The sequence below is a fragment of the Podarcis gaigeae genome (genome assembly GCF_964106915.1).
Source record: "Podarcis gaigeae genome assembly, chromosome: 14".
Lineage (NCBI taxonomy): Eukaryota > Metazoa > Chordata > Lepidosauria > Squamata > Lacertidae > Podarcis > Podarcis gaigeae.
Window position 1 is genome coordinate 34,698,060 of NC_139690.1, and position 229,302 is coordinate 34,927,361.

The window sequence follows — 229,302 nt, forward strand, 5'->3', positions numbered from 1 at the left end:
AGAGCCTGCTTCTGGCTCCTCTCACAGCAGGCAGTTTGCAGCTAAGGAGGACTTCTCCAAATTTCACACCCCAGCTGATTTCATAGTTGCTCAGAGGGGGCCCACGATCCTCAGGATATTTGTGTCATTTATCACGAACTTCTTTAACATAGCACCTTTGGCATACTTTATAAAGTCACTTATGCCGAAACAAAACAGGACAGGTCTCTGCCCTGATGACCCTACATTTCCATAGCAAGGGAAACAACAAAGAGAAGGAAGGAAGTGTTGGCAGAGGCACTTAAATCATGCTGAGGGAGTCCTGAGAGAAAAGAAACTGGCAATACTTTTCTAGGTGAGCTGAGCAAAAACAGCACATAATAAGAGGAGAAATAAACAGAGAGGAGTTGTCTTTCTTACAAGGTTCAGGGCTAGTCCACAGCAGGAAGAGATACAGAGGAAAACTCACTCAGAACATGAATTACCTCAGTGGGGCCAATGTGGCTGGTTGTTGGGAACCACTTCTTAGTTGGCTGACTGTAAACAGAATTGTACTTCCAATAGGGAGAAGCTGGGATAAACCAGGGATAAATATGGGCAAGTGTAGTCTTCAGCTCTTCTGGCAATGAGGACTAGAACCTCCATAAGGCAAGATGTATTTTGCGCTTTGGGAGGGGGAGTTCTGAAAGAAGAAAGAGAGGTGGCCCCATCATGTGGGCATTCTGGAAGGACATTCCAGGCATACAGACTACAAAGGATGGAGCCCTTTAAGGGACATGGGGGCGTGGGTGGCTGAGGGTGGTAGAGCTGGAGGAGAGAAGGCCAGAGGCAGGAAATAATACTTACTTGGGAGCCAGTTCAAGGAAAGCAAAATATGACTTTTATATCTGAGTGGGGTTGCCAACAGTTTTACTAGCCCGTGCTCCTCCATCTTCACCTGCAGATGTTAGCAGGCGATCACATCCATCTCCCTGCCCTGAAACCTCCACTTGTCAATCTCTGCAGATAAAACTGCTGATTAAAACTGCACAGGAGCGAGCCAACCTGATTCCCACCCCCATCAGTTGGCCACCCTATTTTCAAGACAACACGATCCTTCCCTTCGAGCATCCCATGAACCTATAGGACTTGATTAGTGTAATTGCTGCCACTTATTGCTGGGACACCAAAATTGGAGGGTGTTTGAGTTTTTTTTAATTACATCCGCTTTGCTCTCTCTCTCCTTGCCATAACCCTACAGTGCAGTCCCTGGGTGTCTAGTTGTTCAAGAGAGGGAGGAGAGGGAGGCTGTGTAATATTGCCTCCAGGGCTATACGCAAGCCGTTTGATGCATGAGAAGATCTGCGTCAATTCGTGGATCCAAATAGCCCAGAGGGATGTGGAAGGCTGCTGGGTGACAAGAGTCTTAGAACAGACCTCCCACACTGGGATGTGGAAGCCTGACATGTTTGTGTCTTTTAAGCGTTCCAGGGAGCATGAAATACACCCGTCATTTAAATTTGGACTAGTTTTCTCGCATGCATAGAAAAAGAAGAACAACATAAAACACTAGAGGTGATAATTAACATAGCAAAGTTAGGATAATTGTGTTTTATCACCAATTACTAGAATTGTGAATGGTCTTTATGCTGATTTGAGCAAACAGTCCAGCTTTAATTCAGGGGTGGGGATCCTCTGGCCTGGGGACTCGATGCAGCCCTCTCATCCTCTCTGTCTGGTCCTCTGGCTTCAAAACATCCCAGATACATCCCAACCGAGCCTCCTTGAATTTTCTGACCTGGCCGAAATGTGTCCTTGGCACATGACTCTTGTTTCATTGGATTGAGGGTAAAGAGACACGCATGACCACGTGCAGAAATAAACTAATAATAATTAATAATAATAATATATTTTATTTATACCCCGCCCTCCCCAGCCAAGACCGGGCTCAGGGGTGCTAACATCAAGTGAAAACAATTGATTAAAATACAACTTAAAAATAAGATTAAGTACAACATTAAAATGCAGCCTCATTTCAGTAGAAACTCAGATCAAAAACTTTTGGGGGATGAAAACGTCAAATCTTCACCAAGGACAACTAACCAAACTGGTCCTACGTGGGCCAGAAAAAAGCCAGGTAAGTCCCTAAATAGGAGTTCCATCATGGAAGGAGAAAGGAAAAAGGAAAGAGGGGGAGGGGATCAAGTTGATTCCAAGCCAAAGGCCAGGTGGAACAACTCTGTCTTACAGGCCCTGCGGAAAGAAATCAGATCCTACTAGCCTACTGTGCAAAGGTGGCATGTACATTAATTGCCCTATGCACTTTTGCTCCCCCACCACTACCACTGGCATGTGAGCCCCAGAAGGTTGCTCAGAAGGGAATGTGGCTCTCATGCATGCAGCCAGCTCCTAGGGACTGAGGTCCCTTCACTACCTCCCCCCCCCCAACATTTTTTTTTTTTGAGAAGGCCAGATCCACACACACACACCCGAAAAAAGCTGATGGGTATTGCTATTCAAATGGTGGGTGGGTACCACACCAAGTGATTGATTATACAAGGCAGGACTTACCTGCCCCTCATATTTTATTCAAGTTAGCACCCGTGCCCCCATGCAAAACAGGGTATCCTACCCTTGCTTTAACTGAATTTTCACAGATACACTACATAGCTAAATGGCTTCACTTATTAATATTTTATTTCTTTTGACTGCCTATATACCACTCAGGGAGGATTTCAACAGTTTGAAATAACAAAGCAATAATAGGCATTAAATTACAATGAACAGAACAATCAACATATATCTTTTTATATTGCTGTAACGTGCCTCAGGACCTTTTGGTGAAGGGTGGGTAATAATAATAATGAGCAAATTTTTAAATCTTTATATGGAGATTTCTGTCTAATATTTTTTTCTTCCGTGTCCAGATATACATCTGTTTGTCTAAGAAAGATACGTTGTCCATTTTTTGAATCAGACTCTAGTCCACAAATTATATCAGTTTTTTGGGAATTGCAGGCGGATGGAGTACTGTTGTGCTCATGTCTGGATTTCAGGCTTCCCGTTGGGGTATCTACCGTATTTTTCGCCTCATAGGGCGCACTGGCCCATAGGACGCACCTAGGTTTTTTTTTGGGGGGGGGAATAAAGAATTTTTTTTTATTTCCCCCCCAGGTGCAGGGCTGGGGCGGGAGAAGCCCGAGCTTCCCCTGTCCCCAGCCCCCAGAACAGGCTGCTATCCGCAAGCCGTGGGAGCGCTGCGTGACTTCGCGAGGCCAGCGGAGAGCTGCGCGAAGCCGGAAGCCTCGGGCGTGCTGAGCTCTCCAGGCTTCCTGAAGCCGACACCCCTCGCTCTTCAGGCTTCGGCGAAAGCCTGCATTCGCCCCATAGGACATGCACACATTTCCCCTTCATTTTTGGAGGGGGAAAAGTGCGTCCTATAGGGCGAAAAATATGGTAGTCAATCACTGTGAGAAGAGGATGCTGGACTAGATGGGCTACTGGGCTCATATTACAGTCCTCAACATCTATGAAATCATTCCATGGTCTGAACATAAGCAAGGCTACCACCTTGCTGAAGCTAAGGTGCTCTGGGTCTGGTCATGCAGGCTGCGAGCTGTAATGCAAAACATCTGGGCAGCACCCAGTTGGCGAAGCCAGTTGAATTCTTTTTGGCTGCAAATGTCAATGCATTGAAAGAATTTTCCGCTCGCCTCTCAAGATTAGAGCAGAGAGGGAGAGGCCTGAGAAAAGGGGTGGAGGAGGGAGAGAGAGAGAGAGAGACGATGCTGTGTATGAGCAAACCATGTCATGTTTTTGGGTGTACAGTTTGAATTTACAGCCAGGTGGTGGTGGGTAGAGTGTATCTGCAGCTCTGCTTTGCCAGAGGGCATTAGCCATGTGCTTCAGGGGAAGCAGTGGCAAGCAGAAGCTGCTATTGAGTAGGTGCAAAGGAGAAGGGAACATAAAATCATAGGAAGCTGCATAGGCGCTGCTGCTCACCAAGTGGTGTGCCTTCCCATTTTCCTGGACCAGGAAGCATTAAAGACTACAAAGCCACAATGCAGTGCAACATAGCAAGCTGCCTTATACTGAGTCAGACTGTGGGTCCATATAGCTCAATATTGTCTGAACTACCTAGTGGTGGCTCCTGAAGCCCCTACCTGCAGGGCTTGAACCTGGGACCTTCTGCATGCAAAGTAGGTACTCTACCACTGAGCTATGCCCCCAACCAACAAAGATGCAGTGTCTTAGATCAGTGCCTTTATTGAGAACACTTTCAACACAAAAAGCCTCCTCCTCCCCACCCCCACCTCCCCTCCCCTCCTGGGAAGCAGCTATTTCAGACAATATTTACAGATAGTAGAGAGAATTCAGGGCTGGGCAGGAGAAGGGTGTGAGATGCATTTCAAGAGAGAGAGAGAGAGAGAGAGAGAGAGAGAGAGAGAGAGAGAGAGGCAGAGGGTGCCAAGAAAATTAATTGCATAAGATGCTTTCTCTCTGCCTGGCCCCTCCCAGCCTCCTGCTGCTCCCACAAGTTATGGTAGAAAACCACTTTTAGATCAACAAGTGCCGCACTGCTGCAGTCACCTGCAAAGAATCTGCTCACAGAGATGCCACAGGAGGAGACTGTCAGCGTGGCTGCCAACTTCACACTGGTCCAGCCAGTAAAGGCTTTTATGTTGTTAAGCCACCAACTCACTATTCAGGTTTGGAAAAGCCACTGAACACATCAAGAGGGTGGTGGGGTTTTTGTTTTTTTAATGTAACCACAACAAATGCTCTCCAATTATTTATTTGTTTGTTTGTTTGGCAAGACTTAGACACTGCTTAATTGTAAAACAAACAGCAACAAAACTCCAATGCGCACACAATTTTTTTTGGCAAGAAAATTCTCCTAATATAATGCTTTCTCTCAGTTTCTATTTTTTAAATGTTGTTTTCTCTCAGTTTCTATTTTTTTCAATCTTAAATTCAGTTCTCCCCATTTCTGCAGCACTTCCCATTTCATTCTGAATCCTTGTGAAAATTCACCAACATTTTAACATGACTTTCTCTTAATAAACAAATTTCTGTGTGCATTTAACTAATGCAAACATTTCTGCATGCAGCTTCTCCTAACACAATGATTTTTGTATATTTATGCACACTGTTCTCCTAACATATGCAATATTTGCATATAGCTGTTTGTTTGGAGAACTGCAGTGCAAAATTCGTATACTTGCCAATTTCGAAGGGTAGCTGTGTTTCACTTGTCATATCGCTTCAAAAAGTGTGGATTTGATAGATTCACCTTTAAACACGAACTGAATTGAATTTCTCCCTCCATCTATACTCAGGAGTAGACAGAATGGGGCTTGATGCACCAATATTTCAAATAGGAATAAGCCACTTTCATTATTTACTGGATCTCTGAGCATGACCGAGAAATCAGTGCAGTGAAATGCAGGTGTGAAATCTGGCAAGTCAGGACAACTCGGAAGATTAACTGGAGGGCCTTGGAAATCTTGGCACTGCCTATTGCCTTCCTGCTTTGTTAGAATTCTCTTGAGGCTTGTTTCATCTTGTTCCCATCTCCTCCCCTGCTTCCCAACCCCACAGGCCTTTTGTTTGTGTGTGTGTGTCTCCCCACACACTCTAGAACTGATGCCATTGTTGGCTTCAAACAAGACTCCCTGACAACTATGGAGTCCTAGACCATATTCACCTGCCCAGTTACTAAGCACACACTGCATTTCCCATGCTGCCTTTTTAAAAATCACAGTTCACACATGACGTTATCCAAAATGTATATGTATCCTGTATTTTCATTATAAAATATCGCCATTGATCACATGGAAGCACTGTGATGCTTCAAACACTCACAACCTCTCCCAAATAATGCTGGGAACTATTGTTTGTTGACTATATTCATTATCGTAAATGCACATAAATAGCAGGATGCATGGAAGGGTAGCCATGGTACAGGCCCTTTCTTTAAAATATAAATAGGAGTGGAGTGGCTGGGAAGGAGCATATTTGCACATCAGCTCTTATTTTGATTAACCCTGTTGTCGTGAAATTGCACACTGAATTTCACCACAGAGCTGGATGAAAGACCAGCTTCGGGCGTTGGGCCAAGGTGGTTTTTAAAATGATGAATTGATAGGAGCGATAAACAAGATGACATAATTAGAGTGCAGGATCAGCAGCCAGCACTCAACACAGGCCAGAGAGAATTCACAGGTCTCTCCTAAAAGCTCCAGAGAGAAGTTAAAATCAACAGACTGAGCCTGGGCACGAATATTTTAAAAAGAGAGAGGTGGCTGTAGGTTTTCTCAACATTATATCCTTTGGCAGGCAGCTCACAGGGCATACATACTCCATCAACCTCAAGAGAACACAAGAATAGCCTTGCTAGATCAGGCCAGAGGCCTATCTAGTCCAGCATCCTGGCCTCAAAGAGACCAGCTAGATGAGACCTGAGTGCAACAGTGCTCTACACACTTGTGATTCCAAGCAACTGGTATTCAGAGGCCTGTTTCCTCCTGTGGGAGTGAGTTCCATAGTTTATCTGTGCACTGCACGAAGAAGGACTTTATCTGTCCTGAACCTTCCAACGTTCACCTTTGATGGATGTCTGTAATTTCCAGTCTTGTGTGAGAGGGAAAGAAAAACATTCAACTTTCTCCATGCAACTCACAATTTTTTAAACTTCTTTCATGCCACCTCCTACTTGCCTTTTCACTAAACTATAACATCCCAAATGCTGGGATTTAGAAACAGAATGCTGGGAGCTAGCAAACGGAATTATAATGGGGAGAAGAGAAATATTGAAGGGGTACTTCACAATGGAAGTAATACCTATGGCTGCTTAACGGGGGTCCTCTATAAGACTAAGTTGAGGGTCTAAAATGGTGATGATGAATGATATCCAGGCGAGCAGATAGAGAAATCTTAGGGTGGGTACAGGTGCAGGCATTACAGACTTACCCTTCATGAATTTGTCTAAGGCTCTGAAGAAGTGTGCATGCACACAAACGCTCATACCAATAACAAACTTAGTTGGTCTCTAAGGTGCTACTGGAAGGAATTTTTTTATTTTGTTTCGACTGCGGCAGACCAACACGGCTACCTACCTGGAACTTGTCTAAGACTGTGTACATGCTCCTTTTTCCTCTGCATCCATTGCACTCCCAACACTGGTTTGGGAAGCTGTGTGCACATGGCATTAGCCATAGTCCATAGCCATCCTTTATCTATCCTGTTGTTTCTTATGTAATACCAGGTTTCGATGCACCCCTGCCAAACCACCTTCAATCTGAATTGAGAAATAGAACAACCTAGCTGCATTTTGTAATATGTGCACAGCCCTTGTCCTCTTTCAAAGCTATCTAAGTTGGTGGCCATCACTAGCCATCAATAGGCAAATTCCATAGTTTAACTTCTTTTGTCTACCCTGAATCTTCCAACATTCCATTTCATGGAAAGTTCCTGAGTTCTAGTATGATGAGAGAGGAAGACCCCCCCCCGCCCACTTTCTTCGCACCATGCAAGTGATCCCCATTTTGCTTAATTTTGAGGAACAACGGTGAGGCTACTTTCCTGCTCCTCTGTTTTCCTGATCTATGTAGCCCTCTTCAGGGTACTATTAGCTCACTTGGAGGGGAGCAGTTCTGTGCTGAGGTTCAGCATTGGAACTCCCAATTATTTTTTTCAAAAATACCACCAGGAGAGCCAGTCATAGATCTCCCATGCTGAAATATCTGGTTGTCCTTTAGATATTTATTTTTGAGGGACTTGGGCAAGGTGATTATGTGTTCTATTTTAAAGCACTCATATAGTGGCCAATTCAGTAGTGCAGATTTCCTTCATGATAGTCACAACCATGGCTCCTTATAGCCACACCCCTTTATAAAATTATACAACCTTCTAAGATTATACAGTAATCTTATAATTATACAGTAATAATAATTACAGATGCATTGCAATGATCGATGCGGATTTCCATGTTGCCCTTCGGCTATATCTACTGTTTATCGTGCACACACATGGGCAAATGATTTGGCGTTCTCCAATATCTTCTTCTGGAGTGACGTTAGTTCTGTTTCCATTGAATTTCCATTGCATTTAACAGAATTTGCTCACTATTATCGTGAAACTGAACAACCTTCTTTTGAAACTGAAGCCACTTCTCAGTGGTTGACTCACCTCCTTTCACTCTGATTGGCTAAAGCACAAAGGGTGAGGAGACTTCTCAGTGCCTAAAAAGCTCTCTCTTCAAGCCAGTTGGGCAGCTCTGAGGCACTGGAAACAGGGACCCCGTTGCAGGAACTATAATGAGTTGTTGACCCTCTGCAACCCTGAACCGCTACATCAATGCTTTAAAGAGAACAATTTGAATGGCTATCAGAAGACAGTCCTCTGTTTGAAGATGTCCTCTGTTTGAAAAGCTGTCTGGTCTAAGCTATGTTTAAAGATAACAAATCCTATGATGGGAGAACAGAGGGCTTGAAGTAGCCCATGCACAGTTAGCATATGGGCAACAGACTAAATGGGCATGCAGCTCACCAAGTGGCAGTCTTCCTCATTATGGTGGGCTGGGTTCTTTCTAAATTTGCATCCTTACATATCAATTAGCACACACACAAAGTTATACATCACCTTCTTTGGGTGATATGTTTCCTTTTTTTTTTTTTTTGACAATGTGTAAGTCTGTGTATTTTTCCTGCCAACCTAGCAGTTCGAAAGCACATCAAAGTGCAAGTAGATAAATAGGTACCATTCCGGCGGGAAGGTAAATGACATTTCCGTGCGCTGCTCTGGTTCGCCTGAAGCGGCTTAGTCATGCTGGCCACATGACCCAGAAGCTATACGCCGGCTCCCTCGGCCAATAAAGCGAGATGAGCGCCGCAACCCCAGAGTAGGTCATGACTGGACCTAATGGTCAGGGGTCCCTTTACCTTTAAGTCTGTGTATTGCGTAGGTAGAGAACTTTAAAGCAGTGATAGGCAGAAGCTGGATCTACCGGTGGATCTTTGGTTATTTTATTGGCAAGGATAATTGTTTAGAAGCGGCAACCACAAAAACACCCACACCAAAAGTTATACTGCTGAAAAGAAGACAGCTTGCAGCTGGGGTGGGTGGGGAATTAGCAACCAGGTGTGGATTTTTGTGTGGCAGAACTGTGAGCTCTTGTTCAGTTCTGGTACTTGTAACAATCGTTTCTCGGACTCAGATTTCCCCCCCAGTGTATTATGTCTTTTGCACCAAGCTCTAGCTGGTGGATCTCACTTTCTAATACAAAACAAAGTAGACCCTACAAGTTTCACCACTGCTGCTGCAAGGGATGTAAGTGTACATCAATACATTTGTAGACATATCTATCTCCAAAACAAAAAACAGAGACAAAATGTGGATTTTGTATTTTACCATGATGGACAGGAGCCAGAAAACAGAGAGTGTTTCTGGTTAACAGTGACAGTTGGAGCACATGGCATGGCTGGAATCCTCTTTAGGCAAGTAGGTGTAGTAGTTAGAGTGTCAGACTAGGGGCCACACCATAAAGATCCACCCCATAAAGTACATTCAACGCACATTTAAAGCACATAGTTTACCCCCCAGGAAGCATGAACATTGTAGTTTCTTTCTCAGAGATCGACAATTCACAGTAACCTTCACAATCAACAGTTCCCAGAATTTTCTGGGGGGTGAAATGTACTTTAAATGTGCCTTGGATTGCTTCAAAGGTATAGTGTGGGTCTGCCCTAGGAGCAGGAAGACTCAGGTTCAAGGCCTCGCCCAGCCATGTACCTTTCTGAATGTTAAGGGCTTTCCTCACTCTCTCTGCCTAACCCACCTCACAGGGTTGTTATGAGGAAAAAGTGAGGGTGGGGAAGAGAACTATGCATTCTGCTTTGAGTTCCTGGGAGGAAAGGCAGTAAATAAATGCAATGAGTCAATAAAATATTTGTTTCCTGAACAGCAGGTGCCCTTTTAAAAGGAGGTATTTGGACCCGGACAGGCTCAGAATCAAGGGTTTGGAAGTGGGGTTTTTCCTCCCCAGCTACAGTTACATGGTGTGACCTCAGACACCCGAGGCCTCTGATCCTCAAGGTCCCAAACTGGGGGACGTTGGTCATATCCCTTCTTCATAAGTGACAAGACCAAAGATGAGGTGGTGGGTGGGCTGTTAATTATTGCTCTATCGAGGTTGGAGTTACGCCTTGCTGAGAAAGAACACGCTCACCAAACCAGTTTATTCAAAGGTGTGCTTTCAAAGTCACACCTGCCCTGTCACTGATGAGTAGAGAGAGGGGGAAGAAATACTACCTAGGTCTAACAGGGATGTTGCCTAGCAACCAAATGGGCCTTCTCCTGTAACTTCCTCCTGAGGTCTGGTGCAACCTGTGTACTTCTGTATCCAGCCCAACAGGAAAGGGCTGGATTAACCTCTACAGGGACAGGAAAAGTCTCTCAAAAACAAGGGCTGTTCCCATCGCTTGGCCCAGCCTTCAAGGGTATTCCAGCCTGCCCCAGGCAAAGCCCAAATTGTGAGGTGCTGATACTACAGCCTGCCTTCACTGATCACCTGGCCACCCTTATAGGAATAGCAGGAGCTCAGGTCCACATATGGCTATCATTACTAAATGGGGAGAAATGTGTACTCTGCATGTGGTCAGAGGCACTCTAGTTGCTCTTGTGTGCAGTGGCTTGAGTTTTGAGCTTGGACTGGGACAAAGTTCCCAGCTCAGCCCCAGATCTCACTGGACGGCCTTGGGCAAACCATTACCTCTTGACCCAGCCAACCTAACAGGGTTGTTGTGAAGATAAGATCAAGTAATGCTTTGTACTCTAAACTAGACAGAATGGTAGGGTATTTTGTCAACTCAGATTAATGTGATAAGAGGCATCCATTTAATGAATGGCTGAGTACAGGCATAAAAATGGGGGGGAAAGCTCTGGGGCTAAAATTAAATCCTATCTAAGGTAACTAGATTCGAAAGCAGATATGGCTCCTTTATCTTTTACAGTTGCCTGGCCAGGGAATGTTTGCTGGTGAAGCTTGTCTTGCAAAACTGAGAAAGAGCTACAGTCGCTGGAATTATCTCCACGACACAGATAGGGTTGCCATCTGATTGGGGGGGGGGGGGAATCAGCCTGATCTGCTCTTTGTGGCCTGAAAGGCCACTTGATCCACTGAAATCAACAGGAGAACCTTTTCAAGGCATGAAGGAACTAAACATTATCACCAGCTAATGCCTATTGATTAAACTGTCCTTAAGGCAGTTTAAACATTGTCAGCCATAAAAAAAACCACTACTCCCCTCCCCTCCTGTTCCTCAGCCTTTAACAGCAGTCTTGGGTACATGAATTTAACCGGTGAGGTTTTCCCCCAGCCGCTTATTTTCCTGTTAGGTGAAAAAGCTTCACCTGGTGAACTTATACCTGCTGAGCTGCTGTTAAAGTCAAAGGAGAAAGGGCTGAATGGGAAGTATCTTTCAACCTTCGTACACTGCCAGTGACAGAAACATGTGCTAGTCATAGGCAGTCATAGCAACAACTGCTCCCGGCAGAGGCTGACGAGGAAATAATGGCCTAGACTGGCTCCGCCTGGGCCCATGACATGCGTGTGGTAGGTAAGCACCACCTCCAGGGGGAGGAGGTAACTCCCAGTTCGCTTGGCCTGGGAGAGTTGCAGTTCCTTTGGCAGAAGTGCCAGAGAAGCAGGACTTGAGGTAGCCGCAGAGTTGCTCTTTCTCTCTCCCTCTCTCCGTTCAGCAACTTTTCTAAAACTGCAGGATCTAGCATCAAAAACAGACACCAGCAACCTTTCACCAGGGGGAACAACAAGAGCTGTGTGACAGAGCCTTGCCGGTTCATTCGTTTTAATTTTATTTGCTTTGGACTTCCACTGGAACGAGATTCCATCGGCACTTGCTGAACCCTGGGGTTAACATTATGCATTCCCTGTTCAAGAAGAGAAACAAAGGGAAGTACAGCCCGACAGTGCAGAAGAAAAGGTGAGCGTTGCCCTCTGTTTACACATGTCGTTCGACATACGGATCCTGCTCCTGACTAGGCAGCTTGTGGGGAGGAACAAGCAGGTGTGAGCCGTACCTGTACAGTTTCAGATCTCCAGGGCAGCCCTGGAGCTGTCGCCTAGATTCTCCAGGGCTGTAGCTCAGTGGCAAAGAATCTGCTTTGCATCCAGAATGTCCCAGGTTCAATTCCTGGCATCTCCAGGTAGGGCTGGGGAAGTCTCGCTGCCTGAAAACTTGGAGAGCCACTGCCAGGAAGTGTAGACAATATTGAGCTTGATGGACCAAGAGGAGAGACAGAAGGGCCATATCTTAGTGGTACAGCATCTGCTTTGCATGTTGAAGGTCCCAGGTTCATCTCCAGAAAGGGCTTGGAACGGCTCCCCACTAGAAATTCTGCAGAGCTGCTGCCAGTCAGCGTAGAGAATATTGAGCTATAGATGGACCAATGGTCTGATTAAGTATAAGGCAGATTCCTATGTTCCTATCCGGACTTTCTACAGTACATACCTCTGTTCTGTGATCCAATGTCACAGGAGCATCATTTTGCTAACAGCTTTCTTGCCATATATCCACTTGATTTCTGCTTAAAAATGAATCATGTGCAGGATCAAGCCTGCCACTAAGCTGCACCCTGTGCCCAGTTTACCTTCACTACTGCCACCCCAAATCCGGTACCTAGGTAGGTTGATTAACGAGCATAGCTGTCAACTTTTCTTGCGAGGAATCCTATTCGGAATAAGGGAATTTCCCTAAAAAACGTTGACAGCTATGTTAACGAGTGGTGTGCAACAGGGACTTTGCACATGTTCTATAGCATTTCTGTGTTGTATTACTTGTGTCACTGAGCCCTTGTACTGAAAGCAGGTTTGCTTTTGTTTTGTTTTGTTTTGTTTGCTGTCTGTGTTCCTGTGTCTTGCGGCAGAGGCTTGAAAAGGCAGATATTTGGAAAGCTGCCTTTACCTGGCACAGAGATCAGATGACAGAGAAAGCTTTTCCAGGTTAATTTCTGTGTGTTTGGTGGTTGTTGAAGAGGGCAAGTGAAAGAAAGGTCCAGAAACTTGAGTTGGAAGGGACCCTGAGGACCATCTAGTCCAACCCCCTTCAATGCAGGAATATGTAGCTGTCCTTTACGGGAACCGAACCTGCAACCTTGGTGTTATCAGCACCCTACTCCAACCAGCTGAGCCAACTTCTTGACATTCTACTCCTAAATATGAAGAGTTATGGTTACTAACGTGCGTGTGACAGGTAGTCTGTGTATCCTCAATAGTACTTTCTCACACATTATTTCTCATACCGAAACAAGATATACAGTTTGAGCAGCCTGATCCTGTGTGCATTTACCCAGGTGTCAATCCCACTGGGTGCGATGGGGTTTACCACGCAGGGAAATATGCACACACAGGCTGCAGCTTTAATTTTCCTCTTCAGAATAGTTTGTTTGAGATTGTTGCCACATTCCTGAACTTAATCTCTCAGGGTGCGGCTTCATCACCCTTTCTTGTTTTCTCCTCCCTCTGCTCCTCTTCTCATCTTATGCTGGCATGCACCTGATGTGTTACTTTTCCACAGCCAAATAACATGTTTCGATGTGTCCTAATTAAAACAGCAGCAACTTACATTGATTTAATAAGCAGGAATAGAACATAAGAAGCTGCCTTGCATCAGGTCAAACCATTTTATATATCAAGGGGGGGAAATGACCACAAAATCAAGCCCAGTAGCCCAGTATTGCCCGCTCTGATTGGGATAGCCCAGGTGAAAAACAGACGTGCGCTTGCATCTTTAATAGCTTTATAGAAGATCTTCTTGAGATTGGCTTGCAACTGAAATAATTGCATACTCTATCCTTGCCTCCATTCTCCTCCAGTCCTCTATTGCTTCTCTGTAGCATTACAAAGCCTCATGCACGTATATATGTTTTAATTTAAGGTGCAGGAGCCCCAATATCTTATGTACATGACCACCATAACTCTGGCAGTGTTTCTCTATATTTATTGCATTGAGTATTTTGTTCTGATTATTACATTTGCACACAGCCCATCCAACTGTGCACTTTGGGCATTTTGCAAAATCTGATTCACAGTGGAATAAAATCACAACAGGAGAAATTCCAGGAAAAAGCTGAAATGTGCATAAAACACAGCAATTTAAAACCAGTTTTCATGCTGGGGAGGTTTGTAAACAGATTTCCAAAGGAGGGGTTATGAAAGTGCTTCCCTGTGCTTTATGAGGGTCTCTGTATAGTGCAGTAGAATTATGGCTCAACGTGGACATATAAAGCTGCCTTAAACAATATATATAGATTGACTTCTAATCACACAAGCATAGGTCTTCCCTGTCTTCAACTACCTGACCCTTTTAGCTGGAGATACCAGGGAATTAACCAGGGAACTTCTTCTGCATATAAAGTATCTGCTCTGTCATTGAGCACAGCCTCCCTGGTCTTGAGATGCCACTAGAAGTAGTGATAGGGTATGCCTCTGAGCATGTACAAAATGCCTTTCCTAAACACTACGTAGCCACCATTTTAATTTTATTTCTACCCTGCTCTTCTTCCAGATAGCTCAGTCTGGCTAATTAGGACTGATGTGCAAAATTAGCTGCCAAGTAGTGGGCAGAAATCCATCAGGTGAAGCTTTCTACCATGACTTGCATAGCTTGCAGCAGCAGCCCCTAATCAGACTCAATGTGCAAACCAACCATGTTTGTTACCATTCTCCCTTCCCCAGTCTGTGATTGTGGGGAAATGTGTTTCAGGTCAGTGGGTAAAAACTTCCCTGCAAAGCGGAGGCCCAACAACTTAGCACTTCAGCCCTGTTTACACAACCCTCCTTTCTAATCTTCCACTCTGGAGGCAAGTTTCAAATTTCCATATAAGCGGGGGGGGGGGGATGTTCTTCCCTGGTCCTAACAAGCCCCTAGAGAAGCTGCAAGTCCATTTGGCCTCATTCCTTGAAACAGCCATGTGGAAACTTTTTGTATTAAACTTTGGACACGAGCTTGTGACATTTCTTGGAACTTCAAGGATCTCTCTCCCACCCCCAACAAATATTGTCTGGGGAATCCTGTTATGATGAGGCACGATGCATATTTTGTGTGGGCGTTGCGTTCTTGTTCCGGAGGGCTTGTTTTGGTGAAGCTGTCAGAAGGAGGGTGGCGACTTGGAGTTATGATCCTTTCTGATGTGCTTTGTTTGCTATTGGCTCCCTTTCATTAATTGTGCCAGCCACACCATTTTCAAAAAACAACCAACCAAACCCTGAATAATCTGGAGGAGATTTAACCAGGGTGGGTCATTGGAGTGACTTTCCTCAATCTCCAAACCATGTCAAGCCCTGCTGTAGGGTGGCTATGTCGGTAGCTGTTTTAAATGTTGAAACACACACACACACACACACACAGCTGAGACAAGCTTAAAAGAAAGGGGTGTGCAGAGGGCATTTGGGCAGGGGAGAGGTATGAAGGGGGGGGGAAATCAATTCAGTTTGCAAATAAAGGTGAAGCTAACTAATTTACATTTCCCAAAATCTGCAAATCTCTGGATTTTGCAGTGCAGTTCTCTAGCCAAGTAATGTGTACTTATACCAGAGTAAACTGCATGTATGAGCAGAAATGCATCCTATTAGAGAAGGCTGCTTTGCAAAAATTATGCAAAATTGCATATAAAACTGCATATTAGGAGAAATTGACACTTAAATGGTGACGAACCTCCTTGAGTTGGTTGTCAAAGTGTGGAGAACTGAAGAGTGAGAAAATGAGAAACTGAAATTGACAGATTTGCCCATCCCTGGCCTATAGCCAGTGATTTTGTGGAGAGGGGGAATTATTGTAGAACTGCCAGAACATAAATACAGATAGCCCAACAAGTTTAAACTTACTGAAATGTGTTACTTCTTAGTGAGTGATTAGGTAAAAAGTTGCCTGCATGCAGGATATAAATAAATTGAACTAATTAACTAACTAATATTTAGAAAACATTTAATATTGAGGGTGGGCCTTACCAAAGGCTGAATTTTGCTGGCTTTTTTCTGACCCTGCTCCTGTGCAGTTTGTACCAGCCAGACACTCAGAAATATAATTGGTATAGTTTTTCCCAAACACCTTTACCTCTGTGTTTGGCTACAGTTAAAAGCACAATATTTTTTAAAGGAAAACTCTATTGTTATCCAGTCCATGAAGGATTTGCTCCACTGTTTTTGCATGCGTAAATATGTCAGAATTGGAAAGGAACACAGCATTGCCCATCCAATATACTGCTGGGGATGGAAAAGATACTCAAAACTCTGAGCAGAGACAGGCAAATTGCCATTCATTTTGCTCAATGACTCATTGTAGCAAGAAGGGGAAACTGGAACAGATTCAAGTTCCGCCATGCAATCAGCATTTACAAATTAGATCTAGGGACTGGAGGATCTTCCTAAGAATCTGAAAGCGACAATTGATGCAGGGGGGCATCCCATCACGCAATGTGACAGCTGCTCTGAATTGCTGGGAGCAAGGTGGTGAAACTCCCAGATAAATCTAAGTGGGGTCTAAATTGAGCTGGAGTGCCATTCTATGAAGTGCTTAGCACGGTGGATAATCTACAAAGCTATGTATTGGAGGTGCTACTGAGAGGGTGCAGCGGCACTTTGAGAGATGTAACGGCAATTGCCAATGCGTTTTACGTTTGCAGCAAATACTACTCTGTGTTTGGACACAAACAAGTGGGTTGTATTTTTGTGGGATGGGGGAACTCATCATGGTGGCATGATTTGCACAATTCATCAGGCTGTCATTCTTTTGTAAAACAACTTTGCAAGATCATGTGCATAGCCAGTTTCTGTTACAAAGTGACAAAATCAGCGTCACCGTGTTTGCTTGCTTTTTGAGGTTATATTGGAGAAAGAATGTGTATTTAGTTTCAATGCTACAAGGAGGTTTTCAAACTGGGACCCACTGCCCTTTAAAATGTCTTCACTGTCCAACAGCTATGATGCAGTGGTCAGAGAACATTTAACATTTTGGCCAGCAAGAGCAGAATTAAAAATCTCCACTTGGCAGAAGGGCTCACTGGGAGAGCATAGGCCAGACATTATTTCTCAGTCTACCTCACAGGGTTGTTGCAATAGTAAAGAAAATGTAACCAATATGTCCAGGCACCCTGAACTCAATTGAATCATTATTGCATTGCTGTTGTTCTGTTTTGTTGTTGTTATTTCCATTCCCATTGGACAGATGAAGATCTGAAGCTAAAACAACCTGCTTGTCTTAGCCCAGGGGTGAGGAATCTTTTTTTAGCCTGAGGGCTGCATTCCCTCAGGGCAAACTTCTGGAGGCTACATGCCAGGATGGGGCAGGGCCACCTTTCAAATTGACCACTGGAAACCTGCAAGAACATACTTCTTCAAAGCATCATATAGTTAAACTATGATTTTAAAAGAGAATTTGGCAGTTGAATTGACTTCAAGTGACTTCAAGTTGCTATGTTCTGCTTCCTCTCTGAGTCTGTATGCCTCTAAATACTGGTTGCTGGAGGTCACAGGTAGAGAGAGTGCTGTTGTGCTTAAGTCCTGCTTTTTGGTTTCCCAAAGGCATCTCATAGGCCACTGAGAGAACTGGATGGGCCTTGACCTGATCCAGCAGGGCACTTCTTATGCCCCTACCAGTCCCTACCCATATCGTAAGCTGCTTATACCAGATCAGACCACTGGCCCATCTAGACCAAGGGAATGATCAGAAGGCACACAAGACAACCACTTTGCTAAAAAGAAGAGGTTGCTATTGCTTGGTTATTATTGCCCAGGACCCTTACATTCTGCATTGGAAAGAAAAGCAAGACAAAATGTACTGTTCCAACAAACTGTTGCTGTCCAACATCTGCAGCAGAAGTCTTTCCCATCACTTGCTGACTTCCGACATCAGGGATTGCTTTCCTTCTTAGCCATGGCATGTGATGCAGTGATGCCAGAAGAGCCCTTGCATAGCCCTATCACAGAAATGCTGGTAGGCAGGCAGTTGCTGTTTTTGCCTCTGGCAGCTTGCATTTTTTAAGTTGCTGAAAGATTTCAGCTGAAGGATATTTGGGGGAGTAATTGCCCATTGTTTATCCAGCTCCTGTGTCCCTGATATGAATTTTGCTGACAGGAAGCTCATTTTAACACACCCTATATTTTTTTTCAAACGTAGGTTGCAAATAATCGCATTGCAAAGAAAGCTATAATTTAATTGGGCTAAACACACTGTATTTCTGAATGCAAGGAGAGTCGATTATTTCAACCGTGGCTTCTCATAGAGAAAAAATGAAGGGAAACCTGCCCAGGACTGTTGAGCAGCATGCCAGGCTCTGAATTCCTGGACTGTCACTGGCGGTTGAGCTTTGGGGCATGAAACACCGAGAAAATGTTCTACGCATCATGCCTCCATTAATGGCAGCTTCTCCCAAGACTGACCGCTCCAAAGGGTTGAAAATGGCCACACTGCCTTTGGTATTATGGGCTCTACTGGCTTTGCAGCCTAGGAATGGTCACTGGCAATGCTACCCCACTCAACCCAATAGGAGACTATATTCAGCTTTCCAGAAAGGCCAGCTCCATTGGCTCTTCTTTTCCTCATCTGTCACCTGACAGCAGCCATTCCATCAATCTGCAGTAGAAACAGAGAAGGGAAGCAGAGTCACTCCACCAGCTCTGCTGCGAGTCACTGTGGGGTCATCCTTCTCCTTGCACAGCTTTAAATTCCTGTCCGTCCTTTGTAACTAAGAACCAGGCTCAGGTGTTTGCTTTATTCCTCCTCCCTCCCTAGTCCCTTTCCCTTTTGTATCCTTTTGTAAGCCTGAGGGCTGGAGCCATCTTCATATTGATCTTTGCAAGCTGCCCTGGGAGTCCCTTTCGGCTGAAGAGCAGAGTAAAAATCAGATTAAAATAAGCAGAGTAAAAATTTAGTTTCAAAGAGCTAAATAATAAGTGCATGATGCAAAGGGAGGAAAGCAGTTGGCCTTCAGGATTGTGTGGAGTCCCATTTGGACTATAGGTGTGGCCAGAGGCCAAAAGTGGGCAGAGCAATGAGATGTGACGTTTACCCCTGTAGAGGAGGCTACATTTCAGGCAGCCAAAGTCAGAGGTTTCTAGACAAACACACATGTACAGGACACAGCTCTTCATCCTCTATCTAGGCTAGCAAGTGGTGTTATTGCAGTTCAAGGACACGTTCACCCCAGGAAATGTGCTTGAGAAGCAGGACTGGTGAGAATGTGTGACTTGAGAGACAGGGTGTGGATTGGGAAGAGTTCCAAGGGCCAGACAGAGAGGTCTGGGAGGCCACAATCAGCCCCATTGGGCCTGAGGTTCCCCACTCCTGCTTCAAATGACACATGGGGCCATACTGTGAAGTACCAATACCTCTTGTTATTGCCCTCTTCTTTGCTCCCAACTTAAACAATAAGCATGCATGCTGCTATCGGAAAACCAACCAGTTTTTGATAACTCACAAGGGTGTAGGCCAGACTAGCAACTGAGCAAGGGCACTGACTGGCAGCTAGGCAAGGTCATGGAGACCGGTGAGGCATCCATTTCTTGCCTTGGCGGAAGGACATAATTCTGGTTCTTTGCCAGTAGCAAGTCCACAGAAATATGCCAGACCTAAAGCAGTAGGACATTTTATACACAGCCCTTCAGCCAATCAGAGGGCTCTGCTTTGAGCCAGTCAGGGCTTAGAAACATCTGCAGACATAAAGCAAGGGTTGTAAGTCAGTGGTAGAACATCTGCTTTGAAAGAAGAAGGTCCTAGGTTCAAACCCTGACATCTCCAGGAGAGACCCTGTCTGAGATCCTGGAGAGCTGCTGCCAGCCAGTGTAAACAATGCTGTGTTAGATGGACCGATGGTGTGACTTAGTATACAGCAGCTTCCTATGTTGCTGTTTCTAGAAAATAGTGGAGAAGAGGCAGGAAGGCTCTTTTTAGGGTCTCCAGTAAGGTTCAATTGGACTAGTTGTCGTTGTTGGCATCCATCTGTCTCGAGTGACAATGTAGTGTGCCTCTGGGGGGGTGAAGTCAAACTGCTGCATTAGCAGCACCAAAGTGACCTCCTTGGGATGCAAACCTGGGCAGTGTGTAGGGCTGGGTGATAACTGGTTTTCAATATTGTGATATTTCAGCAGCTAAACATTGCAATATATTGATATATCACGATATCTGAAATAAGGAAGGAACTACGCAGAGGCGAACAGGACGATGTCCTGACAATTGCTACTACGTATGGGTCTAAAACTGATAAATGATGATATTATCAATCACTTCATGGTCACTTTAAGCAGCAGGCAAGCCAAAATGCATTCAAAGGAGACTTTTGATTTTGGGCTTGGCTACCAAATGGTGGTATTCAGGACAATCCAAAGTACGGTGATGAGTCAGAGTGAGTGCAAATAATCTGGGACTGTCAGCAGCCTGATGGTGGCAGAATCAACAAGAAGGGGGAGGAGGGGGGCAGAAGCAGTGGCAGCCTGGCAGCAGGGGCACAATAATCAGCAGCCTGTGAAGTCTCCTCATGGCAGTGGGCAGGGGGTGGCAGAAGCACTGGCAGCCTGTGAGGCTTTGTTGATACATCGCCCAGTCCTAGTGTATGGAGGTCCCCGGCTGCCCAGACAACAAGACCCCCTTCTTCGCCTCACTGATGTGGTCCAAAGGAAAGCAGAGCAATCCGTTTGGCACCAGCTTGGCTGCAGGAGTTGCTAGAAGGAGAAATCGTAAGTCACTACCCAACCATCTTAGGGGCTCCACTCCCGATTTGTGTAGGATTTACTCAAAGGTGGATGTGTACTATGCATGTCTCTCCTATGACATTGATCTTTGATCTTGTTCCCCCAGATATTGTTGGACTACAACTCCCATCATCCCCAGCCAGCTTAGCCAATGAGCAGGGATGGTGGGAATAGAAGTCCAACAACATCAGGGAAACCCAACACTGACCTATAAGAAGGCATGGGAAATTTTGTTTAGAGGGCTCACATGTCATATTTAGGCTTCAGAGAGTTAATGACAGCAGTGCTGAGTTGCTTCCAGCTGTTGTGGTGGCATCTAGGCCTTGGATGTGGCAAAGAAACCCAAGTTCATATTTCTGCTTAGCTGCATGGCTCACTGGCCAGCCTTGAGCAAATCACTTTCTCTTATCCATCCTCACAAGAGCTTTGTGAGGTAGGTTTAAGCACCTTGGAGCTCAAATGCAGCTTAAAAATTATTCAAAACCTTTTGGCTGATTATGGCAGATATTGGCTTCTCTGCTTATATAACATACTCAATGAATCTCGTGTCACTGACAAATTTCTTGTGGCACAAACCACAGTAAATCTGTTAGCCTGGCTTCTCCTTTCTGAGATTTGGTCACCTTGAAGATGATCTTCTCAACCACAAGAGGCAAGACGCTTCATTTCTTTTAATGAAGACTCAGCTTCTAGAGAAAATTATGCTGTAGAATGAAAGTGGCTATTTAGCTGATCGCACAAATTCCCTGTTGGCCACAGAGTCTTGTTCACATGGCATTGTGGAACAGCCAACCTTATTGTTTGTTATTTATTTATTTATTGCATTTGTATCCCTCCTTTCCTCCACGGAGCTTAAGGTGGTGTACATGATTCTCCCTCCACCTCATTTAATCCCCCACAACAACCTTGTAAGGTAGGCCAAGCTGAGAGGCAGTGACCTTCATGGCCAGGTGGGGATTTTGAACTCCAGTCTCCCAGGTCTCAGTGCAGCACTCTGACACCATGCCCCACACTGACTCTCTTGATTGACTCTTTATTGTATTTCCTTGCTCAAGGCAGAGGGTGAAATGTTCATCAGTTCATTTAGTGCTTTGAAAACAACCCTAGTAATTAATACTCAGTGCACAGGTGAAATGTGGGTTGTTATTCCCACTGCAGTTTTGAGTGACAAATTCAAAACAAGCATGACGGTGATGTGGTTGGTGGTGATGACTGGAAGGAATTTCAGTGGAAGTCTGGGGAGAACTGAACACCTGTAGCTGAGGATCAGTGTCTGATCTTAAAGGTGTCCAGGCCAAGATGCTGCCTCTGCATCCCCTCTCTCAGAAAAGCCTTGAAAGGAAGGGAAGGCAACAAATTCAGGGGGCCTCCAGACTTACATAATGTTGCATGAAGAAATTCAAGCATCTCCCATAACTTTAGGTTTGTATAATTACAGTAGGTTAAAACATTCCGTTGTCCTAGAACAGCAAACCCACTTAAAAAATAAAGGCTTCCTACAGTTAGGAAAGTGAAGGGGAAATGCACTGAAAAGTGTGGGATGAACAAGTTATTATTTCAGAATACCTTCCCCTTGTAGTATTGTTGCAGGTTTTGGCTATTGTTGGTTCAGATTAATGTATTGTCTAGTAATGCATATAATGAGTTAAACTACTTGTACTGAGCTAGATGTAGGCATGTGAGAAGGCAGCAATTGCCATTCTGACTAGTTCTCAACAGAATCAGTGCTGGTTCTGTTCTGCTGCACTTCGGTTTCTGCCAAATAGTATGTTATTTGCCTCGCTGCCTGCTATTTAATGTAAGTTACGTAACTTACATTCTTTCAATGTAATGGAAATGTCAAACCAATGTAAAAAAAAAAAAGTCATTAATTACTTGTCATTTGCAGACTTAAACAAGCAAATACAATGTGAACAGATACCAATTGCTTTCGCTTGACTAGTTTCTGTTCCTGACCACAGTGAACAAAAGAACTGTAGCAATTTCTGCTTCCTTTTCCATTTTTGTTGGAATTCTCTGACATCCCCAGCTGGATGTAACCCATCCTGGGACTGCATGGTGAAGAGTAGACTCAAAGAACATAAGAAGAGCCTGCTGGATCAGGCCAATGGCTCATCTGGTCCACTGTTCTCACAGTGGCCAGCCAGATTCCTTTGCGAAACCCGCAAGCAGGATTTGAGCACAAAAGCGCTCTCCTCTCCTGTGGTTTCCAGCAACTGGCATTCAGAAGTATTTCTGCTTTTTAACCTGGTGGTATAATCATCATGACTAGTAGCCACTGATAGCCCTCTCCTCCATGAACTTGTCCACTTCTCTTTTAAAGCCATCCAAGTTGGTGCCCATCACTGCCTCCTGTGGAAGTGAGTCCCAAAGATTAACTATGAGCCGCGTGAAATATCAATGCAGATAAATGCAAATAATTATAATTGTTGTTGTTTAGTCATTTAGTCGTGTCCGACTCTTTGTGACCCCATGGACCAGAGCACGCCAGGCACTCCTGTCTTCCACTGCCTCCCGCAGTTTGGTCAGACTCATGTTTGTGATAAATGCAAATAATAACAATAATACAATTTTTTATACTCCGCCCATCTGGCTGAGTTTCCTCAGCCACTCTGGGCGGCTCCCAATCAAGTGTTAAAAGCAATACAGCAATACAGCCTTCAGATGTCTTTTAAAGATAAGATAGCTACTTATTTCCTTCACATCTGATGGGAGGGCGTTCCACAGGGCAGGCGCCACTACTGAGAAGGCCCTCTGTCTGGTTCCCTGTAACCTTACGTCTCGCAATGAGGGAACCACCAGAAAGCCCTTGGCGCTGGATCTCAGTGTCCGGGCTGAACGATGGGGGTGGAGACGCTCCTTCAGGTATACAGGACTGAGGCTGTTTAGGGCTTTAAAGGCATAAATGAGTAACTGAGAACTGTGGGGCCAATTGGGTTTTTCTGCCTCAATATATCTGTTTCTCTGTGTGGGTGAGGCATGGAGGTGAAGAATGAGATCAGAGAAAAGGGACCCGTGTCTGTTGATCTGGCCCTGAAGGGAAAGGACTAGGGCGGGGGAACCAGGGTTGGCAAACTGTCTCTGGGTTCCACACATCCCCCTATCCAGACCACCTGTATTAAGCTTATGCCTTGTTCAGACAAGTTCAAGCAGTCTGTGCCAGTGTGGAAATGGGGAGAACCGAATTTAATATTGGGAAAACGAGGAACGGAGAGAAACAGAAGCTGGTTTGCTTTTGGCTTCCCAGTTGCTAAGAATCCTTTTGCTTAGCACTTTGCAATTTGATGTTCAGGTGTTCAGGTTTCCTGTTTTGGTCGTGTGTGTGTTTTGGCAGGCAAATGCCTGCAGCCTGAAGGTTTGCTATGTTTGGAATGTGCCTTGAGTTGACACCCCCTCAATTCCACTTTGTTCTTCTGATGCCATTCCTACCTGGTCCTAGGTGCTAAGACATACCTGCAAGGACTTTTGTATTTTTCTCACCCACTTTCTTCTTTCCTCAAGGAGCAGGCAGGGTGTCACCAAGAGCTGCAGTACTGAAATGGGGGTTTCTTTAAAACTCTCATGGTAGACAATTCTGGGAACTGTCTCTACAGCTGTTCGCTGTTAGTGACTCAAGCACTCAATGGGAAATCCATTTTCTCCTGTTTCTTTGGAGCTAATCTTGACATGTGCTCGCTGACATCTGAAGATGCTGATAAGCTGGGCTTTTCCCCACAAAGCCTTTCCGTTGTCATATTTTTGTTCTTAAATGGGATGGAGATATCGGGAAGCAGTCAATTATTAACCAGACAGTCTTTGTGAATTCTTATCTACCTGGACTAGGTAGTTTGATTGACATTGCAAATCCTATGTGTGTCTGCTTGGGGTCAGAAGTAAGCCCCATTGAATTCAGTGGGGCTTACTCACACAAGATTGCAGGCAAACTGGTGTGAACAGAATAAGACAAAAATTCTTGGCTATGAAGCTTGAAAATAGAATGGAAGTGTGATCAATGCTATTGTACAGGCATCTCCCCACCTGCGCATGATCAGCATGCACACTCCCTCTGATGTGCACAATGTTTTCGGCACCAAAAGGGGGTGGGGCAGGGGCAGAATGGGGTGGGGTGGGTTCCAGTGCAGCAACCGGGAACAGAAACCCCACATAAGTGGGGTTTCCCCTGAATTTCATTCATTGTTCTGCACATTGTGTGTGTGTGTGTGTGTGTGAGAGAGAGAGAGAGAGAGAGAGAGAGAGAGAGGAGGAGGAGGAGGAGGGAGTGGGAGAAGATACCCGTATTTTCGCTCTATAAGACGCACCAAACCACAAGACACACCTAGTTTTTGGAGGAGGAAAACAAGAAAAAATATATTCTGAATCCCAGAAGCCAGAACAGCAAGAGGGATCGCTGCGCAGCGAAAGCAGTGATCCCTCTTGCTGTTCTGGCTTCTGGGATAGCTGCGCAGCCTGCATTCGCTACATAAGACACACACACATTCCCCCTTACTTTTTAGGAGGGAAAAAGTGAGTCTTATAGAGCAAAAAATATGGTAGATGGTCATGCTAAGTTCAGAAGGCCAAGATCTCACACAGAGCAAACAAGTGAAGGGATTCTCCGGAGCTTTCTTGATGAGTGAAATCCACAATGGGCGGAAATTATCCAACAGTTTCTTTTGTTCAGCTACACTACTTTGTATCAGCTAAGGACTGCAGATGAAATTGTCCATAGAGTTGTGCAAGTATAGTTGAGCAAATCTGTCATTTTGGGTTTCTCTCATTTTCTTGTTTTTCCAATCTTAAGTTCAGCATGTTTGCATTTTTTAAAATTCCCCATGAAAATTCATCTGAACTGAGCTCAAGACTGGAAGAACAAAAAACAGAGAGAAACCAACATTGACAGATTTGCCTGCCCTTGGATACACCTGAGGGGAATCTGGCCAGCCATGGTGGGAAATGCAAATAGTCTGTTTACGTGCAACAAGTGGCAGCAATTGTGAGGAGGGAAAACCCATGTGGTCCTGAAGTCACAATTTTTAAGGGTGCAATAAAAGAGAGCATATATATATATGGCACCAATTAAAGAAAAAGGGGGTGTCTACTACAATGAGAATGTGTGCTTTTAACATCACATGCTCTCATTTTTTTCATATATGCATATCTTGCTAGAGTCACTAACCCACAGCCTTAATCTTCCATGTTTGTAAAACAGATGCTTTTTAGGGTTGTCAAATCTTCACTAAACTTCAGTGTGGTATACACAAAACAAAAGAGCAAAGATAGCAAAGTCTTTTGCAAAGTGCTTGTACATGAGACCTCCGGGTATAGGGTGGTATTTAAATTCAATAAATAATAAATACAGTGGTACCTCAGGTTAAGAACTTAATTCGTTCTGGAGGGCCGTTCTTAACATGAAGCTGTTCTTAACCTGAGGTACCACTTTAGCTAATGGGGCCTCCCGCTGCTGCCGCGGTGTGATTTCTGTTCTCATCCTGAAGCAAAGTTCTTAAGCCGAGGTACTATTTCTGGGTTAGCGGAGTCTGTAACCTGAAGCGTCTGTAACCTAAAGCGTCTGTAACCTGAAGTGTCTATAACCCGAGGTACCACTGTAATAATAATAGTGCTGGTAAGCAGTTTCTAGTGCAGAAGGGTGAGTAATTTGTCTCGAAGAGCCTCCAGGATTCTTTGGCAAAAGAACCTACTGCTGCTCCACCCATGCCCTGGCACAACAGAGGGAGGCCCAGGGTGTCCTTCCAGTAAATAAACAGGTCCTTTGACCCCCTCCAAGAATGGCTAAGCCACAGTGTTTAATGAAAGAGAAAACCAATCTCAGCCAAATGGATACTAGTACCATCTGTTCTCTTGAATGGCTCCACACTACATCTGCCTTCCATTAGTAGTTCATGTTGATGTCCTTACTCAGAGTTTAATGTGGGCTTGCATTCGTCAGTGCCTCTGACCAGGTGCAGAGAGAGAGAGAGAGAGAGCTCACCCTTTACATAAATATCCTGCCTTTCCTCCCAAAAGCTCAAGATGGTGTAGTAGTTATAGTGCCAGACTAGGTTTTACAGTTAAAAACATTCTAAAAGCAGTGGCAATTAAAACACACTTCCATCCAGTGATCTTGAGGTGGCCAGGAACAGTATTCTTCAGCCACCAAATGCCTGGGTCAACTGGAATGTTTTCAAATTCCTCTTGAAAGTTAATAAAGGTAGAGACAGGCACACTGCACTAAGGAGGGTGTTCCTCAACCAGGGAACCACCGTTGAAAAGGCCCTGTCACAGATCAGGGCTGCCAATCAGGGAGCCCCCTCTAATAAGGCCTCATGTGCTGATCATAGGGAATGCAAAACCTTGCTGGATCAGACCAAAGGTCCTCCTAGTCTAGTCCTACAATGGATTTTCCTGAAATCCAGCCATAACAGCTGGTCACCTTTCACTCCAGCAGGGATGAGGAACCTGTACCTCCTCCCTGATGTTGCTAGACTACAACTTCCAGCATCCCATGCTGGTTGGGTATGATGAGAGCTGGAGTCTATCACCTTCCCACCCTGTTGAAATCATGGTTTCCAATTATGATTTTCCAGTATTGCGGGCCATAGTTTCTTAGTTCAGACATTGCACTATAATTTAATCTTCCTTAACCAACATTGGGCATAATGTTTGAACTGAGCAGCAGCTCTGAACCTGAGGATGACTGTCGTAGGAGTTTTACACCTGGTCCCTGCCCCTGCGACCACAGACCCACCAAGTTCCTTTATTGATCCAGTGTGGTGTAGTGGTTAAGAGCGGTGGACTCGTAATCTGGTGAACCGGGTTTGCTTCCCCGCTCCTCCACATGCAGCTGCTGGGTCACCTTGAACTAGTCACACTTCTCTGAAGCCTCTCAGCCTCACTCACCTCACAGAGTGTTTGTTGTGGGGGAGGAATGGAAAGGAGAATGTTAGCCGCTTTGAGACTCCTTCGGGTAGTGATAAAGCGGGATATCAAATCCAAACTCTTCTTCTTCTTCTTCTTCTTCCATTGTATTTTTATAGCAGTCATGAAATCAAGCACTCGCCTGACTCCTTAGGCAGGTTGATAAAGCTTCCTCTGTAGTCTTTGCCAACTTGTGTTGAAACCCTGAAGTCACTGAAGGAAAGCCCTGCCAAAGGCTCATCTAGTCTAGCATTTTGTTCTCACAGTGGCCAAGCAGGTGTCCCTATGGGAAGTCCGTGAGCAGGATTTGATCAGAAGAGCACAGTCCTTATTTGAGATTCTCAGCAACTGGTAATTCAGAGGCATACTGCCTGCAACAGTGGAAGAAGAACACGGTCATTGGGATATCCAAGGGGGTGGCTATCACTAATTCTGGTTTAACAATACGCCTGTGGATTACTTCATTTTATCCTGGATCTTCCACGCAATACACCTCTATCATGTCTCTTCTTACTCACTTTCCCCCCTTAATTAAAAACCTTCAAATGTAGGGGAAATAAAATCCACTAATACCATAGGCTTAAATATCAAGTAAATGAGTTTAGAACTGGGGTGAACAATAAGATTGTGATAGTCATTTTTTGGTTGTTAGCATGAATGCAGATCTCTGTTTTGAAGACCATTCCAGTAATACTGGCTGCATATTTTTAATGGGAGTGATAACAAGTTAGGTTCAGGAAATAAGAATAACCAGGAACAATAATGTCCTATTTGCAACATGGTAAGATTAATTTTTTTAAAAACCCCTCATATTTCACATCTAAAATCTCATTCCATAGTGGATGAGGTCCTGGGTGTTTCCCCACTGCAACTCTGAACTACTATTATCAAACCGGTTTAACTTTCATCATAGCCAAGTAATTGCAGGAACAATAATTATGTGAAGAGTCTAAGGCTCTCACACCCGCAACAAAAACTGCAATCTCCAGAGTTCTTGCAGAGTATGGTGTGGTAATGGTGGAAATTCAGCTCTGCTTCCATTTAAATTAGAAACTAACTAATTTGCACTTCTTGAACCATAATGCAAAAACACAGTGCTATTTTGAAATTCATTCACCTCTGAATTTTGTAATGCAGTCCTCCAAGCAAGAATGTATCCAAAATGCATGTGTTAGGGAGGAATGTCCATAAAAGTGTTTGCATTCATGAAAGGAACATGGAAAAATGCGTTATATTAGGGAAAACTGCTTGCAAAAAATGTTTTTATTAGGATAAATGTTCCCTTGAATGCATAGAATTCATAGAATCATACATTTGTTTTTTGCAAATTGCTACAGAAATGTAGAGAACTGAATTTAAGATTGGAAAAATGAGAAACTCTCTGAGAGAAACAGAAAGAGCATGCCAGCTTAAAAAGGGAAAGAAAAAAGTATCTCCCTAGCAAATGTAAAAATAACAGTAACAATAACAATAAAAGCTACATTGGTTGTGGTGCAGAGTTGATTTTAAGGCTCCTTTTTTCCACAGCACAACAGCATTCATGCATGGAATAAATCACATGAGAGAATTGGTGCCAAACTTGCTTTGGTGTGATGGATGGGGATGTGATGGGAAACCAGAGGGGGAATGGAATGGAGTACTCTGAAAAAACATGCATGGCTGGCTGGAGCCCTGGACAGGAGCATGTCACACTGCAACATTTAGCTGCAAGTCTCATATGTGTAAATGAGTTTGGCACGTGCAGCTTCTCAGCGGAGCTGCTGTGGAGAGTTTTGTTTCTCCAGCCTTCTGCTGACCACAGTCCAGTGGTATCATTTTGCCTGCCTGGCAGGGTCTGAAAGGCAAACTGAATGGTTATTGTCCCTTCCACAATACTGTTCATTTGCTGCTGGTATATGAAGCCTGGCAGGAACGGCATGCCTTTGTTGATCGAGCAGAGCTACAGTGACAGACACCAAGCTTGAAGTTTAATACAACCAGAATGAATGTGAAGCCTGCGGTAGGCCAAAACCAACCAGAAAAAGTGCATTTGCCCCCACTCGTAAGTTTGTGTGAATTGACTTCTTGTGACCCAATGTAGGAGTATTTTTCCTGTAACACCTTATAGTACTGGAGGAGTTTCTGATGTTAATTATAATGCTCAGGGCCCCTCTAGAAGTGCTTTTTACCATGTATTCATGATGATTTGCACTCATGATGCTATTGGGGTAGTTATTTGTGCTCCTGCTTTCAAATACTGTTTACCCCTGCAAAAGTTTTAGGGCAGACATACTCTTTGTTTTCAATCAGTGCCTGTCCCAGTAACTCCCTGTTGAAATCCTGTAGCTTCTTTCACCAAAAATGTTCTTGTTTATTTTATTGCACTATAGTGCAAGTGTTTCCTTCCAGTAACACTGGGGAAGCATCACAGAACAAGGAATCAAGCAGAATGGTGAATGGACAGTTCAGAATAAATTCACTGCTAATGCACTATTATTGCAGCAATAACATATTGCAAAAATGAAATAAAAAATGCCAAACTAATCTGGAAAGGCCCTTATCCTATCTGTCTATATATTGGGGGTGGGTTTCAAAGCAATTCAAACATTCATAATCTTGGTGACTTTATTATTAGCCACATTTCTCAGATGTGGGTCTGAGGGACAATGGCTTGCTTAGAGCTACCTTGTGAGTTTGTGGCCAAGGTGAGAACTGAACTGGGATCTTCACACTTCTTAGGTTCAGCTCATGTGTTTTACCACATGTGTTTGTTGTGATGGCTCTGTTGTGAGCACAAGATCAGTTGATCCTAGCACATAATTTTCTGCAGTAGCCAATTACTAATAGCAAACCCATCCTTTGAGTGCAAAACCGTCTACAGTCGTACCTTGGTTCTCGAACAGAATGCGTTCTGGGAGTCCGTTTGACTCCCGGAACCATTCGAAAACCAAGGTGTGGCTTCCGATTGGCTGAAGGAGCGTCCTGCAGCCAATCGGAAGCTGTGCTGAATGTTTGGCTTCCGAGAATTGCTCGAAAACCGGGTTTTGATTGTTCGGGAGTCGATTTGTTTGGGAGCCAAGGTGTTTGGGTCCAAGGTACGACTGTATATCTGAAACATCACCATCCATGCAGAATCAGGTGGCAGGGGGGAGAGCCCTCAAACAGGGAGGTGGGGAGACCAAAGCAGCCACCCCCCCAGTCCCCACTTTCACAGGGGGAGAATATTTGGGAAATGGTGGGGGTGATTTTGACCATGCCTTGACAAATAGAGGACACTTAACGCTGATGAATTTTCGTGGGGTCTTTTTCACCCTAATTTTGAAAACTGAAGTGGAAACATGGGTAACTGAATGGAAGAAGCTTGGGAGAAAATGAGAGAAACCAGAATTGACCAATTTACCCGTTCCTATCATTTGCAAGCAAAAGCTGCGTTCTGTTTCTTAAGGCATCGTTTAGGAAAAGGGGGGGAGGGGTGTTGGTTGGTTGTGGTTGTCTGCTTCGGTTTTCACAAGCCTAGGAATGCTGCTGGCATAGTTCTTCCAGTGCACAGGCCTCTCATTAGACCTTGCCCCTTGTTCAGGATCTCTGGTTGTTCCTGTCCGGATGCTGTGCTGCTGTCTCGTTTCCTGTCCAAAACTGTCAGTCAGAGGAGCCGTGAGTCACCCTCTGTCCGAGAGGATGCTTGGCTAGGAGAGAGAACAAGCTTGGCAAGTCCAGAAGCAATTGCTTAGTAGGAACAGTGCTGGATAAGCAGGAGGGAGGTTTCACCAAAAGGTTCTGTCAAGTGCCAGGCTTTCATCACTCCAGCACAGTAATTCCCAAACTATCTGCCACGAGGGAACGGCTATTATGTTATGAGAGATAAATGAAACAACCAAAGATTTCCATGAGTCCATTCACCCATTCACTATCTGCAAAAGTAGTTGCCTGTTATGTCCCTGTGTGCTCTTATCAGGGAGTCATGCAGAGGGCTATTCTGGCTTTTGCATATTTTAACCCTTTGCAATGTAAGCAGGGAGACGGCTTCTAATTTGGATTTGGGGGTGGCTGGGTAGGCAGGCAGGAATGCGCCTCAAGTTTCAGAACTATAAGAAACAGTACAGTGGTACCCCAGGTTACAGACGCTTCAGGTTACAGACTCCGCTAACCGAGAAATAGTGCTTTAGGTTAAGAACTTTGCTTCAGGTTAAGAACAGAAATCGTGCTCCGGCGGCACAGCGGCAGCAGGAGGCCCCATTAGCTAAAGCGGTGCTTCAGGTTAAGAACAGTTTCAGGTTAAGTACAGACCTCCGGAACGAATTAAGTACTTAACCCGAGGTACCACTGTACTCTAATTCAGAAGACTTTGCAAACAAGGGTGACTTAGTTTTCAGAAGAATCCCACTGAGTTCTAAGGGGGAAGCCTCAATGGACTGAAATTTGAGACAAATGAGAGAGGGGAGAGCGTCTGCTTCCTGAAGGAGGCAAATTAGGGGTGATAGGACAGCAGGCAGGCTTAGCCTCTGTCTAACCCTGTTAGGATCTCTGATCTGTAGTAACTCCCATGCTGATTTACTGACTATCTCAGAGTATGGTTCATGGGGTTCAAAAGGTCATTGGCTCTGCCCCATTTTGGACCTGGTTCCGCCTTCACACAAACCACTGTTTTGAGCTTTCCTCTACTTGATGAACTTCAAGGTTCCAGTAAAAAAATAAAAAGGTAGTAGAATTAACAATAATAAATAATGATAAACCGCTGGAGAATCACAGCGCCTGCTGTGGCTGCAGAGACTTGTAACTTGTAACTGCTGCCTCCCATGTTGCTTTTGCTGTGTTTGCAGCACCAAAGTAACCTCTCCGGGGCTCAAACCTGGGCACTGTGTATGGAAATCCTGCCCTGCCCATATAGCAAGACCCTCCTCTCAGCCTCGCTGATGTGGTCCAAAGGAAAACAGAGCAATACCTTTGGCCCCAGCTTGGCAGCAGGAGTTGCCGAAGGAGGCGTACACTCATAAATAAGGACGTATATAGCCTGTGAGAGCCTCTGGCAGTCAGTTTAGGCAGTACAGAGCTAGATGGGCCAGTGGTCTAACTCCATAGGAGCCAACTCCTAGACGCCGAGGTCCCTTCGTCCCCCAATAACATATTTGAATGGTTCAGGCCCTCTCCAAAGTTGATGAGCGTTGTCATTCAAATGGTGTGCATGCACCCAAATATTTTATTCTAGTTGGCACCCCTATAAAGGCTGTTTCCTGAAGGCAACAGCAGTTGGCTCTGTGGCTTGACGCCATCTTGGATTTGCCTTGACAGTTTGCTATTTTGCCCCAACTCTGCCAAACCAGATTCAGTGTCGCTTCCAGCTAAAGGAGGATGTTCCGACTCCACTGCCCTCAAGCAAAGATTGCTCGTTTGGATGAAGATAAAGGTTGTGAAAGCATTTTGCAAATTAAAAATTAGACTCGCTATGAAAGCAAAGTGCTTTATAAACATTTATCTTCACCAGAAAAAAAAATCCTTCAAACACTACACTGAAGTAGTCTACTGTTCTTTTGATTTTACAGACTAGTGTAGTCAACTGCTGCTTTTGTAGTGTTTATTTTGTAAGGTGTTAGGGGCTGAGTGCTTCCTGGAATCCCCTCTTTGTCTTATTCCAAAAATTGTGGCCAACTGGCTGCAGTTACTTGGTGGTGAATTAAAAGCACTTTGCATATGCACAGGGAAATTCTTGCTCCTTGTATCTTATATCCTTGAGTGAGCTCCTGGCTGGCTGTGATCTGCTTTTTTCATCCTTCTTGAAATCTCTTTCTCTCTTCGCAGCATATCCAGCAAGGAGTTGTCTGAGCTGATTGAGAAGTTGCAGAAAAATGCTGACCAGGTGGAAAAGAACATTGTGGAAGCAGACTCTAAGATGCAAAATGTGAGTTTATTTTATTTCAGCATTCTTATATACCACTTTTCATTTTTTTTAAAAAAATAACCTCAACATGGTTTTTACATAGAAATGAACCATATCAATAATGGTGCAGCAATAAAATTGCTAGCGCATTTGCAATGCTAAGAAGGGTTTGGTGTGGTTTCAAATAAGATGGGACCATGTGTTGAAATTCCTGGACTAGACGACCCTCAGGATCTCTTCCAACTCTTATGATTCTATGAATCAAACACAAGAAAACTTAGATAAAAATACAATTAAAAACTAGCAATAAAATAAGATCAGTATAAAACACAGAAACAGAGGTTGAAAAAAAGTAGCATTAAACAAAATGTGACTTCTGAACATTTGGGGGAACCAAATAAGGTGACATCCACACCATATATTTAAAAGACATATAAAGCAAATGGTGTCCTCCAGAGAATCTCTAGTTTGTTAAGGATACTGGGAATTCTCTAACACAGTGTTCTCAAAACCTGTACAAAACTACTTTTTCTAGGCTTCCTTTTGGGTGAAACATCAGTTCAGACCAGTTTAAATGTAAATGCAGCCTAAGGTGACAAATGTCCATCTCTAATTATACAATTCAGATTGTAAAATTGGCTTAGTTCCTACTTTCTAACTTAGCAACAGTTATTGTTTTGCAGGGCTCGACCTACTGTTAGGCAGTGGAGACATTTGTCCCTTAGCGCTGCCCCATTGACCTTTGTCTGCCTTCAGCCAGACCCATCTGCCTGCCTTCTTACTTCCAAACAATTTGGAGTTGGTACTTAGCATTGGCTATCAGTTCCCTCCTCCTCTTCAGTCTCAGTGCTCCCTTGTAGAACTAAGCAGGTAGGAAGAGGTTGGGGGACAAAACTAGAATGAGCTGGCTCTGCCTGCCATTGGCTCTGGTTCCACAGACTATTTGGGCTTCCTGCTTTCCATCCTACCAGTCCTAATAGGCACCAGCCATCTCTGCCATTGGGCAGAGTGAGCCAGCAGCCTCTGGCAGCTGATCTGTGTTGTGTGGTGGCAGCTCCCCACCTCACCGAGCTACTCCTTTTGAGTCCCTAACCATTCTCCTCTCCCAGAGCTCTGCTATAGTAGTCCCCTGGCCTGATGTATGGTGAAGGATGCTGTCATAGAATTGTAGAGCTAGAAGGGACCCCAAGGGCCATCTAGTCCAACCCTCTGCAATGCAGGAATCTCAACTAAAGCACCCCAAAAGATGGCCATCCAACCTCTGCTTCAAAACCTGCAAAGAAAAAGAGTCCACCACCTTCCAAGCGAGTCCCTTCCGCTCTTACCACCAGAAAGTTCTTCCTGATGTTTCGTTGGAATTTACTTTCTTGTAACTTGAAGCCATTGGTTTGGGTCCTGCCTGTCATCACTCTTGATGGTCTGGTCAGCCTCTGTACCTAGAAGGAAGGAGGTGCCAACTCTACTGTTTCATTAGGAGTCCCATTCTCTTAATGTTCTAACCTCACAGCTCTATTGATTCTGCTTCTATTTAACAATGAAAACCAGCTCAAAGCTGTGAGTGAAGAACAGAAGTGGGGTGGATCTGTTTAGAGTGATCCCTGGATCAGTTCTTCTTCCCTGTAGGTTTGGGGGGTTAGGAAGAGGACCCGAGATACTTCTTTTTGCGCTATGTTGATTCTGCTGTTTATATAAGCCTACTCTCCCTTTCCAAACACTCTCTCAGGACCTGCACAAGCTTAAGGCCGGTCAACCTGCTGAGTACCAAGACCTCACGGCAGATAAGCTAATAGAATCCGATAAGCTCCTCTATGTCCTGGATGGAGATGCTGCCATTGCTCGCCACATGAAACACCCACAGGGGGATATGATCACAGAAGAGTGAGTCTGGGGAAGCCAGTAGGGCAGGGGTGGGGAAGCGGATCTGGGCAGAGTGCTAGATCCAGAATTGGGCCCTGCTTTTGTGCGCTATTTTGACAAATGGGTGGGGCAGGTGATTAAAAGTTCAAACCAAGGGAGCAGGCAAAAGCTTATCTGTGTTCTTAGCATGGTGGGACTACAGTGCTAAGATCAGAAGTAAGCCTCTGCCTGCTCTGAGACTGTAAAAGGCAGCAGCAGATGCTTGATGGTAAAGTTGTACTCCTACAGTGCTAAGATCAGAGATAAGCTACTGCCTGCCGCCTTGTAAAGAGCACCACAGCACTGAGATGAGCTAACACTTAGGTTGGAGATAACAGATCTCCACACCTAATATCATATGACATCAGTTGACAGACAGGTGGGTCTAGTTTGCCCCAATGGCCTTGCAGGCCACATTTAGAGGCCTAATGTACTCAATTAGGCCCATGAGCCAGAGATCCCCCCCCCCCACTGCAATATCGGATGGTGCTTGATTTGAAACTTTCATCGAGGGATGAGCAAATCTGTTATCAGTCGATGACACTTTAGCACGCCCTCAACTGTAAGTCCAGGTTTGAGTGCCAAAATATTTTGATATTTTGATTTAAATCACATTCTCCCCACCCCCCAAAAAATGTATTTCTATACAAATTTTCTCTCAAAATGCACACTATATATATATATTCAAACCAACACATTAGGCTAGTTCAAGTCAGGTCTTCTACCACCCCATTTATCTTCACAACAGCCCTGTGAGGTAGGTTAGGCTGAGAGAGTGTGTTACTGAGCAATTAGTGTAGATCCTTAAAATCCACACTTGGAAAACAGAATTAACTGATAAAACATTTTTTGCAATGTGGGGTAGGAGGGGTTTTTTTGGGGGGGGGGGGGTCCAAAACGTTTCACTTTGAGGAGAGTAGTATTGCAGTTAGGGGAGGGGGAATCATTCGTCTATACGTTGCTCAGAGAAAGCAGTAATTGCTTGTATCCTCTCTCCTTCCTTCAGCATCCGGCAACTAAAGGAGAGAGTGGGCAACTTGCGTGTGAAACATGATCAGATCTACAACTTCACCCCACAGGAAATTGAACCTCAAGTCAACTGGACCACGGTGATTGAAGAGAAACAGGTGAGTAGGTGCTTTGCATCCAGTTAGTGGACATCTGATCTGTTTTTTCTTTAGACTGGAGCCATTTCTTCCAAAATATGGGCTTTGGGGGCATCCAGCACAGCACTAAGTGGAGTTCTCCTGCACATCTCCCTGGAACTAGAAATGTAGTGCAGTAGAGAGAGAGCTGGGCTTGAACTTTTCTCCCTGTTGTGCTAGATTTCTGTTTGCCAAAGAGCCTTTTTTAATCCATTCTGGGCCTTAACTAAACATGACGTTAATTGCCTGAATCCAAGTAACTTGCATGGGGAATATTTGCTTGTTTTGGTAGGAAATGGGGGGGGGTGTAAAGTTGAAGCCAGAGCAGCATTTTGTACCAGTGGTGGAGAATTTAGCTCATCCCCCAGCATACTTTCCAAAAGACCACCCCCTCACCCCAGTTGTTTGCAGACCTTCCATTTTCTCCCTCCCCACCCTCTGCAACCCCAGTACATCTCAGACTTCCCTTTAACTGCTAATTGCACACTTTAAAAAGTTCACGTTAACGTAATCCATGCACTATAAGCTTTGCCTAGTTTCCTTATATATTATTTAGATTTCCTATCTCAACCACAATGTCCCAGAATGGGCTACAACAGTAAAATACGCAATTATAAAACAAATAAAACAGTTACAATTAGAAAACAGTAAAAGTGGGGAGAACAGCTCTGTATATATAAACCAATTTAAAACAATTCCATATATTAAAGTTAAAAATAGCTACAGTACTTCCATCACTGGGATGAAGGGCCCTTGTTTGTATGGGGTGGGCATTCAGAAATGGTACCTTCCACCTGTGGGCTGGCAGGTGGCCCAAGAGTAGGTGGAGCCAGAAGAAATGACAGGCGGAGCCAGAGCCAATGACAGACAGAGCCTGTCCCCATCCTCCTCCCTGCTGAGTTCTGCAAGGGTTAACACTAAAACTAAGGAGGAGGATGTGTTGCCACCTGGAACGGTAATTAAGGAGGTAGGTAAACAGGTGGGGGCTGGCTGAGGGCAGATTGAGGTTGGTGGGGCAGCCCCCCATTCATCTGGATGGACCTGTCTCCATCAACCCCAAGTCTAGCCATGAATGTACTGAAAAGCTCACACAGTGTCAGTTGTCTTGAATGAAAGTCCTGCCCCTGCCCCACTTGTCAGGTGCCTGGGCACTGTTAATCAGCTCACAAAACGGGGTAGAGAGATAAAAGCTTTAGGCTGCCAGATCTCTTCCCCGCTGTTGATTTTTGCTCCTCTTCCAGTTGCTTTGTCAGCTTCCAGTTGCAAATCCCCCCCAAATCCTCCCTGGCTGCTGGCTGGAGATGCCCCCTAGCTTTTGGCTTAATGAGAGGCTTTGTGCAGCAGCCCAGGTTCTGCTAGCTTTGCAGTTCTGTCTCTGGGCTGCCTGGCGATAGCTTCCCTCCCTTTGCCAGGGGCAGGGCACGGCACGGCTATCCAGCATCACAGGAGGGAGCCTTCTGCATCTTGGCTGAGCGCCATCCTGTGCAAAATTGCAACAAGTGGGCTTAAAACAGGACAGTTTTGTTTTGGAGGAAGGGAAAGACAGCAGCAGCAACAATCTAGATACTTGCATCTAGGGACAGGAGACACATTCAGTTCAGTTTGCATTAAAAGGTGAACCTTCTTTCCAAAACAAGATGCAAGCTAAAAGCCATTTTTCGGAAGTTGCACTTCACTGAATTTTGCAGTGCATGCCAAATCAGTGTAGACCAGTTGTCCCCAACCTGGTGCCCTCTAGATGTTTTGTACGGCAGCTCCCATCAGCCCCAACCATCACTGGGACATCTGGAGGTAGTGCTACATTGAAATCTGTACTCTGGTTTCTCAAACGTTTTTGGCCCCGCCAAAAGGGGTTGGTGATTTATTGCCACGTTCCCAAGACTCTCGCCTTTTCATTTGCAAGGTGGCCAAGGGTGGTGTCTCTGTTTCCTTCCCTATAAACATTTCTTCAGTGCACTGCAAACTCTCTGGCTGCCCGTGCTTGCTGATTTGAAAAAGAAGAATAAGAAAAAACCACCTATGGGAAGAGTTACCTGTCTTCCCTTTAATTGAACATTGTTTAATTAAATGACTTTTATTGAAATGTGGGCACCCAGGAAGGCTGCAGAATGCAGACTGCTAGAGACATGGTTTGTAGAATGACAGAAAGGACGCTCAACAGCATCCACCTGCCATCTCAAAAATAAGGCAAATGCCACAAAATTCCTACATCCCACCCATAAGGATTTCCCTGTCCTCTTTGATAATTTCCAAGTGCAATTTCTGATGAGGAATGTTTAAAAAAAATGCAGGAGGAATTTTTGGCACGGAACTGTCTGCATGCTGGTGTAGATCAGTGTTCAGCCTTCGGTTCCCAGGCATTGTTGGACTACAACTTCCATCAGCCCCAGCCAGCTTAGCTAATGGTCAGGGATGATGGGAGGTGTAGTGCAACAACACCTGGGGAATCCAAGGCTGCAGAACATTGTCTGTGGACAATACTAAGCTAAACAGGCTGATGGGTTGACTGTATAAGGCAGCCCCCTGTGCTGCTATGTTCTTGGCCTGCTTTGTTTCCCAGGAGTTTGGCGGAAAGACTGGAACCTCCCACTTTTCTTTTACCACTAGGAAATACTGAACAGCAAGGGTTTCGGCACTGACTTGCCATCAGTCAACGGTCAGGTGGAGGAGCACAACATCTTCCATAATGAAGTGATGGCTATAGGACCGCACATCAGCAAGGAAGGTGACAAGGTATCATGTGCTTCTAATGCCTGCTTTGCAGTTCTTCGGCAGGTGGGGGGAGGGGGGAGGGGACAGAATTGGCTTTACAGTGGTACATCAGGTTACATACGCTTCAGGTTACATACACTTCAGGTTATACACTCCGCTAACCCAGAAATAGTGCTTTAGGTTAAGAACTTTGCTTCAGGATAAGAACAGAAATCGGGCTTCGGCAGCACAGCAGCAGCAGGAGGCCCCATTAGCTAAAGTGGTGCTTCAGATTAAGAACAGTTTCAGGTTAAGTACAGACCTCCGAAACGAATTAAGTACTTACCCCGAGGTACCACTGTATGCAGTTCTTGTGCCTTTAACCAGTTACAGGGGAAATCCAACTGGTGTAGCTTTTCCCTGTCACAGGGGCTCCGATGATGAGGAAAGGTGAACCTGTTGGATTTCTGCCTGATGTACCCCAGCTAAAGGTTCAGGAGCTTCAGGGATCTCTCAAAAAGTGATTCAAACACAGTTCAAGGTCCAACACCACCTTGTGTAGTGGGTTTGAGTAAGTGTTACAGATGTTACTTTGTCCTACCTAACTCTAGCTCCTCTCCTTTCTCCTCCACAGCCTACATAGTCTTTAAATGAGAGACTCTGTAAGCTTCACTCTTTGAATGAGAGAGGTTAATTGTTGGGGCTGCCACCATGAGGGGCTGCCCAGTTGGGCCTTTTCAGTGGTGCTTCCCCATTTGTGGAATGCCTTCCCTAGTGAGGTGTGTCTGTCTCACTATTATTAATTTTCAGGAAGTATTTGAAAACATTTGTATTTACTGTTTACTGAATCTATTTTTATGTTTTAACTATTTTAGAATGCTTAGGATAAAGCTTATGTTCTGGCTGCTCTGGGCTCTTTCGGGAGGAAGGGTGGATACAAATCCAATAAATAAATACTCAACGAAACAATTTTGCCGTGTGTTATAACTGTCTCCCACAGCAAACACATAAACACACCAAGACCATGTCTTGTAGTGGTTAGAGAACCAGACGAGAGAGGAGAGGATTTCCTTGGTATAGGATCACTGGAGGAAGGATAGTATAAAAATCTAATACACAAATCGGGGTAGCTAACCCCAGCACAAAGGCTTCATTTGCTCCCCTCCATCATCCCCCCCCCCCCGCCCTTCCCAAAGACTCACTGATTTTGGCAAGAAGAGCAAAAAGAAAAAGAAAGGAGTTAGACAGAACCCAGTACCCTCTTGGGGGATGCAAATCGCCTCTTCCCCAGTGATCGATTGATCATTTGATTAAAAGCTGCATGCACATAGCAAGTTTATTTGCTTTGGGAAGTGTGGTAACACCCTCTGTTGGGGGCCTTGTCCAGTCTTTTGTTCATCTTCTCTTTGTTTGTTTCCAGGAATATATGAGTGGGCTCCAGGTGAAATATCAGAAACTGCTGGTAAGACCTTGTTCTTTTTATTTTCCGTCCTCGAAAGTTCAGGGACTAACTTTGGTACATCCAAGCAGGTCAGAGGTGATGTGAGGAGACTCTTGGGTCCCATTCATACCATATACAAAACGTATTTAATGTTCACAGCTTCCCCCAGAGAATAATGAGAACTTTGGTTTGTTAAGAGTGCTGGGAACTGTAGCTCTGTGAGGACTGGGAACTACAGTTCCCAGGACTCTTTGGAGGAAGCCATATGATTTACGTGTGTGTTACATGTATGGTGTTGCTGAGACCTTGGTTGGCATGCTATGCCCCATCTGAATTAAGACAGCGCTGAGGAGAATACCTGCATACGTGCCACCTTTCCATAGTTCAAAATGTACTCAAGGCGACTTACAACATGCAAAAAAATTACATAATTATAAACATAACAAAAGTACTCATAAATAAAACATCAAAAAGTACACAACCAAATTGAAAATGTCCACATAAATCATAATAAGATATAAAAATAAAGATGCACAAAATAATATCAATAACAACACGCCCAGCAACACCCGCCTAAGCTGTATCCCAGTGCATGAAGCCTTGATCAGTGCCAATAAGCATTTAAGGGCCCTTTGAGTCATACCCTGAGTGTGCTCTCTGTGGTTCCTTACTTTGATCAGAGCTTGATATACAAGATACTTTCACTGCTATTCCTTCCTTGCCCCCCCCCATTCCCAACTCAATGTGGTCTAGAATCTTGACACCAGGAGACAGGAGTGCACAAGTTATGTATTTCACAGTAGGCTTAGCCCGCTCTCTGTGACTCCCAATCTCCAAATCTTGACGGTTGGCAAAACTCCCTCTCTCCTTGCAGTCAGGATCCCAACAGAGGCAGCAGGATTTGAACTCGCTCCAGGATTACATGCAGCGCTGCACCAACAAGCTCTACTGGCTAGATCAGCAGGCTAAAGACAGGATGCAGTTTGATTGGAGTGACCGTAACCTCGACTACCCAAGCCGCCGGCGCCAGTATGAGGTACATTTTCTCCCCAGAGCTTATCCCCCCTCAGGAGGCAGTTTGACTTTGAGATGTGTGTGGAAAACGCATTCTGGCATTTGGATCTGAATTATTCAGCCTGAATCGAAGCTGAAGGGCATAAATATATTAAAGGAGGTGGTAATCATCGTGAATTCCAGTACGAACTAATCTGATCTGTACATCTTAAGACATCACAAACCCTTTGTACACACTATACTTTCAAAGCACATCCAAAGCCCATTTCTCCCCTCACAAAAGTCTGGGCCCCGTAGTTTGTTAAGGGTTGCTGAGAATTGTAAATATGTGAAGGGTAAACTCAGTGCTCAGTATCCTTTGGGAAAGAATGTGTTTCACATATGCTTTAAAGGTAGTGTGTACACAGGTGTTAGATAAATGGTGTTGGTGGTGATATTGTTGTTGCTAATTGCATTGCATAATTTTAGACTGTAAACTGCTCAGGATTGGGACCTTCCTTTGCTACTCTGGTTTGTATCCAACTACGTGATTTTCAGACTAGACCCACTTCCTTCAGTGGGTCTACTCTGGGTATGACTGTTAGATACAAAACCCTTTTAAGTGTTAGATACATTGGGTGATAGCCAACTAAGTTGTCCTCAGAGCAGATCCATAAATTTCAATGGGTCTCCTCTCAATACGATGAACATCGGCTATCCGCCATATTTATTTATAAATTCAATTAAGAAAAATAAACCTGGCAAGGAGACAAAAGAGGTAACCCGTGGAGAGAAGCTTTGTAAACTCCAATGACCTTGATCCAACTAAAGGCCCTGTGTGGAATGGGGTTGAAACTAATGTTTCCTTGACTTGCTGAGAGTCACGGCAATAGTGTTAGTAGGAAATTCAGAAGTGTCGGTCTCTTCATGATAGTCACAGCCACGCCCTTTGAAGACTACACAATAATAATAACCAAGGATGCATTGCAACCATCAATGCAGATCTCCATGTGTTGCCTTTCACCTGCATCTAGTAATTTCCTGTGTCTGTACATGGGGAAATGATTTGGACTGCTCCAATATCCATCTTTTCCTTGAAGTTCCATTGTACATAAGAGAATTTGCACACCAGTCTCTTGTAATTGAAGCCCCTTGTGTTTTCAGTGTTCCTCCATGCTTAGTGTTGGGAGCATATAGCGGCTGAGAAGCTCCCCTTTCATGCTGACTGAGTGCCTCTAAGCACACTAGAGACAGGGGCCCTGCTGCGGAAATAGTAATGGGTGCTGAACCCCCCTGGACCACTCTGCCCGACTGGGTTGTGGACTGCCCAGACATAAGATGGTAACGTCTCTGCTTCCTTCCTTCTCCCTTTAGAATTTCATCAACCGGAATTTGGAAGAAAAAGAGGGAGCGATCAACAAGCTGCACGAGGATGGCAATAAGCTACTGGCCCAAAGTCACCCTGGGAAGATCCCCATTGAGGTGAGTTTGGCTGCTGTCATGCGCATGAGATCCTTTCTCCACCCCCAGCTGGTCCCCTATTAGAGTCTCTCTTGGTCCCTTCTGTGACGTACTGAGCATTACCTGCTGTCCTCTTGCTTGCAGGCTCACATCGAGGCAGTCCACGCTGACTGGAAGGAGTACCTCAACTTGCTTATCTGTGAGGAGAGCCACCTCAAGTTCATGGAGGACTATCACCAGGTACCTTGCCATTGAGGACACTTAGAAGGAGGGGCTGTCAGAAAATGCAGCAGTGCATCTTTGCCCTCTAGCAAGATGGCTCCCATTTAGGATCTCAACCAACCAACTTCCTTCAGGATACTGTAAACCCCAATTGGAGTTGGTCATACTCAGAGAAGACCTGCTAGAATCTAAGACTAATTTAGGTCCATTAATTTCAGTGGGCTATACTCAGCTAAGTCTTACTTGGAGTAGACCCATGGAAGGACCTGAGTCAGTCATGCCCATTAATTTCAGTGGGATTGCGGAGTGGAACTTGCATTGAATCCAACACAGTGGATCTACTCCAAAGAGAATCCCTAGTATCCCTACTGTTGTGCCCCCTTGTGCTTTACCTGGTACCTGCAAAGACCCCATTTTGAGGGGCCCAGTTGTCTTTTCTTTTACCTTTTGGCAGTGGCTGGCTTGAGTGTGGTTGACTAAAATGATTTAGATGAGGAAGGAAAAAACACACCAATTGGGGTAGAAAAGGCCGATTGTGGTGGGCTCCTGAAATTTGCTCATATTTCTAGATGTGACCACTGCTGCGCCAGTGGCACAGCACCACTTCTGTGAACTGTCCCCTTGCTCAGTTTTCTGTTTTTCTTTTCTAGCTGATATTCAACATTCCATGACCCCTGGTGATCACTGAGCATGCTCAGTCCTCGGGTGTTGGGGTTTTTTTTTTAGAGGAGGGAGGGATTTTCCCCACCTTACTTAAGTTTTTTTTTTTGGGGGGGGGGAGTATTTCTACAATCCTTGAGATTTCCCCAAGCATGCTCCATTGTGTCTCTGTTTCCACCAGCATGGCAGCACTAAGGGAGCGATGAGATGGGTGGTCATAAATGGAACAATTAGTGGCAGTGTTGGAGGCCCAGAGGTCTGGTTGTCCCATAGAGCAGCTGTGGGCAGATTTCAGCCTTGAAGGATCTGCTTTGTTTTCCCCACCCCACAAACCCTGAGATCCATCCCCCAGGGCCTGGTGCAAAGGGCACACACTTCTGAGCCCAGGGATTTGTTCTGAGCAAGTGAGTCAGATGTTGTCATTTGCAGGGGAGGACAGCAGGGAGGTGTCTTTCCTGATAATCAAATAGCAAGCTGTCCTGCCAGACAGTTTGTCTAGCACGGCTTCGTGTTAAGCAAGCAGGTACCCACGTTGGGTGCTGCAATGCTTGCTTGTATGGGAAACAGCCGAAGGAGCTGGTGAGAAAACAATCTTGCCCGACCTGTTTTACCCCCCTTCGTCATTCTTTCCTGAACCTCTTTGCTGTCAGGTGTTACTGATCAAGCAGGCATCTGCCTTCTGCAGGTGGCTCAGAAAGGCAGAGGCTCCCAGATTCTGTGCTCCGATTGTCCTCGGGACAAAAGCAGGCACGTCTCTTTGCTTGGAGATTTCCCTAGTTAGCAGGTAATATTTTGCTGCCCTTCATTTTTCTCTGGTTGACTGTAGTAGGAGTAGTAGTTTTTGACTACTTGAATTTTAGGCAAGAGGCCCACACACAACTGTGTGTGGGGCCCTTTAAAACACCCCTATGCAGGCTCCAGCTTTTGTCTTTAGGGTGCGAGAAACTATAGCATAGTGGCCAAGCATGAAAAAGTTCCCAGGTTTAATTCCCACCTTCTGCAGGTAGGGCTAGGATAGAACGCTGCCCGAAATCCTGGAGAGCTGCTGCAGGTCAGTGGCTCAATACTGAGCCAGATGGACAAAGGTTCAATGTTGTACAAGACAGCTTCCTTTCTCTTATGTTCCTATGTGACCAGATGAAAGGGACAACAGTCTCTTTAATAGTTGTACTGAAGGGGTGATTGGGATAGATTGGGATAGATTGCTGCTTTTCACAGAGGTGGGAGAAAAGCTTGTCCTCTTTTGCAGGTTGTCACCCACTTCCTGTTTTTTAAAATACATAAATCCCCAAACCCTAATAGAAACAAAGCACAAACAGTGGTGATGCCATTACTGATCCAGACTGAATCTACCTGTCCCAAACTCATTTTCTTTGTAGTTTGTAGGCTGACATTCTACATATACATTCAGATCCTAGGGCAGTTTCCAAACATAAAATAAACACCAGACAATCATAAACAATTGAAACATAACCCTTCATATAATGAATATGGGGGGGGGGGGAGGGTGGCAGAAGAAGAGATGGGGGAGAAATTTAAGTTTGCATTTTAATTCACAGTTCCCGAATACACAAACTGGATTTCCTTCAGTGTTGCAGTTCTCTGAATTTTGCAGTGTGGTTCCTACCGACCAGTGTGTTAAAAAATGCATAGATTACAGAAAAGTGTGCTTAAAACTGCACCTGTTAGAGAAAAAACAAATGCAAAAATGCATTATATTGGAGAAATTGCCTTGCAAAAATATGTACATTTGCCAAAATTGTATGCGGAAATGTGTTGATTAGGAAAAATTCACACTAAAATGCTCACGTTGTTGTTGTGTTTTTTTAAAAAAATCACAAATAGCTGCAGACATCCAGAGAACTAAATTTAAGGTTGGAAAAAAAGAGATAGAGGACCAAAATTGATAGATTCAGTCATTCCTGAACCTATTTTGTTTAAGATAGGGCTGGAACCAACTCCCATAAGCCCCAGCTAACATGGCAGATGGTCAGGGAAGACATGAGGTGTAATCCAGCAACATCTGGAGGACCACAGGCTCCCATCCCTGATGTGGAAGAGAGAATAGTATTTCATTTCTCTAGAACCCCCCATGTCAGGGCCTGTAGCTGGAGTTTCTCCTTCTCCTCCACTCTACCAACAAGTGAGTTATTGCCTTACAGGGAGAGGGGAAGGGAAAAGGGACCACACCCCTTTGTGACAGTCATGTTGTGAGGGTGCAGCGCATTGTTTTTCTGTCTCAAAGGGGATCCCCTGACTTTTTTGAGTTGCTTCCCACCCCAAACAGTTCCAAAAAGATGCTAAGGATGCCCAGGACCTTCTCAGGAAAGTGGACACAGACCTGGACCAGAAATACAGCCCGGATTTCAAGGATCGATACCAGATTGAATCTTTGCTGAGGGAGCTGGAGGCAAGTATTGAGTGTGAGAGTTGACTGCAGCTGCACATCACACTGAGCTATGGCCCTGCCCCTCTGCTTTTGGCCAGCACAACTTTGTCCATATCCCATTGTCTGCCTTGATCGTCTCTTCCCTGGTGCATCAGGATTTTGCCTTGTCTTCACCAGGACCAGGAGAAGGCCTTGGACAAGTATGATGATGTGGTGAAGTCCCTGCAGAAGCGCAGCCAGCAGGTGCTCCCTCTGAAGTTCCGCCGGGAGACCCCGCTTAAGCCCATCCCGGTGGAAGCGCTTTGTGACTACGAAAGTGAGCGGGTAAGAAACAATGTTGCCCCTTCTGCTCATCACAGGATGACGCAACGGGCAAAAGATCTGCTTGGTAAATTCAGGTAGGGTAGGGGATATACTTGGGTACACATTTGAATGAGACCATACCTGGCTTGCATTTTCTGAAACAATTACCCAACTGAAATGTCAGTATCCTTTGAAATTCATACTTCTCTGAATTTTGCAATGCGGTTCTCTAACCAAAATGTGTGTCTATTGGTGAAAATCTTCCAGTATGGTATTGAGACTGCTGCTAAAACAAGGGGGGGCGGAGCTCCATTTTAGCAGCATTTTCAATGGAAATTGTTCAATACTATTGGAGTAAAGTGGACTTTCCTTCCCACTGTCATTCATGGGGGAAACGATCCTTGCTCCAGCAAAGGAACAGCCAGAAGCTCACTTTAAGTTCCTGGTTGTTTATTTGAAGCCACATTAACATCTACCTGAAGTTATAAGTCAGGTCTGGAGCAGGTGGACCTGGCCAAATGAGGAGGTCTGGTGGGCCATATTTGGTCTACAGGCTGGAGATTCCCAACCTTTGAACCAGCCGTTTCATCTGTAGAGCCAAGCTTTGTTTTCTATGTCAGTGTTTGTCTGGTCTCAGGGAGAGGTCTTTCCAGCTACTGGCTAAAAGACCCCCTTTTAACCAGTGGTACCAGGGCAAAGCATGCACTCCTGGGACCACTGGGGGTGGGAGAAATGATATGAGTGCTTATCCTGAACTCTTTCTACCCCAGTGCCAGATCTCTCGTGGAGCCAGATACACCCTGCACAAGAACAGTGGTGACATCTGGGAAGTTACCGACAGTGCAGGAAATGCAATCAGCGCCCCTGGCGTCTGCTTCATGATCCCCCCGACAGATCCTGAATCACTGGCTCATGCTGACAAGTAAGTGCTCCCCGATCCAGATTGTGTTGGCACGAACCAGCCATTTGACAGATTAGGATGAAGTTGCTGTCTATAGTTGGTCTGTTTTGCTTCTATTTGTTTTGCAGCTTATTGCCGGGTTTTTGTTGTAATGCATTGTTCTTTCTTTCCTCCACGTTTTATGCCAAGCTTCATGTTTTTAATTATTTTAAGGAGGCTCCTTCTATGTCAAACATCTCATAAATTGTATTAATAGTAGCAGTAATAATGCTAGTGACAAGCAGTCCTGGTGGCTTCTTTGTTGGTTCAGACAGAGGCCTTCCTTTTGTCTATTTCCACATTCATTTTAAGCATGAAAGTGCTTCCTATTCCCCACTATTTGCCCAACTGGCTCAATCTCTTCTTGTCCCACAGCATCACCGGTCAGTATCAGAGCGTGAAACAGAAGATAGCTGGCACCAAGGGCCTTCTGCAGCAGCGATATGATGGGCTGAAGGCAGACAGCATCGGAGGTAGGTGCCCCACACCATGCCTGGGGGAATGCTTGAGTTCCACATTTAAAATGGAAGGGCCATTAGCTCATCACAAGCAGTGAATGAGTTCAAATTCAGCAACTATGCATACCATGCACCAAAAAATGCTGCAATTCTGGAAACCTGAATTAGAATTCTGTGATCTGTTTACTGTATATTATGCAAATGTATGTGCAGAGATCTCTTTGTTAATATGGTTGTGTGGAGGGTCATAGTTCAGTAGCAGAATCTGTGCTTTCCATGCAGAAGATACATTTTGGTGTGATTCGGGGAAAATGTGAATTCAATATGACTGCATCTTATGCAGAGGTTCAGTTCCAAGGGTTCTGCGTATACACAAAAGCGCTTATGCTCAAACCACCCCCACATGACCACCCTTACTTTTCCGGAGCTGGCTTGGTGAGCAGGCCTCGCCCAATAAGCAAGGCAGAGAGTTTAAAAGTGCACATTTAATTGGCACAATTTCAACCAGCTGGCATTCAGCCACGTGAGGCTGAAATCACACAAGTTAAATGTGGGTAAGATGGGATTGTACTGTACAGCTTTGAAATTTGTTAGAAAAGTGACATCACAATATTAGCCTCCTTAGCAGCACAATTTATGAGAAGGCCCCTTGTTGGGATAGTCTAAGGGCCTTAGCCACTATTTCTCCACTTCTCCCAGCAAATGTACTTGCTGACCAGGGATCCAAACATAAAACCTTCTGCTCCACCTGCTGCTGTTGTTTTTTGCCTCAGATGCAGCATCAGTCCAGGGGCGACAGCTGCTGGCGGGGCTGGAGAAAGTGAACAGTGAGTTGGATAAGCAAGAGAAGGCCATCACGGCAAACCTGCGGCCGCCGCTAGAGCAAAGCCGGGCAGTGCAGGACAGCGCAGAACGATCCAAGGATCTTAAGGTAAAGTCTCTCACCCCCCCCCCAATGCTATTCTGCAGTGAGTTGATAGAATGGCAATTGGTTAATCACACCGTTGTAAATTACAGGTAAGGGGGATACCATTGTTGAATGCAGATAGAAACCTGCCCTTAAGATAGGAACGTGGCATGGGAGGAAGAGGTGTTGCCTTCATTCCCACAAGATGTAGTGATTGCCACTAACATGGGCAGCTTTTAAAGAGGGTTAGGCAAATTGATGGGGGAAGACAAAGCTATGTTCTCCTTCCACTGTTGGAGGGAGGATGACTATGAATACCAGTGAATCGCAAGGGGGGGAGGGTGCTATTGCACCCAGGTCCTGCTTGTCGGCTTCCTAAGGACAGCTGGTTGTTCATGGTGGGAACAGGATGCTGCATCTAAGACTTTATAGAATCTTTATTCTCAGTAGTGATGAAACCCACAGGTGGAGAAAACAGTGAAGCTGCATCTTACATGCATTTGACTTGCACGATTTCAACCATACATGGCTGAAAGCAGGCTCGTGAAGGATAGGATCAAAGGCTGTTGGGAAAGAGCTGCTTGGCCTTTGGCTTGTGAAAGATCTTGTAGGAAATCCTCACCACTGCACAAAAATGCTGAAGAGTTTTCATGAGAATTTCTTTTTTAATCTCAAATTACTGCCGAAAAATGGGGAACTGTATTTAAGATTTAGAAAGAGAGAAATTGAGTGAACTCAAACTGGCAGCTCCTCCCATCCCTAATATTGAGCCGGGCAGGACACTGTGAGTTGTGTCCAGAGTTATGGACCCATCTCCCCCCTACTCTGCAGCCCAGGAGGATTCTGGCTCAAGAACTCCGCTGCTCCCGGCACAGACAGCAGAGGGGCAATGCCATGCTCACTTCCTCATCTGCTGCCCACCTCTCTCCCCTTTACAGAACATCACCAATGAGGTCCGGCGTATTGAACCTGAGAAAGCACGCAGGATCCAGGAATGTGAAACCTTCATAGAGTCCGTGCCAGACACAGGAAGTGCCTCCCTGCTAAAGAATAAGGCAGAGGAGACAAACAACAAATACAACCATGTCATCCAGCTGCTTGGCGCCGCTCAGGAGAAGTAGGTGTCTGTACAGCGTCTCTGAGTCTGTTTGGAAAGGGAGCATGAAATTTCACCACCTGCTCTTGATCTTTGGGTCCTTTTGGTAGCTTGGCTCACCTGTTTGAGCTCTTGGTAAGCACCTCCATATGGTGCACCTGCTTTTGGAGGATGAGCTGCAGCTCAGTAGTAGAACACCTGCTCTGCGTGCAACCTGTATAAATCATGAACAGGAAATTAGCATATTTCTCATTTTGCATAATTTATTCTGGCTTTGCTGGTCATGGGGGACGGCCAGTATGCAGGGTCTGGAAGGAGCCCACCCAGCCCACCAAAAATCTTTTGCAGCCATCTCTCTGCTGAGGCAATATCCACAATAACTTACAATGCATTGCAACCATGAACACTAGACAAAAGGCGAGGTTTTCCAGACGCCAACTCCTTTGCCTAATACCACATCCTGCAGATATTCTGTGCTCCTAGGAAATCATAGCATCCATCCATGTGCACAGAACCCCATCTGCTTCTTCTGCCTGAAGGGGTATCCCTGTCTGTAAAGCTGTGTTTATTTGAAGAGCTGCTTTTGTCTGTCTTGTACAGAGTGGATGTTGCCAATCACCTTGAGAAGAGTCTGCAGCAAGGGAGGGACCTGATTTCTGGCTATGAGAACAAGTTGGCCATTGAGGACACTATTCCAGAGGACACAGGTGCCCTGGAGCGCAAGAGAGAAGAGCTGCTGGTGAGTCCTCGCTTTCAGCGGGGCTTTCAAAACAACGGCAGTGCTGCTAAACGGCCCAAATGTATCCGGACAATCACCAGTCAGTACAGTTTCTGAGGTCATCCTATTGTCCCATCTCTGGCTGAAGGGACAAGGGAGAGGGGGTCCACTTCAGCTGTGATAAGAGATGGAGGAGGAATCCACCTGGCTCAGATTCCAAAGTGGATTCACCTGATCCAATCTGGGTGGAATCATGACCTGAACTGGATCACTGGTCCGCTTCAGAATCCAGCCTGGTTCCAGCCTGTGGGTTTAAAACACAGTCAAAAGTAGGACTTGAAGGGTTGCACACTGCCTCTGTTCCCCTTTCTTTTTTCTTTAAACTAGGGCTGAGGGACTTACGGCCCTCCAGATGTTGCTGAACTACAGCAAGCTAGGCCAATGGTGAGGGATGATGGGAATTGTAGTTCAACAACATCTGGAGGGCTATAGGTGCCACACATTTGCTTTAAACACTCTAAAATAGCACTATCCAGCCACACACAGGCTGAGTGGCTAGCCCATGGGGTTCCTTGCTATCATGTACCTTTAGTGAACATAGAGAGTCCCCCCAACCCCAACAGGGCTTGATGAAATTCCATACAGCTGCTGCCAGGGTTACTTAGTCCTGTCCCCTCGAAGAACTGGGACTGCCAGGACATAAAATCCATACAATTAAAACCTCTTTGCCTGCTTTTAAATGGGCTCCTAAGACTCCACCCTGCTTTAAACCTGGTGGGTGTTTTTTTACATAGAACTTGGGATGACATCATGTCATTTGCTGGCTCCTGGCAAATTTGTATGATGCTGCTTTCTTGCTTTTTGTCTTTTGTTTTATTATTGAGGCTTGTGTTTTCATTTGTACTGTGACAGATTTAAATCTTTGTGAGGCTGTCCTAGAAAGGTGGGGTAAAAAAATGTTAACATCGTTTAAAATACTTGATTATCCATTCCTCCCCCCCCCCCAAACTTTTCTCCAGGCACTGGGTTCTGAATTGCAGGCCCACCAACCTTTGCTGAGCGTGGCAGAGCAGGATCTGCAGAAAGCCAAGAAGTGCTCCAATGCCCTGGCCAGCCAGTTCCAAGAGCACTGCCCGGACATCGAGCGCCAGGAAGCTGAACTCCATAAGCTCAACCAGCGGTTCGGCAACCTCAACAAGCAAATAGATCACAGGTCAGGCTGTGAGCGGAAGAAAGAGGGAGTGAATGAAGCACTGGCAATAGAAGCAGGAGAAGGAATGTCCGAACCCCTCTTTCCCCAGCCCTGTGTCACCAGGTTATCTTGCGGAGGACGTTTTAGCTGTTTGCGTCCTCCCCATCCCTGGAGGCTCTCAAAATGGATGGTGGTTAATACATACAAATGGGAGCTGCAACTGAGAGCTGCATTAAAGGAAGCAGATAAATGTAGACTTTTCTTGCTATAAAATGGGAGAGTTCATCCAAATTCGTCAAATATTTAGTCTAGTTTAGATTAGGGCAGTGGTTCCCAATTAGCTAAGTACTGCAGACCCCTTGTTTTTCAAAAGCCAAGCCACTGACTACTTTTGAAAATGTTGCTATATCTCTCTGGTAGTTTTTGTTATGTGAACCCTTCAACATGTACCAGTGCAAGACTGGAGTGCATGTCTTCCAGGCCGCAGTCCTGCACAAGTCACATGACCTGCGTTGTTTTTGGGTGCCACAGTCTCACACGAGAGCACGCCCCCCCCCATGCGATGTCCTGGACAGTTGACTGGTGTACATACCATGGACCCCCTGTGATCCACAGACCACCAATTGGGAACCATTGGTCTACTAGGAGGGTGTTACAGTTAATGGCACTGTGACATTTCTGCTAATGTCCATCCCAAGCAAGTATTGTTCCGCTTCCCTTCACAGATCTCAGATGTTGCAGAAAGCAAAATTGTCCTACTCCAACTATCGCAGTGGCTACAACAACCTGAACCAGTTCCTGTGTAACGTGCCCAACTATGAGCCTCAAGAAACCGACAATGTCAGTCAAGTGGAAACCAAGCTGAAGAACCAACAGGTAATCATATAACAGAATCGTAAGAGTTGGAAGGAGCTTCAGAGTTCATCCAGCTTTCTTGTCTGATTCCCTTGCACCTACTGATTATGCAGTAGGACTGTGATCCTAATCTGGCTCTGATCTGGACTGGACCCCAAATGAAATCAGGGGTCTTGCACAGCCCTAATGTTTAATAAGGGTTTTAAATGATGCAGGTAGAGAACATGGTCTGCATCATCTCCTTCCCACACCCTGCTGCTTCCAGCTGCATGCATAATCAGGGTTTACACAGAGTTTAACAGTCCCAATTAAACTTGCAGAGTCGATGCAGGTGGAGACTCTCATCTGTGTTGTCTTCTTCTCCCTACCCCCAATCTTGCTGCCCAGTGGCCCATCTGCCTTATGGCAACCCGACTGCTCTGGGAAGACCTGATGAGACCAGAGATAATGGGAGATGTAACCCAGAAACATCTAGTAGGACCACATTAGCTATCCCGATCTAAAAGACAATATTGCCATTGGCTTCTTGCTGTTTCACGTTTTCTGCTTGATCTGTTTCTGCAGGCCCTGCTGGGGGAAATTGCCAGCAAAGAGCAAGATGTTCAGAAAGTTTCCGCCGAGGCTCAACAGTATCAGCAAGCAGTGAAGGTGAGGATGGTGGGACATGGGTGGCTCAGAGAAGCAGCAGCCTGTGTGGCTAAAAGGGTTGGTTACAGGAAGAAAACAACCCCATCGCAGAGGAGATGTACTATGGAGCTGTGATTGGTTCTCTGTAAGTAGATTTTAATCTCCCTCCCCTCTGCAGGACTACGAACTTGAAGCAGAGAAGCTGAGATCCATCCTTGACCTGGAAAATGGTCGCAATGGCTTCATGAGTAAGAGACCCAGAATCCAGTCTCCAGCCGCTAAAGTGAAAGAAGAGGTACTTGCTGGTATTTGACAAGCCCTCTGCCATGGTCTAAGTGGCTCCTCTAGGCAGTATTTCAATATTTTTCATGTTGAAGGTCCACAGCTCAGTGGCCAAGTGTCTGCTTTACATGCAGAAGCCCCCAGGTTCAACCCCTGATATTGCCAGATAGGGCTAGGAGAGAACCCTGCCTGAAACCCTGGGGCGCCACTGTGAGTCAGCATAGGCAATACTAGATGTACCTATGGTCTGGCTCCATACAAAGAAGATTTATGTATGTGCTATGTTCACCCTGAAGGAAACAGCAGTTGGCTCTGTGGCTTGACACCATCTTGGGTCCATTCTTGGATTTGTCTCAACAGTTTGCGTTCTTGCCTCAGCTCTGCCAAACCAGAACCAGAGTCGCTTCCAACAAAGGAAGGATGTCCTGACTCCACTGCATGACTAGGCCTCGATGTCATAAATTTGATGGGGAATGATCAAGGCTGAGAGGCACTGGGTGGAAGACACTGATCTCTCCTGGGTGCCCAGAGGCCTTGTTGGGCGGTGCATCAACCCAAACTTGCTTGACTGCAGAAATACCCCTCTGAATGCTTCCTCCCTTGTCCAAAACCCCATCAATGACCACAGTTGCCAACTCCCCAGAAGCATGGAAGGAGTTTGTCAGCTTCTTTTATCTAGTCTGAAAATTGGTTCCTGCAAAGCTCAGGTCCTGCTTATGGGCTTCCCATAGGCATCTGGTTTAGCTATTCTAAGAACAGGAATATAAGACTAGATGGCCCATTGGCCTGATCCAGCGTGGCTCTTCTTATGTTCTTAATACCTTTTGTTAACCTCATTTCTTTTTTCTATTCTTAGGAAGCTCTCCTGGCTGCAAAGTTCACAGAGGTGAATGCTGTCAATAAGCAGAGGCTGCAGAACCTGGAGTTTGCCCAGAATCTCTTGAGACAAGTGAGTGTGAGAAGCTTAGGCTTGAATTTGCTTCTCTCTGTTCTAGCTACTTAGGCAGAACTCTGGAAAGAGGAAGAAGATGCACATAGGCTGGGGTGCAGACTTAAGACAGGCAGAGAATCCTAGCTGGCTGCAAGTTACAGAGCTGTTTTGTGAGAAAACATCCCAACTCTGCATGCCAATTTTTAATGAGAATATGCCCATGCAGATGGCAGGGAAGGGTTCCATCATCACTTAACAGAACATGCCAGCAAGGCTTTTTAAAAAGAGGGGGTGGCAGACTAAGGCTGCAATCCTACACACACTTACTGAATATAGTGGGATTTCTAATTATGATTGTAGCTTAAGACAGGCTCTCAGTACCCATCAGCCCCAGCTAATATGGCGTGGGAGGCTGGGAGTTGGGAGTCCAGCAACATCTCAAGGGCTAGATGTTCCCCAGCCCTGTACTTGGGAAGCAGCTCCTTCAAAGACAGCCAGACTCAGAAGTAACATGCATAAGATGCTAGCAGCTTTGAAAAGAGTTTCTATCTGGCAACATTTGTCTTTGATTAGAGGGTGGAGGGAATGACAAATGATGCTCCAGCTATAGCAACTCATCATTTTTTTCTTTTTTGGCAGCAGCCAGAGGTCCAAGTGATGCAGGAGTCTGCTCAGACCAACACGTTTGAGAGGCCGCTTGAGGAAGTCTGGAAGTTAAGGAAGGAGCTGGACGACGAGAGCCAGCGCCGACAGCAGCTGGAGGCAGAGATCAAGGTCATCCAGGAAAACATCCTCCTCCTGCAGAACCAAAAGCCACAGGAGACTGTGGTCAAGAAGGAAGTGTTGAAGAAAGTGCCTGACCCAGCACTCGATGAGAGTTATCACAAGATGCAGCAGAACCTGGCAGAAGAACAACGCAAGAACCAAAACTTGCACGATGAACTGGAGGTCCTGAAACTCAAGCTGCGAACCCTGGAGCATGAGAGGAGGGAAGGTGGGCAGGAGTATGTGGTCAAGGAAGTCCTCCGTATTGAGCCGGATAAGACACAGGCAGAGGAAATCCTAAAGTTGAAAGAAGAGTTGGAGGATCTCAAGAGGCAGGAAGGGAACCGTCAGAATGAGATGGCTCTCCTGCGCCACCAGGTGGATGCTCTTTCCAATGAGAAGAACAAGGAGCAGGAGAAAGTGATGGAAAAAGAAGTAGTGAAGCTGCAGAACGACCCCCAGCTGGAGACAGAGTATCAGCAGCTGCAGGAGAACAAACACAGAGAGAGTACACTGCGGAAGCAGCAAGAGGAAGAGCTTCGCTTCTTGCAAGAAAAACTGAAGCGGCTGGAGAAAGAGCGGGCGATGGCCGAGGGCAAGATCACCGTCAAGGAGGTGCTGAAAGTGGAGAAGGACCTAGCAACAGAAAGGGAGGTGAGTGAGCTGCGACGGCAGTATGAAGATGAGAAGGCCAAAGGCCGCTCCAATGAGAGGGAGAAAGCAGAGCTGCTCAGGCAAATCCAGGCTCTGGAAGAGGAGAATGCCAAAGTGATTGTCCAGGAGAAAGTCCGGGAGATTGTCCGTCCAGACCCCAAGGCTGAAAACGAAGTGGCTAACCTTCGCCTAGAACTGGTGGAGCAGGAAAGGAGATGCCGGGGTGGGGAAGAGCAGCTGAAAACTTGTCAGAATGAGCTGGCTGCCCTGAAGAAAAGAGGGCCCCTGGTGGAAGTGCAAGAGGTTATCAAGGAGGTTATAAAATACAAGGCTGACCCAGAGACTGAGATGGAGCTTCAGTCTCTCAGGGACGAGATTGTGGACCGGACCAGAGCAATTGAGAGGGCGGATCTTGAGATCTATCAGCTGAAACAAGAAATTCAGACCCTGAAAGATGCCAAGCCTCAAGTCCAGACGAAGGAAGTGGTGCAGGAGGTGCTGCAGTACCGGGAAGACCCCCAAACGAGAGAAGAAGTGGAGTCCCTGAGAGCTCAGCTGGCTGAAGAGCAGAAGAAGCACTTGGACCTGGAAAGGGAGAGGAAGTTGCAGGATGAGAAGATCAGACAGAAGGAGGAGGAACTCTCTCAGGTGAGGGAGAAGGTGGTGCAGCAGGAAGTGGTAAAACTGGAGCAGGACCCTGCTTTGAAAGCAGAGGTCAGCTCCTTCTCACAAAGCATAGAGAATGAGCTGCAGCAGATTGACTCACTCCGAAACGAAATGCGCAAGCTGCAGCGGAGGAGGTCGGAGCTGGAGCGCCAGCTGGATGAGCTGGAGAAAGAGAGGCAGGCACGGCGGGAGGCAGAGCTGGAGGTGCAGAGGCTGAAGATCAGGCTGAGCGAGCTGGAGGAGCAGGTGAAGGAGACAACAGAGAGAGTCACCGTGAAACAGAAGGTGATCCTCCAACAAGATCCGCAGCAGGAGAAAGAGCACGCTCTGCTTAAGCTGGAGCTGGAGGAAGAAAAACATAGGAGGCAAGTCCTGCAGGCCGAGTTGGAAGCCCTGCAGAAGAAACTGCAGGCACTGGAAAAGATGGAAGTCAAGGAGAAAGTAGTCTTCTCTGAGAGCATCCAAGTGGAGAAAGGAGACACTGAATACGAGATTCAGAAGCTGAAGAACAACCTAGAGGAGGAAAGCCGGCGGAAGATGGAACTAGACACGGACATCAACAGGCTAGAGGCCAAGTTGTCAGAAGTGGAATTCAATAACTCCAAGTCTTCCAAAGAGCTGGACTTTTTGAGGGAGGAAAACCACAAGCTGCATCTGGAAAAGCAGAACCTTCTGTTGGAGATGCGGAGGTTGCAATCGGAGATTGAACTCACAGTAACAGAAACCCGGGATTTAAGAAACATGTCACAGGTGGACAGCGGCGTGAACCTAGACTCCCGGTTCCAGGCTTTGGAGAGAGAGCTGGATGATCTGAAGAGGTTATCTCAAGACAAAGACAACGAGATTGAACAGCTTCAAAACCGTCTTCAGACAGTAGCTATCAAGAGGGAGCAAAGAGAAAATCACCTGAGACGTTCCATTGTGGTCATTGATCCGGACACCGGGAAAGAGATGTCACCAGAAGAAGCCCACAGGTTCGGGCTTATTGAGTGGAGCTTGTACGTCAAATTGAAGAGCCAAGAATGCGACTGGGAAGAGATCACAATGAAAGGGCCAAGTGGCGAATCTTCAGTAATCCTTGACAGGAAGTCAGGGAAGAAGTTCTCAATTGAAGATGCCTTGAAGAGCGGAAGGTTAACCATGGCTCAGTACGACAGTTACCTCAACAAGGAGTTGTCCATCCAGGAGCTGGCTGTCTTGGTGTCTGGACAGAAATAGCTGCTTCAAGAGAGATTTTTTTTTAAAAAAGAACTATTCTTAAGCGGCTGGTCTAGAGCTGTACCGAATGTTACAAACTTGGACTTCTACTACCTGTTGCTTCCAATAGGTGTATATTCCCCAAACCTGGTGCCTGTTCTCCAACGTTAGGGTGCTTTTAAGCTGCACTTACTTGCTTTTATCAAAAATATTTATGACTTGCCACCCAGGCCAATGCTCCAATTTGCCAAAGTTGCGTGTTACTTTTGCCCCCGCCAGTCAGTGGCAAACCCCTCTGTGCACTGGGGTGGCAGGGAGTGGGTAGAAATCAAATGATTACCCAATGCTATTTTTGAATGAGAGCTCTCCAGCTTGGCTTTCCAAGCTCATGTGGTCTCTACCAACACATTCCCTTAGTGAAGTAGTTAAGAGTGATAGCTGAACACTTGTGAAATCCCATCTGAATCTCAACTTAATCTTGAACTCATTTGGTGAGCCATTTCCCCCCTAAGCCCCTTCACCCAGGAGTAGCAAATCTAGTGCACTTCAGATGTTGTTGAACTCCCAACTCCCCACCAGCATGGCCAATGGCCAGCGATAATGGGAGCTGTAGTTCAACAACTTCAAGAAGGCATCAACATTGACTAACCCTCATCTCTGCAATGTGTGGAGAAACACTAGCATTATCTTACAGGGCTGTTGTAAGGACAGCTGAGTTTATGTGAAACTCTCTGAGCACTCTAAAGTACTATATGCATATATTGTTACCGCAGGAACTGGTTTTTACTCCTGGATGTTATTTAAAGACAATACTAATAAAGCCAAAGGAAGAATAAACTCAGCAGTGGAGACCCAGTAACCAGCTACTGCGAAGAATAGCAGTCTAAAGGCAGATGCTGTTCAATGCTATGCTGTGATCATTGAATACGTTTGTAGAAGCTTCAGCATAAGATGACACTTAAGCACAGTGCAACTCCTTTCTACATAATAAACTGTCAGACTCTAGTACGTAGTCTAAGATAGTGATTATCATTGTGTTACTGAGACAGTAAACGATATGTGTGTGTATGTTTAGAGCGACCTGCTTATCTTTCAAGTCATACTTGTGTAGGGAAGCTCCAGTCCTTAAAAAGGAAAGGAGGTTAAATAGAGGATGCTGCAGTTAACAATCCCCAAAAGTGCCTCTCATTCCATTGTCATGGTTAGAATGGAACACTGGGTACTTATGATATTTGTGCTGGTGTTTGCTTAGTTGTTATTTGACTGTATGAATTCTCAAAGTATGCATTGTAGAAGGGAATGGGAAATTTTATTTATGCACCCAAATAAATGAAAAAGTACTCTGCAGCAATCTAACCTGATGATTTCCTCCCATTTAATATTTGCCATTTCATTTGTTCACATAAAAGATACGATATGCAGGGCGTCTCACTGCATCTGGTATGTACACCACTGCTTGTAAAAGTACATATAAAGTGGAGAACATTGGCATTTTCACAGTTTGTATAGACAGGCTGTGTTACACAAATCCAAGCAGGTGCAGAAAAAGGATGGAGACTGTCATCTCAGCTGCTAGTTTTTCTGAGGTCATGGGCCTAGTGCAATCTCCAGGCTCAGTAGAACTGCCAGGATCCAAGGGCCTGACTAGCTCACAGTCCCTCTACCTGACAACAGAAACAAAATAAATTGTGCACAATGTACACAGGCTGCAGAATTTTTAAAAAATCAATACAAGCAGCCCCACACATAAATGCCAAGACGGCTGGCAGTATGGTTTGGGGACGAGAGACAGGATTTCCTTAAGCCTTCGGAAAGCTTAAAAAACAAAACAGCCATGCTGCATTCCCAACACAGCTCAAAGGAAGCAGCCTTGTAACAGGTCAAACTATTTGCTCATCTACTCTAACTGGCAGAGTCTCAGGTATGGGAACATGAGAAGCTGTCTTATGCTGAGACAGACTACTGGACCTATCTGTCTCAGGATTATTGGTACTTACTAGCAGCAGATTTTCAGGGTTCCAGACAAGAGTCTTTTCCCCACCCTGCTTGGAGGTGCCAACAATTGACCCACAGACTTTCTGCATGCAAAACGGCTGCTCTGCCACTGAGTTATGGTCACCTCTTTGCCTTTTCTTTGAAAATAAAGAGAATGAAAACAGCAATTTGGAAACTGGAAAACAATTTTATTCAGCTGCTGTATACAAGATTAGCCATTTTAAACGTCTCCTCCATCTTCCTCATTACCTAGAAAGGCCCCTGCCCCCACCCACCCACCCACCCACAACACACACAAAAATAAATTGCAGCTCTTCCCACACTCAAAGAAGCTGCTTTTCTAAGTTTTTAAGTGCCATCTGGTGGTGCACATGCCCACCATAAACAAAAATCTCCCAAAAGGGTCAAAGCCAAGGCAGAGAGAGAGAGAGAGAGAGACCCCAGTGCTCTTGTTCTTGTCCCAACCAAACGCTGATAGACCCTGCCCTGCCATGGCTCTGTTTGATTAAGTTCTCTCACTGTTCAATGCAAAAGAAAAGGCGGGGAAGGAGGAGGGGGAAGAAATAACATTTCCCTGAGGCAAGAGGCTTCATGAGATTTCTTTCTAAAACAAGAAGTTTCTGCTCCAGCCACTGCAAATGCACAGGTAGCTTTTGACAACAGAAGCTTTCAAGGGAGAGAAACAAGAGGGGAATTGCAAGTAGCTCAAGAAGGCCTCAATCCTGTCGAAATGATAAAACAGTTCTCACAAGAGGTAATTAGCACCCAGCAGGATTGAGGCCTGGCCAGAAAAAAGCAAAAACAAAAAACAAGCCCATCTATTACAAACTTCTGTGCTTCAAAACTGGCAACCTTAACATTTGGTCTTTGGCTCTTTTACTACAACCTAGAGTTTTTATTATTCTTACTTTCTCATGGAAATGATGGATATATTTTCATAAATAAGCTTGACATAATCCAATTCATTTTGTTGGGGAGATGTACAAATTAATTAGGGTTTATGTCCATATTTACTTGGACTTCAAAACAGGCATGTTGAAGGAATGAAGTTGGCTCCAAATTTGGTCATAATCCAAGTAGAACTCATTGTGATTTATTTTCTTTCTCTTTTTTTAAAAACAACGGGGCTCACACCACTTAGAGGATCAAGAGCTTTCTGATACCAAGGAAGAACCATCCAATGTAGGGCTCTGAAGGGAAGGGAGTACCCTAAGGAGCCATGTGGTTTATTATGAACAGTTTTTGTTTGCAAGCCACTGGACCGAACCTAGTCTATGGCCTTCCAGGAACAGAAGAGGCTGCTTGTTCCAGCAAGCCTCTTTTCACAGGGATTGCCATATGTGCCCCTCTTTGTGGCAATGTGTTTCATAACCTCTTTTCTCCCCAGGGCAAGCAGCATACTGGGACAAAAAGGTCAAGTGAAGAGGGGGAAGGTTTAGTTAGTCCTTCAGCCCCCACCCCTTCCTGGTTCTCTTACACAAATTACCCACTGACCAACTGAGCTGTCAGTCACCTCCTCAAAGCAAGATATTTATGACAGCTCTGATGCACAACCACTTTCACTTTCCAGCAAAGAGCACTGGTGGGGTTGGCGCTGGCCCTGATGAACCTACACTACTCCCCAGACCTCCACAAAAGAGCTTAGCCACCAAGATTCTTAGCAAAGCCTGAGCAAGCTCTTAAATGAAGAGGGTCACGCCCAATTTCCAGTGATTGCACAGGAAAGGTTCTCAGAGGGAACTGCCCTGTCACCAGAATACAATGGTTCCATTATCATGCTGGTGCTAGAACAGCATCTCCAAATAGATAATGGTCCGCAACCCAGTAGTCCTACAGAGGGCCAGCTCCACACACCCATGTCTCTGTGCACCAGTATGCAGAACTCCAGTAGAGCAAAAGTAGAGCTCTAGATCTCACCTTGCTTACAGAACACCTGCTGAAATCTGAGCCCGGGGAAAACAGCTTTAGGGCAGGGATGGTGTATCTGTGGCCCTCCCACTTCCATCAGCCCCAACCAGGATAGCCAATGGTCATGAACGATGGGTTTGCAGTCCATCATCTTCAGGTAGACTACAGGTTCCCCATCCCTGCTTTTGGGGAAACTCAGGTCCACATACTCCACACCTACTGATCAATATCTATTTTGTACTCTGCTTGGCACTAGGCAACTCCACAAGGTCAAGTCCAGAAAGTAGTGTATAACTCCAGAAAAAAAGCTCTTTTCAAATAAAGCCCAACACATCTTAAATACAGCTAAGAATTTTTGAGGGGGGGAAACAACAACAAAAGAGAGAGCCCACACAAAAAGAGCTTGAAATGTTTTGCACTCTTGCTCCACCATAAAAGGCACTGGAATTACGGCTTTGCTATACACAATGACATGCTGGGAAAGAAAGGGGACTTGTCCAATCCTATGCATTCAGTGGTAATGACAGGGCAGGGAAGAGGGCAGGATTGACCATACCAGAAAATAAAAGGCAGAGAAGCAACACAAAAAGATCAGAATGCCAATGTTCATGAATGCATCTCAAGGCCTCACAAGTCTCTGTCCTTCTGAGAAGACCAATGAGCTGATTGACTTTACAAAAGATGCCACAGAGGAAGGTGGGTCTTCTTGGTTGACGTCAGCATAGCTTTATTACAGGTACCATAAAGGGCGGGGGGAGGAACCACTTGTGACTGTCACTCTTTGATTAGCTAAACCCAAAGCAGGAATGTTCAAGCACCTTCACATAGTCCACTGGAAAATCAAGGAGTGAGAAACAACTGGATTCAGAGGTATGTGACAAGAAGGGCTTGGGTTGTCGTGCTCAGCTTCTAGAGCCCTGCCTGCATCTCTCCCTCCCACTCAGGTGCCTGAAGTATGTGAAGCCAGGGCAGCTGCCAGAACGGCACCAGTTAAGTGCTTCCTTTCTTAGTGCGAGGCACAGATCCCTGTGGAAAGGGACTGGTCCAAACAGGGAAGGAACCTCCAGATCAACTCCATTCAAAAAGGAACAGGGGTGGGGAGAAAGGGCACCTTGCGTCCGTGGCTTCATTCTGCAAGTCCCTATCAGGGCTTGTCATGTCCTCAACTTTCGAACTGTCACAATTTCCGTGGCTGTACATTGGACCCTTTACCATGCAGCTGAGATGTATCTGAAAGAGATGCAAAAGAAGAACTGTTACTGTCCCCGCCCCAGCAATGGAAACTCCAAACATTTAGTTTACCAAATGATTAGCAAGTGTTACTAGCCATAAGCTACTAAAGAGTTTAATTAATAGAGACATTGACAGACAGGAAGGGATGATCACTGCAGTCTGGAAAAAAACCTGTGACTGAAAAACTGAAGTTCTGTAAACAGAATTGGATCCTCAAATGATTACAGCTTGGGCCTTGCTGTCCTTTGTACTGCATCATGGGACAGTAAGGCTTTCTCAAGCATTTGATAGGGACCAAAGAAGAGGAAGACGGATAGGAGGGAAGAAGGAAAACATGGTACCCATGTTCCCATGCTCTAATGAATGTGCACAACAAAGGTTTAGGTTCCCCTAGCTAAGTTCTCTCTCATCCTTGGTCTTGTGGGCAGGCAAAAACACACCCAAGACTCTTCTTGATATCACGTATGGTTGGTGAGTAAGCCTGGTTCACAATAGTGCATCACTAGTGTAATCAAGTACTGATGAGTTATGGATGATTTGTCTTAAACATGCAGCAAAATGTGGTGACAAAATCTGTAGAGTTCCAGGATGTTACAATGCACTGTACTCCTTATACAGGTGAATGAATGGCATACTGTGCTAAGTAAAAGCAAACCCTTTCACACAACAGGGAGGCTACAACCCCTCTTCAATAAATGCTTTAAAAAATAAAATTTAAATGTGCCAAGCACTAACATTCCATTCTATGACCATGTTGCACTATAGGTGTAGACTAAGACAAAAGCACAGCAGCGGAGGCAAAAAGAGTTTTCTCCCTGTGGCAGCTCCTTTGCAGGTTGCTATTTGGCACAGCACTCTGTGTGATGCAGACTTGCAAAGTTCAGCCTGTAGACCTCAAGCAAGACAGCAAAACCCATCCTCTGGAGGAGGGATGGAGGTTGCTGGACTCAAATTTTCATCAACCCCAGCCAGCAAGGCTTATAGTCAGGGATGGTGGGAGTTAGGGTCCTGGAACATCTAGGGGGGCACAGTTCACCTACCCCGGCTCTGGAACATATTCCAAAGAATGTTTCCTCAAGGTCAGCTTACAAAGCTTCAGCTATCTACCCATCCAATTGCATCCAGGAGACCTCAAAAGCTCCTGCACCAATACATGCTATTCCCCTGGCCACTGGAAAGCAATGAGGTGGATTTCCTTTCGGAAAGGGTTCCTGAATGTGGATCTTCCAAGAGAGGAATATTTTTACTCCGAGTAAAAAACAACAAAGTAGCAACCCCGCTACTTGAGGAAGTTCCTCAAGGCCTGGCTAAGGATTCGCTGAAATTCAGCCACCCTGAGTGTTTTGAGCTTTTGAAGAAAAGCTAATAATAACTGCACTCTGTGCTGTTATCTGAAGTATTGTTACTATGCAGTGAAGTGTTCCTAAGCAATGTAAATGCTATTTTTACACTCTGAGTATGTCAGATACCCAAGGCAGTGAATGAAGGTTTGGAGCTCATTAGCAGGGCATCTGCTTTGCATGCAGAAAGTTCCAGCTTCAATCACCAACTTCTCCTGAAACTTTGAAGAGCCTCTGCCCGCCAGTGTAGACCAATGGTCTGACTGTGAACGAAGGCAGCTTCCTATGTTCTCCACAAGATCCAAATCAATTAAAACATCGCAATTTAAAATTACGTTTAGGATACACAACACAGCAGCACAACCCCCCTCCGCAACAAACAGAAATAGCAGCAGCAGCATCACCACAAGTTATTAGCAACAACTTTGCAATAAAAACAAGCAATAAATTAATTAGCAGGGAGGGGGGCAGGGGAAGCAACCAAGTTGCCATGGCACCATGTTCTGTACTTTCAGAGAGATTGGGCAACCTACAGAAACGACCTCCTAAATGGGGAAAAAACACATCCCCAAGTGACTTCTATGTTGAAAGTTTAACAAGAGGCTGCCAACTGCCATATAGTTCCTCTAAACACCTAGTGCAGCCAGGAGCATCCATGTCTTGTTTCAAGGCTTTAGAAAACAGGTTGCTGAACCTTTTCCGAGCAGAGGGCTGCACTGAGCCACAGCCAATCCTCCAAGGGATACATGCCAAAATGGGAATGGGAGAAAAAGAGAAACCTTATTTGTATTTCTTTCTTTCTTTTTTTAAAAAAGAAATATATCAGTGATACGTAAGGTGGAGGCCACAACCAGCATGTAAGGAACTATTATTAATGGAATTAATGCTTCCTTCTTCCTCTCCCTACCCACAAATTTAATTTCTTGTCTTCCAACTAAAAACATTAAAGCCTACTTGAAGAACTTCCTACACCAACCTTCTTGCTTCCTCTCCATTCATTTCCTTAGAAATCATTCTCAAATGAAACAATTTATGCTCCCACTCCCTAAGTTACTTTATTGACCTCCACATTAATTACTCCCTTTCCCCGTCATGAAGAACTCCCCCTCTTTCTTTCCTCTCTGTTTCTGCTCCCCGCTAGCTCATTTAGTGCTCACCACTCAATTTACCGCTGGGTTAAAGTGCAGCTGTGATGCTTCGTCCCACTTAATGCTGCAAGGCTTTCAACAGCTCTTGGGACTGATCAGTCAAGACCAGCTCCCCTTTGGCAGTTAGAGCGTCAGTGTTACCGGAAATAAAGACATTAGGATTGATGAGGGCTCAAGAAGCCCAGTGAACACAGACGTTTGCAGCTCAAAAACAAGGTGGACGTTTGAGGAACACTTAAAGTAAATCCTTTGAAAACATTTAAAACTCTCATTGAGGCAAGATTGCAAGACCTGTGGAAACTAGGTCCCCCACCTGTGTCAAAGTGTCAAATGTTGCGAGTTCTCCATGGGCCACTGAAAATATCTTGGGGGCCACATACAGCAGACAAGCCATGGGGTAGCCACCCATGTTAAAAGCCAGCCCAGCCCTGTATTTGTGCCTTGTGGGCAACAGTTAATCCACATGTGAGTGTTTCACAGAAAGAAAGGCCTGGGGGGGGGGGTAAAATTGTAACCTGGGGCTTTTCTGAGAAAGCAGCTGTATGTAGTTTGGTGGCAGAGCATCTACCTTGCATGCAGAAGACCTCGGGTTCAATCCTGGCATCTTCAGGCAGGGGTGGGGGGAGAACCCTGCCTGAAACCTGGGAGAGCCATGGCCAGTCAGTGCAGACAGTACTGAGCTAGACAGACCAATGATCTGATTCTGTTTAAGACAGCTTCCTAATATTTAAGGGGAAGGGTTATTTAAGCTTCCTGTGTTCCAGCACAGCTTCAATAAATATTTTCATATCTTTCTCCTGAAATAAAATTGTTTGAAATGGGAATAAAATATGTTCCTTACAAAATAAAAGAAATGGATGGCATTAGAGCATCCTGGGCTTTACAGAGGTTTCCTAAGCCACGGGAGTTGTGAACCTGGAGTCAATGGCAAGGGTGGCAGCTCTCTTGCTGCAAAGCAGGAGGGCACCTGCGGGGTGACTCACGAGTGCAGAAGACAAACAACAACAGCAGCAGCAGCAGAGGAGTTACCTGGCAGGCTGTGTGCTAAATGGGCAGGCAGCACTGAGAGTGGGAGGGGCGCTGCCTGGCGCAGGCTGGAGGGCAAGCCAGCCAAAAGACCTAGAAAATGGGGAAGAGGAGAGAAAGAGAAAGAAAGGAGAGAAAAAGGAGGAGGAGGATGGAATAAAGGAGAAACAAATGTATGTTGAAGACAGAAACAAGCAGAGAAGAAGATGTCTGCTGGTGGATTCTAATGAAGAAGAGCGGCCCCTCCCTCCCCAATGTCTGTCAAGTTCTGCAGCCAACAATCAGGTGGAACTAGTTCAACTGATGGGCTACAAAGCACAATTCAGTTCGAGCTGAGACTTGTTGGGGAAAAGAGGAAAGAAACCTGGCTTGTCCAACCAGTGCTGGTTGTGGAGCTTGACTTTCAGAGGAGCCCCTGCAAACCAAGAGTGGGTTAATAATCCCTGTGCATTACTGTCAGTCCAATGCATGAACTGACTCTACTGAAAAGCAACTGATCCAGGGCAATGTGAGGGATATAAAATATAGATTTGTGACGGCAAGGGCTCCATTCACACATACCAAGCCATCATGGAATAGGTCACAGGGGCAGTCGGATCTCTACTCTTGCCCAGGGCAAGCCATTCCTGCTGCTTTCCCATTTCCCACATTTTTCTTTAAAATTATTTACACTCCACAGCACAACTGTAGCTTCCAAGTCGGCTCACAACACGAGCTCCAAAATTACACTATAATACAACAAAGGCATAGACATCTAGCAAATAAAAAACCAGCAGATTATGTTGATCCAGTACATTCAAAGCTACTGAGTGACTGAACAGACAAGCCTGTTTTACCTGACACCTAAATGCAGGCACAGGCAATAGCTGATGAGGAATAGGAGGCAGTTCCACCACCAAAGGAAAGGCTACCTCTTCCTGGTAGGCTACCCCATCCTAAGAGGCACCCTGAGCTGAGCCATTGAGGAAGACCTCAAGGATCGGGCAGCTTCACATGGAAGCAAGTGGGCCTTCCCATACCCTGGTAGGCCCAGACCATTAAACGCATGGGTGTGGAAACTCTGGCCTGAGGGCCAAATTAAGCCCTCCAGGGCTCACAACGGCTGTTTCCCTGGAGTGCGGGCCCCTATTTCCCTCTCAAACACTTACTGTGGCCAAGGCCATGATGGAAAGTCCCCGGGGCCGGTCCCGTGACAATGGCGTCCTTCGACACCCCTGACTTGGGGGATGATTCAGAGCTGAAGGAAATCACATGAAGAGGGAAGGAATGGATTGGAGAGATAATTCCTAGCGGGGTGGAACTCAGGGCTGGTGCTGGCAGTTTCGGGTTGCCGGGCTTGTAAGCAGGAGACAGGACGTTCAAGGAAGATGAACTGGTAAGCAGGACTGCTCCGCTGGCTCCTTTCTGGGAAGGAGAAAGAAAGCAACCATCAGAAGAGCAGAGAAACGGTCTACTGTCATCCGTCATGGAAGCATGTGACACAGAGGCTCATGCACAACCTCAGAATTCAATTGATGGGTTTCAAAATTTCCAGGAAAGAAAGTTCCCTTGCCTCCAGAAATTATTGCCGATAGCTAAGAGAAGCTGTTTTCTCCCACCCAATGCCACCTGCAGCAGGTCCCTCAGAACTGTGCCAGGCACAAAGCTCTAGCAATCACTTTCCAGATTTTGAGGGGGTGGACAGCCTTGCAACACGTCTCCTGAATGAAAGAGGACATTTATTTATTGGCTATATTTACATCTCACCTTTCCTCCCAAGGAGCTGAAGACAGCACACATGGTTCTTCTGCCTTTATTTTATCCTAGCCACCAATCAATGAGGTAGGTCAGGCTGAGACTGACAGGTAAGCGACTGGCCCAAAGTCACCCAGTGATCTTGGTAGCCAAGTGGGGATTTGAATCCTTATCTCCCAGGTTGCACCACATTGCACCACTGTGCCACACTGGCTCTTGCTGGCATGAGTTGGTAACAGTGAGTTAAAGAGTAGCAGCAGCAGCCAAATCAAGGTAGACAGGGAAGTTCACAGGGCAAAAGAAAAAGGAACTTACAGTAGTCAGCTGACATCAGGCCTCTGGGAGGGACCACTTACCGGCACAGGTGTTGAGGTTGCAGTGCTGCTAACTACAGCGGGCTTCAAAGAAGAGGTCAGCAACTTGGCCACTCCTTGCGTCCCTCCGCTTGAACTGACGTTCGGACCCCCTGGTGGAGCAACCAGGGTCAGCTTCTGGGAGACCAGGGCCTTCTTCACCATGGAACTTGGAGACAAGCGACTGGGAGCCTGCCCAGGTGAAGGTAGCGATGTGCCTGGGAGCAGGTTCCCTGTGGAGGAGGAGATTTGGTTTGTGGATATGCTGGACGTGGAGCCGCTGGAAGAAGCTGCCATGTGACGCGACAAAGCCACAAAAGGCGACTTGAACGACTGCCCCAAGGAACCAGGGGTGCTGGGGTGCTTTCCCGTGTAGCTCAGGGTCAGAGAAGAGGAATTGGGGGTCTTGTGGGCGCTGCCAGACCCTGGGGAGATGGTCGAAGAGGAGGAGGAGGAGGAAGAAGAAGAATGGAAACCGGGCGATTTGGTGGGGGTCTTCACCTGCTGATGGAGAGGAGGCCGCTGGGGCAAAGGGGAGATGATCTTGGGACCCTGCAGCTTGACAAAGGGAGGGGATGTGGAAAAGTTTTTCTGCTGCTGGGAGCCCAGGGGGAACACCTTCACCTGGGGTGTTTGGACTGGGGTCGAGGTCTGGGGCCCATGAACGGTGCGTGGCAGGCTGTGATGCTTCGGCTTAGACTGGTGGGCATCCGGAGTCTTTGCAGGGGTAGCCTGGCAGGAGAGTTCTCTGTAGCTGGAGCTCTCAGTCTTTTTGTCCAGAGGAGACTGGCCCAGTGCCAAGGCCTGTTCGGCCAGGAAGTTGAGCGGTGACTGCAGAGAGCTGCCGGCTGGAGATGGGGCAGGTGAGGGGCTTGGCTTGGAGAAGCTCCTCTTCTCTTCCAATGTGGTCTGAACGGGGGGTTTCTCCAAAGGCACCTTTGGGGTGGCGGGGAGGGTGAAGTCAGGGCTTCCCCCCGTCCGGCTGTTAAGAACAGCCAGTTCCTTGGAGACAGCTTCCAAAGATGAGGCAGCATTGTGGATCAAGTCTTCATCCAGAGAGTCGTCCATGCTGAAAGTGGGAGGAGCAGCTGTGCTGCTGGGAGTTGGGGTTGAACTCATGGCCAAGAGTTCCCTGGTCTGAGGGCTGAGGCCAACTGCAACTCCCTGCGACTCTGGAGAAAGCGTAACTCCACTGCTTGTGTGGATCAAGGGCACAGGAAGGGGCAACTTCTTATCTGGCTTACAGGACGACTCCTGGAAGACAGAAAGGGAGATTAGACAGGTTGTAGGCTTAATGCTATTTGCCCAGCTATTTTTTTCTTAGTCATTTTAAATTGAAGGAGTATCACTTGCCCAAAGGCTCTAGATAAAATGGATTACAGAAGGAGCTGTGTACATGCTGTGCAAAGGGACAATTGCTACCAGGAAGAGAATATTAAAATGGGGTTGCTTTTATGTTAAAAGCGGCAGAGTTCTTTATACCATACATTCCGGAGTTGTGCAATTTCAACAGGAAAATTAAAAGCAATGCAGGAATATGAACATCTGGAGAGAGCTTTGGATGCAGCTAGACATGCATTTTCCTAGAACATGATACTTCCTGCAGCTGTAGTGCTGAATGCTGTAGAGACTACTTCAGTTCTTCTATCAGGACAAAGCCTACTCAATTTGCTACACCTCTTTTCCATGAAGTTTTTGGCTCAAATCTTTCAAAGCCAGTACCTAAACATCCTTTAACTAGTGGCTTACACTCATCTTGTTCACTTGGACCTTGGCCTCACTTTTCTTAGTTGTCTGCCCCTACCCCTGCCAAACACACATTTAAAAGTCTAATGTTCATCTCCAAGGCCATCATCGCAGGGAACTAGCTGGGCTTACATTGCTTTGACAATCAAATCTAGAATAGCACCATGTAAACTCAGGGCACAAATCATAGGAGTGGGTCCTTGAGAGCTGTTTCAATGTACACAAGAAGCAACTGTATCTTCCCCGTATTCTCATATGTCCCAAGAAGACGCAATCAGGGAAGAGTGCTAATAGGAGCCCAAGTATAACTGCTCACCTTTCCTTTCACCTTTGGAGGCGCCATGACTTTCTTCTTTGTTCTGCAGGGAAACACAAGCAAGAGAAGAGATTATCTTACTTCCAGGTCAGCATGATGTAACCTGCCAGGGGAGGCTAGCTAGAGAACCTTAAGCCTTCTAGTGCCTACAACAATCCCTGGGGGCCAGTTACAATTGAGACATGTGCTCAAATGGTGAACAACCTTGGGGAGTGTTGTGTGTGTTTGGGGTGCAGACACATATAAACATGAGCTGTGGTTCTGTGGCAGAGGACTTGGTTGGCATGTGCCAGGTCCCACCTTTAAATTGTGGGATCTCCAGTTAAAAGCATCTCACATAGCTGGGAGGGGGCAGGGAATCAGTGGGAAAGCTGCTGCCAGTCAGAGCGGACAGTACTAGGCCATGTGGGTCAGTGACCTGACTCTGCACAAGGCAGCTTCACATGTACATTCGCCAAGGATGCCTGCTGCTGTGCAGTATAGCACATACTGATCCCAGATTGTTCCTTTATCTGATTTTGCCAGCATTGCTATTCCACTGAAGATGTGCTGGCAGTGCTATTCCACCATTTCTCATGTCTGATCCACAAATAAAAAACATCAATAAGGCAGAAGGCCCTGCAGAAGTTCATGTTTGTCCATGCTGGAGAATATCCACATGCACAGTTGCCATCTGAGTGACAAAACGTGACCAAGGACTAAACAGCAGGATAACAGGACAGATTTCCTGTACTGCAAGCATGGGCAGATACTCACGGAATTGATGTAAGGTGACCATGCACTCGCCTGCTTTCTTTAAAGAGGGTCCTGAAAAAAGGAGAGAGGAAGCTGAGCCAGACCCATTGGGAATCAGATCTCCAAGCAGCAGAAATGAGCCTTTCAAGCTTAAGATCCTAGTGCCTCTAGCAGAATCCCGAGAACAGAATCTTTCTGTTTTTAAAAGGAAGTTTCTAGACCCCACTGTTGTAAAGAAAAGTTACACAAAAACATGCAGACAGCACTTGCTGTGGGTTAGAAACCATGTATGTAAATCAAAGATGACGACGGCCAATTTGAGCAGCAAGTGAGCCATCAGCAAACATGCTGCAACCCTGCATATTGTCCTTCTGAAGACCCCTTTAGACTTCTAAAATTGCTTTGACTGTTAAACATCTGGAGCAACCTCTTTTGCAGGTCTCCTTTCATCATATGCAGCTGTCTGGCCCACTGTGGCATGAAAAGCTCTACTCGCAGTCATGCCACTGACACTCACACTACAGGTAGGGCTGGGTGATATCTGGTTTTCAATATCACAATAGATCACCGAATAGACATAATGATATCTCAATGTATCATGATATATATCCATGGTGGCTGAGGGCTGCCCCGCGGGGGACGGAAGACAAGGGCTTCACTGGGAATACCCACGGTGGAGGAGGTCCTCACTGCACCTATCTGCAGGCAGAGGGCCTGACCAGGAATCCCCACAGCGGTGGAGGGCCCCATCACAGAGGATGGTGTGCTGCGCTTCCTTGGGGCGGCAGAGAGCTTTGCCGCACCTCCCCACAGTGGTGAGGGGCCTTGCTGCGCTTCCCCATGGCGGTTGAGGGCTTTACAATGTAAGGAAGTAGTAGATTTAATAAAAATGACTTCCATATACTATATTTTCAACTAAATTAAAAATAGTTCAAGTGATTCGCTAGTAAAGTTGCATCTGCTTCCCCACTCAGAGGTCTAAGTGGAATCTATGCATGCATAAGCCCCACTGAGTTCAGCTAAACTTCTACTTTCCTGGGAGTAAACCCCACTGAATTCAGTAGGGCTTGCTTGTGAGTAGACACACATTTGCTTGCACTGCTTACTGACAAACACCCTCTGCACCATTCTCACACAATAGCCAACCTCCCATTTCAGCAGAAGGCAACCAGTTAAATCTTCTCCCCTCCATTTCCCCCTGACAGAGAAGCCTCCCACTCCCCGCAAAAGCCCTCATCCCATCAATCTCTCCCTTTGTATCAAAGGGAGGGCAAGCAAGCAAGCAAGCAAGCAAAGACATAGTCTCCTTTAAATAAATAATTAAACCTTCCTTTTTAGTATGGAGGAAAGCTATTTATGGGGAAAATAAACACACTTCCTCCCCTTTTTTCCACCAGTGAGGGTGGGTGGGTGCAAGGGAAGAAAGGAAGAAGTGTTTTCCAGTTCTCTGTTTAAATTCCCTGTTTACTTTCCCCCTGGATCTTTGATAGCCTAGCCATGGGAGTTGCTCCTGGATTGTTAGCTGGCTCTGCATAATTAGCTCAGAGTTTTGAGAGCAGGAAGTTCTGCTGAAAGAGTTGGTTTGTGTGCTTGCTATGGATTAAAACTGGCTGCAGCTAAAGGCTTCTATCCTTATTTCTCAGAGAGGGGAGGGACAACAAAGCAAGGAGAGATGTGACTACCTTCTCACTGAGGAAAGTAGCAAGAAACATACCAGTGAAGCTGAAAGAGTTTCCTAGTTTGTGTGAGGGCTTATAGGAGGGAAGAGGGAGAGAGCAAACAAAGCCGGCAATGTATCTGTGAAGTATCTGTTTGGCTGGGCTACCTCCTCTGAAGCTGTCACGTTTCAACCTTTTGTTCACGGGTATATTGCCTTGTTGAAACACTATCACGATGTTATTTCAATACCGGTATTCAAGGGTATGGCAATTTATTGCACAGCCCTAACTACAGGTATCAATAAAATGGCTGAACTGCCATTTCCTGATATTCAAAGTGACCATTATTGTGGGCTTGCCTTCTCTACATTGAAAGCAGGGCTGAGGAACCTGTGTCCCTCAGGATGTTGTGGAACAGAGCCAATAGGGTCAGAGATGGGGCCTAGAGTACCTTTCGGATGTTGGGGATGCCTCTGCTATGTCTAAATTACAGCACATAGTGATTAGTCAGCCTTGTTCCCTCTCACCTGGACTGCATCCAGCCCTTTGGCCAAAGTGGCTTGACTTCTGCATCCAGGAAAGTCTTCACATAATCCTCCATTGACTGAGCCTTGTTCTTTTCACGGTCATACCCGTCCAGCTTGATTTTCACCGCCTGACAGAGCAAATCCCTAGAGGAGGAAGTTTACCTAGGTTACCCAGACAATACTCTTTGCCCCATGTCCCCCAACCCCACGTGTAGACTGCCCTCAATTGATTCAGTTTGGGAAGGTTATTTTAAACACAGCCTTTATAAGTTCAGCCCTTGTATTTGGACTATAGTGTACACACCACTATGAACCAGACAACAGATCTGTCCTAAACCTAGCAGCAATCTTGGGCTTCAAATTCAAGATGAACGACAAGGCCAAAATGCTGAAGCCAGGTGACATCTTCATACCAGACACCTCACCCTGGGTCTTAAATTCAAAACACACCAAGATCTAGGTGAAAACTGCAGCCCCCGTACCTTTGAACCAACTCGGCAACAAATAAAGCTGTAATGCCCAGAAAAGCAGATACAGGTGTATTTTCCCTGAAGCCAGAGAATAAGGCTCTAAAACCCAGTCTTGTCTCCTCTGACTTTGCCAACCTGATTTCATCAATCCACTGAAACTTCTTCCGAGGTCCCATGATCCGCTTTCCTCCTTTATCGTCATCTTCCTCGTCATCTGAACAAACCCGTTCTCTCTGGTCCTTGTCCTTTTCCTCTTCTAACATCCTGAGAGGAGAAGAGAAGAGGGACACTGAAGTGCAGAATGGTAATTGGATCCACTTCTAAAATAATTGGATCCACTTCTAAAATATTCCCCCTCCCCACTAGTATAAGCATCGGGTGTACACAGAGTGGAATGCAGGGACTAAAACAAAAAACAAGTTGAAAACGCACTTTGCAAACTTGGCCTGGGTGTGCGCTTGGCACTCTTCCTGGTATTTGGCCATCTGCTCTGGCATTGCCCTGCCAATGGCTTCCTTGAGTTTCTGAAGAGGGTCCTTCATCCGCCCTCCCTGCAGAAAAACAAAGAGTTAAGGACTCTGACCCAGTATTCATGCTAGGTTGTGCCCATACAGGCAGTGAGATTGTTTGTGAGAGGAAAGCACTCCTTTTGCACAACCCTTACTTACTCATCTAAGCCTAACCTCTAAATGAGGTCTAGACTTCAGATGTAGTTTGCTTACCATCCATCTTTCATATTTAACTTCTTGATAATTATGCTGCTTTGAATGTTATACTTTATATTTGACTTTCTTCTATACTGCTTTCTTCTGGATTCTTTTATTTGACATTTTAATGTAAGCCGCTTGGAGATTCTTTCTTTAAAAATATAAAGCGGTGTAGAAATGAAATGAATGATAATATTTAGAGCAGGTTCAGACAGCAAGAGCTAGGAGCCAAATATTTTCAGACATGGCTTCAAAATTATAGAACCTACGTTCTAAAGAAAATTGGAAAGCTACTTCATCACATTCCCAGTGGAGTGGCAAGGCCCTTCTCTTCTGATGGGCACTTGGCTGGCCTGGGTCATCTCCTGTTTTAACCTGTAGCTCTTTGATTTTGTGAAATTTATAGCATGTTTTGTTTGGCTCTATTCTTTCATGTGTTAGGAATTACTTTGGGCTATTTGGAAAAGAGGTATAAAAAAGCTTTTAATAAATAAAATTCCCTTTTCATCACCAAGAATTTGTTTTTTGCAAGGTTAAAGAAAGGGAAATCTAGGCCAGCCCTCATGTGGAAACCTTTTATCCCTTATTAGAAATGGCGAAATCATTGAAATTCAGAGACACACATTCCTTTCTCCATGAGCAGCCACTGAGCCCAAAAAGAGATGTTCACAAATCCAGTTTATGACATGGGACATTTCTTTCTATGGTTGACACCTCTATCACTTACACCAGGGGCCTGGGTGCCAAATACAACCTATCTTTCTCTTGGGACTCTTCCTAGGCCACACACCCTCCTTGTTTTTACCTGATAGGGATGTCCTTGAACTCTGATTATGCTTCTTGCTTGTTTGGCTTGACAGCTGATGTGTGAGACAAAACTGCCTTAGGGTACAAAGTTAAAACATTTATTGGTCCACCCACTTTTGCCTCTGAACCCATCCGCCACTGGCATGTGGGCCTCAGGAGGGAATTAGCTTACACTGACTAGTAGCACTGCATTTATGTGACTACTCACCTGTTCATAGGCGTAAAGCCGGCGGGCACGTTTGAGCAGGGTGTCTTTGTTGCAAGGCAGGAAGGAGGCCAGGTGAGCATACACCCCTGAGCGGACCTGGCTGTTCAACTCCCGAGTTTGCAGCTCTATACTGAGGGCAGAATAAGGCATAACTATTTAGCTCTGATCCAAATCCCTCCCTTTGACAGCAGAGTAAGGGAGCCCAAGCAAAACATGGTAAAGTAAAATACTGCAAAGGCCCTTTAAAAAAGCTTCAATTTAAAATTTAAATAAAGAAGGTTAAAGGTTAAAAACAAATGAAACAAGAATAACAAGGGGGGCGGGAATCAGAATATTATTGGCACAAAATAGGAAACAAGAAGAATTACCAACAAAAGAATGGAGGATGAAACTGATGGACTATGCAGAATTAGATAAATTAACAGGAAGAATTCGAAATCTGTGGGACCAGAGATTCACAGAAGACTGACATAAATTTACGGACTATTTGGAGAGTAATTGTGATGATCATATTACGCTTGTAGGTTTGCGAGAAGTTTTGTAAGGTGGACTATTTGAATATTGCAAAAAAAAGGTAACGAGGGGACTGTTAGTTAAGATAATTAAAAGCAATAGGAATTTAAGAAATGCAGAATAAGTGATAAGAACGGAAGACCATCAGAGGGGCTGAAGGAAGTCCAAAAAGATTGTATAAAATGTGAAGTTTTGTTGAATGAATGATAACTAATATGTAAAAATTAATAAAAATTATATAAAAAAATCAAAACGGGGGGGGGGGGGGGGGGGAGTTAGTGGCAAACAGTAATGGCAAAGTCTAAAGAATGTATTATGTAGAAGTCAAAAGCTAATCTGAACCAGAGTTTCCATGGACTATGGGCAGATTTCCTTGGCTGTTGCCACTCATTTTTATATAGTAGTCTCTTGCACTATTAGGACCGAACATGTGGAGCGAAACCTATGGTAGATATAGTTCTCTCAAGTATTTGAGGTCAAGCAGAGCTTTGGAAGCTTAAGACCCAGCACCTTGAACTGGCACAAACTGGCCCCCATTGGATGTGCCCTAGATGAGGCAAACCACCTCTGGCCCTTGCCATGACCATTCCTGGTTATGCCCCAAGGGTTTTTCATTTCGGCAGCCAGATTTCAGCAGGAAAGAAGTCGTATTGTCGCTGCTATTGCTGATGGCTGGAAGACAGTAACCTTTCCTAATCTATGGGAAATCACCCAGAGAACTACTAGTACCTTCTGCCTACATCTGCCTTATGCAAACACCATTCTCTCACTTTCATTCTCTGAGCTCACAGGGCACGGATGGTACATTTGAGAAAAGTGACTTACTCCAACAATATGCTATTCATTTCTTGGTTGAAGAACTTGTGTTTGCCTTCTCCTTCAGCCACCCTGGCAGCCTGGAGTTCACAAAAAGACCAACACAGAATAGTTAATAACCAGAGATGCAGGAAAAGGGCCAACCCGGGCGGGGGGGTGGGAGGTGTAAGGGGAGGGGGGAAGGGGGGAAGTCAGAATATTCTACAGAAGTCACAGCCCCATAGCATTTCCTCATAGGAAAGGTGCTCCAATTCCTCCTAACTAGGTTAATGCCCAAAGCTGTAGAAAGCTGCAGCAATATTAACATTGAAATGAGTCAGAATTGATTCCTCCATTGGAACTTTCCCCGTGCAGTTCTGGAAGCCAAGATTCATTTCCACTACACGGCCAAAATCTGAGGGAGAGCTTCAACATCATGCCAGCAAATGCAATGGAGCTTCCCCCTTCTCCTAACCTCTACCCCGAGCCCCAATCTGCTCTGGAAGGTTCCCCAAAGTCTGGACATCTTCAGAAGTAGCATGGAATCTTTCTGCTTGGGTTGCCTTTTTGCCTTTTGTGTTTTAACATCTGCATTTAATTGATTATCTAGATTTTATTGTAATGTGATACTCCAGACTCAAACATCCTTTCAGGCAACAGGTTGTGGTTCAACAAGGAATATAATTTCAAAAAGTGCCTTTTCTCAAAAAGCCCTCTGCATTCTTGGAGGAAAAATGGGAAAGGATACAATTTTACTATAAAATTTTCCCATGTGCTAAATGGCTTGGAATATGCATACGTTTGGTTCTAATTTTATGCACATCCCAAACAACTCCCAGTCACAAATCAATATAATGGGTATGTGCATGAGAGATAATTTTTTTACTATATGCTTCTTAGTCAATATGAAAAAAGTTAATTATAACTTTGAAACTGCACAATTAGATTGGCAATGTATGCATTCATTATTATGTTTTTGGGTACAGTTGGGTCTTAAGGTATTTTCAATGCAAATATGCATTTTAAGGATTTTTTCTAAGGGAAAAAAAGTTATGGAAATCATTCCATATCTCATTACTGGAATCAGGTGCATTAACCTTTTCAGGCATGCATAGTTAATCCAGAACAGAGGTAGCTCTGCTATAGATTGAAACCCTAATACAAAGATTCTCTCCACCTAAACCTCAAACCATACTCCAGAGTCCACAGGTGTAGCAGTACAACCACTTACTCCACAAACCTATGCAATAAGTAACTCAGAATGGCACTATGTGAACACACACCTCACAACTGCCTAAGCACCCAGCTCAGTTGGGCTCTAGACTGCCAGCTTGGCTGTTGCCACTCATTAACAACCCAACTTCTCTGAATAATGCCACCTCACATCAGACCACAGCAAGAATCTGACAGCTATCTGTCCTTGACTGCTGTCCTGTGTGCACCGTATTTCAAACTGACTTTCCATAAAGAACCACTTCAAAACATGGAAGCAAGCAGCAACCATAGGGGAGATCACATGCTTTGCATGCAAAAGGTCAGTTTCCATCCCTGGCACCCCCAAGGAAAGAAAAACCCCTGCCTAAAACTCTGCAAAGCCACGGCCAGGAAGTGAAGACAAGACTGGGCTAGATGGACCAGCGTTCTTGACTCTGCCTAAGGCTGCTTCCTAGCCTGAAGAACTGTACCTATTGTCTACCCTGCAAGAGACATCACTTGCCACATCCGGTATGATCTGCTGTTACCTGTGTCAGTTCCTCAATGCGCTTCTCCAGTGATCCTGGAAGTCCTTCAGGGAGCGAGAGAGGCTGCTTGATGTCCTGCTCCAGACCCATCCCAAGGGGGTCACTCCCATCTTCCATGTCATGGAAAGGGCTTTCTTCTGGAGATTCATTGAACAGCTGTTCTAGATCAAGATCTGTCAGGGAGTCCATGGCTGAGGCAGCTTGAAGGAGCTCATTGTCACTGCTGTGGCCAAAGAAAGATAGGAGCGGATCGGGCAGGCTTTCCACTTCCCGTGGTGTTGGAGTTTCAGCCAGAGAAGGGACAATAAGCTTTGGCTCATCGTCCCGCTTCTTCTGAGCTTCCTTTTCCTTTTGAAACTTCTTCAGCATTTCCTTGTAACTTGGGGCTCCAGAGTATTTCTTCTTCTTCTTCTCCTTGCTTGCATTCAGGGCTGTGAAACTATAAAGGAAACATGGTACATATGAGGGAAGTAAGGCGTCCAGCCATTTGAGCACCTACAACCTAACAGTGCCCTAGCACTGAACTTTAATTTGATTGTTATGGTAGAATCCTAAACGTGTTATTTCAGATGTCACACTATGTTCCATGGAACTTGCAGGGAAGTGCACAGAGACTTTCAGCCTGTGAGTAAATCATATAAACTCTCCAACCTTCAGCAATGCTTGAGGCAGTGCAGCTTATATAAGGTGACACATCCTGTCCTAACTGCAAATTGGTAAGAGGAAGATTTTATTGTGCTATTTTAGAGGACAGGTGAAATAAAGTTATTTGCGTGAACCTACGTGTATTTGTGGAAGTCAATAACTTAAGAGTCATTTCTTCTAGAATCATTATTCATTTTACTGTTCTATCACAAAGGAAATTATGACCAGTCACTTGACTCCTTTTCGCTGCTGGGTCATCTGAACAAGCTCTGTATCAAAATAAATTCTTGCCAACTCATTTTTAAAATCATCTGTAGCATTTATTTCTGCATCATGCAAAATAATTCATAATCCTTATATTGCTCACCCTCACAACCTTCCTGATTTGTTTATGACAGAGATTTGATTAATACAAATCTGGAAAATTGGTGGCAAAAAGAGGGATTTGAGCCTAATTTAGGTATCACACTCCAAGGCTTAATTCCCCCCCCCCCTAGTGTTTCCTTTTTAAAGTCCACAAAATAAGTTTCATCTAGGAGAAAGATGATACCTGTCTATTTTAAAAAGCACTTTAATACAAATAGCTAACTTACCCAGTTTTGGGAAACTTAGATTTTTTAGATTTCTTTTCTTTCTCATAAGAATCATCTTTCTTCTTTTTCTTCATCTTCTCACCTCCTTCTTTTAATTTTCGTTTCTGGGAATTAAATAATTTTAACAATTGTCATTACGTAGCACCTAAGAAGACACTAAGTGATTTAATCACTTGTTAGCAAGAGTGTTCATGGATGGATTTACATGCCTGAGCAGCACCTTTATGAAAAGAGAGAAAGGTGCTGCTCAGACATGTAGTCATTCATGAACATGCTTGCTAACAAGTGATTAACTCTCCATGATGGTAAAACAAAAAGATGAAGCATCTCTAAGGGCAAGGAAGATCTAAGGTTGTTAAGGATAGTCTCCAAGCCCAAAGAGGGCTGCAAAACACTTTCTCAGGCAGCCCCTAATACTAGAACAACAGTTTGGAATCATGCAAAGACTAAGAGAAGATTCCTCATCTCTTTCAGTTACTAGATTCAATGAAGTCACCCAGAAAATGCAATTAGTGAGTTGGATCCAACTAAGGCCCCATCTGCACTATACATTTAAAGCACTACAACTTTAAGCAGCCATGGCTTCTCACAAGACATCCTATGAACTGTTAAGGGTGCTGAAAGCGATTTGGAGAACACTATTCCCATTCCAGAGCTTTAATTCCCGAAGTTCTCTGAAAAGAGGGATTGATTGTTAAACCACTCTGGGAACTGTAGCTCTCTCAGCACCCTTAACAAGCAACAATTCCCATGATACTTTGGGGGAAGCTATGACTATTTAAAGTAATAAATTGCTTTAAATGTACATTGCAGATAGGACCTGGAGAAACACTCTGAACAAATTAATGGACGTGACTAATGTAAGTCCATTGATTTCCTCCTACCCATGAACTATAAACCACAGGTAGCACTTTCATTTCTTTTTAAAGGGAGGGAAAGCCTACTAGCTATGAGGTGACCTCAGTCACTATAACCTTCCATTAAAGGGATAACTCTGTGCTGCTTACAGTATGAACTGCAAGCAGAGTAAATTATAAACCATCTACTTCCTGACTTGTCAAAAGTGCACTGAAGGTCTTTATATCCTCTATGCTGAACTACTATTTTTATATTTTCTGCTTTGCTTGGGGTAAGTAAGTACACACATAATTTCAGCCTTTGAGCTTCTTTCAGGTAACAAAATATTACATCCACCCACTGACCCCTTCGTCTGCAGTCACATTTTGTCAGCCAACAAAAACCACACTTTATTGAAGGCTCTATTTAAAAAAGAAAGCACCCAGAGCGTCTTATTCCCAGACCTTAGGTGATTTCTTCTTTTTCTCTTTGATAAAGTCATCCTCCGACTCTGAAGCCTGGCGGAACTGTAGAGTTCCAGAGTTGATGTAAAAGCCTCCATACTTAGTTGTTAGAGATGCTGGAACGAGCTCATCGTACTGGGGGCAAAGAGGAGAGATCAGTCAGCATTCTTGTAGAACCGATGGGTGTACATGTGAAAGAACCCCAATGAAACCATGCTCACTTTTCTAGTGAATTGGCCTTGAAGTCACTTTGGACATGCAAAAACACCAGATTCTTACAGTTGCATAATTTTGTACAGAAATACATTTTGGCAACAGCTTTACTTCTCTTCCCTCGTCTTTATTAACTGCCCTGACTATGATGCCTGGCTTTGTGCCCTGCTTTTCCCTGTTTTGTTTTGGGTGCAACAGCTCCCACTCCCAAACCCTTTCCCCCCCTTCAGGCATGTATGCTAAAATCCAGTCTTCTAGGAAGAAAAGAAAGGGAAAAAGCTCTAAGCATGCACCCAGGCCCTAGGGTCCTCTAGAACAAGGACGGGAAGATCTACCGATCATTGGGCAATTTGCAGTAGGTTGGGGAGGGGTTCCAAATGGCAACTGTTTAATAATGTGAATTGTTTAATTTATTTCCCCCAGCAATTGCAATATTTAAGACCCAAAGAGTCTGCAGAGTAAAAGGCACATGCAGGAGAATGAACCTGAAGATGACCTAGAAATCACAGGAAGATAAGATGCTGCCTTACACCAAGGCATTTCATTGGCCCATCGAGATCAGTATCATCTACACTGACTGGTAGCGTTTCTCCAGGCTTTCACAGAATCAGTTGGAAGGTACCCCAAAGGTCATCTAGTTTAACCCCCTGCAATGCAGGAATCTCAGCTAAGGCAACCCTGACAGATGGCTGTCTAAACTTTGCTTTAAAACCTCCAAGGAAGGAGAGTCCACACCCCCATTCCAGGGAGACCGTTCCACTGTCAAACAAGAGGACACTACCAGCCCTACCTGCAGACAGGAAAAACAACATAGCTCTGGAACCCGGAAACACAGCCTCCAAACCAGGTCTCTGTGCAGATGTGGCCTGGATGTTCACCCTACATGGAGCACCCACTGCTGCTAGGGCAGACAGCTTCATCACCTGCTTTATTGTTGGGAACCAGAGCCCTCCACTGCTACTCACTGCTTCAGAATTATCAATGAAAGAATCCGATTCATCGTATCCATATCCCATATCTATCAGGTCCTGGACACGATCTTTCCTGCGCTTCTTTCCACCCTGAAACAAGAAAGGCTGATGGTTACCCATAATGGCCCCGAAGTAGGCAAGCTATTATTATTATTATTAATTAAATTTATATATTGCCCTATATCCACAGGTCTCAGGGATAAAATCACAAAATACATAATCAAAATAAAAACAATAACAGCAACAACCCAGTAACCCCATACAAATAATCAGAGAGGAAAAAATAGAATTTAAAACACACACACATAATATTTGTAATAAAACATATAAAAATAAGCATCCATCAGGTATTGTCAAGGAGTAGATTAAAATATCAATTTAACTTTATTCCAAATAGAAACATTTTAGCCATTGGTTCCCCCCCCCCAATTGCAACCATACATATAAGCTCTTTGATCCAGTGGATCAAATACACTTCCACTGCTAAATCTGCCACCTGCAGAACCTCCTGCTGGTGGCAAAGGCAGATGTGGAAGCCTGGACCTGAATTCCCATATCCCACAGCCCAAACAAACCAGCCTGAAGATCACTAGGTAACTTTCGACTATCCATTATACCTTATCTCAGCCTATCCAGTAGGATTGTTGTGAAGATAAAATGGATAGGGGAGAACCATGCACACAGCCATGAGCTTTTTGAAGGAAGGGAGAGATGTAAATATTCATATTCCCTGAATACTGGGTGCTGCACACATCACTTTATCAGGCACCAGTCCATAGTAATTACCATAGCAGTTCTTAGTTGTATACACACTCCTAACATGAATATAAACACAAGAATCACCCTGGTATTAAAGACAACATTTCTATGAAGAAAGCTAAAACCAAGACTTTATTCTGGTATATAGCCACAATGAAGAAACGTACATATTTCTCTTCAAGCTTCCTGGCAAGCGCCTCTGCTTTATGCCTCTCCTTTTCCTCATCATTGAAGGGATCAGCAAGGTCTTTTTTCTGTAGGGGGAAGCAAAAAGGGAGGTGAACAACATCAGAATTGAGTCAGTTGTCACATTGTTTCACAGAGATGCCTCTTTTATCTAAGGGCCAAGAGAGTCTGGAATATTCAGGGGAGATTCATGCTTGTAGATGCGGTGTCTTACAAAGGTGGAGACTTCGTTCATGCTTGTAGGAGATTGCATTGACTAAACCAGGAGAGTTTGCCCTTGGGCTTCCAGTCTAAAAGACTAAAAAAACAAACAGAAACCACCCAGCAGCCACAAGGGGAAAGAAATTTGTCAAGTATGTGCCCTAAAAATAATCATTGTAAACAAACTTTTCAGTGTTGTTTAGCAGCAAGAATGTATCTGAAGACCATAGAGATTCAGGTTTTAGTCCCAGCTCAAATATTAGCATCAGCCTTCCTTGACAAAGCCTTACTATATCCATATTTTATGTTTCAAAATGCAAGTAAAAAGCTTATTCTTCCAGAGAAATCAACCTTCTACAAAACTTCCTTCCCTCTTTTAAACTAACTCTGCCAACTCCAGACATGTTATTAACCAATCCCACTCAAAGTGAGCTTCTTGAGTCTTCCATTTCCTAGCCCACAGTATATTGTCTGCTATCAACAGAACACATAAATAATAGTTTCAATTTATTCCCCATATCATCTTAAATTACACTGAATAAAACCAGCATTGGAGTGGGCCTCAATATAGTCCCTATTATGTCAGTGATAGCTGCACTCAGGCAAGCCCACCACATAGGCAACAAATGTGCATTCCACACTGTATGTTTCTAGCATTTAAATTGATTTACTGAATATATCCTATTTAGTCTTGCAGGTGTCAAATACCATCTCAACAATGACTTATATTGTGCCTTTGTACTTGATAAACTTAGTGAAGAACTATGCACCCAGCTACAAATCTTATTCCCTTGCTTCTCTAAAATAAGCCATCCCAGTTCTCCTTCCCATCTTATTTGATTAATTATATTCCCATCTCATTTGATTTGCTTAATAATTAAAACCATCAATATCTTATAGGTTTTCTGATATCTTCCCAGTAAGATATGCCCATCCAACCTGTTTAAAAAACCTCCAAGGAAGGACATTTGAAAATGGCCGCCATAACCCCTTAGTCTTCTCTTCTCCAGGCTAAACATACCTAACTCCCTCAACTGTTCCTCATAAGGCTTTGTTTCCAGACCCCTGATCATCTTGGTTGCCCTCCTCCATGCACATTCCAGCTTGTAAATATATTTCTTAAACTGTACTGCTCAGAACTGGGCTGGGGTATTGTTCGTGGTGGAGGAGGGTTGCCATTATTGATATTAATCTTTCATATTTTTTTTTAGATTTTATGATTTATGTTCAGTTTGGTTGTGTACTTTTTGACGGTTTGCTTCTTCATAGCTAGTTTTGTTACATTTGCAATTTTGATCCCCCCCCATGTTGTAAGCAGTCTTGAGCATGGTTATGGCTATGGAAATTTGGAATGCAAATAAAATGATGGATGGATGGACACAGTCCTCCAAGGCAGAATACAGTGGCACTATTACTTCGCTTGATCTGGGCACTATACTTCTGTTGATGCACCCTAGAACTGTATTAATTTTTTTTGCTGCTGCATCACACTCTTTACCCATGTTAAGGCTAGAGGGCTACTAAGACCCCTAGATCTTTTTCACATGTACTGCTGTCAAGCCAGGTGTCCACCATCCTCAAGAGATCTCAAAGCTTTGTTGTACAGTTTTTGAAATGCACAACTAAAAAATGTGCAACAGGAACAATAAGATGTCCACATACTTTTTCTCCTGAGGAACTGCTTTTCCCTTTCCCTCGTGTATTCTTCAGCAGCTCTGGATAAAAGAACTCTGGACAGCGCTTGTGATCTGGCTCAAAAAGGGTGAGGGCAATGCGAACTGCTGCAGCCGCAGGTTCAGATTCCGGCGGGTGCTCTGTTCCTGTGATGTCCTCCCGGCGAGGCTTTTTCAGTAACGTGGTGCTCAGTGGACCAGACAGAGAGGTGAGCTGGACCCTGTGGGGTTCCGTCATGGCTAGACTTACGTTGTAGTTGCTATCATGGCATGGTTTCCAACAGTCTAGGCCAAAGTCTGGACTAGTATATACATGAGGGCATCACCACTGGAAAACACGCACACACAGATGGATGCCAAATGCAGAAATTAATAGATATGCTAGATTCCTGCGTTTTAAGAAAAACAACGCAACAATCTCTGCTTTCATAAGAGGAGAAGAATCATCATCCCATAGCCTCACCACTGCAAGTTAGCATGTGGCCCTTGAAGTTTATGCAGCACAACTCTGCTTCAAGCCAAACGTGAAGGAAAGAAAGAAAGAACTTTCTGAACAGAGCAACTTTTATGGAATCAGTTTCATTGTGACATTGGCCGGAAAGGTCAGTCTGGGCTATGTTACTCCACATCAGAGAATTTCCCACACTGGGAACTGACATAATGCAAAAAACACTGAACACATATGCTCCGGCCTTCTGCTGAATACAAATGCCGATCTGCTAGCATTCAGACCCAAACGAATCCAGATCCGTGGCATGTAGATAGTACTCTGAAATTTCTTTCCAAAGACGTATCTTCATATTTCTACCTAAAAGACAAAATCAGAAAGTTCCAGCCACAAAAAATAGCACAGGTGAACACACAATTTTTGTTCCTCCATGGACTATGTTTCAAATGAGGCCTGTCTGGCAGGTCTGGTGCTGTACTGAATAATAACTGTACCCTGTAACTCAGGTAGGGATACTCTAGCCCTCCAGATGCTGCTGAACTACAAGTGCCATCAGCCCTAGCATGTATGACCAATGGCCAGGGCTGAGAGGAGCTGTAGTTCAGCAACATCTGGAGGTCCAAATGTTCCCCACTCCTGCTGTAACTGGATGAGATCTCTGAACATCCAAGCAAATAATTCTTCCACACAAAACTCAATTACACAGTTGAATGTCATGAAATGTAGTAATTGCTACTAAACAAATGATTTAAGAAAAGCATTAAACTCATAGAGAACATGCATGCCCAAAAATATTAGCCATAACAGGCAGAAATGGAAGCTCCATGGTCAGAAAAAGCATGCTTGTCCTTACCAGTTGGCAGAGACCAACCAATAAAAGCTTAGTCACTATTACACCCTCTCTGAGCACTCATCGGGGCACATTTGGGAACAGAGTGATAAGCATAAACATTTGTTCTTAACCCAACAAAGCAATTCTTACTTTTTTAGGATTGGCAGTAACCAATAGACATGGTTTGGACTCTGACAGATTGTGGATGCAAATGTTTCATGCCAATAGAAGATAATCAGCAAAATTATTACACAAAGTAGATGATCCACTCTCTAGAGAGAAAACTGGCAGACAGAAAGTCCTCTAAATAGTGATGAGAGAAAAAACCAATTGCGGCAGCTTGGATGAGGAACTGCCCCCAAATAAAATATCTACAACTGGAGATGTTGCTGCTGAACAACTGACTGTTCAATGTACAGCAGTAACATAGTTTCCCCATGGCACAGAAAGTGAGATGCACACAAACAACATGCTTTGGAGAATACATTTGTGTGAGTTATGTCCTTGGGGGCACCTGCTACAAAAGTCTCTTACACATTCAAATGACTCCCCCACCCGTTGCTTTGTGAGTAAACCCCAAGGAAAAATCTGTACCCACTGCCTTATGGGAAATCCTTGGGAGAAGAAAAGGCTATGGAGTAAACCCTACACAAATCCGGAGTGGAGTCCTTAAGACAGTTGTCTTGTATGCCTCTTTCCAGCAACTCCTGCAGCTCAAGCTGGTGCCAAATGTATTGCTATGTTTCCCTTTGGACCACATCAGCAAGGCCAAGAGTGGGTTCTTGTTGTCTGGGTAACCCAAAACCTCCATACACACTGCCCAGGTTGGCACCCCGGAGAGATTACTTCAGTGCTGCTAACACAGCAAAAGCAATGCAGGAGGCAACGGTTACGAGTTACAAGTCTCTGCAGCCACAGGAAGCACTGTGACTCTCTAGTGGTTTGACTTCACCCCTGGAAACACATTCCATTGCCTCTCGAGACAGATAGATGCTAACAACTACACTCTGTTCTGCTCTGTCTTGACAGCATTAGGTTGAGTGTTAGAACAAAACCCATCCACTTTCCTGTCAGTGCAATGGCACAATAACAGGATTAGGTCTGCGAGATCCAAGTAGCCCAGGCATTCACATATAGCATTCCTTTATTTATAGAACTTATTTCAGTTTCCAGAGAGTTAAAGGAATGCATGCTTCTGGTCCCCATGGCAACAACAGGACAATTTTTCTTTATTGTTTCCTGGCATTTAGTCACTCCTCACCCGCCTCCTTTATCTAAGTGAGGTTCACTGTAGCAAAGCTAAGCTCAAAAATAAGGTAGAAAAGTTGGCATGATGTGCTGCTTAGCAAAGCTGGGAAGTCCAAAGTTTAAATCATATAAACTTAGAAGGCGGCCTTTGAACAACCCACCCTTCAAACCTCACCACAACCACCTCATAATTTGGAATACAGAGATAAAACCACTAGCTCACGTTTTATGACTAAAAGGATGAATGAAATAACATGTGTGGCATGCTCTGGACACTAAGGAAATGTAACTAATGCAAGTGCAAAGTATTTAGAACACAGAAATAGGTTAATTGCCTTGCAGGGTCTGAACAAAGTCCACCTGCTTCAACATTCTCTCTCACACACTGATAGGTCAGATAGATGCCTGGCTGTTTCCTCTGGACTTGCCCCTAGTATTCAGAGGTACACTGTCTCAGTATAGGGAAGCCCCATTGTGCTGTTGTCCAAAAGACACCAGCAAGGGTACAAGATATATCTTGACATATCTACTTAACCCCCAAAGTGGGGAAATCTGAGTTCCAACTCCCATCAGCCGTAGCAACATGGCTAATAAACCTCAGGGATGATGAGAGTTCAGAGCCCAAGAAAATCTGGAGGCGTTCAAGTTCCCTCCACTGCTGGTCTGATCCAACGCTCCCAATTTCCAAAAACAGTCAAGAAAGCTTCTCCAGGAAGCCCACAAAAGCAGAACCCTGGTCCTTTTCCCACCCACACGCCTGCACCGTTATTTACCCACAGCATCTAGCGCTGACGTAGACTGCTCCAGCACATGGAGGTTTTGTTTACAGACATCCCAGGTAGTAGCTACTGACGTAACTCACTAGGGGTTTTCCGGTGTGGCGTGTAAGAGGCTATGAAAAGATTCCCCCTCCTCCTCGTTCAGGCTTCGCGGTACCTAATTCCCCTCCCCCGCACCGATCCATGCACCCAAAATAAATGCAGAAGCACAAATGGCAATTTCCAACACTCTGCAAGGGCTGCCCACCCACGCGCACATTTCCCCTGCATTATGTATTAGGGGGAAAGAGAGGAGAAGGCCGAAGCTCATCTCCAAGTCCGGGTTAAGCGGGCGGGCGGGGGGCGGGTTCAAAGAAAAGGTGTCGGTTATTCCCAGCCGGCGAGGTGGCGAAAGGAAGGCCCCGTTGCCCCTGGTAACGAGGGAGGCGCTTTGGAGCGCCTGGGGAGGTTTGTCCCTTCTCCCGCCCTCTACCCGCTTACCGGCGCGCCTCCATTTCTTCGACTCCAAAGTCGCCTCACGGCACCTCTCCGCTTTCCCTCCGGCTACCTCAAACCGTTGCCCAGGCCTCAGCAGCTAACCCTTCTCGCAAGCGCCGCTGCTGCAACTGCCGCCGCCGCCGGATCCAATTCCTCGCTCCCTCAAGTCACGTGCAAGGGGAGAGGGCGGAGAGAACGAAAAACAACAAGCCAGGGTTGGAGGGAAACCCCCGAGGCCCGCGTCACGTGACGCCAACGGAACGCGCTCGCGCTCTTCGCTTTTTGACAAGCAGAGCGGGAGGAGGGGGGCGGGGGGAGGTCACGCGCGGAGGTCTCCCTCGTCACATGCAAAGGGCCGGCCTATCAGAGAGCGCGCTGATCTTACAGGGCATAGCTTTCCATCCATTTCTCCTCTTCCCCTCCCGTCGGTCTTTGTATTGCTGCTGTTGTTGAGGGAAGCGGGGGGGGGGGGGCGGCGGCTACGGAGTGCGTGCTGCGCGCGCGCCAGCCAGTGTCCCGGTAGGCTCTGCGGCAGAGTGGGGGGGAGAGAGAGAGCGAGAGAGAGAGAAGGAAGGAAGAGGAATAGCAGTAGGGATCGTCGTCGCTGCCAATTCTGGCTGCTGAGGGGCGGAAGGAGGGGGAGCCTGAGGAGGGGTGTGGCGGCGTCGGCTGTAGAGGAGGAGGAGGAGAAGGTGGTAGCGGCGGCAGCAGCAGCAACAGCGACGGTGCCGGCCGGGTCAGGAAAATGGCTGCGGCTGCGGCTGCTGTTCCTGTGAACCTGCGGCTCGGAGACCTGGTGTGGTGAGTTGCGGGGTGGCACCGGGGGGGTTGGGGGGCGCCTCCCTTCTGGAAAGGGGTGAAACGGGGAAAGCTGAATCTTCTGGCCTGGGCCTCGTAAGCCCGCAGGCGGCCATCGCCGCCGTTTGTGGGCAGAGCCCTGCGAAGGAGGAACACCCCCCCTCCTCAGTCACAAACACGGACTCGCCTTGTGGGAGGAGGCACGGGCAAGTCAGCCCCGCGAGGACTTGGGGCGGGATGTGGGGCTAGACTTACCTCCCGACCACCTTCCTAGAGGGGAAATTCGCCACCTTTAAGAGTGGGGGGGGTGGAAGTCGCTTCGTAGGGGGGCTGCTGGAGGTGGCGGCGGGCGACTCGACTCGAAGGGCGGCGCGGCCTGGGGCATGTTGCGCGTGAGAGGAGTTCACTTTTAAGAGACAGAAAAAGGTAAGCTTTGGTGTGAGCGGAGAAGAAAGACGAAAACGAGTAACATTATCCGGGTGGTCGGGAGATGGGGAGGAGTTAAATCTGAAACACCACCCCATGGCTTCCAGTAAATGTAGCCATATTGGGGGCCACTACAGTTTCCTAAACACGCAACTTCCATAGTTAAGAGGCTTGGGCCTCCTCTGCTTTTCTGCATTTTTAGTACTGAAAGAAACTGAGGTAAAGAGGCAAACTTGGTTGTGGGGAGGGGGGGAGTGCATGCTAATATTCTCAGTAAGCTGGCAAACTTGTGCGGAAGGGATATACCGCATCAGTTGGGTTGGTCTTTTGGTAAGAGAAATGGAGCCAAGGGTAAATTCCTGCCAGCACTCAGTGTGAGCCAGGAAGTCTTAGGATCAAACTTATTGAAGCCTTAAGCAAGCTGCTTTTCCCCTTAATTTTAGTTTTTAGACAGCATTGTGGAGAAAATGGCACTGACATATTCCAGAATGGAGCAAAGATTGTAATTAGAATTGTACGATAATGAATTAATTAAAAGTACTTTGACAATTCAAATCACGGTTACTGCTCTAGGTGGCTCGATGAGTGATCCTTTTAATTGGACCGACTAAATTCAGTGAGAGTTGTTCTGGAAGCTATTGTTTACTGTTGAAATCTGACTTGTTGAAATCATTGTAAATTGCAGTGAGCACTTAAAGCAGAGTTGTCACACACAAAGTTATTAATAGTGATAGTTATTTTAAATAACACTCTTAATGTACAAATGTCTTACTGTTTTATTTTACTTTTACAGCAACCCTGTGATTCAGGTTGCTGCTGTTCTTCTTTGCAGGATCTGAAGTGGAGAGGTAGTGTCTTGGCCAAAGCCACCGACTTAGTCCATAGCTGAGCTGGGATTTAAACTCAGGTTTTATAGTGTAATCCTATTGATGTTTACTCTGAAGTAAGTTCCACTTAGTTTAGGGGAGCATACTTCCACGTAAGTGTGCACTGGGTAGTGTACTCACAAGCTTTTGTTCTCATTTTTATTCTCATTTCGTCTTGTGGGATAGATCACCAATGCAGCCACTTTACAAATGGGAAGCATAAAAAGTGTAATGGCTTCTCTACCAAAAGGATACTTTCCTTTTTTACAGTAGTCAGTCCAATCGAGATACTTGAAAAACCAAGGAACCTGCCCCCAGTACAACAGCTAACCAGATTTAAATCATAATGAAGTGTAGTAGTTACTCTGCAAAAAATACTTTCTAAATTTGGATCCTTTCTAGAATGTTATAACAGAATGTGTGGCTATTGTTAACACATAGTTTAGAAGTAGGCAAATAAGTTGAGCTACATTGGAATTTGTTCAATGAGTAATACAAAACCTTTTCTCCCTGCTCCTTTGTGACTTCCCACAAGCATATTATGCACTAAGAGCCACAAGGGAGCTGTTCCATAAAATTATTTGAGACATCTTGACTGTCTCTTCATTATATGCCCAAAAATATTTTTTTCAAAAACCAGAACTTCAAATTATGTTCTTAATTAACAAGCACAAATGATTGTTGAAAATCCCACAGAATGCAGTGAGGATACTCTGGAAATAACATTGCTAGTCTGCAAAAATGTTTGATAGCCTTCTGGGGACTGGCAAAAAGATGGAGGGTCGCACTCTTGCAGCAAACTGTTGTTTATGTGCTGGGGGTGGGCACTTTCTTCATCTGATTGTTTCTCTGCCAGCCCATTCATTCACTAGCATAGAATTTTATACACTCAGTTTTATGCATTAGTCCCTTTATGGTTTCTAGGCCGGTGCTTAAATGCAGGGTTGGTGTCATTGCTTGGCTGTGTTAGGGTTGAGGTACCAAATGGGGCAATCATCTGGAATTGCCAGTGTAATGGCCACCTTTTGTAAGAGAAGGAGCTAGTAATTATATGTGACTATGCTGGAGTTGGTGCACAAATACAGAACTGGAAGCAAGACTTGATTCTATGAAATTTTTATCTGGGCATGTGAAGCCTGGGTTTTTTCCAGGGTAGTAGCTCAAGGCCATTGAATGCCAAGCAAGTAGAGAGTCTGCTTCTGGTAGTTAAAGCCCTATTTTCATTGAGCAGTGGTGTCTGAGCAATATGACTTATTTCAAGAGCCACTGAGCAATTTATGTTTGTGTCCTCAAGATGGGTCATATACCACTAGAACTACAGTACACAGATTTTGCTCCCAAGAGAACATGGTGAATGGTAAAATTTTTGGAGCAGCTATTGAGAATCTGGAAAAACTGGCATTTATTCATCATTACATATAAGTATGGCTTATTGGCAGATACCTCTGCCATGCGAATAAATCATATTCCTATTGTTTTTTGCTCTAATAATGACTTTATTAAGCATTTTCTTATTTAGTGTTTCTGCTAATTCTTCTAAATGGTGGTCTTAAACAGATTTGTTTTAACTTTGAAACAAGTAGTTATATACTCAACTTGCAAGTTTGTATTAGCTTATATACCAAAGAAAACTAATTATACAATCCTGGCAATAACCATCTCAGATTTCTCATTAGACTTGCTAACAGAGAAGCTAGAATGTGATTTATTCAGATGATGCATTTCCAGTCTGTGTTGGCTCTTGTACTCAACTTGTAAAGTCGTTAAATATGAGTTCAAGTTGGAATTTGCATGTAGCTTTGTGGATAGACTTTGATGATTATTTAGTCATGTGCTAATATAGTATGTTAGATGATCACCAAATATTGAGAGATGTGCTATAAAGAGGGATGGCAGCAGAGTGAGTGAGTGAATGGCAGCCTAACTTAATCTCATAATAATAATAACAACAACAACAATCAACTTGGTTGTTGCTTGTTCTATATGCCAGTGTTGATTCTTGGTCTTTTGCTTCCAGGTTTGTGTCTAGTACAGCAGCTTTCGGCCCTTCCTTAATTGCTTTGCTTTCTTATTGGCAGGAATGTTGTTTCCTAGCTCTGTAAATAGGACCAAGATTAACATGGGGACTTGTGTAATGGCTGTTAATATCACTAAAGTAGGGGGAATGGTTCCCTACATGTGACCCATGACAAACTGTCAAAAACTGGTGCTTGCTTGAACTTTTGGATCTACAAAGTGTAGTGCTCACTTTGTAGAACAACTTTGTTCTTCTCTAATTTCTATGAGCCAGCATGGCTAGTAGCCATAGATTATAGAAGTTGTAGTCAAGTAACCCCTAGAGGGCCACACAGTACCTCCACTCTTGGTTTATGGACAGCAAAGCCAGTAAAAGGAGTGGTATTAGGAGTATCAGTGAAGTAAGCATCGGCAGGGATGATAGGCATTGTAGTCCAACAGCTTCTGGAGGGCAACAGATTGGAAAAGCCTGTCCTAAGGGAAAGGGGAATTTGCGGTCTGTCTTCCACACCAGGAGAAAGGTAATTCCTTTATTTCCCTTTGTGCTTTCTGATACAACTTCTACCTACACTAGCAGGAGAAGATGAATTTTCAGTGGCGTGAAGTCAGGGTTCCACAAATGGACTTGCCAAATTGCTGTTGGCGACTGTGAATCTAATTAAAGCACACCCACAAACTCAAATCTCAGCAGATGATATCTCTTCCCCTGAATTTTTTTTGTACAAACGTAAATAATAAAACATGACATGACTAACAAAAAATGAATCACTAGGGAAGTAAAATACTAAACATTATTTTATAGTACATAATCAGGTGATTTCAATAAACCAGTAAAATGAATTCTTCAATAAATCAAATTAGAAAACACAGAGTAATACGGGAAAGATAATGAATAGTACCTGGTTATCTATGCTATATTGCAATGTATGTCTTATTTTAATTGTATATTTAATAAAATCACACCATACCTTGTAAAACTACTTGTTTCTCTGTCCCCTTGCCACCTACAATTTTTGCGACAGCTTTTCCATTGTTTCCCAGACTATACTATACCAGTGATCAATATTCATTAAATTCAAGGTTTTCCAAGTTCTGGCTATTACCGTTCTAGTTGCTTTTAATAAATGTGTTATTAATTCCTTCCTAATTTGTCCATATCTGGAATATGTAAATTAAGTAAGGCTAATGCTGGTGTTACTGGAATTGTCTGAGCTATAATCTGAGATAACCCTTTTAAAACTTTCTTCCAAAATTCTACTTTTTGTGGACATTCCCACCACATATGTTGGAATGTACCTATAATTTGGCATCCTCTGCAACACAACAGAGAGCTATTCAGCTGTGTATAAGATAGGCACCTCAGTGTTAAATAACACCCATTCAGTTTTTAGTGAATATTCCCTAGGATTTACTGACATATTTATATGGTGCTTTGGTCCATAAAAAAAAATTCTATTTATCTTCTTCAATGTTTATATCCCAATTTAATTCCCACCAGCTTCTTATATTTTGTTGGGGCAAAATTGCTTCTCAATAAGTTTTTTATAAAAGGGAAAGTAATCCCTTAGTCCTCTTCCCCTGCATCATGGTGGCAGGGGGGCTTGTTTTGTGCCAAGCAGGAAATACAGACCTGCCCTTCCCTCAAATCTCCCAGCACTTGTACAGAGGATTTGAGGGAAGGGATCAGCTGTTCACTTTGGGTTGGTGTTTTCATACACTTGGAAGCATCAGAACTCTTTGTATTACAGTTTGAAGGTACTGAAAAGCAGTGAGAAACTGACACATTTTCTCTCCAGAGCTGCTTTTTTGTTGGGTGTCATGGAAAAAAAGGTCATTGGTCATCTGCAAGTAACAGCTGGCTAAGACCACCAGCTAAAACTTGTAGATTCCTGTATGAGACCTGCCTATAAAAAAGACTCCATATTTTTATGCACCTATATACACCTTTTATATCTAACCCCAAATCTGCCTTTTTTCCTGAGTTGTTTTTTTTTTTTTTAATTAAGCTTGAATGTTGCTGACTGCCAGTTGCCTATTTTGTTGCATGTTTTGTTGTTACCTATTTAATCATGTATTCCTGGGTGTCATCGGGGTTGGACCAGTTTTTAATAATGAATGAAACCATAGCAAGATTTGGATTACAAGACTTCCATCTACATATTGTATAATATTGAATTGTCTAGGAAGTGTAAGTATCTGTGTCAGTTTCACTTCTCAGCAGTGATGTAGGGCTGAAATATTTTCATTTCTAAAAATTCATTGCTTTGTAAAATTCATTAGTTGATGCCAGTGTAACAGACAAACATGCTTTCTGCATGGCAGTTTCAAAGTTGTAATTACCGTATTTTTCGCCCTATAGGACGCACTTTTTCCCCTCCAAAAATGAAGGGGAAATGTGTGTGCGTCCTATGGGGCGAATGCAGGCTTTCGCTGAAGCCTGGAGAGCAAGAGGCGTCGGTGCGCACCGACACCTCTCGCTCTCCAGGCTCCAGGAAGCTATCCGCAAGCTCCCCCCTTGCAGCGCGGAGCATGGGGCGCCCTCCGGAGGACGCCCCGTGCTTCGCGCAGGTGTCGGCAAGCCTTGCGCACCGGGGGGAACTCCCCCCGGGCGCGCAAGGCTTGTGGGCGGCAGCCTGCAGCACAGGGCGCCCTTTGGAGGACCCCCCGGGCTTCGTGCAGGTGTCGGCAAGCCTTGCGCACCGGGGGGAACTCCCCCCGGGCGCGCAAGGCTTGCGGGCGGCAGCCTGCAGCGCGGAGCACGGGGCACCCTTTGGAGGACGCCTGGGCTTCGTGCAGGTGTCTGCAGCCTGCCGGCGGGCGGGGCACCCTGAAGCAGAGCGCCCCGCGCGCCGGACAGACATCCGCAGCGTGGGGAGCCCTGCAGGAGTTCCCTGCAGGGCTCCCCACGCTGCGGATAGCAGCCTGCTGCCCGGCGTGTAAGGCACCCTGAAGCAGAGCGCCCCTCGCACCGGGCAGACATCGGCCAGCCCCACAAGCTCGGGGGACAGCGGGGAGGCGCAGCGCCGCCACCCCACTGTTCCCCGACCTGGTTTTGGGGGGGAAATTCCTTTATTCGCCCCCCCCAAAAAAGTAGGTGCGTCCTATGGGACGAAAAATACGGTAAATGTTTTTCATGTGATTGTTCTTAGAAAATGGAAGAGACTACATTTTGTTTTATAAACAGGTAAAATACAAATACAAACCAAACATGAATTCATCCGATTGGCTGTGCAGTTAAAATCAAAGCCAAACCTAAAATCCATATAAACTTGGGGCTGCAAGTGTGTTTATATTTAGTTGAAGTCAAATATTCAAAATCAAATTATGCTCTGTTTAAAGCATCAATATTTTTCTAACTAAAAATTATCTGGAAAACCCGCATCACTGCTTCTCAAATAGTAATAAAGTATGATGTTTGTCTAACCCAGTGCATTTAGCCTATCTCAGCTGTTAACATCAGGTTCCAAGCAGCCTTAAAGTGCACAGCTTGACCAATACAGTGGTGCCCCGCAAGACGAATGCCTCGCTAAACGAAAAACCCGCAAGACGAAAGGGTTTTCCGATTTTTTAGCGGCTTCGCAAGACGAATTTCCCTATGGGCTTGCTTCGCAAGACGAAAGCCCATAGGGAAATCTCCGGGGACAGCGGGGAAGCGCAGCGCGCCTTCTCCTCTGTTCCCGGACCTGTCCTAAGGCTTGCGGTGGGAGGTCCAGGAACAGAGGACAAGGCGCGAAGGGCTTCTGAATGTTGGCGGTGGGGAGGAAAGCCCTCCTCCCACCGCAAGCCTTCAGGACAGGTCCGGGAACAGAGGGGAAGGTGCGCAGCGCTTCTCCTCTGTTCCCGGACCTGTCTTGAAGACTTGCGGTGGGAGGAAGGTTTTCCTCCCCACCGCCAACATTCAGAAGGCTGTTCTGAAGGCTGGCGGTGGGAAGAAAAGCCCTTCTCCCCCGCCAGCCTTCAGAAGAGTTCCCGCCTAGGCTGCGGATAGCAGTCTGCTGCCCCGCGCGAGCGGCGCTCTTAAGTAGAGCGCACCTCGCGCGGGGCAGCAGGCTGCTATCCGCAGCTTGGAGAGCCCTCTGGACCTCTTCTGAAGGCGGGCGGGGGGCAAAAGTCTTTGCTCCCCCCCCCCCCGTCTGCCTTCAAAAGCCGTCCGGGAGCATTTTAAAATCGCCCCGGGACAGCGGCTGAATTCTCCGCTGTCCCGGGGCGATTTAAAAGCCCCCGGGAAGGCAGGCAGGGGGGACAAAGACTTTTGCCCCCCGCCGGCCTTCAGAAGAGGACCTCCGCTGTCCCGGGGGCTTTTAAAATGCTGGGGGACGGCAGCGAAGCCTTTGCTGCCGCCTGCCAGCATTTTAAGATCGCCCCGGGACAGCGGAGAAGTCTCCGCTGTCCCGGGAAGGCAGGCGGGGGGAAGCAAAGACTTCCCCCCTCCCCCGCCGGCCTTCAGAAGAGGTCGGGGGACAGACTGTCCCCGGACCTGGTCTGAAGGCGGTTTCCATAGGAACGCATTGATTGATTTTCAATGCATTCCTATGGGAAACCGTGCTTCGCAAGACGAAAAACTCGCAAGACGAAAAGACTTGCGGAACGAATTAATTTCGTCTTGCGAGGCACCACTGTAACTGCTGGTAGAATTTGAAAAATATGAGGGGCCTGATCATCTAGGCCAGTGTTTCTCAAACTTGGGTTACCAGCTGTTGTTGGACTACAACTCCCTAGCTGGCAGGACTAGTGGTCAGGGATGATGAGACTTCTAGTCCCAACAACAGTTAAAACCCAAGTTTGAGGAAAAACTGGTCTAGGTTAAGAATTACGGCATTTCCCCATTCTTTAGGACTTGCTGCTTAATTTGATTCTGCCTCCTAATTACTGGAAACCCTTTCCCCCCACCCAACCATGCCTATTAGTCTTTCTCCTGTGTGGACTAGCTATTTTCACCTTGACCTACCATGGTGTTTGTAACTTGTCTTACGATGGCCAAGTGTGTAAACTGTCACCAAAGCTCTGCAAACTGTAGCTTAGAAATATGATTGTGTGAGAGAGAGCTTAAGCTTTGGGTTGGCATTGGATCCCCGGGTGTTTCATATTGCAAAAAACCTAAATTATTTATTTTATTTTATTATTTAGTATTTTTTTTACTGTATGGACAGGATCCAGAGTTCCTGTGAGTCAAGTCAAGGGACTGGATGCTCGTGCTGTAGGAAGGGAGGAAAGCGATTTCTGCCATTTACTTCTTCCCCGCCCTGGGTCCCCTGAAAAGCTGCTCCAGAAGGAACGTTGGCAACTGTATCAGAGGAACTGCAGGAGGGGGGAATCAGCTAATATATTTCTGCTTCCCCCCCCCCCTTTGGGGGGAGCCTCCATAGGCACTCATCCTCTTCTGCAAACACAAGGCACATTCTAGTCCCAAGCCTATATCTTTTAGCATATAATGATCTGTGCAGTCTATTATCTCTTGCAGTCTAAGCCCAAGTTACACTATTGCTTTTTCTTTCTTTTTTTGTAAACAAGCCTGTGGAGTCATGGAAACAGACTATTTTGATTGAGCTTAGCAGTATGGCTTACCTGTGCTGGTTTAATCTAAACTGAGATAAACAGGCCGTAAGTCAAGGACTATGCATCTTGTGTGTTAAGCTATATGAATTTAAAACCAGCTTTATGATAAGTTGTTTTACATGGATTTTGTAGACAGCAAAGAAAGGCAATATAAATATAAGGAATAGCCTCAATACTGTGAATAACATTTATTGGAAACAGCATTTATGTATATTATCTAGTAGACTACAAAATAAGGACCATTATTGCAGTGTTTTGTGGTTACCTCAGGGAATTACTTAATCTCTGCATTATTATTTTTCTAGACAACCCTCCATTCCTTGGGTTAAAAATTCTTCCCAAAATTTGGTTTGTGTAAGAGTTTGAGGCAAAACCCTTCATATTCTTTGCCCAATTTGGGCCCTAGAAGGTTTGGAACCACTAAAAAAGATCCACAAGATATTAACATGATTTGTGGAAGCATCATGGAAAAGAAGCTGAATAGACATTGCAAAGTGTGTATAACCTGTTTTTCAGATTGTACTCAAGTAAAAACATAGCACCTGGACCTCTGAGACTTGGTCTTTCAATCAATTGTACATTATACAACATTTTTTCCACTTGGGCTATTATTAGAAATGGTATAACAATCAGACAGTGAACTATTTGGCATATAATAGCTAGGGCAAAACATATCCTGCGCCCCTTTATTTCTGACAAGTTCCAGCTTTTGAGGTACCTTACTGCTGTTTGCACTCCATTTCCCTTCCATGTAAAGTAGTTGCATGAACAATTCAGAATAAGGTACTTAAAAGTGACTGCAGCACATTCTTTCATGAGAAAATCATTAGGTTTCCATATTTAGCAGCATTAAAGAGAACCTCTACATGAAGCTAATGAAAATGCACATTCTTTGACCAGCCTGAAACAAATTTAGGATTATAGGGCTATTCTCTTAAATGCGTCCTAGTAAAAAAAGTCAGGAAATGTTGCAGATAACCTTTTCCCCCAAGGCGGGTAAGGTGGGGAATCAGACAGGTATACAGTGGTACCTCGGGTTAAGAACTTAATTCATTCTGAAGGTCCATTCTTAACCTGAAACTTTTCTTAATCTGAAGCACCACTTTAGCTAATGGGGCCTCCCACTGCTGCTGCGCGATTTCTGTTCTCATTCTGAAGCAAAGTGCTTAACCCGAGGTACTATTTCTGGGTTAGTGTAGTCTGTAACCTGAAGTGTCTGTAACCTGAGGTACCACTGTATTGCCTGAAATAAAATGCAGAGGTTTGGGGTTGTAGTCAACAAAGTTTTAGTCAGAGTAGATCCTTTTAAATTAATTAATGTCATTAAGTTGTGCCTATTAGTTTCAGTGAGTCTACTCTGAGTAAAATTTAGTTGAACGCTACCCTTTAAAAACCTGTTTTCTAAGTACTTTTCCCAGTTGACCTCCAGGCAGGAGTCACCAGTGTGTTGCACTTAAGATGTCATTGAACTCCAAATTCCATCAGCCCCAACCACCACAGCCAAAGGTCAGAAATGTTGGGAATTAGGGTCCATTGTCCAATAACATCCAGAAGGCACAACATTGGCTTCTTATATGTTAGCTCATATTTTATTGTTTGTAGAATCTTAACTTTAAACCATTTCTGTTCTGTGACAATGGAAGATGTATAAAACCATTCACCCTACCTAAGCTAAGGGTCTAGTGATACTGTGAGCATATGTAATCTGTTTCCCCCCTTCAGTTTCTGTGGGGAAGTGATTTAATGGTTTTAGTGATGAAAGAAAATTGATGGGGCATAACATGAACACCTGTATCTCTAAGGAGTACAACATGGGGTGTGTGGAGAATTTTGTAAGCTCTAAACTTGAAACTCACATGCCTGTCTTTTGTCATGAATACATGTCTAGATGAGACCATGTGCTCCAGGGAGCTCAGTTTTCATATATAATCATGTAGATATTTATTCCATGTATGGCAGCTCTCTTTGTGAGGAAACAGGCAAATGTGAACAGTCCTTGGATCTGGGCTCTTCAGATAGTGTGGGATCCAAGAGATACTATTTTAATTTGAAAAGTGGTGCATTTAAGGAATTGCTGGCTTTGATCTGGGATTCGATGGATAATACAGTTATGAGATTCAACCTGGTGTGGTCCTGAGGCAATCTGTACTCAATGCAAGCTAAACATGCATGCAACCAATTTATGCAGGATAAATGAAAAGGGGGTAGTTGAAATTTAATAAAACCAAGCATGTTTCTGGTTGCTTTATTTTTCTGGTTGCTTTATTTGTCCTACTGACATCTGCTCTTGGGAGGCTTGTCACAAGGATTGTAAATAGCCACTGACCTGAATGCCTGTGGCAAAAAAGAATTCCCTTCAGGTGAAGAAGCTGAGAAATTTGATGATTAAAAAAAGACTGATTTTGCAGGCAGTCCAGCAAATGTGTCTGGATATGTTTGTAAGTCAACTTGCTATGCTTGGGAACATGCACAAAAGAAGATACTAATGAGATTTTGCCTCAGTTCCAGGGAAGGGGACATTCTTTAGCATCCATGGAAGAATATTGTCCTGGATTCATACTTCCCCCCTAAATTGCTCTCAGTTTTCTTTTCTAGTAGTACTGTGTAGGTGAAGAATGTTGAAGTGTTGCTGCTGTTTTTCATAGCCATTGGCTGACTTCTGGTTTTTCTATAGGGGGAAGCTGGGCCGATATCCTCCTTGGCCAGGAAAGGTGAGTTCTAGTGTGCACTTCTCTTGCTTTTTGGTGTTCTCTTTATTGGAGTAACATATTTTTATTAATGTCAAATGCAATGTGTAGATCTACATTTCCTTCAATATTGCAATTGACCCACAGCATGTTACATAAACCAAAGTGAATGTAGACCAGTTTTGGTGGGTTTTGAAATCAATTGTAACCTGGATGTAGCTACTTAACCCTTTTTCCGTCTTTCTGAAAAACTGCTTTCCCTTTCTTCATAAATAAGCCCTGACACCACCCTCAAATAAAATGTGCAATCTGATCTTATGAATGAAAGAAGTCCCATTTGTGTTCAGTGGGACTTTCACTCAAATGACAACGAATAACAGCCAAAGGAAAAATTTTGAAGGCTAAGGATTTATTTGTAAATGTATTTTTGTTTTGCAAAAGCTCCAGATTTAGGCCTAAATATACACCAGAAGTTCCATGATGTTATGCTAAGAGATGCCATGCTGGTGGAATCACACATAGTTGGCCTGGCCTGCAGTTGCTGGGGGCAGGCCCTTGGGGGCCATGTAGAGATTAATCGGTTCAGCCAGGCCGGTGAAAATGAGTTGCCTCAATGGCATGGTGTGTCCATGTCATTCGTGCCTTACAAAGCTACTCAGTCTTGTTCTCTTGTGCTGTTACTCTAGATCTGCAGGAAAAGCATGCTCATGTACCATAATTCATTGCTTGGGCTTGATTCTCTTACATAAATGCTGTCAGCCTGTTTTTCATTCTCTGGCCTCTCACAGTTCTGCTGTCTATAAAAGAATGGAACATCTTAGCAAAATTTTAGTAGGAGGAGCTCAGTGTGTGCGTTCCAATATCAATTCAGTATCTGTGTCTGCTAGAATCAAAGGCACACTTACTGAAATTACTTTATTTAATTATTTGATATATCACCGATTAGTACAGTGTTTGTTTACTTCCATTCACTTAGATAAATGATTGACGAGTGTGACAAATGTCTGGATTTATCTCCTGAAAAGCTGGTGCCTTTGTAGCATTTACCTTGCAATCAGTTTGTTACTGTAGGGATAATTACAGTCTGTCCTGATGCTGTGTTGTGTATGGTGTACTTAACTATGCAAAGCCTGTTGCAGAATTACCATATAAACTTAGTCTATATCAGCGTAACTGGCGTGATTGCGAGGCATCATGCTTTGAACAGCATAATACACAGATAGCCTCATTTGCTCGTTGATTGACATGAGTGGTGCAAGTTGTTAGGGTACATCCTAGTGACCCAGAGTCCTAAAATGTGTTACACAAGTAGTTTGACATAATTGATTTCCAGAAAAATCTCAGAATGAGATATTTTTACATATATCTGTAAAAACATGTTACATGCATTTTTGTAATAAGCTTAGCCCAAAGTTTTAAGAGTAGCACTGCACTCAGGAATATGGGCCTTCTTTTTCTGGCATGAATATACCTTTAGTTACAAGGTATTTCCCCCCCCCCCCCACCAATAATCTTGTTTCACAACAGTCTTTACCAATACATGCAAAGATTTTGGAGCGGGTTGTGGAGAATGTTTGAAAAGTTCTGTTTTTATTACCTCTAATTGTGGTTTCCTGTGTTTCTCTCTCAGATTGTTAACCCGCCTAAGGACCTGAAGAAGCCTCGTGGGAAGAAGTGCTTCTTTGTGAAGTTTTTTGGGACTGAAGATCAGTATGTACCCACTTCTTTTCTGCCAGGGGGATCTATTTTTAAACTTTAGAGCCTTTGTAGAAAAGCTGGCACAGTAAAAATAGTCTTAATTTATCAGCTAGCAGCAGAAACCTCTAGAGCCTATGTGCTGGTCAAGGCTGAAGAAGTTGATGTACCAGCTTACCTAGGCATCAGAAATGTCCATAGCTTTTTTAAGACAGTTTAACACACATCCACATTCCCTGCATTAGGAAGAATCTGACAGCATGTAGTTGGCATTGAGATTTATATCAAGGCTAGGGAACCTGTGGCCCTCCAGATGTTGGACTTCAGCTCCCATCAGCCCAGCTAGCATGGCCAGTGGTCAGGGATGATGGGCATTCTAGTCAAGCAATACCTGGAGGGCTGCAGGTTTGCTGTTTGGTTTGTTAATTTGAAAGTCAGACTCACATATTGAATATTGTTACAGTTGATATTAGTGATATCCAGTGAAATAGGAAGAAACTGGTTGGTGTAAAAAAACTGAAAAGCAGTCTAGTTCATTCTCTCCCCGCCCCCATCAAAGGCAGGCATTTTTGACCATCTTCATTTGCAAAATTCAAACTTCTGGGTTCCATAAACAAGTGGAGCAGGAAGTAATGAGGTACCTCTGCGGCATGTACAGAGAACCAAGGGAAGAGGTCAGGCATTTGCCTCATGGTGGATTTTGCAAACACTTTGGTCTGCACAGCCCATTGGGAACTGCGTGAACAATCCCAGGAGAACCTTCTATATTGTATCATAATCATCCATCCCTCTGTTTCTGCTTCAAGTCTTCCCGTGCTTGAGGAGCTGGAGCCCAAACTGCATCAACCACGTACAAGAGAGAGGTATTAGCAGATTCAAGATACAATAGAGGTTTGCGGGTGCTGAGTAATCTTCAGTGGAAAAAAACAACAAAGGGGTTTGGGAAATCCCCCATACATCCCCATAAGAATTCAGTGATACAAAATGTTGAAAGAGGAAAAATAAAAACCTGATAACCATGTGGAAGGAACAGATAGGTAGCCGTGTTGGTCTGCCATAGTCAAAACAAAAAAAATTATGTGGAAGGAAAAATTTAATGTGGAAGGAAAAATTTAATGAGTGAACAAAAAGTACTCCGTGTTGCTACATTTTGTTGTAGGTTGCACTTATACAAAGTATTTCTACTGAGATATATTCTCATTCTGTAAGCACCCACACATGATAATTTCATTTAAAAACTGGGCCATTGTGTCAGTATTCAACACATTATGCTTTAGACAACAGCATAAATTCCTCCTTTATACTTGCTTTTTCTTTTTCTGAAGCTTAAATATTTGGACTAACAGTGCCACACAAGAGAGTGCTTATTTTCTAGTCAGGTATATGTCCTCTAATAATTGGGGCATACCTGTCAGTGCTTCAAGGCTGTTGCTATTCCTCACCCTTAGGTAGTTCCATTTTTTGTAAATTCTTTAAACCTTACATTTTTATATTGTTGTAACCTGCTATGGGAGCTTACGGTGAAGAGCAGGTAGGAAATAATACAACATCATGAGATGGGAACAAAAAAGGAGAAGGGAGAAACTGCAGTATGCTTTTATTTGCTGTGGAAACTTTTGAAAAGTGGGTTGAATGGTCTGGAATTCTGTTTAGCATAGATTAATGAACAAATTGCAAATGAAAACGTTGATGTACCAAACCAAATAGCAGTATGGCATGTAGTTTATAATATAATTCGGTGAAGGAGGTTGGCTAAAGAGCAAGCCCGGAGGAATGTATTAATCATGTCCTGTTGAATGATTTCTGTCTGCTGAGCAGTGGATATTTCATTCAAGTACAGGCTACATCTTATGTATAAGGGAAAGGGAAGATATAAGCAGGGCTCTGTGTGCTGCAATTTGAGGGGGGCATAGAAGATTGTATTGCAAAAAAATAGTTTCCTGAGGCAAGCACAGTAAGTTTCTAGCCCTTACTGCGTTTATCGAAACAGGAGAGTTGATGCAAAGTACATTTATACTTTAAACTGTCCTGTCATCTTTGGCTGAAGGGCAGTATACAAAATTATTAAATAAAAAATAAACATTTCTATGATGCAGAATTTATTCTTATCACATAACTGGGATAAGAGTGGGATTTAAAAAATCATTTAGTAAACCTTTGTGACCTGTGTCTAATCCTCAGGTGAGCCTTTGAGTCACAGTCATTCACTTTAAGTGGGAATTTAGTTACCATCTGACAAAGTGTGATAATGCTCTGTTAATCCTGGTTATCTCCTCCAGTTTCTGTAATGGAAACAAAGCAGTACCTCCAGTAATGAAGCAGCATTCAGGCAAGTGCCCTCCACCCATACTTTTGAGGAAAAACAACATAAACCTGAAGTAGTCAAGGAAAAAACCCAACGTACCTTCTGACAAACTAATTTACAGCCCATTTGTATAATATTTGTAACAATAACTAATAATAATAATAAATTTGTTAATTATACCCTGCCCATTTGGCTGGGCCTCCCTAGCCACTCTGGGGGGCTCCCAACAGAATATTAAAAACACGATAAAACATCAAACATTAAAAACCTCCTTAAACAAAAACTATATGATGTTTTTCACCACTCAAAGTACTTTACATGTGTTTTCTTATTGTAGTCTTTAACAGACACCCTGTAAGGTAGATCAGTATTATCCCCAAAGTGCAAATAGTGGGGGGAGACTGAGATCATTAGGCTGAATTCATGATAGAGGTAAAGTTTGAACCAGGGTCATCCTTACGTAGTTTAGCCTCTTATCTACTGTTCCACACCAGCTTTCTATGTATGATTAGGAACATCATATTATAGAGCCATTTGGGAATACGACTTAAAACTGTAGGTCTTGCCAGATGCAGAAATTTTGTGCATCTAGGAGAGAGTTTCTGGCATATTGTTTTGGTATGCCTATGTGTGCTATGTGCATTTCATAAGACTTCATAATAGAAGACTTCCCAAGTGACTCTTTTGTGCTGTATTTGGTTGAAACAACCTCCCTCTCCTGCCAGAAACAGGAAGAAGTCAGTATGCATGTTTTTATAGTGTATATCTCCCTAAAACACCTGATTGTAGGCTTCTGGGAAGAAACTGAATAGTCACGGTTGACCATTTAAAAAAATAATAATAATGCATAAATATTTGACTGAAACATTTCTTTTTAACCAAGTAATAGTTATGGCTTGTGGGCCCAGTTATGTCCACCAAGCCTCTCCTTTTGGCTTGAGAGACCATTTTAGCCATGCCACAGACACCTGCCCTGAATGTGATGCCATATACAATGTCAGTGTGAGGCAGGTAAATTCATATATTGCTGCTGAAACTCTGTTTACGTGTGCAATTTGATTGCAAACTGTTGCCTCACAATTCAACTTTCTATTTATTTTTATTTATTTTTAAAGGCAAGTTTCTAGTAGAAATATTCTTGAATTTGTGTGTCTGTGAATCTTGAGAAATCCTAACTCTTGAGGGTTTGCTGAATAAGACATTCAGAGTTAGATATACGGCTTTAGTGCTATGCTTGCCTTCGTATTCTTTCCCATAGTTCCCTTTTTCAGAATAAGGAGACAGGTGCTATTCATACAGCTTTCCTTGATGCAGAATTGAGTTACCTCTACGCCTGGGCAACGGTGGGTAGGTGGGCTGCACACTGCTGGTCCATGCTCCCGCGCTGCTTCCGGTGGGGGGGGGGGAGCTGCACCGCTTTGCCGGCAGCCTCCCCCCCTTCCCACTTCCATAGGAGGCTTGGGAGCGGTGGGCAGGTGGTGCGGCGCTGCCCCACACTCCCAACTGCTTCCTGGTATAAGCTCCTGGTATAAGCACTGGGAATACCCAACGCTGAACATGACTATAACCTACTTTAATAAGTGAACGGGCATTTTTGGTTTTAAAATAAAAGGAAAAAGCTCTCATTCTGGTGACTTATGGCTGCTGTTTGTAGAAGGAATAGTGCCAGAATGGTCATATACATGGCCTAGTTCATAATATCTTCCCCAATTATGGAACAAAAGGGCATAACTGTGATGCCAAAACAAGGAAAGGAGTTAATCCGTACACATTCTCAGTGCCCAGCCTCCTCACTAAGGCTGCTTTGTGCCTAGCTGCTTACCCATAAGTAAGCTCAATTTAATTCATTAGGACTTATTTCTGAGTAGGTCTGGCTAGCATTGCACTATATATTATTAATAATAATAATATGTTTTGTCTGCAAGCTTAACTATTTGTGTGTGTGGATATGTTAAGTCAGGATAAACTGCTTTAAAACACTAAAGTCTGAAATCAATAGTAGCATAATTCTACTAGGACCAATTCAAGTCATAGAAGAAATGAATTGAAGCTTTTTTGAGTTCATAACTTTTATCAGGCCGGGTGAGTAGGGATTGTGAGGAAGACAGATGTAATAGTTACTTGGCATAATGGAGAGCCCAGTTTGTGGTAATAGTTGAAGATTGAATGGAGGATAGATTGCACAGGTTGCTCACTGGGGCAAGAAAGGCTGTGCATATAACCATTCTGGCCTGACAGCGCTGATTATGAGTTAATTTCAGGGCACAATTCAAAGTGCTGGTTTTGACCTATAAAGTCTTAGGTTGCCCCCCCCCAACTGACCCAGACCCTGCAATCATCATCTGAGGCCCTTCTTTTTGGGCCCCTCCACAGGCGTTCTGGAAGATGTCAATATGGGAAAAGGGTGTTTTCATTGGGTTAGCTCTCTGCTAGTGGAATGCTTGCTCAGGGCAGGTTTGCCTAGCACCATTGTTGCATATCCTTAAGTGCTATGCAAAAACATACCTTTTTAATCATTTTTAACTCCCAGTGGCCTTTTTGTGTTGGTGAGATGTTTTAATGTAGAGGGTTATTTTCCAATGCTGGTTTTAATGTATCTATGTGTTTGGTTTTTTGCTTAAAATATTCTAACTCGCTTTGAGTTGCTGTGGCAAAAAAAATGACTAATAAACTTCATAGATAATAATAAAAGAAAACCCTTTTTTACTTAGACTTTTGGATTCCCTTTTTCTAATGGACCAAAATTTCTTCCCACATTGTTTTGTCTACTAAAACTGCACACTATTCCTTGGTGCTTAAAAGTCAGGTGGAATGTAATTTTATTGAGGCGACAACTCCTTTAAACAATGGTTTTTGCAACTCCACTGGAATTCTGTAGATAGAAATTGATTTCTCTTATAAAATGATATGCATGGATTCTGATTTTTTGTTTATGTGACAGAACTTGTAAAGTTAATAGATTATATATAGCAACATACCTACTGAGAAGGAGAAATGTCGTTTAAAACATGTCGTTAGGAACAAAGTCTAGGACTTGAAATATCAGAAATGCTATAGAAATGCATATAAAAGAAAGCAGAAGAGGTGAATAAGTTCCCCTTCATTCTGTAATAGTTGATTTCAGCTAAAGACAGGTGTTCTTCCTAATTCAGCTAGGTGCTGCTAAGGAATCAGAGTTTTGCACAGGTATCCTAGTTGGACAACTAACTGAATAACAAAAACAAAACAAGAAGCACTATCCCGCTCAGTTGCTTGGGAGTTGAAAGTCTGGCAGTGTGAGGGGTATCACCAGATTGAATCAAGAAAACCAAAGCAAAACCTTAATAGCTTAATTTACCCAATTCATTATACGCAAAATAGCTCCTAGTCAGAAGTGACTTCTGATTTCCCTAGTGATTTCCTTGAACACAGAAGACACGCTCACATTGAAAACCAGCAGTGGCATCTGAGGAAGAACTATTCTGCTTGAAAAACATCAGGCACAAACCTGTTTGAGATGTGGTTTGTTAACAAGTAAACTGCTTTTTCAGCACCTTGGGTTCACCTCTAATTGAGGAGGTATGGGAGTGAATGCTTACAAATAACTGAAGCAGTATAAAGTTAGCTAAGAAGAGGATTTGCTGTGGGCGCTAGGTAGTATGCCACTTGTGAAAGTATATATGTTCCAAGAAAGGCTCTTGGAATATGGGGGCGGGGGGACAAAGTATTCAGGTTTTGTCCACACATCTTGCTTGGGAGCAATATGACTGGAAAATACCATTTTGATTTCTCTTTTATTAGTGCTTGGATTAAAGTGGAGCAGCTGAAGCCTTATCATGCCCACAAAGAGGAAATGATCAAAATTAACAAAGGCAAGAGGTTCCAGCAAGCTGTAGATGCTGTGGAAGAATTCCTCAAAAAAGGCAAAGGCAAGGACCAGGTGAGTGTCCTTTCACTTAGTTTTGCCTCCTGACACTGTTCCCTGGAATAATGAATGAAATGCTTCCGTTTTTACTTCATTGCCAGGTAGGTGTGACAGACTATGTCTCAAGAATTATACTATGGAACAGTGAAGTTGTAAAGCAGTTAAGTTTCACAATTCTGTCACCTCTCTGACTTCCTTAAAGTGAAGAATGACAAAAGGATCGGCTGGATCTCCTTACAGCGTTGGAATGTGTTTACTATGCACTCTGAAGTTAGAACTTTTTTTTCCCCTTATAAAGTAGGTGTCTGCCTAGAACACACAGCCGTGCTTTGCCTCTCCTTGTCTGTTCTAAATAGTTGCTTGAAACTGCTAAAACCCTGAGTTCAGGGTCCTTGGCATTCTTCAGATATCTGGCAAAACTCATGTTTGGATTTTGTGAGTTTGGGGACAACAAAATCCATGCCAGCTCTTGCCCCTTCTTTTCCTCATCCTCTCTGTTCTGTAATCTCTCAGGCTTCTCATAACTCCACCGAAGAGAAGAATCGGCGGAATTCGAGTGAAGAGAGGGGCAAGCAGTCAGTGGGAGAAGAGAAACACAAAGCCAATTTGTCTGAAGGGAAGCCGAAGAAGAGGGTGTCTTCCGTTTCTTCAGAGCGAGGCTCAAAATCCCCTCTGAAGAGAACATATGAGCAAAGCCCCCGGAAGCGAGGGCGCCCCCCTAAAGATGAGAAGGTTTGTGTTTTGCATCTCCTCCCATGCTCTGTGAGCTTGTCCAGATGGAATGTAACCTTAACAGCCAACCAGATGACTTCATTGTTGTGGCCATTTGAAAAGTTGCATGTGTTAACTGTTCAAAGGTCCACCAGGCAATTCCTTTATTCCTCAGCCATAATCATTTATATTAGTTGGCTCTTCCAAAGTGCTCAGCTTTAGAAGTTTCATGGAGTGGCTCCTCCCTGGGAAATCCAACGAGATAACACCATTTTTCCATCTTGTGCACGCTAACCAAGGAAACAGAGCACAATTTCACCGTCAGTAGTGGTATGTGTTAACATCTCCATCTCATTTGTACGTTTGGTCAGATGACAGCCCTTTCCATCTCATCCTTTCTCCGGTGCAGTCAGGCTGGAAAAGAGCCAGTTGCCTTGATAGATGAGCACGAAGAAAGCTTCTAGAAGTGGATTACGTAGCCAGAAGACATCCGTTTCTATGCATTCCTAATTCTTTGCCAGCCTTTGATTGCTCACCCCCCATTGTGGTCTGTCCCATCCTTGGACACTTGACAGATGTTCACTAGCGGAACGTGGCCACCTCTATCTATTCAAGAAAGTTGGAATCTCCTGGCGGTTGATGTTACCTACTTCAATTCTTACCAGTTGAATGGATTATTATAATGCTAATGCTCCACGAGGCTGAATCTGAATGCCACTAAGAAGCATAAGACAGGATTACTAATCAGCTAAGATTTAGTAGAATTGCATTCCACTCATTTTCAGTTGAATGGTACAAAGTGCTTCCCTCTTTCTCGCTGCCATCTTTTATTAGGTCACAGTTGTGACTCTCATCTTTACTAGTTTGAGGTTTAGATTCCTGCAGTCTGGGAAAACCATTATTGATACTTTATTGGTTACTGACCAGATCCCTGCGTTTAGATGTGATGAACTGCTTGCAAGTAGGATTTTCCCTGAGATTTTATTTTAGGTTATACATTTCCAAAACAGTTGGCTTGAGGGTGTGCATATTTGCTAACTTGTTCTTTTGGAGAGTGTATCAGTACAGTGGAAACTCGAGTTGCAAATATGATCCGTGTGGGAGGCACATTTGCAACCTGCAGCACCACCTCTGCACACACGCACGACGCGATTCAGCCCTTCTGTGTATGCGCAAAATGCGGTTTTGGTGTTTCTGCTCGTGCGTGAGCACCGAAATCCGGAAGTAACTGTTACGGTACTTCCGGGTTTGGCGCGTCCGTAACTCGAAAACGCACAACCCACAGCGTTCGCAACCTGAGGTATGACTGTAGTAAATTTAGCCCTTTGAATTTCAGAAGCATACTAAGTCACTGGCTGAATACCAGGTATGGGGGGTGTCCCTTTTTACATGGTTGATTGCAGAAAAGTTGGCAGTTATGCATGGATTTTCTGGCTGATGGAGAAGCAGCATCAAGAAGTTTGGAAAGAAAAGAGGCTACTGAAAGCAACAGACTTCTTGATGACGCTGCTCATTCAACAACCACTGCTGCATACTCTCTTGCCCATTCTAGAATACTCAGTAATTTTTCAAAATATAATCATTAAAAGAGAGTGGGAGCCCAGTTCCAGTGGAGGACAGCCCTGCTTTTGTAAGAATGGCTGTTGGACCAGGCTTTGTATAGATAGCACTGGCTGTGGCAGTCCAAGTCATCTTGGCAACTGAAATGGTCCTGGTTTGTCACTGTTGTGGAATCTCACTCTGCTTAAAATCAAAAGGGATTGCAAGCTGCTGTAGAAGATGGCTAGAAAACATCTCACTGAGAGGTCTTTTAATCTGTGCACTAAATGGACACTGGTTGGTTGGTTGGTTGGTTGGTTTGGCCTTTTACTTAAAATGTGGTGGAGCTGGGAGGTTTAATGTAGGAGAGTAGTAGAGTTATTGTTGTCACCGGATTCCAAAGATTGTGATGGGATAAAATGCTCCCTAGATTATGATGAGGCTATGGCAACTCCCTCTACACCTTCAGGTGGTTGTTGTAAAATAATTTATACCCACCTTTCAATCCCTACAGATGTCTTTCAAGGTGATAGCTCAATGGGTAGAACGTATGACGTATGAATATGATAATGTTTTGGTCCGTTGAAAAACCTAAAATTCTTAGCCAGATCATTTATTAAAATAGAAAGCAAAAAGTGGTGGTGCTTAGAAGACATGCAGTGAAAATTGGCCAAGATTCCAAAACCAGTAAAGATTTTGTCTTTTGTTCATCGCTTTCCTTCTCCCTCAACAGTAGATATAGATTAGAGTGTAATGTGCTTTTGGCACAATTCTTCATTCCAGAAATTGGGACCCGTTAAGAAGAAACTAGGTTAGAGGTGAAGGGTGGGTTCTGTTTGAGTCAAGGAAAGGGATGCAAATTGATGTTCATATATATATAAATAACAAGAGGTTAATAATGGTAAAAGAGCAAGCTGAGATGTTCTCAGTACATTTCTCCATGACAATAATGGCAGAGGGAAATAAGATAAGATGAGGGAGTCCTTCTTGGAAATAAATGTCATCCTGGCTTGTGAAATTTACTGGATAGCATGTATTGAATCATTGTCATGTGCATTGATTATGTTACGTTCACGATGTTAAACACACCTAATATGGTGTAAGTCTTAGTGAACCTGGGGGTGGGGTGGGGACTTGCTTCCAAGTTTACAATAGGATCTTGCTGCATGGATTATTGCTTGATTGCTTTGAGTCACCTTGAAGCTGCTAAAAGTCCTTGCTTATTTTGGTTAATTTGCTTTTATTGGATTTATTGTCCATTCCACCCACCCAAAGTTCCTAGATATAACAGAAATTAAATCAAATCAATAAATTAACCCATTTTTTAAAAATACTGTACGTTACCAGAATTCAAATTATCTTGGATCTCATTTAACACTACCCATTAAAAGCTGGCCCCAATAAATTATTACTTGCCCAACTTTCACCAAATACTATAAGCTCAGACCTTGGGAAAGAGAACATTTTTTATTGTAGAGTCAACACTTCTCTGTCCTCTGTGTATAGAATACAGATGGACCCTTCCTCACCATTCATTCCTTTCCTTTTTTGCACATGAGAGATGACACTCTCCTAACCAGCCCAGCCATTTGCTCCTAGCGCAAACCCCTTTCTTCCACTGAGAGTTTTTCATATGCCATTTTGCAAGCACGTTCCACTACTTGATTTTGGAAGTTGTATTCCTTTGTAAGAGCAACATTTTCCAAAGACTGATTGGGGATGTGGAAGAGGAAAATATGCTTCATTATATTTGTTACATATTCATTTAGCTGCTATTCAAATATCCTGCGCACAGATTTTTGGGATTCTGTCCGTAAACTTTGTTCTTATTCAATCTCCTCCTTGCTTCACAGGATCTGACAATCCCTGAATCGAGCACAGTGAAGAGAATGATGACTGGCACCATGGCTGGCTTTAAATGGCCACCGAGTGTAAGCGAGGTGATTTAATTCTTTGTCTTTTCCTCAGTGGAAAAAATTCTAGCATTTCTGCTGTTGTACGAAGCACAGAGGGGTGGATCACAGTAATCCTCTACTTTGCATACATCAGAGTTTCTTAATGGAAGGCTTGGTTCCCCAGATTTTGTGCAAGAGACCCTTTCCTTCCTTGCTCTTCCATTTCCAGTCCTCTCTGTGCATGACTTGCATCATGCGCCTTTTCCAGTTTCAAATACTCGCCTCTTGTATTACTTCATCTCCTCTCTCTTACTGTCCCTATTCCTGTACCCATCTCTGCATTGCCCTGGTTACTGTCTGTTTCATATGGGCGAAGGGAAACAAGAGGAGGAGCCATTGGGCTCGCTCTAACATAACACTAAACCATGGTTTAGCATGAACTGAAACAAACCTGAATAAAGCCTTGGACTCACCATCAGCCAAGAGAAGGATTTCTGCAGCATTTGCTTCCATTGAAACCTGGCTTATTATGTGCAAACCAGGCGTTGTGGTTTAAAGATGTTTTGGTCAGCTTCTGAGTAAACCAACTACTAACCATGGATTATGAAGCTGGCTTGCTCAATTTAACCAAAGCTTGTTTTAAACCACAGTTATATTGTGATGACAAGTTAGATTTCAAATCTATAGAAGGCCTCCTGGTTGCATGGGAGAAGATGATTTGCTCTTGCTCATTCCAGCACATGTACATAGTACCAAACCATAGTTTACGGTTGCATACAAACCAGCCCACTGTAGAAGAGGTGTTACTTTTCCATGCATTGGTGCTCTTAAGTCGGGTCACCTGGTGCCATGGTGATGTCAGGTGATTGACAGTTGTGTAACCCTGTTTACCTATCAAAATGGTCTGGGTGTGTGTGTGTGAGGAGCTTGGGATCTGGTCATTCCTCATTGCTGACAACCCATTCTGCAGTCTTTCAGTCTTAAGATGACAATAGTAGTCTTCATCTAATAGCCTAGTTTAATTAGTCTAATAGCTATGCCTTAGCTTCTTAAAACATTTTAAAATTAAATGTATATAAATAATAAAAATATTTTTATATAAGTTAATTCTTAGGATAGCTCTTTAAAATGGTTTAAATCACATACCATGAATTGTATTTAAAGGTCTCAGATTACTATTGCACGAGGCATGCCAGGCCTGAGAAGCAAGCTATAAGCATGTTCTTATATATGTTTACTCAAAAGTAAGGCCCATCAATTTCAGTAAGGCTCATTCCCTGTTTACTTACTTGTAAAGTGTTCTCTGAGAAACTCACTTTGGAAATACACAAAAAAGCTGTTACGTTATGAACATAGTGGCTGAAATGCAAAAATATATCTTGTGAACATGAACAAATATGTTCCTGTCTTTCATCACCAGGTGGTAATCATAAATATTTTCCATCTTTTGGGGGTTTGGGAAATGGGGATGAGACCCACAAAGTGAAGCAATGCAAAGCAAGACATCACTCTTCTCCTCCCCAGAAACACTAGCATGCTCAACTTCAAATTTCCTATCCTCTCCCACCCCTTAGACTCCAATGTTATGTAGTTATAGTAAAGAATGACCCCTCACACTACCAGGCAAAATCCCTGCAACACAGAAGTCATGCAGGTCTGTCCTAGAAAGAAAGGAGGAAAGAATCCAAAGGCAAACACACATCATGTTCAGAATTTGCTTTTTGCATAGCTCAGTATGTTCATTGCTGCCTCTTTGATCTTTGAAATGCAATACTCATAAGCTAGGAGGTAAGGGAAGCTTAGCAGCACAGGTGATTGTCTGGGGCTCCAGGGCTACCACTTTACAGCCCTCTGGCAGCAGTGAGGAGGCAGCCAGCAGGACTTCCTATAAAGAATCCAGCAGTTGGCAAAGTTGGTAGGGCAGGGTTAGTCAATGTGGTGCCCTCCACTGTTGCTGAACTCCCATCAGCCCCAGCCAGCATAACCACTGGTGAGGGATGAAGGGTGTTATAGTCTAGCAATGCCTTGAGGGGCGGGCACCACATGGGCTACTCCTTTACTAGGTCCAATAGCAGAGAGGGGATAGAACTCATGGAATTGTTGGCTGATAGAAGTCTTGTCACGTGATTCTCCCTGCAATTTCCCCTCCCCTCCTACCCTTCATTGCTCAGTTCTGAGGGCCAAACTGCACAAAAAATTAAATACATCTTTGCATTTGGCTTGCAGGGTTTTTAAATACAAATTTCCTTCCAAACCAAATTTTGTATATTTATCACAATTATTTGTATACCGGCCTTCATCCGAAGATCACAGGGTGGTTCACAACATAATATATATATAATATATAATAAAACAAAAACAAACCAGTAATCTCCCGCCTGCAAACACATTTAAACAGCCATAGAATGTTAAGCAGCCAAAGATGTGGTTATAGAGAAACATTTTTGCCTGGCATCTGCAGATAGGTAATGAAGGCATTCCACAAAACGGGAGCCACCACAGGAAAGGCCCATTTTTTGCGTTTCCACCCTCTGGTCCTTTCCTGGAGGAAGCACACAAAGAAGGGCCTCAGAGGATGATCTCTGTATCTGGGCTGGTTCATATGGAAAGAGGCAGTGATGACGAACATCAAAACCTATTACACTGTTAATGCAATACTAATTGAATCTTGCCTTTCTCTTTGTTGTGTGACCATTGGTAGAAAATATAAGGAGGGGTAAGGATGATTAGATAACCAGTCAACACCAATTATTAGTTGAAGAGTTGATAGTGGCTGGTGCCAAGAGGCAGAAGATAAAAAAAAGTAGTCAAAGTAGTTTCTGAGATATCACCTTAGGTTTGATTTTTGGAGTTGGCAAACTGTGTCCCTCACCATTTAATATTTATCAGAAACATTTCACTTAAATTGATGATTTCCATCTAACATGAACATGCTCTTAGAATGGGTAGTACTTAACTGATTTATTTAAAGAAGTAATAAACCGCTCTTCAGACAAAAAAAAAAGGCTTCCTAAGTGACTTTTTTTTTTTAAAAAAAAAGATTTGAGAGCACAGACCTGTAGCAGAATTTTAAGCATGTTTACTCAAAAGTAAATTGTTTGCTGCTTAATAGTGTGCTTAGGATTGCAACTTAGAAACCAATACATTCAGATGAGTCCTGTTTTTAAAAGGAAAGTGCTTTTATGGGATATATCACAAGCTTAAATATATCCCAAGGAGTCATTTTCAAGCAGCCTCCCATAATGTTGCCATGGGTGGCTTTCACTGAAGAGGCTATTGTGTGTATTATGTCCTGGAAATTACTTTCCTTCTCCTGCCAATTCTTTCTGAGCTGAACTCCCCAGCCTGCCTCTCCTGGACTCTCTTAATTCCCACCTCTATTACCAAGCATAATGATAACTTCTTGACACATCCTGTATTAGGTACATAGATAAAAACAAGACTCTTGCTAGTCTGTGGCAGACATCAAGGAGTCTCCTCAGAATTGAGAAAGTGACGACCCATTAAAATGTGTGTGGAGGCTTTTCAGACTTGAAGTTTGGTTGCCTTGGTTTCTAAGTTTGCCTCTTTGCAATTGCAGCCTGTGAAAGATGGCGACCCTCATTTCCATCACTTCCTGCTTAGCCAGACAGAGAAGGTGAGCAATAGGTTTGGCTGATGAGTTCATTGCTTGTGGCACTTAAGGAGTTGAAGTCTCTGTGCCAGGTTTCATTAGTTTTGCTTTGGCATTCATAAGTGAAAATGCCTTTAAAGCTGAGCCGTGTCATCCTCAGATTTCCTTGAGGAACAGCAGTTTTTTACTTGTACATATGGGACAGGTATGATTCCTGGAGCAGGTCACCAGAAGTTGCGCATAAGGCAGCTATAGGGAGATAACAGTCATTTATTTCACCCCACATGCATTTCATAAAGATTCTTCCATCCTAAGGGAGCATGGTTGGGGAGTAGGAAATAGGATGTTGCCTTATACTGAGCCAGATCATTGATCCATCTAGCTCAGTATCACCCTAAGCCTAGACTCTCCACTGACTGGCAGCTGCTCTCCAATGCTGGTGATTGAAACTGGGTCCTTCTGTATGCAAAGCAAGTGCTCTACCCACTGACCTGCAGCTGTTCTCCTGCAATAATTATTTACTTGGGTTTTGTTTGTTTTTTTGCCAGATCTCTCTAAGCTTGGTTCTTCACCTATGAGTTCACAGTGTTATCTGGGATTGCCCTGGAGGGAAGGTGTTGAGCATAAGAACTGTTTTTCTCATACAGAAAGTAGGGTGGGGTGTCTCTGGCTTGATCATAATTATTGTCTATTCATGCTGAGTATATAGGTCTACTTGCCCTGCAAGACAGCAAAAGAGTTTCCCCCAAAATTTGTTATTTTCCTTTTCCTCTCTATGCAGCCAGCTGTTTGCTACCAAGCCATCACAAAGAAGCTGAAGGTGTGTGAAGAGGTATAGCAGACTTCCTTTTTTACTTGCCTGCATTAAAGTTTTGAGACTGCCTGTTTCTGTAAAGTAAAATTATCTTTTATGGCTGTGTTTTTTCTACCCCTTAGGAAACAGGGTCCACGTCTATCCAGGCAGCCGACAGCACGGCTATCAATGGCAGCATCACTCCCACAGACAAGAAGTAAGAACCTCCTTTTCTTTCATTTCCCTCTGATTCTGAAGGCTGCCGTGTCTGCCTGTTGGCTTAAGGAGCACTTTGCAATATAACACATATGATACATATATGTAAACAGTTATAACAATTGCACATATAAAACATTTTAAAAAACCATAGTTATATGTGTAACAGCAGTTGAAAATAAGATCACATATGGAAAACTAATTCAGATTCAAAGCAGATATCAGTTGGGATAAATATTTTAGGATGCTTGTTAAAAGAGGAATGGCTGAGTGAGTTTGTGTTTTTATAAAAGTATTTCTGTGTTACCATATTATAAAATATAAGGGTGATGTACAACAAAACATAAAACACCATTAAAAACAATACAGAGAATCACTAAAGTAACTGGCTAGTCTAAACATTAGAAATTTAAATAGCTGCAAAGGCCTTCCAGGATTAAAAAAAAAAGGGCTCCAAGAGATGCAAGAAAGTCAAAAGCAATGAGTTTCTTGAAGAAGAGCATGATCAAACTATGAGAAACAAAATTAGTAAGACTTCCTGGATATCGTAATGAGCCTGCCTGCTGATCCGATGAATGCATTTTGAAAAATGAAAGTTGCTTTTATCACAACTCTAGGGTCGTTGCATGAATGTGCTGGGAGTTGCCCAGTCAATATGTGGGTGATAGCATTGTCCTGCAAGGCACGTCAGGTGGCCTAATCTGTTTAACCACCAACCCCAAACCACCAGACACATGGGCAGAGGCGGAAGCATTGTACCTTTCAAGAACTGCACTCTGTGACACTTGTGTCCTCTGGCACTTCCTGTGCTTCCCCCTCTCTAGAGTGACAGGAGCTACAGTTGCACTTCCTGCCTCGCTCTCGGAAGCAATTTCCCTCCTGCTCCGATGCAGAACAGGCTGTGGCCTGTTTGTCGCTGGAGCTGTCTCGGAATGTCCGTTTTTCAGGCTTGCTGAAGGGAAACTTAATATATAACAATGAAAGTATTCAGGTAAACCCTTTCCCCTTAGCAATTCGGAAGCAGACAATGCGTCCCTCTGGGTTGGGCTCTGTTAGTGTGAAAATGTCTTAGCAGTGGCTTGCCGCAAGCCTCTCAGGGTGGTTTAGTTAAGCATTGCAAGTGCTGCCAGCTGTGAACTGAACAGCAGACATACAGGAAGCTAAAATGTGTTAGCTTTATTAAGATCAGTTTTGAAACGACTTTGTTAATTGAGGAGGGAAACAGTCACTTGTACTCTTTGTAAGTTTCCAAGGGTAATTTGTCTTTGTTCCATTCTGGTATCCCTTGTTCTTGCCACTGCCTCTTTATAGTTTACTTAAAGTGCATGCAGGGTCCTCTCAACCAAAATTCTTCCAATACCCCCCTCCCCTCCTTACTAATTTGGATAAGGAATGTTGCATGTTAGCAGTGGCTTTTCCTAAGCATGAAACCAGAGTGGCTGCTAACATGTGAACTGTAGCTTAAACAAGCACTTAATTCTCTTTAAGTGGCATGGCAGAAAGATTTACAAAAACATAAGTGACTTTTGATCTATGAGTTGTGCACCAGGATACCAAATGCTGTGTTGAGCCTTCTGAGGCAAACTAGCTAAGAGAGGGAGTTGCCCAGTCATTGCTGAACTGTACTCAAATTTAGACCTTGCACATGCAGACCCAAGACATTTTTCACTGCACCGTCCTAGTCTGTTTTGTGCTATCAATATGACTTTGTGCACCCAGTTCTTTGCCCTTCTAGGATGAGGTTCTCTTATCTTCCTGAGCAGAAAGTAATGTCTCTTAAGTCCAGACTGCTTGTTTAGGCATGCTGTATAGAGCAGATTTTTGATGTCTGTCAGCCATTGGCTCTTTGCTAGGGATATAAATGTGATCCTTTTGGTGTTCCTGCTCCTGAGAACATTGGTGCTCACTCAATAAATCCTCTGTTACTATGAATTACGCACTTTGCTGCCTCTGTATATCTGTTTCCATGAAGCTTGAACCCCACAAAGCCTCAAAGAGCCTCTGCGTCTATATCTCCAACCTCACATTAAGCCCTTATGCAAATTTCCAACGCTACAAACTTCCTTCTCTCCTCCCCAGGATAGGGTTCCTTGGCCTTGGCCTGATGGGGAGTGGCATCGTGTCCAACTTACTAAAAATGGGTCACACTGTCACGGTCTGGAACCGGACTGCTGAAAAGGTGAGTTCATTCTTTGGGAAGTATGAGGCGATATCATACATGGTCTTAGTCACCTAGTCTAAGCTTCTTCATCTGCAGAGAGACTTCATTATGAAGCTGTGGCGACTTTCAGCTTGGCTGACCTTAAGCCATCATCCCAAATGTGAACAGTGGGGTTTCACTGAGCTTGGAAGTATAGTAATGAGGAGAAGCCATTTAGACAAAAAGTATGCCTTTCTGTCAGTCACGTCTGAGACATGCATTTCTGAGCTCCACCACTGCTGTGACAAAGTCAGCTTAAATTATCACACCAGAACATAGTAGCCATGGTAACATTTTCCTTCCCTCTGCTTCATGTTCTCTCCTCTCATTTTGTGCTATTTTTGTGGCTAGTAGCAGAAGCTCTGCCTTCTGATCTCTGGAACAGCTGTGTCCACATCATTCTTGTATCAAGTTTTTGGAGATGGATTTCTTTATTTGAAGCATTGGTTTACCCTGCCCTTCAGCCAAAAAGGCTCCTGGAATAGCTTGTATATGAGATCAGTGGTATACAAACCAGTCCCTTCAGGCTTGCAACCTAACAGATACAACACAAGAGGGAAGAGGAAGAGAAGCTGACTCAGGCATCAGTTCGTAGTGAACACATAATAGCTTTTGAATGGGAAGATTTGAATGAGAGGAGGCCAGTGGCAGCCTGTCTCAGCAGAGTCAATGGAGTGGACCCTGAAGCCCCTCTGTCCCTCTGCTACAGCCAGCTGGAATGGCTAGTCTATAGATTGCTTGAGCACAGTGGAGTGAGAGACAGTGTGCATGTCTAATTCTTAAAAACAGTGATCAAACTCACAATGGTGAACCCCCCCCCCTTATTCTGGGGTAAAAGCAATCAAGAGACTTGGTTTTGGAGCTACCATCTAGCGGCCTGTGGCAGCAGGGGAATGGCCCAAATGTTCAGTGCTCACACAGAGATGATAAAAGCTAATGCCAGGACCCATACCCAGCTACTGCCACCAGTAGAAAGTAGCAGGTTGTCTTCTGTCATTCAGGACAGGTGAGGTTTTCTATTCCCCACCAGCCCGCATGGGCTTTGTTTTGGAACTGGGCTCTAGCTGTTGCTACCTGTTTGGCTATTAGAAGGTAGCCTGCTATCATTGGCCTCTTGAGCTGTGCGCCTGATAAGTTGCTATGGAAGCCCTGGGGTCTTTGGAATGCTCCTTGAAATGCGCTGCCTAAAGTAAGAGGATAGCTAACCACTCTAGAAAGCAGAGAAGAGAACCTGACATCACTGAACATGATCTCCACACCCCAGAAAACAAGGTTCTTCTAAATAGCCTAGCCCTGTTTCATTTTGTTCATGTGAATGTGGTCCAGGATGCAATCCTCTTCAGTTCACCATGGGCACATCAGGGTCCCTGGTAGAGCAAAGCCAGCTTTGACCTTTATTATTCAATGGTTTCCATTTCTTACATTTGGGTCTGTGACTTTTGCAGTGTGATTTGTTCATCCAGGAGGGGGCAAGGTTGGGAAGAACCCCCGCTGAAGTGGTCTCCACCTGTGACATCACTTTCGCCTGCGTATCTGATCCAAAGGCAGCCAAGGATGTAAGGATTGTCTCTTTTTCTTGCACGCTCTCACCTTTCTCTCAGTGCTGTACACAGCGCTGACTTTCCATGACCAAAAACTCTTCCAAAACATACTGACTCCTGATGAATGAATCCCTCCATTGATTGCAGTCATGAATCTCTGCAGCTCTTTAATTCTAAGCCAGGAAAGTGCAGAAATCATATTCCTCATTGTAATGGATGCCCCAAAGTTTGTCTGGTACAGTAATTCCCAAACTGCATCAGGGCATGCTAAGTGTACTGCAAGAGAGGCTGAAGTGTGCCTTGAAAAAATTAGTAAACTGGAGGCGTCGTCCATTCTGTGTTCCTTATAGCAGTGAGGGCCCGTGCAACATTGATTAACCTTCCTCACTTTTTACTTAGCATATATATAAGGACATGCTAGAATTAGACTATTTGAATTGTATCAGAATATTCAATTGGAATAAGTGTGTGCTAGGATTCCCTTATGCAATTGCTGATGGAGGCAAGAAAAGGCCAGAAGCATCACTGTTGTCTTGCCTTGACTGGGAAGGGGGAAACAGGAGGTAGTGGTAGTTTCAAGGAGGAAGCCTGGCTGCTGTTCTGAGAACAGAAATTGTGAGAATTAAGAGTGAAGTGTGCCTCCCAGTTTTAAATCATGGATGGAAACTGATCAGAGTATCAAAACATGGCTCTAGTATGTAGAACAAGGTTACCCTGTCTTTTCAGCTGTATGTTGATATTTTCTGCCCAAATGCTTAATCTCCTTCTAAAGGCTTTTCTGTCAAATGACTGGAATAGTTCACAGTAGGTTTGGGCAGAGCTGGTTACTTTTGCTTTTTGTTTTCTTCATTTTGTGTGGTTGCTGGTGTAGTGTATGTTTATAATTTTCATGATCCTCTTTGAAGGCTGTAGTCTAAAGGCAATATATAAAACAAATAAAGGACTGTGTGTGCTCTGGGATAGGATAACCACAGTCAGCCACAGAAGCAAATTGTATCACTTCACAGTTTAAAATGTTTTAGATAACTTTATTGTGACTTTTCCATAACCGCAGCCAACCCTGTGAGAGGTTGCTATTGTTCCCATTTTACAGCTGAGGAACAGAGGCTGAGAGTGACTTGGATGAGACCATCAAGAGGTGGAGCTTGAACCTCGGTCTCAAAGGCTGAGGTCATGGAGTTTGATTAGTGTGTGCTTTCCCAGTAGCACACTCCTAAAACCCGAGACTACTAATAGAGGGCGGAATAAAGAGGACTGTGCTTGTGCTACACGTTTTGTAGCTCTTATGTGGTTGTAAGAGTAGCCTTGAAAAACTGTTATCTCAGAAAAGCAGCAGAGAATCCCCAGGCACAGTTAAGTATATTTTTCTATTTATTAAGTGATTTTGCTCCAGGGTCCTACCTAAGCTCATGTTATCCATACAACTCAACCAATGCACAATACAAGTAAAATACACAAAAATAATTGTGTGGCTGAGTGTATATGAAGTAGAGTAACACAAAATGTATGATCTACTCCTCCTAATAGGACCTAAGAAGCTACCATTGTGCCAGGTCAGACCAAGTCCATCTAGCCCCGGAGTTAGGCAACTCTTCATCTGCTACCTTTTTAAAAAAGGATTTTCCCTCCCCATATCATTTAAAATGGCCTGTTGTCATAACCAGCACCCAATCCAGAGCCCTACAATGTCAACACATCAATCAAATCTTACCCCTGCTGTTTTATATATATGTAACTGCAAGGCTGTGAAGTTAATAGAATGGGAGGTTTCATCCTTGAGTAAGAAGTTGGGCTGCATGAATTTTGGATTCCTTTTGAGTTAATGTTTTATACAGGTGCTGCAGTATAGCACTGCAGATTTGTGCGCATGCTCGGCTGACCCTGTGAGAAACTAGTCGTATTTCTGTGTGGTCCAGTTCCTCCCCTCTGCCTGGAACTGCAAATAGTAACACATCCTAATAGAGCTTCAACCAGACATCCCTTATCCAAGATAGAGAGAAAATGTAGCCCAAGGCAGTAATGCCATCATCTTCCTGATCCTTTGTTAGAGCTTCCTTAAAACTATCCTCTGTCTAAAGTGAATAGCAGCATCCTACAAGGTAAATAATGTTGAGGCCACTCAAGTCATGGGGGCACTTTCAGCAAGCCCTTGTGCAGAGATGGTTAGCAGGAGGCCCTTTAGCATTGGCATAGGTGGGTTTCTTTTGCAGACATCCTATTGCTTTGGCGCTCTTCTATTCCCACAGCTGGTGCTTGGTCCTAGTGGAGTGCTCCAGGGTATACGTCCAGGAAAGTGCTACGTGGACATGTCCACCGTGGATGCAGACACTGTTACAGAACTGGCTCAGGTAAGCATTGCAAACTGAGTGCCTGGTAATAGGGTTAGCTCTACTTCAGGATGGTGTTCATTCACTCTTTTTCCGCTACATGCAAATTCTGCCTTAAAAGAGCCAGGCAATTTGCAAGCTTACTAAAAATTGAGACCTGTAACCAGGGATTCGGATTTTTGATTCAAATGATTTTTGGAAGTCTGCCTCACCTCCCTGTACCCTGTTCTTCAATCTAAAGAAATGGTAGCCAGTGTGGTGCCCTCCAGATACTGTTGGAGTCCACAAACAACTGGAGGGCACCAAGTTGGCTGCCCCTAAATTGATGTGACCTTTCAGTTCCCTCAAAAGTAGCTGCGCTGTCAATAGTCTCCTGCTGACACACTCAACATTAGCCAATATATGGGGTGTTTTCAACATCAGTGTCACCACAGCAGGTTAACCCAATGGCTAGAAGGAGTTCATGGGTGCTCCTGTCATTAATAGGTGCTTGGGGTTTCCTGTATTTCCTGATGGTTTTCAAGGCATAGTTTTCCTCTTTGACCTCTTGGTTGGTTCCATATGTGTGTGCCCCATTTAATTGGGACATTTCTTCTCGTTTCTTCCAGGTGATCGTATCCAGGGGTGGTCGCTTCCTGGAGGCACCAGTTTCAGGGAACCAACAACTCTCTAATGATGGCATGCTGGTGATACTAGCCGCCGGTGACAGGGGCTTATATGAAGACTGCAGTAGTTGTTTCCAAGCAATGGGGAAAACCTCTTTTTTTCTAGGTAATATCTTCCATCCCAGAGCTGAAGAGAATCATAGTAGGCTGATTATAGGCAGAATATAGTTTAAGCCCACTGGATTCAGTTGGCTTTAGTGGGCCTCGATTTGTATAGTAAGGATGGGCATTCTGTGGTCCTCCACACTGTTGTTCAACTAAAATTCCCAGCAGCTCCAGGCCAGCTGATGGCCAGTAATCAGGAGTTGATCTGGAGGGCACTGTGTTGCCCACCCTTGCTATCAGTATCTCCATTCTGAGAGGTGGAATAGGAAGGTGAGTCTCCCCTCAGCATGTTTAGGCAAGAGAACATAAAACTGTGTGGTCAAAAAAATAGTTTTGGAATCCAGAGTCTGTCTGAAGCAGTGATACAGGCAACCCCTGATTTGCAGAAGGGTTGTGTAAGGAGTCACATGCACAACTGCGGAGCACACATAAGCCCACTATGCTCCCACCCCCTGTTATGCCCCCTTTTCTAGCCGCTTCCAGGCTGCTGTCATGCACGCATTCATATTAGGGATTCAGTCCACCCACCCGAAACAGAAGATGTGGTTGCTTTCACTCGGTGTCTTTCAGAACGGCTTAGATCTCAGTGGGCATGGTGCAGGTTCTTGGTTTTTTCCTTATATAGAGCTGTCAAACAGTGTGTGCCTCTCTCACAGGGGAAGTGGGCAACGCTGCCAAGATGATGCTCATTGTGAACATGGTCCAAGGAAGCTTCATGGCCACAATAGCAGAAGGACTAACTCTGGCTCAAGTGACTGGTCAGTCGCAGCAGACTCTTCTGGATATCCTCAACCAGGGACAGCTCGCCAGCATCTTCTTGGACCAGAAGTGCCAAAGTAAAGTTCTCTCCCATCTTTTCTTCTTAACCAGAAAGCTGGTTTAAGTGTCACCAAACAGTTGCATAGTGGGGTTCAAAGAGTGGGGGAAAGGATATAAGCATTGCTTCTGGGATTCACTATTCCATTAGTGTAGTGTAGGATGGATTTGCTGCAGATTCATACTCCCACATCCAAGCCAAAGATTTTATCCACTGAACATTGCAAGCTTGTTGCTACTTCATCTGTCTTCACAGCCAGGCTTTTAAAAATATGGGGTGATACAGGAGGTCCGTGGTTGGGGGAGGGTCACAGTTTAGCAGTGTTACTGAAAGGAGGGTTAGGAAAGATATCTGCCTTGAAGATCCCTTTTAGAGTAGCAATCTGACTCTACTTGATGTCTTTAAGCAGGATCAGTTTGATCCTGGCACTGGTGAAATCTGCAAGGGAAGAGAGAAAGCAAGTCAGCAGCTGGGAAAGTGGAATGTGAAATGTACCTGGGGTTTTGTTTCTTTTCTTTTTTTCCAGACATCCTGCAAGGAAATTTTAAACCAGATTTCTACCTGAAATACATCCAGAAGGATCTCAGATTAGCCATTGCACTAGGCGATTCTGTTAACCACCCAACTCCCATGGCAGCTGCAGCCAATGAGGTATGTGTGCTGCCCAGGTCTCCTCTCTTGCTCCAGTTCCATCTTCAGGAGAGCTCCTGATACCCCTTTTTGTAAAGGTCAGGGGAGTTGCCACTTTGGTCCTGCATGGCCAAGCCTCTTTGGGTGCCTTGGCCACGCGGCCCCCAGTCTTCCAACTTTGGAGGTATGGCTCACTGGCAAAGGACTCCCACCCTCCTTCTTAGCTTCAAAGTTTGGAAATAGGCTGGACCACCCACCATGCTCGCCAGGGGGACGCATCACACTTGCTTAGATAAGTGATGGCTGGGAAAAAGAGGTGGATGGGAAACGGCCATTTTTTTTCACCTATTTTTAATGGGCATGCTTCACATCTGCATGCTTCACATCAACCCTGGTCGTTTCTCTTGATAATTCCATACACACACCTTTTTTCAAAAGGCAGCAGGCACTTATAGGGAGGTGATCTTGATGGTGCCCCTTGATTATGACACTCTTTCCTTGATTTGCCAAATCCTCTGGGGTTCAGCCATTTTTTTCAAAGCATTGTAAAACATTTTTGTTTGCATTGGCTTCTCATGGTTAAAATTAAACCTGTAGAACATTCGTTGTTCAACTCCCATCATCCCTGGCCATGCTTGGCAAGCCTGAAGTCTAACAACATCTGGAAGGCCACAGGTTGCCCATCCTGGTTTAGAGTTTGGTGATTTAATACTGCTTATGGCTGTTGAAAGTTTATATTTTAATGGAATATTTTGGCTCTTTTACATGACACACTATCGTCTTTCCTGTGGGGGGAAGCTTTGTTGGGGCTAATTATGGCCAGCAGGCTTTTCCTCATAGTGAGCTACACATAGGTGCTGGCTGTGGCCCCAATTCCCCAACTCACATAGCGTTCCTTGAAGGGAAGTGTTTATAGATATTGCTGAGGCAGTTCTGTATTCTAGTGGGAAACCAATAGTATTATGAGAATACTTGCTTTCTGAAAGGACTGCTCTCTTATTGCCTTTCTCTTTCTTCAGGTCTACAAACGAGCAAAAGCATTGGACCAATCTGACAATGACATGTCTGCTGTGTACAGGGCCTACATCCACTAGGCTACCCCATTCTTGTTAATACCATGATTATTAATTATGATGATGATGATGAATACTGGGTTTTAACTCTGGACCAGTCCATCTCTGTCTTTCTGTCTCTCTCTCTTTTTCTTCCCCCCACCTCTCCTCAATTGTTTTTCCTTTTTTAAAATACAAAAACTCTCCTGGGATCTGCCACAAGGGCAGATTCTACAGCAAGCCTTCCTGTGCCAGCAGCAGCAAGAGTAGGAGGGAAAGGGCTTGGATCATTACCTTCTTGACAACAAATTACACCACATGCTCAGAGTCACAGAATGGAATTGGCTGCAGGTCATCTCAGAAACCCTGAGGCGACTCTTGCCAGGAAGTCTGCTGCTTGGCTTCTTCTGGTGTTCACTTTTGTACCAGTGTCCTCAAGAGGTTGTTTGTTTGTTTTTAACTGCTGTTTCACTTATTTGCTGTGGGTAATGTGTTCATTGTCCTCTCTTATGCACTAGGGACAATTGAAAGAAGGCTATCTCACCTGCCTGTGAACCTGGGTGGCTCAATCTCAGGCCCTCTAGATGCTGATGCACTACAGCTTCCACAAGCAAGATCAGTGGCCCAGTCGTGATGGGAGTTGTCGTTCAGCAACATCTGGAGGGCCAGAGATTTCCCACACCTGGTCTAGACCCTGGGAACCTGGCTCCTCTTTTTTTCCCTAGGAGGGAAGCAGTCACAATCAAGAAGGTGACAGGGCTAAAATTAGCATTGTAGTTTCGGATATTCCCCACCTCAGTATCTCAGTGGAATTAGTTACGAGAACCAAAACAGGCTCCATCCATGGCCCTTCCCATTCAGACAGCTTAGTTTTTAGTGTACACAGGATCCAGCATATGCCTGTGGCACTTGGATATGCCAAATGCATTTAGAACAGCCTTTGGCTTTCCAAGCATTGTTGAACTCCAAATCCAAGGCACTCTTGGAACAAAGGGATTTTTGTCCCCCAGCATCTGGAGGGCACAGATTCCCCATTGTTGATTTTAAAAAGACTCCAGTTCCCAAAAGGTTAATCCAGTCTTGAATATTGCTGTAAAACCCTATTGCTTTTTATAATTCAGAAAATGAACTGGTATGTGTTTTAATGAGCAAAGGTAGAAACTTTGGTGTCCTCCTTTGGTTTTATGTCCTGAGAGCATGCACAGTGTGCACGCACCTGATCTTCTGTGGCTGTTAGTGTTGGCAAAGTTTATTAGGATTCTTCTCATGTTGCCAGAGAGCCATAGGGCAAGGTAAGAGAAAGTGGCTTCAGGAAGACCCAGGATCTTGACTTCCATGTTTCCCTTTCTGCAAAAGTGGAGGAGATATGCCTATTTGCTGGCAAGAACTTTAATACAGCCTAATAAACAAGCAGAATGACAGTGACAACAAGCTTTGAATTGATATGCTGTCATCTGTTGGTGAAGTTGTGAGCGCTCCAGCAGATTGACAAAGTACCGATACTTTGGAAATAACCTAGTAAAGGGAAGTGGGGAATGGCTCCTGCTGTTGAGGACATTTACCATGCTGGGTCTCACTGGAAGTCAAGTAGGGTCCCAGAGAATTCAAATAAATCTATTTGAATCAACCAGAGCTGCCATTAGGAGAGGGTGAGCTTTTGAGCCCAACAGAACTTGACCACATGCTTCCATGTGGCTGGTGTCAAATGAACAGTCCTGAGTTCTCTCTGGCAGCTCCTGAACTTTCAAAATGGAATGCAAGGATATACAAAGTGGGTGCCGTACAAATAGCAGAGAAAATGCCCCTATGTCTTAAGTATATCAGCTCAATGTTAGTCTTGGAAGAGAATCCCGTGTTCACACTTGGAAAGCAGCAGGATGGACACCCCTTGCTGTTCACACATCAGATTTCACATTTTCCATGGGTGTCCTGCAGCTGTAGAGCCCTAATATGCACAGACCCAGTCTGCACAGTAATCCATACTTACATTTTGTAGTGAATATACTACATGGACCAGGACGTTACCTTGATCAGGACCTTCACATTTGTAGATCCAGTACAAAAACGAAAGCCACACTCCTCTAGTTGCTTGTTACTTCTGTGGCATTTTAGCAGTTGGCCTGGGAAAGGAAACAGAACCAGTTAAGTGTTCCTCTGGAGCAGCCTTCCTCAAACTGATGCCTTCCTGGTGTTTTGCACTACAGCTCCCATCAGCTCCAGCCATCATGATGGGAATTAGTCAAAATCTTCTGAAGAGTACTAGGTTGAGGAAGCCTACTCTCCCTAGGGTCTTCCATTCCTGTTTGTATGATCTCTGGCCATAGATAGCCATCAGAGACTGCTGCTCTGCCCTGTGCTGAAATTTTATCTTGATGAGCGGTGGAAATGAGCACACAACAGTTGTGTTATGGATTCCCTGTTGGATCCTGCTAGGACAGCTTAGGATCTTGCAGAAAGAGCAGTTTAATTTTGGAGGACATACTTTGCAGTCTTCACATAGCATGATTTATAAATGATAGAAGTAGTTGCAAGGATCTTAAGGTACTATCCCAAAGAGGTCCAGGGTGTGTGTGGGGGATTTCTTAATCTTGTGATAAAGGCAGTCTTCAGAAAACTTTTAAAAGATGTAAACAGAAACAGCAGATTTCAGTACACTTTATTTTGCCTTGGAGCAAAAAATCCAAACTAGGCTGGGTGTGGGAGTAACAGAAAACAGTAACCCCTTGTATTGAAGGCCTATCTTGTGGCTTCTTTGGCAAGCAAAATAAAGATCTGCTGGCGGGTGTGGTACTTCCTGCAGGACTCTACAGTTACTGATAAACCAAGAACAGCTGAGAACACTCTCAGATAGAAGCCAAGGGTGGGCCGAGCACTCTGCAGTCTCAAATGCCACTTCAGAAGAATAGTCGCCTTCATTTCTTGCATCAAAATGGGAGCGAGTTGTGGTGCCTTAAAGCTTTTATTGTGGCATAAACTTTCACGGGTCAGAAGTGTGCTATGGCCCACAGGTTTTATGCCACAATATATTTGTGGTGGGGTTTTTTTAAGGGGCCGCAAGACTCGCTGTTTCATTCTATTCAGTTTCTCACCTTCAGGAGCCAATTTCTCAAAAATCCTTTTTTTGTGGGTCCCTTCAGATTCCAGCTGTTGATGTTGCAGGAGGGGAAGCTTGGATTACAAGACTGTGTGATTGAACTGGCTTGGTCATTGTTGTCTTAATATTGTTGACAATACTGTAAAGTTACTTTTTAATGGGGATTTCTGTTTTAGCAATTGCTTTTTATTTTGGATCCTTCCTTTTTAAAGAGAAAAAAAAATGTGACACTTGTGGAAAGCTTGTAAGAAAAAGCAGTTTTCTTTTAATTCCCTCTCCTTCAATGACCGATCTATAGTTAATTAAGGTTGTGAATTTTTTTTAAATTTTTTTGCCTTGTTTTTAATTAACGTTTGTCATTCAGAATAGGATGTGTGGTGATGATTAAATGGCAAAAACAGAAGAAATGATTTTTTTTCTTGTGCAATTAACAAAGCTACTGGCAAAAGGAAATAAAACCTTTCTTGGTAACACAATGTTACTTGTCTGTTTCTAAACTCTCCCCACCAATATTCTCTTTTCTCTCCCTGCACCAGCCATTAAATCAAAAGAAATATGTTAAGCCTAACATTCCCTTTACTTTTGATTCATAGAGCACAATGTTATGTTTTTCCTGTATTGAAACTGAAGATACACTTCACACTTTTATACACTCAGATCCCACAATTACAGGCAGTTTTTCTTCCTGTCTGCTTGCAAAACAACCCAGTTAAAGTTGTTTCTATTGTCCTACTCTTTTTTTTTCTCTGTCAGCTCTAGAACTGTGTTTTCTGAATAATTTTAAGAGTATCTGCTTTGCATGCCGAAAGTCCCAGGTTCAATCCCTGAAATCTCCAAGTAGTACTGGGGAGAGACACTCTGTGTGAAACCCTGGAGAGCCTCTGCCGGTTAGAATATACAGAACTAGGCTTGAAGGACTTAAAAGAGCAATCTAGCCGTGTCATTCAACAGTGACAGACAACAGCTTTGCTCTAGACATGGCAGGTGCTCTTGTTCAAAGGAAGCTGCCTTATATGGAGTGAGATCACCAGACCATCTAACCACAATACTGTCTGTACTGACTAGTGGTGGCTCTTTGGCGTTTCAAGTGAGATTCCCTCCCAGCCCTACCTGGAGATTGAACCTGAGACCTACTGCATGCAAAGCTGATACTATACTCTGAGCTATGGCCCTTCCCCTTCTGTTTCTAGCTGCAGGCTGCTTGCTACCTTGGGGGGTTCTTAAGCCAAAAGAGTTCAGGTGAACATGAAATTCTGGTGTTTACTGGGTTCTACGATGGATATCCCTAGGTCAGAAGGGTTCCTTTCTGATATAAATGACCACCTAGAACTGCCTGTTTATATATGATTTTACATCTTATTTTGTCTAGAGTTTTATAATTTTGTAATTGGTATCTTTGTCTTGATACTGGTTATTGACCATAATAAAATGACTTGGCTAGTTGATCCTAATGAGAAGAATTGCCTACCTTTGGCTTTTGGGAATGTTGATGCCTACGTCTGTTTGGCTACACAATGATTTTTGTGTGCTGCAACAAAGTAGGAAGCAAGAATTTCCTGTTCTCCCTCCTTTAAGACATTGCTACCCAAACACGTTGGATAAGTTTTGAACTGGATAGAGGACAGCTTTAGCACAAAGTTTTGTTTTGTGTAAATATTTAAATATGGGGGTTCTGTTTAGGCATACAACTTGTTTATCTTTAGCATTAAACATCAACTTCTTTAATACTACACTTCAAGAATGAAAGTATCCATTTCCCTGAAAAACTCAAACGAGAAGTCTTTGGAAGCGAATTTCTGCTATACACTATAGAAAAAGCAACTTCACAGTATGATAAATCATGTCACTAAACATAACTTTCATGTCACTAAACATAACTTTCTTTTTCAAATAGTATTGGGAATGAAAGTTGCTTGCTGTTGTGGTTAGGTTATATGGAAATCTTTGATGCAGGTACCTTCTTAACCATAAAACTAATTTGGGTAACATTGGCCCAGTCACTGTCTCCCAACCTTGGGAATGAAAGGTGGGATATAAACAGAAGGAAAGCACAAGCTGAAGAATTTATGGTAACTATTTCACTGGGAACACAATGCCAATCAGAGAAGTGCTATATGGTTTATAATCTGGATGTGATAACTCCCTTTAGTTTACAATATTAATCTGAATTATATTTGGTGTGTTGCGGGATGGAATGTGCCTGCTCAAGAGTTCTATCCAGCTACGTCTTTTTCAGGATTTTCCATTCCATGCCCCTCCCCTTTCTGTGGCTGTTTTCGAGCACAGTCAATTACTACTCCATGGCCACTGAGCATGCTCAGTCATCAGCAGGGTTTTTCCTGTCTCCTTGGTTGTGAATACAGTAATTTCGTTTTGACCAGCATTCAACTGCACTTTGGAAACAGAATTGTACAGTACTTTTTATCTTTTTATCCCTTAGATACAGTTTTAAATAGTATACCCATTAAAATGGTGGATTTCACATTTATCTTCCCTTGGTTGTTTTCACAATTCTCCCTCTACGTCCCCCCAAAAACGCTTGGGCGGACTAGGCTGCTTTATTACGTCACTAGGCTCTATGACGCCACAACTCTCAGAAGCTGGAAAAGGTAGGAAAGCAGAAATACATGAGTGTCAATGAGAGTCGCCTGACTTCCACGTTGCTAGGCTTCAGTTTTTAAAACGTAGAGATAAAACACTATATAGTCTTTATACCACTATCACCCTGAAATTCCGGTGAAAACTGAAGGACCCCAGTCGAAACAAAATTTAAAAAATCCTTCTAGTAGCACCTTAGAGACCAACTAAGTTTGTCATTGGTATCTTTCGTGTGCATGCACACTTCAGATACACTGAAACAGAAGTCACCAGACCCTTATATATCGTGAGAGGGTGGGGAGGGGTATTACTCAGAAGAAATGCAAATTGCACGTCAGAGTTGTCACCGGGGATGTACATAGGAAAGCTGTTTTATGTAATATGATCCTCGGGTAAAAGGGAGAAAGCATGAACTGTAAGAGATAAGTCTAAGGAGGCTTTACGCCGCATTCTGCACCAGGGTATGCCCACTTGTGTCTAAAATATGCAATTAATAAATAGATGTAGGCACACTCAAAAAAAATAAAATGCAAATTGATGCCGTTCTAGCCCTTGGCACCAACCTCTATGGTAAACCCGTTTGGCATTGATAAATATAAAGGCACCGAGAAAGAGAAAAAACACGTTCAAACCGGAAGTGGTTATAAACTCCTCCTATCTCTAGGGTTATTTAAAAGCCGAGGAGTGGGCGGAGCCTCGCGGAGGCGTCTAGGCAAGGCCTTTCAGAACTGGCCAATAAGAACGCCTTCTCTTGAAGTTCCTGCCCAATAAGGAGCGAAGGGGCGGGAAGAGTCCGCGCTTCACTCATCGCCTCAAGTCAAGCGGTCGGGTCCGTGGAGCATCTCCGTGAGGCGGTTATCGATCTGGGTCTGGCGGACGGCGGACGAGAGGCGGCGCGGCTATGAGGATGGCGGCGCTGGCGAGCGCGGCCGAGCGGGCTGTACTGGTGAGAGAGCGGCTGGGGCGTCCGGCCGCGTTGCTGTTGTAGCTGCTGCTGGGTTCGGAGGTAGCGGCGGCGTCTCCTTCCCACTTGGCCGAGAGAAGCCGAGGCGCCTCTGTTCAGCCCTGAGGGACCAACAGCGGCTCTGCCTGGCTCAACCCCTTCGGTGTGGAGCGGGGCCTTGCGTGACGTCACCCGCGCCGGCATCGGCGGTGCGTGACATCACTCCACAGCATCGCGGAGCCGGCGCCGCCTCCTGCCCTGAAATTATAATTACCTTATTTCATAATGATATTTATCATCGTCGTCGTCATCACCATCCTGAAATATGTTGCCAGCACAGAGAGAGTGCTGTCACTCAGGTCCTCCTTGTGGGCTTCCCTATAGATGCATCTGTTTGGTCACAGGGTGGTGGACTAGATGGGCCATTCGCCTGATCCAGCAGCTAGTCTCTGTTGATGTTCTTTCCCCTGCTTTCTATGAATTGCCGGAAAAAACTGGGCTGAGAGTTTCAGCTGCACATTTAAACTTCATTTAAAAGAGTCCAGCCCAAGAGTTTGTGAATTGATGCATTCTGTCTTCACGGGTAATCTGTTCACTGTTGCTGAATAAAATCACCCGATATACTTCCAAGGAACTCCAGGACACGATTTGAAAACCACTCATGTTAGATAAGATTTGCACCCTGCTTAACAATTCCTTCAAGGAGTTCCGGGTGGTGGGCAAAGTTCCTTCCCGCAAGGGACCCCACTTTATCTTACAGCATACTTGTGAGGTGGTGATTTCCAGAGGATGTTGAGTCTCTAGCACTTGTCTTTTCCGCATTTCCTTGCCCTCTGATTCCTCCAGTGTGGTGTAGTGGTTAAGAGCAGTGGACTCGTAATCTGGGGAACCGGGTTCGATTCCCCGCTCCTCCACTTGCAGCTGCTGGGTGACCTTGGGCCAGTCACACTTCTTTGAAGTCTCTCAGCCTCACTCACCTCACAGAGTGTTTGTTGTGGGGGAGGAAGGGAAAGGAGAATGTTAGCCGCTTTGAGACTCCCTAGGGTAGTGATAAAGCTGGATATCAAATCCAAACTCTTCTTCTCTTCTCCAAACATTGTGTGTGCGCGTGTGTGTGTGCAAGTGTGCCTGTTACACAGGAGGGGTGGACACAAGCTGATGTCATAATGATTTTTTAGGCTTTAGTGTGCCACAGGCTTCTTTGGTCTTCTGAAGTAGGTTAGGCAGAGCAAAAGCATGGAGCAGGGAGGGGTTGTAGCTCAGTAGCAGAGCATATGCTTTGAATACAAAAGGTCCCAGTTTAGATTCCTAGTCTATCCAGGAAGGGCTGCAAGAGGCCTCTGTTTGACACATGTTGGAAATGATGCTAGACTAGGTGGACTTCTGTCCAAACCAGCAGAGATGCTCTTATCCTTTGAGTTGGTGATAGTATGACTGTAGCATTTTACACTGCAAGATGTGAAAGTCATTTCTTTTTTGAAAGCTTCTTTGATGTCTTAAAATGCTTCTTCATCAGAGCCAAGTCTTCTTGCCCAGCCTGATCCTTGCTGTGCTAGTGTTCTAGTTACAATGATTTTTTTAAAAAGACATGGGACCATTAAATAAAACGACTCCCTGCGCACATACAGTCCGAAAAGGTACAGTCCATCCTGCCATCTGTGGATTCTTTACCACTTCCTTCTGCTGCATGTATATGCCCAGACTCTGTCTTGCATTCCCCAAGCAGGTAGCAATAACATCAACATTAACTTCTCCTTATTGAATTGAGCAAATAACTCCTCTTGTCCAGCATTTTCTCTCCATCACTGCCAGCCAGAGGCCACTGCCTAGAAGCAAGGTATCATGATGATTGGGATCTCCTGTTATTGTGTCCAAAGATGTACTGCCTCTGGATGTGGAGAGTCTACTTAACAAGAACTGACCGGGAGAGCTGATGGAATGGTCCTCTCTAAATTTGTCAGTCTCTGTTTGTTTGTGTTCATAGTTCTGCACTTTAAGCCTGCATCCACAAATGTTGACAGTTCAGTTCCAGCACAATGAAACATAATTGGTTGGTTCTGTAAGGCACATGGATGGTGCAGTGGTTTTCTGCATTCCCTTCATGAATTCTTAAATGCCATTCACAGCTGTTGCTGAAAGGTCTGAATTAGAAGCAAGGTCTGTCACTTTGCTATTTGGATATTATTGGAAAAGAAGGTATATTGTTGGGGGTGGAGTATCACTGAATAGCCAGTGTGTTGCTTTGCAGCTTCAGATGTAAATTAGGATTGATAAATTTGATCCTAACTGGAGCTGTGAGGGTCGGAGACACGTCTCAGGTTTCTCAGGAATCTGCAAACTCTACAATGTTTTCATCTGCTGCATTAGTTACCATTGTTATCGCTTTTTCGGCACCAAACACATGTCTGCACCGGTTGGCTAAAGTACTTGAAAACTTAGCATATATGGTTCTATATGCTAGGATCCACCAACAGTATTGTTGATTTCAATTGTACAGGCCTAGAGTTTATACCTTAGTAATTTGTTAGTCTATTAAGGTGCCAGAATACTTACTTTTGCTTTATCATCAATAGAAGACTTTACTGCAGGAGTAGGGAACCTTTTTCAGTCTGAGGGTTGTATTCCTTTCCAGCGGATTGGGCTAGATGCAAAAGTGGGCCTTGAAAGTGTGAATCATGCCTTTGTGCCATACCTTGCATTCCACCATGCAAACCTTTCCATACACACACCTCCACCCTTCAACCAGGCAAGCAAAGAGGCGTTATCACAGTTTAGGGACACGTTTCAGTTAGGCGAAAGCACTCAAGGAGCATGTGGGGTGGAGGGCCTCCTGAGGGCCAAATAAAGATTGGCCCCACAGGCCTGGGGTTCCCCATCCCTGCTTTATAAGTTTCTCCAGAGTCTTAAATATACATAAATCTAATCTGGCAACATTTATCACTTGAAACCTGAAACAAAGCATTTATTTATTTGTTTATGTCCCATGTGTTGCTGATGCCAGTAAGGCTATTCTGGCCCTTAATCAAATTGCTTGGGGCATTGTTTAAACATTAGTTCAAGCAACAGTTCTATGCTGCATGTTCTCAGTTCATATCACACTGTTCATTTGAATAACACAATGTCTCCAACGCCATAAGGAATGCTTCATCCTAGAGTAGGTTGTCTTAGTGGCAAAAGGTTATTCAGTTTACGTGCAGCATTTTTTGTTTGTTTGTGAACTCCTTGATCCTAAGCAGATTCACCCTTACCCAGTGGGAGTGATTCATGGTGCATTTCCACACTTGAAGTACAGTTTTAACCTGTACAACATGACAGACTGCTGTACAGATGGGGAACTCTACATCAAGTAACCTGTGTGCATGCCCAGCGTCGGAGATGTACTCTCAGTATCTCAGTATCAAACTCTCAGTATCAGAGGGGCACTTTTAGGGGTTTCACTCAATGGTGCTGATCAGCTGTTAAATGCAGAAGATCTGGAGACATCTGTATTCAAGTAGAAATGCGTAAATGAAGAGTAACCTAAGAGTTTGGACCTAAGAGGTTCCCCAAAGAACATGGTTGGGTGGTGGGAGGTAAGATTTGGCTCCTACCCTGTGCCTTTCTCCTTAAAAGTAAATGAAGACAGCCTCTTAGAAATAGATTCAAGTTAATTATTAAAGCTATGTAGGTGCTGTCAAGGTTCAAGAGACTCTGAAAGAATTTGTTTGTGTTCATAGCAGCTGGAGAAGAATGTTCAAGGTGCCCTTGGGGATATAGTCTTACTGTGGCTCCACCGCCCCTTCTGGATCCAGCAGTGCTTCTGTTTATCTGAAGCCATGTGGTGCTTTTGGATTCACTCCTGTGTAAACAAGTGGATTGTTGTCAGCATTGTGAATAGTTGGTTTCCTCTTTGAACCAAACCTTTCCAGAATTATTTGGGAACAGACACTGAGATGTCATTGCATGATAGGGAAAGATGTTGGGTGTGGCGTTTCCGCAGTTTATTTTGTCAAAGTCAGAACCAGGTCAATAAATTGAGGAGTGGTGGTAAGACAGTGAGTCGTGGGGAAGGGACTAGGAGGCATGCTCAGTTCAAAGTTGAGCCTTGCTGGAAGCTCCATATGTACCTGTCTCTGCAGCTATAAGGCTCAGGGGTGATTTATTTAGATCAGGCATATCCAAAGTCCGTTTTGGGGGCCTAATCCGGCCCGCCGCTTGCTTTAATCTAGCCCCTGTGGCAGTTTATATCCCGGGGTAAAATCCTAAAAAACCCTCAACAGCTTCAATCCTAAGAAAAGCTCAACAACAACTTCAGTCCAAAGAAAAAGGTTAACAACTTCGGTTAGCCCTTTGGTCGGCCCTCATGGCCCTTCACTTCATCAAATCTGGCCCTCTGAAAAAAGTTTGGACACCACTGATTTAGGTAAATGTTGGATTTCCAAATATTTCTATCAGTATGGCTCAATTTGTGCAGTAGAAAATCTAAGCTATGAATTGTGGCACTTTGGTCACAAAACTGTAAAAACAACAACAAAAAGGGTAGAGCCATTGAGATTAATGGACATGTTTTAGTCTTGTCCATCAGTTCTAATTTGAGTCGGGCTAACAAAGAGTGGCTTTTTCTCAGCAGAGAGAGCAGGACAGCAGAAGCATTCTCGGCAGAGAGAGCAGAACCTGATCCATCTAAACTAAGGAGACACCCCATGCCTTGCTGACTCAATAAGAGCTTGTGAAATCCGCCTCTGTGCTTGGGAAATGGAGAGGAGGAAGCAATTTTGCCATTGCCTGTGTACTCTTTACTTCTGTGTTGATTTGAATATGAATGAAAACCCTGTAGTTTCTAGGCAAAATAAAAATCATGTGAAACTTTCAAGAATGTTAAATTAAAATGTTCTGGTTAACTTGCATAGCTTGCTGCCTGGGTAAGATCTTCAGTTTTAAAAGTGCATGATCACAAGCATTCTAAATGTCTTTGGATAGTTTCAGCAGAACTTACTCATTTATGTGTGATGATGTGAGTGGATAGCTCAGTTGGTTAGAGGGTGGTCTGATAACGCCAAAGTTGTAGGTTTGATCCGCGCGTGCGATAACTGCATATTCCTGCATTGCAGGGGGTTGGACTAGATGATTCCTAAGGTCCCTTCCAACTCTACAAGTAAATTATTTTATGAGTGGAGGAACAAAGAGGAGAGTAGCATTGGAGTACTAAATATCTTTCGAAAGTTCTCAGTGAATCATACTATAGAAATGTGGAGTATAAATGCAGGGGGTTTTAATATGTATTTTCTTTCCCTGCAGGAAGAGGAGTTCAAGTGGCTTTTACGAGAGGAGGTTCATGCTGTCCTACGGCAGCTGCAAGATATTCTGAAGGTATTTACCAAAACATGATATTTCTTCCGACTGTGTGTTTCTTTGTCTGAAGCAGTTACTGGGCATACTAGCAACCTCTCTGGCCTCTTGTTCCACTATAAAACAATTTCAAACTTGCTATGGGTTCTGAGTTTTGGTTGCTTCGGGTATATTAGCCTTTGGCAAAAATTAGTGCTCTCCATAAGCTTTGGAGCACAACTCCTGTCTGCCCCAGCCAGCATCGTACTGACTGGACCTGATGGGAGTTGTAGTCGAAAACATTTGGAGGGTACTAGGTTGCCAAATGCTGGTCTCTACTTATGATGATACCAGAATACAGTGGTACCTTGGGTTACAGATGCTTCAGGTTACAGACGCTTCAGGTTACAGACTCTACTAACCCAGAAATAGTACCTCAGGTTAAGAACTTTGCTTCAGGATGAGAACACAAATCACACGGCGGCAGCGGGAGGCCCCATTAGCTAAAGTGTTAGCTCAGGTTAAGAACGGACCTCCAGAATGAATTAAGTTCTTAACCCAAGATACCACTGTATGCAAGTATGGCGACAAGACAAGGCCATGCACTAATTTCACTAGCAAAGAGCCAAATGCCAGGCCAGCTTTGTAGCAGAGATTTAAAAAGGACCCAAATTGTGTACTGCAGATTTGTCCTCTTCTCACCCCACCCCCAGTCCAGATATCAGAATTACAACTTCAGAGAGAGATTGAAAGACTTCCGCTTTTGGCGGCTATGCTGTGTATGTTCAGGTGGATGAATGAAGATTACTCGTGGGGTTTTTTAACTGAGTCAAGAAGTGTGTGTGTAGATAGATAGCCGTGAAGTACTTAAAGTTCATGAGATGAAATAAATTTCCCAGAAACAGGAAACTCTGGTGCATCTGTTCAAAGTATTTAAAAACAATAGAGAAGTGTGGAGGTAGGTTATACCATTGGTTTTATTTTTGTGTGAAGCAGAGTGGTCTTGCCAGTTTTCTGAGTTTCTCACAGAAGAAGAAGAAGAAGAAGAAGAAGAAGAAGAAGAAGAAGAAGAAGAAGAAGAAGAAGAAGAAGAAGAAGAAGAAACAACTTTGGGAGGCAGCTGGTGTCTCCGGCACTCATTCTTCTCTGCTTCTTTCTTGCTCAGGAGGCTTCTCATCGCTTTACATTGCCTGTGAGCGGTTCAGAGGGACCCATCAAGCAGGAGAACTTTATTCTGGGTAGTTCAAAGTACGTATGGAGATCTTCATGGGCAACATGCTTTGCAACTGTTGTCTCCTTGTAGCAGCTATAGAGGGGAGGGGAAACAAAGTGGACTTGGCTAAGGCCAGCCAGTGAGGGGGGAGCCAAGTCTGGGATCTTCCATCGCCACTTCCCACCACACCATGCGGCTCAGACAAAAGTTGTTTCTCAGGCAGCATCTCAAGAAGCCTCTGTGAGTCAAGATTAGAAAACTATTCAGCTTCTGTCAGTGTAATTAAGTTTAAATTAGAAGCACACGTTGGAGCTGATATGACCCCTCTCATCCTTGCCCTTCAATAGCTCCATCCATTCTCCTTTGCTGCCTTTCCCCCTTGTGTGGAATGTATTCTCTGAGTGTGTATGTTAGGAGCTTAGAACCTTTTTCAGCCCAAGGGCCCTCTGGTCATGGTGGGCAGTGCCAGATGCAAAAGTGGGTGGAGCCACAGATTTGTACAGTAGGCTAGATTCTAGCCATGCAGAAGTTTCCACATACACATCTCTCCATCCAGGCAAGCAAGAGACACTATCACATTCTGGCCAGACAAAATCCCTCAAGGAGGGTACAAAACAATGAGGGGTGTGGCCTGGGGAGAATCCCAAGGGCGCTGGACAGAGGGGCGTAGAGAGCTACATCCTGTATCCTGGCCCAAGATACCCCTCCTCTCTTGTATGCTGGGTCAAGTCTCCCTCCGAACACCTGATTTAAAATCACTTTTTCTGCTTACCCTTAGGTTTATTATCTCCCTTGGTCCTCATTCCCAATGGTAGCCAAACTTTAATTTCATGTTGCAGTGCTTGCCTTCATTACTGATCCATCTGTCTCTCTCCATCTCATTTTCCCCACTCTATTTAGATTGTAAATCCGAACTGCAACACCTTAAGACGTGTAAATAACAAAGGCAGTTTTTTGCTTTGTTGTTGTTTTTTTAAGCCCCAGGGCTATATAGGAGAAGATGTGCTTTAAATTCTTCAAAGGGGACCACTAGAAAGGTGCAAAGCAGTCAGAAAGATGTGTGTCCCTTCCCTGGTTCTGGTCTTCAGCCTCGTTGTTTCCATAAAGGGCTGAATGCCCAAGTGGGTGGATGGACACTTCCAAACCCACTGCTCAGGCACATGTTCAAAAATGGGCTGGGAGGGGGCAGGATGAAGAGAACTCCCATTTCCTCTAGCTGTTGTCTGCTCTTCCTCTGCCAATAGCTATAAGAGCATTGAGTTTTGAGGTAGGGCTGTGCCAAAATGCTCCCCTCCCAGATTTCACAACCCTTATTCAGAGACCGCAAACTGGCCATTTCTCTGATTGTGAGGGGTAATGCATAGTAAAAACTTGCTGCCATCATGGAGGCCTCTTACTTAAGCAATGTGAGGGTGGGTGGGCAGTTTCTTTAACGATTTTTTTGTTAGCACTGCTGCCTGTAACAGAACAGTTCTGCTTCCAGCAGCCTGAACATCTTTTTTGTAGCTGCAGAATGACTTGAATGCAGTGTCATTTTAGGACACTTTAGAGGAAGGAAATATGGTTATCACTATTGGTGGCTGCCATATTTTCCATCCCTCAAAATGCCCCAGAATGATGCTGCATCCAGGTCAATCGGGGCTAAGCCAAAGCAGAGCTGGTCTCTTATCTGTGTCTCTACCACTGTTTGGTATGTTGGCATGATAAAAGTTTTTTAAAAATAGAACAGAGACATTGCCCTGCCATCAAATTGTAAAAGTTTATTGCCTACCCATCCTAATAAACAATGAATCTGCTCTTTTTTGGTGGCGGGGAGCTGAACCCCTTCCTCTACCAGATTGAATGTCCACAGAATCCATCCAATCCTTTTCCCAGCTTATATTTGAAGATGATGCACTGCTACAGAGGACCCACCATACTTGGTACTTTATTGAGAGCAGTGTGCATCCTGTCATCAGATCCTTAACCAATCCCAATTTTATGGTCACATTCCTGTTGCAGAAACAAAGACGATTCATGTCTAAATAACAAACAGAGTTTGTTTTGCTCAATCACACTTTCTGCAATTATACAAGGAGGCTGTTTGCAGTATGTCAGCAACTGAGAGAAAACCAGAAAATAGCACAAGTCTTTCTTTATGCTGTCTATTCCTGATGCTTCCAATGAGGAAGTTAGAACTGTAAATATATAATCCCTGAACAGCACTGGCCTGCTCTTTGAACCATTTGTGTTTGCTTGCGTATATACATCCCCAAACACCTGTGAGAATTAGATGCATTTTATTATCCATGTTAACAACACTGCCTTTTATTTCAGCACTGACCAGGTGAAGGGAGTCCTGACACTTCAGGGAGATGCCTTGTGCCAGGCTGTGAGTATTTGCTCATGCAAGTTTCACGTGGTAGGGAGTGGGTACCTCCCTGATGGTGCCAGGCAGGAAAATCTCATCTCCTTCCAACACTCTTGGCATGTCAGCAGATCTCCTCTTGGGGGAATTCCAGCTTATTTTTCACTTGGGCCACTATACATTTAAGTACTATTACAGCAGTTTAAACAGTTGTGGCTTCTCCTCAAAACTCCTGGGAAGTGTAGTTTGTTAAGGGTGCTGAGATTTGTTAGAATACTCCTGGTCCCCTCCCAGAGTTACAGTACCTTGAATAGAGAGGTTGTTTGTTAAACCACTCTGGAAATTGTAGCTCTTAAGAAGGGGATAGAGGCGTCTCCTAACAGCCCTGAGTGCCCTTAACAAACTACAACTCTCATAATTATTTGGGGGAAGCTGCAACTGTTTGAAGTGGTGTAAGAATTCTGTGAATGTATGGCACAGATGCACTTCTGCCGTAATCAGATAAATAACCAACTGACTGGTATCACTTGCTCACATGAGCCTTTGCCATTTACCTTGCTGAATTGTCTTTCAAAGGCCGCAGGGACCATGAAACCCCTGCCCTCGTATTGCTGCTCATGCACAACAGTTACCTGCTGCTTTTGGTTTCCATGTCAGCAATGTAGCCAACACACCATCAGTGCCAGGCAACATACCATGCAGATCTCTTAGGATTGTTATTGAGGCCTGGTTGTAGATTCCCCCGATGGTTAAGCAAACTTCTCTCAGCCTCACTTCACTATTGCTGCAATGCAGATAAACATGGCCTCTAATCCCAAAGGGTAACAATAAATCCAAGAGAGGAATTTGGCTGTGTGTGTATGTGTGTCGAATGAACTGTAGGACTACTGCATGCTCCAAATCAGTGTTTCTCATTCTTGGGTCTCCAGCTGTTTTGGGACTACAATTCCCATCATCCCTGGCCACTGGTCCTGCTAGCTGAGGATGGTAGTTGTAGTCCCAAAACAGCTGGAGACCCAAGTTTGGGAAGCACTGCTTACCAACCTTTTGGGGCACATTTGCAAACTGGAGAAACTGTTGCGGGCACCACCACATACGCACACCACCACAATCAAGCACATGTTACAACCTATTCCACTGGCTACAATAGAGTACTGATTTGAAGCTTAACTGTAGGGAGGGGGCCCTGTTGGGGCTAGGAAAAGCGTCTGCAGACCCAATTGCACCTGGAGGTGCCGCTTCAGTAATTCCTGAAACAGTATTTTTATTTGAGAGCTTGCAGCTTCTCAAGTTCCTTACCTGCTAAACTGTGGCTTCTCAGTGATTGACCCAGGAGGGGGTTGCATCTTTCTCTACTCCCTGTTGTTTGTTAACTGTTCAACCAGGCACAGTGTTTCAGTATGTTACCGAGGCCCCTGGAAAGTCAAGGTCCTGGGCCACTGTTATTTGAGGACTTTGCTTGTTTTTGCTGCAGTGCTTCAGGTGAGCCAGGTATTGCACAGAGCTTGGCATCAAGTAATTCAAATGATTTGACCCCTCTCTTTGGCCAAAAAAGCCTCGAGCAGCATAGAAAGATCAATAAAAGACATGACACACAAGAGGAAAAGAACAGGGAGGGAAAAAGGAAGCTCAATCCCCAGCTCTTAAAGTTACAGTTCTTCCCAAGGGCTATCTGGAATAGAAACAATTCAGGTGGCCTGATGGAACAGCTGCCACTAGGTGACAGTTGAGGCAGCTGGTTCCTCAATAGAGGTGACAAAACAACCCTTCTTCCTTTCTTTGCAACCTGACGTAATGACTGCCACTGTTGACTTTCCCAAACCAGTTAACCAACTACTGGTTAGCAGATGCATCCAGTGTGGGGCTGAAAATGGCCATTAATGGGCTATCTGATTGTCAATCCTAAACCCTAATACCACATAGGCATCAAACAGAATAATGTTTTTTGCCTCTCAGAAAAGGTGCTTTCTCCAGCTTGCTGTTCCTCCTATAGAAATGTAGTACCTGATACAGTACTTCCAGGACTCAGCATCCTGACCTCAATAATCAGAAATAGGGTGGGAGGGTCAGAGTAGTCTCTGCTAGACTTTCGTTAGTAGGGAACTGCTATGAATGTATGCTGTGTGTATGCACCCTTCATCACCCTTCTCTGTTTCTCAGGATATTAACTTAAAAATGCCCAGGAATAACCAGCTCCTACACTTTGCATTCCGGGATGATAAACAATGGAAACTCCAACAGGTATGATGACTGCAAACCCGTCTTCTTGCATCTTATTTGAGCAGATTTTGTGTGCTTCTAAGTTCAAAACTCTTTTTGCCTGCTTTGGCCCAGCATGCTGATGGGCTGCCCTTTGTGCTTTTTTCAGATCCAGGATGCAAGGAATCATGTCAACCAAGCAATCTACCTGCTTACCAACAGAGGCGCCAATTACCAGTTCAAGACAGGATGTGAGGTCCTCAAGGTGAGAATTGCGCTTGCTTCCGTTCTCCTTGGGGACAGTCACTTTTCCAGATGAGTGAACACTTCACCTGCAACTGGAACAATTGTGGGACAGAGCTGTGGCTTGATGGCCCTGACGGGACACATGTTTAGCATGCGTCTGGTCCCAGATTCTGTCCTTTGCTCTCTTGTTAAAGGGCAAATGGTCATAGAACAGGGAAGGAAATCTACCTGGGACTTTGGAGAGCTGCTCCCAGAACAGACAGCACTGGGCTAGGCGGCACTACTGCTCTGGCTTAGTATGCAACCAGCAGAACTTTAAAGGCCTTTCTGGATCAGGCCAAATGCCCGCCTCGTCTCCAATTAAATGACTCAGAGATGCCGAGAAGCAGGGCATGAAGGCAACAGCCATTCAGTATTCAGAGGCATAACTTACCCTTACACAGAAGGGTTTTTCTTCCTTTCGATGTAGGTCACAAGAGATTTCAGACGTGTGTAATGGGATGTTAATATAGAAGGTGTAATGATGACCATTGGCTTAGATAGATTAGATAGGAAATAGAGCCTCCATGCTCAGAGGTAAAATATCTGACTTGTAAGAATCCTGGCTGTCCATAGCTGTTAATTGAATACTGGACTTTATTTATTGATACCATTTTTCAGTCCCACCTTTCAGAATGCAAATTATTCTAAGGCTGTTTAGAAGCCCACATTTTCCAAAACCTCAGTGAACGATATCCACACATAAAGTCATCAGGATCCTTCCCACAGGGCACTTGGTGGTAGAATCATCAGGGGAAAGAAGGGTGATAGTCCAGCTAGAGCCGGCCTTGGTGTGGTCTTCGCCTCCTTCCCACCTTCTCCTGGGGTCCTGCTCACGGGGCAGTTGGTGTCAGGGAGATTAGAGGGACCTTTGACCTAATCCAGGAAGGCAGTTTGTTTTGGGGGCAGTTTCTTGCTAAAACTCAAATGAAATGTTTCTGATGGACCCTACGCATCAATTATGATTTGTGCATACGAAGAAAGCTCCGGGGTACCTGAGAGGCCAGGGTTATGCTTGGTTCTTGATACACTGAAAGCCATTTTGGAGTAACGTCGTATGACTAAGACTTTTCAGCCACATCTCTAAATAAAATTGCGGGTTTCTCTCTCTGCCTTCCTCCTCCTCTCTCCACACCAGTTGATGGATGCAGTGATGCTGCAGTTGACAAGAGCTCGGAATCGGCTCACCACTCCAGCTACTTTGACTCTGCCAGAAATCGCCTCTAGTGGTGTTACGGTAACTGCCTTTGTCAGTCTCTCAGGAAGGGATAAGCACACACCTGCTCCAGCCCACTCAATTCTCTGTTAAGAGTAATCTTAGTTGTGCTCTAAGAAAAGTCCAGCTTTGTGTATGCTTGCATTAAACCTGCTGTACTGTGTGAATGGCTTAGGTTTTAAGTTATTGGCAACAGCAAGGCTACAGAAGTCAAGAAGTAATAGTAATAGCAATCCTCCCACCTTGGCTTCCATCCTTCTAAACTCTGAAAGTCCTACCTACAAAGTTGCCTTTGTCTCCTGAGCTTTGAGAATTTCCTGGACATTTTTTTTAAAAAAATTGCACATCCATGAGGACTAGAATGTTGCTTGCAATATGCAGGCTCAGGGAAACCAAATCCATTCCCTAGTAATGCTTTACATGATGTGGTAAATTGTTCAGCGTTGGCAATGGGGGAGACAGGTGCGGTGGGCCCTTCTGAGGTTTCCCACCCACCAAGGAGCTGGTGGCTGCTGCTAGACGGGGGCTCCTGACATGCTGCAGCAGACAGATTTTGCTCACACAGTTTCCTGTGACTGCATGTGATCAGAAAAGAACTGTTACAAATAGGAGCAGAGGGACTCTTTGCCCTTGGGAGCTCAGCAGTTTTGGTGAACTGGATGTTTCTGCCTCTCATTAAAATTAACAGGTGGCCCCTGATGCATTGCTCTTTGTTTAACTCCTGAAATCTTTAGGTCAGGGAGCGCCAGCCTGTCAGTGTTGACACCAAAGATGTTGATGCAGGTGGGCCAGTGGGCTTGGCCCAGTCTGCCAATTTGTATTTGCCCTGTTGAGAGACTGGGACTTTCAGAATAGAAAAAAGATTCATCACCATCTTTGCAGCAGTGATGCAACGGTTGTAAAACGGTGGGTTGGTATTCCCAGGGGTGGAGGAAAGGGGGTGCGGTGGGGACAGAACACCCCGGGTGTCTTCGCTGAGGGGGGTGACATTTGGTGCGCCACCCACCCACGACTCCCAAGCCTACCCCGATCCATCGGTGGAAGGGGGGGAGCTGTGCCGCTTTGGTGGCGGCATTCCCTTCCCCCTTCGTTTTGACAGCTGGGGAAGGTTTGGGAGTCACGGGTGGGCGGCGCGCTGAATTTCCGCCATTGGCGGCACACTCCATCCCCGGCTGCAGGGCACGCGTGCTGCTCCGTGCACCCGAGCAGCTATCCCGTGCCTGGGAGGGCACCCTCTGTGCCCCGCCTCCCTTGGGAGCGTGTCCGCCCTGGGCAGCACGGATATATGCTCCGCTGCTGAGTGTTCTGTTTCTCTCCCATCCCTGTGACTGAGTGACAGGGCCTAAAGGGGAATGTTTGCTTCTCCTGACAGTAGTTCAGGCCCCTCTAGGGAGACCTGCTTTACACTCTGAGAATCTTTGTCCTAGCATTTGTCTTAATTGGTGAGCTGGAACCCACAACCAAAGCATGATCTGATCTAAGGTGGATCATAACAGCTGCGTCACCACCATAGAAATACATAGTAAAAAGTCAAGGAATGGGTCCCCAAATGCATGTTTGATTTAAAGGTCAGGGAAAAAAATGAAGACTACTGTCCTCGAGGGATACTTGTTCACAGTCCTGCATGTATTGAAACCTGGTATTTTCAATGGGTAAGAAATGAAGGACCTTAATGATACACTGGTTTTGCTTTCCCTGCAGAAAATGTTCACTCCTGCTCTGCCTCCAGACATCCTCGTCAATTTCTACATCAACCTGAATAAGCTCTGCTTGACTGTCTATCAGCTGCATGCTCTGCAGCCCAGTTCTACAAAGGTACCAGGAAGATGCTGAAGGGCTGTTTATAAATCTCCTAAAATACAAATAAATAGAGCGTAACCCCCAGCTTGCTCCCAGGGCAAGGGTCTACTCTACTGTAATCCTACATAGGAGACATCCCTTACCACTTGGGGAGAAGGTCAGCATTAGAGCATTGGTTCCAAATCTTAACAAAGGCGAAATATTGTAGTTAATACAGCTGAGGGTCATAAGCCATTTGTAGGTCCGACCAAGCTCTTTGATTTTAAATGTGTTGGTGGATCTTTACTGGTGATAGTTTTGGCAAAACTGTAGATGAGGCCCAAAAGCAGCTGCTTAACATCTTTCTCCTTTGTATTTACTATCACTACTTCTAGGGGGTGTTGTGAAAGACTATTGCACAAGCTCTGACTAGCTGGGTAAATGTTTGTGGGTTGTATCTGAGCAGGTTCTACTCAGAGTAGAGCTGTTGAAATGAATGGACCTGAATTAGTCATGCCCATTACTTTCAGTGGATCTACTCTTGGGTAGAACTTGGTTGAAGACAACACCATATGTCACTAATGTAAGAGTCAGGAAATGACAACAGATGCTAAGGAAGCAGAAAAAATATTGAGACTGTAAGTACACTATTCACATCACCTCTATAATAAAGAAAGTTTGTGGAGTCTACACAGAACAACTGTTTCCTTCTTTGAAAATCCCTGGGTGGTAATTTTTTATTTCCTCCCCCAGAACTTCAGACCGGCTGGAGGGTCCATACTACACAACCCAGGGGCCATGTTGTAAGTTGGGTTGTTTTTGTTTTAATTGTGTATTTTGTGATTTTATATTGTGATTTTATGTTGAGACCTGCGGGTATAGGGTGGTATACACATTTAATAAAATAAATGAATAAATACCATCACACTATGGTGAAGAAGGCCTGAGGGAACAGGGTGGAATCTTGTCTGTGTAACCTCCCTGCCCCCAGCAACTAACTCTCTCTCTCTCTCTCTCTCTCTCTCTCTCTCTCTCTCTCTCTGCAGTGAGTTCAACAACCAAAGATATGAAGTGAACCATGTCCACAAAGTGGAGTGTGTCGTACCCTGGCTGAATGACGCCCTTGTTTTTTTCACGGTCTCCCTGCAGCTGTGCCAGCAGCTGAAGGACAAGGTCGGGTGGTGGAAAGAGATGACGTGGTTGGCAAAGGGCATTCCTTGCTTTTGGGGTCCAGGGGATGCTTCTGGATGTTGAAAGTATTTTGCAGCGGCAGCCAGTATGATGCCCTACAGAAGCTGCTGGACTGCCATCATCTCTGGCCGTTAACTATGCTAGCTGGGGCTGAGTGGGCATGTGGAGGGCACCACGTTGACTACTTCTGGTATACTTAGTGAAGTGTTAGTTCTGTATCTGATGCGGAAAAAGGAGACACTGGGGGCAAGGCAAATAGCGTTGGATTGTGTGAAACTTAAAAGCATATGTCCTGCTGATGTAAGTAACCCTTAGCAATAATATAGCACATTTATAGCATTTAGACTGCTACAGCTAAGTCTATCTCAAGTAAGATGCAAAGGAAAAATGAGCCAACAGCCCTGTCAAGGTAGGTTGATATTATCCCCATATTTCAGATTTGGGAGGGTGGGATGTGGAGGCTTAGAGAACCTCTAAGCTTGTGACAAAAGTGAGATTTGAATTAAGGATCCCCATTCCCTGCTCATTCTTGGATTCCACACCAATTAGCTTTTTACAGCAGAGATGGGAAACCTTAGGTTGGGGGTTCCCAAACAGATGTCTTGAGCATGAGCATGATGCGGTTTCTGACAACCTCTCCCCCTCTTATTTTCCAGATCTCTGTGTTTTCTGGCTACTGGAACTACAAGCTCTACTGATCCTGCCTCAAACAGTGGTCCATTTGCAATTTCAGCACTCTCTCTCTTCCCGGGAGGAAATCATTGTATAAGCTGTGTATGTGTGAAGATTTACTGGATCCCACTGTTCATGGTGGCAGCTGGGTAGGCACCATGCCCAGTGTTGGCAATCTCATGTGTCGAATATCATTATTTATTAGCACTTTAGAAGTACACCTATTTCTTTCCAAGCTGGTGAACACTAGTCAAATCCCAACCCGCTAGAGCAGGGAATGGGGGGAGTCTGTGGCTCTCCAAATGTCACAGGACTGCAGCTCCCATTGTCCCTGATCCACTGGCCATGCTGGCTGGGACTGGTGGGAGCTGAAGTCTAGCAAGACTTGGAGGGCCACAGGCTCCCCTTTTTCCTTCATTAGAGGAAAAGGTGTGATTGTGAACAGGGAAAATGAAACCAGGGCTGGACTGTTGTGGAGAGATAACAAGAGGGACCAACTTGGTGTGTGTGGTGGGCCACGAAGAGACATTCCTCCCTCGTCATATTTTTGGTTTGCTGTCCCTTCCATCACCACCACCAAATCTCTTGCGCCAATGTGGAAGATTCATCTCTACAATTTAACCCCAGCGGCGTCGGGAACAATGTTCTTTTGGTGGGTAGCCAGAGGCACCACCTCCATCATGTCTTCCATTGAGCCATCGCTATGCCCGTCTACCACTAAGCAATGCAAAACATACATGTTTGTCTTGGTGGCAGAGTGGTCGGTTGCTGCTAAACTTGAACGAATCATTCCTTGAACTGGTCTGCTGTTGTTGTTAAATAAAAATCCCTGACCGTTGTGCTGTGTGGCTGAAGTTTCAAACCTATGTTTCGAAGGAGACCCCAGTGATGTGTGGTTAGTTGGAGTTAGTCAAAATGTATTAAGTTGATATAGGATGCCTCGACTCTGCCTGTTGTTAATTATTAAATTGTTTAACAGCCCTTCACCAGAACAGGTTTCAACCATTGTTTTAAACTAATTTTAATATTTCAATCAGATGAATAGCAAGGATCCTAAAATTCTCAAAGGCCGGGGCAAAGAGGTGTATCTTCAGGATATGACAAAAACTATACAGTGAAGTTGTCAGTTGCACTTTTGTAGCAGGGAATGACATGGCTTAGGGCAGGGTGGCCCAAGTGCAAGAGTACTTTGACACAGAACCCATGGGCTGCACTCTGCCTCATTACATGGGGGAGAGGGAAGCAAGGGCAAAAGTTGAACACACACACACCACCCTCGCTCTGCCTTCCCAGAGCTGGCTAAGTGAGGTGCCGGGCTTTGGGAAGGAGACACAAGGCTCTGGCAAGAGCCCTAGAGTCATCGTGTCTCCTCAAAGCTGGGAACGAAGTAACTAAGCTTTGGGAAGGAGGACTCTAGCATACTGCCAAAACCCCCACATCTCCTTCCCAAAGCCCTGTGCCTCCCTTACCGTACTTTGGGAAGGCAGGTTTTTTTTTGGGGGGGGTCAAATATTGTTGGGGATCACCCAAAAAGGCAACGAGGGTCACATGCAGCCTTTTGGCTACACATTGGACCTCCCTGGCTTAAGGGCTGCCCCAAAATCTCTCAGGACAGTGAAACAATCGAGGGGGCTCCCTCTGCTGATGGTTTGTAGGGCAAGTCTCTACAGAGCCCAGTTCAAAATCATGATGACCCAGAATGCAACTTCTATACTACACTAATTAGGAGGCATTCATCTGTGTTCACCGCAACATCCAAAAAGCACATTCCTTGGAACCTACTGAACCTTGAACAGTAACGCTTCTCTTGCTGCTTGCCCCATCATAGCCATGTGACTTTATTACTGCAATTAGCAGTTGACTGTAAGAAACCAGGAGGATAAAGACTTCACACTGATTCAGGCTCCATTTTACAGCAAAATAAGGAAATTTCATCACAGCGCGTTGACAGCTAACCGATGTAATTGTGGTGTAATCTTTTGTGGACTAGAGCACATTTCTCCAGACACATGAAGTGTAGGTTTCTCAGTTGGCCAAAGTATTCATGGGTGAGAAATACTATAAGGGGGGGCAGGGGGGGTGGAGAGGAAACAGCAGGTCTGCCATTAGTATGCAGCATCTTGATCTACACAAGAAAATAGCATTGACCCATTCCCTGTGATGGTTGTTGAGAGTTATCCCTTTTCTACTATGGCTTTATGTGAGTCAGCCAGAAAACCCAATTAGCCGATCTTGATCTGCCCCTCCTTTAATGAAACACAAACTAGATGGCTTAAAAAACCAACCGGGAGAGGACTCTGCTGCCTTGTGATCTTCTCTCCAGTGATCAAAAAGCAGAAGATACTGAACCATAGGCTCATACCTGGAATGGGTTTCACTATTCAGTTTAATATGCAATCAGATGTGGGCTAAGTATTGTCACAATTGGTGCATCTGGCCTTCAGTGCCTGCCCAGGCAAGGTTCAATTTATAGTTAATTCCAGTGCAGGTGAGAAAATCCAGTAAAAGCACAAACATTTGGTCCTCTTCCTGGTTGCTTAGGTGATCAGTCATGGGAAAACTACAGCTCCATGCCCGGGTTAACAATGCCAGCCTTTTTTCTGGGGACCTGTGTACAGGAAAGCAAGGTTTTAGAATCTCAAGCAGTAAACCATGGCCAAGGTGTGGAATGCACGTTGCCCCTGTTTGTGCGAATGCAGCCTACAGTGCTATGCTGTGTATTTGAACCCGGATCTGCTTCTAGCCCGAGTGATCTGTTAATGCCGTATTACCTTTTTACTTCTCACATTCCAAGATCATGATGACCTCATATTCTCCCCTGCTCATTTTTTAAAAACGAGATTTTTTTTTTAAAGCAGCTTGGTGAGGGGATACCTGTTTTGGGGAAAATATTGCCTCTTTCGCCTCTTCATTTGTGTCAGGGGGTGTAGGGGTTATTTGGGGGGGGGGAAGTTATGAGCATCACCAGGTTTTCCTCTCTGAAATGGGTTTATTGTGGTGCCCATGATAATTAATTAGATTTCCAAATGTGCTCCCAGGTCCCCCCAAAAATAAGGATCCCTGCTCTAGGTATGGGCATATAATACCAGAAAATGTTCACCTTCTCATATGAATCACAATCACAGCAACAGCAAAAGCAGCGGATAAGAACAATGAGGGCCATGAAGAGAACAACACCTGGAAGACAGAAAGAATTGTTGTTTAAAGCGTTTTCTTCCATGCTCTTCAGCCAAAATAGGCTGCTGGTGCAGCTCACAAAGGTCATCTGCCCCTGTTGTCTGGCTTGCAATCTAAAATACATGGCACTTGAGGAAAAAGAGGGGAGGAGCGAGGGGAAAAGCTCAGGCACCAGTTCTTAAAAGTTATAATGACCAACTGAGATGGAAGCAGCCTGATAGAACGGCTGCCACTAGATAATCTGAGGAAGAATCAAAGGGAGCTGGTCTCAGCAGAGGTGATGGAATAGCTTGGATGCATCAGTTTCTGAGTTCCCTGTCTAGAAAAGGGGAGGGGCAGTCCACAAATAAGAGCTGTAGCCTATCCTAGGACACACATTTTACAGTACTGTTAAATGGTTCAGTGGAGACAACTTTAGTAATGTATATCCCACCTTTCATAGAGCTCAAAGAAACATTGAGGAGGCTCCCAGCTCCAGGCACTGCTTAAACCCTGACCTGCTTAGCTTCAGCAAGGCTGCTTTAGTTATTTAAAATTCAATTTCTTACAAATATAATCTATATTTTTTGCACCACTATGGGATGGGGCCATTTGGATTTTCTGCGTCAACAACCAAAGCAGCTTGAGCCATAGCGATCTGCCCAAATCGTAAAGGGACATGGCTCAAGGTCTAGAGAAAAAACAATATCAGCTGTGAAAGGCAACCGTTCCCCCCCCCCCCTCATTTCCCTGCCACACCCTCCAACTTACCAATGAAAGAAAAGAAAATGACAAATGCCGCAATGTCCCAGGCAGTCTGGAACATCTGCTTGCTTTCCAGTCGGGTCAGTACATCATGGATCTGATCACTTAGCTCCTGGCCAAAATCTTTCCCTGAGGAAGCCATTCTTGGTCGTCTGTAGCCTCCTTTCTGATGTTCCGTTTTATCTGCCGATAGAGAAAAAGAAGATAAGGGAAGGCATGTAGCTCAGTAGTACAGCGTCTGTTTTGCATGCAGACAGGTCCCAGGTTCAATCCTAGCATCTCCTGGTGGGGCTTGGAGAAACTCCCTGGAGATCAACTGCCAGTCAGTGTCCACAATGCTGAGCCAGATGGGCCTATGGTCTGACACAGTAACTTCCTACGCTTCTATTTCAAATGGCACCTTAACCAGTATAATGAGGTCTGGAAACTTGCTGCAGCAGTACCTATTTATCTACTTGCACTGACGTGCTTTCAAACTGCTAGGTTGGCAGGAGCTGGGACACAGCAACGGGAGCTCACCCTGTTGCGGGGATTCGAACCACCGACCTTCCGATCAGCAAGCCCAAGAGGCTCAGTGGTTTAGACCACAGCACCACCCGCATCCCATTTCTTAAACCTGAAGCTGCCCCTGGCTGGATTGTGTTAGCATTTCAGACTCCGATACTGGTAACCTGGCCAATTGCTAGTTTGCCAGTCAGGCTAATAGAATGGTTCTCAAACACTCATTTTTTTGCAGTTTTCAGGGTGCAGCAAAAATAAGCAACTCCAGATCACCAAGCCTCTGGCACCTGGAACAGTGCTGTGCCCCTTACCTTCTGTTCGGCCCTCTCAGATGCTTCCTTGTTCTACTTTCCTTCCTAGGATCTGCCAGGTCCCAAGAACCACCCACAAAACTGAGCAGAGGAAGGAGATTAATTTGGTTTACAGAAGTAAAACAAAATTAGGAAGTGGCTTCCTCAAAGTGACCAACACAAAACCTAGAAAATCAACTGCTTAAATGACAAGTGACAAAACTATATATTGTTACCTGCAGGTATTCCTTCGTGAGGTTTTGCTGTTCCCTGGTTTTCAGTAGGTGTGCCACCCACTTTCACTTCCTTGTTCCTGTTTCAGCAAGTGCCCAGTCCGGTAGTTAAACTGCAGCCACCTGAGCTCAAACAAATAGCAAACACATCCTCTTCTCCTAGCCTAGGTAGGGGATGAGGGAGAAATTAGAATCAGTTTGCATTTAAAGGCAAACCAACCTAATTCACATAGGCCAGTACCTGTTTCTCTCTGTTTTTTTGACTTTTCCAAACTTAGGTTCGCTTCTCCACATTTCCACATCAGTTTGCTTTTAAAAGAAAAAGGCCAGATGAAAATTCATCAGTATTTTATTGTGAATTTCTTTCCATATTCATATTTTTTTGCACACAGTCTTGGCTGATCTGCATATTTTTGCAGAGCAAAATTCCCGCTCGTATAATGTATTTCTTACTTTCACTAAATACGTGAGTTTTTTCACACTTTACCCTAATATATGCATCTTTTGCAGATGTTGTGTGCCTGGGGAATTGCATTGCAAATTTTGGAGAAGTGCAAATTTCAAACACTGACTGATATTCTCAAGAGCCCTGTGAGGACAGTGGCTACAAGCCATGATGACTACTGTCTGCCTCCACGGTTCAAATGCAGCAATGCTTCCGAATACCAGTTTCTGAAGACCACAGGAGAGAAGAGTGATCTTGTATTCGAATCCTGCTTGCAGTTTTCTCACAGGCATCTCGTTGCCCACTGTGAGAATAGGCTGCTGGACTAGCAGGCTCTTCTTACCTTCTTATGAATGAGGAATAAGAAAACTTTTGAGGAATTGGGGAACAGAGCTGGTTCTGGAGATTAAAAAATGCATGCGTGCAATTCCTGAGTGTCCAGCAGATGGCGAAGTTGTTTTATTTACCTTGCAGACAATAGCCTACTTCAGGATCCCGCCCAAACACTGACAACCTGAGTGGTTTAAAAGCCAATCCCTCTTCTTCCCTGGGAACTCTGAGAACTGTAGCCCTGTGGCGAATTGGGGTCTGCTAACAACTCTCAGGACCCTGAACGAATTACAGTTCTAAGGAGCGAAATTGGCGGAAGCCATGCCTGTTTAAACTAGGATATTGTTTTAAATGTATAGCATGGATAGGGCCTAAAACAAAACATGTGCTGATTAATTTCAGTGGGTCTATTCTGAGTATGAGTTAGTCCCCATCTGCACTATACACTTAATGCTGCATTATTATTATTATTATTATTATTATTATTATTATTAAAAAGTATTTATACTTTTCATATATATACATTTCACTGATTTTACATTCATTCTGGCATTTTAAAACTTGACTTCCTTCCCCCTCTTTCTGCAGTTCCTTAAATTTATTTTTAATATCTTCTGCAAATTCAAATTAACTTAACTTACTCATTTATTTATCTTCTTTATATATATACTTTTATATAGCTGCAGGTTGTTACAACAATCCTGCCACTCTGGGCGGCTTCCAAAAGAATATTAAAATACTATGATACATCAAACATTAAAAGCATCCCTAAACAGGGCTGCCTTCAGATGTCTTCTAAAAGTCTGGTAGTTGTTGTTCTCTTTGACATCTGGTGGGAGGGCATTCCACAGGGAGGGCGCCACTACCGAGAAGGCCCTCTGCCTGGTTCCCTGTAACTTGACTTCTCGCAGTGAGGGAACCGCCAGAAGGCCCTCGGTGCTGGACCTCAGTGTCCGGGTAGAACGATGGGGGTGGAGACGCTCCTTCAGGTATACTGGACCAAGGCCGTTTAGGGCTTTAAAGGTCAGCACCAACACTTTGAATTGTGCTCGGAAACGTACTGGGAGCCAATGTAGGTCTTTCAAGACCAGTGTTATATGGTCTCGGCGGCCGCTCCCTGTCACCAGTCTGGCTGCTGCGTTCTGGATTAGTTGTAGTTTCCGGGTCACCTTCAAAGGTAGCCCCACGTAGAGCGCATTGCAGTAGTCCAAGCGGGAGATAACCAGAGCATGCACCACTCTGGCGAGGCAGTCCACAGGCAGATAGGGCCTCAGCCTCTGTACCAGATGGAGCTGGTACACAGCTGCCCTGGACACGGATTTAACCTGTGCCTCCATGGACAGCTGTGAGTCCAAAATGACTCCCAGGCTGCGCACCTGGTCCTTCAGGGGCACAGGTACCCCATTCAGGACCAGGGAGTCCTCCACACCTGCCCGCCTCCTGTCCCCCAGAAACAGTACTTCTGTCTTGTCAGGATTCAATCTCAATCTGTTAGCCGCCATCCATCCTCCAACCGCCTCCAGACACTCACACAGGACCGTCACCGCCTTCACTGGTTCTGATTTGAAAGAGAGGTAGAGCTGGGTATCATCCGCATACTGATGAACACCCAGCCCAAACCCCCTCATGATCTCTCCCAGCGGCTGCATGTAGATGTTGAAAAGCATGGGGGAGAGGACAGAACCCTGAGGCACCCCACAAGTGAGAGCCCAGGGGTCTGAACACTCACCCCCCCACACCACTTTCTGAACACGGCCCAGGAGGAAGGAGCGGAACCACTGTATGACAGTGCCCCCAGCTCCCAGCCCCTCAAGACGGTCCAGAAGGATGTTATGGTCGATGGTATCAAACGCCGCTGAGAGATCCAGCAGAACTAGGAAACAGCTCTCACCTTTGTCCCTAGCCCGCCAGAGATCATCAACCAGTGCGACCAAGGCAGTTTCAGTCCCATGATGAGGCCTGAATCCCGACTTGAAGGGATTCAAATGGTCCGCTTCTTCCAGGCGTGCCTGGAGTTGTTCAGCAACCACTCGCTCAATCACCTTGCCCAAGAATGGAAGATTTGAGACTGGGCGATAGTTGGCCATCGTGGCCGCATCTAAAGATGGTTTTTTAAGAAGTGGTTTGATAACCGCCTCTTTCAGCGGGTCTGGGAAGGCTCCCTCACGGAGGGAAGCATTCACCACCCCACGAAGCCCATCGCCCAGTCCTTCCCGGCTAGCTTTTATAAGCCAGGATGGGCAAGGATCAAGGAGACAGGTGGTTGGTTTCACTCATCCAAGCAGCCTGTCCACATCCTCGGAGGTAACAGATTGGAATTGATCCCACTCAACCTGACCAGACAGAACTCTAGCACTCTCCCGCCCCGGTTCTGCTCCCACGGTGGAGTCTACTTCTTCCCGAATCTGAGCGATTTTATCATTGCAGGAGAACATGTGGCCCGTACTGGGCCCCGATATTGCAGGTGGTCCCGCTAAATTGCGGACCACCTGAAAAAGTCTCCTGCTGCTGTTTTCTGCAGATGCAATAGAGGCGGTGAAGAAATTCTTCTTCGCCGTCGCTATCGCCACTTGGTAGGCTCGACGTTGAGCTCTAACCTGTGTCCGGTCAGCTTCAGAATGAGCTATCCGCCACCGGCGCTCTAGCCGTCTCAACGATTGTTTCATTGCCCTCAGATCCGTGGAAAACCACGGGGCTCTCCGGGCTCCATGCAATCGGAGAGGGCGCTTCGGAGCCAAACAGTCAATAGCCCTGGTTAACTCCACATTCCAGCGGGCCACCAGGGAATCGGCTGAAAGGCCATCAACATGGGATAAAGCATCCCCTACCACTCTCTGGAAACCATTTGGATCCATTAAGTGGCGGGGGCGGACCATCCGAATCGGTCCCACCTCCCTGCAGAGGGGAAGGGTCGCGGAGAAGTCCAGTTGCACCAGGAAGTGATCTGACCATGGCACTTCTTTTGTTTCACTTTTAGTTAGTGTCAGATCACCAACATCCATAGAGGTAAACACCAGGTCCAAGGCATGTCCGCGGCTATGGGTTGGGCCAAAATTATTCAGGGACAGCCCCATGGAGGCCATGCTTTCCACGAAGTCCCGAGCGGCCCCTTGTAAATGGTCAATAAACCATTTCCATTCTTTTACAAAAAGTTTGTTATTTTGATTTCTTATTCTTCCAGTAAGTTTCACCGTTCCTGCATATTCCATAAGTTTTTATATCCATTCTTCCTTTGGTGGGACTTCTTCTCCTTTCTATTTTTGGACAAGTAACATTCTTGCCGCTCTAGACACGTACATGAATAAATTTCTATACAATTTAGGCAGTTCTATCCCTATAATTCCCAGAAGAAAGGCTTCTGGGTTTGTTTGTTTTACAAACGTTATTTTAGACATCATTTTCATTTCATTATATATCATTTCCCAGCAGTATTATATCACTTTTAAAAAGTCATTGCCTCCCACTTATAATCTCGTGAAGTGTGGCTTGTTCAGGAAGCTGTCAGTTTTTAGGAGACCCCTCTGTTACCCTCACAGAGCTACATTTACAGAGTGGTTTAACAGTCAATCCCTCTTCCCAAGCATCTCTGGGAATTGTAGTTCTGTAAGAGGAATAGGGGCCTTCCAATAATTCTCAGCATCATTAAGAAACTGCAGTCCCCAAGATTCTTTGCATGATGCAGATGGGGCTTAACTAAAACCAGAGCCAGAAAAACATGAGGTAAAAATGGCATTAATATAATGAGAAAGAGAAAAAGCATTTGCCTCTTTCTGCCCTTACTCCATGTTGGTCAGAATTCTTGATTTTCCCTTTAGGATGTTGAGACCTTGGTCCCTTCATGTCAGCAGTGCTATACACATATTAACACCTATACAAACACTCTCTGGTCTTGGCAGGTGTTACAGAGGTGTTGAGTTTGCATAGATAGCTATGAAATATTTTCCTTTTCCTCCTCTTAACAATCATTTCTAACTCTTCAGCTGATATGCTCCATGTTGTTTTCTTTTCATCAGAAGGTGTAAAATTATATATATATATGGAGATTCAAGCCACGGTGCTCCGATCTTATTTTTTGGAGAGATGTTCTCCAGTCCCCAAAGGGATGCGCTTCCATCTTAACACAGAATTAAATTCTGGGCAGTTGAGGAAAGGTACATCTCAGTGTGAGAAGTGGAAAGCTAGCCTGAGGTGGGCTGGAGGGGGATTTGGCCACACCTGTTCAGAGCGCTGTGCAGCAGCAGAGACAGTGAACAGGTCCGGGGCTCTGGCCTAGTGCAGAATCTTGGTGTAAAAAAACAAAAACCCGCACACCTCAATGTGGTTTACAAAATAATAAAACAATGAAATTATCAGTTTTTAAAAAGTTAAAAACAACCATTTAAAATGTTTGAAAAGTAATTAAAATCAACTATAAGTTAAAAACCAGATTAAAGCACATGTCCACATTCTACATGACTGGATAGGCTTGCCTAACAAAAATGTTTTAAGCAGGTGCCAAAAAGACTACAGTGAAGGCCTCTGCCTGATGTCAATAGGCAAAGAGAGTCAAAGTGTGACAGCTGCCACACTAAAATATCAATTTCATACAAACATGGAACAAGTATTGTTTGGCACTTGTAATAGTGCCAGTTTTCTGCACACTGAAGCCGTCAGGTGGACACATACAGGCTAAAGCAATCTCACAGGTTACTGGTCCCAAGCCGTTAAGGGCTTTATATACTAATAGTAACACTTTGAGCTTGACCTGGTATGATGTGGAGACCTTGTTTTAGATGGAGTAGGAAGCTTTTTTAAAATATTGAGAGGATATTTTTTTTGTCTGGTGTTTATAGAGCAAAAAAACCTGTTGTGAACAACTGTTTTGGACACAGCACACAATCACCGGTGCTGGGCTTATTAGACGCGACAGCAGACAAGGCAACGTGACGGGCTGCTTGCGGGCTTCTCAGTGTCTACTTTTTCACACCTGGCTGGTCCCAACTGATGGAGAGAAGTGAGGAAAGTGTTAAGTTGTGGGTGAACATATCAGACGACACAACGGTTCTTCAAACAGCTCTTGTTTATTCACAGGCCAGAACAGAACTGAACTGAAGGGTTCAACTCCAGTACAACGCAATTGTAACCATTTTCTGTAACTATCCAATCACTGATTGTCACTTTCAATCCCTTATTTGCATATGAGGACCTGCGTGAAAACTATCTACAGTATCCCCCTGCTGGCCCAGGGTGAGAACTTCAGTACATAACAGAAAGCATCCTGGGTGTCAGAGCAGGAACTGGAGAGAGCTGTTTCATTCCATGTTGAGAACTCCTCCTCTCCCATTTCACACAGCTTAAAGAGGGCGCACATGATATGAGCCTGGAGACAGGGGAAAGGCTGAGGATGTATTACAGTGGTCTCAGCTTCAGTCCCCAGCATCTACAAGTAGGGCTGGTAAAGGCCCCCTGCAGCGCTGCTGCCAGCCAGTGCAAGCAATAAGAATCTAAGATGAGCCCGGCTGGATCAGGCCAATGGCTCATGCAGTCCAGCATCCTGTTCTCACAGTGGCCAACGAGATTCCTGTGGGGAAACCCGCAAGCAGAAAGCTGAGCACAAGAGCAATCCCCCAACCCCACGGTGTTTTCCAGCAACAGTGTGAAACACTGAGCTAGATTGACCAACGTTCTGGCTTGGTAAAAGGCAGCTTCCAGGAAGGGCCGTAGCTCAGTAACAGAACATCTGCTTTCCATGCCCTGGTTCAGTCATGGGCATCTCCAGGTAGGGCTGGAAACGAAGCCCTTATTTCAGATGCCCTCAGTGGAAGTTGCTGCACAGGCAACTGAGAGCAAGGGAGACATGCCTCCTCCCCTATGAGCTGAGCCCCACTCGCTTGCCAAAGGACAACACTGGGGGAGAGGGCAGTAATAGCCGTATCTTCCATGAATCTCATCCTCTTTTAAAGCCACCCAAGCAATCCTCAGTTGTGCTGCTGCACCACGTGGGAAGGAAACACAATGCCATTTCTCTTTGGCTGAAATTAATTCAGAAAATTGCTTTTTTTTCCAGGGTTTTGCTTTTTTTAAAGTCACTCTGCACAGCTCACATCCAAAGGCTTTCACCAAGGCTGCATCTTGCTAGCAAATTAAGTACATTTACTTTTCAGAAAGCAGGGAATAGGAACTTTATATACAGTACCTTCTCGCCTCTATTGTTATTGCCAGGTGATGGAAGGATGATATTTCTAATTCAGCGCTTCTCCGTGGAACACTTTGCACTGATGGATCTTGGCAGGGCACAGAGAGGCTGCATTTATTTACAAGGACTGGCGGTGATTGAAAAGATGGTTAGGGAGATTGATGGACACCTCAAAAGGTGACAGGTTTGCGTTGCTTGCTCAATAGGCATGAAGGCTACATGGTTCAAATGTGATGGTGTGGTTTAGGCAGAGGCGAGCCCAGGCTTGCAGAAAGAGACATGGGGAGACGTTTTAGAGTGGGGAACTAGATGTCCATCACAGATCAGGCCAAAAGTCCCTTTATCCTATTTCCTACATCCGCCTTGCCTTCTGCTCTTTTCAAACAATTTTAACATAAGGCTAGTGTGGAATCTACACACATATATATAAAAAAATACTGTGAAATGCTTTTTTGGGGGGGAAAAACCGTTTTGAAAAACACTAAATTTTGCATAGCTCACTCTCGCCATCTAGTGTCACATTCCTCTATTGCATGTTACAACACATTGCAAACGTTTTATTTGCAGCTGTATAACTGAGTCCTGGCTGTCTAGATCCTACTGTTTCCTATTTTAGATATCTTTTTCACTCATTTACAACAGAAAGTGAACCCACACACCTAAACGTCAGAGCCCACACAGATAACTTGAGGTACATTTTATTTCTCGCCAACATTTTCTTGATCTCTTTACTCACTCATATTTATGAATATTATATATTATATGTACTTGCAGATAGATCTTACAAATATACTTTAATTCTGAGCTCAGGAGTTCAAACATGCACTCAGCATTCACCATTTAAACGACTTATGTTTCAGCAACCATCATTTCCTTGGACACAATTCTTCATCCCCAATGCACACAGAGACTAAGATCATTCAGCCACCCCTTCATATATAGAGTTCTGTTGCATGCAAACCAAATCCCCAACATCTGAGGTTGAAAGGAGGAGCATCGCAAAGGGCTCCCATGCACTTCTCCTTTCATAGAATCATAGAGTTGGGAGGGACCATGAGGGTCATCTAGGCCAACCCCCTGCAATGCAGGAATCATTTGCCCAACATGGCGTTCGAACCCGCAACCCTGTCGGAGGTCCAAAGGAGAACACAGGGAGGACTGCAAGGGGCTTTGCAAGCAGAGGTGGATTTAGGGCAGCGCTACTAGTTCTGCCACACTGGATGCCAAGCCAAGGGGGCACCACAGGGCGTCACAACTATGACATAGTGAATTGAGAAAAACGGAAGGCAAGAGCTGAGGGGTGCCGAATTTTGGTGTCGCACAGGGCGCTGCTGAATTTTGAAAGAAGAAGAAGAGTTTGGATTTGATATCCCGCCATTCACTCCCTTTAAGGAGTCTCAAAGCGGCTAACATTCTCCTTTCCCTTCCTCCTCCACAACAAACACTCTGTGAGGTGAGTGGGGCTGAGAGACTTCAGAGAAGTGTGACTGGCCCAAGGTCCCCCAGCAGCTGCATGTGGAGGAGCGGGGAAGCGAACCCGGTTCACCAGATTACGAGACTACCGCTCTTAACCACTACACCACACTGGCTCTCAAAGTCTGTCCCTGTTTCAAGCCTCCCTGCAGGGCTCCCTTCCCCCTCCTGTGTTGAATCCATGCAGGACAGCGCCAAAGAGCAGCTCCGGGAGGGAGAAGCCGTTTCTAATGAACAGAAGCCCCCTACTTGAGGAAGGCAGGCTCCTAGGACCCATCAGCTGAGTGGTTTAACAATTGACCCCTCTTCTTCCCAGAGAAGCATAGCTCTGTGAGGGGAAGCAGGGTCTCTCACAACTCTCAGCACCCTTAACAAACTAAGTTTCCCAGGATTCGTTGCAGGGAAGCCATGCCTGTTTAAAGCAGTGTGGTGCTGTTTTAAATGTTTAGTGAAGGTGGAGCCGAAACCCAGCATGCAGAAATGGGCAGAGGCCAGCCTCTCACTCCTCAAGCAATCTGTGGGGCAGGGACACTGTTATGTACTGAGTTGTATAGGATTCAGAATGCAGCAGTCTGATTGGTCCTAGAACAATAGGATCCAGAATGCAGCAGTCTGATTGGTCCACAGGAGCCACCCAATCCAGCTCCAGGTGGAAGTGAATCCGAAATGTGATTGGCCTACAGGTGAATCCCGGAATTAACCAATCACGTGGGGCCCATTGTGTAAATAATGTATATAAAGCAGACATTCTCGGGGAACTTGATTCCTCCTCACCACTATGAGCTGAATAAAGAGCATGAAATCCACACTCGACTCTGAGTATATTTCGGACACTTTTGGGGTCCCAGCTGCTCAAGAGAGCTCTTTTTCCAATCCTTAAGAAGCTCCAGGCAAGCATCACTAAGAGAGCATCAAGGATAAAAATAAATACTTCTGAATTGCTCTCAGCCAGTTTGCTCTCAGCCGTATCAAGAGCAGCAGGGTCAGGGTCAGGGGCCCCTTCGCTCTGCCCTTTCAGGCAGGTCGAGATCTGAGGACTCTGGAAGAGAGCTTCCAAAAGCCCCGCAGGACATTCAATATGGAAAGCATGTTTTCAGGGTGGCGGGCGAATTCTCTTGTTGCTTTCACTCTCTGGCCTCCAATGCCAATCATGTTGAAAGAACACCATGTTCCCCCTCTGGTGCAAGTTATAGACACGTATCCCTGGGCAGAGCAATTACACTCAAGTATTAGGGTCATAGGTGACGCCAGAGGGGAGAGACTGAGGGCGGTAAACACTCCCCACTTCAAACAAGTAGCTCACGCATAGGTACCACTTGCCTTCCCCCTTGCTGGACAGCTGGGACTACTTGAAAGGAAGGCAATTTTGACATGCCAAATCAGGAGGACTGTGGTTCAGTCGTAGAATGTCTGCCTTGCACACAGGAGGTGCCAGGTTCAAGCCCTGGCATAGCCAGTTGGGGATGAGAGAGACCCTGGAGAGCTGCTGCCAGTCCGTGTAGGCAGTAATGTGGAATCTAGCCGGTGCTGCTTCTAGAAGGAGGAAGAAGAATGGATCTGTCTTTTGCTCCCACACTCTGGCGCGGCCAGAGCACAGGAGCCAAAATGGAACATCCGGAACTAGGATCAGAAGCTTCTGAGATGGCCTGAGAAGCTTCTAAATCTGAGATGGCCTGCTTAAAACACGTCAGTTATACAGTATGCATATAAAGCATCTTCTTATATAGCTCAGTAGTAGAGCAGGTTCTGGGATGCGGGTGGCGCTGTGGGTTAAACCACAGAGCCTAGGACTTGCCAATCAGAAGGTCGGTGGTTCGAATCCCTGCGACAGGGTGAGCTCCCATTGCTCGGTCCCTGCTCCTGCCAACCTAGCAGTTGGAAAGCACGTCAAAGTGGAAGTAGATAAATAGGTACCGCTCTGGCGGGAAGGTAAATGGCGTTTCCGTGCGCTGCTCTGGTTCGCCAGAAGCAGCTTAGTCATGCTGGCCACATGACCCGGAAGCTGTATGCTGGCTCCCTCGGCCAGTAAAGCGAGATGAGCGCCGCAACCCCAGAGTCGACCACGACTGGACCTAATGGTCAGGGGTCCCTTTACCTTTACCTTTAGAGCAGGTTCTGGGTTTAATTCCTTGCATTTCCAGGTAGGGCTTGGAAAATCTCTTGCCCAGAATCCTAGAGAGCCACTGTTAAGTCTGTGGGGATAATACTGAGGTGGATAGACCAATCATCTGATTCCATGTAAGCAAGCTTCCTTGAAAGTTAACTCCATCAAAATAAGCCGGAATTATTTAAGGAAAAACAGGTTTACGGTGAGTGCATTAATGTGCAATATACCATTATTTTCTTTTGGGGGACAACGCTCTCCCCTGACTCTCATTGCACTTTGCTTCTTCGGCGATCCCTCAAAGGTGGCCACTTATGATGTATCACCACAAACCCTGACCCTTCCATCTTCCAGCTATAATGCTGATTTTCAAAACTCTTCAAGAAGTGACCTCTGTGGGCTTCCTAACCTAGCGTTGGTCAGCAGCACAGTTCTGAATCTCCTCAGTAGCTGTATCTGGAGAGTGCTGCCAAATAAACCCCCAGTTTGGGCCCAGCTTAGTAAAAACACTCATTAAAGAGCACAACGCCTCAAGGTGATGCACCAGAAAACCACAAGCAGTGGCAGCAAATGCAGTCAGGCAACTGGAGGTCAAAGCGTTATGGAACTCAGCACTGCAGGAAGGAACACACGACCCGATTAGCGCTCCAGATGTTGGCAAGGCACTTGGAAGAGCTTCAGAGACCTTCTGTGAAGTGATTGTGATGAGGAATGTTGCAGCCAGATCACAGCGAGCTTTGCCAAAGCAGCAGCCCAACATGGAGTTACAGCTGCCATGAATTAGCAAAGCACTTAAATAACACTGATGGAGTCCAGAGAGAAAAGAAATCCTGATAACATTTAACTGTGCCAACTGAACAAAAACTGTATAATTTGAGGACAAAAGAGCAGAGAGGTTTTGTCTTTCTTAATTCTGGCCTTGATACATAACAACTAAACTTTCAGGAGATGAAAAACTCCCTCAAAATTACACAGTCAATCAAAGTGCATGCTGCCTCAGCAAAGATCATGCCATTCTGCCTGGTTGCTAAGCAACACCTCCACCCTATAGGCCACACCCTCTCTCTCCAGGCCACACCCCTCTCTCCACACCATGCACCACTGCCCCTATTTGCCAGGGGAAACTGCTACACAGTCAATCGCTACCCAGGAGTGACTAGTGTTATTCTTCAGGACCCTGTCTCTTGCATTACAGTGGTACCTCGGGTTACATATGCTTCAGGTTACATATGCTTCAGGTTACAGACTCCACTAACCCAGAAATAGTACCTCAGGTTAAGAACTTTGCTTCAGGATGAGAACAAAAATAGTGCTCCGGCAGTGCTGCGGCAACAGGAGGCCCCATTAGCTAAAGTGGTGCTTCAGGTTAAGAACAGTTTCAGGTTAAGAACGAACCTCCGGAACGAATTAAGTACTTAGCCCGAGGTCCCACTATATAAGTTAAATAACCAAAGAGGGAGTGTAGTTTAAGTATTTATTCTCACGAAAGGTGGCTGTGTCTCCTACTTTACAGAGGAAACTGGTCCAAGCTCAGTTTCAAGATACAAAACTCTTCAGTGGTGGAAGCTTGTCCGATTGTGATGAATGGGGCACTGCCTGACCAACCTCACTCTGCCCCAAGTCAGCCTCCCACCTGCCTGCCACCTTGCTTGCAGTGTGCCCGGGGGAGTGGGGTGGCACTGCCTCATCCTCACCCTCATCCTTACTCTCGGTGTTGTTCTTGTAGAACTCAGGAGGGAGGAGGAGGAGGATGGGGACAAAACTAGAATGAGTTGGCTCAGCCTACCGCTGGGTCTGACGCCACCTATTGTTGGCAACCCAGACTACTGGCATACCAATCTCAACGCAAACACTTAAAAAACAGGCTTGGAGCCACAAAGCCCACTGGGTGCCTTTGAGCTAGCCACTGTCTCTTTGCCGAACCTACCAGGCTGTTGTGAGGGAAACATTCAGGAGGAATTTTAAAACATCCCTGTTCATCCAGCCATTTGAAGACTAAAAGATCCTGTCAACCCTGAAATTATTAGTAGTGATAATATGTGATTGTTTTCAAGTGTTTCTCAATGTTCTGAATGCAAAAAAAAAAGTATTGCATTGGTTTGGGATAGAAATGTAATGAGAGAGAGAGAGAGAGAGAGAGAGAGAGAGAGAGAGAGAGAGAGAGAGAGAGAGAGAGAGAGAGAGAGAGAGAGAGAGAGAGAGAGAGAGAGAGAAAGAAAGAAAGAAAGAAAGAAAGAAAGAAAGAAAGAAAGAAAGAAAGAAAGAAAGAAAGAAAGAACTGAGCTCCTGGGAGGGAGATAGAAATTTAATAAATACTGAATTGTTATTTTTCATGGGGAAAATAAAGAAATCAATATATTAACAAGCCCAAAGAGAGCATCAATAAAATGTTTGGGGGCTGGTATCTGCAAGGTCTTTGGATGCTGCCGAATTGGAGAAACATTTGGGCTTGGTGCGGCTCCAACTCCACAAACGATGCCATGTGAAAATAGTGTGGGTGTCATAGCTCAGCGGAATGGGGAAAGTGGAGGGGCTCATTAGTGCTCCTGTAATGCAGGATAGGTAGGGGAAGCAAAGCCCTTTCTAATGAGCCAGCCGCCTCCAACCAGCTCCTGCCCATTCGCTTTCCACCTAATTACAAAAGTCAACAGCAAGCTTCCCTGAAGTGTGGCACTTCCTTGGCCAGGGTGAGAGGGCGAGCGAACTGCTTGCCAAAGCCTCCCCCTGGGGGCCTGCCAGAAACTGGAGAAAGAGACAGGAATCCACGTGGCTTGGAATGTGAACCTTCAGATGAATTTGTGGGTTCAGATGTGTCCTTTTTTTACAGGTTAGATGTTTACACTACTTTGGATGTGATATTATTATTATTATTATTGTTGTTGTTGTTGTTGTTGTTGTTGTTGTTGTTGTTATTATATAACAATTTATAAATTTTCCAAAAATGACAAAAAAACCAAAACAATAATAGTACAATAACAAAGCAAAACAAGCCAAATATAGAAATTCAAATTTTGAATCTCAGTTGACTTCCCTCTACTCCCCCTCTTGGTTTCATTGTATTGACATATTCACAGTGGTGTAGCGTGGGTTGTCAGCACCCGGGGCAAGGCAAGTAATTTGTGCCCCCTAACCCATGGATTTGGCCCCCTAACCCGTGGATTTGCGCCCCCTAACCCTAACCCCCAGATGTTGCGCCTGGTGCGGCCGGCCCCCCTGCACCCCCCACGCTACGCCACTGCATATTCATGCACATCCATAAAGCCTTATAGTTTTAACAATCCAATTTTCAAACCTTATTCATCTTAATTCTACTAATGCAAAAATCTGTACACAACCCTTGAAAAATAACACTTAACATTTCCCCAATTTTTAAAAAACGGGGGAAACTTTGGATTTCAGGTCCATTACAGTGAATGGTGAACTGCCCACCAACCTCATTCTGCCCTCAGCCACCATCACCCCTTCTTATTTACCTCCAGCCCAGAAGGTGGCAGCACTGCCTGTCAGCTTCAGCCTCCTTCTTATTCTCAGCGTTGCCGTTACAGAACCCAGCAGGGAAGAAGAGGCGGCGGAGGAGAACAACCACAGAAAGAGTTGGCTATGCCTGTCATTGGTTCCGGTTCCATAACAATGGGAGCCAAAACATAACTCTCCTTCAAAATTCTCATGCTTCTCTGAATTTTGTAATGCAGTTCTACAGCTAAATAGTATACACAAAAATGTACATACTAGAGTTAAGTGTGCGTATAAATGTATATACCAGTGAACACAACATAGAAAATGCATTATATTGGGGGGGAAATGGCTTTGCAAAAATTGGCAAAATTGCATACAATTGTGCATTCTGTGGTTGACCCTGGTGTAGAAATGATATGAATAATGGTAATAATAATAATATATTAGCAAAAATGCACACTAAAATGCTGGTGAATTTTCACAAGGACTTTTTAATAATCCGAAAATGTGGAGACCTGAAATTAAGATTGGAAAAATGGGGAACTGAGAGGAAGCAAAACTGAGATTTGTCCATTCCTGCCTAAGCTTCACTGAAGTTGTTTCATAAGCAGTACAGATGTGTTGTGCTTCACCGCTAAAGTCAACATGAGATTGGCTCCTGCTGTTCACAAAGACAGAAGCTAATGCACTCTTTTATGTAAAGCCCTGGTGATCAGAAAGGTCAAAGAGAAAAAGCTCTTTTCCTTATTGAGCTCCTCGGTGGCTATAATTAGGTGAACTGTTGCTGCAGTCACATTTTGTCTGGGCTCTATAATGCTGCCCTGTTGTCTTTCTTCAATAGCCTGATGAGAAATTACAGATAATCTTCTGACAAGGTTTTCATCTCCATTTAGTGCTATATACATCTGAAAGTTTTAGATGATCCTCCTGCCACAAAATACTTTGCATGCAATGGAGGCTTTCTCTCTCTCTCCTTCCTTCCTTCCTTCCTTCCTTCCTTCCTTCCTTCCTTCCTTCCTTCCTTCCTTCTCCAAGACAAAGCAATTGTCATGAAATCATGATTTCTTCATGAAATCACCTTGGGGGGCATCAAAAGCGGAGTCTTCTGTCTTACAGGGAGCATCCTTTCCCAGCTGCTTCTCTGGTATAGGTGAGAGGAGTCAGGAACGGCTGTAGAGCAGTAGTAGAGCATCAGTTTTGCATGCAGAAAGTCCCAGGTTCAATCCCCTGTATGTCCAGCTAGGGCTGAGGATAGCTCCTGGAAAACCACTGACAATGTATACTGAGCTAGGTGGACAGTTAATCTGACTCTGTAGAAGGCAGAATCATAGAATTGTAGAGTTGGAAGGGACCACAAGAGTCATCTGGTCCAACCCCCTGCAATGCAGGAATCTGTTTGCGTAATGTGGGGCTCGAACCCATAAGCCTGAGATTAAGAGTCTCATGTTCTACTGACTGAGCTATCCAGTTGTCCTATGACGTAAGAATATAGGAAGAGTATGATGGCCTGGGACTCGGGCTCCGGCCCAGGGGAGTCTCAGCCTGCACTGGATCCTTTGCCTCAAGCATCATCTGAACCAAGTCTGGGGCCTGATCCTGAAGAGTCCCAGTCTGCACAGGTTCCCCTGCAACAAACACCAGCTGGGCCGAGTCAGGGGCCTGAGTCTGCCCTGGCTCCAAATGCAGTGATTACCTTGTTGCCTTCAGCTGGGCCATCACTTACAGCTGCTCCACTACCAATTTGGTGAGGGGAGGCTGAGGCGGCCCCTGGGTCTAGTAACCCACCGACGTCTCCCAAGCTGCAGAGACAAAGGTCTGAGAGAAGGAGTACTTGCAGGAGGAGTGCTCACCTTCGGGCAAAACAGGGAGGTGAGTCGCCGGGGGATCAGGACCGGCCGTTACCCCAACAAAGATAAAAGGCTGTCAGACCCCGCCCCAGGTTGTGGGAGCAACATTGCTTTATGCCAGATCCTGTACCTGTCCTTGCCTGGTTTCCTGCCTCGTGTCCCGCCTTGACCCTGTTGGACTGACTCCTAGTGGAACCTACAGATTCTGGACCAGATCTGGACCACGGTTCTCGGGTTACCCCTGGGCCCAGCACAAAGAGTCTGCTGGATTGGGTCAGTGGCCCATCTAGTCCAGCATCCTGTTCTCACATCTGGCGAACCAGATGCCTGCAAGAAGTCCACCAGCAGGACCTCAGTTCACCAGCACTCTCCGCTCTGGTGAGTCCCAGCAACCAATTCCTAGCATACTGCCTCCAACGATGCAGGTAGAACATAGTGATCATAGATGGCAGCTAATGATAGCCTTGTCCTCCATGGAGTTGTCTAATCCTCTTTCAAAGGATTAGGCAACTTGGATATTGTCTAGTCCTTCAATGCAGTGTTCAGGCATATGCTCGGCATATAGAAGGCCCTAGGTTCAGCCACTCACAGCATCTTCAGGTACATCTGGGAGAGACCCTTGCTCCCAGGAACCTCCTTCCTTGGAGGTTTTTAATCAGAGGTTGGATGGTCTTCTGTCATGGATGCTTTAGTTCAGATTTCTGCATTGCAGGAGGTTGGGCCAGATGATGCTCTGGGCCTCTTCCAACTCTACGATTCTATGTTCCTAAATTTAAAAGGTGGCTCAGACCCAGCCAGCAGGCATGGATCACAATAGGCATGCCATAGCAATTCCTTTTGAAGCTCCTTGTCTGCTGCAAGTCTGCAGTTCGTGGGACCCAGCGTTTGAGGTGGGGGTGGCATAAATGACAGCATGAGTCATTGACCTTTGAGTCTATGGCTTCTTCAAGATTGGTGCACAACAGGTCTTGAAGGCCGATGATCGGACCGCTCTGAACTGTATGTGACCTTCCCATTTTCTGGTAGGGTGCCCATGCATCCTCATTTACAGATGACAGTCCTCTATTTGAAAGCACCTTCTGATTGGTAAAGAGCCCTAAAAAGGGAAAGAGCGTAGGAGTGGGCAGTGTCCTGTAGTGGTTAGAGTATTGGACTAAGAGCTGGGAGCCTGAGGTTCCAGGGGCCCCTCAGCTATAAAGCCCACTGGGCAACCTTGGGCCAGTCACCGTCTCTCAACATACCTCACAGGGGTGTTGTGAGGATAAAGTGGGGAGGTGGGTGGAGAAGTGTTTACACCACCATGAGCTCCCTGGAGGGAAGAAGAAGAGGAGGAGGAGGAAGAAGAGGAGGAGAAGGAGGAGGAGTTTGGATTTGATATCCTGCTTTATCACTACCTGAAGGAGTCTCAAAGCGGCTAACATTCTGCTTTCCCTTCCTCCCCCACAACAAACACTCTGTGAGGTGAGTGGGGCTGAGAGACTTCAGAGAAGTGTGACTAGCCCAAGGTCACCCAGCAGCTGCATGTGGAGGAGCGGGGAATCGAACCCGGTTCACCAGATTACGAGTCTACCGCTTTTAACCACTACATCACACTGGCTCTCGTGTGGGATATCAGCATAATAAATAAGTAAACAAAAGTTAATTTGAGGGTGAGCACTGGTTAGCACTCTGTGATAATCCCTGCACATCCAAGAGGATTTGCTTTAATTCTCCTGGATCCTACTTTTACGCAGACCCCACAGAAAAGCAAAGTGGGCCTGCATGTGCGGTTTATATCTTTCTGTCTTTGGGGGGGGGGGTGATCTGGGAGTCAGAGGCAGCCAGAGGATGTGTGTGTGTCCATGTCACTCTGTAGGGGTGCCACCTGGGGGAGCAGGGGGCAAGTCCCCCCCAAAAAAAATTCACGGAGGGGGCCAGGCCTCCTTAATATTCTGCCACCATGACAGGCCCCATTGGGCCTCCTCCCACCACGTGACATCACACATGCATGCTCCCCCCCCCGTTGGGCAGAACCCTGTGCATGTGTCACTCCCTGAATTGTGTCCCCGCAGACCCACAAAAGGTTGTTGACCCCTAATGTCAACAGTAGCTACTCCTTTAGCAATGAGCACTCACACTTTACATTGTGGGTGCCCTTTGTGGGATCGCGCGTGGTGCTACAGTGCCCAAGGAGCTTACTGGCAAACAGGGGCTGGCTTGCCCCTCCGTGTTAATTTTTGGAGGTTCACACCCAGCCCCAGTAATCAAGTTTCTTGCTGGGAGGTGGGGCCAGCCCCATTTATAAATAGGGGGTGGAGCTGACAATAGCTAGGCAGTCGGCTCTGGAGATTGACTCTCCCTACCCTCCCTTTGTTTAATGTTTCTAGTTTGCAGGTTAACTTTTTCTTCCTGTTTAGCGGGCGCTGCTACGGTCTTTGACTGGTTGCTATTTGTTGCTATCAAAGGGTTAAAAGGTAGCAGAAACGCTCTAATCACTGAGCAGCTGGAGGTCATTAGGCTTCCAGGAACATGAGTTTGTATAAATAGTCTCCCGTGTGTTTGTTCTTCCCCTTCTCCCTTTTTTGGCGTGTTTGCTGAGATGTGTGGTTCTTCGCCAGGGTTGTTTTTTGTTTTGTAAATAAACCTTATCTTTGAGTTACAAACCGCATGCTCCAAGACTCCTCTTTGAAAAGATACTGCCTCTCCTGCCCTTCTAAACCGCTGCGCGAAATGCTCTGCTGTAGTGGGACTTGTTACGATGGAAGCGCACTGGGCATTTACATTAAACTAATTAAAGTTTAATGGGACAGGTTATGGGTGTTTGTACGTCAAGAAGGAGCTAAAGAGTGCAGTTCAGAGTGATTTATGCAAGGACTGGAGCGAAGTCAGAAGCGGTTGCCGACAACGAAAGCTTTCAAAGCAGCTTGAGTCCTGCAATGTGCCTAGAAAAGTTTTAAACAGGCACTGAGCAGTTTGTACTCGCTGGAAGACGTCTTATTCCTCAAGGAGCCACCTCAGCAGCTGGGAGACGGTCTACAGGTGTGTGAGTATCGTTCCTAAGCCCCAGGGAGGATGGCAGAGTCCCAGGAAAGTTTTACTGTCCCGTTTACGCGACTCAATGGGAAAAATTGGCAAGATTGGAAGGCTAGAGTGAGGGTTTGGTTGCAAGCAAAAGAGTTGTGGAGTTGTACTGAAGCACCGCCTTTACAGGCACCTGCAGACGCATCTGCAGAAGACAAAGCAACAGCAGCAGCTTCACAGAAACGTGACAGGAAAGCCCAAGGTCTACTAGTTTTGGCAGTGGGACCAGAGCAAATGCCTTATGTTTCTGAGTTAAAGAACACGCATGAGGTCTGGACGGTTCTGCAGCGGCTAAATTCCAGAAACACTGCGGGGGCCAAGATCCATGCTACAAGATGTTTGTTTGATTTACGTCTCCAACCAGGAGCGTGTGTGAAAGAACATATTGCCAAAATGGTGTCTGCCTTTAATCAACTAAGACAGCTGGGCATTCCTTTCTCTATGGAGCAGCAGTCATACATATTGTTGTCTTCTCTTGATAAAAGCTATGAGACTCTAGCTCTAACTTTGGAAGCTATGCCTTCAACTGAATTAACCCTTGAATACATTTCATCTCGGCTTGCAGATGAACAGGATAAAAGGCAAAGAGAAAGAGGTTTGTCTTTAAAGGGGAGTTATGCTGTGCCTAAGAGTGTTGATGCTGAGTTTGAGCACACAGTAAATGCTTTTGCAGCTAGACACTGTTTTCGCTGTGGTTCCCCTTCCCATTTAATTAGGAATTGCACACGTGAACCTGGTCAAGACAGCACCAAGGCCGTTACCCCTAGTTACCAGACAAGGAGTTCCAGGGGACGTCGAAGAAGAGGAGGAGGTCGTGGCTACTCCCACAGCACACAGCACATGGCTTCAGCAATGGCGTTGATGCAAGGGCGTGGCCAAGCCAGCAATCTACGCTGGTTGATCGACAGTGGTGCATCTCACCACCTGGTGGCGCCATCTAGTGTCCGTTTGCAGAATTGCAGACATTTGCAAACCCTTAAAGTTGTGACAATGGCAGATTCAACTAAACGTTCCTTAGAGACCGTAGGCACAGTGTTCTTGAAATGTTTGCAAACAGAAATTGATGCCTACGTGCTAAAGGGATTGAAGGGGTGTATTTTGTCTGTGTCAGAACTTGATAGAAATGGGTTTAAAACTGTGTTTGAAAATGGGGTTTGCACTATTTCAAAGAATAACGTATCTCTTTTGCAGGTGGAATGCAGAGATGGGTTATATTATTTTGAGACAAGTCCAGATGAAGTTGAACAGGTTCATGCTGGTTGTGTGAACTCACCTACCCATAATTCTTGTGTCCATTTATGGCACCGCCGTCTGGGACATATTAATTTTCAGTATGTTAAAAGGCAACCTGAATTATCAGAAGGGTGCAAAATGAACAAATGTACTAAGTATTTGGATTGTACTGCATGCAAAAGGGCGAAGGTTCATAGATGCAGCTATCCCAGTTCAGATAGGAAATCTGACAAAGTATTCCAACTTGTGCATATGGACCTATGTGGCCCAATGCCTGTTGCTAGCATGGGAGGTTCGAGGTATGCACTGTGTCTCTCGGATGACAAAACGAAGGTTACATGGTTTTTTCCTCTCAAAACAAAAGCAGATACTGCAGAAACAGTTAAAAATTGGGTTCATGCAGTAGAACTTGAATTCGGTACTAAAGTACTTGCTTTTCAGACAGACAGAGGGTCAGAATTTACCGGGTCTGTGTTGCAGAATTTCTTTAAGAAAAAGGGAATTAAGCATCGTCTGTCTACACCTTATTCCCCCCAAGAAGGAGGCGTGGCCGAACGTAAAAACAGGGTTCTGCAAGAGTTGGCAAACTCTATGTTGTTTGATGCTAAACTCCCTCAAAGTTACTGGGCGGAAGCCTGGCAGGCGGCTACTCATATTCTGAACCGAGTATATAATTCGGTAATTGCCACTACCCCATATTTTGCTTTATATGGGAAGAAGCCCAAAATTAATTACTTTCGGGTGTTTGGATGTCCAGCCTATGTACTTATCCCAAAAGCGTTAAGGAAAAAGGGAGGTCCAAGGGCTAGGAAACTCATCTTTTGTGGGTACGAACCACACGCCAAATCTTGGAGGTTCGTGAACCCAAATGGGGATACTACAAGAGTGGTCCTCAGTAGGAGCGCTGAATTTTGTGAGCAATCTGGATGGACTCACTTACATGCTAACCCTGACATTTTGAGAGATGATTTAGGCATTCATGCTGAGAATGAAAGTCCAGAGAGTGGTGAGCCAGAAGGGGATGGTGCACATGGATCAGATGCAGATTCTGACCAGGCACAAGGTTCTTCTCCTAAGGTAGAAAAGCCAGAATCTAGGAGTGTTCCAACATCGCCAGTCAGTAGGCCTAGCAGACAGCAAAAGCGAAGCAGGTCACCTGCAACACCAAGCCCAAGGGAGGTATCTAAACAGAGGTCTTTATCCCTAGAGGCACATCCAGGTATAAAGTCTGAGACAGATTCTGACAGCCAACGGTCAGAGGGGGCACAAGAGGAACAATTGCGCAGGTCAAATCGTGCCACAAAGGGCAAGCCACCAGAGCGGTTTAAGGTGACAAGTGTATACGTAAATATGGCACAGTGTGAGCCAGATAGCTATATGGAGGTACAATGGCTTCCAAGCTCAGAAGCCGTTAAGTGGCAGGAAGCAATGGAAAAAGAGATGGCTTCAATGAAGTCTCTCGGTGTGTTTACAAGTACAGAGCTTCCGAAAGGGCAACAAGCTGTAGGTTGTCGATGGGTATATCGTTTAAAGCCCACAACTACTGAGGAGTTGCAATATAAAGCCCGACTAGTTGCAAAAGGGTTTTCGCAGCGCAAAGGTGTTCACTATTCTCAAATCTATGCCCCTACTTCAAGATCAGAGTCACTAAGAATGCTTTTAGCCTCTTCAGCTAAGAAGGGAAATAAGCTGTTTCATTTTGATGTCAATGTGGCTTATTTAAATGCAGACTTACAGGAGGAAGTCTATATGACACCACCACCAGGTTTTGAAGGAGACAAGCCAAACCAGGTCTGGCGCCTACACAAATCCATTTATGGGTTGAAACAGTCCACCCGTAATTGGAATTCCTGCTTAAACGATGCTCTAGAGAGCATGGGGTTCAGAAAGAGCGCAGCAGATGCGTGTCTTTATCTAAAAGGCTCGGGATGTGAACAAGAAGCAGTCTTGATATTCGTTGACGATTTATTATACAGTGGAAAGGATGATAAACTTGCACAACAATTTGCCACAAAGCTTGGAGAAAGGTTTCAGATAAAATCACTAGGCAATGTATCTGTTTATCTAGGAGTTAAAATTCAGCAAGATGAAAATGGGAACTATTGGCTCAGCCAAGAAGCTAAGATCCAGCAGTTGCTGGAAAGGTTTAAAATGGACAACTGTGCTGGTGTTAAAACCCCAATGGAGCTAAGTTACATAAAGGATGCTCAAGCCGAGCAACAGACAGAGTTCAGTAATCCCGGGGTTTACCAGTCAGCGATAGGCAGTCTACTCCACATTGCACAGTGGACTCGGCCCGATATAACATATGCTGTCAACATGCTGTGTAGACAAGCTGAAAAACCATCAATGCATGCTTGGCAAGGAGTAAAAAGAGTTTTAAGGTATCTCCAAACTACCAAAAGGTTTCGCTTAAAACTATCAGCAGAGGGCAGCACACAACTTGAATGTTGGGCCGACAGCAGTTGGGCAGATGCTGGACCAGATAGAAAATCAGTGTCAGGAATGGCGATAAAATTTGGAAATGCACTAATTGGTTGGAGATCAAGAAAGCAGTCACTTATAGCTTTAAGTTCAACTGAATCTGAGTTCAATGCATTATCAGATGTATGTAGAGAACTGGAATTTTATAAGCAACTAGTACAAGAATTGTTTGGAGAATGTTCCCTACCTATCAGAGTGTGGGAAGACAATCAACCTTGTATTAAACTAGCTAAATCAGGTCAATTCAAAGCACACACACAAACACTTGGATATCCGTTATCAAAATGTATGCCAAAGTGTAAAACAAGGTTTAATTGAACTAAAGTATTGTCCAAGCCAAGAAAACCTTGCAGACGGTTTTACGAAAGCTTTGAGTCCGCAATCTCATAAATGTTTCTGTTCAGGTTTAAATTTGAATTAAGGTTGGTACAGCTCAGTGTTACGAGCGAGAGGGGGTGTTGCTATCAAAGGGTTAAAAGGTAGCAGAAACGCTCTAATCACTGAGCAGCTGGAGGTCATTAGGCTTCCAGGAACATGAGTTTGTATAAATAGTCTCCCGTGTGTTTGTTCTTCCCCTTCTCCCTTTTTTGGGCGTGTTTGCTGAGATGTGTGGTTCTTCGCCAGGGTTGTTTTTTGTTTTGTAAATAAACCTTATCTTTGAGTTACAAACCGCATGCTCCAAGACTCCTCTTTGAAAAGATACTGCCTCTCCTGCCCTTCTAAACCGCTGCGCGAAATGCTCTGCTGTAGTGGGACTTGTGACGATGGAAGCGCACTGGGCATTTACATTAAACTAATTAAAGTTGAATGGGACACTATTGAAGGACTGGGAAGAAATTTTCCTGCATTGGCAGGTTTTGCCTTCCCCATAGCAATTCATCACAACTTTGGCTGTTATGGCCTTGGGTGGAATCCGTTAGTCTTTTCTTCCCTATGGGGGTGAAGTGGTGACTCACCCCCCCCCCCCGCGACAGCGATTCCAGGGTCCTCTTCTTAAAGGGGTTATATATATGGGTGTCACTGGCCATACACCGAAAGGTCATCAGTGAACTACCCTGTATGCTGGGATATGGGCCAGGCTGCCTGCTACACTTACTTCTCGCAGAGCACCCCGATATCCCGTTTGCCCTGATGAGCCGCAGTTCCCCTCAGCTGGGGGGCTGGGAGAGATAAACGCCCAAGGCCTAAGCTAAGGTCTTCCTACATTCAGATGTTTGATAAAGTTGCAGCTTAATTTTAATTCCATATAACGTTGTCAGAGTCTTTATTCCTTCCTTATGAACCCTGGGGGCTGGGGCTGTCGCTGCCTGGTCACGCAATCTAGGCCATGAATTTGGACAATACGCCCACCCTTTGAGAAGTTTTTGGATGCAGTTTCTTTTCTTCTAACTTGATGGAGAATGGTTAAAAGACACACACATCAAATCAGTTTTTGCTATGGTGCTTCTCATTGAGAAATTAAGAACTCATCGGATCTCTGCAAGGAAGAGTGGGAGGAGGTGCTGCCTGATGGCTGCGTTAAGCATTCACCAGAGCAGAGGAATCGAACACATTGGTAGTCCATGGTCACAGTACGTCCATGGTCCTTAACAAGGCATCCATCAGTTAAAAGGCCCTTAAATCTACACTGGTGCAATGTTGGAAAATCATTCCTGCAAAGCTCATAAAAGTGCAAGACAAGAACTAATAAACAAGACTGCATGGAGAAGGTGAATGAGAGAAACTTCTCAGTGACTGCAGACTCATAGAAGTTTTATTTATGAACTCTTGAAAAAGAGCGAGAGGACGCACCGTCTCCCAAGAGAATGGCCCATGTCTGGGATCCCGGAAGAGCAGAATGAGCTCTAGGAAAGATCAATCTGGTTGGGTACAGTGTGATTTAAAAGGCAACCAGCTCTCCAAATGCATCCTCTAAGGTAATTGTATTCAGGGTCCCCCTCTCTGTCCCTCCGCCTCCCTGGCCCAAGATGCTGTGAGCGCAGCCTGCCATAAAATAAATATGAGGTGCACCATTCTGTGCAGGAGTCGATAAAAGCAGCATCAATCTATCTTCTTTCCTTTTTATCCAGATTTGTGGCCAATCGCTACCAGCACCAACATTCTGCTGGGAACAACAACGTCTATTGAAAATGTTCGCTTGAGAGAACATGGAATCAAATAGAACTTGGCCCACAATAGGAAAACAAAGGACAGTGTCTAAGTGCTTGGTGCTATTTCCCCCATTGGCGGCTGGTCTATTAGGATGAATGGGGCTGTGCACTTGAGTCTGCTCCCACTTGCCTACCTTATTGCTTCTTACTAATTAGGAGTGGTTCTGCCTGCTATGGCGCCACCTACTGTTCCTCTCCCTGCCTTCTGCCCTACCAGACCCAATGGTCACCACCACCTAGCAACTGCTAGAATTCTGAGTTCATATGAGGGCAATTCTCATCTGCTAATGTGTTTTTTTATTAAAGCAGTCAAGCAAGGAGACAACCGTTCCCCTAGTTACTTGTAAAGCTGGAAGCTAAATAGGTTTCTCAAGTGACCACTGGTGGCTAAAGAGGCCCTTGCTTAAAAGAGCACTGATGACTGTCGAAGGCTGTTGGCTACTAGCTATTAGAGATGGAGGAGAATTCAAATCACATTTGCACTTTGCAAAACAATGCGTGAACCAAAGCATAGCCTATATTTTGAAATCCAAGCATCTCTGAATTTTGCAGTACCGTTCTGTATCCAGGTAGTGTGCCTAAAAATGCAAATACTAGTATAAAGTGTGCATAAATGTCATGAAAACAGCATACAAAAATGCATTATATCAGGGAAGATTGCTTTGCAAAAATGTATATCGTAGGCAAACTTGCATGCAAAAAATGCATTTCTTGGGACACATCCATAATAAATGCTGATGAATTTTCAAAAGCACTCATAAATGGAAATGTGGAGAACTAAACTAAGATTGGAAATTGGATTGATTTCTGTTCCAGATGTAGGACAAATCAGCAAACATGGCCATTTCTGCTCCAGATGCCATCAGAATTCTTTGACCTCCCTGCAGACAGGGAAGTTTGTGGGTGTTCATACCCAAACCCACCACTCACAACACCTTTGGGAATGGCTTTGCAGAACTAGATGCCACCGTTTGGTGTTCAGGGCTTGAAGATCTGCAGCACTTCCTCTTCTGCTCTGCAAAAGGCTGCTCTGTCTGTGAGCAGAACCACTTTCACGGGCTGCATCAAAGCTGCAGCGACAGGAATTGTTGGTGGCCGTGAAAGGTCAAGCGCAATGACATTTGAAACCTTGCCTTTGATTGTGTGGCTGCCCTTGCATGGCACTTTGACATTTCTCCTTTCTCTTGCTATCCTCTGAGAGAGCTGACATGTATGTCCAGAATCTCCACCACAATGCTTCTTGGCGTGAGAAGGCAGCCACCAGCACAATCCTTGGAGGTTGCAGCTCAACTGTTGGTGGGGACAGAGTACCACCAACTCACAGCTCCAGTGCTTAAAATCTTTCCCTGGCTGCCCATACGCTACAGGCCAAGGTGCTTAAATTAATTTGCAGGGCCCTTGAGAACTTGGGTCCAGGATACCTTAAGGACTACCTGAGTCCTCATATCCCTTCCCAGTCACTGAAGTCTCTGAGGGAATTCACTGCTCGTGGTCCAACCAGGAGTTGTGCATTCAGTATTCAATGCTGCTTAAATTAATTTGCAATGCCCTTGACAACTTGGGTCCTAGATACCTTAAGGACCACCTGAGTCCTCATATCCCTTCCCAGTCACTGAAGTCTCTGAGGGAATTCACTGCTCGTGGTCCAACCAGGAGTCATGCATTCAGTATTGCCAGCTCAATTCTGTGGAACTCCTTCCTGGCTAGGGATGGGCAAATCTGCCAACTGGGGTTTCTTTCCATCTCTCAGTCTTCAGCTCTCTACTTTTCTACATTGATTTTCGATTCAACCCCCCCCCCAAAAAAAAAGTCCTCAAGAAAATTCATCATCACTTTAGTGTGAATTTCATTTTTCGTATGCAGCATTTCATAATATACTTTTTTGTGTGCATAGCAGCTTATTCTAACGACCTGCATTATTGCATGCATGTATTTTCACTAACGTATGCATGTTCAATGCACACTTTGCCCAAGCATATACATTTTTGTACACTGCTTGGCTGGAGAACTGCACTGCAAAATTGGGAGAAGTGTGAATTTCAAGAGATGGCTATGTTTTGGTTTGCTTCTTGTTTCAGAAATTGCAAAATGCCCTTTTCACTGTGAACAGAATCAGATTTGTTCTTCATGTAGGTAAAGAAGACCTGTGCTCTTCTAGATGTTGCAGGACCCTCTACTCTCTTCAGCCCCAATAAGCAAAGCCAGCGATGGTCAGGAATGAAGGGAGCTAGAGTCCAGCCACATCTGCAGGGCCACAGGTCCCAATCCTTGACTTAAGCCACACTATTTGAAATTATGGAGATCCATCATCATTACCTACTATTGAAAGGGCTCCCCAAAGCTATATACCTCTAGCAGACTGGTTCCCTTGTTAATTTTATAGCTTGTATTCTCGGAAGTGATGAAGCTTATTGTTTTTGCCCTCCAATTCCCCCCTTCCCCCGCTGATAATACCATTTTATCATCTTTGACAAAGCTATGAAGTGTCCTCCTAAGCATGTCTGCAGTGGAGACAAATGGGCATCTTCTCGATGGATAGTTGTAAAAGCAAAGCAAATCTAACAGCTTGTTGGCCCCCTCACAGGTCTTTGTATGAGCTTCATAACAGAAATGAAACCAAGCAGGCGAAACAGTGTGGTGCTGATAAAAGACAAGGTTGCATGTTCGATCCCCATACGGGACAGAAGGTCAAGAGGGTTGTTATGCTATTTTTAAAATTCCAACACTACAATTCTAATTCGATTATTCTCATAGCTGTCAAGTATCCCTTATTTGGCGGGACAGTCCCTTATCCCAGCACCATGTCCCGCTGCTGTCCCTTATTGATGAGGCTTCATTTGGCTGCTGGCTGGGCTTTCTGCCTTTGGCTCAGAGGGGCTCAGAAGTTGAACATACCTGTGCCCGGGAAATCCCCTATTTTGGCTGCTGATCCCTTATTTTCGAGGCTGCTGGTCCCTTATTTTCAAATCTGTAAGTTGACAGCTATGATTATTCTATATATATCATGGTGGTGTAAGATTACCTGCCCTGCGCTATAATTCGATAGAAGTCTCTAATGAAAATTTGCCTGTAGTTTCTAAGCTCAGATTAATTGCAGCATTGCACTCTGGTTCTAAACAGGAATACCTACGTCACAACTATGGCGACCTTTATGAAATTTGCAGCTGAAATAAACACAGCATAATAATTACCCTATGCTTATAATTAAATAAGGCTTAGCAGCACAGTCAGTCAGAAGAGAACTTGTATTCAAATGGGTGGAGGGGCCTGCCAGGGCACACACTGTCCGAGAGCCCCCTCCAACCTGGAATTAGCCTGTCTTGAACAACCACTCAATCTCCCTTTGAATCCCACTTCCAGACGCTTACTGGAAAACAATGCCTTTAGCTGTGGAAGCAACCTAGTATTTTCACAATGGCCAATAATGGAGGAAGAAATTAGAGTAACATAATTTGAATTTAGATGAGCTATGGCGCCCCTCAGCTCTGCCCCCCACCCAGCCACCCTGAATTTATGAAGTGCCATCTCTGCCTCTCAAGTAATATGCAGGAAACAAATTCATCCAATCCAATCAATAGGAGGAGACCAAACATTGTCTGCAAGGATGATAATTTGTCAATTTAAATGCATCAAATGGCTAGCTGCAGGGAAGGTTATCGAAAGATATTTCAGTTATGTATAACAGCTGAGTGCTTATTTGCTTATGAGGAAGGGGAAATCCAGGTGTGCTCAGATACTATTGGGTCCCCCCCCCCCAGAGGGGTAGTTGTGTTATGTCTCTGGCAACAAAACAAAGAGTCTTTGTTGGCCTCTTAAAAATGAACAGCGGTCGTCACCGCTTGGGCTTTTCTTGACTCTTCAAATGAACTCTTAGTATATTAAAGAAGAACATGGCAAGGTAGGGAGGAGTTGGATAGCAGTGAGAGGTGAGGATTACAGTCAGTGACCATTAAAGCCTAAGCATGTGTGAAATAGGCACCCTTTTACAGCAGTCCTGAGTAAATTATTGCCAATCTGTTGCATAGGATGACTCCCCCCCCCCCTTCCAGGCTCCCCTCCCTTGCAGAGAACCTCAGAGGACCAATGCTGTGTACCCCTCCAACACTCCCTCGCCTCCTTCCTAGTGCACTCACTTCAAGTTGCAGCCAATGTCTGTGGCGGTTCTGGCTGCATTGTCCTTGATAGTTTGCTTAGGGATGCGGGTGGCACTGTGGTCTAAACCACTGAGCATCTTGGGCTTGTCGATCAGAAGATTGGCAGTTTGATTCCAGTGATGGGGTGAGCTCCCATTGCTCTGTCCCAGCTCCTGCCAACCTAGCAGTTCAAAAGCATACCAGTGCAAGTAGATAATTAGGTACCGCTGCGGTAAGAAGGTAAACGGTGATTCCATGCTCTCTGGTTTCCATCACAGTGTCCCATTGCACCAGAAGTGGTTTAGTCCTGCTGGCCACATGACCCAAAAAGCTGTCTGTGGACAAATGCCGGCTCCCTTGGCCTGAAAATGAGATGAGCGCCATAGTCGCCTTTGATTGGACTTAACCATCCAGTCCTTTGCCTTTCCCTTTCCCTGAAAAGCTCCTCCTCGCCTCCCATTCTTCTCTCAGACAGCTGTCTTGATGGCAGTTAGGATTTAGAGGAGGGCACCCAAGGCCACTCTCCACATTTGGAAACTCCCACCCCCAAGGTGGGGATGACACCCCCACAAATCTTTTCCCACAGAGGTTTGCCCCCCCTTTCCCAGAGCAACATAAACCGGGGAGCTGTCAGTGGTTGCCGAACGATCGGCATGATAAACCTTCGGAAAATGCTAATGAAGTCCCCTGAGGAGAAGTGGGAAGATATGTCAGACACACTTGACTGCCTCTCAAGACAAGATATGCTGGGTGATTACTGTTTTCACAGGCGTTGCCAGAGCCTTTGATTTGCATTCTTTTACCTCAGAACCTCAACATGCTCACTTTTTGTTAGAACCCCCGTGTGTGGGAAGGGTTAAGAGAGAGAAAACTTCCACCCTTAGCCTCCTCCTGCACCCCAAGAATATCCACGCGGACCTCAATGTAGTGTTGTTCTGGGGAACTGTGAGAAATTGAAATAGTGGCTAGACCCAGCACTGCTCAGAGCCACTAAACCAGGATTTTTTTTTGTTAAAAGGAGGGGCCCAAGGCAAGCTAAGGATACTAGGACCCTGGCATTTCTGCTGCCGCTGGGGATGGGGGAAATGGGCAAGATGGTTTCAGCCAAAGAAAAGGTGTGTTTTTCAAGGTATCTGCTGGCCATAGCCCAGGAGAAGATCAAAACCAGCACTTCAAATTGGGCCCTTTCTCTCCCATAGTGGAGAGAGATAACTTTCACCCAAACTTGAACCAGGTAAAAGGTAAAGGTAACCCTGCCCGTACGGGCCAGTCATGTCCTACTCTAGGGTTGTGCGCCCATCTCACTTAAGAGGCCGGAGGCCAGCGCTGTCTGGAGACACTTCCGGGTCACGTGGCCAGCGTGACGAAGCTGCTCTGGTGAGCCAGCACCAGCGCAGCACATGGAAACGCCATTTACCTTCCTGCTATAAAGCGGTACCTATTTATCTAGTTGCACTTAGGGGTGCTTTCGAACTGCTATGTGGGCAGGAGCTGGGACCGAAAGACGGGAGCTCACCCCGCCGCGGGGATTCGAACCGCCAACCATGCGATCGGCAAGCTGAGGTTTTACCCACAGCGCCACCCGCTTCCCAGCTTGAACCAGACTGTCCTTCAAATAGAGGATGCTTTCAAAGAGTAATGGAAGATATATACCTACCCTTGGCCCTAAGTGCAGAATCCTCTCCCCAAGGTGACTTGCCTTGCAACCACTTTAATGCCTTTTTAGTTCCAGGCAAAGAACTTTATTTTAACAGGTTTTGGATTTCTGGTGAAAGTTGTGTTTAATGCTGTTGTTTTATTCTTCTACTATTTCATAGTTTTTAGATATCTTTTAATTATATTTGTGGTTTTCTTAAGCTGTTCCGGCAAGGTTTTAAATCACAGGACAGGATCTAAATAAACATTGAGTTAACATGCACCAATGAAATTTCTTCAATGAATTGGCAGTAGGGATATTTCAACTTTTGCCTTGAGTCTCAAGGGTGCCAAACCTCACCTGTGGGACTCTTGAAACTCTTCCCATCTTCTCTGTGCTTGTACGTTTGAATTTAGAACACATCAGACTCTCAAGAGAGTTACTGAACTTTCTACATATTGTTTATTTTCCCCTTCAATTTCAAATTAATTACTTTTGTGCTTTCATACAGACTGCTGTGAGGAGAGATGCACATTATTAGCATAATTAGAAGCAAACTGACATAATGTGGCTAGATGGAACCACAATCCGCATGGGGGAAATGGATATCCATTAGCAAAATGGCCATAGCGATGAACTGTGGGTGCTGTTTTATGAGGATTCATCCTGATTTGTTTTGCAGGAAGGTTTGAAAACGGCATCAAAGCAGCCATTATCCCACACTTACCAGTGGATTTTCCTGTCACTTTCCTTACTGCAAAAGGTCCAACTTTTTTGGGAGGCAGGTTTGACCTATGGAGGAAGCTGGTGCAGAATTTGGCAGCTATGATGCTCACCAGGCAAGATGATTTGAGCTTATTACACCGACCCTGGTCCAGTTGCACTGGCTGCCAGTTAAGTTTCTGGTCCCAATTTAAAGTGCCTGAAATAGTTCAGGACTGTGATACCTCAAGGACCATCTCTTCCCCATATGAACCTACTCGGACCCTTCGAACATCATCTGAAGCCCTTCATCATGTGCCAAGGTACGACTGTACAGAGATTCACATAAAGAGTTATTTACTGTTTCATCCAGGGTGTTTCAGCCAGCTGTTGCTGATTAATTGAATTTATACCCCACCCTTCCTCCCCAAGGAGACCAGGATGGCAAAGAGGTATGCAATTTAAAGACAAAGAAAGAAAGCAAAAACTTTCCAAAACAGTTAAAACATTCTAAAATCATTTACAGTGGAAAGCATTCCAAAAGTTACAAACACTCCTTCATCCAACGATCTCGGGGTTGCCAGGAACAGCATTTTTCAGTCACCAAACATGCCTGGGAGGACTGGAATGTTTTCAAATTCCTCTGAAAGCAAGTGATGATAGAGACAGGCTCACCTTGTGAGGAAGGGCAGGAAATTCTGAGACTTTTCTCCTTACAGATCAAGACAAAAGTGTAAAATTCTCCGCAGCCACCATTAAAATAAGAGCAGCTACAATGGGCTGCACATTTTAATTTGCGTAATTTAAAAATTCCAACTGTGTTTGGTAATTCTATGTGCCTTGCAATGGCTGCTGTGTGATAATTGAGTTCGTTAATTTTACCTCCTTAGTCAAAACAAAAAAAATTCCTTCCAGTAGCACCTTAAAGACCAACTAAGTTAGTTCTTGGTATGAGCTTTCATGTGCATGCACACTTCTTCAGATTCACTGAAACAGAAGTTTCCAGACCCTTCTATATAGTGAGAAGGTGGGGAGGGGTATTACTCAGAAGGCTGGTGGGAATGGGTGATTGGCAGATAGCTGTGATGAGCCTGTTGACGACTCTTGACGACTCTTAACGACTGCAATAGGTCTTACAGGAAAAAGCAAGGGGTGATAAGTTGCAAACTTAAAACCATGGTGAGACCTGGTCTGAACAAAGACATTGGATTCTTATCTCATTATACATGACAAAGCCATTTTTCACCTTCTCACCCCTTGCTTTTTCCTGTAAGACCTATGCAGGAGGCTGAATCATACGACAGTCTTGATTCACATGCAAATCTGCTGTCAAAAAAGTGTGTCAGATGCTACATTACCGGCTTAAATGAACTACAGTGGCACCTTGGTTCTCAAACTTAATCTGTTCCGGAAGTCCGTTCCAAAACCAAATCGTTCCAAAACCAAGGCACGCTTTCCCATAGAAATGAATGCAAAATGAATTAATCCATTCCAGACTTTTGAAAACAACTCCTAAAACAGCAATTTAACATGAATTTTACTCTCTAATAAGACCATTGATCCATAAAATGAAAGCAATGATCAATGCACTGTACTATAAAATAAATAAAACAGTATTGTAGTTTATGAAAATTAAAATTATTACTTTTTCTTACTTGCTCTGATGATAGTCATTGTTTGGAGGGGGGACTTTTATCCATTTCTGCAGTCACACAATCAATCAGCTGAACTGGGTTCCACACAGTCAGAAAAACAAATTAACCAAAAAAGCCTCAAAAACGCTAAATAAACAGCAAAACCAAAAGTGCCAAATACAGTGACACCTTGGTTCTTGAACTTAATCCATTCTGGAAGTCCGTTTGATTTCCGAAATGTTCAAAAACCAAGGTGCGGCTTCTTATTGGTGCAGGCATCCCAGAAACAATAGCTGACAGCCGCACCGGACGTTCAGCTTCTGAAAAACGTTTGAAAACCAGAACACTTACTTCCAGGTTTTCAGGGTTTGGGAACCAAGGCATTTGAGGACCAATCAGTGTCCTAGCATGGGTTGTCAGCACCCGGGGCAAGGCAAGTAATTTGCGCCCCCTAACCCGTGGATTTTAGCACTCGAGTGCGAGCGCGCCCCCCCCCCGATGTTGCGCCCGGTGCGGCCAGCCCCCACTGCACCCCCACGCTACGCCACTGGGACCAATGCATTATAGAAACAAGGTACCACTGTATATTTTATGACAGGCCTGAACTGTGCTAACACTTTGTAAATCCATAATGTAGTAGAAATAGCCAAAGTTGCAAATGACCGTTGCTGAGGTTACCAGTGTGGTTGCAGTGCTGCCCAGAAGGAAATTTCCGCCTTGTCAGAGCTAATTAATGACTGAATAGAGGCATGTGCTGTGTTAGGAGATGGCAAATGATCAAGCACATATTTAGGAATTAGCCCATATTCAAAGCTCCTGCACCTCTCGGTCTCATAAGGACTAGCAATCCCTTTCTAATGAGGGCAGGCAGTCTGTGCCAAGGGTTGATTCCCCTCTTCTGCTGGCAAAGACTGAATATCCATTGCGCAGTCACCCTGCAGAGTGAAGCTAAAGAAGCCACATAGTTCTAGGGCATATGCAGAGTGCCTGTTGAACCAAACACCTCTGGAAAAGCCCTCTGTAAGCAGCAGGGACTTGAGGAAGCTGAACTTTCATCCGCAAAGCCAGCTCATTTAAGAGAATGTGAGGCCACGGAAGGAGATGTTGGGCAACTTTAGCACCAGATTTAATCAATGTTGGGAGGATGTTAAGAAATAAAAGGGACAATAACGAGCAGCCGTCTTCGGTGCCAGCAATGATTGACCTTCGAATGATGAACACAGGACGTTCGAGTACCATTAATTAGGAGCAGGCAGAGATGAGGAGGGAAGGGTACTTGCAATGGAGGACATCGCAAAAAGCCCTTTTAGCGACACCCACGAGACCGGAGGATTTGACGACTGCAAGCTGCCAGGTTCTGCATCTGAAGGGCAGAGCAAAAAACAGAACGAAAAGCTCTCCATGCCCACAATCTTCCTCTGGGTTCATTTCTACCCTAAGAAATAGATTCCCAATTCAGAGTGTTGCTAATTTCAGGGAGAAACCAGGCCCGGCCACATTCCAGGCTCCATTGCGGTGTGTGCAAGTAGGACATGCAATCAGGGTACTTCTTGTCTGATAATGGACCATTTCCTTCCCCACAGTACTTCTCAGTACTGCACCCTCAAAACATATCATCCTTCTAGGTGCATTGTTGTCGGGGTGGGGGGTACATGACTGCCCCCACTGCCCCACTGTCTGACTATGGCAGAGGCTGTGTCCTGCCTCCCCTAGCCATTTTAATTTCCCACTCCCCAAGTCAAGGCTTCACAGTGCTGGGCTGAGCAGAGAGGTTTTCTTCCCTGTTGCAGCACTGAGCTGGGCAGAGTGGTCCCTCTCTGCCCAGTCCAGCACCACAGTAAGGATGGAAGTCAAGGGGGTGCAGATCAATGGTGACTGGTGACCATTGGGACAGGGAGGGTGGAAAGCAGCAAAAAGAACAGCTGTTGAAGTGTGTGGTGTCCATGCTCATTGTCAGTCTTTTTTTGGACCTAAGCACCACTGGGTTGTGGCCCCCAAAAGGGCTGTAATGAGGCACTATTGCCCTCAGGCCAAAAACAGATGTTTAGTCACCCTATGGTCTATGGCTGTTGGCCATGAAAAACATCTTTTTTGTTACCAATTAAATAGATTAGCTTCCCCACAAATGGCTTTGAATTAGCCAAGCTGACAAGCTGCATTGTAATTTGATTATGGTCTAGCAGTTAATTAAAATTTCAGGAGGAAGTTGGTGAGGCTGCTTGCATGAGGCTGGTCTCGCTGAGGCTGCAAACTTGATAAGGAAACAGGCTTATGACTGGCGTAGGTGACATTTTGGGAGGTGTGTGTGTGTGACAATGAGACCCCAGAAGGGCCCACCTCAACTTAGCAGAGCCACCTCTAGAATTAGAATTAGAAAAGGTTCAGAAAAGTGCAACCAAAATGACCAAGAGCTTGCAACAAGACCTATACAGTGATACCTTGGGTTAAGAACTTAATTCGTTCTGGAGGTCTGTTCTTAACCTGAAACTGTTCTTAACCTGAGGTACCACTTTAGCTAATGGGGCCTCCTGCTGCTGCCGCGCTGCTGCTGCGCAATTTCTGTTCCCATCCTGAAGCAAAGTTCTTAACCCGAGGTACTATTTCTGGGTTAGCGGAGTCTGTAACCTGAAGTGTATGTAACCTGAAGCGTATGTAACCCGAGATACCACTGTATGAGGACAAGTTGCAGCAATTGGGGCATTTTAGTTTAGAAATAAGGGGAAGGGAGGGAGGCATGACAGAGGTGTATGGAGAAAGAAACTTTTCTCCCTTTAAACCCCTAGACCTCGGGGATGAAGCTGAATGTTGCAATATCCGAGGCAGGCAAAAGAAAGTCTCTTTTCACACAGTGCATAGTTAAACTATGGCATTTGCTCGCACAAGAAGTAGATGGAGTCACAGAGAATAAGGCTGTGTTCTCCCACCACTGTTGGAGGCAGGATGTCTCTGAATTCCCTGTTGCTGGACACTGCAGGAGGGGAGTGTGGAGTTGTGCTCAGGTCACGACTGCAGGCTTTCCAGAGGCATCTGGTTGGCCACTGTGAGAAAAGGATGCTGGACCAGGTGGACCTTTAGTCGGATGCGAGTAGGCCCTTCTTACATTCTTAAATATGAACTAGGTTTGGAGGAAAAGATTAATCCTGTTCACTTTTAAAGACGAACCTGCCTAACATGAATTATTGCTTTTTTAAAAAAAAGTCCTCATGAAAAGCCCATTAGCAGTTTAGTTCGAATTTCTCCTATTACACAAATTTTCCCTAAGTCATGGTGCTTCTTCTATGTTATTTTCACCAATACATCCATTTCTATGCAGGCTTCACTCTTGTATATGCATTTGTATACGCATTGGCTAGAGAAATGCATTGCCAAATTTGGGAAAGCCGTATCTTGAAGGACAGCTGTTGTTTCGGTTTGCGTCTTGTTTCAGAAAGTGCAAATTACTGTATTTTTCGCACCATAGGACGCACTTTTTCCCCTCCAAAAATGAAGGGGAAATGTGTGTGCGTCCTATGGTGCGAATGCAGGCTTTCGCTGAAGCCTGGAGAGCGAGAGGGGTCGGTGCGCACCGACCCCTCACGCTCTCCAGGCTCCGCACACCTCTCCGCAAGCAGCAGGAGCCCAGCGCTGGGCTCCCGCTGCTTGCGGAGAGTTGCCTGCATGCCGAAGCCTGCGTGCGCTGAGCTCAGCGCGCCCAGGCTTCGCGGACCTCTCCGCTAGCAGTGGGAGTGCTCCCACGGCTTGCAGAGAGCTGCCTGTTTGGGGGCTGGGGTCAGGGGAAGCTCGAGCTTCCCCCGCCCCAGCCCTGCGCCTGGGGGGAGAATAATTTTTCCCCCTTTATTTCCCCCCCCAAAAAAACTGGGTGTGCCCTATGGTCCGGTGCGCCCTATGGTGCGAAAAATACGGTAGGTTGGTTCACCTTTAAGTGCAAGCCGAATTGAATTTGTTCCCCACCCCTCTCAGTAATGCTAGATTTCCAAAGTGATTTATGAAACAGTTTTCTGAATGTAGTTCCTCTTTCTGTATTGCTGCTGTTTATCTTCTGGAGTAGGATTCGTCCATAGGGTGCCTTCTTGGCTTCCAGCCAACCATTGAAATGATAAGACACCCTTTAATCCTTAAGCACAGAGGCAGATTTCGATTGCGCTGTGTCTCCCTCATCGCCCCCAACTGAAGTCGAGCTTGACGAAGGCTTCTATCAAGGATGGACTGAGCGCCCGGCATTTCTGCTCGTTGTGACTCACTGGGTGTATTGAGGCAAATTGGTTGTACTCAAGTGAAACTGTAGTGTGTTCTGCATAACTTGTGGCACGCACCCTCCGGTCGTGCTGAATAACAAGCTTCCCCCCACCCACCCTCTGTGTTTTTGATTTATATGAAGCCAAGCGGTGCACTATAGTCTATCAGCCAGGAGTAGGAGCCAAGTCACATTAGAAAACCGCGATGCTAGCTAATCGGGGGGGGGGGGGTGACCTGGTCTGCTCTAGGCTCCCAGAAATTATAAGTGAGTGTTACTGGTAATTACACCACTCTTTGTTATGCCCTGTGATATTAAGATGTGAAGAAAAGAGATTTTGCACTGTCACAAGGCTGTGATTCAACAAGGTCTCCCAGCCCGATTGATGACTTGAAGGTAGATGCAAATGTCTTCCTAATCCAATCAGAGTCAGCCACCTCCCACTCCCATTGTTGCCACAGAGCACGGCGTGTACCCTGCTGCCTGCCAATTAGGATTCAATCTGCATAGAGAGAAAGCTCTTATTAACACCACAGGGGAGGACAATTATTTTATGTAGTCAGAGGGGGGGGGGGACATTTGTAATTTTTAGTCCGCTCGAAAAAACTTGTTAATAGACACTCAATAATGACTGCTAACTGGGCAATGGTGTTCTAACCTTTGTGTGAAAACACCATTTTTTTATTTTTAAAAAATGCATGGTGACTTTAAAGGAAATAATAGACATGATAGGGGCTGCTGTTGTTCCCACTAATAAGGGACTCAGTTGGTGAGTACCAATGGAAATTGAGCCAAAATGAGAAACAAGAGGGAGGGACAAGCAAGATTAGGGGAACCCAGAACCCTGAGGTCTGCAGAAGTAAAAGCATAAAGGATTCTTAAAGTAAAAATAAATGAAATGAGCACCTGTAACTATGTACATGCCACCCGCCTCCCTGCTGACTATAAAATGTTTTGTTTTGTTTTTTAAGTTGGAATAAGAAAAAAGAAACGATGCTGTGATGACTAGCATTAGTTCTTGTAGGTCCCCAACTTGCCCCAATGGGCCCAAGTGTTGATGTGGGACCTCTTTGCCAGTGCCTCCCCCAGAACCTTTGGGTGCTCATTTGAGGGGTTGAGGCAGGGCTATGGGCAGCAGTGTAGTGGCAAATTCAGAAGCGTAGGGTCCCTTCATGATGGTCACAACTGCACCCCTCACAGTGACACCCCTATAAGATTACACAGCCTTCTAAGATTATGCAATAGTCTTATAATTATACAATATTAATCATTTGGGATATTTTGCAATGATCAATGCAGGTCTCCATGTGTTGCCTTTCAGCTAGATGTGCACGTACATGGGCAAATGTCTCCAATATCTTCTTTCAGAGTGACTCAAGTTGTGTTCCCTGCGAAGTTCCATTGTTCCAGAGCTTGCATGCCTTTCTCGTGAAACTGAAGCACTGAACTTTGGAGCATACACTGGCAAAAAAGCTCCTGTTTCATGCTAATTGGGTGACTCTTAGGCTGCTGGAGGCAGGGACCCTGCTGCAGAAATAGTAGCAGGCCTTCAATCCTCCTATGACCTTTGCCTTTGGCCCTGGAGTCCAGCCCCAGAAGAAAGAACATTGTCACGTTCAACAAAGAACTTCACCAAAGATATCCTCTTCCCTTGGAGAACACCCTCTGGAATTGAAGCATCTCACTCCACTTGCCTGAGTTGCCGTTCAACTCAGCTTAAGAAACATGGAGGGTCCTGCCGGGTCCCGTGGGGACCACAAGAGACCTTGCATCCAGTTCACATCCATTCAGCTGCCCATTGTTGTCCTCGTTCATCTGAGAGACTTCTGTGGAACCTGCCTCAAAGCCGTGGACGGTATGAGCGGCATGGATGACGTGGACCCTGTTCCGGGCCTTCTTCTGCAGCAGGCAGCTGAAGACCTTCTTGAAGCCCTTGCGGAAGTGCTTGGAGACCAGGGCGTAGACGATGGGGTTGAGGCAAGAGTTGGCATAGGCCATGCAGTGGGAGAGAAGCCGGAAGGCGTAGGTGGTCTGGTTGAAAGGGAAGTCTCCGTAGAGATAACGCAGCACGACGACGTGGTAGGGCAGCCAGCAGAGACAGAAGAGGACAGTCACGATGATGATCATCTTGGTCACTTTGCGCTTGGCCTTCTTAGACTCGGACATGTCTTCCAGGGGGTCCACCGCCGTCCACAGGTATTTAATCGTCCGCGTGTAGGAGAGGCTGACGATCAGCACCGGGATGACGTAGCCAAAAGTGAAGGTGCAGGTGTCCATGATCTTCCGGCGCCATTCCTCCCATCCTGGCACACAGATGTAGCTGCCCTCCCATTCAATCAGGTCGTAGTAGCTCAGGTAGGGCCCCGAAAAGATCACGGAGAGGCCCCAAATGACGGCCATCGCCACCACCGCGTTGCAGGGCGTCCGCAACTCCCGGGACCGCAGCGGGTATCGGATGGCCAAGTATCTGCCAGAAAAGTCAACAGAGTTAAGCAATGCTGAGGATTATCTGCACCATTTATCTTCTCCCTCTGACCACTCATTGTTGTCCCACCACTACTCCACAGGTTGAACCTTCTCCCCTTGGGGGTGCCCCAGCTGGTTCCTTCCATGACTCCTCTGCACCCAACACTCACGCACCCTAAGATCAGACTAATTTTATGTGGCCCTCAATCTAAGTCCATATGCTCTCTGCAAGGACTCCGTTTGGAAGTCTGGCAAGAGCAATCTGCTTCTTCTCCCCTGGTAGGCAGAGGGTGGGGGGAGGAAGAGGGAGAAGGGAAAGAAGGGGGTGTTGCACCCCAGGGAGCAGAGACGACAAGTGACTGATACAGACCATCTGTTTCTCCTCCAGGGGAGAAAACCGGGACGGGGGTGGGGAAAGAGAGAGAGTTTATTTTGACAGCTGTGGAAAGGCGTCAGATTGAGATGACAGCTAAGAGCACGGGTTGGCCACATGTCACATCTCAAGATGCGTAAGAGGAACTGCCAGGCAGACCGGGGAAGGTCTGTAAGTTCAAAGAGTCAGGGGATTGAGCCAAAAAATGTGGGGCCTGGGGGTTTGTAGGGTATACTGGATGAAGGCATTGTAAAAGGTAAAGGGACCCCTGACCATTAGGTCCAGCGGCGCTCATCTAGCTTTATTGGCCAAGGAAGCCGGCATACAGCTTCCGGGTCATGTGGCCAGCATGACTAAGCCGCTTCTGGCAAACCAGAGCAGCACACGGAAACGCCGTTTACCTTCCCGCCGGAGTGGTACCATTTATCTACTTGCACTTGATGTGCTTTCGAACTGCTAGGTTGGCAGGAGCAGGGACCGAGCAACGGGAGTTCACCCCGTTGTGGGGATTCAAACCGCCGACCTTCTGATCGGCAAGTCCTAGGCTCTGTGGTTTAACCCACAGTGCCACCTGCAACCCTTATGAAGGCATTGTAAGCCAATGCAAAACAGCAAGCCCCTAAATGCACATTGTCCAAATGTGCTCCAAGCTTTATTTCTTTTATTTCAAATGGTTGCACAAAATAAAACACTAAGTACTGTATAACAACTGCATTATGTCTGCAATCCTACGGCCCCCATGTCTGCACATTTGAGGAGGGAAGACAGGTGGGTAGTGAGGACAAAGAGTGGGGGGAAACAAGACCAGGGACCCCTGGATTCCAGCCATAGGACCCCTCCTGCTGGCTGCATTGTGGGTGACTCAGACTTGTACTGAATTGGGAGTAAAATATCAAACCTGGCAAAGCAAGTTTTATTAATTTATTGTTGTTGTTTCTATTTATTTATACATGTAGCATATTTAATTAAATTATGAATAATCAGATTATAAACATAAATTTAAAGAGACAACATAGGCAAAATAGCATATATATTTGCAAAACCACATGCAAATGTATGGGTTGTGTGCAACTAAGTTCTACTCAGAGTAAGCCCATTAATGGACCCAAACAAGTACATTAATTTCAGTGAGTCTTTTCTGAGTAACTTTGGTGACAACATTATGAGAAGAGTTTAATAGTTCGTTTTTATTTAAATTACAAGCTGTTTTGATTGTTCTGCTCTGCAAGATTACAAAGAGACAAAAGGGGGGGGGATACATTTATGCTTCAGTTACTCATAATTTATAGAAAAATCTGACAAAAGCAGATTAAACTATCATATTGTACTATGTTTTTAATAATACTACTAATAATTCCTCCAATACTGAACTTTAAAAATTAGGGACTGAAATTTCAAGGACTGAAATAAGGGGGGGGTGTAGAGAAGAGATCTGAATTTGTGCAAAGTTCTTATTTTTGCTCAGCCTCACCACCACTGCCCAGCATCAAGCAGCAAGACAGTGTGTTCTAGGGTTAGAGTGTCAGACTGAAAAAAGGTAAAGGACTCCTGGATGGTTAAGTCCAGTCAAAGGCGACCATGGGGTTGCGGTGCTCATCTCGCTTTCAAGCTAAGGGAGCCGGCGTTTTTCCACAGACCTCTTTCCGGGTCATGCGACCAGCATGACTAAACCGCTTCTAGCGCAACGGGCTACTGTGATGGAAACCAGAGCGCACGGAAACACCGTTTACCTTCCCGCCACAGCGGTACCTATTTATCTACTTGCACTGGTGTGCTTTCAAACTGCTAACTTGGGCAAGAGCTGGGACAGAGCAACAGGAGCTCACCCCGTTGGGGGGATTTGAACCGCTGACCTTCTGATAAGCAAGCCCAAGAGGCTCAGTGGTTTAGACCACAGCACCACCCACATGTCAGACCAGGACCTGGGAGACACCACAGTTTAAAGTCCTGCTCGACCATGAAACTCACTGGGGCTCCCTTGGGCCAATCACTGTTTCTCAACCTAACCCACTTTGCAGAGTTGCCGTGGGGGTTAAATGAGGAAGGGGGCAAACCATGTAAGCCACCTCAATCACCTTGGAGCAAAAGGTGGGATATAAATGCTCAGTTGGTGGAACGTGACACTCTTAATCTCAGGGTTGTGGGTTTGAGGCCCACGCTGTGCAAAAGATCCCTACACTGCAGGGAGTTGGACTAGATGAATCGGGATCTCCTATTATTATTATTTAGTGCAGGGGGTTCCATTACCTGTCTACAGAGACGGCAGCCAGGGTGAAACTGCTGGCGTACATCGTAAGGTAGATGAAGAAGTGGACAGCCTTGCACATGAACGACCCAAAGACCCAGCCCTCCAGGGAGTAGATGGTGGCCTGGAAAGGCACACAGCAGATGATGAAGAAGAAGTCGGCCAGGCTGAGGTTGAGGATGAAGAGGTTGGTGCTGTTGTGCCCCACCTGCCCGTTCCGCAGCAGCACGGCCAGGACCAGGCTGTTGCCGATGGTGCCCAGAAGAAAGATCAAGGAGAAGACGACAGGGACGATGACACTGGCCAGGCTGAACTGGTGGGCATCAGAGGTGTTCCAGTGTCCAGCCAAGCTGGCAAAGTCTTCGTGTTCGGTCATTATTATTATTACTTTTAATCTGTGGGCAAATGGTGGGAGAAAGAGACTGTGAGAGTCTTGCAACAGAGGCTGTATATAAAATAATAATCCAAATCTTGCACCGAGGGAAATTTGGCTTTTGAACCCAGAAGAACCCAGAAAAACCCAGAAGAATCCAGAAGAAGAGCCTTGATATATTGGATGAAAAGTCCATATGCTCTGGCTCCCTTTTTACAAGAGCGGCCAACCAGAAATCTCTGGGAAACTTCTCCTTAATCCAGTCTTAAATTCAGTTTCCATATTTCTGCAACAAGGTGATTTTTTAAAAAAACAATCTCGCGAAAATTCATTAGCGTTTTAATGCAATTTCCCCCCTAAAATACACATTTTTCTATATGCCGTTTTGAGTAGTAAACACATTTTTGAAAGCAATCTTACCTAATATAATTCATTTTAATGTTTTTTTTATTTTGCTATATATATTACTATATATATTGCCCCCAATATATGTATTTTGGCAAACACAGCAAAAGTCAGAGAAATATAAATTTTGACGAATCGGTTTGTTTCAGCTAATCATGCTAATGTATTCATTTGGGAAGTGAAAATTAGGGAGTTTCTCAAAACAAAATCGAATTTCTCTCCCATCATAGGAACATAGGAAACTGCCTTGTTCCACATTAGACCATTGGTCCATCTACCTCTGTCCTGTCTCCATTGACTGGCAGTGGCTTTCTAGGGTTTCAAGACATTTCCAACCTGGGACCTTCTGCATGCAAAGAGACAGTGTGGTGTAATGGTTAGAGTGTTGGACCAGAACATGGGAGAGTAGGGTTTAAATCCCCACCCAGCCATTGGGTGGGCTTGGGCCAGTCACCATCTCTTAGCCTAACCTATTTCACAGGGTTGTTGTGAGGATGAAATGGGGGAGGAGAACCATGTACCCCACCTTGAGGTTCTTGGGAGATAAGGTAAAGGTAAAGGGACCCGTGACTATTAGGTCCAGTCGTGGCCGACTCTGGAGTTGTGGCGCTCATCTCACTTTATTGGCTGAGGGAGCCGGCGTACAGCTTCCGGGTCATGTGGCCAGCATGACTAAGCCGCTTCTGGCGAACCAGAGCAGTGCACGGAAACGCCGTTTACCTTCCCGCCGGAGAGGTACCTATTTATCTACTTGCACTTTGACATGCTTTTGAACTGCTAGGTGGGCAGGAGCAGGGACCGAGCAACGGGAGCTCACCCCGGCGCAGGGATTCGAACCGCCAACCTTCTGATCGGCAAGTCCTACGCTCTGTGGTTATATAGATGGTATATAAATGTAAGAAGAAGGAGAAGGAGATGAAGAAGAAGGGGAACTATTTCATCCTTGCACCACAGCACAGGAGCCCTTGATCTGTTGAACCCCAGCCCGAGAGTTGTTGAATGAAGCCTAGATTTAATCTGTGAGTGGTAAAAATTTGCCTTGAAAATGAGCAACTCCCAAACTGCAGATCTCTCATTACTCCATGTCAGTCAAAGCGTCTTAGGCTTTTCCCAGGAAAGGTTTTTAATCTAAATATTTGGCAATGGGAAACAAATACTCAGTGTTGAATTATGTGTGGAAGGGGAGGGAAATACAAGCCTGATATTTGCTACTACATCTCTAGTCGCTGTAAATTTAATACTGGTATTACTTCGCTCACATTCTGTGCGAAGATGATGGACTACAGCTGGGCAGAGCTGTTCCCAGTGCAGCAATAAGATTCAAGAGGCGAATCAACACACTTGCCCAGAAAATCAGTTTTATTACGCTAGAGAAATATATGACTCTGACGTCCGTCCGTCCCTCTTCCGCACCCCCCCTGGCTTTTCGATTTTGTTTTGCTAAATCAACAGTCGTGAGTCTTGCACAGAGAAAGGAGAGTTATAATCGCCAGTCTCTCTTGCAACACAGCTCTAAATTAACAGTTTTGGACACAGTTTGATGCTTTAGCTAGGATGTTGAGGTGGGCCCAGGTTAAAATCCACGCTCGGCCAGAGGAGGGCCATGGGACCTACTTTACAAAGGATAATCCTCTGATTGAAGGACTACCCTCCATTTGAAGGACCAGAAAGGGTATTTGAAGGACCAGAAAGGCAGAAGGTGGTATTCAGCTAAGGTCACATTCACACTATACGTTGAAAAAGTACTGTGAGTCATTGCTTCTGCCCAAGGAATTCTGAGAAGTGTGGTATGTTAAACATGCTGGTAATTGTTAGGGGATCCCTATTCCCCTCACAGAGCTACAATTCCCAGAGTTCCCTGTGAAGAGGGACTTATTGGGGATTGTAGCTTAGGGGGGATAGGGGTTCTCCTAACAAACAGCAGCTCCCATAATCCTTTGTGGGAAGAAATCATGACTGTTTAAAGTGGGATGATGTGAATGTGGTCAATAACTCTAAATTAGGCTGTCGTTGTTGAAAGTGGATGGATTTTAGGCAGAGGGGCTGGGTGTCTGACCTTACAAAGGACAGTCTTGTGTGTGAAGGGGCTCTCCGGCCCAAAGTCTGGTTTAAAAAAGAGAGAACAGGAAGAGCAGAAACCGTGAAGAACATTGGAGGAGCCTGGCTGCTGGATCAGGACTGTGCCCATCTAGTCCAGCATCCATTTCCCACAATGGCTGTGGGAAGCCCACAAGCAGGAGCTGAGCACTATGGTGCCGTCTCTGCTTAGCCAATGTGGCTAATAGCTATTCATAGCCGCAGTCCATTGATACAGGGCCAGGCTGCCCATGAGGCACGGTGAAGCAGCTGCTTCAGATGGCAGAAGCTGAAGAGGGGCCACCCCTGCAGGCCCACCCTGCAGCCTCAGCCACCGGCAGTAGGGCAGGTTCCCAGTGAGATCTGCCACCACAGGTAAGGGAGGTCAGAGAGGCTTTGGTGACATGGCGGCACTTTCTCATTTTGCCTCAGGTGGTAAAATGGAAAGATGGCGGGAAAGGTGCCTCAGGTTGCCTAGCAACAGTTAGCTCTGGGCAGCAGACTTAGGAGACCCAAAGCTACCTCGTCACCATCTTCTTCACCGTTGTGATGAAATAAAAAATAAATAAGAAAGGAGAATTTTAATACCGTGATCATAGGCCAGGCACTGCAAGAACATAAGAAGCTGCTTTATAGTGAGTCTATCTTGCTTAGTATTGCCTACACAGACTGGCAGCAGCTCTACTTGGAGATGTCAGTGAATGAATCTGGGACCTTCTGCATGCAAAGCAGGTGCTCTTCCACTGAGCTAGGGTCTTTGCGCAAAACATAGGAAGCGGCCTCATACTGAGTCAAATCCTTGTTCCATCTAGCTCAGTAGTGGCCCCACTGACCGGCAGCAGCTCTCTGGGATTAAGAGGGATTAAGAGGAAACAGATCTCTGCCTGCTACTGCACTGGTGTTTCATCGCCATTAAGACATGCATTGTCAATATCTTTTCCAGTCCAGTTCACACTTCTTGACTTAATTATATGTATTCCATGGACATCTTATAAACCTCAAAAGCAGGCAAATGTTGACAAACTGTGTGTGTATGTGGTTGAGATTTGTTTGTTTCCCCATGGCTTAAAAGCAAAATCATCCAGGAAAGGGGTCCAGATTCATTTAGAACTATAGTAAAGGTAAAGGTACCCCTGACCGTGAGGTCCAGTCGTGACCAACTCTAGGGCTGCGCGCTCATCTCGCTCTATAGGCCAGGAGCCGGCGCTTGTCCGCAGACAGCATCACGCTTGTCCGCAGACAGCTTCCAGTTCATGTGGCCAGCATGACGAAGCCGCTTCTGGCGAGCCAGCACCAGCGCAGCACACGGAAACACCGTTTACCTTCCTGCCGGAGAGCGGTCCCTATTTATCTACTTGCACTTTTGAGGTGCTTTCGAACTGCTAGGTGGGCAGGAGCTGGGACCGAACAACGGGAGCTCACCCCGTCGCGGGGATTCAAACCGCCGACCTTACGATCAGCAAGTCCTAGGCTCTGTGGTTTAACCCACAGCACCAACCGCGTCCCTATTTAGAACTATAGATTTTATGTAATATAAATGTCTGCATTGGTAAGCTTAATTGTGTATATCTTCCTCACTGCTTAGGGCATTTGCAAAGTATCTTTCTATATCTCTGAGTCTTCCGGTCAGAAGGGGACACTTCCAGGAAAATAAGCTCCCCACCACCACCTTGCCTCTCGTTTTTAAAATATCAAGCTCTGGCTGTGAAGTTGAAAAAATGCCTTATAATAAATAATAATAAATTTACCCTGGTTCAAAAACCGGGTTCAGGGCGGCTAACAACAAATTTAAAACAATTATAAAAGCATAAAATACAGTATAAAAACATGAATAACAATAAAATTCAAAAATCAATTAGATAATCGCCAGGGCTGGCTGGCTGAATTGGTCCTACTTGGGCCAGCGAGGAGGCCAGGGGAGAACTAGCTGTGGGGTCTCAGAGCGGGTGATCTGGGTAAAAGGGGAGCCTTGGGGTGATGATGAGCATCCTGGCTTCTCCTGCCCCAACCCAGAACTGCCACGGGGTGGGGGTGGGGGTTAGGAAAAAAACACAAACAAACAAACACAACTTACCTACTTCTGTGTCTTTAACACAAACACACAGATGAATCTCCCCTGCCACACACACACACACACACTGGTCTCCATATGACTCTTCACCTCCTTAATTTCTTTGCATATATATAGGAGGAGGAGGAGGCGCAACCGTCTTCTAACTGTTCCCTTTTACTATCTCTTCTGCAAACTAGAGTAGAAGGTATCTCATTTAGAAAGTCCATAGAATACCTGCTATGCATGCAGGAGGTCCCAAGTTCAAACCCCAGCATCTCCAGGTGTGACTTGGAGAGACTCCTAAAACCCTGGAGATCTGCTGCTAGTCAGTGTAGACAATATTGAGCTAAATGGACCGGTGGGTCTGACTCAGTATAGGGCAGCATCCTGTGCTCTAATATGACAACTTCGGCACGGCAGAAGATTTTTTGTTCTCATTTCTTATTTCAATAACCCACTGTTGGTTGTTCACACACTCCCAGAGTGAGGATCATTTGAAACTGTTTTTAATATTGTGTTTTTAAATTGCTGTCACCCATCCTGGGACCTTAATGGTGAAGGGTGAATAAGAAATAAAATGAATGAATGATACAATACGATAAAACAGTATTTCTTTTAAATGCAACTTTGTGTAAGAACAGATGAGATATTAACAAGGTGTACAAGGTGTAACTCCATCCTCAGCCAAGATTCTCAGGGTGTTACAGCCACGTTTGTAGCTGGTCCCAAAACACTCTGACCGCTGGCACTGCCTGCATCTGAGAGCAAAGAGACTATCAGAAAGTCAGTGTGCCACAAGATGCTGCTAACAGCAGCAACAGCAGCTACCTGATTTTGCCCCACTTACATTTTATTTCTAAATCCATGACATCCCACAATATATAATTATGCAAAAGAACCTCAACACAAGCCTAACAATGCAGAGCACAACTGTTTACCATGTGTTGAAAGAGAAAATTTGCAAGCACACTAAATACATCCACTTAGCAATGACCACCAGGGACTGCTTATCCTTAGTCTTGGTAATGAATGCAAGTGGCATTAAAATCTCTCTGAGCAGACACAGAAAGGGGCCACATCTGCACACTCGTCCCTCCCGCTTTTGCGTCTGACCACTTTAGGTCTTTGTGCAAGTTTTTCAGCTCCAGCCTACCTGATTCTCATGCACCAAACTGCTGCCTCTTCTCCTGGGCTCACAGATTTCCATTCACCTCGCCTGGCGCCTCAGCTCCACACAGGCAAGAGAGAGGATCCTGCCTGGTTGCTGCAGACCTTCGCTGCCACATCGTGGCTCCGTCTGATCCTCAGCCGGTGATGTCGGCTCCGTCCCTCCCTCTCAGCTGCACACCTCCTGCCACTGCTTCTCCACCCTCCTCCTCCTCTTTCTACTCCCCCTGATTCCACTTGGGCATTTCTCTGGCTTCGTCCCCACACTGGGATGCCAGGATCTGCCCTCTTGCCCTCCACTTTAGTCAAGTCTCCCCATCACCTCTGAATGAGTCTTGAGACCTGGTCGCTTGTGCAGATTCCATTCTCTTGAAAGCCATGTGTGTTCAATCCAAAGCACACCTTGTAGCTTGCTAGAGATTGGGGGTGGAGAGAGATTTGTTTTGCTTCACATTCTGAAGCGAAGCGAAACTTATCCGCTGTTCCAGAAACAATGCACAAACCGAAAAACATGATTCTCTTTGCAAATTCGCACTTCTCCAGATTTTGCTTTCAGAGCAATCAGAGCAATGTGTACCAAAAATTTATATGTATCAGAGAGAAGTGTGCTTAAAAATGCACAGATAAGTGAAAATGGCATACAGAAATTCATTCTGTTACAGGAAGTTGCTTGCCAAAATGTGTATACTTAGAAAAATTACGTAAGAAAATTGGGTCTTTTAGAAAAAAATCCGCACTAAAATGCTGATGAATTTGCGAGGACTTGACTCTTTACCAGAAACTGATGCAGAAATATGATGTCAATACCCCCCCCATTTTCAGATATCCCCTCTTCCTGCCCAGTTGAGAAAACAAGGTCCAGAATGTGGCCTGCCATATGTGTTGGATAACCCCATGGTCCTCATGGCAGCCCTGAAGTCCTGAGCCACCTCAGAGCCAGTTGCTTTGGCATGGAAGTTGAAGGCTCCCCAAACCAGCAGCCTGGGAGTTCTCAGGGAGACTGTTCAGGGAGACTGCTGGGCAGTGAGGTGGGTGGTAAAGTAACAGAATCCCTAATCTGTCCCAATTGCCTATTGACAGGAACACACACTCTAGACCAGCCTTTCTCAACCTGTGGGTCCCCAGATGTTGTTGAACTACAACTCCCATCACCCCTAGCTAGCAAGGCCAGAGCTCAGGGATGATGGGATTTGCAGTCCAACAACATCTGGGGACCCCCAGGTTGAGAACTGCTACTCTAGACCCTCCCTCAACCAGAGAGAGAGAGAGAGAGAGAGAGAATTTCTACAAACCACAGCAACTCCCCCTCCCTGACCATCAAGTCCACCCTGATGTTGCACCGAGTAACCAGATGGGCAGAGTTTGAAAGGAGGGAGCTGGGTATGTTTAGCTTGGAGAAGAGAAGACTAAGAGGTGATAGGATAGCCACCTTAAAATATCCAAAGAGCTGTCATGTGGACAATGGAGCAAGCTTGTTTTCTGCTGCTCCAGAGGCTGGGACCTGAACCAATGGCTTCAAATGGGAAGAAATAAGATTCCATCTAAATATTATGAAGAACTTTATGGTAAGAGCTGTTCAACAGTGGAAAGCCCTATTTCAGAAGGTGGTAGACCCTCCTTCACTGGAGGTTTTTAAGCAGAGTTTGGATGGACATCTGTGAATGATTCTTTAGTGGTGATTCCTACATTGAAGGGGGTTGGGTTAGATCAGGCTTAGGCAAACTTGGCCCTCCAGATGTTTTGGGACTACAACTCCCATCATCCCTAGCTAACAGGACCAGTGGTCAGGAATGATGGGAATTGTAGTCTTAAAACATCTGGAGGGCCGAGTTTGCCTATGCCTGGATTAGATGACCATTGGGGTCATTTCTAACTCTTCTATGATACTAAATCCCCTATTCAACCACACCAAGGCCACATTCAGACCATATGTTTAAAGCACTAAGGAACCACAGTCATGGCTTTGCCCAAAGAATTCTGTGAGCTGCCATTTGTCAAGGGTGCTGAGAATTTTTAGGTGACCCTTTCCCCCCTCCCAGAGCTATGATTTCCAGAGTGGTTTAACAGTAAAGCCCTCTTCCTGGGAACTCTGGGAATTTTCTGTAATACACGCTTCTCTGAATTTTGCAACAGAGTTCCCTAGCCAAGCAATATTTACAAAAATGCATATACTAGTATAAATTGTGCATATAAATGTGGATATAAATCTGTGAGAAGAATATGCAGAAATCCATTATATTATGATCAATTGCTTTGCAAAAAAAACCAAACCCGTTTGCTTACAAAGAATGTGTTTATTAAAGTGTTGATGAATTTTCATTAGGAAGGTTTTTTCAGATGGCAAATTGCTGCAGAAGTATGGAGAACTGAACTCATGATTGGAAAAAGGAGGAACACAGAGAACCGAAACTGACAGATTCCATTGCTACTGGCAACCCTATCTTAGAGGCTGCTGCAAAGGCAATTGTCTTGGTGAGTTGCAGTTCAGGGCTAAACAAGAGAACACCTAACCTGGATCCACTCCAAATCAATTGGGAGGCAGAAGGGGTAATGCTTCATTAACAGTTTTTTATTGTTGATTAAAAAAAATTAACCTTGTATATATCTTCTGATATACATAAAAATGTAATGCTGCAATCACTCAATCCCTATTGTAGTGGCATATCACAACCTTGGATTTACATGAAGTCAGGCAGTGGGACAAGCACAAAAGAGCAGGTTGCTCAACAGCTCCAAATCAATTTGGTCATCGGAGGCAGGGGCCAGGGCTAATGTTTAACTAGCTTTTTAATTCTTGTAAAACAAACTTTATTAAATCTCTCACATTGCATAAAATACATATAATATTCAGATTATACTTATTTAATATTTTGCTGCATAGGAAATTATTAGAATCAACTACATTTATAATTTATTCTTCCTAAATTCAACAAGCAGTTCCATTTATCCTTACATTTTTTCCTCTTTCTTGTCCCTAATCAAACATATTATTGTGGGGGTTAGAAAATACTGCATCTCCTTCTCTCCACCACAGTAGAAAGCAGGAGGATTCAATCTTGTGGGGTGCCTGATAGGGTTGCCATATTTTGAAGAGAAAAAAAAAAGGACACATTTGCCGACTTCTACTTTTAACTTAAAAAGTAGAGACATCATCTTGCCAACAAAGGTCCGTATAGTAAAAGCTATGGTTTTCCCAGTAGTGATGTATGGAAGTGAGAGCTGAACCATAAAGAAGGCTGATCGCCGAAGAATGGATGCTTTTGAATTCTGGTGCTGGAGGAGACTCTTGAGAATCCCATGGACTGCAAGAAGATCAAACCTCTCCATTCTGAAGGAAATCAGCCCTGAGTGCTCACTGGAAGGACAGATCCTGAAGCTGAGGCTCCAATCCTTTGGCCACCTCATGAGAAGAGAAGACTCCCTGGAAAAAAACCCTGAAAGATTGGGGGCACAAGGAGAAGGGGACGACAGAGGACAATATGGTTGGATAGTGTTCTCGAAGCTACCAGCATGAGTTTGACCAAACTGCGGGAGGCAGTGGAAGACAGGAGTGCCTGGCGTGCTCTGGTCCATGGGGTCACGAAGAGTTGGAGACGACTAAACGACTAAACAACAACTTTTAACTATGGATTGCTAGGGCAACTCTCATTTTCCAAACCCATGAAAAAGAGGGTGTGTCCTGGAAAAAGAGGACATATGGCAACCCTAGCTTGCAAGCCCCTCCCCGGAGGGGAAGCGCTTGTGGATGACTATCCTGATAGCACCTGTAGCTCTTCCACCTGACACCCCCCTGACAGCTCTGGTCTACTCCAGGCAGTCTGATCCAACCCAGAGTGATTTGGTGCTGCCTTGACCTGACTCAACCCAAGACCTGATGCCCCCAAACCAGCCCAATCTGGGATTCAGAATTTGGCTGAATTTGGGACAAGTCCCTCCTGCGGTGCAGGCACAGGTTGAAAAGAAATGAAATCATCAAAATTAGTTTCTATCTAGAAATGACTTTAGGAGCAGGAACCTGATGACATTCAAACCAATCTGTTGCTCATCCTCTAGCAATCATTCCTTTACCACTGACGGGTAATCTTCAGAGGATGCCGATTCATATAGCAATCTTTTGCGAAAGTGCTGCTGGTCTCTCCAATAGCATACAAATCAAATCCAGTGGTCTACAGATCTCTCTGCCTTCACAACATTTTTTTTTAAACTTTAGGAATGGTAACTTAATTTTGCGTCTTGTTGTATTAAAAGAGGGAAGATAATTCTTTTAAAACCTGCCACCCAATACGATGTATTTTTCCCCTCCATTGTTATATGAGGAGGGGGGAAATCTTGCAGTTACAATCCCTCAATTTAATGAGTTTCAGATTTAAATGCCCTGCCTGCTGTTTTATCTACCTGAAATAGGCTTGGCATCATGACGTCTTGGAAAGGATCTTTCCCTCTAACCAAAAAGTTTGCAGTTGCTTGTTGGGCTTAGTTTTAGGAGTGCCAACCGACCAGGAAAAAGAATAGACTTGCCTGTTGTTGTGCTTTTAAGAGTTGCTTGATAGGTAGAGGTTGTAATGTGATGCTTTCTTCCTTACGCTTTCCACTTTTGAGCCCCTTGTGGCGAAGTAGGTCAGTGTGCCTTGCTATTAACCAGAAGGTTGGTGGTTCAAGCCCACCCAGCTTGAATTAGATAAGCCTGGATAGTTCAGTTGATTAGAGCATGGTGCTGATAATACCAGGGTTGCAGGTTCAGTTCCTTTATGGGATGGCTGCATATTCCTGCATTTCAGCGGGTTGGACTAGATGATTCTCAGGGTCCCTTACAACTCTGCAATTCTATGATTTGATTGTTTGCAGAAAAGAGACATTGACACCTGCTAATTCCTGCCAGCCCAGCAGATATGAAAGTGATCAGTTTAAAAGTTGGCAACTAAGCAGAAAGCTAGGTCCACTTGTTGCTTTCTGCAAAGCTTTTGAAGGCACAAGCAGTATTAAAAGTGGGCTTCAGCACTGGATCCATAGCAACTCTTTATCGCATGGCTTGATGTGCTCTCAGAGGAAATCATACAGGGGAAAACATGGCTGCTGCTCCCATATGTCTACATAGCTTCAGATTGTCAATTGTTTTATTTATTATCATTGTATTTTAACGGTCAAGGATGAAGAGTTTTGTGTGGTTTTCTGCTTCAGGCATTGCAATAACTTGAGATGATTTGTTGTTGCTGTTGTTGTTGTTATGCTTAAATCCCATCCTTCCTTAAGGTGGCGTACACAGTTCTCTCTCTCTGCATTTTATTTTCACAACAACCTTGTGAAGTAGGTCAGACTGAGAGACAGTCACTGGCCCAAGGTCATTCAGTGAGCTTCATGGCTGAGTTAGGATTTGAATCCTGGCTTCCTAGGGCCTCATCTGACACTCCAAACACTACACAACACTGCCCCTCTTCCTCTGTGGCACACGCTGGCTCTCTTGACTGGTTCTCTTGCCCCCATTTTCTGTAGGAATGTCACACTGCCTCAGACCCTTGTCTTATCTATATATATATCATTTTGTTCCTTTCCCCATCAGCCTTCCTTTGAATCTGCTCACCCTAAAGATCCGCACTTCAAACTAATCTCTAGTGCTATTGATGCTTAGAATTCTCTCCACATCCACAGTTAAGGTAAATAATAGCCAGACCCTTTCCCTAAGACAACTTGCTTATTCCCTTTCATCTCCAGAAAGAATTTCTGCCAAAATGGAGTTTGGAGCTGATTTTTTTTAAAAAAAATTACATAATCTGGTACATTTGCAGCTGCCTTTGCTTTTATCCTTTGGCCTTGAAATTGCATCTTCAGCCTGCTAGCTCTGCGACTCTCTGTTCAGAGTAATTTGGGAGATATGAGAAATCTTTTTAAGCGAACCGTTTTCCATGCAGAAGGCAATTTGGCAGAAGTGGGTTGTGATTATGGCCAGATTGCTTGAGATCAGTGAAGCTTGCTCTGTTAAGGTGAGTGTGGCATTGTCCCCACAAGTCACTCTGCTTTCAGCCAGCCCCCACCTGCCAGGCTTCTTACTTATCTACAACCAGTCCAAGGGGTTGCAATGCACGCCTCCTGGTCTCAGTGTCTCTTGTAGAATGCAGCAGGGAGGAGGATGAGGATGGGGACGCCTAGAATGAGTTGGCTCTGCCTGTCATTGACTCTGGCGCCACCTACTGTTGGGCTCCCTGCCTTCCACCCTACCAGTCCCATTGAGCACCAACCACTGCTGAAACTCTTCCATCCTTTGTTCACTCATTGTTCTCGCTTTGCTTGTCATTAGTTTTGGCGCCACCTACAGTTGGACTCCCTGCCTCCCATTCCACCAGTCCCAATGGACACCTCAGAACATTACTACTTGAGATTACCCATGCTAAGCAGGTGCTTCATAATTGACCAGGCACCTCAGGCCTCCAGCGCTATATGGGGAAGTTCTCTTGGCCAAAAGGAACTTATATACCTCCTATGGATTCTGGCCCAAATGCCTCAATTCCACTAATTTTGAATACATTATTGGGTTTTTTTAAAAAGCAAACAAATCCTCCATGTATGTAGTAAGCTAGGACACTAAGGAGAATTTTCCTTTGTGATATACTAGCTTTCTACATTCAAATCAGTTAGGGTTGTTGTCTTTTTTAAGATAGGAGAGGATTAAAAAAATATGAAGACCACTCCCACACCTGTAATTTCAAGTGGTAGAGTCCAGAATTCTGCTACCTTGTTCTCCAAAATGCGTTGATTGCTTCTTATTTCCCCCAAAGCCTTCAATCCAAAAAGATCTGCTTCCCGCAAAGGGGAAGTCACATCCTGAAAAACAAATATCCATTCATTAGCCTTCCAGGTGATATTTTTCTCTGAACCCCACTGTGGCTGTAATTACAGTATACTAAAGTCACCCAGTGTGTTTCGGGGAAAATGTGACTGCAATCACTTTAATTAACAGGTTAAATCTGACATCTTAAAAGTTCTTGTGGAAAGAGTGTGGGAGTGAAAGAAGGGAATATTTGTGTGCTGTGTAAAGAGGTAGTGGTTTGGATTTTGTTGGTGGAAACCTGAGTTCAGATCACAGATGGACATGGAGCAGATTGAATGAGCATGAGTCAGTCACAGTCTCTTAGCGTTTTCCTACCTATAATTCTCAGAACTCAGAAGAAAGATGGGCCACAAACATGACAAATTAGATACAGGGATATAGCTCCCTCTAAGTGGACCCTGAGAAATTCTTGAACCAGTTGAGATTATTCAGTTTGCCCACAAAGTGTTCTGGTGACTTCTCCTTGTTTCTCAGTGTTGGAAGTGCAACAGCAGGGATCATTCCATTTGTAACTTAAGGGTTAATTCTGTTATCAGGAAGTCAGCTAACCTAGAGGGGTGGTGATGGAGGTGTTGCTTAGCAACCTGGCAGGGTGGCACAATCTCTAGTGAGATATCATGGTGTTCTGACTTTCTGTGTGGTTCTTAGGAACTTTTGCTCTGTACATTTAGTTGCATTTCTTCCTGCTATGTACAAGGCCTGAACCTATAAAGACAAAACCTCTCTGCTTATTTCTCCTCAAATTATAGTGTTTTGCTTAGTTTCCTCAGTACAATGGCACCAAGACTTTTCTCCCTGGATTCTGCCTGTGTTAAGCGCCTTTGCTAACAGACAGTGATACTGTTATGGTTCCATTTCTGTCTACACTCACCAGCTGAGTTCACTATTAGGGTGAGAAACACAACACACTCAGTGTGCATTTGTTGTTCCATGCATCATTGGCATGTGGCCTTCAGAACATTGCTCAGAAAGGAATACAGCCATTAATCAGAAAGAAGTTCTCTGCCCCTGCTGTAAATTTTTTTATATATATAAATTTTTTATTAAAGTTTCAAAAGTTTTTTATAACAACAAAAACAAAACAAAACAATACAATAAAAATGACAAACAAAAAATATAAAAAACAAATATAATTTCAACCCTTATTTTCTTATAACTTACTTCCCCGACTTCCTCTTACCTCCCCTTCCTGTATTCCAATTTCTAAATTATTCTTCAGCAAATCCTTCCCTTATTTTTCACTTAATTTTAACCTTTCTTTTTCTTTTAAACTTATCCATTACCGCTAATAACCACATATTTTCTAATCCAGCATCATTCTAACATTCATTAATTTTGCAGTATTTCTTTAGATAGTCCTTAAATTTTTTCCAATCTTCTTCCGCTGTTTCTGCCCCTGCTGTAAATGAATGGATACTCTTATGTGTTTGGGGTGTTAAACTGTATGTCAGGCCCCTCTAATCCCTGTATCCAGCAAGTGTTAAAACCCAACAAAGGCTTCTAATTTTTGAAATAGACAGGCTAGACACCTAGATGTAAGGAAAACAAAGAAAGGGGCTCTGTGAGCAGAGAGTGAAAAGGACAAAACTCGAATCCGGGTGAGTGGTTGTGGGCCAGAAGCAAAGCAGCAATCAGAGAGAGAGAGTTTGCTGTGCAAACTCTTCTTGAATCCAAGACTGTGACTATGGGAGAAATAAGACCTTATTGGAATGTTAATGCTGTGAACCGCTCCATTGCACACTCAGGTTGTATATATGCGTAAAGAAACCATATATTATAAAGACACCACAGTCTCCGCTGTGCCACATTTCCAAAAGGAAACACAAACCCTGGGTGAGCTCCTGGAAATAACACACTGTTTGGAGATTAGAGTGGAGTGCAATGATAATTTAAAACTCTCCGGTGCTACCACTTCTTCTGGAAGCATATTGATCTTGCAAAAGGTTGTCCTTGGGAGGGACAATATGAGAGACGGTATCATTTTTGTAATGTCAAGTTAGCTGACTCAAAAGTCATACATTTGCAAAACCTAATACTTGCATGCCAAGCAACCAAGTCACTGCCAACGTGGCTTTGCCCAACTTACGCAACTGGTTGCCTGCAGCATCTGTGGAGGTTTTCATCACTCCAGCCTGGCTGTTTTTTAAAGGAAGGCTTTTTTTTGCTGGGTGAGAAACGTCCTTTGACACTGTGTTCTTTTGTTCTTAGCATCAAAGGACAAACCTTGAACATTGGAGACAAAGCAATCCCCCAAACCCACACGTAGCATTGACTAGGTAACTTTTCTAGAAGCAAACAGTACAATGCAACCCCATTAATTGGGAATCTGCGGGTAATTTCAGCTTGTTAAATCGCATCCTTTTCAAGGCAGCCTGATTACTTAACAGGAGATAAAAGCAGAGTTGCTTCAGTTCCTCATGCTGAGTATCGAGGTCAGAGGCTGTTGGCCCTGGTCTTCTGGAGTTGCCGTGAAGAATGGAACAGCAATTTCCTGTGAGAAGCACTGTTCTGCGGTGTGGTGGCTGCATCAGGTTGGAGCCATGAATGGTGGTCATCAATGTCCCCCCTTATTAGGGATGGGGAACCTGCAGCCATCCATCTGCTTCTGAACTGGACATCCAAGGGTAACTCAGCTGGTTAGAGTGTGCTGCAGATAATGCCAAGGTTGCAGGTACGAAACCTGTATGGGACAGTGGCATATTCCTGCATTGCAAGGGGTTGGACTAGATGATCCTTGGGATCCCTTCTAACTCCCACCATCATCTCCCACCATCCCTAACCACTGCCTGTGCTGGCTTATGGGAGCTGGAGGAAGGACGTCTGGAGGGTCACAGGTTCCTCACCACCACAGAGACCAGTGTGCGATGATGACAAACGATGAAATGAATGTAACGTAAGAATTTCTGCAGTGCACCAAAGCATAATTTTGATTTGGCTGTTTTCAGCAGAAGATGAGCTCCCTGGTAGGAGCATGTGAGATCCATAAGGGCGTTTGCTTCCTGACAGGCATGCAAGATGCAGAACGGCATAATGATTAGAGGACCAGACTAAGAATGGGGAGATCCAGGTTCAAATCCCCACCCAACCATGAAGTTCATTGGGTTGCCTTGAGCCAGTCGCGCGCTCCTTCTCTCTCTCTCAGCCTAACCCACATCACAGGGTTGTTGTGAGGGTAAAGCGGGAAGACCCTGGCAGCCACGCCAAGCTCTGTGGATTAGGGTGAGATTAAAATTCAATCAATAAATATTCAGACCAGCATATAAACTGGTGTTCCAAAGTATATTTACTTTATTGATGTGTTTCCTAGGGTCCCCCCACCTCACACCAGAAACAAAACAACACAACTATAAATATTATAAATATTTCCCCCATGCACCGCCTGAATTCAGTATTAGAAGGAGCGAGCGGGGGACAATTCAACATCAAACTTTACATTGATTGTATGGTTTTGAGGGGCACTCATGGGAATAAGTTATTTCATGGTCTGCAATTAATAAAGATGTGCTTGTAGAGCATAGACGTGAGAATGCCCTGCAAGCATGTCCATGCTCAGGGGCGGGGAAGGCATTATATCATTTGCAGCATGTATAAAAGAGGATGCTCCAGCCTGTCACCCTTCTCCGGGTACAAATTCCAACTGACACATGCTTTTCATGCCCCCACCCCGTCCTTTGGAATGGCTTTAGATTTAAAGCAGGTCCTACCATTTTAGCACTATTTCCCTCTCTCTTTTAGGTAGCTATCCCACACTGCCACCTTTTGTCCTTTTCAGGAATTACATGTGCAAAACCCACAGAGCCTGGATCAGGCCAAAGGCCCATGTAGTCCACCGTTCTGTTCTCCCAGTGGCTAACCAGATGCCCAGGATAGTCCACAAGCACTAGAGATGGGGGAGAAATCCAATTCTCATTGAGAGGCGAATCTACCTAATTCATACTTTCCGAAAGAATAGGCACACTGAAACAGCCCTCCTTGTAAACTTCTCTGAATTTTGCAGTGCAGTTCTCCGATCAAGTAATGTGCACATGAATGCATATGCTAAGGTGAATTGTGCATCAAAATGTATATATTGGTGAAAATAACATAGAAAAATGCATTGTGTTAGGGGAAAATGCTTTGCTGGAATGAACATGTTAGGCAAAATTGCATACAAACATTAATCTATTAGGGTAAAATTGCACTTAAATGCTGGTGAAACAACATGAGGCTGTCTCCCCCCCGCCCCAGTTCCCAGGAATCTTGGTGGTGGGGCAGGGAGACATGTGCTTTCAATGCACTTTCAATGTCCTGTCAATGTATTGGGTGTACACTGCTTACATAGCTAGAGTTATTTAATTGCCCTGCACTCAAATCAGGATGAGTGCTCCACAAATGCTTTGTGTGGAAGCACCCTTGTTTCACCAGCAGTGATGGGGCTGCTTCTGACACCCCACTGGTAGATGGCAGGCTAGATTAAGGGAGTGCACATGGCAAAACCCAATCTGTCCTTCCAACACCTCACTGCGCCTTCTCAGCATCTGCCTTCTGCTTCCCTTGCTGCCGAATTGTAGGACAGGCTGTCATACACTGGCTGTTTCCCCTCCCCTCCCAGGAGTGCCTGGCATGCTCTTTCCTTTCAGCCTGAATTTCCCACTGCCTCCTCTGCTCTGCCCCCCTTTCACCCCCCACCATGTGCACATCTGTCTGCAATCTGCAGAGCGCCAGCTGGACCCCTTCCTTCCCAGCTGTGGGGCTGTTTCTGCTGACGTTTCACAAAACACACACACTCACTCTCTCTTTTTCTCTCTCTGCATGTGTGTTTTGAGTTTTCCCTTCCCCTGACTTTGAGGGGAGCTCACCCACTCCCGGTGGGAAGCAATTGCTGCGAAAGTGGGCTGGTGGAAAGGACACAAAGCAACAGGGTGGAAAGCAAACTCACAATCCACATTTGTCACCAGGGTTGCCAACTTTCCCTTCTTCTTTTTTAATGGGTCGGTCTGTACCTTTAATCAGCATCTTAAAAAGCAGAGACATCACCAAACAAAGGTCCATATAGTTCAAGCTATGGAAGTGAGAGCTGGACCACAAAGAAGGCTGATCGCCAAAGAATTGATGCTTTTGAATTATGGTGCTGGAGGAGACTCTTGAGAGTCCCATGGACTGCAAGAAGATCAAACCTATCCATTCTGAAGGAAATCAGCCCTGAGTGCTCACTGGAAGGACAGATCCTGAAGCTGAGGCTCCAATACTTTCCCTGATGTTGGGAAAGATGGAGGGCACAAGGAGAAGGGGACGGAAGAGGATGAGATGGTTGGATAGTGTTCTCGAAGCTACCAGCATGAGTCTGACCAAACTGTGGGAGGCAGTGGAAGACAGGAGTGCCTGGCGTGCTCTGGTCCACGGGGTCGCAAAGAGTTGGACATGACTAAACAACAACAACAACTGTACCATTAATAGCTGTCTGGAATACCTTATTAACACAGGTTAGGCTTGAGATGCACACACACATATTAGCCTATTTGTAGCACACACACAAATGCCATTTTCCCCACCTGCATCTGTTCTCAAATGGACACGCTGTGGGGTAAAGCAGAACCAATCTGCAATGAGTTTTTATTTTTGGAATGATTCCAGTTTCTCAAAAAGCATGCTGTTCAGGAGCAAAAAATATATATCTAGATCTAGATTGTGTGTGGACAACAAGAAGAAGAAAAACAAATTTTCAAGTTTCCATTGACTCTAGAATAAAATGCCATCATTATACAGCCTTCCCCATTTGTCTCTATGGCAACAGGGCAAGCTCTCTGGACATGTAAACAGCAGTACTTAACTGGCCAGCTAAGACCACTACTTTAAAGTAGTTTGGCTCAGCAGATTTCTTGTTTTAGATCAGGGGTCAGCAACCTTTTTCAGCCGTGGGCCGGTCCACCGTCCCTCAGACCATGTGGTGGGCCAGACTATATTTTGAAAAAATATATGAACGAATTCCTATGCCCCACAAATAACCCAGAGATGCATTTTAAGTAAAAGCACATGTTCTACTATGTAAAAACACCAGGCAGGCCCCACAAATAACCCAGAAATGCATTTTAAACAAAAGGACACATTCTACTCATGTAAAAACACACGGATTCCTGGACCGTCCACAGCCCAGATCGAGAAGGCGATTGGGCCGCATCTGGTCCCCGGGTCTTAGGTTGCCTGCCCCTTCTTTTAGATTGTAATCTCACAGATGCAGAATCACAGGTTTGGAAGGGACCCCTGGGTATCATCCAGACTGACCTCCTGCTGCCTCCACCAAAGCCTATAACAATTTCCAGTCTTTATTGACTCCTCCCACTGCTGGGATGTGCACTCTAGAGTAGGGTGACCTACTCTAGATTGGCAGCTACTCTGTGTGTGGTGCTAAATGTGTCCTTAGGAACCACATTGGGTTTTGTATTACAGTACAGTGGTACCTTGGGTTACATACGCTTCAGGTTACAGGCTCTGCTAACCCAGACATAGTACCTCAGGTTAAGAACTTTGCTTCAGGATGAGAACAGAAATCACGTAGCAGGAGTGCAGTGGCAGCGGGAGGCCCCATTAGCTAAAGTGGAGCTTCAGGTTAAGAACAGTTTCAGGTTAAGAACGGATCTCCAGAACAATTTAAGTTCTTAACCCGAGGTACCACTGTATTTGGAAGCAGGCAAGGGAAAGAGTTCATTGGGACCATGGTGCACAGGGAGGAGGGTCCCAATCCTTTCTTCTAGAGCCACAATCATGGTAAAAACACGCCACCATGCAGGGCTATGAGCCTTTGTAAAGAAGAAGAAGAAGAAGAAGAAGAAGAAGAAGAAGAAGAAGAAGAAGAAGAAGAAGAAGAGGCAGCTTCCATTCATACAGAAGTAAGGATTTTAACAGGACTTACAGGTTGAAATTGACGCTATGAAGTGGAACAAAATTGGGGACATCGTTCCATTCCGGTCAGTGGCATCCCAAATGAGAAAGAACTAATTTAAAGATATTCATAGATGGTACCTGACTCCCTGCACTCCTAACAGAACTTCAGGTGCTGATAGTATGCTGGAGAGGGTGCAAAGAGTCAGGTGCCTATATCCATATGTGGTGGTCATGTAAGAAGGTACATGATTCGGGGGGGGGGGATATTTTATGAAATGTGACTACTCACAGGTCAGAAACTGGACTTAGATCCCAGGATGGTGCTTCTATCCATATTTGATGGGGGAAATTGAAATGTTACAAATAAGGACTTAAGAAAATTCTTACTATCAGTAGCAATCTTGACAATAGCTAGAAGGTGGAAAGAGTTAGGCATCAACCTGCTATCTGAAAGGTACCAGGAACATAGGCGCCGACTCCATGGGGCCTGAGGGGGCCCGAGCCCCCTCAAAAATTCATTTGGGGGGGGCTCTGCCCCCCAATAATTTAAGAAAATTATTAGTTATATTATGCTTTGTAAAATCACAAAATTATGTTGGTATTTTTTATTTTCCTTGTTTGACGATAGTTACCTTTTAAAATACATTCAGTAATGAGTTAAAACAAAGCAACTCCCGATCTAGAGAGGGGGTGGGGTTGCGGGCTCTCGACCCATCAACAATCTCGAGGGGCTGGCGTCAGCCCCGCAAGAAGCGGGGATTCCCCCTAGCTCATTAATATTCACCGCCCACGGCGGCAGCCAATCGGCTGCCGCAAAGGGCGGGCCCTCACAGGTTCACTTAAGGTCGGGGCAGCCCGAGGCTCGCCCCTTTCGTTCCCCCAGCAGCAGCGGTTTGGAGGTCTTGGGCCCCCCCAATATTTTTTATAAGTCGGTATGGGCCCCCGCCCCCCCCCCATATTTTTTATAAGTCGGCGCCCCTGACCAGGAAACTTGGACCATTGCATTGATGGGGAAAATGACACAAAAAGTGAAAGACAGGAACAGTTTTAAAGAGGCAAAATAAGTTTCAAGCGACATGTTATCCCTTTATTAAATAAGTAGCACAAACCAGGCACTCAAGACCTTCTGTGGAATTGACTGCATATCATAGCATTGTAAATGAAAAAAGAGAATTCTGGTCATAAGTAAAAAAGAACAAATGTTTTGCAGTACAACAGAGAATCAAGCAACACTCTTTATGAGATGGTTCATATATGTTTGTGATGGTACACGTTGTTTGGTTTTTCTCACAAGAGCTTTTTTTTTTTAAAGTAATGGATTTAAACCTGATTTGAAACAACCACCCACCTCTCCAGTCTCATAACAGATTGGCTGTGGGAAAGGGAATGGTTTGGGGACAGAAAAGATTCTCCTTCCAACAGCTTGTGACATTTGAAGTCCAAATGTCTTACTTAACTACAGAGGCACCATAGCTCTGCTCCAAAACTGCACAGCATATATATTTTTTGGCAAAGATTAGAAGTGGTCGTTCCTTTCATTAACCATCTTGGGCACCACAGTCACTGCTGTTGCTTTGTTTTGTTTTGATCAGGTTTGGTCTTAATTATGTGTTTTTTCTTAAATTGCTCTACGCTGCTCTGGTGGACTATGACCAAAAAGGGGCGCAGGAATATATATTAGCACAAGGCTGGAGAAAGAAAGTACAGTGGTACCTTGGGTTACAAACACTTCGGGTTACAAACGCTTCAGGTTACAGACTCCACTAACCTGGAAGTAGTACCTCAGGTTAAGAACTTTATCTCAGGGTGAGAACAGAAATCGCGCAGCGGCAGTGCAGTGGCAGTGGGAGGCTCCATTAGCTAAAGTGGTACCTCAGGTTAAGAACAGTTTCAGGTTAAGAACGGATCTCTGGAACGAATTAAGTTCTTAACCTGCTTGTGGATTTCCTACAGGCGTCTGGCTGGCTAGATGAGAACAGGATGCTGGACTTGATAGGGCACTGGCCTGATCCAGCAGATTCTTCTTATGCTCCTATGGCAGGCAAAGGCAAACTCTGGCCCTCCAGATGTTTGGGGACAACTCCCATCATCCCTAGCTAGAACAGGACCAGTGGTCAGGGATGAAGGGAGTTGTAGTCCCAAAACATCTGGAGGGCCGAGTTTGCCCATGCCTGTCCTATGGAGAAGTGATACCTCAAATTCTGACGCCAAATTCTGGATCCAAGAAAACCCTAATCAGCAACGTAATCCTATATAGGTCTGCTCAGAAGTAAGTCCCCACTGTATTCAAAGGAACGTACTGTTTGATTAGTGTGTGTATTAGGATTTCAGCCTCCGTGTTCTAAAGATTATGCAAATTAGCACAGTTTCTAACACACACACACACACACACACACACACACACACACTGTATTCTGCAGCCTCCTATTCGTTGCTTACTCTTCCTTCCTAAATTTTCTACCTGGATTTTTTCTTTCCAGTATTTGAAAGGTGTTCTTTTGCAAGAACAGAATGGTGGTAATAGGAGATGGCTAGGACAGGGCTAGAACCAGGCGGGCAGGAATTCCAAGGATGCAGATTTTGCTTCAGCGTTAGGTAGGGGTGAAGGAGAAATTTGGTCAAGGACCAAATGGTTAGAGTGCCAATGCAAACCTTCCAGATTTTAACATTTCAAAACTATGAAGAAACCAAAACACACAACCACCCTTCAAAACTCACAGTGCAGCAAAGGTCGGGTTGCCATATGTCTGGATTTTACTGGGATTTAAAAGGTGGAATTGACATCCGGGGGGGGGGGTGTGGAATTCTGAAAGGTGGCACTTTGTTCTGGATCTTAGGCAAGTCGTTCAAAAAATTGTGGGTTTTTTGGGGCGGCGTTGTAAAACAAAGTTCAGCAACTTTCAGGTTTTCCTTTAAAAGAAGCTCACCAATTTTGTGGACTTTTTGAAATATGGCAGCCTTAAGCAAAAGGACCCTGCAGATTTGAACCCTGGTCTTTCCCTGGTCCTACTCTGATACACTGACCACTACACCACTCTGGCACTGAAGCTTGAAAAGTCCTCAAAGAGCAGGGGCTAGTCAGGGAAGGTCATTCTTTTTTTTTAAAAAAAATTGTTTTTTGTTATTAATTTTTCAAAAAAATTAACAGAAATAAAAAAATGAACACAACAATAAGAACAAAGAAAGAAAACTGTAAATAAAAACAATATCAAATCTATAAAATGGGATTCTCTGAATCCCATGACTCCACCCCCCCAGTTCCTTAATTTTCTTTTTCAACTGTGCATCATTTCTACTCCAAATTACTTTACCACTTCAAATTTCTTACATTATTTCTAAAATTACAAGTGTTCTGAAAATCCTGCTGATGTATTAACCTGTTTACAGTACTTTTGTAAGTACATAATAATTATTTCCCATTCTTTTTTAAATTGTCATCTTCATTTCTGAGCTTTCCAGTTAATTTAGTCATTTCAGCATAGTCCATTAACTTGGTTTGCCAATCTTCTTTGGTCAGGACTGCTTCCTCTTTCCATCTTTGAGCTAACAGTATCCGGGCAGCTGTCATAGCATACATAAACATTTTTTTCTGGTCTCTTGGAATCTCTGCTCCTACAATACCTAATAAAAAGTCTTCTGGTTTTTTAACAAAGGTAACTCTAAACATTCTTTTTCATTTCATTATAAATCATTTCCCAATAGTTTTGGACCTTCCTACATTCCCACCACATATGATAAAATGTACCCTCTGTTTCTCTACATTTCCAACACTTATTAGAACTTGCTCTGTACATTTTTGCTAATTTAACCGGGGGTAAATCCCACCGATACATCATTTTCATGTAGTTCTCTTTCAGTAAAGTACAGTGGTACCTCGGATTAAGAACTTAATTTGTTCTGGAGGTCCATTCTTAACCTGAAACTGTTCTTAACCTGAGGTACCACTTTGGCTAATGGGGCCTCCCGCTGCCGCTGCGCCAGAACCACATAATTTCTGTTCTCATCCTGAAGCAAAGTTCTTAACCTGAGATACTATTTCTGGGTTTTAGGAGTCTGTAACCTGAAGCGTCTGTAACCTGAGGTACCACTGTACATGCAGAAAATTTCAAATCTATCTTCCAAAGCCTTTCCCAATCCGTCATTAATAGATTATGTCCCACATCCTAGGGAAAATCATTCCTGACAATCTGTAAAGCTACTTCAGATGTTCCCTTCTAATGACCCCTTGATCCCGATCCCCCCTCCCCGACACCCAGGCAGTTGGTGTGGGATCTGTAAAGGTGTTGTGCCATTTGTGGGAATCCGAGAGGGATCTGAGGCATGAAAAGGGTGGGGGTGGGGTTGGCTGTCTCCGATCTGTGGCTGCTACGTGGTCCTTAAGCTAAAGAAGGAATGTTGAGGTTTGATTTCTGGGCCAAACTGCCTCCTGTTTAGATTACGAGCTCTTAAAAGTTTGATATAAGTGTCTCTGCAGAAACCGCTGTTAAGAGGAATGCACGCAAGTCACCTTCAGAGCCAGAGGTGTAATTAGGTAAAATATACAGCTGGAGGGAGCCTAGACCACCCTTTGATATAGACGGGAGAGGTGTGGGTGGGTGTGCATGTGTTGCGATGCCACGTCAGCAAGATCACACCAGTTTCCTGTTACATTTATATTGTTTAACCATTGGGAAAGCCTCGGGGAATGATTTTACAGCAAGCCCATTTGAAAACAAAACAAAAGCCTCCCACATTAATGCATGTATCTGTAAACCCAACCCATCAACTGTAACTCCATCAACACATGGCTTCTCTATGCCAATTGCACCCATGCCAACCATGTGTGTATTTCTTCATATAACCTCCCTGAATATATATATATATTCAGCCAATAGTCACATTAATCTTCAAAACAAAAGAAATGTGGAAATAAGAAATATAATGTAGGTATGCCACTTATTATGCTTTTGGTGCTTCCAAAAGCACATATGCTTGAGCAATTCCTTGAACTGTGCCCCCACCCTGACTGGGGTTCATTGGCGGTTCATTGTGTAACAAGTTCTTGACACAATAATAGGAGCATTTAATTGGGAGGGGGAGGTTACCAGCAATATCTTGGGAGCCACAGGTTCCCCAGCACTCATCTGGGGTGTCAGGAAAGGGCATCTAATGGCTGTTTGGTTTTTTTAAAAGCATTGTTTACATTTTTACTGCCAAGGAATGGAAGAGGTGCTTGTGAGATTTTTCTGCCTCTGTTGCCAAAATAACTTGGCTGACCTGTCTTGGGTAACGTGCACCTTCCTCGAGTGAGGGGCGGAGGCAGGAGAGGTCCACCTTCGCTGTTCAGTCTCAGGTAGCAAAATATATTGGGTTTGTCCTGAATAGCAGCTTGGGGGGGGGGACATTTGGCAATAAAATGGTGCAGAGGAGGCTGAACCCCCTTTCCCTTCTGCTATGGTCCCAACCCATATAGCTTTCCCCCTCACCTTACAGCTGCCTTTTGTTAAAAATAAAAAGAGGCCAAGAAATCCATTTATGGCATTAAGGCTCCCTCTAGTTTATTGCTCCAAGATTTAGCTTCTGGAGGCTGTTGGAAGTGGGGTGAAGCCAGAATGATGACTATGATTGGAATTCACGTTAGGGGGCTCCTCCAGGAAACCTGTTTATTCATCATGATTGGCTTACCCAAAGTTTATACGGATGTCAGACTATGTTTTCTCCTTATGGAGCATTTGTTGTGACTTGTTTTCAAGGCAGTGATACAACAATGAGCATAGATCCTGACTTGCTTGTGGGGTGTTTGCATATCTTCCCATTAATTGTTTGTCCACCCGGCAATTTTCTGTGCATTGCCTTGTAATTTCCCAGCTGCAAAAAAAGCCTGTTGTGTTGTTGTTTTATGACGGAACGTGGTTGAGTTTTTCCTGGAGTGCCTGCTGTGTGGAAATCCAGCTAGGGGGGCCAACCGACCCAACAAAACCCAGCTTGAACTGCTTTTCTGCCTTTAGCAACAGCTTGACCTGCAACCATTGGCAAGCAAAACTTTTCACAACAAAGAGGGAAGCATTGCCACATGCTGATGGTGTAGAGTGAAGGCTTATCCATATAACCTTTGCGCTGTGCTTTAAGGCACAGATCCAGACTTTTCAGGTCCTGATCCTGGTCCCAGCAATTTCCCTAGGGAAAAATCTCCAGGGACTTATGAGCTGCATCCAAGGGTACTAAAAGAGCTTGAGGATGTAATTTCAGAACCCTTGTCTATTATCTCTGAAAATTCTTGGAGAACAAGTAAGATCCCTACAGACTGGAGGCGGGCAAATGTTGTCCCCATCTTCAAAAAGAAGATCCAGGTAACTACCGAACGGTGAGCTTGACATCGATACCAGGGAAGGTCCCAGAACAGATAATTCAATAGTCGGTCTGTAAGCATTTAGAAAAGGATGCTGTGATTACTAAGCCCCAGCATGGGTTTCTCAAAAATAAGTCATACCAGACCAATCTGATTTCTTTCTTTTTTAAATGGAATTACAAACTTGGTGGATCAGGGAAATGCTGTGGAAACAATGTATCTTGATTTCAGTAAGGCTTTTGACAAAGTCCCCCATGATATTCTCGCAAGGAAGCTGGTAAAATGTGGGTTGAACGATGTAACTGTTAGGTGGATTTGTAGCTGGTTGACTGACCGAACCCAAAGAGTACTCATTAATGGTTCCTTGTTATCCTGGGAAAAAGTGACAAGTGGGGTGCCACAGGGTTCTGTCCTGGGCCCGTTGTTGTTTAACGTCTTTATAAATGACTTGGATGAAGGAATTGAGACTTCCAGGATAGCGCGACTTCCGGGATAGCGCGAACGGGTAATGGCGGATTCCCTCCGAGCTCCGGAGGGAATCGGCTCCGTCGAGGACGGGTCTTGCCGTGCCGGCGACACGGGGACCCTTAAAAACCGCAGGCGCGGACCTGGTAACTCGGTGGGCACCTTAAGCGCCCTCCCCGACCCGCGAAGAGCCTTTTTAAAGGCTACGGAGTGGACTGGAGAGCGGCGCGGTGCTGAGAGTTCATCGCTACCTCGGCGGAGCGAAGCCGTGAGCCATGACCGAAGAGCGCTGTCTTTCTTCCTGAAATTTGGACTGAAACAAGCAACCCGTGAGTAAAATGAAATTTCGGCATTAAAGTTTTTATCCTTGAATTCGAGTACGATCGGGGGACGTGTTAAAAAGGAAGTCCACACTCCCCCCCCCCACCAAAAGTTTTAAAGCAAGGAGAGGAGCATTAAGGCGGAAAGACTTTGGTGTTTAAACAGATAACTTTTACGAATTGGACTAAGAAGTCACTGTGCTGGAGAGGAGGAGAGAGAAATTTCAGAAGTTTTTCTTTTCTGGTTAACCCCCCCCCCCTTTTTTTGGGAACCCGGGAGCGCCCTGCGTGTGAGCCCGAGGAAAGAATAAAGAGTTTGACAGCTGCCAAAAGAGCTGTCAAACGGCTGGCCAAGGCCTGGAACTGTGTTACAAATATCTTTTTGGATTAAAAGTGCTACAATAAAACTGAATTGACTGGAAACAAAGTAATTCTGAATAACAAAGTAACAGACTGTTGGAAAAGAATTATGATGGTAATCCCCCTGGAGGAAACTAAAGACATTGCAATGGCTGCTGAAGGAAAATTACTGGCAGAGATAGAGAAAATGTTTTCTTTTGTGGGAATTCTACAAGAGCAGAGTATGACCATGAGTAAACAGCTGGTGACCTTCAATCTTAAATTAAACAACTCTGTGGATGGCATTAAGCGAATGGAAAAAAACTCTGCAGCTGCAGAAGAAGAGATAACTTTGGAACTGGGGGAAAAAGAAGAAGGAGAAGAGGAAGTCCAGGTGGAGAATATCAATCCAGAGCCTGTAACCTTTGGGAACAAAGGAAACAAAGAAGATGACCAGTGGATTACAAATCTGCAAAAGGAGAGAAAGTTAAAAGAAGAAACCCCTGGAATAACTGGAATATTGGACTATAAAAGAACAAATAAGTATATTGGGGACTTCTTCTTCAGGCTGGAGCATGGGAGATTGGTGGATCCTGGGCAGAAACTGTTTCTGACTGATTTGGAAAGAGGAAAATATGAGGGGCTTGTGACAGAACTTCCTCGAGAAGAGAGGGCCAACAAAAAGGAATATCAACAAAACTGGTGGAGAGAGACTAACTGGGGCTTAAGGGCCTCTGATGTGAGAAATCCGGGCTAAACTGTTTGGTTTTTTTTCTCTTTTGAGGACATTGGTTTGGGAAGGGACAGGAACCGGGCCAGGGGGGGGAGGGGAGAGTAGAGTAGTAAGAATCTGAGATTTTGAATTGAAATATTATGATCTTTGGTTTAACATAAGAAGGGAGGAATTCGTGGGAGAGAATTTGGGCCGACCTTAGAAAAAGGATTAAATGTGTAAAATTGGATAAGTAAAACTGGACCAAGTAAAAATGATAAATTTTAAGAAAAGATAAGAATAGTATTTAAGAGATGAGAGGAAATAACTTGCTGAGATAATTAATGAAATTGGAAGGTGGGAAGGGGGGGTGTGGGGAAGTCAATGAAAGAAGGCAACGAAAGTAAGGGTATGAAATTTGAGATGTTTTGTTTTGTTTTTGTTTTTATGTGTGTTTGTGTGTTAAAAAAGTTGAAAATTCAATAAAAATTTATATTTAAAAAAAAAAAATGGATGAAGGAATTGAGAGGATCCTCATCAAATTTGCAGATGACACCAAACTGGGAGGGGTAGCTAATGCCACAGAAGACAGAATCAGAATTCAAAATGACCTTAACAGATTGGAGAACTGGGTGCAAGCTAACAAAATGAATTTCAATAGGGACAAATATAAGGTTCTGCACTCAGGCAGGAAGAACCAGATGCACAAATATAGGATGGGGGACATCTGGCTTACTAGCAGTACATGTGAAAAGGATCTTGGGATCTGGGTGGGCCACAAGCTTAACATGAGTCAACAGTGTGATGAAGCAGCAAAAAAAACTAATGCTATTCTAGGCTGCATCAACAGAAGTATAGTGTCCAGATCAAGGGAAATAATAAGGTAAAGGTAAAGGTACCCCTGCCTGTACGGGCCAGTCTTGACAGACTCTAGGGTTGTGTGCTCATCTCACTCTAGAGGCCGGGAGCCAGCGCTGTCCGGAGACACTTCCGGGTCACGTGGCCAGTGTGACAAAGCTGCTCTGGTGAACCAGCACCAGAGCAGCACACAGAAACGCCGTTTACCTTCCCGCTATAAAGCGGCACCTATTTATCTACTTGCACTTAAAGGTGCTTTCGAACTGCTAGGTGGGCAGGAGCTGGGACCGAACGACGGGAGCTCACCCCGCCGCGGGGATTCGAACCGCCGACCATGCGATCGGCAAGTCCTAGGCGCTGAGGTTTTACCCACAGCGCCACCTGCGTCCAAGGGAAATAATAGTACCACTCTATTCTGCCTTAGTCAGACCACACCTGGAATACTGAGTCCAATTCTGGGTACCACAATTTAAGAAGGATGTTGACAAGCTGGAATGTGTGCAGAGAAGGGGAACCAAGATGATCAAGGGCAGGCGTCAGCAAACTTTTTCAGCAGGGGGCCGGTCCACTGTCCCTCAGACCTTATGGGCCAGACTATATTTGGGGGGGGGGGGAGAAATGAACGAATTCCTATGCCCCACAAATAACCCAGAGATACATTTTAAATAAAAGGACACATTCTACTCATGTAAAAACACGCTGATTCCCGGACTGTCAGTGGGCCGGATTGAGAAGGCGATTGGGCCAGATCTGGCCCCCGGGCCTTAGTTTGCCTACCCATGATCAAGGGTCTGGAAACTAAGCCTTACGAGGAGTGCTTGAAGGAGCTGGGTATGTTTAGCCTGGAAAAGAGGAGACTGAGAGGAGATATGATAGCCATCTTCAAATATCTTAAGGGCTGTCATGTGGAGGAGGGAGCATGCTTGTTTTTTCCTGCTCTGGAGGGTAAGACTCGAACCAATGGCTTCAAGTTGCAAGAAAAGAGATTCCCACAAAACATTCAGAAAAACTTTCTGACAGTAACAGCTGATCAGCCATGGAATAAACTACCACAAGAGGTGCTGGACTCTCCTTCCTTGGAGGCTTTTAAGCAGAGGTTGGATGGCCATCTGTCACGGATGCTTTAGTTGAGATTCCTGCATTGCAGGGGGTTGGACTAGATGACCCCTGGGGTCCCTTCCAACTATGATTCTAGGATTCTATAAAAACCCACATTTTGCAGGTGAATCAAAGCAAATGGCAGTTGAGTTTTTCATGGATTACCATTTGCTCCTATTCACTTGTAAAATATGGGTTTTCCCATGGAAAGTGCTGGGACAAAAAGAAAAGGAAAAAAGAGAGACCTGGAAAGTCCTGACTTATGCCTAGAAACAGCACAAAAAGGAAGTGCGGATGAGCTCTGAGCTGCTGTTAAAAGCACCCCAGCAATTAGTGGCTTGGGAGATTTAATCAGGAGGAAATGTTCTTTTAAAAACCTTCCTGCATTGCATTGCATTGAAGTTGTTGTTGTTAATAATAATATTTATTAAGTTTTCCATTTTAACAATCCAATAAAAAAATTAAAAACATTCCAAATTATAAAATAATCAAACGATCCAAATATTATGCCAAATTATAAATCTTTGGTTGGCTTCCCATGCTCTGAGGTCGGGAGTGATGATCATCTCACATTTGTGCTGCTTCTCTTAATTAGTTGAGGTAGTTCCAATAAATCAATCCAATGTTAATCCTTCATTTATTTTTAACAGCCTCCGAGTTCGTCTGGCAAGCGAGTTAAACCAATACAGTATGTTTCTGTGTGGGTGTTTATTTTCTTTTGTTGTTGTTGTTGTTCCATCAGGAATCCTGATCATGGAACCTCTGATCTAACTGTGCTCAAAGGAGGCTTTTCATGCATGGAGTTTGATAAGGGTGTTGTAGATTGAGTGGAGACATATTAATCAATTCATCATGCCAGTTTCAGCCCATCTATTAGATAATCGGTTAAGTTGCAGCACAGAAACAATTTATAGTCTGCACGAGGAATGCTCCTGCTGTTTTCTGTTTGCGGAATAATTTTGTGGAATAGCGATTGACTGAAAAAAAGAAGAAATATAGCTTGTACTTAAATAATAATAATCAGTCAATTCATTGTGCATCAGTTTACAAAATACCAAAACCAAGCCAGAAGCAGGTTTTCTATGGTTTTAGAGCAGGGGTACGGAACCTCTGTCTCTCAAGATGCTGTTGGACTGCAACTTGCGTCATCCTGATGACTAGCTGTGTTTGGTCAGGGCTGGTGGAATCCAGTAACATCACTGTCCTTGTTTCAGATGAAGTGAGCATGCAGAGTCATAAGTATTGTGCTGTCTTCAGCTAAGTCCTGCTCAGAGTAGAACCACTGAAATAAAGGGACCTAAGTAAATCCTGCCCATTACTTTCAATGCATCTACTCTGAGTAGGCTTAACATGGCATACAACCCATTGTCTTAAAGAGAGGCATCCTACCTACTTGTTTGTAAAAAGGACAATGTTGCCTCTGTTAAAACAGAGCTTGCCAACTGAAGTTTTTATAAGTGCTTGTATAAAAAATAATCATTTTACAGCAGGTTAAAAGCTGTTGGGGTGGTTTAATTTTTTAAAAAAATTAAAATAAAATAAAATAATCACAACAGAAAAAAATAGTTCCTCTATACTGTATATGTAAACATGAAATATAAATATAGTGTCATAATATGTAGCTGCACAGGGAAAAGTCAAATATGAGTTAAAGGGCATTGTATACATATTAGGCGTCCTTGGCTCCTATGATTCTATTTTGTTTTAAGCAGAATGTCAAATTATATGATTGAAAATCATATCTAAGGTTGAACTTTGTCTTGGGATTTTTCATTCCCATAATGAACAAGCAGACTTCATTTTTCAAAGCCATGTTCTGCTCCCAGTGCTTTATCCCATTCACTTTCATCCG

General features: G+C 44.8%; 6 protein-coding genes across 47 annotated transcripts; 3 read left to right on the top strand and 3 right to left on the bottom strand.

Moving 5' to 3' along the window:
• Positions 1–11,465: 11,465 nt before the first annotated feature.
• PPL (periplakin) lies at positions 11,466–59,315 on the top strand. 2 transcript variants are annotated; one of them, XM_083710806.1, is made up of 22 exons: positions 11,466–11,960; positions 33,392–33,491; positions 35,194–35,348; positions 36,373–36,493; positions 39,119–39,244; positions 40,623–40,664; positions 41,518–41,679; positions 43,011–43,118; positions 43,242–43,337; positions 46,267–46,389; positions 46,546–46,692; positions 47,442–47,593; positions 47,987–48,084; positions 48,843–49,000; positions 49,915–50,093; positions 50,673–50,811; positions 51,810–52,003; positions 52,708–52,858; positions 53,402–53,485; positions 53,643–53,759; positions 54,603–54,695; positions 55,317–59,315. In XM_083710806.1, exons 1-22 carry the CDS (start codon positions 11,899–11,901, stop codon positions 57,978–57,980), a joined length of 5,271 nt encoding a protein of 1,756 aa, XP_083566932.1. In that variant the 5' UTR covers positions 11,466–11,898; the 3' UTR covers positions 57,981–59,315. The 2 variants fall into 2 exon arrangements, with proteins under 2 accessions (XP_083566932.1, XP_083566933.1); XM_083710807.1 differs by having other exon boundaries at positions 11,625–11,960; positions 55,320–59,315.
• Positions 59,316–60,121: 806 nt separating this feature from the next.
• UBN1 (ubinuclein 1) lies at positions 60,122–89,386 on the bottom strand. 3 transcript variants are annotated; one of them, XM_083710818.1, is made up of 18 exons: positions 89,250–89,386; positions 85,452–86,270; positions 83,570–83,656; positions 82,638–82,733; positions 81,460–81,594; positions 80,159–80,262; positions 78,921–79,359; positions 77,209–77,279; positions 75,871–76,000; positions 74,581–74,699; positions 74,284–74,412; positions 73,679–73,822; positions 71,515–71,565; positions 70,759–70,801; positions 68,700–69,950; positions 67,758–68,013; positions 66,613–66,702; positions 60,122–63,092 (listed from the first exon to the last, which is right to left on the bottom strand). In XM_083710818.1, the coding sequence occupies exons 2-18, from the start codon at positions 85,698–85,700 to the stop codon at positions 63,040–63,042; spliced, it is 3,447 nt and encodes a 1,148-aa protein (XP_083566944.1). In that variant the 5' UTR covers positions 85,701–86,270; positions 89,250–89,386; the 3' UTR covers positions 60,122–63,039. The 3 variants fall into 3 exon arrangements, with proteins under 3 accessions (XP_083566944.1, XP_083566945.1, XP_083566946.1); XM_083710819.1 differs by lacking the exon at positions 89,250–89,386 and adding an exon at positions 88,853–89,182; XM_083710820.1 differs by lacking the exon at positions 66,613–66,702.
• A 522-nt stretch (positions 89,387–89,908) lies between these two features.
• On the top strand, positions 89,909–131,173 carry GLYR1 (glyoxylate reductase 1 homolog). Of its 36 annotated transcripts, none has more exons than XM_083710896.1 (16): positions 89,909–90,047; positions 101,583–101,619; positions 103,226–103,305; positions 109,376–109,514; positions 110,013–110,231; positions 113,603–113,689; positions 117,225–117,281; positions 118,039–118,089; positions 118,194–118,267; positions 120,346–120,445; positions 121,912–122,022; positions 124,254–124,355; positions 124,943–125,105; positions 125,761–125,940; positions 126,448–126,572; positions 127,571–131,173. In XM_083710896.1, exons 1-16 carry the CDS (start codon positions 89,992–89,994, stop codon positions 127,643–127,645), a joined length of 1,656 nt encoding a protein of 551 aa, XP_083567022.1. In that variant the 5' UTR covers positions 89,909–89,991; the 3' UTR covers positions 127,646–131,173. The 36 variants fall into 36 exon arrangements, with proteins under 36 accessions (XP_083567022.1, XP_083567033.1, XP_083567053.1 ...); XM_083710907.1 differs by having other exon boundaries at positions 124,257–124,355; XM_083710927.1 differs by having other exon boundaries at positions 121,930–122,022.
• A 2,829-nt stretch (positions 131,174–134,002) lies between these two features.
• On the top strand, positions 134,003–151,285 carry ROGDI (rogdi atypical leucine zipper). Of its 2 annotated transcripts, XM_083711017.1 has the most exons (11): positions 134,016–134,241; positions 139,516–139,587; positions 140,711–140,793; positions 143,075–143,129; positions 145,266–145,346; positions 145,474–145,569; positions 146,728–146,826; positions 148,507–148,620; positions 149,338–149,387; positions 149,631–149,757; positions 150,432–151,285. In XM_083711017.1, exons 1-11 carry the CDS (start codon positions 134,197–134,199, stop codon positions 150,471–150,473), a joined length of 864 nt encoding a protein of 287 aa, XP_083567143.1. In that variant the 5' UTR covers positions 134,016–134,196; the 3' UTR covers positions 150,474–151,285. The 2 variants fall into 2 exon arrangements, with proteins under 2 accessions (XP_083567142.1, XP_083567143.1); XM_083711016.1 differs by lacking the exon at positions 150,432–151,285 and having other exon boundaries at positions 134,003–134,241; positions 149,631–150,425.
• A 1,394-nt stretch (positions 151,286–152,679) lies between these two features.
• Positions 152,680–155,544, bottom strand: SMIM22 (small integral membrane protein 22). Of its 2 annotated transcripts, XM_083711044.1 has the most exons (5): positions 155,396–155,544; positions 155,181–155,261; positions 154,375–154,551; positions 153,548–153,624; positions 152,680–153,055 (listed from the first exon to the last, which is right to left on the bottom strand). In XM_083711044.1, the coding sequence occupies exons 3-5, from the start codon at positions 154,508–154,510 to the stop codon at positions 153,008–153,010; spliced, it is 261 nt and encodes an 86-aa protein (XP_083567170.1). In that variant the 5' UTR covers positions 154,511–154,551; positions 155,181–155,261; positions 155,396–155,544; the 3' UTR covers positions 152,680–153,007. The 2 variants fall into 2 exon arrangements, with proteins under 2 accessions (XP_083567170.1, XP_083567171.1); XM_083711045.1 differs by lacking the exon at positions 155,181–155,261 and having other exon boundaries at positions 155,396–155,542.
• Positions 155,545–194,112: 38,568 nt separating this feature from the next.
• On the bottom strand, positions 194,113–203,866 carry LOC310831460 (galanin receptor 2b-like). Of its 2 annotated transcripts, none has more exons than XM_083712008.1 (3): positions 203,633–203,866; positions 197,575–197,967; positions 194,113–194,955 (listed from the first exon to the last, which is right to left on the bottom strand). In XM_083712008.1, exons 1-3 carry the CDS (start codon positions 203,641–203,643, stop codon positions 194,205–194,207), a joined length of 1,155 nt encoding a protein of 384 aa, XP_083568134.1. In that variant the 5' UTR covers positions 203,644–203,866; the 3' UTR covers positions 194,113–194,204. The 2 variants fall into 2 exon arrangements, with proteins under 2 accessions (XP_083568134.1, XP_083568133.1); XM_083712007.1 differs by lacking the exon at positions 203,633–203,866 and adding an exon at positions 200,407–200,720.
• Between the last annotated feature and the right edge of the window lie 25,436 nt (positions 203,867–229,302).

Excerpts from the sequence above, each read along its gene's own strand:
- ROGDI (XM_083711016.1), top strand. The coding sequence starts at position 134,197 with ATGAGGATGGCGGCGCTGGCGAGCGCGGCCGAGCGGGCTGTACTG. Across the intron at positions 134,242-139,515 it reads CGGCCGAGCGGGCTGTACTG|GAAGAGGAGTTCAAGTGGCT; the intron begins GTGAGAGAGCGG and ends CTTTCCCTGCAG. Across the intron at positions 143,130-145,265 it reads GAGATGCCTTGTGCCAGGCT|GATATTAACTTAAAAATGCC; the intron begins GTGAGTATTTGC and ends TCTGTTTCTCAG.
- SMIM22 (XM_083711044.1), bottom strand. The coding sequence starts at position 154,510 with ATGGCTTCCTCAGGGAAAGATTTTGGCCAGGAGCTAAGTGATCAGATC. Across the intron at positions 153,625-154,374 it reads CATTTTCTTTTCTTTCATTG|GTGTTGTTCTCTTCATGGCC; the intron begins GTAAGTTGGAGG and ends TCTGTCTTCCAG. Across the intron at positions 153,056-153,547 it reads ATTGTGATTCATATGAGAAG|GTCCCCAGAAAAAAGGCTGG; the intron begins GTGAACATTTTC and ends TCCTGTACACAG.
- PPL (XM_083710806.1), top strand. The coding sequence starts at position 11,899 with ATGCATTCCCTGTTCAAGAAGAGAAACAAAGGGAAGTACAGCCCGACA. Across the intron at positions 11,961-33,391 it reads CCGACAGTGCAGAAGAAAAG|CATATCCAGCAAGGAGTTGT; the intron begins GTGAGCGTTGCC and ends CTCTCTTCGCAG. Across the intron at positions 46,693-47,441 it reads GTGACTACGAAAGTGAGCGG|TGCCAGATCTCTCGTGGAGC; the intron begins GTAAGAAACAAT and ends TTTCTACCCCAG.
- GLYR1 (XM_083710896.1), top strand. The coding sequence starts at position 89,992 with ATGGCTGCGGCTGCGGCTGCTGTTCCTGTGAACCTGCGGCTCGGAGAC. Across the intron at positions 118,268-120,345 it reads ATCACTCCCACAGACAAGAA|GATAGGGTTCCTTGGCCTTG; the intron begins GTAAGAACCTCC and ends TCTCCTCCCCAG. Across the intron at positions 125,106-125,760 it reads GAAAACCTCTTTTTTTCTAG|GGGAAGTGGGCAACGCTGCC; the intron begins GTAATATCTTCC and ends CCTCTCTCACAG.
- UBN1 (XM_083710818.1), bottom strand. The coding sequence starts at position 85,700 with ATGACGGAACCCCACAGGGTCCAGCTCACCTCTCTGTCTGGTCCACTG. Across the intron at positions 68,014-68,699 it reads CAACCTCAACACCTGTGCCG|AAAGGAGCCAGCGGAGCAGT; the intron begins GTAAGTGGTCCC and ends TCTCCTTCCCAG. Across the intron at positions 66,703-67,757 it reads CCATCATGGCCTTGGCCACA|GTCTTTTGGCTGGCTTGCCC; the intron begins GTAAGTGTTTGA and ends CCCATTTTCTAG.
- LOC310831460 (XM_083712007.1), bottom strand. The coding sequence starts at position 200,501 with ATGTTCTTCACGGTTTCTGCTCTTCCTGTTCTCTCTTTTTTAAACCAG. Across the intron at positions 197,968-200,406 it reads ACAAGACTGTCCTTTGTAAG|ATTAAAAGTAATAATAATAA; the intron begins GTCAGACACCCA and ends ATTTGCCCACAG. Across the intron at positions 194,956-197,574 it reads GCTGCCGTCTCTGTAGACAG|ATACTTGGCCATCCGATACC; the intron begins GTAATGGAACCC and ends CTTTTCTGGCAG.